The 282,315-nt window shown below is 37.5% G+C and overlaps 3 protein-coding genes and 1 pseudogene across 5 annotated transcripts in view; 2 read left to right on the top strand and 2 right to left on the bottom strand.

Annotated features, from left to right (window-relative positions):
• Positions 1 to 23,288, top strand: part of FBN2 (fibrillin 2) — a 270,471-nt gene extending 247,183 nt beyond the window's left edge. The window contains exons 56-65 of the mRNA XM_025388372.1: positions 1,125 to 1,250; positions 2,572 to 2,778; positions 3,769 to 3,894; positions 6,612 to 6,734; positions 8,054 to 8,170; positions 8,770 to 8,898; positions 10,618 to 10,737; positions 17,597 to 17,828; positions 19,342 to 19,513; positions 21,505 to 23,288. Of these exons, the coding sequence (XP_025244157.1) occupies positions 1,125 to 1,250; positions 2,572 to 2,778; positions 3,769 to 3,894; positions 6,612 to 6,734; positions 8,054 to 8,170; positions 8,770 to 8,898; positions 10,618 to 10,737; positions 17,597 to 17,828; positions 19,342 to 19,513; positions 21,505 to 21,879 (1,727 nt within the window). The 3' untranslated portion in view covers positions 21,880 to 23,288. The remainder of the gene's footprint in view (positions 1 to 1,124; positions 1,251 to 2,571; positions 2,779 to 3,768; positions 3,895 to 6,611; positions 6,735 to 8,053; positions 8,171 to 8,769; positions 8,899 to 10,617; positions 10,738 to 17,596; positions 17,829 to 19,341; positions 19,514 to 21,504) is intronic.
• Positions 23,289 to 97,935: 74,647 nt separating this feature from the next.
• SLC12A2 (solute carrier family 12 member 2) lies at positions 97,936 to 202,844 on the bottom strand. Of its 3 annotated transcripts, none has more exons than XR_003119802.1 (27): positions 200,579 to 202,844; positions 172,556 to 172,675; positions 171,228 to 171,303; positions 170,833 to 170,928; positions 156,230 to 156,369; positions 153,342 to 153,452; positions 151,823 to 151,931; positions 148,928 to 149,055; positions 148,744 to 148,828; positions 145,685 to 145,836; positions 139,711 to 139,818; positions 138,550 to 138,673; positions 137,335 to 137,436; positions 135,994 to 136,149; positions 134,628 to 134,727; positions 129,408 to 129,519; positions 125,755 to 125,895; positions 119,370 to 119,476; positions 115,358 to 115,437; positions 112,483 to 112,608; positions 110,024 to 110,071; positions 108,468 to 108,590; positions 106,537 to 106,648; positions 104,591 to 104,677; positions 103,053 to 103,188; positions 102,710 to 102,845; positions 97,936 to 101,087 (listed from the first exon to the last, which is right to left on the bottom strand). XR_003119802.1 is itself a non-coding variant. In XM_025387501.1 (27 exons), exons 1-27 carry the CDS (start codon positions 201,329 to 201,331, stop codon positions 100,952 to 100,954), a joined length of 3,636 nt encoding a protein of 1,211 aa, XP_025243286.1. In that variant the 5' UTR covers positions 201,332 to 202,844; the 3' UTR covers positions 97,936 to 100,951. The 3 variants fall into 3 exon arrangements, 2 of the variants coding, with proteins under 2 accessions (XP_025243286.1, XP_025243287.1); XM_025387501.1 differs by having other exon boundaries at positions 102,710 to 102,777; XM_025387502.1 differs by lacking the exon at positions 110,024 to 110,071 and having other exon boundaries at positions 102,710 to 102,777.
• Positions 173,940 to 175,641, bottom strand: LOC112625939 (annotated as a pseudogene).
• Positions 201,475 to 281,347, top strand: LOC112625942 (proline-rich protein 18-like). The gene is made up of 3 exons (XM_025387504.1): positions 201,475 to 202,566; positions 279,692 to 280,044; positions 280,871 to 281,347. Exon 1 carries the CDS (start codon positions 201,725 to 201,727, stop codon positions 202,043 to 202,045), a length of 321 nt encoding a protein of 106 aa, XP_025243289.1. The 5' UTR covers positions 201,475 to 201,724; the 3' UTR covers positions 202,046 to 202,566; positions 279,692 to 280,044; positions 280,871 to 281,347.
• Positions 281,348 to 282,315: the final 968 nt, after the last annotated feature.

The raw sequence follows: 282,315 nt of genomic DNA, 5'->3' as shown, positions 1-282,315 counted from the left end.
AAAAAAAAAAAAAAAAAAAAAAAAAAAAAAAAAAAAAAAAAGAATGTGTATTGAAGTTGTTCAGTGGTTTCCACTGTAAGAATAGAAAGAAGACTGTACCTTCCAAATATGAGTTCAGAGGGAAAAGGAGGGCATAGGAAGAGGACAATCACACAATAAATATAAAACAATATAAAATGGCAGGTAAGACTCTAAACACATCAGTAATCATGGCAGAAGTAAGTGGTTTAAATTGCTGGTTAAAAGATAAATGTGTTTTTAAAAATTCAGCTAGGTTCTCTTTAATAGAATTGTAGTACCAAAATTGAAATCTGAGATAGGTTGAAAATAAAAATATTCAAGGCAAATGCTAATAAAGACAAAGTGCATGCAAATATAAGTGGCAGTAAATTTAAAAAGTGTTTAAGTATAAACATGAAAGGAGCAAATTATCAAAAAGGCGTAATTGTCATGTGCTCTCTTACGCTTCTAACAACATAGCTTTGAAAAAACCTCAAACAAAATTTACAGAACATCAAAAAAGCCTAAAAAGTAAGGATATAGAGAATTTTAATAAAAACAATTTTGTTGAAGTAGGTTTATTTATCACCAACCAAAAGAGCAGTATTACTTAAATTTCCTGTCCCATTAACTACCCTCACAGACCACAGTTGTTCCTGTGATTTTACTCAAAACCAATTTAGGAGCTTGTCCTTTATTCCTGGCCTGTGTGGCTTTTACTCTGCTCATCATCCCTACCCAATACCCACCACCCCTCTCCCCACCCTTTCTCCAATATCACAGAAACTGAATTCTTTTCCCCAGAGTTCCCATCCTTGCCTCGTGTCTCAGGGCAATTCTATCCCTTTTGGAGGCCAATTTCCAATTCTATATATTAACACCATCCCTCCTCTGCAGAGGATAAAGAAAAGAAAGAAGAAGAAAACGTTATCTTAAGAAAGAACCCACCTAGAAGGATGAAGTAAGGCTAAAAATAAATTAATATTCACACATTACCATTTTTAATCTCATCATATTAGTATTTTGGCAAAGAAGTGTTAAATAAGATATAACCCATTAGGAGATAGCTTGTAAATTATAATTTTACAGTTTTCTCATTATTCATATTGTTTGTTTTCCTAAAGATGAAAACGAATGCAGGACCAAGCCAGGAATCTGTGAAAACGGACGTTGTGTTAACATTATTGGAAGCTATAGGTGCGAGTGTAATGAAGGATTCCAGTCAAGTTCTTCAGGCACTGAGTGCCTTGGTAAGTTGACATCCAAATATATTATACTTGGTAGATAAAACATCTGTTCGTGATGTCATCACAGAAGAGCTCCACATATATATTCTTGTCTGCTAAACAAATCCCCCAATCTCCATAATCCACATGCTTCTTCCTAAAGGTGCACAGCTATTAAAATGATACATTTGTACATGTGTGTGTTATATGCACATCTATGTGTAATGTAAATAACAATCTTAAATAGTCTTTCCAAAATTAAGATTAATTAAGCTCTTTGGAAAATTCGGCTTCAGTAAAACTTACATCAGAGGACGACTTAATTCCCAAAGAAAATATTTGCAATATGAGGTAAGTTCTGCCACAATTAATGCAAAATAAATGCCATATTTCAAAAATGCAGGGAAGGTTAATTTTTATATTGTGGTACATAAAAAAATGTTTTACAAAACTTTTTATGGGAAATACGAGTCTCAGACATTATATTGTATTTTAATGCTAAAATGCATGCATTATAAATCATTGTAGTTAATTATGGCAGCTGTAAAAAGTGTGCTATAGTAAAATTCAAGGTAAACAAATAAGAGCAGTAAACTGACTCATCACTTGATTTAGGAGTATTTCAACTATATCAGATTTTTTTCTGAACGATGTCATATGCTTCAAATTCTAAGAAATTTTTGATCAAGAAAACATTTTTTTGTTTATTGTTATATCCAATCTATACCTTTACTAACTTCAGTCTTTTAGGAAATAGGAAAAGTAACCTACATATAAAGTGTAATTTTCTGTTCATATTATTAACAGTTTTGCTAGGATTGTTTATAAAACTATATTAAAGATTTAATTGACTTTTATATCAGAAAAAATGTTTATATTTTTAAAAAATCTACTCAGTCCAAGTGTTTGAACAGTCTCTCAGATGTAGAAAATATGAGATATCAGATTGAATAAGTACCAAGCTCATAAAATATAGTCTAGAATTTGCTTTCCAGAAACTAATCCTGGCACTCATTTGCTTATTTAAAGGAAAATAATTTAATTTGATTTTCCTTTCCCTTCTATTCTACAGAAATGGTAGTTCACTATCATTTAGTTGGCAATGGATTAGAGGAAAAAATTTATCTATTTCTAAATTATAGTATCACTTTTTGTCAAATTTAATAAACTGTAGTCTGTAGTGAAAGAATATGTTATGAACTTAACTGTCAGCAAAACTTTGTAATCATTAAGCTGTCTTAATTATTCCTAAGGAGGAAATTCTTGACTGCCCTGCTTAATTTGAAAGCCAGCATAATGAAATGTCAGTTCTGCCTCCTTAACTCTTTCTACTTTGCTATTTCAGACAATCGGCAGGGACTCTGCTTTGCAGAGGTATTGCAGACAATATGTCAAATGGCATCCAGCAGTCGCAATCTCGTCACTAAGTCAGAATGCTGCTGTGATGGTGGGCGAGGCTGGGGCCACCAGTGTGAGCTTTGCCCACTTCCTGGAACTGCCCAGTACAAAAAGATATGTCCTCATGGCCCAGGATATACAACTGATGGAAGAGGTAAGGAGATGAGGAAATTTATTCATATAATCAACACATTAAATTTTATGAATTCAGATAAATGTGAAGTAAAAGTGAAAAATTGATACAGTAAAAAGAATAGCTAAAATGTTTATACTTTGATATTTAAATTTGATGTGTGTTTTCATATATATGTATATAGAAAAAATAATCTTTGCTAATGCTTTAGAGATTTTAAGAGTTAATCTTCCTATCAGACCTAAGGGGTAGAATGTATTACTCCCATCTTAACAGATGAGGAAAATGAAACACAAAGCTAAGGTAACATTAAGTAATTTTCCCGAGATCACACACTTTTTAAGGGATGGACCCAGGAATGGAACACATCTGTCTGACCCAAAGGCCATGCTTGTAACCCCCAAACTATACTTGCCTTATTTAAATAAGTATTGCTTATTTGAATGCACACAGGGACTTATTCTATCTGCAATGTCTTTACAGACTAGCAAGTCTCATAACTGATTAGTCCTTTCCATTCCTTGTACAACCAACTGATATATTAATGTCCTAAAAACATACAACTTTCCTCCATTTACTGTGTGAATTCCCAACCTTGTGCATGACAACTTTGCTAACCAAAGCCTTTCTTCACAAAGCTTTTCTTCAGAGTCTATTGCAAATGTGAATTTGAGGCCAATCCAAGGGAAATTATCACAAATTCCAAACTAGTTGGACTTTGACGGGGTAGCTTTCTAGATTCCCCCCAAACTAATTCATGCTTACATTGCAAAATGGGTAGTCTTAAACAGGGCTTTCACCAGAGCCTTCCTTTATCTCTTCCCATCACTTGAGATTATTTTTCTGTCACATCCATGTTGCCGTTCACCTGAATGATGAACAGGTGCTCCGGTGCTATTACGAATGTTTGCAGTTATCTCATCTCCATTTCTTAATTTCTCTTCAATTCTAACCAGTTTTACCCTTGCGTATATGTTAACTCCTGATTGTTTTTGTTGTTTTGGTCCACAGATATTGATGAATGTAAGGTAATGCCAAACCTCTGCACCAATGGTCAGTGCATCAACACCATGGGCTCATTCCGATGCTTCTGCAAGGTTGGCTACACCACAGACATCAGTGGAACATCTTGTATAGGTAAGGATGGGCACCTCCATGTCTGGGGATTTGGGGGCTAATCAACTACTGTTTCCTACAAGTCACTCATTATCAGTAAGTGTCTTTATTATGGAGCTTTGGAATATACATTTTATTAAAATGATGCCATCCTCTCGATAATGTGCTTCTTAATCACACAGCACTTGGCCTTTGTTCAATGATATAGGATGTAGAATTGTTTACGTCATCCAAAAAAAAGTCTGTTCAATGAGGGAAACAAAAATTACAAATACGTACTTTCAACATTTTATATTTTAATTTAAAATTGAAAGTGCACATTTGTTTGTCACTCTTTGAATGAAGGAAAAGGGCTTTTTCTTATGAATATGTATATGTTAAGAGAATGTTTTCCGTGTTTCTCTTTGCTATTTTTTTGCGTAAAGTATACCAAGTAAGCATTACCTAAATAAAATTTCCAGCTGCGGAGCATTCTCAGTACAGAATCCTTCTACCGTTTTACAATTTATTTTTCTTGTTCAATTTGTTATTGTCAAACTCACACCAATTTATGACCGTCGTGGGGCAGAAAGGACTTAAGACTTTCATTGAGTCTTTCCAAAGTATCGGGGGAACCCGCCCCGGATAATTCAACTTGGGTTCTTTTCTATTTCCCTAAGTGTCGGCTGGTCTGAGAAATAAAGGGAAAGACTACAAAGAGAGGAATTTTTAAAGCTGGGTGTCCGGGGGAGACAGCACATGTTGATAGGTTCCATGATGCCCCCGAAGCTGCAAAACCAGCATGTTTTTATTAAAGATTTTCAAAAGGGGAAGGAGTGTACAAATAGGGTGTGGGTCATAGAGATCACATGCTTCACAAGGTAGTAAAATATTACAAGGCAAATGGAGGCAGGGCGAGATCACAGGACCGGGGCAAAATTAAAACTGCTAATGAAGTTTCAGGCACGCATTGTCATTGATAACATCTTATCAGGAGACAGGGTTTGAGAGCAGACAACCAGTCTGACCAAAATTTATTAGGCGGGAATTTCCTTGTCCTAATAGGCCTGGGAGCGCTACAGGAGACTGGGGCTTATTTCATCCCTTATCTGCAATCGTAAAAGACAGACGTCCCCAGAGTGGCCATTTTAGAGACCTCCCCCTAGGAACACATTCTCTTTCTCAGGGATGTTCCTTGCCTAGAAAAAGAATTCAGCGATATTTCTCCTATTTGCTTTTGAAAGAAGAGAAATATGGCTCTGTTCCACCCAGCTCTCAGGTGGCCATACCTAATGGTTATCTCCCTTGTTCCCTGAACACCACTGTTACCCTGTTCTTTTTTCAAAGTGCCCAGATTTCATATTGTTTAAACAATTTGTGCAGTTAACGCAATCATCACAGGGTCCTGAGGCGACATACATCCTCAGCTTACGAAGATGACAGGATGAAGAGATTAAAGTAAAGACAGGCATAGGAAATCACAAGAGTATTGATTGCAGAAGTGATAAGTGTCCATGAAATCTTCACAATTTATGTTCAGAGACTGCAGTAAAGACAGGCATAAGAAATTATAAAAGTGTTAATTTGGGGAACTAATAAATGTCCATGAGATTTTCACAATGTATGTTCTTCTGCCATGGCTTCAGCCAGTCCCTCTGTTTGGGGTCCCTGACTTCCCGCAACACCAAAGTATTCAACTTCATTTTTATTAAAGAAAAAATTTTCTCCTTTATATTTCATTAGCTTACTTGATATTCTGTCAAATTACCTATGTCAATAACAAATACACCTGGCATTAAAAGGTTAAGAAAACCCAGCTGACTTCTTTGAAACAGAAGAGCATGAGTAATAGAGAATAGGCCATTAATCATGAGCATTCAGCATTCTGTGAACATCAACGTCATATGTTATGTGGAGGAAATGGAGATTGTCTGCTATCACTCAGAGTCTGAGTAGGAAAGAGATGGCACATTTCAAGGAGGACAATTCAAGGAGGGTCTAACAGAAGGACTGTCTATACACGTGTGAGCAGCGTATACAAAAGCCAGGAGGCATAGTGCTATGTGCTGGAGCTGTACTACCGCTGGGCCAAAAAAAAAGAGGCAGAGGTTATTGGAACCCGAAAAAAGAAAGTTGTGCTCAGAAGAGTGCCTTGAGAGGACCTGTGACAGCTGATCCAGGGACTCAGCCAGTCTGAGCCTATCTTGCCGGGAGGGAATTGAGGAAATAAGGGCCAGACAGAAGAAGAGGGCAAGGGAGAGCCTCTGGATGGAGTCCGTAGAGCTCCGACTCCTGGGCCTGAGAGCAGGGTGGACCAGGGTGAGGACTGAATCTGAAAGGGAAAGTGGAAAGTTTCCAACGCCATCTGTGATCCCACAAGATGCTTAAGGGAGCCTCCGTAAAGAGAGTTTAAGAGAACTTGTGCTACATCCATGTGTCAAACATAGAGAAACTCTTACTAAGTTTATGATTCTCAGGTTGTAAACCAAAGTGTATTAATCTAAAGAATTTAGTAATTTTGAACCCAGACAGTTGTCTAGACATCATAATATTTACCCAAGATCCGTAGATTGATTTACAAAGTAAACCTATATATTACTTTAGAGAAAATCATTCTGTGCATCATTTCTTTCTGGCTATATTCCACTTTAAGTTGAAGAGGAAAAACAAAAAGAATGAAGTAAGAATATGGAAGGAGGAAAGAGTCCAGTTGTGTTTTTTTTAACCAGTAATTTAATCTTCGCATCACTTTTACTTAGACCTTGATGAATGCTCCCAGTCCCCGAAACCATGCAACTTCATCTGCAAGAACACTGAGGGGAGTTATCAGTGTTCATGTCCGAGGGGGTATGTCCTGCAAGAGGATGGAAAGACATGCAAAGGTGAGTGAAGAGTCTCTGACAATTGTGACCCTTGTCTGTATCTTTTCTTTCAAGTGTAAATATTAGATTATCAGGGATTATGCTATGTGCATCACCTTCATTAAAAGGTACCTTCCTAGTGGCCGTGTTACTGCTCAAAGAAAAACTCTACCAATAGGCTCATTGCAGGAGGCAGAGAGGATTAAAACCCAAGTTAAAACAGTTTGCTTCTTATAGAAAACTACACAAATTTTAAAAAATAAAATATAACAAATATTTTGGTATGGGAAGAGATTGAAACAAATCACTGAAACAAGATTTTTGTTGTGGTTACTTATCTAAGCTTTTATTTTTCTAAGCTACCTTTATTATGGGTTTACTGTGAAAAAGTGAAAATAAATAGGTAAATTTAAATTTTTTGCTTAGGTAGTATCAAAAGTAATTATTTATCCAGCTAAATTAGATCATTAAAATAGCTTCAATATTATACTCATATATTTGATTTTATAGTAAGCCTCATCAGAATGAAATTAATGGACTGCAGAAATTTTTAAAATATAGATTATTCTCAATAAAATGAGATTTTATTTCCAAGGCATATCAAAAAAATAAAATAATAGCAAGCACTGCTTGGATCTGTTTAGTGAACTGATATGGGTCCGTGTTGTACATTGTTTATAAATAAGTATGACTAAAGCGTTTTTTAAGCTGTAAAGTAATGAATTAGTCTTGCCTACATCTTATGTGGTACATTTATTTTAAATATAGTTTCCAAATTAAGTTTTAATATAGCCAAAATCAAATTTTGAGTTTCTTTATTAGTAGAGTCCAAATATCAACACCATTTATGACTAGAATTACAGATGGCTGTATTTTGCTTCCTCTAATATTAATGCCCGTGTTTTCATCTGAATGTGGAAACTCTTAGTGTTTGTGTTAGGACCTTCATCAGTTTCTAGATTCTGTTTCATTTTTATTTAATCCTTCCTTTAATAGGAATAAGTAATCAGCCATGTACTATACTGCATTCAATGCAAGAATTGTAACCTTTGGATAGTAGCTTTGAGAACAGTTCATGGAAACTGCTATTATTCTGCCATTCAGTTTCTTATGTTATATATTGCCTTACTTGCCCTATCATCCTAGCCCATAATATTTATTCTGCCTAAATATGTGAAAAGAAACTGTTTTCCATATGCCTGTGGAAATCTACGAAGCTTCCAGCAAAAATGTAGACAAAATTCTTCTAATGGAGCATGTGCATCTCCTGTGACTTCACAAGAAAGGAAACATAGCCAGATAATCTACTGTGGTTTTCATTGGCTTCTCTCTAATTTCAGACCTTGATGAATGTCAAACCAAACAGCATAACTGCCAGTTCCTCTGTGTCAACACCCTGGGGGGGTTTACCTGTAAATGTCCACCTGGTTTCACACAGCATCACACTGCTTGTATCGGTAAGACAGGATTACAAATGATAAATTTTACAAACTTCCAGTAAATGCATAAAAATTGTATTTAAAATTATAAACAGAAGAATGTCCTGGTACTTATATTCATAACCAGTACCCCATAATGAGTGGTCTAAAGAAGTTGCTCATAATATAGATATTTTCAAGAACAATATCCAAAGGGGGAAAAAAAGGCCTTTGTAGTCCAAGCACATACACAGTAGCCATATTTCAAGCAGTGCCTTTATATCACATTCTCAATATAACCATGGTGTTCAAACAAAGTATGATTGAAGGCTCCCTGTAATTTAGAACATGTTAACAAACACACTGAGCTTTTATTTTAGAAGACACATGTTAAGGAACTTTCCGTCAGTGTGCCCTCAATCACCCCAAAATATGCTCTCATCTCAAACCTCTTGAAATACACTGTTTCTTACCACTTTTGTCTTTAATATGATAGTGAATTTTGGTATAAATTTTCCTAAAATGCCATTTTCACATCATGAAACTTAGGTTTTCATATATTGCTTTTTACTTCACATGAAATTTAAGACATGTCATAATTGGAAAGTTTGACGCTCTGCTTCTTGATGCTTTGCCAGACAACAACGAATGTGGGTCTCAGCCTTCGCTTTGTGGAGCGAAGGGAATCTGTCAAAACACTCCAGGCAGTTTCAGCTGCGAATGCCAAAGAGGGTTCTCCCTTGATGCCACCGGACTGAACTGTGAAGGTTAGTTGATTTGCTCAAAAATTCTTAGTCTAGTAACAGTAAACCATATATATTTTTAACTTCCAAGACACTCAGTGAGAAATTGGGATAATCTCAAAAAAAAAGAAAAAAAAATAGTATTGAACAAAATGGACCCAGCAACTGATTCCTGGTCATAAATTTCTATGTATCACTTTGGGGACAGAGGGAAACTTAGATGCAGTAAAACAAAAATTCTGTGATTATGAATTGACTTTTAAAGTAACTGTTGACTACTCATAGATCTGATAAAGAATTGAGTTGAAAAAGAATTCTGTGCATAATATGGTTTGCAGTAGTGTACAAGCATACCAGAAAAAAAAAATAGTTGACCTTTGTTCCATGATTCTTAAATGTATAAGAATTAAATATCAAAAGAATCTGTCATCATAGAGAATTGAACAAATGTAGTGAACATGCTAGGGTGAAATGATGGCTGTTTCTATTTTTTATGGCTCAAGCTCCTGCTTCACTCCTTCACTTTCCTACAGTGGACCTTGGTCTCCTCTGCAATAGCTATTTCCTGTAAAATCCAAGGGAACATTTAAGTGGGAACAAAATAAGAACATGCTTGCAGTTAAGAAAATTTCATATAGTTCTTCACTATTTATATTGCAAGTACTAGTGTATGACAAGAAAAATGCATTAGGATTAGTGTCTTATAAAACACCCATGCCAGGATTATGAGACTATATTTATTTCCCTTACATTCTTAGATCGTATTGCAATTTATAGTTTTCTTGATTTTAATCACCCTTTTAACATTAACTATTCTTAGAAATATATGATTTGGATCTCTAGAAGTATATTTAAAGTATTTAATTTGCTCTCTATAAGTCTTGTGGGACTTTTATATGTATCTCATTTTCAGCAAAGAAAAATTCAATGTTTAAAATGTCAATTTTAATATTTTATCTTTCAAATCATTGACACATTGAAAGTATTCTGAACCTACAGCTGTTTGCCACATGCAAGTTCAGCCTGTGACCATCCCCATAAGATACCATTTATTAATTATCCATGTAAATTTGTTACACACCTCAGACATGCCAATTTTGTTTTACTCTTTATGGATAGATTTCAAAGATTCGGTTGTCATTCCAAAAGAGCATGCATAAATAAACAAAGAAATTATTCCACATGTATAATACACCACATCTTGTCTAAAAATAACACATTTAAATACTTAAGAGGGATTTGCATCTAATTAATCTTGAATGGTAATAAAAATTTTTACTTGCAATAGAATTATACTTTTTAGGTATCTCTGTAATGCTTCTATCCTCCCCAAAATGAGGATTATATCTCAGTTACTTTCGAACTTACTGAAACATGCAATGCAAATATATTTTTATATATATGATTTACCAAATAAATCATACCATATGCAGTTAATTAGTTCAAAAAGCACAACATTTGTGGTGGCTGTGGTTGACTTGCTGAAATTGAGATGTTACTTAGAGCACTGACGTGCCGTGGTCTGGTGGAGAGCAGAAGAATGAGGTGGTCTCTTATCTCAGAACTCTTCCTCGCACCACCACTGACTAATAATCATGTGACCTGGAAAAATGACAGACTCTCTGTGTGTCACGTCTTGTGTGTTTGTTCCCATGATAACAGTTACCCCAGGTTTCGTTTGGAGTGCATTTAAAAATAGTAGAAGAAAGTGACATGAACGTTTTGCCGGGCTTGTTTTTGCAGATGTTGATGAATGTGATGGGAACCACAGGTGCCAACACGGCTGCCAGAACATCCTGGGTGGCTACAGATGTGGCTGCCCCCAAGGCTACATCCAGCACTACCAGTGGAATCAGTGTGTCGGTGAGTGCACTTTTCTTCCTGAAAGTATCTCTGAATAAGATGAACAAATTGTGAGGGTTGAGATTTCAGTATAGCCTTTGAATTTTAGACTTTAAAACCAGGCCTTGAGACTGATGCATGGGGACTCATTCTGCTAGTGTGTATGTTTGAAAATATCTACAATAAAAAGTTTGTTTTTAAGTACATAAACGTTAACTAGAGGTTTCTTCATTTTAAATTTCTGCTAATTTTAAGTTTCTGAAGATGATGTTAAGAATCACCATCTTTGTTTGCCAAGGTCAGCCACTTTTTTGTCTGTAATTTGATATCTTTAGATTTCCCATCCATTCCCCTCATACGAATCTAAAGGAATTCACGTCAACTTAATGAGGACAGTCCATGTGTGCTCTCCTGTCACATAGATTTAATAAAGGATGGGAAGTGTTTTAAGGTCAAAAAAGTACCTACTTATAGCAAATGCTGTTGGCAACTCTAGACAGAAGTGTTTGTAAAATAAAATACATGGGCTCTCAGCTCTGTTCCTTGCATTGATAATAGTCACTGAAATTCTCCTTTTAAGGAGCGATTGATCAAAGAGAACATTATTCTCTACTTGAATAGCCAGCTGACTTACTTAGCATATGCCTAATTTCTTTGCTCCATTTGGATGCCCTTCACAGACCCTCCAACCAACACATTTTGACGCTAGATGCTGCCATAACCGAGCAGAAAGGGGCACTGGGGTCCTTCAGAGAAATACCAGGGTGCTTCCTGTTTCTGTGTAGTAATTCAAATTACTTCCCAGGTTATTCACATATTGAATTATTGTGATCCACTAGATAAATTAGTCTTATTGTATCATTTGTGGTCCTCTCAAAAGAAATTTCTAATGACAGCTTAGTGAATTAAGAACAAAAAAATCAAGATAAATTTCAGTGGAGAGAAAATCATGCCAGGTCAAAGACAGACGCTTTACCACACCACGAATATACACTCATAGGAGGAAATGCAGAAACCAGTAAGTGATCAAAAGTTAAAGACAAGACAGTTTCAAAAAATTATTAAAATTACCAGTTAGGCAGTCAATCAAAATAACTTGATAAATTTAATTCACTTTTTTTCCTCTTCAGAGAAAAAAGAATGTTGCAGAACTCCTTATCCCCAGATTTATTGATTCATAAACAAAGGCAAAGTCTTTAGAATATCAGGAACAATATTTTTTACATAGCTATTAAAATAATGTAAAACATTCTATAGGTTGCCTGTCCACTCTGATGATAGTTTATTTTGCTGTGCAGAAGCTCTTTAATTTAATTAGATCCCAGTTGTCAATTTTGGCTTTATTGCAATTGCTTTTGATGTTTTCATCATGAAGTCTTTGCCCATGCCTATGTCCTGAATGGTATTGCCAAGGTTTTCTTCTGGGAATTTTTTTTTTTTTTTTTAAGACGGAATCTCGCCCTGTTGCCCAGGCTGAAGTGCAGTGGCATGATCTCGGCTCACTACAGCCTCCACCTCCCAGGGTTCAAGTGATTTTCCTGCCTCAGCCTCCTGAGTAGCTGGGATTACAGGAGTCTGCCACAATTCCCAGCTAATTTTTTGTATTTTTAGTAGAGACAGGGTTTCACCACGTTGGCCAGGCTTGTCTTGAACTCCTGACCTCAGGTGATCCACCCGCCGGAGCCTCCCAAAGTGCTGGGATTACAAGCATGAGCCCGGCCTCATGCCCTGCCTCTTCTAGAGATTTTATGGTTTGCGGTTTTACTTTAAGTCTTTAATCCATATTGAGTTAATTTTTGTATAAGGTGTAAGGAAGGGGTCCAGTTTTAGTTTTTTGCATATGGCTAGCCAGCTTTCCCAGCATCATTTACTGAATAGGAGATCCTTTCCCCATTGCTTGTTTTTGTCAGGTTTGTCAAAGATCAGATGGTTGTAGATGTGTGGTTTTACTTCTGAGGTCTCTGTTCTGTGCCATTGGTCTATATGTCTGCTTTGGTACCAGTACCATGCTGTTTTGGTTACTTTAGCGTTATTGTATACTTTGAATCCATCTGGTCCTGAGCTTTTTTTTGGTTGTTAGGCTATTCATTACTGCCTCAAATTTAGAACTTGTTATTGGCCTATTCGCGGATTTGACTTCTTCCTGGTTTAGTCTTGAGAGGGTGTATGGTCCAGGAAATTATCCATTTCTTCTAGATTTCCTAGTTTATTTGCATAGAGATGTTTATAGTATTCTCTGATGGTAGTCTGTATTTCAGTGGGATCAGTGGTGATATCCCTTTTATCATTTTTTTTATTGTGTCTATTTGATTCTTCTCTGTTCTTTATTAGTCTGGCTAGTGGTCTATTTTGTTATTTTTTTCAAAAAGCCAGCTCCTGGATTCATTGATTTTCTTGGAGGGTTTTCCATGTCTCTGTATCTTTCAATTCTGCTCTCAGTTATTTCTTGTCTTCTGTTAGCTTTTGGATTAGCTTGCTCTTGCTTCTCTAGCTCTTTTAATTATGATGTTAGGGTGTCGACTTGAGATCTTTCTAGCCTTCTGATGTGGGCATTTTAGTGCTATAAATTTCCCTTAAACACTGCTTTAGCTGTGGCCCAGATATTCTGGTACATTGTCTGTTTGTTCTCATTGGTTTCAAAGAACTAAAAAGCTTCTACACAGCAGAAGAACTATCATCAGAGTGAACAGGCAACCTGTAGAATGGAAGAAAATGTTTGCAATCTACCCATCTAACACAGGTCTAATATCCAGAATCTGCAAGGAACTTTCTGACACAGGTCTAATATCCAGAATCTGCAAGGAACTTAAACACATTTGTGAGAAAAATACAAACAACCCCATCAAAAAGTGGGCAAAGGATATGAACAGACACTTCTCAAAAAAGGACATTTATGCGGCCAACAAACATATGAAAAAAAGCTCAACATCACTGATTATTAGAGAAATGCAAATCAAAACCACAATGAGATACCATCTCATGCCAGTCAGAATGGCAATTATTAAAAAGTCAAGAAACAATAGATGATGGTGAGGCTGTGGAGAAACAGGAAAACTTTTATACTGTTGGTGGGAATGGAAATTAGTTCAACCATTGTTGAAGACAGTGTGGTGATTCCTCAAGGATCTAGAACCAGAAATACCATTTGACCCAGCAATCCCATTACTGGGTATATACCTACAGGAATATAAATCATTCTACTATGAAGACACATGCACATATATGTCTATTGCAGCACTATTTACAATAGCAAAGTCTTGGAACCAACTCAAATGCCCATCCATGATAGACTGGATAAAGAAAATGTGGTACATATATACCATGGAATACTATGCAGCCATAAAAAGGAATGAGAGTATGTCCTTTGCAGCGACATGGGTGAATCTGGAAGCCATTATCCTCTGCAAACTAACACAGGAACAGAAAACCAAACACCACATGTTCTCAGTCATAAGTGGGAGTTAAACAGTGAGAACACATAAACACGGAAAGGAAGGGAATAAACACATGGTGGGGCCTTTTAGGGGGTGGGGGGCAAGGGGAGGGAACCTAGAGGATGGGTCAATAGGTGCAGCACAGCACCATGGCACACTTACAGGTATGTAACCAACCTGCACGTTCTGCACATGTATCCTGGAACTTAAAGTAAAATTTAAATAAATAAATAAAATAATTATATAAAACAATTTTATTATATTGCAATATTTATAAAATATGAAGCCCACCACTTTAGTAAATACCATGGACTTCTTGGTTAATTCCATAGACCTTAATCCAAAAGAATGATTCTCTAGTATTTCATATTGTGACAGCTTAAACAGAATTTTTTTTAAGGAGAACATAAGGAGAAATAGGAACATGCATGGAGTGCCAATTTAATTTCAAAGTTTTTCAGTTTCCTGAAGTTTTTGTTTCTAAACATGTAGCACAAAACTAGCTGCACAGGTTTCTGCTAAATGTGGAAGCTCTGTTTAAAATAGTCTGACTTAAAATCAAGATGGTGTGATGTATCCAATTCCCCTTTATGAAATCCTGGGGTGGGCACTTTGACAAGGTAGTCACCCCCAGAGCAGCTCGTACTGGAGTCCAGCCAGAAGTCTGTTTGCCTTCTAATCAGGAGAAACTCCATGAGTAGAGGAATAAATGGTTTCAAAGATGAGTCTAAAACTAAAACTACATGAGCAGATATCCCTAATTGCAGGTATTAATTTGTAAGCTTGTTCTACTAAAATGGGTACCTCTATGCAGCAGGTGCCTAGGTACGACACATCAGGGATTTATTTCAACAGATTCTAGATTCTTCTGGGCAGCGTTGAGGAATCCAGCTTGTCTCTGATAAAATTGCTGACTTTCTTCCCTTGAATTCATGTAATGCCATTGGATTTTTAACTCAAATATATGGCAGAAATAGGGTGAAATACCCCTTCAGGAAACTAATAAAAGCAACAAGTTAGCAAAAGAAAAAGAATTAGTACAAAACGCAAATTAAAAAGCCACAAACATTTTTTATCTGTCACTACTTGTGTGAATATCTTCAGCCATTCATGTGATTGATGGGGGAATACAGAAGGAAGCATTTCAGACAGATTTCCTCAGGGCAGCTTGTCAGTGGTCAACACTGTTAGTCAATGCATCAGATAGTTTAAACCAGCAAAATTGTAAACCTATTATGTTACTAAACTTACCACCAGTTGGAGAAGAATGAAAGTTCTTTGAAAGTGTTAATGCTGAAAAAAGCTTTCAATTCAAACTAACACTTCAGGGAGTTTCCTGCCAGTTGTCACAGATAATTCACAACATTCTGGTAGATAGAGTGTACAGATGTAGGGAACATTCTCAACTATTTATAAGCATTAGAGTTATTCCAATACAATTATTCAGAATTGGAAATATGTAAATATTAACATTTGCATATGAAGAAAAATTATGTGTTCAAATATGAAGACTTTGTGTTTTAGTATTAGTAACTTCCAGTTGCTTCTATAGCCTGTTCACAATAATTCACACATGTTTTAGTGAGGCTTGAATCAGTTCAAACTATGTGTCAGACAGGAATATATTTATTTAAGTCTATAAATTTTAATCATGATACACATTTATAGAATATAAATATGAGATATCATGGTGCTTGCAAAAATGTTACATATTTTTAAATATTCTTGTAAGTGATATGTTTAAATGTAATTTATTCAGTTAATTATTTTTGCCTGGTAATTTTTCTTCCTAACACAATGTCTAATGGTATATTCATGGCAGGATCATTTTATTAAATTGTAATCTAATTTAGATTCCCTGTTAGGAGAGAAACACTGCATAGGAATGTCAGATCTAATTATAAAAGCAGATGAGCCTTTGTGGCAGAATTCCAAGTCTCTTGTATATAGAAATAAAATAGCAGTTACAGTTACATCATATGTAGCCAAGTTACTGAGAATTTATTTATTGTATCTGCATTCTTCCCCTGCCATAAAGGCTAAGAATTTTCACATATTAGATAATCAGCATCTTTTATATTCAGTGATTAAGAAACCTACATTTAGTGGTCTCCTTTAATTCTGAGACTATCAGAATCATGATACAAAAATGTACCTAATAACATCTACCCTTTGAGTAACTTCTGTCCTATACTTAACGAAGTTTAATTTCCTGTCTGGGAGGCCTCTTCACTGAGAGCCCGTGTGCATCCTCCAGATCTCACTGAGCTGCTGCAGATCCCTCGCTTCCCCACTAGGTCCTGTGTCCTCCGCGCACGCCTACTTGCACATGGGCCTGTTTCCCTACGTGGGCTGAAATATATGCTTGTCACATATTAGGTAAACAGACACTCTTTGCTCCACATGGAGTCACAAGAATTGAAAGAATTCCATGGAACAGATGTGATTTGTTCCCAGGGTGAAATTTGGATTATAAAAAAAGCCCAAAGAAGTCAAGCCGCATGCTGTATATCAACCAGACAGTTAAGGCAAAATTATAATCTCCGAAGTTGAAAGCATAATCAGACTTTGATTTTGTGAAAATGATAATAGCAACTGAAAGTATAACCTATAATTATCCTGCTACCAGGTATTTATAGTATAATGTTAGTCATTAAGTGAGTAAAAGCTATGTGCTGGCTGATAGCTGGATGCAAACCTGCCTCAGAAGGCGCAGTCTGCACCCAGTGAGTTCTCAAGCATTTTAAACTGAACTAGTTGTTAGTTCAATTGATTTAATTAAATAGTGTTGATTTCCATTGTTTTCATTTAGGGTTTATGCATTTTTTTTTTATGCTTTCTCCTCCTATATAATGAAGGTTTGGGGAATTGCTGGGGGAATGGATACAAATACTTACCGGGATTTTTAAAAATTGATATATCATAAACTTCTCCCTTTTAAAGTGTACAGGTAAATGGGTTTGTAGATTCTCACAAAGGTACGCAGTCATCGATACTACCCGTTTCAGAATATTCTCATCACCTCCAAAAGACACACGGTATCCAAGAGCGGTCATTTCCCATTTCTCCCCCACCGACAGGCCCTGGCAATTCATTTTCTCTCTATCTCTAAGGATTTGCCTAAAATATAGGCTTTTGAAGTAACCTTCTGTTAAGAGAATAGAAGAGTTATTCACTAGGCAAACTGCAAATATCTGTCCCCAAGGGCTGCAGACATATTTAGAAACAGTACAAACAGAAAAGAGCAAAGCAAGGGTTTTTTAAAGCCACAATTTAGGGGAATTATTTTCATTAATATGCTTTGCAAATCAGTCGTCAGAATAAGATAAAATACCGTGTTAGAGTTATTTCTGCCATAAAATCACAGGCACTTGAGACTCCAGACTTGTTCACATTTTGCTCTTGCCGGCTTCCCCGTGTAAGAGTTTCTTTCTTCGTTTCACTAGATGAGAATGAATGCTCCAATCCCAATGCCTGTGGCTCTGCTTCCTGCTACAATACCCTGGGGAGTTACAAGTGCGCCTGCCCCTCAGGTTTCTCCTTCGACCAGTTCTCCAGTGCCTGCCACGACGTGAATGAGTGCTCATCCTCCAAGAACCCCTGCAATTACGGCTGCTCCAACACGGAGGGGGGCTACCTCTGTGGCTGCCCCCCTGGGTACTACCGAGTGGGACAAGGGTAAGGTGGCCTTCAGCCTCACCACCCAGAGGAACACATGGTTCCTGAGTGAGTTCAGGCCACCCACCACTGCAGGGGAGAGTACAGTGTCTAAAAACCAAGCCGCAGAACCATTGATTAGAGCTCTTAGGGTATGCAGATAAACACCAAGAAAGCACACATGGACTGTGCTCAGGGTATAGGATTACTTCCTTTGCGATGAGCATAAAACTTGAATTTGTATGTAAATATCACTCTTTGCTCCTGTTATTAAGGGCGTGAATTGATTCAATCTAACCCAAGGCCAGAGACAAGCAGACGTTTAAAAATCCGGCTCACATGTTGCCATGGATACCTGGCTGTGAGGTAGAAGCGGAAATGGCCTTGCCACAGGTTCTTCTACAATTTCTGGAAGGTGCTAGCACAGTGATCACTCAGGAAGGAGTTTGTCCCTTTCTTTGCTCAGGTGGATTTTCTGTTGCACAGAGAGAGGATGGTTCCTAGTTTGATGTGGTGCCACTCAGCACAGGCCCGGCCCACAAGACAGGCTTCCCTCCAACTAGGCACACAGTCTCAAGTTCCAAGGGCTGTGGCCTAGGTGCTGGCCATTTGCATCCTTCCAGGAAGGCTGTGGTGCTCAGTGACAAAGAAGATGGGCATTTAGAGGTCAGTCCAGGTTGCCTTCTTTGAAAGGAGCATTGTGCAAGGCAGGGACTAAAAGGAATGGGCCAAGTCTGTCCAACAATAGTGTATGACAATACTTAAAACAAAAGGCTTGGTCTAGACAAAGGTCATTTAGAGCCAATTCATTGACTCACTAACCAAAATACAAGTTCAGAAATCTCAGTTTTTAAAGCAGGGAGCTTTGTTACAAGCAGCAAATACAGGTTTCAGGCCCCTGAAACAATGGAACCTCTCTTAGTGTTCTCTTTGGAAATTCATACCTTGCTTTTACCTTCTGGAGTTAATTATGCTCAGTACTTCAGTCTAATTAGGATTGAAAATTGGGGAAGCACGGGGCTCACCCTCAGGAGAATTTTGCTGTGTCAAAATAAGGGAAAATTTTATCTATTGTGTGTTAAAGAATTATAGGGGATGGTGGCTAATCCCTGTAATCCCAGTACTTTGGGAGTCTGAGGTAAGAGGATCACTTGAAGGCAGAAGTTGGAGACCAGCCAGGGCAACATAGCAAGACCCTATCTCAACAAAACATTAAAATTTTAAAAAATTAGCTGGATGTGGTGGTGTGTGCCTATTGTCCCTGCTAATTTGGAGGCTGAGGCAGGAGGAGCTCTTGAGCCCAGAAGTTCGAGGCTGCAGTGAGCAAGATCGTGCCACTGTACTCCAGCTTGGGGAACAGAGCAAGACCTTGTCTCTAAAAGAAAAAGAGTTGCAAAGAGTATTAGGGTTTTATGTTTATGGCTTTAGAGTTTGCTCTTTTGGTTTCGTGTTTCTGAAGAATCTGCTCTACCACTGGAAAACTATGGTCAAAGTCAGTGATAAAATCTAACAATACTTTGCTTTTTGCAAATAGCCACTGTGTCTCAGGAATGGGATTTAACAAGGGGCAGTACCTGTCACTAGATACAGAGGTCGATGAGGAAAATGCTCTGTCCCCAGAAGCATGCTACGAGTGCAAAATCAATGGCTATTCTAAGAAAGACAGCAGGCAGAAGAGAAGTATTCATGAACCTGGTCCCACTGCTGTGAGTACATCCCACTTTGTGTTGCCACAAAATTTTATCCATATGGAGTCATGTAAACAGTGCAGTTCATGTCGTTTTCAGCCTCATTCAAGTTAATCATACCTTGAATTTAATGGATAAATTAATGGACCCAGTATGGAAAAGACAAGTACATTAAAATGATTGAATTGTTAGATCAAAACACAAAGCTTGGGAGAAAAAACGTTTTAAGATTCACAGTTTCAGAGCATTTTCTCTTGTTGTCGTTTTTGATTTATGCGAGAGGGTATGTCCATCTAGGAAAGAGTTATTTTTGCATGATTCAAAAAATGAAATTATTTTTAATTTGTTCAGTTCTGTTTTATAAATGCATAGCATACAAGACTGATTTTAATTTTCACTAGGAAAACCAAGTAGGTCTCATATTCTTTGATTTATTTATAAGACAGCTCTTCCTGCATTAAAAACTTTTGTCTTCCAAATCACTTGTATTCTTTAAGGAACTGAAGTTGGAAATTGCCTGCCGCTGGTATTTCCTTTCCCTAATGGCATTTTGGCAGTGTTTAAAGGGGTGGGCTGCAAACTACCTGGTTTTGGACATAATTCTCTGGCCCTCCCTATCTATTACCTCTGTTACATAGGGTGTGTTTATTTAACTTCTCTCAGCCTCAGTTTTTTCACCTGTAAAATGGGACTAATACTTACCTCTGAAGGCTGATGGAAGGGTTAATTGAATTGAAACACGTGAACTGCCTGGAACAATGCCTGACATATATAACCCACGTGTTCAGTTCCTGTCAGTGATGAATATCTCATATCTAGAGGTCTTGATGATTTTCCCAAAGATCTGAGACAGCATGAGGTCATCACTCACCACTCTTTGCAGTTAATATGACTGAGAAATTACCCCACCAAAAAACCTAATCAACAACTAGCTGGCTGTGTGAATTGAACAACTTGCTTCAGTTTTATGGGCCTTAGAAACTTTGTCTATATGACCTGACTTCTCTAGCCAAAAAGTTTATGATGCTATTTTATAATAATAAATAAGTCAGTGTTACATTTACCTTAAGTTGACTAAGATACCCAACTGATGTTTAAGCTATTTTATAATAATAAATAAGTCAGTGTTACATTTACCTTAAGTTGACTAAGATACCCAACTGATGTTTAAGTTTGACAGTTGAGATATTCATCAAGTTCCCAAACTACAAATCCAGAAGTTCTGCTTATAAACTTTCCCATTGGGGTACTGGGATATAATCCTGCCTGAACACTGATGGGCACTTCTGGGTCACCATTGCCAAGCTCTTACTTAGCAGGTACCCAATCAAAGCACTGTGGGTTTTATCCTATCTTACCTAAATATCATTTGTACCCCTCCCAACCCTCTGAGCAAAAGTCAGACTTGGTTTATCTGGGCCCTGCCCCACTGGCTTTTACCAAAGATGCTGGTTCGAACTGGAGCCCTGAGAACTCTGCAGATCACTCACTCTACGTACCTCTGATAGCTCCCAGTAAACTCACTCATCATTCACTTACCTTACAAATCAAAGCTCAGCCTTCAGCCAGAAGATTCCCCTGGGCGCAGTCCCTGCTGATGCCCAACAGCAGTACTTCTCATTTTGACTTCAGAAAAAAAAGAAAAATCATTACCTAAATTTTCTTTTATAAAAATTATTAATTAGCACAATATTTCATAAACTCATCAAAAAATCTTGAAATGTGAACACTCTGTAGGCCCAGTCCTGTAACTTTAATTACCTCGTTAAGGCTGAGTGAGAAGTCATAAAGATTTACAGGGCATTCTCGATGGAATTGGCCTTTTCTTCCAACTGACAAAAATGTACAATAGCCTCTTTCACAGCCACTGCTGGTAAGGAGAGTGCAGAAAGCGGGAGTGGGAAGCCACAGCCTGTCCTTGTGACCAAAACCCCTGCAGCTGATCTCTTTCTAGTCCTCTGCTTGTGCTGTAGAAGCTTGTCCCAAATCATTTCCTGTTCTTCCTCCAGGTTGAACAGATCAGCCTAGAGAGTGTCGACATGGACAGCCCCGTCAACATGAAGTTCAACCTCTCCCACCTCGGCTCTAAGGAGCACATCCTGGAGCTAAGGCCCGCCATCCAGCCCCTCAACAACCACATCCGTTATGTCATCTCTCAAGGGAATGATGATGGCGTCTTCCGCATCCACCAAAGAAATGGGCTCAGCTACTTGCACACGGCCAAGAAGAAGCTCATGCCCGGCACGTACACACTGGAAATCACTAGCGTCCCTCTCTATAAGAAGAAGGAGCTTAAGAAACTGGAAGAGAGCAATGAGGATGACTACCTCCTAGGGGAGCTTGGGGAGGCTCTCAGAATGAGGCTGCAGATTCAGCTCTATTAACCCTTCACAGACTTGGGCCCAGGCTCAAATCCTAGCACAGCCAGTCTGCAAGAAGCATTTGAAAAGTCAAGGACTAATTTTAAAGAGGAAAAATAATAATAACTCTGTTTCTTTCCTCCCTGACTTAGACTTTGAATGTTGACCCTCACAGGGAGGGATAATTTAGACTCTGGTATGGCCAAAGATTTGAGCACAAAGGCAACCGTGGTTACTGTATTTTTTATATAACTTCATTTTAAAATATATTAAAAGAAACCTAAATGTTCAAGATATCAGCATATGGCACTAAATGCACAAAAATAATGTGAGCTTTTTTTTTTTTTCCTGTTAGCAGTCTGTAACACTTTGGGTATTTTGCTATAGTTGCTAATTAAAAAAATATAGATGTTTATTTATTTTTAATGCAGTAATATATGGAGAAATGAACAAACTATGTAAACAAAAAGGGAAACTCACTTGTTTTTCTTTAGATTTATAAATTTGAGCTATTTCTTTTAGAGGTGCTTTTTAAAAATCCAATAGATACAAGAGATGTTTCCTTTGGTTTTCTGCCAGTCATCCAGCTGATACACACCTGATGATTTTAAAGAAAGCCACACAGAGCTGAATGGGCAGTGTAATCAATAATTTAAAAGACATGAATGTCATTAGATCCTTTATAACGTAGATCGAAGCCAAAGCAGCTCATTTGTGACAACATTTCACATCACCAGACACACCAGGCAACAGAAGATGAAGCACAACCACTGTAGCAAAATACCTTGACTGCTTGTGAGACCATTAGCATTGCAGGCCAAACCGTACTGTATTTCCTTCTCATAACCTCAAGGAACCACATGTGCTACCCACAACACCTCATTCTTACCCAGGGTGCGCTGCGTACTCATGGTACTGTAGGCAGCTGAAGAACCGCCGTTCCTTTGAAAGGGAACACCTGGCGTTCTGTAGTGTTTCGTGCTGTCTTAGACAATGGTGCATTTATTATGTTCAAGTTATTTCAGGATTGCCATATGTGCAAACAAATCATGCAGTGCAGCCAAGGAATATATGTTGTTGTTGTTGTTGTTGTTTTAAACCCATTTTTTTTTTTTAGAATTTTCATTAATACTGTAGTTATACACCATATGCCTCGTTTTATAGCCTATTGTGTATGAAAGATGTTTGTACAATGAATTGATGTTTAGTTTGCTTTAGTCATTTAAAAAGGTATTGTACCAGGACGTGCTATTAAGTGTACGTATCCATTATTCTTCTCAACCCAAGAACCTGTTCCCCTGGACCAGTGACCAAACCTCATATGTGAAATGGCCAAAGCACACGCAGACTCCCGGTTGTTCCTCTCAAACCTGTGCTGACCAAAGACGAATAACCAGTCATACCCAGTGTTTTGAGGTTTTATTGTTTTTTTTTTTTAAACTAAAAAATAAAAGGAACAGTGTAAATTTGTAATCAAGAGTTTGTGAGGAAAAGCTTATGGTTTTTGGTTTTGTTTGTTTTTGTAGGTCTATGTATCAAATATGACACTTTTCTTGCAATAAAGCTTATTTTGGGGTAATTTTCTGGCTGCAAATTTTATGAGACCACAACCCCTGTTGTATTTGTGGGAGGGGCTGGGAGCTTTGCCTGTGGGAACCTGTATTAAAGTAACAGACAAGAGAGCCAGACACACAGGAAAATAAAGGAATGCTGGCAAATCTGTGAAGCAAAGTCAACGTGTGTTCAACTGATGATTATGATTTGAAGTTACGTTCAAATAGAAGGACATAAAGTCATTTACTTCTGCATAAATTCTAAACTTCCTGGGACCCATCTTTCTGGAAACTTCAAAGAATTTCTTCACTTCATGCTAATGCCCCCTTAAAGTATCCATGAGGAAGTGAAACGTTCTTTTAGAGAATCTTACTTCTTTAAGGTAGAAATTTCCCGAACTCAAGTTTTTAATTTAAGGTAATAGTGGGCATACCCCAGGCCAAAAGGCATCTTCAAAAATAATCCAAATCTTATCTCTTAAAATGATGTATACTTTCTTCAGTGGAGAAATGGATAGATTTAACAAGTATTTAACATGAACTCTCTCTGATACACTGCTAAAACAAGCACAGAAATGTTTCCAAGACTCTTAGAGATTAATTTAATACATGGTTTAAGAATTTATGTGCTTAAATTTTTTATCCAAGGAATAAGTAAACAAGGAAATATTGTGACTGATCTTAATGCTGTTCTTTGCCAATCAGAAATTAGCTGCATGGAGTAAGAAAAGTATTTGCCTCAAGGCATCCTTTAAAACTTAACATGCGTATTCAGTTTCATCTGGCATCTATTACTGGTACAGCATGAGCACTGTAATATGAAATTACCTGGAACCAAATTTGACTCTAGCCTTGAGAGTTGAGCAACAACATTTAGTTTATCTTCAACTTGCTCCTAAAGATGTTTGAGAATCCACATCCTTTAGGTGCCTTACATAGAAGATCAAAAATTGATGAGGGGTTTACAGAGAATAATGACATAGAAGGAAATGACCACTGCAAGACACTCCCAGGAGGAAATGTCTCAGGTACCTTTGATAGCTTTGTTGCCATTTTCTTACTGTGAACACTGACACAATCACGATGAATTTGTCTTTCTCATAATGAACTGCTAATGATATTTTCTGCACTATTTTGTCATTCCCATGAATGTCCCATTTGCCCCAGAAACTACTCTGGCTAAGTTATAGAAAATCTTGCAGGAAAGTAAAGTGTGATATAAGCCCAGACATATAAACCAAATCCACTGGGCACATGCGTTAGTTAATAAGCAATAATTTGGTCTTTAGCTGACATGAATTCTTTTTCTATTTGTATTTAAATTTGGAGTTTTAAAAAATGTAGCTCTGTTTAGTACCTTTTGCTTTTGCTACTTACTTGTAGTAGATAAAATTTGGGTATTTTTGTGCGTGAACATTGAATAAAATTCAGGGACAAAACGTTTAGAGTTACACTAAATTCAAACATCTGCCTTTTTGCATTATCTAGGAATACTAAACAGGATAATTCATACAGTCTTTCTCTTTTAAATACTCTAGGGTTTTATTTTGCATTAATTGCCTTCCCGGTTCACAGAATAAACACTTGGGGTTGAGGATGGGAAATACGACAAAAAATTATAGAGCATCAGTCTACTGGAGTCCTACAAACATTTAAGGAAACAAGGTAATTCATATATCACATTGAAGCATATGAATTTGCTGTCATTTGGCCATGTTTCACCTACAAAATGGCAATTTTATGTGGTTCAATTTAATAGTTCAGAAATACGTTCTTCAAGAATAGACTAGAAATGTGAACATATCCTTTCTCTTCAAAAGACAGTAATCCATTCACTCCTTTCTATGCCATTGTTGGCTCATTTGTACTCCTAATTTACAGTAGTCCACAAGAAAATATACGCAATTTATTCAAACAACCACTCTTTTTCAAGCTCTAAAACACTGGAAAGAGTAAATCACACACCTTTGGGACGTCAATGGGATTATGGAAGCTGTTCAAAGACAAAGACAAGTCCATTGGGAAAGGCTGGAATATAGCATAGTGTTTTGTGGTTTTTTGTTTTTGTTTTTTCTTTTAAAAAGTAAAGGAAAAACTTGAGGAACTTTTACTTCTTGAGAGAGAAGAAAAGATGGAGATTCATTGCCACCCAACAGGAAGTAAGGGTGTCAACCATGTCTGCAATCTCATCCCAGCCTGAATATTGATTCCATTTTTTTTTTAAACACGCCTGCTTTCTCAAATAGATACAAAGCCATGGTTTTCTTGATCAACAGGAAGTACATGTTTCTGATCCCATGTCCTTTAAAATTATTTCAGTGTACAGAGCAGTGGAGTCCTAAAATACAATGTGAAGAAAGTTCTCTGAAAAGGAATTTGAAGAAAAGAGACTTTATTCCAGTGAATAGTTTGCAAACTGGGAAGATAACAGTTTCAGTGTAAAACAAAGGTGTGTTCCAGAAAACCGAAGATTCAGATTTTATAGCAAAAGGTCGTGCCCAGGTTCCCAATCATGTTCATTTATGCAAATGAAGTATTCAAAATTGCTTAGTTCTGACTGGTTGACACAGATGAGTCCTGATTTGTCAAAATAGCTGAGCCCTGATTGGCAGGGGGACAGGTGAGCTCTGGTTGGTTTCCAACTCCCAAACCCGAAGTCTCTGTCAAATGCTTCTTTCAAAGGGTTGATGGCAGCAGGGTTTCTGGCCACAGGTTATTTTGGCACCTATAAGGTATCCTTTCTGTGTCAGATGTTTTGCTAAGCTAAATTAAATGATGGGTGTTCATTAAATGTCTAGATCATTTCCAGGCAAGATGTAATTCCCTGTATGCCCTGGTCGACAGAAAGTGTGGATTACCCATGGATTCCCCATGACTAACTCAAGCGAGTTAAAACAGAACCAGGCAGCTGTGGCTGGGTGAAGGTCATGTACTTTGTGTTCTTAGAAAGATGTAAATGCACCTCCCTGACTATAATCAAGCCAAACCAGTTTCCGTCGTAGGTGCCAAGATAAACTGTGGTCGGACACATGATGCCTACTGGCCCTTTGAAAGGAGCAGCTGACTTCTGGTTTTGAGCTCATCTACCCTGGCCCATCAGGGCTCAGTTGTATTGACCAATCAGGACTCAATTGTGTTGACCAGTCAGAACAAGTTTGAATACTTTATTTGCAAAAATGGTCCTCATTGGGAACCTGAGTAGGATCTTTTGCTATTTCAAATCTGAACCTTCTCTTTGTGCTCTGAAACCACCTTCATGTTACACCAAAAGCTGCATCTTCACAGTTTGCAAATTATTACTGGAATAAAATCTCTCCTCCAAATTCCTTTTCAGAGAATTTTTATTCACATCGTTCAATTCAATTCAATCATTCAATTCACCCACTCAAGCAGTATTATCTTTTAGTTAAAAGAAATAAACTTTCAGCAGACCTGAATTTCAATTCCTTCTCCGTGGACAAGTTACATAACTTTTCTGAGACCTGGTTTCTTTCCTAGGATGATCTTTCCTTACACTGTGGCTGAGAGGGTTGAATGAGATAGTACAGGCAACGCCATTAGCATAGGGCCCAAGCAGATAGCACACATTCAGTAACTGTGAGCTGCTCTTCTTCCTCCTTCTACTCATCTTACTACCATCACTAGTAGAAGAATGAGCTCACATATCCACACAAAGCTCCTTTCTAAGCATGGCCTGGAACTACTGCTGTGTCATGGAATTGTAGGAACACATCCAGATAAATGGCAATCCGGAAAATTTTCTAAGTGGCCTGAACCTTTAGAAGTCCTGATGTGGTCATGAGCGTTTATCGTCTCTACATCACTCTGCCCTTAACAGAATTGTAGGCATGATAGGTCAAGCTACAAATGCAGCGGGAGCCCTCCCATCTATAGACCCCCAGGAAACGAACCAATAAGGAGAATATGGGCATCTGATCATCCCTTTGAGATGATTTAGTGTCGTTCAATGTTAGCACTAGAAAGGCTTTAGAGGGCCGGCACAGTGGCTCATGACTGTAATCCCAGCACTTGGGAGGTCAACACAGGTGGATCACTTGAGGCCAGGTATTCAAGACCAGCCTGGCCAACATGTGAAACCTCATCTTTACTAAAAATACAAAAAATAGCCGGGAATGGTGGCGGGTGCCTGTATCCTAACTACTCAGGAGGCTGAGGCAAGAGCATCGCTTGAACCTGGGAAGCGGAGGTTGCAGTGAGCTGAGATCACACCACTGCACTCCAGCCTGGGCAACAGAGTGAGTAAGACTCCATCTCAAAAGAAAAAAAGAAAGGCCTTTAGAAATCCAATCCTGTTTATAGGTTTACAAATGGGGAAAGTAAGGCCCAGAGTTGTAACACAGTTCATTGCAAAGCTAGTTTCTATCGAGGTGAGACAAGAATCCTGGTTGCCTAGTTGCAGTGTGGTTCTATTCATATTTCCACTACATGGTAAGCCTATTTGGATCTCTTTTAAACCCTAAGATATAGGCCAGTTCCCATGGTTTTGGCTCATCTTGAATCCAAAAATATTTTCCAAGCACGATTCAAGCACTGCTTTTTGTTTTGTCTCTCCCACTGTCTGTGTAACTGCTCCCAATCTCTTATAAACCAGAGATTTGTGTATGCACTGAAATGCCAAGATACTGGCTGCTACATAGTAGGCCCCACCCCAATCCTGTACTTCTGTAAATACATATTAGAGCCCTGGCTCTCAAAGGGTTAAATGTTTTATTTAAACCAGACCTTCAAAACTTTAAAAACACATACACATTTGTTTTACTAAGAATGCTTAAGGAAAGTACACTAGTTGCTTGTGTTGCTTAATTGTCATTTTTTTTCCCTTTTCCTGAGAGCCTAAAAACGATATTACTAGATTAAGTTGGCTTACTTTCGAAATAGCCAAGAACCAACGGCTCCCATTAGTCACCCCCATTAGGGCTGCAGCTTATATGTCAGGATGTAGTATAGACATTTTCCAGAAGAAAACAGGAAAAATGCTTTACATGATTTTTAGAGCAAGCTATAGGGAAAGTTAACATTAATAGCCTTTGCCAGACAACTACTGCTACATGTGTGAGTTCCATTAATGAAATAACAGTAGAAGCTGTGAATGGTCAGTTGCTAATAATCTGTAAAAAAAAAAAAAAAAAAAAAGTAGGCTTTTGGTATGCTTAAGTTGCCTGGGTTTCCGCCGTAAGGCCACCCCCTTCCTCCCACACTACCTGACCTCAGCTTCCCTACACTGATGGAACCTGCTCCTGTAGGAGTGGATTTAGAGCCTCAGGCTTGTGCATTTGTGATCTTCAGGCCTAAAGCAGGGTCCTAAGACCCATGACCGTGTACTAGAACTTGGGACTTCACCCTGTTATGAGCCTGTGTCTTAGTCATTCTGGTAAACTTCACAGAGCCAAGGACAGAAAATAATAAATGAATGAAGGGAGGGAGAGGATTTTGACTCTCTTCACAGTGAAGACCTATGGACCAACACAGGAAATTGGACCTTATCCAAGGAGCGGGTGGTATCAGAGTCATGATTTTACTGGAAACCCTCAGAACAGGTTTCTGGAGATCATCCTGGAGGTATCTTCCCATCTTCTAGAAGGACTTTCTTGATTTATTCTGCTTTTCTCCACCTTTCTAGAGAACCCCTTAGGTCTCCCCCAAGGTGAGAGAAGGTTGAAGAGGCTGTTGAAGCAAGCTGGCTGCAATCTTGACTTGTCCCATGAGGATATCCTTGATCCAAACCTGGACGGAGGTTCATACTGCTTCTGTAGAATTCTGGGTTTGGGAAGTGGTACAGTAATTTCTCTTCCAAGAGACATTACACAGTTCTTATTTCTGGAACAACTTGATTAAATGAGAATCTGTTGGGTATTACCCAGACCTAAATGATTTTCCCTCCAAAACCTTACAAATAATCAAAGAAACAAGCAAGACAGCCAGCCACAAAGAAACAAGATAACCACATGTTATAAGATAGCATGTGCTTAAGGGCCATAGTGGATGTCTCAGACAAATGACCCCAGACTCTTGGAAAATGGAGTGGTCAGTGAAATGCAGAGTGATGGGAGATTTCCTGGAAATGCTGGGGCTTGAGCTGGATCTTGTAGAATGAGGCAGTTTGGGATACATGGCAGAGAGTAAGAACGAATTTCCCAAAAGATAGAACAACATGAACAAAATGTTGTAAGTCATAATGTGAATGGTATATTGGAACACAAAGAAGAGTTAAATCCGTGGGCCTGCCGGGTGCAGTGGCTCACACCTGTAATCCCAGCACTTTGGGATAACAAGGTGGGTGGATCACTTGAGGCCAGGAGTTCCAGACCAGCCCGGCCAACATTGCAAAACGCATCTCTAATAAAAATACAAAAATTAGCCGAGCATATAGGAGAATCACTTGAACCCAGGAGGCAGAGGTTGCAGTGAGCCAAGATGGTACCACTGCGCTCCAACCTGGACAACAGAGCCAGACCCTATCTCAAAAAACAAAACAAAACCCACGGGCCTTAACTGATGGTACCATGAAGGAAAAAGATGATTAGGAAGCGTGGGGCCCAGGTATGAATGTCGCTGAAGGACATTCTAAGCCATTTAGACTTTATCCTGTAGTCCATAGCTAATGAGGAATTGGTGTATGGTTGAGAATAGATTAAGGAAAGACGGTCTAGAACCAAGACCTGGCAACTTCCCACATCTAGAAGAACAGAAGGAGATTTGTCACAACATCTGAGAGAGAGAGAAAGTAAAGAAGTAGTAGTAAAATCAGAAGACAGGGGTGATGTCAAGGATGCCTAGATAGAAAGATGTATTAGTCTGTTCTTGCATTGCTATAAAGAAATACCTGAGACCGAGAAATTTATAAAGAAAAGAGGTTCAATTGGTTTATGGTTCTGCAGGCTGTATAGGATGCATAGCAGCTTCTGGGGAGGACCCAGGAAACTTTCAATCATGGCAGAAGGGATAGCAAGCATGTGTTACATGGCCAGAGCAGAGCAGGAGGAAGAGAGAGAGGAGGGGAGGTGCCACACCATTTTTTTTTTTTTTTTTTTTTTGAGACAGAGTCTCACTCTGTTGCCCAGGCCAGAGCACAGTGGTGTGATCTCGGCTCACTACAACCTCTGCCTCCCAAGTTCAAGTGATCCTCCTGCCTCAGCCTCCCAAGTAGCTGGGATTACAGGCATGTGCCACTGTACCTGGCTAATTTTTGTATTTTTAGTAGAAATGGGGTTTCACCATGTTGATCAGGCCACACGCTTTTAAATAACCAGATCTCCTGAGAACTCTATCACGAGAACAGCAGGAGGGGGATGGTGCTAAACCATTAGAAACCACCCCCATGATCCAGTCACCTCCCACCAGGACCCACTTTCAGCATTGGGGATTACGTTTCAACATGAGATTTGGGTGGGGACACAGATCCAAACCACATCAGAAGGTATTTGAGAAAAACATCTTCAAAATTTTTTGCTAGTAAGATGAAATCTTCTCCTTTCCCAACCATATCTGTTTCTCACACCCTCCAATCTTCAACTCTTCCTTCACTTTAGTCACTTTGTTGCAAGCAATGACAGAACAGTGTACATGATTCTTGCCCATAAATTAAAATGAGAGGTAGCATGGGAGAGAAGGAAAAGAGGGTAGTCTTTGGGGAAAAAAAAACAATAGGGTTTGTATCTTGGATGCCACTCAATTGCTGTGTGGTATTAGTCAAGTTATGTTCAGTTTTAAGTATTTTTTTAAACAACATACCACCAGTTTTGTTTTGGGTAACTACTCACCACCATTACATAAAGTCATACTAGGACTTAAGAGCTTCTGCTCTCCTGGGTTGGATTTCTGTATCCCTGGAATTTGAATTTTGAGCAGAATAATACAAGAGCAGATAACAGATCTTGCATTCATCTAAGCAGCACCCTAATCAAACTATGAGTCAGTTCTTGCCATCTAGACCCCAGAAGCTGACCCATTCCATCTTCTTTCTAAGCCTGATTTTTCAGTTTTTACAAAATTATCTGAGCTATCCCACATCCTTGGAATCAATTACTTTTATTGTCAAAATAAGTTGTTGCTTACATCCAAAAAACTCTAAACAATATCTATCCTACATTAGGATTGTTTTGAGGTTTAGAAATATAGGATACTCTGGCCGGGTGTGGTGGTTCATGCCTGTAATCCCAGCACTTTGGGAGGCCAAGAAGGGAGGATTACCTGAGGTCAGGAGTTTGAGACCAGCCTGGGCCACATGGAGAAACCTCGTCTTTTCTAAAAATACAAAATTAGCCTGGCATGGTGGCGCATGCCTGTAATCCCAGCTACTCAGGAGGCTGAGGCAGGAGAATTGCTTGAACGCAGGAGGCGGAGGTTGTGGTGAGCCGAGATCACACCATTGCACTCCAGCCTGGGCAACAGGAACAAAACTATGTCTAAAAAAAAAAAAAAAAAAAGTTAAAAAAAAATTAAAAGAAAAAAACAGGAAATATGGAATACTCCCACCCTCCCACCACAGGACCTAGAATATAGTGTCATAGACTGCTAGCTTCTCTATTGATGTCACGAAGTAGCCCTGAATTTTCCCCAGTCCCTTCTCCTGTGTCCCCTATTACTGTGAATAACTAAGCCAGGATGGTTCTGCAGTTCACAAGAATTTTGTCGCCTTTATTTATTATTTCTTGCATCCTCCCCAACTCTAGTTTGGGAAGGATGGAGTTAGGTAAGGCTGTGCTAGACTTAGTCCCAGGAGAAGTAACCCAGAGGCTGGCCTCTTGTTTCCTGAGCCCTCTTGTTTCCTGAGCCCTTGCTGGAGAAAGCTGGCCTGTTCTGCCAGGGAGTTTGCTCTTTGCATTTCACAAAGGACCTAGGAATGCCAAGAGAGGAACCACTCATGAGCCCCAAGGATTATGCCTAACAGTCCCAAGAAGGGTCAAAATAGCCCAGCTAAGCAAGAGAAAAAGAAATCAAATGCTGTAGCTTTATGTCAGCCACTTGAATTAGGTGGGTTTCTTTCCATGCTGTCATCCTTTGCTCTTCCTGCAATACCCTGCTAAACCATTCCATGGGCTGATTGAGTACATGCATGTGAAGCTTTATGTGGAATAAATAATTACACAAGACATTTTTGGAAGAATAAACGCATTTGGCCTAAGAAAACCAATTCACATCTTAAAGAGCCAGCTTCTCCAAATGCCAGTTCTGTCAGCTAACTTTCTCCAGCAACCTGGCAGTTTAATTCTTCACCCTTGTCTCGTTGGCCACACTACACACAAATGGTTTTCAGAGTAGGGAAAAAAATGTTTTCCGGTGTCTGTTTTAAATTTGTTTTTATCTACTTTATGTGTCTAACTTTGTCCTCATATTTGTTTTACAGCAAAAACAAAATAGAAGAAAGATATCAACTATGTCCCCAAAAGTTTATACAAGTTCCTTTTTGCTGTTGATAATAAAAGCAATTCTGTTTTATAGCATAGATCCTGTCCATAAACTACAAACATCCACTTCCCTCTCTTCCTTCAAATCTCTTTTGAGGGCTGATGAAGGGATAGCCAGTGACATTGTGAGGGTCCCTCAGGGTCCTTCTCATAGCAGGCATTTCTATACAGTCTATCTGTGGGACCACAGAGGCTGTGAGGAATCTAATCGCCCACTCACTCTTTGAAGGAGGGAAATGAAAAAACACTCTTTGATCAGAGAGAACCAGGATGAGGAGATGTTTCCCTTAGCCCAGTCCTGATTCCATCTGTTAGCTGCTCCTCCCTTACAAGCCCTAAAACAAGTCACGCCTCCTCACGTAACATATATACCTGAGTACGAGACAACCTCAAGTATTTTCCCAATTGAGACTATTAAAAAGAGAAAGAAAGTGAGTTTGGGGCTGAATTAAAACTATAAATTTTATAAATTGTATAAAATAACTTTTTACTTTCCATGTATCAATATAATTCCACACCTATTTGAAAATTATATCATATCTAAAATAATATGATTTAAAATGTTTTATTTTTCTATATTCATATTTTATAAGCCAATTTTATTTAAATTCCTTGCATGCATCTTTGATGCATGTTCTGCACTTTTTAAACAATTTAACACAGATTTCCAAACATGCTATTTCCACTGTTTACTAAATTGCCTGATATACAGCACTTTTCTAATGAGGCTGTACTGCAATTTTTTCAAGCTACAAGTGCTCATTTGCATAGCATTAGGACAGTTGATTATTCTCATTTATCTTATAAATTCAATATCTTCACAAAGAAACCACTCACCATATTGGCTTTTTAAAATGATCATTAAAAAGCTTCTATAAAAGATGATCTGAGACTTGCAATTTTGATATTGTACTGTGGGAATAATGACTAAATCGGAAGTAAATTTATTTGCTTTAAAACAAAAATAGACAAGGCCTTTAACGTTCACAGTTAGCATTAATTGGGGTCATCTCAGGATAACATATCTTCTCCAACACTGCATTTTATTCACAGTGAAGTTATTGAGTGAAAACCCCATAAAATAAGGAACTTGTAAAATTAACACATAAAGCAACATCCTGCAATATATGCTTGATCAAATACAGTATCATAAACTTAACATTTATATACATTAACAGGTAAACCAAAAAACAGCAATTAAACTTAATGTTCATATACACCAATAAATCAACAAAGAAACAGTAATTTCATGGTTGGAGGTTATTAATATTATTTCGTATGTTTAATGAGAAGAAGGTTTTTTGGCTTATTTCTTTAACCAATCTGAGAATCTTTGATTTTTTAAAATAACATTTGCTGTTCATTTTTTAATATAAAAATGACCAAAACAATTCACTGTAGATTCGGGAAAAAATAAGTTGTGATAGGCAAACTAACAGCCATCTCTCTAGAATGTCCACACCAAAATCTCCAGAACCTATGAATATGTTTCCTTACATGACAAAATGAACTTTGAAGATGTGATTAAGGATTTTGTGATGATGGATTTTGAAATGAGGATATTATCCTGTATTATCCAGATGGGCCCAGTGGAATCACAGGAGTCCTTAAAAGCAGAGAACCGGCCAGGCACAGTGGCTCAGCCTGTAATGCCAGCAATTTGGGAGGCCGACGTGGGCAGATCACGAGGTCAGGAGATGGAGACCATCCTGGCTAACGTGGTGAAACCCTATCTCTACTAAAAATACAAAAAATTAGCCGGATTAGCCGGGCTTGGTAGTGGGCGCCTGTAGTCCCAGCTACTCGGGAGGCTGAGGCAGGGGCATGGTGTGGAATGAACCCGGGAGGCTTAGCTTGCAGTCAGCCGAGATCGCGCCACTACACTCCAGTCTGGGCGACAGAGCAAGACTCCGTCAAAAAAAAAAAAAAAAAAAGTAAAGAACCTTTCCTGGCTATGGAAACAGAGATGTGAGGACAGACAAAGAATTAGACAGATGCAGTGTGAAAAGGACTCAACCCATCCTTACTTGCTTTGAAGATGGAGAAAGGCGACTGATTAGACTCCTGTGGCTACTGTAACAAAACGTCACAGACTATGTGACTTAACATAATATATATTGATTGTCTCACACTTCTGAAGTCCTGAAGTCCAAAATCAGGATTTCAGTGGGGTGATACTCCAAAATCTGTAGGGGAGAATCTTCCCTTGCCCCCTCCTGGCCTCTGTTTGTTTGCCAGAAATCCTTGGCATTTCTTGGCCTGCTGCTTCCAACATGACACCCTTCCTTTGTATATCTGTCTCTGCACCTCTTCTCTTCTTATGAGGACACCAGTCATATTGGATTAAGGGTCCACTCTACTATAATACAACTTCATCTTAGTTTACACCTTCATTACATCTATAAAGACTTTGTTTCCAAATAAGGTCACTTTCACAGATACCAAGGATTAGGACTTCAACATATCTTTTCTGGAGACACAGTTCAACCAACAAAAGGGGCCATGAGCCAAGGAATGTAAGTGGCCTCTAGCAGCTGGAATAAGCAAAGAAACACATTCTCTATCAGAAGGTCAAGAAAAGAACACAGTGCTACCAACACCTTGATTAAAGTCCAGTGAGACTCATGTTAGACTTTTGACTTGTAGAAGTGTAAGATAAACTAGTGTTGCTTAAGCCACTGAGATTGTGGTAATTTGTTACAGCAGGAATAGAAAAACAATACATAAGTACTCAGAGTTTTTATGAAGAATTATTATGAGGCCAGGCATGGAGGCTCATGCCTGTAATCCTAGCATTTTAGGGGACCGAAGCAGGTGAATCACTTGAGGCCAGGAGTTCAAGACCAGCCTGGTCAACATGGTGAAACCCCGTCTCTACTAAAAATACAAAAATTAGCCAGGCACAGTAGTGGGCTCCTGTAATCCCAGCTACTTGGGAGGCTGAGTCAAGAGAATCACTTGAACCCAGGAGGTGGAGGTTGCAGTGAACCAAGATCATGCCACTATAACATTACAGCCTGGACAACAGGGTGAGACTCCATCGCAAATATATGTGTGTGTGTATATATATATATATATAGAGAGAGAGAGAGAGAGAGAGGCTTTTCAGCAAATAGTGCTGAAATAATCAGATATTCATATGTAAAATATGAACCTTGACCCTTTTCTCACCATACACAAAAATTAACTTCAAATGGATCATATAGATCTAAAGGTAAAAGCTAAAACAATAAAGCAAAATCATAAAAGAAAAAGTAGATCACACTGCCAAAAATTATAACTTCTGTTCATCAAAAGATACTATTAGGAAAATGAATAGGCACACCACAGCCTGAAGTGAGAAAATATTCACAAGACATTTATCTGACAAGGTTTATTGCCTGGGATGCATGAAGAACTCCTTCATCTCAAAAATAAAACAATAACTCAATTGTATAAAAGAACAAAAGATTTTAACAGACACTTCACAAATGAAAATATGCAAATGGCCAATAAGCACATGAACAAGTGTTCAACATAATTAGCCATAAGTGAAATGCAAATTAAAATTACAATATAACGACACACCAACCTGAATGACTAAAATTCAAAACACTGACAACACTAAATGTTGGAAAGAATATAGAACAGTAAGACTTATACATTGTTGACTGGAGTATAAAATGTTAATAGCACTTTGGGAAAAGTTTGGCCCTTTCTTATAAAACTAAATATACACCTATCCTATGACCCACCAATTCCACTCCTATGTGTTTACCCAACAAAAATGAAAACATGTCCACAAAAAAAACTTGTACAAGAATGTTCATTGAAGCTTTATTCATCATAGGCCTAAACTGGAAAAATCCAAGATATTCATCAATAAGTGAATGGATGAATAAATAGGCATATTTGTATAATGAAATTGAAATTGCACATAGCAATAAAAAGTTGCATACTACTGATAAACACAACATGGATGTATCTCAAAAATGTGATGCTGATTTAAAGAGCCTTACATAAAAGAGTACTCACAGTATGGCTTCATTTATAGACATCCTAGAACAAGCAAAACTAATCTAGTGGGGAAATAAATTAGAACACTAGTTATTTCAAATTTGGAGGGAGAGGTTGCCTAGAAAGGGGGATAGGGAGTTTTTTTACTCCCTTCAGTGCCACAGTTCAATATTTCCATAGAGTTTAAATGGGTTTAAATGGGTATATAAATTTGTCAAAACTCAGTAAATGCATGGTTAAGATTTAGGCATTTCATTGTATGTACATTTTACACTTGAGAAACTGTAAATAACTGTTGAAGTGTTTAGGAGGAAGTACATTGAAGTCTACAATTTACTTTGAAATGCATTTTTTAAATGACGCTGGTCTTTTCTAACGTCACTGGAAGTATGTAGCATGTGTGTTGCATTCTATTTATGGTGGCTGTCACAAAGTTCTACTCAGGCTCAAGGGGAAGGAACATGGACTACATCTTTTAACAGGAATGCAATAGAAATTTTAGCCATGTTTTAAAACTAGCATATCTTGTAACACACCTCAGCAAAGGCAGTGTCTTCAAAGGCAACATAGAAGATTAAACATTTGAAAACAATGGGTTTTGGCTGCATCAGTGTGGGGCAGAGGAAAGAGTACTGGCTCTGAAGTAATAGAGCTCTGCTATCTCTCAGCTGTGTGGACTTTGATCAGTCACAGAGCCTCAGTTTCTTCACTGATCCATCCACCCACCAACCCATCCATCCTCCCACCCACCAATCCATCCATCCATCCATCCATCATCCATCTACTTACTCACCCAACCATTCACCCATCCACCACCCACCCACCCGTCCATCCAGCATTCATTCACCCATTCATCCATTCACCTACCCACCTATCCATCCGTCCGTCCATCCATCATCCATTTACCCACTCATCCATCCAGCTGCCCAACTGACCACCAACCCATCCATCCACCCATCCTTCCTTACATTGCTTTTATTTTTATTTTTATTTTATTGAGATAGAGTTTCACTCTTGTCACCCAGACTGGGGTGCAGTGGTGTGATCTCGGCTCACTGGAACCTCCACCTCCAAGGTTCAATCGATTCTCCTGCCTCAGCCTCCTGAAGGGTTGGGATTACTGGCGCCCGCCACCACACTTGCCTAATTTTTTGTATTTTTAGTCAAGACGGGGTTTCACCATGTTGGGCAGCCTGGTCTCAAACTCCTGACCTCAGGTGATCTGCCCTCCTTGGCCTCCTAAAGTGCTGGAATTACAGGTGTGAGCCACTGCGCCTGGCCCCTTTCATTGTTTTTAGTGGACATTTGTAGGATGGCTTTGGCTGCTCTGCTTCTTGATTGGGCAATTCCCTACCACATGTATCTGAGTGGAAAGCAAAGGATATCACCCTCTACTGAAAAGGCCTTGTATTCAAACAGACAACAACTCAGCCAGTCAGCTGCACCCACCAGACAGTGGGGAACCCATTCTGGTGGTGGCTACAACGACAAGTTCCTAGAGCAGCAGTGGCCCTTGTGCAAGCTTTAGTGTTCTGATATTTGGTGGAGGGTGGGAGATCCTTATCACAGTGGTTTTGTGGCATGATTTGGCCTGCAATTCTTGTTTCCTAGCCTTCTTTTTCTTAGTGATTGTCTAAGCTGGTCTCCCCATCCTTTCTGGTATCTGTAAACTATCCTATATCCTTTCAATGCAGTATTTTATAAAAATATAAGAAGGTTTAATGAGTGAATGTAGGATGGATAGATTGACAAATATGTGATGAAGCAAGTATAATAAGTGCCTATGGGAACATTTAGATAGTGGGTATATAGATGTTCACTGTAAAATTATTTTAAATTTTCTGTACATTTGAAAATTTTTATAATAAAATATTGGGACACAGCACCTATAATCCCAATCATGCAGATAAATCCATAATTACTATTTAATGTATTTCCTTCAGCTTTTCTTCTATGACATAGCTCTCTTAAAGTTAATATAGCACTTTTCTTTCTTTCTTTTTTTGTTTGTTTGTTTGTTTCTTTTTGAGACAGGTTCTTGCTCTGTTGACTAAGCTGGAATTCAGTGGCACAATCACAACTCACTGCAGCCTCAACCTCCCAGGCTCAAGTGATCTTCCTACTTCAGTCTCCTGAGTAGCTGGGACTACAGGGAATGCCACAATGCCCAACTAATTGTCGTATTTTTTGTAGAGACAGTGTTTCATCATGTTGCCCAGGCTGGTCCTGAACTCCTGACCTCAAGTGATCTGCCTGCCTCAGTCTCCCAAAGTGCTGGGATTACAGGCTTGAGCCACCGCGCCCAGCCACACTTTTTAAAATGGCAATATATTAAGCAGTGTGTACCCACTAAGCCTCATTGTTGGTTGTGATCTTAGAAGGGAAGAATAGAAACCTCCCAAATCACCACCATTGCTTTTTCCTATAAAAGTTAATTGAATTATTCTGACCCTCTCCTGTCACACTTTACTTGAAATCCTGTAGGCACTGCCTTCATTAGGTATGAGCAAGTGACCACCTCTCATCCCTTCCACTGCTAATGCCTTGGATAAAGCCACTGTCACTTCTCAAATTGTATTCACCATCATTTACTTCTTGCTCTAAAAATTTAGCATTCAAGCCTATTAAACCTCAATCAAAGAGGCCTTCTCATTTCTCCAGGAGCTCTCTGTGAGCTACTCCAAACAAAGGTCTGCGCTACTCATCAGGGGGAGGCATGGGAAGCAGTTTTCCCCCAAATCTCCAGCATCCCTTTTGTGCCCATGGTTCAACCTACTCTTCTCTGATCCAAATCCTGCCATTTTTATATGGTGAATTTTAAGAAATAAAAATACATTTATTCTAGATATGTAGAGGAAGAGCTCTTTTCAGCAGCCCCAATGCCCAGAGAAGCCAACTGAGTCACTGGGCAACTGATCTTCAATAACATAATAACCCTCCTGGAATTTGGCTTTGTAGTCAGACATAAGGAAAAATAGTAAGAAGCCCTCAAAGAAACCTGACCGTGCTAGATCATTTTACAGCTGGTGAGGAAGTCAATGTTCCTTTTTACAGTTGGATCTGTTTCAATCTTCAGCTACTTGGAAGAAGAAGCAGACCACAAACAAAGATCATTTTTCTTCTTAAATACTCTAGTTTTAGAATTTTCATTGCTCTGCAAAGAATGAGTCTCAAAGTCCATCAATTTACAGAGATGAACTAGAATAGAGTGTTCCCGTAGCGTACATTGAGGCAATGCTTGTGGTTTGTCACTCTTACATGTTAGAACACCCTCCTTTCATTGAATGAAGATGAAAGAAGTCTCTGGAGAGAAGACTACTAGTCAGGCCCAGAAGGGAAATACTGGCACCCTCAAATATCTGATAACTAATTTTGAGTTCATATAAAGCTGTGAAGTACTCCAGAAATTCACAAAAGGCTAAGTGCAAAGTTTTCTAAACCAAGACATCCCACACATCAGGGTAAAAAATTCAAACATAAATTATAGTAAAACAAATTACAATATTAAAGATAGTTTTGTAATGTGTATGAAGTACAGCAACATAACATACCACCCAGCTGAGTACAGCATAAGTTGCTGACTCACTTAGCCACTGGTTATTAAAATATTTGCTGTTTAAGACACTGCATTTTGGGGGGATTTGTTACATAGCAAAGACTAACTAAACATAGCATTAAGCTTTTCAGCAGCCACACAAAAAGGGAAATCCAGTCCCTTACTGGATAAAGTGTTAATGCGATAAAGCAATGCGATTGTTGGTGAGAACTTCAGGTGTGATTTCTTGTGTTCCTCAAGCTAAATCCTGTGGTCCAAATGAGTAACCTTGTTTACAAATCCTGGTGCCCATTCCATTTTGCATCAGTCTTTGTCATGTCTATGTATTGAATATGGAACAATAACTTTCTGCTTCTTTCTATTGCATATCAGATGCAAAGGGAACTTAGAACTGAATGAGGCCTCTAAGAACATCCAGTCCAAAATTCAAGGGGCAATCCTGACTCCTCTCTTCTCACACTCTACGTCAACTTCTGTAGGCACTGCTTTTATTATACATAGGCAGGTGACCACTTCTCATCTCTTCCACTGCCGGTGCCTTGGCTAAAACCACTACCACCTCTAACTCGAACTATTGCAATAACCCCCCAACTGACTTTTCCTTCTTCCACTCTTGCCTCTGCTATATTCAGTTCACCTCACAGTAGCCAAAGTGACCCATTAAAAATGTAAGTCTGATCACTTCTCTGCCCCAAACCTTCTAGCAGCTTCCCATGTAACACAGAGTGAAAACTGAAATCCTTACAATGGCCCACAAGGCCCTCTGTGATCTCCCATCCTTCCCCAACTCTCTAACTTCTCTGCTGTTACTCTTCTCCTCATTTACCCACTGCTGCTGTTGCTGACCTTCTTGCTGCCCTTGGAATATATCAGGCTGACTTCTCCCTCAGGGACTCTGGATATGCCCCCCCTGTAACTCTTCCCACTCATAGCCACGTGTCTTGTTCTGTTTAACTGTTACCTTGTGAGAAGCCTTCCCTGATCATCCTTTATTTTAAAATAGCAAATCCTCACACCTTGCCCAACACTTCCTCTTCTCTTAATCTTCATTGTACATGTAATCATCTGATATCTTACATATCTCATATCTATATCTTCACTCTAAAATGTCATATCTGTGAGGGCAGAGGCCTTATTTGGTTTATGCTCTACTGGCATGACCTAAAACAGTGCTTAGCACATAGTAAGCAATGAAATATTTCTTAAGTGGATAAATTAATGATGGTTGAAGTTAAAATGTAGCACGCCTAGGCAGTAAGACCTTTTCTCTCCAGTCCACCATCTTCAGTAAGTACTCTTGAGTATGTACTCTTTCTTGCTGTCTTCATTTAGTGAAAACCTGAATTCATTTACTGTATTAAGTACCTACAATGTCCTGAGGGAAAAAATTAAGGTCTCAATATTATATAACACATAAACTAGGGGAAGGGTTGATAGTAAGAAAAGTAAACAAAAAATATCAACCAGTGACAAAGACTATGATGACAGCAAACTCAGTGATGACTCTCAAGGAGAATTGCTCAGGCAGGGCTATTTTAGATACTACCGAGGAACTGAGACCTAAATGAGAAAAAGTCAGCCATGCAAAAACCTGGGGAAAGAACTTCCAGGCAGCATGAGCAACAACGGCAAAGGATTCATAGTAGGGTTGAACTTGAAATGTTCATGGAAACAAAAGGTGAATGTAGTAGAATGCAGAGAAAAGAGAAGGAGAGAGAGAGAGGGGTGATGGAGAGATGAGAGATGGCAGAGCAAGGACCAAATTATATGAAGGGATATGAGGCCTTGATAAAGAGATTGAATTTTATTGGTGTTAAGTCTTATTTTGAGTGAAATGGAAAGCCATTACAGGGCTTTAAGCAGGAAATGGATTGGTCTGATCTTGGCGTTTAAGGACCCCTCCAGGCAGATCCTCTGTGCCATGGAGAGGCAAGGGCAAATGTGGGAACAAGAGAAGAGATCACTGCAGTCATTCAGGGGAGAAACAATGGAAGAGGTAGAAAGGAGAAGCTGCTGGATACCTCTGACGTGGGGCCCACACAATCTATTAGTGGGCTAGATATGGTATATAAAAGAAAAATAAAGGAGAAAAGGTTGACTTGGGGTAAGGAGCTTACCTGAAGGGTGACTGAGCCTGCCAAAGACTGCCATTGTTGTCCTCTGCCAGGAGCAGAACAGACTTTATGGGAAAAACCTTTGCTATCATTAAACCCAAGATGTTGTGAAAATACCAGGAAATTTCAATGTGTTGCTTTTTAGTTGCCCTGGCAGGAGCTTCACAAATGGCAAAGAGTCTGTTGGAACAAATTGCTCTAAACCACCATATATTTCTTGCAAGCTGAACACTTAAATTGTCCCCTCCATCAGATTGCTATGAGTCCCATTATGATAAGTTTGCCCACCAGGAAGTCATTGCCCTAAAGTATAGCCTGGTTTAGAAAAAAAAATTGTCTAATAAATGAACAGAAAAAATATTTTCTCCCAATTGCAATTTCCAATGATGATTCACAATATTTGGAAATCATGTGGGCTTTACCAAGCTGAGAAAGAAAATCCAATTCAAACACAAGATATATCCAGGGGCCACTTTGCTCTCAGGCTCCTTCTGTGCTCTCTACATCATTTCACATGCGGAACATGAGTCAGGCTCTTGGAAACAACGTGCCACGCCTCACCTGGTTCCCCACATCCTTTAATATATACAAAGAGAAAAAAGAACATTTAGGAAATTTGGGCCAGTAAAGCATCACGATCATGTAGTTATTATTTCACAAAAGAAAAGGAAATAGGCAAATGGAAAGATCTAGCAATATGCAAAATAAGTTATAAAAATAGTAACTCACAAAAAAGGACATGCATTAGGAAACAAATTAATAATTCAGTACTTAGTAAATATCCTTGTACTCTGCAATTCTCACTATCTCTTTCTCTAATCCTGGTTTTTAAACCAGCAGCAAAATGGACCCCTCCAACCTGCTCCCAACGAAAGAGGCATTTCTTCCAAAATGGATGATCGGAAATTCGCTCCAGGTCTGATAGTCATGAATCAGACCTGTCACAAGGATGTTTCAAAAAACAGAGCTATTCAAAAGCTTTCCTCAGGGGAAATACTGAGTGGAACAAATGAATCTCCGAAGCTCTGCCTGAAAACATAACACTCTGCACACATGCTGTAAGCATAGACCCAGCCTCATGCCAAGCAGCACTTAAACTCAGCAGTCAGGTCAATCACCCAAACAACCCTCGCATTAAAAGCATGCTGTGGAGAATGCTGGTAAAACGTGTGGAAAACCACAGCAAGAGCCCTCCAGCCATAGGGACAAGAGTCTAAAAATAAAACTGCACCTATCAAAATGAAGGATGAGAAACAGATAAGAAAATAACGAGAAACAGATGACAACGCTATTTTCTGTTGTGGTGTTGCCCTTTATTATTTTTTTTAAGTTTTGAGTTTTTGCGTTCCAAAAAGATTTTTACATGGGGGGTTTTGAACACTTCTCTGCGCATTCTGCCTCTGCAAAGGAGTCAAAATTATTTGTGAAACTCTGAGAGAAGCTCTTGGATTATGTGTTGTAGAAGACTCAGGCCATCTGACTACTTTCAGAGTTCAACTATGAAGAATTCCCCCAAAGGCACAGGAAGGCTCTTTGCAGAAGGGCCAGAGGGAGGCCCTTCTGCCAAGTCTTGATTAGAGAACAGATTTAGAAATGATGGTCCTTAAATAAAGTAGCAGAACACCTGGCACAGAACCCCTCAATGGTTTCGTGGCTTGCTTTCTTCCCCCAGAGTTAACCATTAAAAAACTCATGTACAAAGATGTTAACTTGTTACCAGTTCCAAGGAGAAGTCACTGTTAACACTGAAATAAATTGTAGCTCCCCTTTACAAGATCTAAAAGAATATTTTCTCCTGGTTGGCAAAGGAGAGTAAAATTTACTTTATTTGCTTTTGGGGAGGGGGGCACCCTTTCTCATCATTTCTAAGTGTGAGAACTTTTTGAAACGGTTATTTAAATTTTGAGAAAAAAAGGAATGTGTGGGTTTGATGTGGCTAAATTCTGGGCATTCTAAAAAAAAATTAACTTTATCATTAAGTAAAGAAATTACTATCAACTTCTTAATTAGACATGAAGAGACATTTCCTATTTCACACCTGGGCTGAACGAGGCCGTGTAAGGAAGTGCAAAGACAGTGAGTGAGCTTCAGAATTAGACAAGGCTCAGGGTTCACCTCTGACACATATTGCCTCCATGAACTTGGCAAATTATTTCACTTCAGTAGCAAAGTAGGAATACGATTTATATCCTGAAAACTGCTGTGGGGGTTAAATAAAGTAAAGCATTTAGAACTCCTGTCGTGGAGTCAGGTGTAGAGAAGGTGCTGGGCACACGACCACCTCCAGTCCCTGCTTGCTCACCGCTGCTTTACCCATATGTAAGGCTCTTCCATGTTTAGGACACCCAAATGACAGATTGCATCACTCACTTCTCTCCGGATAGGGAAAGTCTAGGTTACAATATGTGGAGCAGATTCCTTTGGTGTGACTTCCAACTATCTTTAGTGTTATGTGTCGAAATGAAGTTACTCAGTGAGTTGGCTGATATTTTCTATACCTCAGTTATCGGGTCATTGCAAACAGCACTTAATCCCACCAACCCAGAAATGTCAGCTCCATTTTCCAATCATACCAGCCCCTCCCTCCACAAGCCCTTCAGGAAAAGAAAATGTCTTAGGGATGTACCCAAATAATGCCTCGATCAAACGAAAGCAAAGGATGAGTCTTGGGAGCCGGAGGGCTCTGCTGTGATCAAAAACAGGTCTGGGCTTCCTTCTTCAAAAGTTCATTTTGAGTAACTTTTTAGAATTATGAATTATTTTTCCTCTTGAAATTCTGGGTTCATCATTTTATTTTTATTTTTATTTTTTGAGACAGAGTCTTGCTGTGTTGCCCAGGCTGGAGGGCAGTTGCTCGATCTTATCTCACTGCAACCTTTGCCTGCCAGGCTCAAGCAATTCTCCTGCTTCAACCTCCTGAGTAGCTAAGACTACAGACGTGCACCACCAGGCCTGATTGAGTTTTGTATTTTTAGTAGAGACGGGGTTTTACCATGTTTCCCAGGCTGGTCTTGAATGGTTTATCTTTTGTCAAAAGATACCTTTTTTTTTTTTTTAGGCATATGCAAAAGAAGCCAAAGTTTAATACCTAAACAACATAACTGGCTTGGAAAATGGAGAGTAACTGAATGAAGTCAACCAGTAAAGAGAGTGTTGGTATGTACATATGTACACATGAGCTGGGATCAGACAACACCTTTGGTTAAAATCAGAGACAAAAAGAGTAGAGGAGGATTAAGATGGTAGATAAGAGTGAGGACTAGCTTTCAGCTCCCGCTAGGATGAACAGAGCAGCATGTGGAGACTCACATCATGAACTTCTGCTTCAAGAACTACTGCCTCAACAATACCAGGAAAGCTGAGAGAGTCCACAGACCCTTCGAAGGAAATGGATCATAGCTGCAGGCTCCCTGAGATGCTGAAAACCTGTTGAGTCTGCTTGCATTCTCAACAGGGAGGCTAGTGGTCTGGGGCAAGTTCTGAGCTCTGGTCATTGGCTGCCTGGAAATAGATTGGGTGTTGTTGCAGGGGCACGGTGGGAGTGAGACTGGCCTTTAGGACTGCGGGCTGCATGGGAACATTGTAAGACTTGTGAATGCCGGCTTTCCCCCCACTTCCCTGGTGATCTGTATGACTCAAGAATGGCAGCCATAATCCCCCTGGGAATATAACTCCACTGGACTGGGAACCACACACCCATCCCTTACAGCCATGGCAGCAAGCCCTGCCCAAGGAGAGGCTGAGCTCCGATACGCCTATCCCTGCCCGCATCGAGTGGTCTCTCTCCATCTGCCCTGGTAGTTGAAGACAAAGGTCATAATCTCTTGAGACCTCTATGGCCCTGCCCATCACCTGAGAAACCTGAATACTTAACCAAGTGTCCCTAGGGCAAGTTTGCATCCTCCTTATAGGGCTGCAGCTGACACACTCTTGAAAGTACCACCTCCTGGCTGGAGGCCAACCAACGCAAAATGAGCACACTAAACAAAAACACAACCAAAGACCCTAACAGAGTTCACCTCACTCTCCTGCTACCTCCACCAGAGTGGGTGCTGGTATCCACCACTGCAAGACGTGAAGACGGATCACAGCACTCTGCAGACACTTCCCAGTACCAGCCTCGAGCCTGGAAACTCTGCTGGGTGGCTAGATCCAAAAGACAAAAACAATCACTACAGTTTGGCTCTCAGAAAATCCCACTCCTAGGGGAAGGAGAAGAACACCACTTCCATGGGGTACCCCGTGGGACAAAAGAATCTGAACAGAATCCCTTAAATCCCAGATATTCCCTCTGACATAGTCTATGCAAATGAGAAGGAACCAGAAAAACGATTCTTAAATAATGTTCTTTAATACCCCCAAAAGATCATACCAGCTCACCAGCAGTGGATCCAAACTAAGATAAAAATCTATGAATTGCTGGAAAAAGAATTCAGAAGGTCAATTATTAAGCTAATCAAGGAGACATCATAGAAAGGTGAAGTCCAACTTAAAGAAATTAAAAACATGAAACCAGATATGAAAGGAAAATTCTTCAGTAAAATAGATAGCATAAATAAAAAACAATCACGACTTCTGGAAATCAAGGACACACTTAGAGAAATGCAAACTGTACTGGAATGTTTCAGCCATAGAATCAAACAAGCAGAAGAAAGAACATCAGAACTTGAAAACAAGGCTTTTGAATTAACCTAATTCATCAAAGACAAAGAAAAAAGAATTTTAAAAAATGAACAAAGCCTCCAAGAAGTTTGAGACTATGTTAAACATCCAAATCTAACAACAATTGGTGTTCCTGAGGAAGAATAGAAATCTAAAAATGTGGAAAACATATTTGAGGGAATAATCGAGGAAATCTGCCCCCGCCTTGGTAGAGATCTAGACATCCAAATATAAGAAGCTCAAAGAACACCTGGGAAATTTATTGCAAAAAGATCATCATCAGCTAGGCACATAGTCATCAGGTTATCTAAAGTCAAGACAAAGGAAAAACTCTTAAGAGTTATGAGACAAAAGCATCAGGTAACCTATAAAGGAAAACATATTAGATTAACAGCAGATTTATCAGCAGAAACCCTACAAACTAGAAGGGATTGGGGCCCTATCTTCAGCCTCCTTAAACAAAACAATTATCAGACAAGAATTTTGTATCCAGTGAAACCGAGCTTCATAAATGAAGGAAAGACATAGTCTTTTCCAGACAAACAAATGCTAAGAGAATTTGCCACTACCAAGACAAAACTACAAAAACTGCTAAAAGGAGCTCTAAAGCATAAAAGAAATCCTTGAAATACACCAAACTAGAACTTCCTTGAGGTATAAATCTCACAGAACCTATATAACAATAACAATGAAAACAACAACAACAACAACAACAACAAGGTATTCAGGCAACAAACAGCACGATGAATAGAATAGTACATCACATCACATCACAATACTAATATTGAATGTAAATGGCCTAAATTTTCCACTTAAAATGTACAGAATGGCAGAATGTATAAGAATTCACCAACCAAGTTTCTGCTACTTTCAGGAGACTCACCTAACACATAAGGACTCACATAAACTTAAGGTAAAGTGGTGGAAAAAGATATTCCATGCAAATGGACACCAAAAACAAGAAGGAGTAGCTATTCTTATATCAGACAAAACAAACTTTAAAGCAATAGCAGTTAAAAAACACAAAAAGGGACATTATATAATAATAAAATAACTAGTCCAACAGGAAAGTATCACAGTTCTAAATATACAAGCACCTAATGCTGCAGTTCCTAAATTTATAAAACAATTACTACTCAACCTAAGAAATTAGATAGACAGTAACACAATAATAGTGGGACACTTTAATACTCCACTGACAGCACTAGAGAAGTCATCAAGACAGAAAGTCAATAAAGAAACAGTGGGCTTAAACTATACCCTACAATAAATGGACCTAACAGATATTTACAGAACATTCTGCCCAACAACTGCAGAATACACATTCTAGTCATCAGTATACGGAAAATTCTCCAAGATAGTCCATGTGATAGGCCACAAAACAAGTCTCAGTAAATTTAAGAAAATCGAAATTATGTCAAGTATTCTCTCAGACCACAGTGGAATAAAATGGAAAATCAGCTCCAAAAAAACCCCTCAAAACTATGCAAATACATGGAAATTAATAATCTGCTCCTGAATAATCTTTGGGTCAACAATGAAGTCAAGATGGAAATTTAAAAATTCTTGCAACTGAGCAATAATAGTGACACAACCCCCAAAACCTCTGGGATACAGCAAAAGTGGTGCTAAGAGGTAAGTTTATAGCATTAAATGCCTACATCAAAAAGCCTGAAAAAGCACAAAAGATAATCTAAGGTCACATCTCACAAAACTGGAGAAACAAGAACAATCCAAACCCAAACCCAGCAGAAGAAAAGAAATAATGAAGATCGGAGCAGAACTAAATGAAATTGAAAAAAACAAACAAACAAGACATTCCAAAATGAAACAGAAAGCTGGTTCTTTAAAAAGATAAATAAAATTGATAGCTCATTAGTGAGATTAACCAAGAAAAAAAAGAGAGAAGATCCAAATAAGCTCAATTAGAAACGAAACAGGAGATATTACTACTGATACCAAAAAAATACAAAAGATTATTCAGGGCCATTATGAATACCTTTGCATGCATAAACTAGGAAACCTAGAGAAGATGGATAAATTCCTGGAAATATACGATCCTCCTAGATTAAATCAGGAAGATACAGAATCTCTGAACAGACCAATAATATGTAGTGAGATTGAAATGGTAATTTTAAAAAATTGCCAACAAAAAAAAAAGTCCAGGAACACAGATTCCTGGCTGAATTCTATCAGACATTCAAAGAAGAATTGGTACCAATCCTATTGATACTATTCCAAAAGATAGAGAAAGAAGGAATTCTCCCTAGATCATTCTGTGAAGCCAGTATCACACTAATACCAAAACCAGGGAAGGATATAACAACAACAAAAAAAGAAAACTATAGACCAATATCCATGATAAACATAGATGCAAAAATCCTCAACAAAATACTAGCAAACCAAATCCAACAGCATATCAACAAGATAATCCACCATGACCAAGTAGGTTTTATAACAGGGATGCAGGGATGTTTTAAAATATGTAAGTCAATAAATGGGATACACCACATAAATAGAATGAAAAACAAAAATCACATGATCATCTCAATAAATGCAGAAAAAACATTTGACAAACCAGCATCCCTTTATGATTAAAACCCTCAACAAAATCAACACAGAAGGGACATACCTTAATGTAATAAAAGCCATCTACAACAAATACACAACTAACATTATACTGAATGGGGAAAAGTTGAAAACATTCCACCTGAGAACTGGAACAAGACAAGGATGCCCACTTTCACCACCTCTGTTCAACATAGTACTGGAAGTCCTAGCCAGAGAATCAGACAAGAGAAAGAAATCAATGGCATTCATATCGATAAAGAAGAAGTCAAACTGTCACTGTTTGCTGATAATATTATCATATACCTAGAAAAGCCTAAAGACTCATCTAGAAAGCTCCCAGAACTGGTAAATGAATTCAGCAAAGTTTCAGGATACAAAATTAGTGTACACAAATCAGTAGCTCTGCTATACGACAACAGTGACCAAGCTGAATCAAATAAAGAACACAACCTCTTTCACAATAGCTGCAAAACATATATAAAATAAAATACTTAGGAATATACCTAACCACGGAGGTAAAAGACCTCTACAAGGAAAACTATAAAACATTGCTGAAATAAATCATAGAGGACACAAACAAATGGAAACACATTCCATGTTCATGGATGGGTAGAATCAATATTGTGAAAATGACCATACTGCCAAAATAAATCTACAAATTCAATGCTATTCCCATCAAAATACCACCATCATTCTTTACAGAACTAGAAAAACAATCCTACAATTTTATGGAACCTAAAAAGAACCCACACTGCCAAAGTAAAACTAAGCAAAAAGAACAAATCTGGAGGCATCACATTACCTGACTTCAAACTATACTATAAGGCCATAGTCACCAAAACAGTATGGTACTGGTATAAAAACTGGCACATAGACCAATGGAACAGAATAGAAGACCCAGAAACAAAGCCAAATACTTACAGCCAACTGATCTTCAAAAAAGCAAACAAAAACATGAAGTGGGAAAAGACACCGTATTCAACAAAAGGTGCTGGGATAATTGGCAAGCCACATGTGGAAGAATGAAACTGGATCCTCATCTCTCACCTTATACAAAAATCAACAAAGATGGATTTAAATCCAAGAACTGAAACCATAAAGATTCTAGAAGATAACATCGGAAAAACCCCTCTAGATATTGGCTTAGGCAAAGAATTCATGACCAAGAACCCAAAAGCAAATACAACAAAAAGATACATAGTTGTGACTTAATTAAACTAAAAAGCATCTCCAAAGCAAAAGAAATAATAGGTAGAGTTAACAGACAACCCACAGAATGGGAGAAAATCTTCACAATCTATACATCTGGCAAAGAACTAATATCCAGAATCTACAAAGAACAAAAACAAATCAGCAAGAAAAAAACAAACAATCCCATCAAAAAGTGGGCTATGGACATAATAGACAATTCTCAAAAAAAGATGTATAAATGGCTAACAAGCATATGGAAAAATGCTCAACCTCACTAATGATCAGGGAAATGCAAATCAAAACCACAATGTGATACCACCTCACTGCTGCAAGAATGGCCATAATCAAAATAATAATAATGATAGATGTTGGCATGGATGCGGTGAAAAGAGAACACTTTTAGACTGTTGGTGGGAATGTAAACTAGTACAACCACTGTGGAAAACAGTGTGGAGATTCCTTAAAGAACTAAAAGTAGATCTTCCATTTGATCCAGCAATCCCATTACTAGGTATCTACCCAGAGGAAAAGACATCATTATATGAAAAAGATACTAGCACACATGTTTATAGCAGCACAATCTGCAATTGCAAAAATATAGAAACAGCTCAATCAGTGAGTGGATAAAGAAAATGTTCATATATATACCGCGGAATACTAGTCAGCCATAAAAAGGACCTGGATGGAATTGGAGACTATTATTCTAAGTGAAGTAACTCAGGAATGGAAAACCAAACATCATATGTTCTCATTCATATGAGAGAGCTAAGCTATGAAGGCACAAAGGCATAAGAATGATACATTGGACTTTGGGAACGTGAAGGAAAGTGTGAGGGGTAACGAGGGATAAAAGATTACACACTGGGTACAGTGTATACTGCTCGGGTGATGGGTGCACCAAAGTCTCAGAAATCACCACTAAAGAACTTATTCATGGCGGGGCATGGTGGCTCATACCTGTAATCCCAGCACTTTGGGAGGCCGAGGTGAGCAGATCACGAGGTCAGGAGTTCAAGACCAGCCTGGCCAACATAGTGAAACCCGTCTCTACTAAAAAATGCAAAAATTGCCCAGGCACGGTGCACATGCCTGTAGTCCCAGCTACTCAGGAGGCTGAGGCAGAAGAATCGCTTTAACCTGGGAGGCAGAGTTTGCAGTGAGCCGAGATTGTGCCACTACACTCCAGCCTGGGTAATAGAGTGAGACTCTGCTTAAAAAAAAAAAAAAAAAGAAGAAGAAGAAGAACTTATTCATGTAACCAAACACCACCTGTTCTACAGAAACCTATTGAAATGAAAAAATTAAAAATAAAAAAAGGAGAAGAGGAGTCCTTTCCTGAGATTAACTTTAAAAGCCACAATGTCTCAATATTGATTTAGAGATTGCAGCTAAATCAATACTGAAAACTATAATAACGTGTTCCCTGGGGAGTACAGAAAGTATTTACTGTGGGGTTCCAGCAGAACTGTGGGGCAATATGAAGTTTAAATAGCATTCCCAAATATTTCTTGCATTATCTAACAGATCCCATAAGCTGGCCCTGCCTGGGAGGAGCTTGTATCCTCATCTGTATATCACATCCTTTGTGGTATGTGGGATGCTACCCTCAGTGCAAACCAGGGAGACCACCATGCCAGATTTGGAACGCCCATTTTTGGTAGCATTAGCACCCTTCAGCTTTTACCAGACTGTGTTTCTAAGTGGGCCTAGTGGAAGCCAGGGTAGTTCGAGGAATTTTAGGGACGATTATTTGTTCCTGGGAAAGTTTAATTTGTTGAATAAGTGGGATTGGAACAATGCCACCTACAACAGATGCTTTAGCAAAGAGGGACAGTAAAACAAATGATTGCTCAAATGTGTGGTGTCTGCAGAGAATCTGGATAAGAATTACTGGTGTTTAATGACCTAATACCGGCAAGGTCAGCCAATAGCACAGTTTGGAAAGAATCAAATGCCAATTCCTTGGTGCAAATGAAGCATAATTAAGACTCAGCACAGTGAGGTCCTGTATGTGTTAATTGTCCCAGGGCTGGCATTAATATCTCTAATAAATGTTCATAGCAGATTTTTAAAAATTATACTTTTAAAGAGAATAGGTAATTGGTGTTAACTAATAAGCTAATTTCACGTCTTTCCCCATGTTTATGGAGGTAAATGAGACCCTAAAAATGGTGCTAAATGAGGCCCGTTGCTGCAGTGAGTTTGGTAGGGCCAGAGCAGGTCAGTTGGACAAGGATGCTTCAGAAAGACACAGGCCTACTTAGAGCAGGGATTGGCACTGCTGCCTACCCTCAAAACCACGGACCACATCGGCCCAGGGTGGGGTTAGCCTGGGCCCCACCTACCAACAACCAAGGAGTCATAAGTGTATTAGGAGTCACTGACATCTTCCAGAGGAAGTGAGTCATTCTCCAAGCTAGCCAACAACTTGTAAGTCAGTGGGTCAGCCTCCTCCAAAGAGCCAAAAAAAGTAGGTGTAGCTATGTTTGTCCATCACCACAGCCAGGCAGGGGGTATATGTGTATTATGAAGTCATAGAATCTACCAAGTATGTCATTGCTAAGGATTAGTATAGATCAGCTGCAAAATATGTAGGTGGCCATGCTGTGTGCCCACTTCTCACACACGTGCAGCACACACACAGACAGTTGAATGGTCCTTGTGCTAAAACAGCTTGGTGAAGAAGAAATTACAGTGAATTTCTGATTGCTTGCTATGAATTCTTCTCTTAGTTCTCCTACTTCTTTGGGTGTGTGACTCTGGCAAACTATTTGTTGGTTGTTTTGTTTTGTTTGCCTCATATGTACAATAAAAGTATTGGCTCCAGATCATTCCTATGGTCCCTTCTAACTTAAGCTGAGTTTTTGAGTCTATTTCTTGTTCCAACTATTTTTTGTCTTATAGCTCAAACCTTACAACTATTTAGACTTTTCGCTCACTTCAATAGATCTCATACTATAACATTCAGAGTGAATATGGGTGAAGGGATAAAGAAATGCATATAGGCTACAATTCTTCAAGGGGCTACAGTTCGGAGGTGGAAATCTTAGAGGAAGAACAGGCATGATCCCAGCCAAGGAATATATTCCTATCAAAGCTACCTAGAATATTTCACTCCCTCCTTATGGCAATAGGCCATACTGCCTAGGTCCCTGAGCATACATCTAAGCATGCCTGTTCCTTTTAGCACAATTCCCCTTCCCAGAAAAGCAGTATCTTCCCTACTTCCTGAAAGGCTAAGACATCCAGCACCAACACCCTTTAGAAGGTTTCTCCCTTCCCTATCCCACCTTCATTCTCCTAATCTACCTGTTTTCCTGAGCTGCCACCACCAATAGGCCAAAGTAGGACACTAGAATGTCTCTCTGTTCCCTTAGCTTTCTTCAGGGGACATTTAATAATGAAGAGTCGCACCACATCCAACTGGCTACAGAAGAGAGGGAAGTAAGGTCTTTATTTTTTCTTCTCATAGTTGAACACTCAGCTCTTTCTTTTTGATCCCTCCTGCCACATACTCTTTCGATTACATGCATCTGTACCATTGTTTTCTTTTAGTTTAAAAGTAAACAAGGGCCAGAATGTGGTGGCGCACACCTGTAATCCCAGCACTTTGGGAGGCCGAGGTGGGTGGATTGCTTCAGCTCTGAAGTTTGAGACCAGCCTGGGCAACATGGCAAAACCCTGTCTCTACAAAACAATACAAAAATTAGCCGTGCATGGTGGCGAGTGCCTATAGTCCCAGCTACTCAGCAGGCTGAGGCGGGAGGATTGCTTGAACTCAGGAGGTGGAGGTTACAGTGAGCAAAGATCACGCCACTACACTCCAGCTGGGCGACAGAGCAAGAACCATGTCTAATAAATACATAAATAAATAGATAAAGTCAATAGGTTTCTCTACCTGGATTTCCAGACCCATTCCATCTACCCAATTTACAATGTTATGCACTGAGCTCTTTAAAGTTGTTGGGAATCTCAGTAGTTTGAAAAATCTATCAAAGTAACTGTCTTAGTCTCTTGTCTGTTACTTAGAATACCTGAAACTGGGTAATTTATAAAGAAAAGGAATTTATTTTCTTTCTTACAGTTGTGGAGGTCGAGAAGTTCAAGGTCAAGGGGCCACATCTGGTGACAGCCTTCTTGCTGGTGGGAGACTCCCTACAGCATCCCAAAGAAGCACAGGGCATTACATGGTGAGGGAGTCAAGTGTGCTCACTCAGGCCTCTATTCCTCTTTTTATAAAGTCACTAGTCCCATCTCATGATTTCCCATTAATCCATTAGCCCATTAATCCATGAATGGCTTAACCCATTCACAAAGGCAGAACTCTCATGATCCAATCACCTCTTAAAGATCCCACCTCTCAATACTGCCACACTGGGAGATTCAATTTCAACATGAGTTTTGGAGGGGACAGATATTTAAACCATAGCAGCAACTATGGGCATGGAACAAGAAAGAAGGTCAGACCAACAGTGAATGGTAACTAATCCCCAGGCCTGTGGCTGCCTCTGTGAATGACTTCCTTTACTCACCTTGCTAGGGAGCTCCAGGGCTTCTAAGAGGCTCAAATGTGTCAGTGACTTACTATCTGAGTGTCAATGGAGATGCCACATTGAATAAAGACTTGTGGATTGTTGTAATAACTAAAAGGAAAATATTATAAGGATGCCAGTCAGCCTCTCATGGAGATGGGAACCGTGAACACAAAGGCATTCTGTAGTTGGACCTTGACCTCTACCAACATGAAGGCTGGTGGCTGGTGCTGTTACTTCACTCTGTGGAATTTCCCTTTCTCAGAAATCAAGGCAAGAACTTGATTTGGAGTACAGTGTACAGCACGCAACTTCCCATGCAGGCTGAAACTGTTATATAAATCTGCACATTGCCAGTGACTTGGCAATTGTTTCCTTTATTCCCTTTCCTTCCTGGACAGATTCTGAGACATCTCTATTGCTGCAATAAAGCATTTTTTTTAAATGGAAGTACAATTAAAAGATGCATTCAGGTGAAATGCAGTATTGGAACTTCATAACGCTAACATTGTTTTTGTTGTCTGTTTCATAAAATGAGACTTCAAAGCCACATTATATCATATTGTGGGTGAAAAGGGGCTGTGTTCAAAAGGGGAATTTCATTATTAACATTACCATGGTTAGCCCAAGTGCCAAGATTAACAAACCAGCCTAACCCTCTGGCAATTCATTGTCATTTAATATATATTTAGAGCCCACCCTCTGTGAAGGAATGGGGAGAACACACACGTGGCCCCTTCTTCACTGGACTTTATGGCCCAAAAGGCAAGGCCCACATCTGGCATGTCTTTTCCATGAGAATATAAAAATGCCACACAGGCATGGACCAATCATTTTAAGATCCTATCAGCTTTAATGTTTCATAGGTATAAGCTCTGTCTCTTTCTACTCCATGTTGAAACACTTTATGAAGAATCAAAAAGAAATATCAGTATTCTTCTTTTTGTTTCTCTGGCATTTAATTTACTGCCCCTCCTCAAAAGCCAGTTTCATGACGGGCACTCTGCTAGGCACAGGAATTCAGAGCGGAGAGATTTATGAAAGGAGCTCTCAAAATGCCCAGACTAGAAGGGGAGATCGTGGCATAGGGCAGAGGTAAGGCAAATAAGGCTACAATGAGGTGTTCTGAGCCAGATCCTGAAGGGAACAGCTACGGAATTTGGATACTGCAGAAAAGAGGATGTTGTGTATGGAGTCGGGGGCAGGGGTGAACTTTGGCAGTGAACTTGATAAGCCAAGGAGGAAAATGGTCACGTTTGTCATTTGGGTCAAGCTTGATGGATGGGTGGAGGGTAGCTCAGAAGAGCTAAGACAAGAGGCAAGGAGACGAAGGATTAAAGCTGTTGGAATGGCCCAGGCAGAAAGGGGAAAGATTGAACTCTCAGGGGACAGGAATCTTTTTGAAGAGCTACCCAGGCAGATCTTCAGCCTCCTTCCATTCTCTTTTCTCAAATTGGCCAGGCTGAGCACTTGCCTGCAGTGGCTACACTGCGTCTTCTTTCACAGTCACCCATTCCTTACTTCATGACAGAAAGGCCTCCCTCTCACCCACCCAGAGCCTCACTATGGTGTAATGTCTCAGTGTGAAAACACTCTGGGGGAGAAGAGAAGATGCCAACAAAGGGACAATCCAAGATATAGATATCAATCTCATTAAGAGAGATTTTTTTTTCCAAAAACATTTACTTTTGTGTACTTTAATGCAAATGTATTTTATATAAATTAATGTTTATTAATTACCTAAATTTATAATATATTTATGCTGTTTTGGTTCAATTTGTACTACTATTAATGTCAAAAATAACTCTTACCAGAATTTTAAAATTACATGTAGACTTACGATCATGTAAAAAAATGTTTCTCCCAGCACTTTGGGATGCCAATGAGAGCAGATCACCTGAGATCAGCAGTTTGAGACCAGCCTGGCCAACATGGTGAAACCCCATCTCTACTAAAAATACAAAAAATTAGCCAGGCATCATGGTGGGCACCTGTAATCTCAGCTACTTAGGAGGCTGAGGCAGGAGAATTGCTTGAACCTGGGAGGCAGAGATTGCAGTGAGCCAAGATCATGCCACTGCACTCCAGTCTGGGCAACAAGAGAAAACTCTGTCTCAAAACAAAAAAAAAAAATTATTTTTTCAACATTTCAAATTTCAATTTATATATACTTTGTGAAACAGAAGTATAATGGGGTGATCAGTAAGAGACTTTCAAGTTTAAAAATATATTACATTAGGGTATAACTCTTGGAGGGGGTAAAATGGAAATGTGAATTTAAAGAGAAAAAGGAATGATAAAAGTCAATTATTAAAGATGCACTGTATATGTGTGTTGGAGACCACACAAATGTCTCTTATGATTAGGCATAATTGAAGCCTGTCAGGCTTCAATAAATGAACCTGTGATCAATTAAGCAGCTGCCCAATCATTACCTCCTCCTCTTTACGCTTGTTACCCGATAAATACAAAGGGCTGTAGCACCTCGGAGACTGCCTTTCTTCACTAGAAGCGGGGTGTTCTCTTCTTCTTCCCCCATGCTAGCCTTTCCTTAAACGTTCCTTTTGTCTTAAGTTTTCATTTCTACATTCGTCTCTTTGTTCAGTTTTGTAATGATAGTCTCAAGCAGTAACAGCAGTAACTGCTGTAGTGACAGTCTCAAGTAGTAGTAGTGGCAGTCAGCCACAAGTGGCACCTGGACATGGACACGAAGGATGTCAGGGGCAAAAAGAGACCTGAAGAGAACCGAAGGGACCTGAAGAAGCCTGTAGGTATAAATAGAAATAGAAAGAAATAGAGATAAATAGAGACAAGTAGAGATAAGTAGGTAGAGATGAGATTAGTAGGTAGAGATTAGGGAGACAGAAGGGGAGAGAGGAGAAGGGAAAGACAAGGACTTGCAGGAACTAACAGGTACCATAGAAACAGGGAGTGACAGATAGAGATAAAGACAGGCAAAGACTAGCAATATAAGGTCAGTGCCCTAAAGAGGTACAAACCTAGAGGCTAGCAAAGACTAGCAGAAATTTGCAGGGACAGATAGGGTCCGACAGAGACTTGAATGAGGAAGGTCTGCTTGAGCAAAACCAAAATAAAAAACCAAAAAACTAAAGCCCGGAGGAAAAAAACTACAACCGACTAGACGAACAAGAAACCCCGTTACAAGTCTACCAGCAGCAACATAAGGTCAGTGCTCTAAAAAGGTACTGGTCAGTGCCCTAGAGGTACAAAGAATGGGAAGTTTTTGAATCAGGGTAACATGAGGAAGAATTTGGTTATTTCTTTTCTCTTTTTTTGTTTGGAGTTTGGTACGTACCATCTTCTTGTTATTTCAGGGTTTGAGAGAATTTTTTGCCCCACCTACAGCACCTATCAAAAGTGGTGAACAGGAAAGGGAGAATGGAAATTGGCTTGTACTGTCGTCTTTTGTGGCTACAGAAAGGCTAACTTTAGCTTTGGCTTTCGTGGATTGTAAACATGCGCTGGCACCTGTGAGATGTGCAGAGGACTTGAGAGGTTTTCTCGGAGCTTGTCAAGATGTGGGAACTGAGCTTCATCGCTCTGCAGTATTGACTCAGGCAACGGCTAATTTGGTAACTGACAGATCTAAAAGAAGCCAAGGGTTAAGCCCTAAAGTAGGGAAGAGTTACTAGTGTAGAAAAATTGGACGTTTCAAAAAAAAAAAACACTGCCAGACCTCTGGGCAGAGGGGACTTTATAATGCAGCTGCCCCCACAACAGAAAAAATGCCAGGACTTTGCCCTCATTGTAATAAAGGAAATCATTGGGTTAATCAATGCCACTCAGAACTTCATCAAAATGGCACCCCCTGTCAGGAACCGAGAAGGGGGCCTGGACCCGGGAACCTCAAACTCTGAGGGCATTCCCCATCCAGGCCACAACTCCATTTCAGGGGTGGGTTTCCAGAGGCACATTGATTCCTTCTCCCCAGGAACACCTGGGAACGCAGGAGTAGTTCTCCTAGAGAACAAACTACATTAATTGAAAGAAACAAACTCACTAAGATTCCCACTGGTATTTGGGGACCTTTGCCAACAGGATACATGGAATAGATTTTGGTAAAAGCTGTCTTAAGTTACAGGCCCAGGAGTTGTTGATTCTGATTGTGAAGGAGGGATTTAGGTAGTGGTAATGTTACAAGATCTTTGGGTTTTCGAACCGGGAGAATGTGTTGGTCAACTGTTGCTTATTCCCTGTAAATTGTGCCCTTCTCTACGTAAGAAGCAGCAAGGAGGTCAGGGATTTGGAAGTGCAACTAGGAGAGAGATTTAGCTTTCATAACCCATAGCATCTGGTGGACCCACCTGAATAGTGCAAATTGAAGGTTTAAGGATTGCTTTTTGCTATACTGTTGTACAAAAAGGATAAGCCTCAATTTGCTTTCTCTGTGCCTTCTGTTAACAAGAAACAGGCTCTTTCTGATTATCAGTGGAAAGTTTTACCCCGCGGTAATTAACCAAAGAGGCTTGTTCTGTCTTGTAATGATGGTCTCAAGCATTAACAGTAGTAACTACTGTAATGAAGGTCTCAAGTAGTAGTAGTGGCAGTCAGCCACATATGTGTGTATATATATATGTTTTTAAAATTTTTATATACAGTAAAATTCCTCCTTTGTGATTTACAGTTCTATGGGTTTCGGCAAATGTATTCACTGCCACAATCAAGATGTAGAACAACTTCATCACCTGCACCCTCAAAATTCCCATATGCTGCTGCTTTGTAGACAATTCTTTCCCCTAATCCCAGTCATTGGTGACCACTGATACGCTCTGTATACTTACAGTTTTATCTTCTCCCAAATATCATTTAAGTGGAATTATACAATTTTTGAGGTCTGGCTTCAACCATTTCATTACGCTTATCAATAACTCATTCCTTTTAACTGGTGAGTAGTATTCCATTGGATGGATGTATCAGTTCATTCACTGGTTGAAGGACATTTCAGTTGTTTTCAGTTTTTGACCATTATGAATAAACATTTTCTATAATCATTTGCATACTGGTCTTTGTGAGGACATAAATTTTCATCTCACTTGGGCAAATACCAAGGAGTGGGATTGCTGAGTCACATGGCAAGTACATGTTAAACTTTAAAAGAAATTCCAACTGTTTTTATATCATTTTAAAGGCCCTACAGTTTTACATTCCCACTAGCAATGCATGAAATTTCCAGTTAATATCTCCACGAGCACCTATTGTCAGATTGTTTTCATTTTAGCTATCCTTCTAGCTGTAAAATGGTATCTCGTAGTTTTAATTTGCATTTCCCTAATGATGAACGTTTTCATTTGCTTATTTGCCATCCATACGTCGTCTTTGGTGAAGTGTTCAAATATTTTGTCAAAACATTGTGTTTTCTTGCTACAATTTTGAGAGAAACAAGTCCTTTGCCAGGTAAGTCCTTTGCCAGATATGTGATCTACAAATATTTTCTCTCAGTCAATGGCTTGTCTTTTCATCCTCTTAGTAGTGCCTTTCCCAGTACGAATTATTTTCATTTTGATAGGTCTCATGTATCAATTGTTTTTCTTTTATAGATTGTGTTTTGGTGTCACATCTAAAATCTCTTTGCCCTCACCCACGATTGCAAAGATTTTCTCCTATGTTTTATCCTAGAAGTTTTTATAGTTTTCGGTTTTACATTTAGGTCTGTGATAATTTTGAGTTAATTCTTGCGTAAAATAAGAGTTTCAAATGTTTTCACAGGACATCCAGTGGTACCAACACCATTTGATGAAACATGTATTTTTAAAATGGGTGATGGGCTGGGCACAGTGGCTTATGCCTGTAATCCTAGCACTTTGGGAGGCTGAGGTAGGCAGATCACTTGCAGTCAGGAGTTTGAGACCAGCCTGGCCTAGATATTTGAGACCAGCCTGGGACAAAATGGTAAAACCCAATCTCTACTAAAAATACAAAAATTAGCCAGGCATGGTGGCAAAAACCTGTAATCCCAGCTACCTGGAAAGCTGAGGCACAAGAATCTTTGAACCCAGGAGTTGGAAATTGCAGTGAGCCAAGATAGCACCACAACACTCCAGCCTGAGTGACAAAGCAAGACTCTGTCTCCAAAAAAAAGTGATGGTATCAACACGAGTTTTTAAGTTTCATTGGATTCATTTTTAAAGACCAACAATGAGTAATAAAGTACTTTTATTTTCAAATGTCAGTATTCATAATATGTTGGAAATTATATCCTTTGTAAATGTTTGAAATTATGATGAAACACTTTAGAGGAAAGTTTGATAATGTTCGGGGTTACAAAATTTTTCATAAGTATTGTAGGAGTTATGGAAGCCAAAAAAATAAAAAAACATCTGCAGCTCACTTTTAAGCATTGGCAGAAGAAATAGAGAAAAAGGATTTATTAAGGAGTATTCCAACTCCTAAGGCTAGTGCTTTGGCACTAGCAGAGAGGAAGGTTAACAAGAAGGAAGTAAAAAATGACTCCCTGGTTTCTAATTTTGGTGGACAATGGGTGGTATTATCACCAACCAAATTCAGAGGAAAGACCAGACTTGGGTGGGAGAAAGAAAATAAGCACATGTGGTATTTGGGGTACCTTTGGATAAAAAATTTTATGAGGTTTGAGTTTTATTTATAATTGGGTAGGATGTTTTACTTTCTATTTTTTCTTTATATGTGTGTGGGGATGTACATATTTGTGCACATGTGTGCGTGCTGAAGGATTGATTTATGTTGGATTATTTCTTCCAATACAAATTAACGTTTGACTCAGACTAGTAGTATAGAAGTTCCTGTGGTGCAGTAGGAAAGCAAAGACTTGAGACACATACAGTCTTGGACTGTGAATCCTTCTACCTCTGCTACCCACTAGCTGTGTAGGCTTGGGCAAGATACCTTACTTCTCTAAACCTCAGTTCCTTCATTGGTAAAATGGTTGTAATAACCACTTGAAACAAGATATTAAATGGTGCTTTTCCTTTCTTGGGATTTCAATCAAGAACAAAGAATGACAGGTACTTACCCATACATTCTACTAAGAGTGACACAATAGATTAGATTGATTTCCATTAGATTGTACGCCATGTAAGTTAGTAGGTCTGGGACTATAATGATGCTCAAGTGTAATTTTCAAAAACTTATAAAACAAAATGTTATGAACATATGTCAAAGGTCTTTTTTAAGTTCAATTAATGAGGAAATCAGTAAGATGTTATGAACGGTTCAAAGAACACACAAGAAGATAGACATTTATAGGTAATTTAGTAAGGGAACATTAGGATCAAATTGTTCATTCAATACAAGACGAGTTACTGGCCTACAGGTCCACACACTGAGACCTTTGGCATTAACTTTTCCATGGGACAAACTTTTTGTGTCTCTCCCAGACAAAAATCTACAAGTTAACCAGTAAATGAAAAGTCAAAGTTGCAAACTCAGTACTACACTGAAAGAGAACATCCTGTCATCTCTTCTATTTCAAAGTTTCAGATAATTTTTCTGACGAGGAGGAGAAAAACCAGTTTGAAAGAAGCCAGTGGTGCTTTCTATGGTTAAAAGTTGTTAAAAATGCATTTGGGTATGCAAAAAAAAAAAAAAAAAAAAAAAAAAAAGCCTATTTTTTCTGTAACTCAATTTTTATCTTGAAGCACCATTCTGTGAGATGTAAAGAATTTCACCATGTCACTTCCAGATAGTCAGCCACTTTTATGACTTTTGTTAAGTTTTAGGTTTAAATTTGTTCAAACACAAGATTGTACACATATAGACACAAGATCACCCACAAAAACTCAGCACCAACACCCTGGCATGGAGATGGAAGAGAGCTGGAGCGCACACCCCAGGCTGTGGCATGCTAGAGGAGAGCGGTCCACTTCTTACTCCAGCTGTCCTGGCTGATTCCTGGCAACAGCTACAACCCTCCTACCATTACCCTTGGCTGCCACCATTCCAGTTAATACTTCACATGGCCTTACGTGTCCTGGGATTCTGGCCTCCAGTTGCCAGGTCCATGCAGGTTACTCTGGGTCCTTCCTCCCTGCCAGCCGTGGCCACAGGAGTTGCAGACTCCTTCTGCTACCTTCTACACCCTAATCAAAGGGCTACCAAAAATTGCGGGTGTTTTCTCATGGCACTTTGGTGGTTGGGGCTGAGTCTCCTGGAGTCCCCTGACCTTCCCTTTGCCTATTTGCTTCATGAAGTACACACTGGATAGAATTTCCTCTCAAGGCTGCACTCTGGAAATCAGTCGCAAGGTCACTTTGCTCTGGGACCACCAAACCCATTGGAGATACTATTCCTTCCCAGTCTCTGGCCCAGGAGATGTACGGATAGGCTTGCAGTTCAGAGTCCCCCTCCCTTTCAGTCACTACCACATGCACACTCAACTTGAACTCTTCTTCTCTCCTTAACAATTTCTCCTCCCTCAGTCCCCAGCCTGAGGGAATCTTTATTTAATGAGGATGGTGGATAAGAGTGGGTCCTAGTTGGGGCTGATTGCCTCGATCTCCTAAAATACCTCCACCCAAGGCTTTGAGATTAAAAGTCAGACTTTGCTGTCCTTCTTTCCCAGATCCCTCTTGACACCCCTCCCTATCCTGAGGGACAGTGCCAGGCTGTGGCCTCAGCCCAACTGGCAAGGATACAGTAGCGGAGGGAGCAGGGGAACCCCAGTGAATACTTCGCATGTCCTCCTGCTGCATTAGTTTTATATGACATACACTCTAGGTGTGACCTGCAATATTCCAGTTTCCAGGAAGACCTGCCTGGCCCACAGTCTAATTGCATCTGGCCCTGAATCATCTTCTAGTCATGGGTTTGTGTGCACAAGCTCATCTGAGCACATTAAAACTGGCTCAGGAGGCAACGGGTCCAGGCCACAAACCCCTGGCCTGAGGCAAGCTGCTTGGCTCCCACTGGGAGTCTTGGAAACCCAGGCCTTCCTGCCCAGCAGGGGAGCGGGAATGGGGAGTGAGAGTGAGGGGAGGCGGATCTCCCGTGCGCTGTCCACATCAGGGTAGAAACCCTGCCAGGATCAACAGCGTGGCTCCTGGCAAAGCCCCTGCCTGGTTCCCTCAACACTGTGGTCACCAAGGGCCTGTGTTTTCTCCAAGCTGTGGGGTTTAAAAATGACCTCCTGAGGTCTGGAACACAACTGAGTTCTTAGAGGAAAGAGGACAGGGAGGTGACGCCTCACTCCGAGGGGTTATGAAAACGGAGCCGGCTGTTACTCCGTGGGAATGATGCTACAAAACCATCAGCACACACTCAGTGTTCACTCAGTAACAGGACTCTACAGCCAGTGACATGACATCTAATCATGGACATGTATTCTCTGAAAAGACCTGGAGACCATCGAAAGCAAACCTTGCATTTTACAGAGCAGGAAACCAAAGCAGAGCATTGTCCAGAGACCGGCCACAGTGACACCTCCCCTTCTGCTCTGTCCTTTTCTTTGCGTGTGTTTGTCTTCTGCTGAGCTTTAAAAGGCATGTGGGTGAGGTTTGTCTTATTTAGAAAATCAGTAAACCACTGACCTTCAGGGCTTCCTAGTCTGAAGTCTGGACCAGCCTGGATTGCTGTGTGTGGCCAAACTCAGACAAGGAGCTGGGCCTATGAATGGGGTCAGGCATGAGTCAGGGGGCCAGTGGCCCTGGTCAAAGTAAATTTGAAGTGCTCAGTACCACAGCTGAGAGCCTTCATCTGGACCAGGGTGCTAGGCGGAGCCTGACAAAACCGTGTGTCCCAGTAGTGGGTTTCATGGTGGATAATGACAATCCAATCAGTCTCCTTGGAAAGGTTTGCACCTGAGCCATACTTAGAAGTCAAGGTGGAACTTGGCAGAGCAAAGACGCTGAGACCTACGAGTGAAGGGGCAATGGACTCCTGATTATGAGTGGAAACAAGACCAGAGGCGTCTTGGGTCCAGCCAAGTGGTTGAGACAGGGAGGCCCCACTCTGGTTCCCAGGTGGCTCCTGACTCTTTCTCCCATACGTAACTAAGGGAACCTCCCTATAACCTCTGTCCCTCACAACAATCATAGCAGCATGATTTTCATGCTTCCAGTAACCAAAATGTTAACCTTGTGACTCTGGGGTTTCATTTTAATAACAATCTTTCTAAAAAATACACCTTTCTGACTTCTAAAATGCTGAGCCCACATGCCCTCCAGGCTACTTGGTTCATCCCTGGTCTCCTTGGCCTGAACCATGCCCTTCCATTACCTTCTCCCACCCCTCTGCCTCTGCTGAGAGATGTTCTCTTAACTCCTCTCCTTGCCTTCCTTGCTTTTCCATCTACCACCTCTTGTGACCTTTTCTACAGAGAAAGCTGAACCTCTATACTTTTGAGCAAGAGAAAGAAAGTCTCTCAAGAAAACAAGGAGAGCCCCAGCCAGGCCCTGTGTGTTGTGTACTCTGCCCTGGCCGTCCCCTGCTGTCTACCTCTCCGTAGAGTGGAAAGTCTGCAGGCTCAAGGGAACATAACCCGGAGCCCTTACCTTATTCCCCATCTCAAACATGATCCCCACAGTTTTTCACTCCAGTGACCCCACAGTCAGCTGCTTCCCTGGGCCCTTCCTCCAGCAGGCAAATCACAATGTTACTATGTGCATCCCAAGGGCCAACGGGGTAGGAGGTGGGGGGCGCTGGTTTGTGAGGGGCATGGACAGAGCCTGGATATGTGGCCTGGTGTCTGCACACATGCATGTGAGGCCTCTTGGGCAGCTGGGAGGCGGTTCTTCTTGCATGTTTGTGTTCTGGGGTAGAAACTTGAGGGTTCTGGGGACACGCATTCTTCCCAGGCCATCAGGAAGGCATATTCTTCAACTTAGGAGGATAGAACATATTTTATTCAACAGTTTTTAGCTTTACTTCTTACTTTAAAATGATAAATTACTATACAGGACCTCCATTTATAACTCTTGTTCCAGACCTTGCAAAGCTGAGGGATAGGTCTGGACTCATGTATCAGATTTGGGGTTTTATTCAACTAGGTTTGTCCTCTGTTTTCCTGTAAAGACTCACAAACAATCCTGAAATGAATTCAAGGAGATGTGGAGCAGTTTGATTGGTCTAGACTTAAGATTAAAAGGCACATGCGAACTTTACCTGGGAACAAATTTGCAGCCTCTCCAACTTATCATATCCAAGTTTTCAAAGAAAATATGTTTGCAGGCTTTTGCTATGTCTCCAATTCATCAAAGTTAAGTTGTCAAAGTTAAGATATTTCAAAAACAACTTTTAAAGGACTTTTTTATACTTTGATCATTGAGCTTATCTGAAGTATCACTAACTTCACAAGTATATCCTCCGGGAATTCTTTCTACCCTGTTGACCATTGAGAAGGATTTGATTGGCTCTACTGAGTTGTCCTGGATAAGGCACATATATTCGGTACTGCAGAGACTGGGCGAGTTTCCTGGTACTGGTTCTGGATGTGAGTTTATCCACCGTCACCCATGACCTCCCAGTGGAAGGGAATTCTGATAGTTTCTAATGCCATACATTATTATGGACACACAATAAATAACAATTTGGCAATAAAAAAATTTATTGCCTAGTGTCACTAAGGGAAAACTGTTTCTGTGACATGAACTTATACTTAAGGGTAGAATAGCTAAGAAAAACATGATTTATGAGATGAAAGTTTGTGAAAACTAGTTTTTTTTTTTTTTTTGCCTGAAAGCTCTCTTGAATTTGCAATAATCTTACTAACAGATAAGCAGATAGACCTTTGGAATCCATATGCCATATTTTAAAATTACACACATACACACACTTGATCTGATTATTTGGGGTAAGATATAGGAAGCTCTAAAAAGAAAGTATTTCCTCCGACCCTGGAAGGCTTCCTTCTTCCCCATTTGTTAAATTTATGGATCTCGTGTAGATTTTGAAGGTTCATTCAGAAAACTAAACTTGTCTTTATCTCGACTGGCTTTAGAAAAGAAAAAAATTTCTTTTTATAGTTCAAGGAGCCAAGCAGGCTTGAAATTGAATTCTGGCCAACCCACTGACTTAACTGTGGAACATCAGGAAAAGTACTTAAACTTCCTGAAAGTCGGTGACCTCATCTGTAAAATGGGGGTAATGAAACGTGTCTCACAGCTTTCTCTAAGAATTAAGTAGTAGCAGCCATACAAAGTACTTGGCACAGCGCCTGGCTCATACTGACACTTGATCATGCATCTGTAATATCATTGACGTTGCTTTTTTATGATTACTTCTTGAGATTTGCTGTTGCTGAAGTGTATTAACTTTGCAATTTGTCTACCATTTCTTTCAAATACTTGGAGTACATTTTTCGAAACATAATTTGGTAGGTTCTTGTCAGGGTCTGCCTGCCTCCTCAGATGGGTATATTGGTGGGCCAGAGCAAATGACCTTGGATTAGTATCAGTTCCTTCCCCACACCTACTACTCCGGCCATACAGCCTCAACACCCTCAACACTACATTGCTAACACAACGGAATCAAGATTTCAGCCCCGAATTTTCCATGCTTGCCACAGTTCACCCGCTTCCAACAGCTGTTTCCTCAAAAACAAGGGCAACATCGCCATCTACCGTTGACACACAATCACTGAAGAGAAAATTGCTCTTAACAAAGTAAACTGGAACATTTTTGTTTGATACCTTATAAAATGAATCATTCCATTTCTACTTCAGCTTCCAGAAGAAGCCCTATTTTTACAGAGGTTCACTGTTTGAACACCTCTTGGTGGGACCCGAAAGTGGCTCGAGATTGAGCGTGGGCCCTGGCGACATTTAGTCAAATTTCTTCTCCCAAATTTTATATCATGTGTTATCGTCGAACTTTCACCCTCAACTTACTTACACTTAAAAATGACTGATGGGTGGCAATTTGTGTGTGGTTTGGCATCTGCACTCCGCAAATTGGAAGGACAGTGGGTGCACAGAAGTGGGAGAAGAGTGAGAAATAGCGAGAGGCCAATCTTTGCGGTTACTGCCCTAAGGGGTTTTCCTGGCTTATCACACGCAAGTAAGAGTGAAGTCCACTCCCTAGACCAGTCCCCTCGTGCCTCACCACCAAGTCTTAAACCTGTCCCCACCCCACAGACAGCTGACAGCAGTGTCATCTAAATGTAATTTTTTCCCTCTGCCTCAACTGTGATTTATTATTGCACGCTAACAAATGGCCATCCACAGCTTTTTATTAACTGTAAAGTGGTTTTGGAAGCAGTTTGTATGAGGCAAACTTTGCAAAAGCAAGCCCTTAGTACTGCACCAAGTCGGAGAAGAGGTGCCTTTTTGTACATCGTTTTTGTGTACATTCTTGTCTGGCTTTCTATTTTTCCATCACCTCACTCGGCACAGGAAAGCATCTTTCATTTTGGTATGACTGTCTTCCACACTGCAGTATTAGTTCAGTCTCTGGTGGACTGTTCTGGCCTCTGGGTGTGTTCCTCAGATGCTAAGCAAAAGTGTGAGACTGCTGTGTAATAAGCTGGGAGGTGACAGTTCATTTTGCACAGACAATAAAATAATATAAACTGCCTTTACGTCATACCAGAATTAGCTGCACACTCCCTCACAGAGAACAAGGCCCCCTTTTCATGTCCCAGGCAGGAAGCAAAGTGACTTAGAACAAGTGGGGTTTTTTTTTACATCTTTGAAAGTGTGTGTGTCTCCGCCACAGGACCGGATGCCAGCCCTTAGATTCCAGCTCCTTTCCGGGTCATTCCCCTCTTGGAATCAGGATCAAGGTGGGCAAAGTCTATGGTCAGGCCACAGAACATTCTGGGGAGAGGCAGCTTGGATTACTTTAGCACAAGGGACTTTCCAAAACCAAAGTTATTAGGAAAAGCAGAATGGAGAATGTTTGGAAAAAATGCTGTTAACACCTGATCCACACGTTCTTTCCTCCCCCTGTGCTGCTCGTAATCACGTACAGACGCGGAGGTGTGTAGGAACGGACAGGCAACCTCAGCCTGCAGAGACCCCAAGACACAAAACCGTGGAAGCCTCACCTTGGATCCTGTTTCTTGTTTGACTCTAATTATGCATTTAAATTTCAGGGGAAATTTTAACAAGAAAAACAAAACATAATCCCACTAGCGTTTTCTTTTTTGCATGCTTCGTTGTAGTATTCTGCTTTCTTTCTTTCAATTACACAGAGACCTGTTAAAATCTGTTACTATGATTTTAGACTTGTCTATTTCTCCTGGTAGGTCTGTCAACTTTTCTTTATACATTGTGAGACTGTGTAATAAATGCATGTAAATTATTTATCTATTTTCTTTTTTATGGGAGGTTTTTTATTTTCCAGCTTTATTTAGGTGTAATTGACAAAATTGTATAAATGTTAGGTGTACAGTGTGATGATTTAATATGTGTATATATTGTGAGATAATTATTGCAATCAAGTTAGCTAGCTATCCCTTCACCTTGTTACTTTTTTTGTATGATGAGAACATTTAAGAGGTACTCTTTTAGCAAAATTCAAGTGTACAACACAGTATTGTTAGCTATAGTCACTGTGCTGTACATTAGATCCCCAGAACTTACTCATAACTGGAAGTTTCTACCCTTTAACCAGTATTTCCCCATCTCCCCCGGCAGGGCCCTGGCAGCCACTATTCTATGATCCATTTCTATGAGTTTAGCTTTTTTTAGATTCTGCACGTAAGTGAAATCATACAGTATTTGCCTTTCTTTGTCTTACTTAATTCACTTAGCCTAGTGCCCTCAGGTTCATCCATGTTGTCGCAAATGGCAGGATTTGCTTTCTTTTTAAGGTGGAATAATATTCATTGCATATACATACACAATTTCTTTATCCCTTCATTATCAATGGCCACTTAGGTCTTTTTCATGTCTTGGCTATTGGCTGCAATGAACATGAGAGTGCAGATATCTCTTGGAAATACTGATTTCAGTTCCTCTATCATATATGCTATTAAATGCATGCAAATTTTAAGTTATTCTCTCGCTCCCTGAAACCTTTTATCATTCAAGAACAACTTTATTTTTAAGTAATGCTTTATGCCTGAAAGTTTCTTTTGTCTGATATTAATATAGCCCACACCAGTCTTCTTTTCTTTATACTTTTATCAGGTATACTCTTTCATCATTTTAATCTCAACTATTTATTATTCATATTATTTAGATGCATCTAAATAATATACTATTTACATATAATATACTATTATATATTAATATAATATGCTATATACATTCTATATATACTATATATAATATAGTATATACTATATACTAATATACTATTATATATAATATATAATATGCTATTTATATTTAGATGCATCTAAATATATTTATATTATATTTTATATATAATATAATATATAATATATAATAAAATAATATATAACATATAATAAAATATATAATATATAATATATAAATATATATTTATATATTATTTAGATGCATAATATACTATTTATATTTAGATGCATCTAAATATATTTAGTATATATAATATAAATAGTATATTATTTAGATGCATTCATATTCATATTATTTAGATGTATCTCTTGTTAAACAACATATGGTTGGGGTTTTGTTTAGCTAAACAAGTATTCTTTTTTCTTTTACTGGAGGATATGATCCATATAGATTTAATGTAATTACAGTTTTGTATTTTGTTTGTTCCTTCCATATTTCCTTTTTGGAGATTGCTTTTTTTTTTTTTTTTTTACCTTTTTCCTTCTCTTAATTTGGAAGATACCATTTTTTTCCATAGAGACAGGTTTCACTCTTTGCCCAAGATGGAGTGCAGTGGCTCAATCATAGCTCACTACAGCCTTGATCTCCTAGGCTCAAGATATCCCCCAGCCTTAGCCTCCTCAGTAGCTGGGACTACAGGCACAAGCCACCATGCCTGGCTCTCTTTGTCGTTTTTTTTTTTGTGTTTTTTTTTTTCAACTTTCTCATAGAGATGGGGTCTTGTTATATTGCTCAGGCTGATCTTGAATTCCTGGCCTCAAGTAATCCTCTCACCACAGCTTCCTAAGTAACTGGGATTACAGGCATGAGCCATCATGCCCAGTCAAATTTATATGTTAGTCATTGATTTAAACTGTCATTTTCTAAAAAATCCACATGAGAAATTATTGCTAATTAGGGTCAACACTTAGTAAATTTTACCCATGTATTAGCCATTTTCTTTTCTCTGTACGTATTGTCATATCTAAGCCATTCTTTCTGAATTTATATATTTCTATTCTCAAGAACGACAGTAAGGATTTTCTTTTTAGAGGATTGCTGGTGAAGAACTCAATTGTTTTTGAGCATGCCAGGAACCTTATCTCCTGTTCTATGTGCCCTTTGAGGTTCAGAAAAAGTTCAAGGAGCAAAGATTATTAGATAAAAACATTTTTGTTTACAGGGCCACCATTTACATTGTGGAGTTGTGCTCCCTGAGACACTGTCAGTTAGATATTCAGTACTATTGTCATATCACTTCCTAAGCTGTAGAAATAAGTCAGATTCACTACAAACACATTAGTATATATCATCATGTTATGATGTTTCTTAATTTAGTTGTAAGTGGCACCTCAAATTTGCTTTAATTTGTATGTTTTTGAATTTGTGCTGGGGAGAACATTTTTTTCCTGGATACTTTGATTTGCTTTCTTGTATAAATACGTTTATAATTATTTGAGGGATTTTTATATTGACTCAGCCTTTGGTAATCTCTCCAAACTGTCCACTAGTACCAAATAAACTTTTGTAGATACCGGGTCTCCCTATGTTGCCCAGGCTGGTTTTGAACTCCTGGGCTCAGCAATCCTCCTGCATTGGTCTCCCAAAGTGCTGGGATTACAGTTGTGAGGCACTGTGCATGGGCCCAAATAAACTCTTAATCAGTACTCAGGGTTTCAGCTAGAGGAGGCAAGAAATAATGTTTTCCTCATCTTTAAAGCAAAAACAGGTAGACACATAAATGGAAAAGCACCACAAAACTACCCTTCATTGTCAGTATTGATGTGGTAAAGTAAACAGACCCATGAGCATAGCAAAGTTGATTGCAGATCCATTTTAACACAGTTCATTGAGAATCAATGATGTGCAAGGAATTGTTAAAGGCAATAGGGAGGCAAGGAGCTTAGTCTCTTGGATATGTGGCAGGAGGAAGGGAAGAATTACCTAAAATAAGAACAGCTGCTTTCTAGCTCTTCATTCAGCCCCATCGGATAAAAGAAAGGGAAAGGGGAAGAATAGAGCCTAAGACCAACTATTGGCTCTAACCCAGCTGGCTGCCTCCCCTGGCTGGAGAAGGAGGGAATTCCCTACGGGTGGCAGGTGGGGTCCAGATTGTTCTAGGCCTTTGTTCTGGTCAAGTTGTACTGGAGAGCAGGAGGGCTCTCCTCCCCAGAACTCTTGAAGGGAGCAGGCTAGGAAAGCACTGCAGCTTGGTGGGCCTTGCTGGAAGTTTTTTACCCACTCAATTGGGTGTCACTATGACATTAGACAGTGATACTAAGGAGTGTACTATATTTGCCAGCTTTTGGACTGAGCATGGGTGTCTTGCTTACCTCAGCCTCCTGCTCGGAACTCTAGGCCTCTGCATGTAGTAGACAGTCTGTCTCAATACTACAGACCATTGTCTTCTGAATGCCAGCCTAGCTTTCAACTTGAGTTTTTTTTTTTTTTTTTTTTTTAAGTTCTACGGTACATGTGCACAACGTGCAGGTTTGTTACATATGTATACATGTGCCATGTTGATGTGCTGCACCCATTAACTCGTCATTTACATTAGGTATTTCTCCTAATGCTATCCCTCCCCCCGTCCCCTCCCCACAATAGGCCCCAGTGTGTGACGTTCCCCTTCCTGTGTCCAAGTAATCTCATTGTTCAATTCCCACCTATGGGTGAGAACATGCTGTGTTTGGTTTTCTGTTCTTGCAATAGTTTGCTCAGAATGATGGTTTCCAGCTGCATCCATGTCCCTACAAAGGACACAAATTCATCCTTATGGCTTCATAGTATTCCATGGCGTATATGTGCCACATTTTCTTAATCCAGTCTGTCACTGATGGACATTTGGGTTGATTCCAAGTCTTTGCTATTGTGAATAGTGCCACAATAAACATACGTGTGCATGTGTCTTTATAGCAGCATGATTTATAATCCTTTGGGTATATACCCAGTAATGGGATGGCTGGGTCAAATGATATTTCTAGTTCTAGATACTTGAGGAATCGCTGTACTGTTTTCCACAATGGTTGAACTAGTTTGCAGTCCCACCAACAGTGTAAAAGTGTTCCTATTTCTCCACATCCTCTCCAGCACCTGTTGTTTCCTGATTTTTTAATGATTACCATTCTAGCTGGTGTGAGATAGTATCTCATTGTGGTTTTGATTTGCATTTCTCTGATGGCGAGTGATGTTGAGCATTTTTTCATGTGTCTGTTGGCTGTATGAATGTCTTCTTTTGAGAAGTGTCTGTTCATATCCTTTGCCCACTTTTTGATGGGGTTGTTTGCTTTTTTCTTGTAAATTTGATTGAGTTCTTTGTAGGTTCTGGCCCTTTGTCAGATGAGTAGATTGCAAAAATTGTCTCCCATTCTGTAGGTTGCCTGTTCACTCTGATGGTAGTTTCTTTTGCTGTGCAGAAGCTCTTTAGTTTAATTAGATCCCATTTGTCAAGTTTGGCTTTTGTTGCCATTGCTTTTGGTGTTTTAGACATGAAGTCCTTGCCCATGCCTATGTCCTTAATGGTATTACCTAGGTTTTCTTGTAGGGTTTTTATGGTTTTAGGTCTAACATTTAAGTCTCTAATCCATCTTGAATTAATTTTTGTGTCAGGAGTAAGGAAAGGATCCAGTTTCAGCTTTCTACTTATGGCTAGCCAATTTTCCCAGCACCGTTTATTAAATAGGGAATCCTTTCCCCATTTCTTGTATTTGTCAGATGTGTCAAAGATCAGGTGGCTGTAGATGTGTGTTATTATTTCTGAGGGCTCTATTCTGTTCCATTGGTCTATATCTCTGTTTTGGTACCAGTACCATGCTGTTTTGGTTACTGTAGCCTTGTAGTACAGTTTGAAGTCAGGTAGCATGATGCCTCCAGCTGTGTTCTTTTGGCTTAGGATTGTCTTGGCAATGTGGGGTCTTTTTTGGTTCCATATGAACTTTAAAGCAGTGTTTTCCAATTCTGTGAAGAAAGTCATTGGTAGCTTAATGGGGATGGCATTGAATCTATAAATTACCTTGGGCAGTATGGCCATTTTCACAATATTGATTCTTCCTATCCATGAGCATGGCATGTTCTTCCATTTGTTTGTATCCTCTTTTATTTCACTGAGCAGTGGTTTGTAGTTCTCCTTGAAGAGGTCTTTACATGCCTTATAAGTTGGATTCCTAGGTATTTTATTATCTTTGAAGCTATCGTGAATGGGAGTTCATTCATGATTTGGCTCTGTTTGTCTGTTACTGGTGTATAAGAATGCTTGTGATTTTTGCACATTGATTTTGTATCCTGAGACTGCTGAAGTTGCTTATCAGCTTAAGGAGATTTGGGGCTGAGACGACGGGGTTTTCTAAATATACAATCATGTCATCTGCAAACAGGGACAATTTGACTTCTTTTCCTAACTGAATACCCTTTATTTCTTTCTCTTGCCTGATTGCCCTAGCCAGAACTTCCAACACTATGTTGAATAGGAGTGGTGAGAGAGGGCATCCCTGTCTTGTGCCGGTTTTCAAGGGTAATGCTTCCAGTTTTTGCCCATTCAGTATGATATTGGCTGCGGGTTTGTGATAAATAACTCTTATTATTTTGAGATATGTTCCATCAATACCAAATTTATTGAGAGTTTTTAGCATGAAGGGCTGTTGAATTTTGTCAAAGGCCTTTTCTGCATCTATTGAGATAATCATGTGGTTTTTGTCTTTAGTTCTGTTTGTATGCTGGATTACGTTTATTGATTTGCATATGTTGGACCAGCCTTGCATCCCAGGGATGAAGCCCACTTGATCATGGTGGATAAGCTTTTTGATGTGCTGCTGGATTCGGTTTGACAGTATTTTATTGAGGATTTTTGCATCGATGTTCATCAGGGATATTGGTCCAAAATTCTCTTTTTTTGTTGTGTCTCTGCCAGGCTTTGGTATCAGGATGATGCTGGTCTCATAAAATGAGTTAGGGAGGATTCCCTCTTTTTCTATTGATTGGAATAGTTTCAGAAGGAATGGTACCAGTTCCTCCTTGTACCTCTGGTAGAATTCGGCTGTGAATCTGTCTGGTCCTGGAGTTTTATCGGTTGGTAGGCTATTAATTATTGCCTCAATTTCAGAGCCTGCTATTGGTCTATTCAGGGATTCAACTTCTTCCTGGTTTAGTCTTGGGAGAGTGTAAATGTCCAGGAAATTATCCATTTCTTCTAGGTTTTCTAGTTTATTTGCGTAGAGGTGTTTATAGTATTCTCTGATGGTAGTTTGTATTTCTGTGGGGTGGGTGATATCCCCTTTATCATTTTTTATTGCGTCTATTTGATTCTTCTCTCTTTTCTTCTTTATTGGTCTTGTTAGCAGTCTATCAATTTTGTTGATCTTTTCAAAAAACCAACTCCTAGATTCATTGATTTTTTTGGAGGGTTTTTTTGTGTCTCTATCTCCTTCAGTTCTGCTCTGATCTTAGGTATTTCTTGCCTTCTGCTAGCTTTTGAATGTGTTTGCTCTTGCTTCTCTAGTTCTTTTAATTGTAGTGTTAGGGTATCAATTTTAGATCCTTCCTGCTTTCTCTTGTGGGCATTTAGTGCTATAAATTTCCCTCTATGCACTGCTTTAAATGTGTCCCAGAGATTCAGGTATGTTGTATCTTTGTTCTCATTGGTTTCAAAGAACATCTTTATTTCTGTGTTCATTTTGCTATGTACTCAGTAGTCATTCAGGAGCAGGTTGTTCAGTTGCCATGTAGTTGAGTGGTTTTGATTGAGTTTCTTAGTCCTGAGTACTAGTTTGATTGCACTGTGGTCTGAGAGATAGTTTGTTATAATTTCTGTTCTTGTACATTTGCTGAGGAGTGCTTTACTTCCAACTATGTGGTCAATTTTGAAATAAGTGCTATGTGGTGCTGAGAATAATATATATTCTGTTGATTTGGGGTGGAGAGTTCTGCAGATGTCTGTTAGGTCTGCTTGCTGCAGAGTTGAGTTCAATTCCTGGATATCCTTGTTAACTTTCTGTCTCGTTGATCTGTCTAATGTTGACAGTGGGGTGTTGGAGTCTCCCATTATTATTGTGTGGGAGTCTAAGTCTCTTTGTGAGTCTCTGAGGACTTGCTTTATGAATCTGGGTGCTCCTGTATTGGGTGCATATATATTTAGGATAGTTAGCTCTTCCTGTTGAATTGATCCCTTTACCATTATGTAATGGCCTTCTTTGTCTCTTTTGATCTTTGATGGTTTAAAGTCTGTTTTATCAGAGACTAGGATTGCAACCTCTGCTTTTTTTTGTTTTCCATTTGCTTGGTAGATCTTCCTCCATCCCTTTATTTTGAGCCTATGTGTGTCTCTGCATGTGAGATGGGTCTCCTGAATACAGCAAACTGATGGGTTTTGACTCTCCAATTTGCCAGTCTGTGTCTTTTAATTGGACCATTTAGTCCATTTACATTTAGGGTTAATATTGTTATGTGTGAACTTGATCCTGTCATTATGATATTAGCTGGTTATTTTGCTCGTTAGTTGATGCAGTTTCTTCCTAGCATTGATGGACTTTACATTTTGACTTGTTTTTGCAATGGCTGTTACCTGTTGTTCCTTTCCATGTTTAGTGCTTCCTTCAGGATCTCTTGCAGGGCAGGCCTGGTGGTGACAAAATCTCTAAGCATTTTCTTGTCTGTAAAGGATTTTATTTCTCCTTCACTTATGAAACTTAGTCTGGCTGGATATGAAAGTCTGGGTTGAAAATTCTTTTCTTTAAGAATGTTGAATATTGGCCCCCACTCTCTTCTGGCTTGTAGAGTTTCTGCTGAGAGATCTGCTGTTAGTCTGATGGGCTTCACTTTGTGGGTAACCCGACCTTTCTCTCTGGCTGCCCTTAAGATTTTTTCCTTCATTTCAACTTTGGTGAATCTGACAATTATGTGTTTTGGAGTTGCTCTTCTCGAGGAGTATCTTTGTGGCATTCTCTGTACTTCTTGAATTTCAATGTTGGCCTGCCTTACTAGGTTGGGGAAGTTCTCCTGGATTATATCCTGCAGAGTGTTTTCTAACTTGGTTCCATTTTCCCCCTCACTTTCAGGCACACCAATCAGACATAGATTTGGTCTTTTCACATAATCCCATATTTCTTGGAGGCTTTGTTCATTTCTTTTTAGTCTTTTTTTCTCTACATTTCTCTTCTCGCTTCATTTCATTCATTTGATATTCAATAACTGATAATCTTTCTTCCAGTTTATCGAGTCAGTTACTGAAGCTTGTGCATTTGTCATGTAGTTCTCGTGTCATGGTTTTCATCTCTATCTGTTCTTTTAAGGTCTTCTTTGCATTGATTATTCTAGTTATCCATTCTTCCATTTTTTTTCAAGGTTTTTAGTTTCTTTGCGCTGGTTATGTAGTTCCTCCTTTAGCTCTGAGATGTTTGATCGACTGAAGACTTCTCTCAACTCGTCAAAGTTATTCTCCGTCCAGCTTTGTTCCGTTGCTGGTGATGAGCTGCGTTCCTTTGGAGGGGAAGATGCGCTCTGATTTTTTGAATTTCCAGCTTTTCTGCACTACTTTTTCCCATCTTTGTGGTTTTACCTGCCTTTGGTCTTTGATGATGGTGATGTACTGATGGGGTTTTGGTGTGGGCGTCCTTTCTGTTTGTTAGTTTTCCTTCCAACAGTCAGGACCCTCAGCTGCAGGTCTGTTGGAGTTTCCTTGAGGTCCACTCCAGACCCTGTTTGCCTGGGTATCAGCAGTGAAGGCTGCAGAAGATAGAATAGTGCTGAACAGTGAGTGTTGCTGTCTGATTCCTTCTCTGGAAGCTTCATCTCAGGGTGTACCCAGCCGTGTGAGGTGTGGGGTGTTGGTCTGCACCTAGCTGGGAATGTCTCCCAGTTAGGCTACTCAGGGGTCAGGGACCCACTTCAGCAGGCAGTCTGTCCGTTCTCAGAGCTCAACCTTCGTGCTGGGAGAACCACTGCTCTCTTCAAAGCTGTCAGACAGGGACTTTTACATCTGCAGAGGTTTCTGCTGCTTTTTGTTTAGCTATGCCCTGTCCCCAGAGCTGGAGTCTACAGAGGCAGGCAGGCCTCCTTGAGCTGTGGTGGGCTCCACCCAATTCGAGCTTCCTGGTGGCTTTGTTTATCTACCTAAGCCTCAGCAATGGTGGGCGTGCCTCCCCCAGCCTCACTGCCACCTTGCAGTTAGATCTCAGACAGCTGTGCTAGCAATGAGGGAGGCTCCATGGGTGTGGGACCCTCCGGGCCAGGTGTGGGATATAATCTGGTGTGCCATTTTCTAAGACCCTTGGTAAAGCGCAGTATTAGGGTGGGAGTTACCTGATTTTCCAGGTGTTGTGTGTCTCAATTTCCCTTGGCTAGGAAAAGGAATTCCCTTCCCCCTTGTGCTTCCCAGGGGAGGTGATGCCTTGCCCTGCTTCAGCTCTCGCTGGTCGGGCTGCACCCGCAGACCAGTATCAACTGTCCGACATGCCCCAGTGAGATGAACCTGGTACCTCAGTTGAAAATGCAGAAATCACCCGTCTTCTGTGTCACTCACGCTGGGAGCTGGAGGCTGGAGCTTCCTATTTGGCCATCTTGGGCGCCACTTCAACTTGGATTTAATATTTTTATGCCCTCTCTGCCATCATCTTAGGTTTATAGAAGTGAATATATGTCAGATGTTTCTAAATAATACAAAAACTTCTTTCTTTATAATTTTTTTGCAGTTTAAAAAATGTATTTTTATTGTTACATAGTAATTTTACACATTTATGGGGTAGATATGATATTTCAATATCTGTATACATTTTGTAATGATCAAATCAGGGTATTTAGAATATCTATGACGTCCAACATGTATCATTTCTTTGTGTTATAATCTTCATGTGCAATAATCAATAAACATAAACAGGATTTCTGGTTCTCATATGGGCGTGGAATCATTACAAAACATTATTAGTTGTAATAGGTGAGGCTTCTAATGAATGAGGAATTTCCTAATCTCTCTCAACCACAGATTATTATGAAATAGAGTACAGGCCTCCACCTCCATCACTGATACTCCTTCTTTTGGTGAAAGACAAGAAGATTGGCATTCTGCCCTGCCCTGCCCATCACAGGAGATCTGGCAACCAAAAAACAGGTACTATTGGTACTGCCTACTGTCTCCCATCACTATCCACCATAAGAACTAAAAGAAAACATTTATTTTTTAAATGGAACTACTTGGGTTTGATTGAATTAAGAGCTAGATGGAGAGTTTTGGATCCATTCTTCCTTTCATGTTGACAGACACTGTTAATACATACAATTATATTTATCATAGTCCTACTGAAGTGTGAAAATATGGTTGAAACAGTTTTTAAACTAAAAATGATGACTTACAGCAGAGTGCAATTACGAAGAAAGTTTTCAATACTCAAGCCAAGTAATGGCCTTCCCACTCTGACCTTAATTCCCATGTTTAGAAATATGCCAAGTGCAGCACACACTGTACTAAATTGCCTTTGACTCAACTTTCATTATAATTATGTTAATTAAAAGAGTTGCAGAGCCAAGTTGGGTTTCTTAGCTCTCAGCCTTGTAGTTTATAAAGTTTATAAAGTCCCTAAAATAGTATAAATTATCTACCACAAATACTTATTTTGGGACAGGGGTGGGTGAGGTTTTATTTTCCATACTCTTTAGGATAAAGACTTAAAAAAAAGTTTCTCCGGTTGATAAATATTCATTTTTCTTAGGGTTAGCACTAGAATTTAATTCCTTGATCTTCTACCTCAGTCATGACTCCTTTTCTGAGACTCTGCTTCTCTATCAGGCTTGTCCAACCCATGGCCCGTGGGCTGCATGTGACCTAGGATGGCTTTGCATGCAGCCCAACACAAATTTGTAAACCTTCTTAAAATATTATGAGATTTTGTAATTTTTTTTTAAGCTCATCAGCCATTGTAAGTGTTGGTTTGTTTCATGTGTAGCCCAAGACGGTTCTTCCAGTGTGGTCCAGGGAAACCAAAAGATTGAGCACTCCTGCTCTATATTGTTGTTTGAGGCAGTGCTTCCCTGCCCCACCCTTGTTTCCTAGCAGACATGTCAGAAAAGTATCTCTGGCCAGGTACAGAGGCTTATAACTATAATCCTAGCACTTTGGGAGGCCAAAGCAGGAGGATCACTTGGGGCCAGGAGTTTGAGATCAGCCTGAGCAATACAGCAAGATCACGTCTCTACAAAAAATTTTTTTAATTAGCTGGGCATGGTGGCTTGTGCCTGTAGTCCTAGCTACTTGGGAGGCTGAGGTGGCAGGATCACTTGAGCCCAGGAGTTTGAGGCTGCAGTGAGCTCTGACTGCACCACTGCATTCCAGACTGGACAACAGCAAGACTCTGTCTCTTAAAAAGTGGAAGAGTGGCAAAAACGTACCTCTCTCAGGCTCTGTGAGCCCCTCAGGAAGGCTTTCATACAGGGGTCAGAAGATTGGGGTTATGGCTACATGAAAGGCTTTGGTACAGGGGTCAGAAGACCGCAGTTATGGCTTACTAAGAACCACTTACTAAGCTTGAGGGTTAAGTAAGTCTTTTAGCTTCTCAAGCCTCAGTTTCCTCATCTTTAAAATGCAGATAAAAATACTATGCACATCTCCCAAAGTAAGTGGGGATCAAATAAAGTCATGTGAAAGCTCTTTGTAAACACTGTCATATATATTTCCACATTCCAGATTTTGGGGAATCCAGTTATGGCACAGTCTAGTACTGGTTAGCATTTGATATGGTTTGGTTCTGTGTCCCCACCCAAATCTCATATTGAATTGTACTCCCATAATTCCCACATGTTGTGGAAGGAACCTAGTGGGAGATAATTGAATCATGGCGATGGTTCCCCCATACTGTTCTCATGGGAGTAAGTCTCACGAGATCTGATGGTTTTATAAGGGGTTTCTGTTTTCACTTTTTTCTCATTCTCTCTTGCTGCCACCATGTAAGAAGTGCCTTTCGCCTTCTGCCATGATTGTGAGGCCTTCCTAAGCCATGTGCAACTGTGAGTCCATTAAACTTATTTTTCTTCCCAGCCTCAGGTATGTCTTTATCAGCAGCATGAAAATGGATTAATACAGCATTCTTTCAGTTCCAAATACCAAAAACACAATTCAAGCAGAATTAAGGTAAACAAATATAGATTGGCTCAAAATACAAAAATTGTATTTCTACACACTGGCAATGATCTATTCAAAAATATTAAGAAAACAATTCCATTCACAATAGTTTCAACAAGAATAATACACCTAGGAATAAATTTAACAAAAGAATGCCAAACATACTTTGAAAGCCACAACATGTTGTTGAAACAAAGTCAAGAGAATCTAAATAAATTGAAAGACATCCGTGTTCATTGATCAGAAAATTAACATTAAGATAGCAAAACTCCCCAAATTGATCTACAGATTTAACATAATCTCTATCAGAATCCCATGTGACTTATTTGTAGAAATTGACATGCTGATTTCAAAATGCATACAAAATTACAAGTCAACCAGAATAACCAACACAATTTTTAAAATATAAACAAAGTACATGCATTCACATTTTCTGACTTCAAAGCTTACAATAAAGCAACAGTAATCAATACAGTGTGGTACTGGCACAAGGATCAGTGGAATGGAACTAAGAGTTCAAAAATAAACCCTTGTGTTTATGATCAACTCATTTTTGTTTTTCAATAAAGATGCCAAGACCATTCAATAGGTAAAGGAGTGTGTTTTCAACAAACGGTGCTGGGACAGCTGGATAACCACAAGCAAAAGAATGAAGCTCAACTCTTATCTCATACCATATACAAAAATTCATTTTAAATGAATTAAATACCTAAATATAGAAGCTAAAGCTACAAAACTATTAGAAGAAAACGTAAGGACAAATCTTCATGGCCTTGCATTTGGCAATAAATTCTTGCATTTAACATCAAAAGCACAAGCGCAAAACAAAAGGAAAAGTTCTGATAAGAAATTTGTATCTAGAATGCATAAAGTAAAATGGGCAAAGGATCTGAATAAACATTTCCCCAAGGAAGATACACAATGGCCAATAAACATATGAAAAGATGCCTGACGTCATTAGTCATTATTCATCAGGGAAATGCAAATAAAACCACAGTGAGATACCACCACATCTACTAGGATGGCTAGAATAAAAAGTTGGATATTAATAAGTATTGGCAAGGATATTGAGAAATCAGAGCCCCTCATACAGTGTGGGTGGGAATTTAAATAATGTAGCCACTTTGGAATACAGCCTGGCAATTCCTCAAACAATTAAACATAGTCATATGAGTCAGTGATTTCATTCTTAAGGTGGAATTCTATTCAAGAGAAATTCCACTCAAATTCACTCACGAAAAATAAAAACATATCTACATAAAAACATGAACACAAATGTTTGTAGCAGCAATATTCCTAATAGACAAAAGGTGGAAACACCCAAACATTTACCAACTGATGGATTAACAAAATGTCATATATCCATAGGACAGAATATTATTCAGCCATAGAAAGAAATGAAGTACTGACATACACCATAACGTGGATGAAACTTGGAAACATTATGCTAAGTAAAAGAAGCCGGACACACACCAAAAAACATATTATTCTGTTTCTATGAAATATACAGAATAGGCAAATGTTGAGAAACAAAAATTTGTGATTGCTTAGGGCTGGGAAGGATGGGAACATAGGGGAGTAAATAGAAGAAATGGGGGCTCTGAGGTGAGGAATATTCTAAAATGACTCTGGTGATAGTTCCACCTGTGTATATATCTGTGAATATATAAAAATCCATTGATTATACACTTTAAGAGGGGAAGTTATATATGAATAATACATCAGTAAAGCTGGTTAAAGACACGTATTGGCTTACATTATGAACAGTCCGGGGTCCACAGCCCTTGTCACTCCCACTCCCAGCTCTTATTGCCTGTGTTGGCTTTCTCACTTGGTAGCAGAGATGATGACTAGTAGGCCCCAGCTGACCTTTTACCACTGTGTTAGTTCAAGCTGCCATAGCAAGATACCATTAGACTGAGAGGCTTAAATCACAGAAATGTATTTCTCACAGTTCCAGCAGCTGAGAAGTCTGAGATCAAGGTGCCAGCAAGGTTTGGTTCCTGTGAGGAGAGTCGTCCTGATTTGCACCTGGCCACCCACTGTGTCTTCTGTCTGCAGTGCATGCCTTTCCTCAGTGCATGCATGTGGAGAGAGAGCAACCTCTGATTTCTCTTCCTCTTCTATGGACACTCATCCTGTGGGATCTAGGCCCTATCCTTATTACCTTACCTTAATTACTTCTGTAGAAGTCCCATGTCCAAATATAGTCACACTGGGGATTAGGGCTTCAAGAGATGAATACTAGGGGGTGGAGAGGGTACATGAATATTCAGTCCATAAAAACCACGTTAGCAATCACAGTCAAAAGCACACTTCCATACCAAAGGGGCTAGAAGCTAAAACTATAAACACACTTCTTTCTCAAAGAGGCTAGAAGCTGCAGCTGCCTGCCCTTAGCCCAACTTAGAGCAAGATTTTGTTTATGGACCAATCACTTTGACAACCCAGGCCAGAGTTATATAAACACCATCAAAGCCTGAGTGGATCAGCCCCACCCCAACCAGAGAGAAAGCGGCTCATCCCAGAGGGAAATGTTGAGTCTTATCAAAGAAAAGGGGCAAGATGAGGCCAAACAGTAAATTCCTAGCCCACAATGCAAGGTCCACAGTCAAGGAACCTGCATCCCAGGCTTAGATGGGGCAGAGACCGCCTGTGTGTCCAATGGCTACTCACCAAGCTGTATACCCCTGTGCATTAGTCCGTTTTCACGCTGCTATGAAGAAATGGGTAATTTATAAAGAGACTGAGTAATTTCTGAAGAAAACAGGTTTAATTGACTCAGTTCCACATAGATGGGGAAGCCTCAGAAAACTTACAACCATGGCGGTAAGGGGAAGCACACACATCTTACATGGTGGCAGGAGAGTGAGCGTGTGAAGGAGGAACCGTCAAACACAAAACCATCATCTTGTGAGAACTATGACGAGAACAGCATGGGGGAAACTGCCCCCATGATCCAGTCACCTCCCACCAGGTCACTTTCCTTGATATGGGGGAATTATGGGGATTACAATTCAAGATGAGATTTGAGTGTGGACACAAAGCCAAACCATATCACCCTGGTACCCCCAGATTAGAGCACTAGGAAGACGAGAAACAGATGTGAGAGCGCTCAAGAACCAGAACTCACAGAACTCAGGAGCTAGAAGGGAACTTTAGGATCCCCAACTCCCTCATTTGACAAATTTTTCAAAACTAGTCTACAAAGGTAGATGTAAGACAACTTGATATGATAATTAAAATTGATTTCACACCACTAGACCTGAAAAAGACAAATTCATGTACATTTGCTAGCTGTTAGAATTTTAAGTAGGTGACTTCATCTCTACATTTTACGATTAAATTGCCAATAAAAAAATCGTCTCATAGGACTGTTCTTGAGAAAATGCAGCATACTTTGCAGAGATCAGAATGCCACACTCACGTAACTCAGATGGGCCCTGCAGATGTGAGGTTACTGGACTTGTAATATAAGCAGCTTTCTCTGGAGCCTGACATCTATCTCCAACCGAAGGAGAGAACTGAGCAGGAGATCCTCACCTCACTATGGTTGGAATGTTTGTGTTCCTTCCAAAATTCATGTTGAAAGTGAATCCCCTGTGCAACAGGATTAAAAATGCATCCTATAGAAAGGTGATTAGCACCTTATAAAAAGGCTAGAGGAGGGGGCAAGTTCGTCTCTTCTTGCCCTTTTTGCCTTTCCTCCATGTGCGCATAGGGTTTGAAGTGCCATGTTGGAAGCAGAGATGTGGGCCCTCCCTAGACATTGAACCTGCCTCCAGAACTGTGAGAAATACATTTTTGTTCTTTACAAATTACTCTGTCTCAGGTACTCTGTTTACAGTAACACAAACGGACGGAGACGCCCATATTGTATGAGGTCCTGTCATGCCAAGTATATGGGATTTGGAGTCAGCCTGGTCACAGTTTGAACCCTTGTTAGGCCATTTTGAGACTGTGGGCCTTGGAGAATCTGTTTCCTCTTCTGTAAAATGAGGTGACAATTCCTACCTAGCTTGGGGTACAGTAAGATTAAATAATGCATGTCAGATGCCTGGCACCTAGCGGGGATCTAGCTCATCTAGAACCTTCCCTGCTCTTTCCCCTCGCTTGTGTGGCAGGAGTGGTCTTGGGTATCCTGAAATCATTCGACCCCAATCTGTCTCCCCGGTAGGAGTTTGTTTTGCTTCCTTGTAACCGGCCATCACTCAATTCCTCTGCCCGAGTCCATGTTAGCCTGAGACCAACTGGAAATTTTTTGCCTCTGAGGAAGACAAGAATGTGTTAAAAAGGAAACCGGAGAGACTCCTCCCTGCCTCCTGCCTTCTCAAAGCACATTATTCACGTCACTACCCACTCAGGCCACACGGGGGAGCCGCGGGCCGGGCAAAGGCAAATCCCCGCGCCCTCCCAGCGCACACCTGCCCGGCGGCGGCGGATGCCAGCGGCGGGCTGCGGGCTGCGGGCTCCAAGCCTGGGCCAGGAGTCCTCACTCTGCGAGTTACACTGAAATCAAAATGAAGTAGAAAGACGTGGCTTTAAAAAGAGAAAAATATTTTCAAGCACGTGGTTTTTTTCCTTCACTCCTCTCTTGTGAAATCTGAGAAATGTCAAACAGAAGAAAGGAATGAAGTAAATCAGGATTACAGTTAAACTCCAGAGCCAGGTGGTAGGGGGTGAAAGGGAGGGAGGAAGGAAGCAGGAAGAAGGATGGATGGATGAATGGGTCTATCCTAGGATCCTTCTGTTGGTGTGAACTTGAGTTGGGAGTGACCCGGGTTAAGCAGAAATGGGATTATGTGAACTCTGAGTCACGTGTCTAGGAAAAGGATCTCTTGAAAGACTGGAGGTTTTAACAAATAAGGATTTGCCTCCATTCGTGTACTTTTCGGCACTAAGTTTTCTCAAAACAGTGGACACCTGTGGGACTGAATTGTTCACTAATCCTCAAAGAATAAACGCAACCTAGAAGCATTCAAAGGGCAGTTAAGATAACAGTCTGAACTTGGACAAGCAGGTGGCCAATTCCTTAAGCAAATACTTAGACACCTAACTAAACACTACCTTCCTTTTTTTCCTTGACTTAAGCATTTCCAACCAAGCCCCACCACCTTCCTGAGCCAGGGTCCACAGGAGCTCTAGGGACATTCCACATGGTTTGCCTTGGCCTAAATAATAAGTATTCACTGAATCAATACGCACTTTAATAAATGACCCTCTTCAAATAATCTTTAATCTTAATCCTTAGCATGAAGGAAATAAGTGAATGAATTGAAATAATGGTTATTGTAAGTAAGGTCTCAAGAATTCAAGCATACATGAAATATGCCATGCACATCATATTAGTGTGTAGTTGTTACAACTAGCACACTCAACCAAGTCACACGCTTCAAAAACATCCAATCCTAATAAGGCTCGTTGTCTATAACCCCTTTGAGCTATTCCCCTGTCACCAGCAGTCTTCCCCCTTTATAGATTTAATCTTTTTCTTCCTTCATGAAGAAATCCTGTATTGAAAACTCCAAGGTGCTCACAACTAAAATAAACCACTAGAGGTATGAAAGTCATTGTCAGTTACTCAATCTAATGGGGAAATCAAATAAATGACAGTGGGATGGTCCAACAGATCAGGTGGAAGGGCTGCAGGAGGAGTGTGGTGATGGGATGTTAGAGGAGTTTTACAGAGAAGGTGACTTTTGAGCTGTGTCATCAGGAAACAATAAGACTTTGCTAGTTGGAAAAAGTAATAATTGCAGTTTTCCAATTCAAAATTTATTAAAAGCATGAGTTTTTGAGGCACACAGTCCTTAGACACTTGACAAGATAAGGCATTAATAGTGGATGTTCATTTGGCTTTTTCACAGGGATAAATTCATTTAATTTTAAAATATTTTGGCACTCCCCTTTAGTTCTACAAATGTGCTGATACTATACTACAGCTATCAGTGAAGCAGCAGCACGTAGGAGTGGGAGCCAGGGGTTCACCTAATACCTTAAATGTCTGCCATAATCTCTTGATAGTCCTTCCCTCATCAGTGACAAGTAAGTGGGAAACAAAATTACACGACCCATAGTGTTCATAAGAGAAACCAAGCCAGTTATTTGCTTCATTCATTCACTTATTCATTGACTCAGACATTAAACAATATTAATTGCTAATTATGTTGTGCGCCTTGTCTAAGGTTACTACCCACAAGGAGCTCCAGATTGGTGTAGACCACAGAACAAAACCAGGTAACTTAAGTGTGTTACCAGGTGACACCAGCATAGTGAGGACATGAAAGAGCCAAGCCGGTGAGCACAGAGGGGCACAGCAGAGAGGAGGGACTGTAACCCAGCCCTGTGGCATCAGATCAAACTTCCTGGAGGAGGTCTTTCTGAGCTGCTTCTTGAAGAGTGCTGTATTTTCCTCTCATCTGGTCTGGAGGGCTTTCCCTGGAGAGTGGTTATAAATTCTAGTCCTGCCCTGATGGGGCTACAAGAAAGGCGGTCATGAGTATTTACTGTGTGCCTTTCATGGGATACTACTTTATTCTGGTTGATGGCCTCATGCCTAAGTGTCTGACTCATGACCAGGTGTCCCTCTCACAGGAAACTTGTTTATATTGGCAAACACCTTTATGGCTCTTGTCTGACCTGTGCCCAGTTTATTCTTACCAAGATAGCCACTCTGTAGGAGAGCTCTGACTGGGAGAAGAGTTAGGTTTGGCTGTGTCCATGGGGTGAGACACAGGAGGCAGCGCAACAAACACATTAAATAACAAAAGCAGTGTATTACTTACAGACCCAAAGAGAAGAGGGCAGCACACCTTGCCTCACAGGGCCAGTGGGATGGGGAGAGCTGTCCAGAACACATGCATTCAACCAAGGAGTGGGGAGCAAGAGAGAGAGAACCTGTGGGACTGAAGCTTTTGTTGGGGACCAGGGCATTACCCAAGCAGTTTCCCATGGGTAGTTCTACTTAGTGGGTTTGGAGCAAGCAGGTAGCTGTCTCATGCAGTCACACTGGAACTGGTCACTACGACATATCTGCACAGTCCATGTTAGGTACGTGGGTCCGTAAGGGAATTCAAGTAGGCTGCATTGGGAGGTGGTCCCCAGGAGGCAGTTGTATAAGGCAATGTGTAAGTCCGTTTTCATGCTGCTGATAAAGACATACCTGAGACTGGGTAATTTATAAAGGAAAAGAGGTTTAATGGACTCACAGTTCCACGTGGCTGGGGAGGCCTCACAATCATTGTGGAAGGCAAAAGGCACATCTTACATAGCAGCAGACATGACAGAATGAGAACGAAGTGAAAGGGGTTTCCCCTTATAAAACCATCAGATCTTGTGAGACTTATTCACTACCATGAGAACAGTATGGGGGAAACCGCCCCCCATGATTCAGTTATCTCCCACGGGTCCCTCCCACAACACATGAAAATTATGGGAGCTACAATTCAAGATGAGATTTGGGTGGGGACACAGTCAAACCATATCAGGAAGATATCTGGATTGACCGGGTTGAGGAACTGGGAGGAGGTGTAGAACTGGAAACTCTTGTCAAGGGTGACTGAGCCCTGCTTCTGGTATGAAAAAGTTTAAGTTTCAGTCCAAGTAGATGCTGCAGTAACATAAAATTGAGTTCATGACAAGGAGGAAAGTGAAAGGCCAGCCAGAGAGAATGGCATATTCTATTGCCTGGAAGCAAAAAAGAGCACTGTGCAAATGGTTAGTCTGACTGGAGTATACAACTCCAGGCGTGGCAAGTGGTGGCTGAAAATGAACCTAGAGAGGTGTGAAGGGCTCAGTTCATGCTGAAGAACTTGGAATGCATCCAGGCAAAAAGGGCAGCCAAGGAATGGTTTTAAGGAGAAAAGTGATAAGATCAAATCTGTCTTTTGAATTTCAACCTGACTTTAGTATAGAGACAGGTGTAACATAGAAGGCAAGAAGACAAATTAGAAACCTTTTGCAATAACGTGAGGGAAAAACAACAGATCTTGGCTAATCAAAAAAGTCCCAGTCTGAGTTAGAGGGCCAGTGATGATTTGGATTCAGTGTAAGTGGCCACTGCTTGGGTCTGCTGAAGAGCTAGCAAAGAAACTAGTAGGGAGGCACAGTGTAAAAATGATAGATGTACCCGAATTTCTTGTGGATGCACCTGTCATATTCGGGGGAGGAGGAGGGTCCCCTCTGCGGAGGTGGAGGGGAGACTTCAGGAGGGGGCTTTGGGAGAGACTTTGAATAATGCCCAGATGCATTATTTGAATCAGCAAAAAGAGCCCACCTCTTCCCTGTGCAGGAATTCTCCCTCTGCTGCCCTGGCTGGACTCTGGACTCTGTTTCTTTCCATCATATTAGGCTTAGGGCAGGCCTGACATGACCAGTCTCAGTGTTGGAACCCTGAACTGATGTTATGGCTAAAGGGTTGGTGAAATGTAGGAAGGTTTAAGATATTGAGGAGAAAAATGTCTAGGACAGGGTGATGAATTGCACATGAGCAGTGAGCAGAAGGGAGGAGCTCTGCAAGGTGTCTGGATTGGTTGAGTGCTGTCTTCTTACTCTAATTCAGGAGAGGGGAAGAAAAGAGTTCATAGCAATTAACACTGACTATATGCCAGCCAGTTTACATATTTTGACTTATTGAAATCTCACAACACTTCTGAAGGGGATCGTAGTATCCTCATCCTAGAGTTGAGCAGCAAGGCTCAGAGGGGCTAAGGGAAGTGTCTGTGATCATAGGGAGCTGCAGAGTCAGCTTCAGGAATCCACAACCTCTATGGAAAGCTACATCAACACTTCTCTTGTCTCTCACAGTTGGACCTTCTGGTATTTTTATGCTCAATGTCTTCTCTTAAAAACGCACAGTCTCCTATAGTAAGCAGAAAATAATCTACTTATTGAACTAAGCTGCTGACTTTTTACCTCATCACTTTTTTAGAAGTTCAAGGGATATTGTTTATCAGCTGCTCCAGTCAAGTTCATCTAACAGAACATGTCAGCTCTGGGTGCAATCTGAGCTTCACATGCAGCTTCCTGCCAATGAGCTAATTTTCTGCCATGGTTTTAGAAACAAAAGAGTTACTTTGATGTTTTGGAATAGTTAAGTCTCTTGGAGATACAAGCATGACTTTTCCTTTATCCACAAACTGTTATTTGCAAGACAGTGGAACCTCTTGGAAACCAATGAGTATCTTCATAGATTCATATATAAGTACTTTTCTGAGATTATGAGAAAAATACATATTCCATGTGATTTAGGTCATTATTTCTAATTAGTGGAGAGTTAAAACAGAGCACTGCTTCTCTTCTTTGGTTTATTCAGCCATGACACCTGAGAAAATTAATGGAAGTGATAAATAAATCCAAGAGTGTGTGGCCTCCAGGGAACAGAAACAAATCAAGAAATGACTATTTGACAGGTTGTATTATTATTCATCTGATGACTCTTATTTCTAGATATACAATGAAGAATGTCAAAGAAAAGGTAGCAAGCTACCCAATTCATGCAATAAAAGCAAATGTAAACCTTATAACTAAATGACAAATACAGCAGTCTTGTTTCAACATTATCGTTATAGTGGACAATATAAATGTTATGTACCAGGCACAGTTCTAAACCTCTTCAATAAATTGTCTTATTTAAACCTTATACTGATCAGTAAGAAAACTATATTCCCATTTTACAGATAGGGATACTGAGGCAAAGAAAAGTTCACTTGCAAATGACAAGAAGATGATTAGAATTTGGGCAGTCTGGCTTCAGAGCCCGTGGCTGCCATCTTAAATACTACTAGGAATGAACTCATGTATTTTAAGGGTAGCTTGGTTGACCCCAAGGGGAGCCTAGTTTATCTTGGTCTTGATAAAGCAGCTTTTGCCTTTCCTACTAACAAAGTGTTGATAAAAGATTCTTAGTCATTTTTGTGACATGGCAAGGGAAAGAAAGTACCTTCTCCCTCAACTCCTCTACACCCCAACTCAGCAACTTAAGAATAAACTTATTGTTAACCCCTATAATCTTCATCAGTCCTTAAGGTGGTTTTATGGCCTGGCTCTTACAACCAAAGATGAAACCAGAAGAGCACCTTTTACTCTTTGGGGAGCTGTCCTTTCCCTACTTGGTGTGTTCAGGTGGACACAGTACCCTATCCCCCGACCTAGGTGATTGGTCCAGGGGTGGACTGATATACCACTTTAGATATAAAAATAGAAATTTTAAAAAAGTTTAGTCATCACAAATAGTAATAAATCCATTACATGTAAATACAAATAACTTTTTTGAAAGAAAATAACTATATTTTCCAAAAATGATTAGTAAGAAGATAGGCATTGCTCTGCATGTTTTCAAACTCTTCAACATCTGGCTTAGTAGAAGACAGCCAGATTCTCATAGCTTCATAGATTCCGTTAACCATTGGAGCAATGAGGTTTCCACATGTCAACTAACTTCTGGAAGAACCACTGTACACTTGGCAGAGAATGAGTGAAAAAGGCAACTAACATCTTAACATTGTAATGAAAGTAGTTTTGACTTTGCAGAACCCCCTGAAGTTCCCATGTCACACTTTAGGAACCACTGCTCTAGGAAAATGTATCTATTTTTGACTTCACTACTTACTATTAAGGGCTTAGACTCTAAGAAGTTACATGTTTTACTGTAGACCTCATCTGCTAGAGATGTAAATATTGTCTGAATAGTATAAAAACCCCACAGGTTAGGATCTGTTTCTAACTCGGCAAACATTTAAAAATGCCATACATCCTATTCCTTTAATTCTCCTTTGAACCAGCTTTGCCTATTGGTTCTCTAATGAGTTGAACATAATCTTTGACTTATTTACTCTATTTGTATACACATGTTTTACTTTTGTAACATGATAGTTTGACATGTAGTTGGCTATTTCTGGAGGTTTCACCAAGTTTTCTGTAAGAAAAGGTTAAACTTCTAGCTAGGCTGGCCCTTGTGAAAGTAGAAAGGAGACAAGTGATTTTGCTAAAAGAAACTCGCTCTTCTGCAGCTAGCAAACATGACTGGATGAGATTAAACAATCAAAGGCCTCTCAGCATTTAAAAATCCCAACACTCAATCTTGATCCATAGGAGTAAAGGGTAGATTCAAAAACCATGCACAGGATGGGGATCAGGAGAAGCCTGAGAACCAGGGACCCCTGATCATCCCCTTCTAAGCCTCTCCTCTTATGCATACCCTTCTGGGCAAAAGCAATCCAGTGGAGTTGCAACTTACATGTATTGGACTGAATTATACACGTTCTGTTGGAGAGTGGTGGTGGTGGTAACAAGAAGGCAATGACAATTAAAATACTCCAGTTATTACCAAAAAAAAAAAAAAAAAGATAGCTGGGCATGGTGGTGGCCGCCTGTAGTCCCAGCTACTTGGGAGGCTGGGGCAGGAGAACGGCGTGAGCTCAGGAGGCAGAGCTTGCAGAGAGCTGAGATCGCGCCACTGCACTCCAGCCTGGGCAACAGAGCGAGACTCTCAAAAAAAAAAACAAAAAAACAAAACCAAAATAACTCCAGTCATTCCGTTTGTCCTGAAGAAAAAAGTGGTATGAGATGAACCTGTCATTCCTGCCAGTGGTGTTGGCTCCCTCATTGTGGGATCCTGGAATTTACTATCTGTAATATTTGAACAACACTGTCCTAACTGCAAACCAGCTGTTTCAGCTGGTACACAACTTAAGAAATGATGGAAGGAAAAACTAACTGTGCTAGACTCATTGAGAAACAGAACTGTGTGGTTTGGAAGTGATAAGTGATTTTCAAGTGCAATGCTGACTTCCTATGATGACTTTAGAATGTGACTTTGCCTAAATTGCAATTCCACAGGAGGTATTATGACCATCATAAAGTATTGGAGCAGGAAAAAGAATCTCTGCCAGATCACTGCAGCCAGTAAACTGAGAATTAGAAAATAGGCTGTGTTGGTGCTAAAAGAAAAAAAAAAAAAAAAAAAGGCAGCGTTCAGATCAAGGGTCAGACTTCCAAGGTTGCTGGAGTTGCTTACCCATCCTACAGTACCCAAAGTCAGTTCAACAAGTAGCTGGCTAGTCAAGGGTGTTGCCATAGAAACCTCTAGCCTGGCAACAAGCTTCTGAGACTTCCCTAGAGTAGTCCTCAGACCCCTCGGAAAACAGCAAGTGTGCGCCCCCAGAATGGGAATCCTTACATGCAGCCGTGGAAGACAATGGGTAAGCTGATGACCACAGAGCAGAACCCAGGGAAGTGGTGACTCACCATGGAACCCACTTTAAGGCCAGGGCTTCCTCTTCTCCCCCTTTCCAAATGAGTGTTCTTACAGTGACTCTCCTATTTTCTCTCCATAACTATATGTAACCAGGGAGCAGTCCAGCTGAGTGGTTAAGAGCACAGGGATCAGTGATATTCCCTGAATCTGGACCCTGGCTTTGCATTATATGAACCTGAATTCACTCCTGTTATCTCATCTGAGAAATGGGGATTATAGAATCTACCTCCCACTTGTGAGGATTACATGAGGCACAACATGGCATGTGTCCAGTACACAGAGGCCTTCAATAACCATCCGTCATTGTAAGGTGTATTAGGGGTAAAAATATCATTTGGCCAATCATAGGTTGCTGGATCATGAGGAGCCACATCTGGATTTGATCATCATAAATACTCCGGACTAAGACAAGTCCCTGTAGCTAGAGACTCCAACGGAGGCAGATGACTAGATTTTCTCTGATTTTTAGTTACATGTGGGTCAGCACTATTCTTTAGGGCACTCCCGGGGGTATCTATTGGTTTGGTTTTCCCAACCTCCCTTTAAGTTTTTTAGAGACGGGTTCTCACTGTTGCCTAGGCTTGAGTGCAGTGGCAGAATCATAGCTCATTGCAGCCTTGAGTTCCTGGGCTCAAGTGATCCTCCCATCTCCTGAGTGGCTGGGTCTACAGGAGTGTACCACCATGCCCGGATTATTTTTTTGTAGACACAGGGTCTCACTATGTTGCCAAGGCCAGTATTGAAATCCTGGTCCCAGCGATACTCCTGCCTCAGCCTCACAAAGTAGTAAGATTACAGGCGTGAGCCACTACACCTGGCCTCCTATCTTTTCAATAATACAATCTTTTTAAAATGGAGAACCTACTTCACATCAAGTGGGCACAAGATTCATGCCTAATCAATGGCATGGCTGAATTGGGGGATCCCAAACTGAGCCCATTGGGACCCTTCCCTAGTCTTTTCTGCCAAAGCTTATGAGGAGACACCACCTTTTTACTGCAGTTGTTAAGCCATCAGGATTGAGTATGGTTTTCTCAGAAGTCACAGGGCACACTACACGATGACAGTCTATGGGAAGAATTGTCACACTTAGAAAGGCAAACCAGACAGAAGGAAAGATGAGCCCTAAGGACCCTATTCAGAGTCCCTGCTTACACTCACTGAAGTCCCTGAGCTCAGCTGCCTTCTAGGGCTTCCTTTTTTTGTTAGCCTGCTTTGGGTTCTATTCTTGCCACTGACAAAGACCTAATATAAAAGGGAAACACTGAGGAATTTGGAAGGGAGATAATCATTTGAATTCACAGCTGGTGTTAAGGGGAGATGGAAATACATGTATACCAAGAAAGAAAGGACAAAAAGAAGTGTAAAGAAGGGAGGTTATATTGAGAAGTAGCCTACGTGAAGGATTTCACTTAGAGATTATGTGGTAGGAGTAAAGTATGTGTTAACAAGCCCTGCCATTGATTCTGAGGCACACTAAAGTTTGGGAACCACTGTTCTAATCAATGTTTCAATACATAATACACCTGTGCTTCCTTACCAATTTTCTGAAAAAACCAAAGTGCAAAATTTATGTTAATAATACTAAACTCACAGGGGCATGGACAGTAAGCAAAGGATCATCTTTACTGATGGAAAGACCACAGAGAAAACAGACAACCTGAAAGAGGTAGATTATTAGAGCTCTGAGACCGGCACCACGTAGCTAATAGAAGGTGCTGGTTATGTCAACAGATTTAAAAATTCAGAAAAAAATCTACTTCCATTCTTCACAGTTCACTATTTCCCAAAAGGAAATGACACTAAGACTTAAAGGCACATATTTTGCAATTCATAAACCTTTTCTTGGAGCATAATTTTTCATCTGTCACCAGCCACCTCCTTCCCAAACTGTCCTTGTCATCTTCTAAAGTTCTTAAATAGTAACATTTCTTAGGAACTCAGAGGGGAGTTTTCATGGCTTAAGCAAAAATGTTATAAACTTAAAAATAACCTGTGACTTTCTGGTTATTCAAATAAATGCCTACAGATTGCTTCTTTTCAAATTATGACTTCCTTGAAAAATGGCTCAACTGAAGCTTAATTTAGAATGTAAAAGAGCAAATGTATCTTCTAGTAGTTATACACCTTTATATGTACCTTATATAAATAAATATGAACAGTGCCTACTTAATTTTAAAACTGTCTTTTTTGGTATATCTTAGAGAGATAATAGCTGGATATAAAGTCACCCTACAAATTGCTTCCTTTCTTAAGATGAAGTTAACTCTTCCAGGATAAAACCTCCACAATTCTCTACCTCAAAAGCTTCAGCAGTATTCTAACAAAATTCTGACAAGTATTGAGTCAGGTTTTGGCATTCCATACCCATGGATCCCGACCCTGTTTTGTGGATCCAAAAAGTAAGCTTATTTTCATTTGTAGCTTTGCGTAGAACACACTGGTAATTTGTATTCATATCCTAGAATAGTGGAACAAAGGATGTGTGTTACTAATACACTATCATTTTGGGGAATGAGTTCCTGATCTGTGAGGACAGCAGCCACAAGGCAGGCTGCACAGCAGGAGGGGACAAATGCAAAGGCATTCACATTTTCCCTAATAGTTTCAAACTTTTACCTTGTCTGAAACAAAAAGGTAAGGAGAAAAAAAATGGGCTGAGGTTCTTAATGCTATCATTTAACAGACTATGTTAAATGCCCATCACGTAAGTAAAACAGGTCCATCACCATTACCAGCAGATTCCATACAAGACAATGAGACTTAGATCCTTAGGTATTCGAGTACTACCAAAAAAAGTATGTCAAGTTGGTTAACCCACCAACACACTATTTATTATCTGAACTAGATAAACTAAATAGTACTTTCTATTGAGCATATCCTAGAACTTGTACCATCTTTCCCCAAAAGTTAAACATTAAACTACCATCTATTTTCTCTGGCCCTAGAAACTTCCTATAGGTACATAAACATAAAGAGGGAAGCATACCAAATGGATTTATCTTTTCTTCCTGGTGAATGAACAGCAGAAACCTGCTGGCTCAAAGATGAATGATGTTCTTGTTTTAAAAACTGTTGGATGGTCTGATATTAGAAAATGTCACATACATAGTTGCCTTTAAATTATCTTTTAGCTTTCCAAATAAGTGAACAGTGGCCTGAATAGTGGCTTGAGAATAAGGAAGACGACAAACAAAAAAATGGATGTTTACATTTTGTTTTGAACCTATTAAGGCAGCCTGTAGCCAACCTATATTTCTAACTATAATTTGCGTTACCTGAACACACATTTACTCGGCGGACAGGGGTGAGTAATTTGGAAACGACCAATCTATCCCAGCCATCTGTCTTATGGATCAGCCAGCAGTGAATGCATAATGAAGGAATTCCCGGGGATGAAAGACCTGGGCTCTAGACCAACAACCTTCCTTGATTTACCACATGACCTTGGAAAACTCCCTAAACTGCTCCAAGCTGCTTTCTCAAGACTAGAAGAAAGAAACAGCTGTCCTGCATATATACCACATCTACAGTCATGTTTAAATGAGAAAATGAAAATGCTTTCTAAAACTCTAAATGAGCTTAGATAAAAATCTTTGGAAGGAAAGAATCAGATGATATTCAGGGATTATGAATCGCTTTTAATCTTCTAGTTTCCTCATTGACAAATGAGAGATTTGGCCCAAAGATAAAGCAGAATTAGAAAAGCCAGGTCACTTAAAAAAAACCCATAATGAGCTGCAGCTTAGATGGTTCAGTCATACTATAAGTATCAACAGTGATTACTGCAAAGGTTTAGGAATAGTGAACGACTTTTCCAGGGCATGAATATTAAGGTAAAAGCTATTTTAAAAATTCAGAAATGAATGAAGCAATAGTTATCTAAATGACACAAAACCACAAAGCTGGCAAAAACTTACAGATAAAATATAAGAATGGACATTAAATAGGTTGAATGAATCCACTTCCTTTATTGCAGTAACCTCTGTACAAAGCAGCAACTGCAATACTCAAGGTTAAAACATTAGAAAAGCATTTGTGTGACAGTTATAGTACAGTATTATCAAAATATTACATTTTCAAACTTAGCAGATAATCATCCACCAGAGCTCAAATCTTTAAATTATTTCCATAGTCTTAAAAAATATGTAATGTCAGAATGCATATAAAAAGAATGTAAAAGGAAACCTAAAATACAAATGGAATAATGTAACAAATAAATAGTTGATTTCAGTAACTGTTAATAATCAGCTTAACACCACCATTCTCTTTAAACTCACTGAATTCTTATTTATAGGAATAATGAACTGTCAAATGCCATGGCATAATTGTTTATCTCTAAGCTATCACCAATGATTAGAACTAAAAAAATTTCGCACAAAAATCAAAATTCAGCATAAATAAAGCTATTTTTAGCTTCAACACTAGCTAGCATCTCTAAAAATTGCTGAAATAAGTACTATAACAATCTTGCAAATTTTCGACCTGATGTCTAGTGTTAAGTGAAAGTAATGCATTTTTTTAAGTGAAAAGCTTCTTACATTATTTCACAGACAGTATTACCCACCCCACATTATGAATATTTAGATACATTTTATGTACTTTATACACACATGTATGACGCATGACATTTGGTTCCTGTAGTACAGATCACAATGTTGTTTTCCTGAATGGGAAAAACTTAAAAAAGAAGTAAGTGTACCTGTGCACATTTCAAGATAGCAGCACTCAGTCCATGCCCTATTATCCATTTTTAAAGTTCACACGTTATTGTTTATTGAATAATATAATATTTCTACTGTCTTTACCCCCAAACAAACATTGCAAAACCTGCAATGGAACAATGCTGTGAGTTAAAATGTAGAATTTTCTCTTAAGAAAATCAGTTACTTCATTTTCTTAATATTCTGAATTCAAGTTATCAGATCTCTATACCTAGCTCATACTCATGCAGCAAAAATGCTGCACACCACTGAAAATAACGTTATAGATGTCTATCAAGATTCATGAAAACCAGCCGGGCGCAGTGGCTCACACCTGTAATCCCAGCACTCTGGGAGGCCGAGGCGGGCAGATCACAAGGTCAAGAGATAGAGACTATCCTAGTCAATAATGTGAAACCCCGTCTCTACTCAAAATACAAAAATTAGCTGGGCATGGTGGCGTGCACCTGTAGTCCCAGCTACTAGGGAGGCTAAGGCAGGAGCATTGCTTGAATTGGAGAGGCGGAGGTTGTAGTGAGCTCAGATCACGTTACTGCATTCCAGCATGGCAACAGAGCAAGACTCCGTCTCAAAAAAAAAAAAAAAGATTCATGAAAACCTGCATAAATTTTCCACCACAGAAACTTTTATCAATTGACCCACTTAACAGTACTTTAGGCGAAGTATTCTCCATTTTTGAACTGGAAAATTGTGTGAAATTACAGCATGCCCTTCAAATGATCACCTTTGTTCTCTATGAAACCTGTATCTGTTAATCTGATTTTGAACTTGTTTACTTAAACAAAAGTTTGCCTAATGAATCCTGATCACTTTAAAATGCAAAATACCAGCAACATAAATTTCATTATATATACACATATGCATCTGTGTATGCATATACATATATACACACACACATACAAATATGTAGACATCCCTTGAAATGTTTTCAGGAAATCCTTCCTTGAATTATAAATGAAAAACTTCACATTAATAATTTTATATAAAGCTTTTAGTAACAGTACATATGCACTGTCAAAATTGTACTAGTAGACTATGATGTCAAAACAGACATTTCAAAAGCACAAACTGGCAGTTTTTCTTAACACAAAAGTTTTAAAGTATTAAGAATGGATTAAATTTTAATGTTCAGAATAATCTGTTCAAACCTGAGTGTATTAAGACTAAGTGTACTTGACAATTGAATAATGAATGAATTAAGCCTAAAAACATTTCTCTAAGAAACCAGTGGTCCATTTAACCATTTGATGAAACATTATTTTAATGACTTATAAAGGATAGTACAGTATACTGAAATTCCACTTAAATATTGAAATAGTCTATTAAATGACATTGCTTTGTCTAAATTCCCTCCATAAAATCTGTTAGCATTTCTTAAAAGTCCCTCAGATTTGAGGGAAATTCTAAATTAGGACAGTTTTCTCTCCAAATAAATATAAATGATCTTGAGTATTTTTGTTTAAAGAATGACGTTTTTAAGCATGGTATAGAAAAGTATGGGATGAATCTTTAATCTTAGAGGTTTCAAGAAATAATAATATAGTAATAATAGCCAATCAGAGGGGTTAAAAAGGCATTTGGGGGGCTTTTTTTCCTAGCTCTGTATTAACATATACTCATATAAACCGTACCATGGGGTCACTTTTTGGTTACCATTTCCCCTTCCCTATTTTTCATTAACCTGCCCTAATTCTCACCTTTAATATCTAACAGATACCTTTATAAAATTAACAAAACACATACAGTACTCAACACTAAATGGTCAATGGAAGAAGACAAGCAGTGTTCATTTTGTTTTAAAGTGGAAGAGACTAGAAATAAAAACAACAGTTGAAGGCAAAGTTTGACATTCTATAAATTTATAAAAGAGGATATATGGATGAAATTTGGTTAATTTCAGAAGGCACCTCAAGGCTAAAGGCTTTTTGTACTTCTTTCATCAATCAAAAAGTTAACACGCTTTTATTGCTATTCAAGTAGCAAAGGAAAACTACTCTCACAAACTTCAGTTCAACAGAGAAGAATCACCATTCATTAAGATTGAGATATGGAATTGACTAAAACCGAAGTCTTCATACACATATCAATGGAGCAACTTTCCTGTGTGCTTTCAAATTAATGAAATCATGAAAGAAAAGTCACTATTCGCCATTGTGATGTTAATGTGTCATTGAAGATTTCAGTTACTACACTAGGCACTGAAGTACCATTCTGGAGGGCTGTCCACTGTATAGAACATTTATGAGTAGAAGGTAAGGACACTCTGATGATTCCCACGAACTAGGAGGATTGGTGGTAGGTCCTTAGATAGAGCTTCTAACCATGCCATGTAGAGAGCACTGGACACAGCACCTTTTCGTGCAACTGGGAGACTCCTGGTATCAAAAAGAGAAAAAAAACCTGAGCAATGCATTGACAGAATAAAATGTAGCAAAAATTATAAAGTAGATTACAATAAGTTACTATAAATTACTATAATTACAGAATATTTCTGAGTGCAGGAGAATTCTGCATATAGAATAACAACCACAGTTGTGTTGCTTAGCGATAGCGACTCATTTCTTAGAAGTTATTATTGTCAGGCAATTTTGCCCTCATGAAAACATCATAGGAGTACTTACACAAACCAAGATGGTATAGCCTACTACACATCTAGGCTATATGACACAGCCTGTTGCTCCTAGGCTACAAACCTGTACAGTATGTTACTGTAGTGAATACCATAGGCAACTGTAACACGATGGTAAGCATTTGCATAGCTAAATATAGAAAAGATACAGTAAAAATATGGTTTTTTTGTTTTTGTTTTTAAGAGAGATGGGTCTTAATACATTGTCCAGGCTGGACTCAAAACTTCAGGTCTCAAGCAATCCTCCCACCTCAGTCTCCCAAGTAGCTGAGACTACAGGTGCACACCATCATGCCCAGCTTAACATATGGTATTACAATCTTATGGTACCACCATCGTACACGTGTATATAAAAGACTATAATCTGTATCAACAAAGATTTTTAAGAATTTGTTCATAAGAACAGTAAATATTTCTATAAACCACAGTATCTCTGAGATATAACACTAAACCCTAGATTTCCCCTTCTTTAATAAGAATAGAATTCTTTTAGGTGAAAGGTATGTTTACTATCCAAATTTAGAAAACAGAAGCTATATATGGATAAATGCAATTTTTATCTTCTTATCTCAGTTTTAATTTCTATTTATGGATGGTGGTAGCAGTGACCAGCTGCTTTGTAAGTTTTTCTCTAAATTTCTGTGTTTTAGTGTCTTTTCCATTACAGGTATTTATCATCAGCAAAACTTGAAACTTTCTGATTTATTAAATGCTTGTTGTTAAACTAACAATCTTTTGATAGTTTTTTTCATTATTTGGCTTTTTTTGTGGGGGAGAGGCCTGAGCTTTCCTATCTAAGGACACATGTTCCAGAACTGAGAAAATGTGGGTTCAAAGAATATCTAGCTAACCTAGTTCAATAGAGAAAGAGCCAAAGCAGGCATTTACATCTGTATTTAACTCAAGGACAATGTGTCGGTATGTAAAATTTGTGTGTGGAAAACATAAGAATGGGAATCCAGACAGGAATCACTATTCAAGTTTAATCTGCCAAATAACATTTTTTGGGTTATTTTCAAGAGGAAGCTGTCTGGGGTCCAAATTTTAACGTAGGACCCTCCTATCCACACATACTTAATGGCTATGCTGTAGTGTTTACAAAGATAAGGAATTTTGAAAAGGTGAGAAGTGTAAACAAAAGGTTCCAATTACGATAAAAAAATTACTTGGGATTCATATAAGCTTAAGGTTAGTCTTTCTCCATATGCTTAAAGCATAGTATATTTTTACAAGTTTGTTTTTTCCTCCTTACAACAACTAAGTCAATATGGGTGTTATATAGATATGTAGCTGGAACAGAAATTAATTCAAAGCATATTATCAGAAATTAGCAAGAAAATCTTTATAAAGATATTACTTACTACTTACATGACAATAATATTAGCTGTGCTTGAATGTTCCTTTAATAATTCATTTAACCTGATCTGCCGGTAGGTCTGAAATGAAACAGGACAAAGTCATTCCTAGACCATTTGGAAATAAGAATTTAGCATGGTTCATAAAACTATAAGGAGACAAAAAGAAATGGAAATGAATTTTAGTGTAATAAAATTTTTTTTTTTTTAAAAATGCTTTCTGCTAACCTCAAATAAATCTATTTTAGAGTTCATTTATACAATTGACCCCTCCTATATCAAATTTGAAGTTCTTGCTTTTCATGTCTTTTATTACATAAAAAATCAATGAAAATAAAGCAGAAGTGAAAGAATACCTTGGTCTTATAAAGTTCAAGCTCATTATCTGTTATTCGCCATGGTTCATCTTCTTTCATTTTATCTGCAATATCTTGCTCTTTATCATCTTCATGAAGTCTGTATGGCTCAATCATTTCCTCAAAAGCTATAATACTTTAAAAAACAAAGAATTCTCACAACTAATCTTATTTTAAGTTACATAACAGAAAGATCTTAAATATTAAACTATAACTTGCAAAGTCAGTGCCTCTCATTTATTATGCTCCTCTCCATACCCCAACCATAATAATCACTTTGGCAATTTATTTCAAAAACAGCAATTTCTAGTCTCTCAAACTGATGAGAAAATTAGAACCCATATGGACAATACAGATTGTGCATCCCTAATCTGAAATCCAAACTGCTTCAAAATCTAAAACTTTCTAAGCACCAATATGATGTCTAATGGAAATGCTCAGTGAAACATTTTGAATTTCTGATTTTTGGATTAGGGATTCTAAACCAGCATGTATAATGAAAATGTTTCAAAATTTAAAAAAAAATCTGAAATCTGAAACACTTTTGGTTGATCCCAAGCATTTGGGATAAGGAATCTCCAACCTGTAATAAAATTGCATTTTTAACTGCTAAAGCTGATCTCCCTGTATCTACCCCTCCTCCCCCTATGGCCATTTTCTCTCAACCTAAATATATTTTACCATAGTAGCCAAAATGATCCCTTTGAGCAATAAGTCAAATTGTGTTACTACCCTGCTCTAAAACACCCAAAGGCTTTCCCAGTTATCAATGAATAAAAGTAGTGTAAAAAAATGTACTAGAACATTTTGAAGGGGAAAAGGGCAGACACTAAAAATTTAAGGAAATGAAAAATTAATTTCTACATCCATATACTTACCAATAAAATAACATGAATGGCATTCTAATCCTCTATGAACATGAAAAACGTATTTTTCAGTATCAAATCTAGTATGAAGCACCCAGTACACAGTTTTACAATAAAAGCAATCTCACAAATTTTACCTTACTATTTCCTATCTAAAAGGAATTCTTTACATCAGCTTTGTATTGATTCAACATTAATCTAAGAATTAAAATTATATCAGGTAAAATAAATACAAATATCATTATAACAACCTGTATATACCATTTTAAGGTGGAATATTCCAAAGTCTTTCCTAGAAGAACTCTGAATGCAACTATTGTAGGCAAATGTTTAGATTTTCCTATTTTAGCAATAAAACGAAACAGTGGAAAGTAATAGGTATGTAGAGCAGGGACTGAGTGGTTATAACGACTGCAGGCAGGGGCAATGGAAATGAACCACCTTTCAGAAATCACATGTAAAGCTGTAATTTAAATCCTCTCTGAATATTGAAAACTCTTTAGACTTTCTTTAATATCTGATATATGCATACCAACTATTAATGCTAGATTTTTAAAATATTGACTTCACATGTAACTAACAGCAGGAAAATAAATCTCTGGGTTTTAATTAAGTTGAATCTGTCTGAGTAGGCCATCTATAAAAGGATCAGAAACTTGTAGAGTAACTTACTTTTCCTTCTTTGGTTTGGTATTGATATCTCCTAGGACCATAATGTCAGAAAAGTCTATTCGGAACTTGCTAAGCAAAGTAGCCATCCTACAACAAAAATAAATAGAATTAAGATACAAGTATTTTCATTCTATATTGGGCTGAATCCATACATCTGAAAAGCATAATTTATAGAAAAAGTCAGTCTATCATGTGCTAAACAATGTCCATTTGAATTAATTCACACCATTCATTCACAAAGCAGACTTAAATTCACTGAGTACTTTACTTTCTGAGTAATCAATCACTGAGTGTTTTACTTTCTCTGTATCTCTCCTTAGTACTGAGTAATGGACAAAGAGACATTAATAATTAAATTTAAATGGCAGCTAATGTTTCTTAAGGTTAGTCAAACTATATTGATAAGTACATAAATTTCAATAAAAACTAGTAGACAAATATTTATTTTTGGATTATTCTTCCATCCAAGAAGAATGCTTATCTCAGGGCCCAAATATGACCTGTGGGCCATACTGAAGATATAGTTGATGGCAGATTAAGTTCATAGCATTTTGGGGGAGGAGGGAACTGGAACAGGACATAGAAAAGGAGCATCAACAAGCCTGATTTTTCAGTAAATACCTTTCCGAAGGCATAGCTGGCAATGAAACATTGGTGGCAACAATAGAACAGTTGAAGTGCACATATATACAAAAAAAATGCAATTTTATTTGTAATGAAAATGTTTTTAAATTGAGATATGAGAAAAAAGATTTGCTACAGGTTTGATTATTAAATTTATTATTAGCATTTCTTGCATAATTCACTATTTGAAATGAATAAACACCTAGCTGAATTCCAGGACCTATCAATTAAGTGCCTACTATAAAACATGCTAAACATAACAGGGCCCACAAAACTTAAATAAGAAAATAAATATAATACCTGCCAGAATGTGATGAGTGGTAGGTATAAAGTCCATTGTGATTCCGGAAAGAAACATAACAACTAGATCTGGGGGTAAGGCGGGGGAAACAGGAAAGGCACTATGAAGAACTGAGCTAGGTTTTAAAGAGTGCAGTATTTAAAGAGATAAAAGGAGAGGCAAGTGAAGAGCTGTTTACAGTAGAGAGATGAGAGTAGGCAAAGGAGTAAAAGCCTGAAGTCACATGCATGCTTAGAGCATATGGAAAAGTGTACTGAAGTATAAGGCATACTGGGGGAAATAGAAGAACAGAAAGGGAATGAGAGGACAGACTGTCAAGGGCCTTGACTGCTACATTATAACAATTAGATTTTCTATGGCAGGTAGCAGGAAAGTCGTTAAAGTATTTTGGGTAGAGGAATTATATGGTCAAAACTCTGCTTTCTGAAAAATAAAACTGGGTTTCAATGCTTCTAAGTACCCATATCTTTGATCCATAATGTGTACAATATACACATTAATTAGGTTGAAGATTATGCACATTATGTAGTCTGTACAATATACATGTTACAGGTCAAAGACAAAACAAGTACTTACAGAGCAGGAGAGAAATACTGAAACAAGAACTATAATTGTGACAGTATATTCGGAAAGAATTGGATGAATGACAATGGCATCCTGCATTTTGTTGTCTAGAGTCTACAACAAAATGTATCCCATATACAAATAGGTAATGTTTGTGCACTTTCTCCCCTGATTAAAAGAAAAATGTTGCTTAGCACTTTAAAGTTACAAGTATTTAAGAAGGACATTCTAAAATGCTAATATGTTAAAAAAAATTACATCTAAGTAAAATTAAGTATCTACTAGTTAAACATGAAGACTAAAGACAACAAGGTTATATTTAAAATTTTTAACTTCAGTAAAGAACAAAGCAAGATAATAGACATTTTCTGGATTGTCTAATTTTTATCCTATCAGATTTATACCGTAGCAATGAAGTGCTACTAGATGCATGCCCTTCGATGTGAAATAAACTTACGCTCTCCGGTCATGGTCTATTCTGTTTATTTTTCCACCAATGAATACTCTGATCTTACAATCTTTCCATTTTTTCTTGGTAGTCAGAAGGTAAGGTATCAATAAGGTCAAACCTGAATTATAAAAATATAATGAATCATTTACTAAATGCTAATTTCTTAATCAGGAACATCAATTTAGCCTCGAAAAACACGTCTACTACAACACCATATAAAACAAAAATATTATTTCTGTCCTTCCTTGATAATTCAGTCAAAAAGCCATTAGCAGACCTGAGAAAGAAAGGACTCCTAATGGAGTCTGATCCCATTCAAGGAAGATAGCCAAATGGGATAGTGTATTTATTGACCTTAGCAGGAGCCATGTTTAACAATGAAAATTAGAAATATGAAAAGGTAGAAGCTGGACTGAAATTGGTTTTTGATCTCCATTTATAGCTCCACACACACATATACAAGGAGTTCCTGGCTCTGTCCATCGAGAAGGCCTGGGAGCAGTGACACTGTAGTAGACACAAGCATATCCAATGCCCTGATCTTTGTTTCTAAACACCGTTATTCAGTAAAAGGAACCAGCATTCCTTGGATAAAGGGTTACTTCCACGGCTATGAAGAGAAAGTGTAAAACAATAAAACTGAGCCTGGAACATCTTCTTGTGTTGGAAAATAACTCAAAAGAATGACTGGGACATGATAAATGGAAAGAAATCAGCCTAAGGAGGACTGTGCTGGCGAAATATGGGACAATTGGAACATCAAAACAAACGAAAGTAACAAATTATATTCTGTCATAGTTTGGATATCAGCCCCTACTGAAATCTCATAGTGAACTGTAATTAATCCCCAGTGCTGGAGGTGGAGCTTAGTGAGAGGTGTTTGGATCATGGGGGTTGGTCCCTCAATGTTTGGTGCTTGTCTTTGTGATAGTTCTCATGAGATTGGGTCATTTAAAAGTGTGTGGCATCTCTGTCTCCTGTGTCTCTCTCACTCCTGCTTTCATTATGTGTTATGCCTGTTCCTGCTTTGCCTTCTGCTGTAAGTAAAAGCTCCCTGAGGCTTCTCCAGAAGCTGAGTGATGTCAGGACCATGCTTGTGTGGCCTGCAGAATCGTCAGCAAATTAAACCTCTTTTCTTTACAAACTACCCAGTCTCAGGTATTTCTTCAGAGCAACACAAGAACAGTCTAACACATATCCCACTGAATATCAATAAAATAGGAATTGATGAGTCCACACTGACAGAAATAAAGAGAAAGCTCTTCCTTACAATAAAATGCCAACTAATAAATGAGGAAGAAACGATGGAATAGGAACATCATCATTTGGCAACCACAACAATAACAACAATAAACATCAATGGATGCTAAAGATAGTGGCAAAGGCTGCAAGAATAGTGTATTTACATAGTCTCAGAGTAATTCCTCTGTGCCATCCCCAATACCTGTAATTATAAATTTGGGGGGGGGGAGGATAACTTTTCAGTGAATAAACGTGGTAAAAATCATATATTACTCAATGGTTAATTTCATCAGTGACGGGACAAATCAACATCCTGTGCCACCTGATGAGATGTAGACAGAAGAGCACAGCATCACTTCTGTAATATTTCTGCCAAAGATAGACAACCTAAAAACTAATTAAATAAAACATTAAAATAGCACTTCAAATTGGGTGACAGTCAACAAAACGGTTCACAATATTAAAAGTTAAGGTCATGAAGCTCAAGGAAATACTACTGAACAACCTCCGCATTAGGGATACTGAAAAGACCAGACTGCTAAATGCTGTGCCTGATTCTGAAATGAATCCTTTTGCTTTTGGGAATGCTGGCAAAATTTGAATGGGGTCCACGGGTAAAGAGTGCCTGCCATTTCTTACTATTTTCACAATTTTACTAAATTTAAAATCATTTTTTTAAAAATTAACAACCTTACCTCCATCATCAAAAAGCCACCAGACATCAATAGTATTCTTTCCTTGTTTTTTCTGAAACTGTGTACTAGCTTCAAGAAGCTTTTGGTCAGCTACATTTAAAGGCACAATAGGGCCTTTGGATTCTAAAGGATTAAGCAAAAAATAAAATGTAAGCAAAGTAAATATTAAAGTCCCTTTTGCTGAATTCCTATCGTTTCCTAATTTTTTTATATTCAGATGTTTATACTACAGACAATTCAGACAATTGTATATGGCATCTACCATAAGCGTTCAGTTGTTTATAATAAAAGTTTACTTTATAAATGGCTAGAGAGAACTCTTTACAATAGCTAAACCAATCCAAATTATCTGCCTAATTACTAATATTTTCAAGCATTCTGAATGAATGTAAGAGAATCATAAATAACAGTCAAAAAATTATACTGAGCTGCTAGATTTTGTGTTTTGAAAAGCTGTTTTAGTCAAACTGGACAAATCAAGTTTATACCTGTTCTGTGAAACTATTTCTTTGGTAATCTGGTATCTCAATAATTTAAAGCTCACAACTTTTTAAAAGACAAAGTTGTTATCTGTAATAAAAATGAAAGATGGGAGTTGAAGACATACTAACACATTCTTACAATGATCACAGTGAAACCTTAGTCTAAAGAAAGACTTCTAATTTTTACCTATGTTTTGTCCCCAATAGGTGGAACCCAATTCTAAAGCCATATAACCACCGCATCTTTCTCTGAACCACAGAAAGATGGTGGGAGCTCCTTGGAAGGGCACCCATCTGCTGCAGGCCTGAGAACAGTACACCAAGGAGTTCCCATTTATATTCCCAGGAGTTAAAACAAAACAAAATGAAACAAAAAACAGCATTGATTCCGTGAGCAAGCAAATGACTACCATGAAACTCCTACACCAAAATTTTAAAAGCAGAAATCCATATGAGGACATCTGATTACTTCTGCAGAATGTCACTTTTCATGCTGCTGTGATATATGCAAACATGACAAATGATTTTGCACGATGAAATATGGCTACCAAACCACACTGCTCCATAACTCTCACCTCTATCTCCTTCTCATAAAATTCATGTATGTTGACATGACTGTGTATCTCCCAAACGCAGCACGACTGTGAGAAATATTGTAATTTTTGAAATGAAAAATACATTAGTATCAAAATTGAGGACTTGGCTGGGTACAACTGATGGTAAAGAATGCAAGTGACACTGCAAATAAAACCTGTTTCAGTGTCCCTACTTATCATCTAAACCATGCAGTTTAAAATTAAAAAAAAAAATTAATACCGGCTGTCTGGGTCTGAATATTTCAGAAATGCTACGATGATTGAAAAGAATTTGTCTGTGATATAACTCCATTTCCTGGGAAGGCTTACCTCTTTAGACTAATAATACTTTTTCTAATCTGCATTCACAGAACTGTAACATTACCTCACCATGAAAATAAAAACCAAGGTTAAAAAAAAAAGAGAAGGGAATAAGGCTGGAGTTAAAGAGTTTACAGTATGAAAAAGGGATTAAAATAAAATGATGAAAAATGCCTGCCTTTTTTCAACAGTGGTTGAGTTGCAGTCTTGCCATCCTCTTCCTCAACTAGATTATGTTTAAAAAACACAAAAATATGTTAATTGCCTTTATATTAATAAAATGATAAAAATGCAACTAGAGCACATTTATAAACAAAATATAGTAGGAAGCAACAGTCCACTGAAAAAGAAGACTGAAGATTAATATTTTCTGCACTGAGTGCTGAAGCTTCTAAAAAGCACACATATTTGAGACCCCTCCCCTACAGGATGACTAACACCTCTAATTTCTGTAAAATTATTTTTTAAATTTCAGCGTATTTTTAAAATTTTTACACTTTCATACTTGAGAAGATGTTGAACTGTGGCTTATAAAGTATAAATGACATTAAACATTGATATTGCAGATAATACATAAATTTTAAACATGCCACTGCATCACTGTGCAAATAACTGAAGAGCAATTTTAGAAACATTTAATGGATATTTGTTGTTTGTAAAAAATTAATCACCACTTGAAATATTAAGAAATTTGATCAGAGAAAGAAGTATTTTTGCTTTATATAAAACGCCAGGTTATACAGGAGTGATTTTTCTCAAATATGTAAATGTATATGTGTATGTATATATGTGTGCATATATTTATCCATTTATATTTAAAAATATCTACAAATATTTTTCTGGCATTAAAAATTTTCCTAATCTCATTCTGTTCCCTTAATATAAGCTTGTATTAAAATATTTGTTTACGGCATATAAAACTCCGGACTTGGACAGGAGAGTATACTGCAATGGGCTCTGGAGTTAGACTGCAAGATTGCAATCTTCCCTCTACTCATTTTACTAGCTGAGTGAGCTTTCGTTACTGAACTTGCTTTTCTCATTTGTAGAAAGAGGTGTTAGTACCTACCTCTTAAGCTCGTTATACTAATGCAAGTATTAATGCACTGAGCTCTGGGCCTGGCAGAAAGTATTTAAAGGGTGTTCTTTACGACTCTTTGCATGATGTATGCTTCAATAACCAAGACAAACACAGCTAAATACTGTAGATTTATAATAACTACACAATAATGTCTCTAATTCTGAAGACTTTAAAATGTATAAACTTTTCTATAATATCTATGCTGCTGACTTTGAGAATAACTGACAGAAAATAAACACAAAGCAAACGCTAATTTCTTAAACTTGTAATGGAAAAAGAATCAACTATATTTAATTTTATAGCATTCAATATTGTTCTTATAAAGCAGATATTTAATGGCATTTGTCTTTGATAATAAAAATTATAAATATAACTATGGATATGCTGCATTTGTTTAAAAGAGCTCAGAAATGTCAAGGAAATCTTGACATTTAACAATTATAAAGTAAGTTAAAGGCATTTAGATTTTTACAATAAAAAGGTAAGTAGAAATGTACTGACCCACTTTCCTGTTCTATAAAAATAATGATTTCATAAGATTGTAACATATATTAATTAGCTAATATATGGGTAACATCCACTATAATGTGGGTGCATGGAGTAGATGCTTGATATGTATTACTTCTTACCCTCCCATTAAACTTCACCTATTAATTCCCAACAGATTCTGTAGAAAAAGAATGTTTGAAGCAAAAGAAAAAAACAAAAAAGAGGAAATGAAAGAATGTATACTGCAAACTAAAATAAATGCTGGAATATAAGAACAGTTATCAGAATCAGTTTATAGAATTTTGAGGAAAAACAAAATAAATTATAATCAAGCCAGCAAAGAACCGAAAAGGAAAATGGGTGTGAACTAAACTTTACTAATACTCTAAGCCAACAAGGTAATAAGAAGGAAAGAAATAAAAAGCAACATTACTGCTTCTAAACAATATAGAAGAGATAAACTGCACAAAGACATGATTGGTCCAAGGTTGTAATTTCAGAAAAAGAATGGGAAATACTTTGCAGGAATCAAAAGTATGTTATAGTCTGATGATTTACAGCGCAGATTTTTTTCTTGTTGCGTGTCAGCTAGGAATAGGACAGATGGAGATACTAGACCGAACAGAGGTAGGAGAGTGAGGGTGGGAGAGTAAGATTTGGAAGTCATCCTTCTTTTCTTCTCAAACATGACACACAGATTTGTGGATGAAATTATGTGAAAGTTTCATGAGTTTGTTACTTTAAAATTACCATGTTCTTTCCAAATTTAGATTTAACCTATGCTTCAAATTAAAATGTTTTATTTAAAGCAACTATAAATAAAAACACAGAGGCCATATTAGTAAATATCTGGCATGGTTTCTGTCTGATGATCTACTCTAGTACCTTACACAGCTAGTCATTTTGTAGCCATTTTTGAAAGCCATAAATTCTACCTGACCAGCAAGAAATGACCAGTACAAGTTTGAGAACAGGTTATTTTTATAAGACATATTATATAATTAAAAATATTTCTCCCAAATTAAAACATTACTATTAATAAGACTTATTGTTTGAATGAAAATTACCTTTGTGTGTAACCGGTTTTTCACTGAGTGGTTTGGAAGTATCTAAATCGGATTTTTTACTATACTCCACACTTACTACCACATCCTTGGTGCCAGGTGATTTCTCTTGTGATGACAGTAATTCTTCTGTAGACACAAAATTATTTAAAATAGTATCTAAGTCATATTTTAACTGTTAAATAAGGCATTATGGTTTAGTAATAAAACTATTATGAAAAAATGTTTGTTATAAATGCCTTCTTATTTAAACAACTGTGATAATCTGTTTGAAATGACTATTCATTTAAATACGTAAACCACAACTAGGTTACAGGTTGAATATTCTGATCTGAAAATCTGAAACTTTTTACATACTTAACATGATGCTCAAAGGAAATGCTCAATGGAGCATTTCAGATTTTGGATTTCTGAACCAGAGATGCTCAACTGGTAAGTACCATGTAATGCAAACATTCCAGAATCAACCTCCTCCCTCCAAATTCTGAAACCCTTCAGGTTCTAAGCATTTTGGATACAGATACATAAACTGTATTTGAATTACGAGCTAGAGAATTAGTAATGAGTACAATTCATAGAACAGTAGAATCTGGTAGACAGTAATACATAGTATGTGAATCAATTCTGCTCTCAAAATCAGTTACATAAAAAATGTAAAATGTAACAACTGTCCATAGATATGTAAGATGACAGACAATACTGAAAAATTATACCCACTACTATAAAACCAAGACCACCGAATACAGTCTTCCTAAGTTCATGGTGAAAGTACCATCTCTTCCTTTTAAAGTAGTTTTTCTTCATTTTCTCTTTTTGTCAGAGTTAGTAAAGATTTAACTTCCACCATACAAATATGTATCACAAAGACAAATATAAAACTGATAGTATGTCCATAATCCTCATCATTTATTTGTGTAAATGAAGAGAAACAAAAGAAACTACATGCCAGCACTATGCTAAGAGCTCGCAGGCCTTAATCTCCTTTTTAATCTTAACAACCAACCTGTAAGGTAAATACATTTTAACACATAAGGAAACTGAGGCTTGGAAGTCACCAAATTTGCCTAGGCTACAAAACATCTAACAGAAAAGGCTGAGATTTTAAAAGCAGATTTGCCTGACTCCAATGCCTATGCCCTTAATTCTTATGCCCAGTCAAATTCCTGTTTTAAAACTTAACGATGAATAATAAGGTATTCAAAAACATTTCACAATGATTATAAATACATGAAAATACTTTCTAAAAGTTTCAATCACATTCAAACTTCAGTAAATGATAGAACTATATAATTTATTCATCAAACTGTGATATGTGAAAGGGAACACTACTATTTCTGTTGAGTTAACAGGTATAAGGCACTCTAAACCTCAATTCTGGTAGAGCAAGAAATAATTGAATAATTTGCCAAACCTACTCCAGATTGCTGAAAATGCATATTTGGTTACATGGATAAAGACCTCAAAGCGTTTCAAAACTGCAGACTGCCCTTAAAGGGGTAAAGAGAGGGAAGATTAAAACAATTTACAGAAGCAGATACTTCTTAAGTATTTAGGCTTAGGGGTAATATGTTATATATGTAAATTTTCTTAAGCTTATAATTTCTTAAACTACCAGAAAATCTTCACAGTTGGTTTTTTTTTTTTTTTTTTTTTTTCTCCCCTGCTTTGTTTTGTTTTGAGACAGAATCTTGCTCTTGTCGCCCAGGCTGGAGTGCAATGGAGCAATCTTGGCTCACTGTAGCCTCTGCCTCCTGGGTTCAAGCAATTCTCCTGCCTCTGCTTCCCGAACATCTGGAATTACAAGCATGCCTGGCTAATTTTTGAATTTTTAGTAGAGACGTGGCTTCACCATGCTGGTCAGGCTGGTCTCAAACTTCTGATCTCTGGTCATCCACTCACCTCGACCTCCTAACATGCTGGGATTACAGGCATGGGCCATGGTGCCTGGCCATAGTTTTTATAAAGTTGGCAAAAGCAGTAATTATACCTTACTTAGGCTTTAATCTTCACTTCCAAAAATGCTTTAAAAGTTACACACTATAATATTTACACACTATTCCTGACATGTCAAAATTATACAGTAATGATGGGAGACAAGAAAAGTACATAGAAAGGGGGAACACATAGGGAGATGTCTGTAGTGACAGAACAGTTCTGTATCTTTATTGCAATGGTGGTTACACAAATGAACACATAGTAAGTGGCACACAACTACACAATCACACACAAGAGTTGTAAAACTGCTGAAATATGAAAAAGGTCCGTGGATTGTTCCAATGTCAATTTCCTGGCTTGGATACAGTACCTTAGGATAAGGCAAGATATTACCATTGGGGGAAACTGGATGAAGGGTACAGAGGACCTCTCTACTATTTTTTTGCAACTTCTTGTGAATCTATAAATATTTTTAAATTAAAAAATGTTTTTTAAAAAAACATTCATTAGGTCTGCTGAAGATAGAAAACATTACGACAAAGTTTAGGCTTCTACTATCAATATGACTGTACAAAGCATAGTTTTATAAATATGAAAATGTCTAATGATTTAGTAGTCATTTAAAAATTTTTCTTCAGGCTATTTTACTTATGTCTTTAAAAAACCTGGCCAACAGACAAACCTAACTAATGTCTGCTTCTCTTAAGCTTATCCTTTGGATTGAATTTTATTCTCTCCAGTAATAATCACTAACCATCATCCAGGTTGGTACAAAGAGAAAACACAAACTTTAGTGGAGTCAAACAGATGTGATCTTAAAATGCCATATAATAAGTCCATGACACATAATTATTAAAAGTAATGAAGAGTTCGTGAGAATATAATTTTCTAACAAAGTAGTTTATTTTTTTTAAATAAGAAACTTATTTCAAGCAAAATTTACCTTGTCCTTGAAGATGAGATATATCCAGACCTTCTTTTAGGCGAATAACCACTACTCCATATTGTATGTCAAAGGCATCACTAAAAACAAAAAAACAAAAACAACAAAAAAACCCCACAAAAATTTGTGTTATCCTCTATAAAATAAAGATAATAGTAGACGATCTCTAAAATTACTTTCAGCTTTAAATGTCTGATTTTTAAAACATGCTTTGAAAATCACTAAATCACTTGTTGAGATATGTATGTTAGTTTCAAATCCCACAACATTCTCTTCTGTAATACCCTTGAAAACTACTTTTCAGATCTTTGCAGTACTGACATTATACCTACAGCAGTGGTTTAAAGCAGCAGCAGTATTTTTATCCTTCTGAGTTAAATTATAGAAAAACTACTTTCAGAATCCCGCTATATTTATATTTGGGCTTATACCATTAAAACCAAGAGAAATACATGAAGACACACACACAAAAACCTACATGCTACTGCGAACGATAGCAGGTTCCAGGATATGAAGAAATTCTTTTTGAAAAGACTGAGGGAATTTTAACATAATTTTTAAATTTTTACAAAACTGATTTGAACAGTGGTTCAAAGATTTTACATACATCTGCAAATACATATTTACCTCTCCCTTTTTTTTTTTTTTTTTTTTTTTGAGACAGAGTCTCACTCAGTCACCCAGGCTGGAGTGCAGTGGCGTGATCTCGGCTCACTACAACCTCTGCCTCCTGTGTTCAAGCAATCGTTCTGCCTCAGCCTCCCAAGTAGCTGGGAGTACAGATGCGTACCACCACGCCCGGCTAATTTTTGTATTTTTAGTAGAAATGGGGTTTCACCACATTGGCCAGACTCCTGACCTTGTGATCCACCTGCCTCATCCTCCCAAAGTGCTGGGATTATAGGCGTGATCCCTTTCATTTTTAAAAACACAATTGAGAGCATTCTATACACACAGAAAATACATTAAAATTTCAAACACAGCTTTAAAACCAGACTTAAACCCTGGAATCTCAGTTATGAGCATAAATCTTCATTTTAATCCAAGTTTTTCTCAAATCTACTGAATTAATTTTAAATTTCGAAGCATCATGTTGTTCTCTGATAGTGGTAGCAGGTTTAACTTTCATCTTTAATATTTTTCATTGCACAAGTAATAAGTATTCACTGTAGATATATTAAAAATGATATATTAAGATATAGCTATATGAAATTAAAAAGGCTAAAATCCAATAAAATGGTCAAATTATTAATCTTACTGACAAATGGAAGAATGTGTTCAGGATATAATATATGGTTATAAAAGGTCTTTTGTTTTTAAATCATGGAGAGACAATCTGGCCACATTCCTAAGATGAGCTAACTAAAGTTAAAAAAGTCACTGGAGAAAGAAATTTAACAGGCAATATTAAATAGATGGATATATGATAGATGATATAGACAGGTAGATGCATGGATAGATGGATATGGTTTTTGAGAGAAGCAAAACAGAGTTTAAGGAATTAATTTAAGGAATTAATCTTTCTCAGTTGTATCTTGAAAGATCTCATTAATACTAGAGGAAAAAATACAGACATTTGAAAAATTGGTTAATCGATTAAATCAAAATCAATTTCTTTAAAGCTAGGGAATATAGCTCCCCAAGTTTACTGTGGATTAAAACGAATAAATGTTTTTGTTATAAGCTATAAAAACTGATTTGCAGCTTCAGATCTTATATACTACTAATAAAAACAACATATAAAGCATACCTAAATTGCACAAGGTATTTAAAAATCACAGCTAAAACATCAGTGGAAGTGCAACAAGATAAAGAATAAGCAGTGTCACTGCTTTGAAACTGCTATTAATTTACATGGTTCTAAAATCAGAAAGTGGTATTTCACCTATCCTTTAACTGCTGCCTGACGTACAGGAGTCATGTTCAGAGTCATACTCAACGTTCAGAACACTCACTCACTTTAATCCCTAGAAGGTCAGAGTCAGAAAGACCCCTTCCAGTGTTCCATTATGAGCAACTACACCTAATAACATGACAGGCGTATGAAATAATTTGTAAAAAATGTCACTTTTTCTATTTTTTAGGATAATTACTTCATCTCACTGCTCTTAGGTCTTGAGAGAGAAAAAGCATAGCCCACGGCTCACGGGTTTCATGGCTCATGGACCACATTAATCTTTCTGTCCCTAATCCCTATATATACAGAATACAGAATTAGAAAGCCACAACGAGGTTTTGCTTACAAAAAAGTTAATAAAACCAAAGCTCAACAGTAGTGACAACATGCAACAAATCAGCAGAGTTTTAATTTTACAAAAAGCATTTAACAATTAGTTGGTAAATCTTGTTTACCATATATATTACTAATCCATATAAAGAGATCCGTTAAAAAGTAGAGTATGAGATCCAGCTGTTTCCTCAAAGACTTTTCAAATGTCCCTAATAAAACCATCACATGTGAGACAGGCAAATATATGCGGTTATAGCCAAAGATACAACAGGAGTTCCAGCAAGGAAGTGACTCCAGTGAGAAAAAAGGGTGATCAGATCAAAATTCATAGAGAAAATAGGACTTAAACTTTAATCTTAAAGCTACTTTGTAAATAAAAGTGTTTTGTTTGTTTTAAAGGACAATTATAAGAAGTGGACAGTTTTATTTCATCAGTGCTTAGGATGAGAAAAAAAAAAACTCCTCAAATCAAGTATGTCATAGTGGAGAGGGAATGCTTATCTTCAGTATAAACAAGATAAACAGGTTAGGCAAATCTTAGAATAGTAGGAAAACAAGTACTTTTCAAGATTAAGAAGAAAATCTGGCAAAAACAAACAAAAAAAACCGTTTTATTCTTTTTGTTAAATAACTCGGTTTCAAAAAGCATGTGGTAGATTACACTCAACAGACACATCCACAAAAATCCACAAACAGAATACAACCAGAAAGACAAAGTAGCAAAAGAATAAAAAAGAACACACTAGACCAGGGGTCCCCAATCCCCGGGTCATGGACCAGTGGTGGGTGGGGTCATGGACCAGTGGTGGGTGGGGCCTGTTAGGAACTGGGCAGGCTACACAGCAGAAGGTGAGCCATGGGCAGGTGAGCATTACCACCTGAGGTACACCCCCTGTCAGATCAGCAGCGGCACCAGATTCTCAAAGGAGTGCAAACCCTATTATGAACTGCACATGTGAGGAATCTAAGCTGTGCGCTCCTTAGGAAAATTTAATGCCTGATGATCCTCAATTGTCTCCCATCACCCCCAGATGGGACTATCTAGTTGCAGAAAAACAAGCTCAGGACTCCCACTGAGTCTACATTATGGTGAATAGGTAATAATAAAGTCCACAATAAATGTAATGCGCTTGAATCATCCTGAAACCACAGCCCCCACCACTACCCATGTCTGTGGAAAAATCGTTTTCCATGAAACTGGTTCCTGGTGCCAGAAAGGTTGGGGACTGCTGCACTAGACAACCCAAAAAACGGAAGTTACAGTGAACTCAAACTTAACTCTTCAAGATGGTAGAAAAACAAAACATGTAAGTACATTTAAATAAAAGAAATGTAAATAACGTAATGAATGAACCAAATGATTAACTGCAAAATTTGTTTGGAAGGGGAACAAGCCTAAACAGGGATAAAATACCCTTCTCCTCAGCACATTATAATGACATAGTTTAGGAGGTGATGGGTCTAACATTCAGGAACTCTGCTCAGCAACAGCTGTAGGAATAGGAAAAAGTTTACAAACTTAAATGAGAAGCCAGAGTGTATACATGTATACATATACATACATAGGTATGTGTGTATATATATATGCATGTATGTAAAGAGACAAAGATCAATAAAAAATTAATAGATTATCAATTTAAAACTCAGATGATTTGTGTGATTCTTTTCGTTCTTATATTTCCATTAGAAGAGACGTGAGAAACAGGCTCCAAAAATTAGGGCAAGCTTTCAAAATTAACATTTTCTAAATGAACTACATTATTGAATTAAAAAGATACTTACTGAAATAAGTTTATATACATATCCACATCCCTCATATCTGCTTGCAACCAATCTTTCTTAAATCCAAGGACAAGTGTGTTTGGCTTCATACGACCAAGACCAGCAGCCTAAAATATAGGGTCAATATAACTTTACAGATATATTATTTTCAACAAAATATTTTCTGAAGTGATAAAACTGTCCTCCAAATTGACAGCTTCTATAGACACTCTTAGCAAAAATTCTTCAGCATTGCATATATGCATATTTACTTATAAATTATATATACTACTCCACTGATATTACTTATAAGTAAACATACACAAAAATATAATTTAAAAATAAAATACTTGAAAAGTTCTAAATGTACATTTTTGTACTTTTATGATCTACCAAAATTTTCGTATTTTTTCTAAGACAAACAGATTATAATACAGTGGTATTCTCATTTATATATTTTGATAACACCATTAAAAACTACAAACAAAAGTCCAAATGAATGCAGTTCTGAATCACATCAATACTAAAATCTGAATTTGTTCTACCAATCATGCAAAAGTTTTTGCTGACATTCAGCTAATTTCCTTCCTCAGTTGTTCCATCAATTTTTCTTGCAACCTAATCAGGATTTGCAACTCAGTATGTTTAACAATAGAGAATCGGTTTTGGGGTCTCCCTTCAGCCCTTCCTGGATACCAAAATCTGCAAATGCTCAAGCCCCTTATATAAAATGGCATAGTATTTGCATATAACCTACACATATCCCTGCTTATTCTTTAAATCATCTCAAGATTACTCATAATAGCTAATACAATATAGTTATATTGTATTTTAAAATTTGTATTATTTTTATTGTTGTATTATTATTTTTTCAAATAATTTTAAGCCATGGTTGGTTGAATCTGTAGATGTAAACCTGCAGACACAGAGGGCCAAAGTATCCCCCAAAATCCACTCAATCTAAGATTTCTAAACACATCAGAAAATTCTGTTTCCAAGATTGTGTGCACACACGTTTTAGTATTTTATTGTAGAAAAAGAGGAATAAAAAAATTGTCATTTTAACCATTTTTTTAAAAATGTACAATTCAATAGTATTAATTATATTCACAATGTTATATAATCAACACTACTATCTACTTCTAAACATTTTTCATCACCCCAAACAGAAATTCTATAACCATCAAGTAATAATTACCCATCCCCTTCTCCCTCCAACCCTTGGTAATATCTACTTCTGTCTCTATGAATCTGCCTATTCTAGATATTGTATGAGTGAAATAACAGTATGCGTCCTTGGCAAAATGTCTTCAAGGTTAATCCATGTTGTAGAACTTCGTTCCCTTTTATGGCTGAATAATATTTCATATAACATACACACAACACACATACATACACACACACACCACATTTGTTTATCCATTCATCTGTTGGGAGACACTTTTATCTTTTGGCTATTGTGAACAACACCGCAATGAATATTTTTTATCTGTCCCTTTTGTTGCTCATGCTTTTGGTGTCATATCTAAGAATTCACTAACAAATCCAACGCCATGAAGTCTTATTGCTATGTTTTCTTCTAAGAGTTTTATGGGTTTTGCTCTCATGATTCATGTCACTGATTAAATTTTTATATATAGTGTGAGGTCACATAGGATTATTTGTGACATACTTATATCATTTTTTTTTTTTTTTTGAGATGGAGTCTCGCTCTGTCGCCCAGGCTGGAGTGCAATGGCTGGATCTCAGCTCACTGCAAGCTCCGCCTCCCGGGTTTACACCATTCTCCTGCCTCAGCCTCCTGAGCAGCTGGGACTACAGGCGCCCGCCACCTCGCCCGGCTAGTTTTTTTTGTATTTTTTAGTAGAGACGGGGTTTCACTGGGTTAGCCAGGATGGTCTCGATCTCCTGACCTCGTGATCCGCCCGCCTCGGCCTCCCAAAGTGCTGGGATTACAGGCTTGAGCCACCGCGCCCGGCCACTTACATCATTTTTTAAAAAAATTAATTCAAATATTTATCAAGTGTTGACCTACTTGGGATAATTAGGACAGAAGAAATATCCCTAACTCTGTAAAGCTTACATCTGTTTTCAAAGTGTTCCATCCATGTACAGACTTCTTTCAAGAAGTAAATTTTCCCCCCATTCAATACTGAAAGCACCTTTGACTTGAAGAGGCAGATAAAAATATTCATTTTAGTTTTTTAAAACTATCTTAACCACACAGCATATTTTTAATTGGGGGCGGGGAAGGAATTGGGGAGTAAAAGAAAACCAAGAATATCTTTAGGTTGACAGCTTTTTAAAGAACTAAGCCATAAGATAACCAGTACCTTCTTAATGGTACAAAATACTGTCAGGTCACTCACAGAAATTTGTTACAATCCTGTAATAATTAAAAGGTTTTATTTTTATAAAGTTAACAGTAACATCTTGCTGTACTCTGTGTACTTATATTTTCAATTTTGTTATTGCAATAACTTTCCCTTGAATGACTGAAACTTCATATATATCATTCTTATCCCTAAATCCTTTGCAAATTCCAATCAAAGTAGCTATTCAGTCAGAGGTAATGTTTTCAGTGTCCAAATAACAATATGTTTATCAATGGAGTAATTTACTACCGAAAATATGTCTTCTCCAGAACACACTTCTTTACTATGTGATAGGAAAGGAGTTCTTCATGGATTACATAATTGAAACTTATTTAGCAAAATGCAGTCATTTGAAGCTTATTACACTAGTTTCAAACATTCCCACTGTGTTATTTCTTCAAATCTTTAGCAATGTTTTCTGTTCATCTTAAGTCAAAATTTGCTGACAAAAAAAAATGTATTTAGTTTTGCTATTTAAATATGAAGGTTTAAAACTGTGTTGATAATCAGGTGGCTATTGCCTTACAAAAAATTTAAAGGGACAAGGAAATTACAAACATACAAAACAAGAAAATTAGCAGTGCTAATGTCCTTTGCTTAAAGAGGTCTTTAAGCAAGCTATTTAGTGATAAGATTGTCTCTTCTTTAAAATAGTGAAGTCTTAGACGGGGCATGGATGCTCCCGTCTATAATCCAAGCACTGTGAAAGGCTGAGACAGGAGGATTGCTCAAGCTCAGAGTTCAAGACCAGGCTGAGCAACATGGTGAAACCTTATCTCTACAAAAACCAGTCAGGCATGGTAGTGCATGCCTATGGTCCCAGCTACTCAGGAGGCTGAGGTGGAAGGATCACTTGAGCCCAGGAGGTGGAGGCTGCAGTCAGCTATAGCTACTGCACTCCAGCCTGGGAGACAGAGTGAGATTCTGTCTCAAAAAAAAAAAAAAAGTTTTGTTGTGGAAGCTGGATACTTACACGCAGGTTTAATGATAAATAGATGCTTAAGATTATAATTAGTAACTAGAAAGATGAGGGGACAGAGAAAAATTGAGGGTAAGTCCAGTAAAACAAATAACATCTAAAAACAGCAGCTCTACAACTACACTAAAAGTCACTGTACAAACAAATTAATGTAAAAAATTCTTTTGACAAAGGTAATAAACAACTAAAAGACATTTGACACTCTGTGTAACACGATTCCCAACAGTAGAAAGGAAAGAGAAATACTCTCAGCAGCTACTTACACTAAAAATTACAGTTACTAGTTCTACGGAGGCAACCGGCACCTATTTGTAATAATATTTCATACAGTTCCTCAGACAGCTCTGCTAGAAAGTCAGTCTCCTAAGTATCTTTCTCAAAACAATACTCTTCTATTTATCCTAAAACTTTGCCCCACACTGATATAGTTGTCATGGCCCACTGCAGTAAATATATTAGGCGGATGAGAGTAATTTGGAGGATGAATTCTAGCTCCTGCCAAATTTACAAAAGAATCATTTATACCACTGGGACTTCCTAGAGCAGTGATTCTTAAAGTATAGTCCCTCAACCAAATTAGCAGTATCACCTCAAATTCTCTTGGAAGTGCAAACGCTGGGCCCTCACCCCAGATCTGATTAATTGTGGGGTGGGGTCTAACGATCTGTGTTTTAACAAGTCTACTAGATGATTCTGACGCATGCTGAAGTTTAACAACCACTGCTCTAAAGAAAAATTTTCATTTATTTCCTTCCTAAAATGTATTGCTTCTATAAATTGGTTATCAGAATGTTCCTATAAATTATACGAAGGAAACAAGATTTACCTACTAGAAATAACCATATGACCCAGTGTAGCATTCTACCTGAAATATTTCAATATTTCACATACAAAAAGGAATAAGTATAAAGTAATAAACACTCATGTATCTACCACTCCATTAAGAAACATCAGAAACACAGTAAAGCCTCCAATGTTCTTCACGTTCTCGTTGCATTTTTACTACGTATTCTATCATTTAGGAATTCATACATATAAAATTTACTACTTTTAAAAATATTTAAATCTTCATATTGTTCCTATACTTTTTAAAACTTGCTATTTTTCCTAAGCACTGTTTCTGAGGTATATCCATGCTGATAGCTCCCCTTCACCACTGTATAGAATTCTACCATACATCTGTACTGTTTTCATTTCTGTGATTGCTGGTTGTTACTTCCAATTCTTTCTCACTATTACAAATGATGTTGCCATGAAGTTTCTTTTTCTTTTTTTTTGAGATGCGGTCTCGCTCTGTCACCCAGACTGGAATGCGCTGTCATGATCTTGGCTCACTGCAACCTCTGTCTTGGGAGTTCAAGAGATTCTCTTGCCTCAGCCTCCCAGGTAGCTGAGATTACAGGTGTGTGCCACCACAACTAACTAAGTTTTGTATTTTTAATAGAGACAGGGTTTCACCATGTTGGCCAGGCTGGTCTTGAACTGCTGACCTCAGGTGATCCACCTGTCTCAGCCTCCCAAAGTGCTGAGATTACAGGAGTGTGCCACTGCGCCCGGCCTGAAGTTTCATATAGCCTTCTTCACATGTGCAAAAGTTCCTGTGAGATGCACACCTAAGAACAGAGCGTCCTAGAATATTCAAACCCAATTTGCAGGACATTCTGCCAGGTTGCTTTCCTATTTTGGACAGCGTTGTTGTCCAATCTACATTACCACAGCATTTCAAAGATGTCCAGTTGCTCTATTTCAGGGGTGTCCAATCTTTTGGCTTCTCTGGGCCACACTGGAATAATTGTCTTGCGCCATACACAGAATACACTAACACTAATGATAGCTGAGGAGCTTAGAAAAAAAAAATCACAAAAATAGCTCATAATATTTTAAGAAAATTTATGAATTTGGGTTAGGCCACATTCAAAGCCATCCTGGGCCACACATAGTCTGCGGGTTGAACCAGCCTGCTCTATGCCACTTCTAACACTCTGTATTGGCAGACTTAATTTGGGGTCAGTCTAACGGATATGGAATAAGAGTATATTGTGCTTTTAATTTTTATTTCTGTCATTTAGTTTTCCTCTCTGTTCATATATTTTGCTGGTTTTTTTTTTTTGTTACTGACATAGTATTTCTGTCTGTATTCTGGACCGTATCTTTTGTTGATTACATGTCAGGATCACTATCTTCCCGTGGTCTCTGCTTCCTTTTCTTATTTTCAGGTTTTCTTTAGAATCTCAAAATTTTAAACTACAAAACTACTGCACTCAATTTTTGGTGCCTCACTCTTCCCTAGCTCAAGGTCGTAAAATCATTTTAGAATTTTTTTCTATAAACGAAACAAATTGGCCTTTTAAATTTAGGTGTTTAATCCATCTGGAGGTATGTTTTGTGTGGTTTTCATAAGGATCCAGTCTTTTTTTTCACGTAAATAAAGAATTATTCTGGCCCATGCTTTCAATAGCACCTCTGTCATGTATGTTAAGTTTCTGGTATTTTGTGGCATTCATCTAACTGTCTACTGCTATATTTTGTGCTGTTTCTTCTGTTTTGTGCCATTCATCTAACTGTCTATCACTATATTTAACACCACAATGTCTTAATTACTACAGTTTTTTGACAGGGCTTTCTTTCCTATCAAGCAAGCCTACCCTGTCCCTTCTTCCTGGATTGCCTTGGCTATTCTTAACCCTGTGCTTATCAAGTTCTAAGAAACACACAACAAAAAGAGATCAGAAGACAATACTCTGAGTCTCCCACCTCTACTTTAACAAAGTAGCTCCACAATTACACAGTTAACACAGAACAACACAATATTTCTACGGTCCCTTTAATTCTGAATTATACAAATCCTAGTAGTTTACTTTCAGTGTCTCATGCTCTACTGATTGAACTAGCCAGGCGACCCAAAGTAGTTTACTTTAATAAAGACATAAAAAAAAGATTTATCATTTGTATTAATATGAAGAACGAAATCTATGAAATCTAGAATTAAAAAGTTTTAAAAAGCTTATACAAATCTAAAATGTAGGCATTTGAAAAGCATTAACAAAGTTACCTGCATCAAATACTGTGCACCTTCTCTCAAGTCATCTGCATGTACTGGAGCGTAAAATGCCTTCATTTTGTTCTTAATAAGCCATCGCTGATATTTGGCTTGATCGATGGACATCTCTTTCATGGCTTGTCTTCGAGGACCCTTTGAATAAAAGTATTAATAATATATTTAATTAAAAAGTAAACTACTTCACATTTACATAAACCATTCATCCTGTTATACTGGCTTGAAACAGGTGACTAAATGTAGGGGCGGAAGAAGTATAATAACAGCATTTTATTTTCATGTAGTCTTTTTAATATGTAAGATTACAAAAAAGTAGAGTTGATGGAATAGCTAAGGCACAAGGACACCAGTAGAAAGAAGAAAAGAAACACAGACTTAAAAATAAATTAAGTTTCCATTCTAAGTAAATGAAAGAGGTTAGAAGCTATTGAAAATGAAGAGATTACACAGAGTAAAATAACCACCTTCTATTTTTCTACAGAAAGTTTCCCTAGCTTGATTTTCGTTACTCCCAAATGTCTGTGTTATTAATTCTAACTTGAGAATATCACTGAAAATCAAAGTGAGCTATATAATATTAATGCATTTTTCTTCAAACTTCTGTTAAAGGATGAAATAACAGGAGAAACTAAATGAGCTTTGTTAACTCATAACTCTATTTTGATCCTTGTAAGCGATACACAAAATGTTTTATACACAAATATATAAAACAAAAATCTAAAAATAAGCTTAACACACCCTAAATGTAAATAAGTAAAAATATAATTTACCTTTTGTAGTAGGGAAACTGTCTCATTTGTAAACGTCTTATGCTCAAGCCTTGATTTAGCTGATCAGCTCAGAGACAAACTAGAAAACTCCACAAGTCCCAAGTGGGGTCAGTGTCTCCAAGAATCCTTCCACCACCCTAGACACACACACACACACACACACACACATACACACACGCCCCTTGACTTTGCCACTGTATAAGCAGAACAACCAGCTGGGGATGAGACATGAGGTATATAACACACACTTCTAGAACCAAAGCAAGATGAAGAACAGAACTTGGGAGAGAAGCTAATTCAACAAATAGCCCTATTTCTTATGCAGCACAGGTAAGCCATCATCCAGTCTGTTCTTAATAACCACAATGCCAAAAAACTAAAAACTACTTTCGGATTAAAAAAGGTTCATCATTTTTAATAGTTCTCTTCTGGCTAAAACAAAAAAGAATTGGCAACTAAGTGTTTGAACTTAGAAATTCAGCATTCATTTTGCTCTTCTTACATACCAGAGATACTACTTCCCCCTGGAGATATTTATCACAATTTGCCTATTTTTTCCAACCCCCATTTTTTTTCTGTTAAGTAAATGTTCCCAAGTGTTCTTGGGACTTTATAAAACACACACACACACACACACACACACACACACACACACACAAGTTCTGCAATACATGTGCAGAATGTGCAAGTTTGTTACATAGGTATATACATGCCATGGTGGTTTGCTGCACCCATCAACCTGTCATCTACATTAGGTATTTCCCCTAATGCTATCCCTCCCCGAGCACCCCCACCTCCCGACAGGTCCTGCTGTGTGATGTTCCCCTCCCTGTGTCCATGTGTTCTCATTGTTCAACTCCCATTTATGAGTGAGAACATGCAGTATTTGGTTTCCTGTTCTTGAGTTAGTTTGCTGAAAATGATGGTTTCCAGCTTCATCCACGTCCCTGGCAAAGGACATGACATGAACTCATCCTTTTTTATGGCTGCACAGTATTCCATGGTGTATATGTGCTACATTTTCTTTATCCAGTTTATCACTAATGGGCATTTGGGTTGGTTCCAAGTCTTTGCTGTTGTCAACAATGCTGCAGTAAACATACGTGTGCATGTGTCTTAATAGTAGAATGATTTATAATCCTTTGTGTATATACCCAGTAATGGGATTCCTGGCTCAAATGGTATTTCTGGTTCTAGATCCTCAAGGAATCGCCATGCTGTCTTCCACAATGATTGAACTAATTTGAACTCCCACTAACAGTGTAAAAGCGTTCCTATTTCTCCACATCTCCTCCAGCATCTGTTGTTTCCTGACTTTTTAATGATCACCATTCTAACTGGCGTGAGATGGTATCTCATTGTGGTTTTGATTTGCATTTCTCTCTAATGAGATTTTTTTCATATGTTTGTTGGCCATATAAATGTCTTCTTTTGAAAAGTGTCTGTTCAGATAGATCCTTTGCCCACTTTTTGACGGGGTGGTTTTTTTCTTGTAAATTTGTTTAAGTTCCTTGTAGATTCTGGGTATTAGCCCTTTGTCAGTTGGGTAGATTGCAAAAATTTTCTTCCATTCTGTAGGCTGCTTGTTCACTCTGATGATAGTTTCTTTTGCTGTGCAGAAGCTCTTTACTTTAATAAGATCCCATTTATCAATTTTGGCTTTTGTTGCCATTGCTTTTGGTGTTTTAGTCATGAAGGCTTTGCCCATGCCTGTGTCCTGAATGGTACTGACTAGGTTTTCTTCTAGGGTTTTTATGGTTTTAGGTCTTACGTTTAAGTCTTTAATCCATCTTAATTTTTGTATAAGGTATAAGGAAGGGGCCCAGTTTCAGACATATTAATGAGAAAAATAACAGTGAATTTTGACTCCCTAAGTATCAAAAAGCCAAACCACTCTATAAGGACAACACAGTTTGTTAAAATCTACTCATAATGAATAAGAAAAACAATGAGAGCTCAAAATTCAATATCTGTTCCAAAATGCTACTTCGAGACCATTTAGGGGCAAAAATATTTGGAAAAAAACAACTACCTGAAAAAAAAAAAAACAGGTTTGCTTGTCAAATTATTACCAATCTAGAAAGCCCTATAAATTACAAATTATATATAGCATAAAAAATTTTAGTATAAAAAATTATTTCACACCTGTCAGAATGGCAATTATTAAGTCAAAAAAACAAAAAAACAAAAAAACCCCACAGATGCTGGTGAGGTTGCAGAGAAAAGAAAACACTTATACACTGTTGGTGGGAATGTAAATTATACTTCAGCCACTGTGGAAAACAGTTTGGCTTTCTCAAAGAGCTCAAAGCAGAACTATCATTTGACTCAGCAATCCCATTATTGGGCATATCTCCAAAGGAACATAAATTGTTTTACCATAAAGACACATTCATGTACATGTTCATCGCAGCACTATTCACAATAGCAAAGACATGGAATCACCCTAAATGCCCATCAATGGTAGACTGGATAAAGAAAATGTGGTACATATATACCATGGAATATTATGCAGCCATAAAAAAGAATGAGACCACTTCCTTTCCAGAAACATGGCTGCAGCTAGAAGCTATAATCCTAAGTAAACTAACACAGGAACACAAAACAAAATACCCCATGTTCACTCTTATAAATGGGAGTTAAACATTAAGTACATAAAGATACAAAGTAGGGAAAAACAGACACTGGGGGCTACTGGGTGGGAGGAGGGTGAGGATCAAAAAATTACCTACAGGGTGCTATGCTTATTACCTGGGTGACAAAACAATCTGTACACCAAACCCCTGTGTTTAGCTATATAACAAACCTGCACATGTATCCCTGAACCTAAAATAAAACTTTAAAAAACTTGAAGAAGAAAACAAAATTGATACTTACCATATGTACATGGCCACAGATCATCAAACCAACATTTTTTGTGAAATCATGAACAAGATGAAGTAAAGCTGGACGTGAGTTTGGAGCACCTGTCATAACAAGACACTGTGGCCTAATTTAAGATGAAAAGACAAACAAAATTAGATAAATTTGTGTTTCTGGCAACAAGAACATGATTTTAAGTTGTTTCTCTAAGAAGCTTTCTGTATTCAACTGTCCTTAAGACGCAAGCCACAGGATTCTCAAAAATAGTATTTTTAACCTGGACTTCTTGGTACATGAGAAATGCAGAAACAAAGTCTTGGAACAAACATCATGCCAAATGTCCCTCTAAAATAACAGGTAATATTATACACCAAGATTCTGGTAGGTATTACAGAAAGAAATTATCATGCTAGTTAAACACATAACAATTTTTCATTTTCTGAAGGTGATAAATACTCTATTAATAATTCTTTCACAGTTTGCGAAACTTCCTGCGAGCACAGCTTTGCCTTCAAATATGTAACAATTTTTCATTTTCTAAAGGTAATAAATATTCTATTAATAATTCTTTCACAGAGTTTGCAAAACTTCCTGCAAGCACAGCTTTGCCTTCATGTACAAAACAGGTCACTTTCCTTCTCAGCTTGATCACTTCATAATTACTACTACTTCGTGGTATCAGTCCTCTCTAATCTAGCTTAACATTAATCACTGTTGTCACGTGAGTAAAATCACCTATGATGAAAAAAAGATTTCTACTTGAACTAGAAATTTTAATTCTAGCTATCAATGATGAAAGCCAAAACTGAATTTAATTGCCTTTGCAAATGTGAGACAGTGGCATGCCTTTCATATATTTGTAACTCTTGATTTTCACTGACTAGAAATGGAAATCACTGATATTTAATGAAAAAAATATACAGGTCTCCATTTGGTAGGTCCAAACAGGTTGGCAAAAATTCTTTAAGACAAGGATTTATATAATCAAAATAAACTATAACAGAAAGTGAACTGCAGACTACCATTTCTGACTTAAACATTAACTTTTAGAGGAGCCCTTAAAATGAGAATGCAAACCTAAATAACGACTTTTCAAAAAATACCATCTTAGAATTTTAGCAAATGAGCTGGTAAAGCAATTCTGTCTGGGAGAGTTGCTTTGAGGCAATCAAACATGAAATCATGCCCCAGGCTTTCTGAGCTTCAGCAAGTTACATAACTCCTTAGCCAGACAGCATATTTCCTAGTCTTCCTAGGAGCTACATGTGGCCCAATGACTAATTTATAGCCCATAAGTATGTTCCTACTTCCAGGAAGCTGCGCTGCCTCCATACATTCTTCCCCCTTTCCAGAAAGCTAGACTATGGATGCGGTGATGACTCTGACCACACGAACAAAAACAACTAGGGAATGACAGATTGATAAGGAATGCGGGTCCTGAGTGACCAAAGTATAGCAAATCTGCTTACCTGCCATGAACCATCTGTCTACTTCTGGACTACCATCCGACACCAATGTCTCTCTTGTTTGAGCCACTGTATTTTTCAGTTTTTGTGTTACAGTAGTTTAACCCATACCCTAACTAACAGAATCTGTTGTTGTGAGAAATTAACTTGTAGCCCCTACCTCTACTAAATAAAAAAACACAAAGATATAATTTGGTACAGTTTTATCATACCAAAAATGGTACAGTACAAAGTTTATTAGGGATGACTTTGAGTAACAGCAGCAGAGTGCACATCTGCCTTGATTTTGTCTCCTTTCTCAAAGCTCTCCATGACATAGAGATTTTTTTTTAAGTCACAAACCACAAAAACATCTAGAGCACAAGTGCATTGAAATACTGAAAGCTAGAAAGCAACTGGAAGAAAAGTAAAGGATTTGACAAATCAGGAAAAAACAAAATCTGAAAAGCACATGAGAAAGCTATGAAACTACCTGATTTTACATCTAAAAATCACCAAAATGCCTAGGAGTTAGGAACAGTAGGTCCCTCTGGACATGGCAGAACAGTGTGTTAAGGAAAGTAAAAGTTTACACAAGAAGTAACTAAATGGATCTAAATCATTTCCATCACTGTGACAGGTCACTGTCCCTGTCCCTTCCCAACCCTACTAAGCTGGGGCTTATTTGCTGGAGAGAGCCCCTGGTCTGGGAGTCACCAGCAACAGCTGGGGGCAGAAGTAAGCTACTTTTAATAGGAGAGTTTAAAGAACATGTATATACTGAACCCTGAAACCTTTAAGCTTCTTTCTCCACTTGGCTCCCAGAACGCTCTACCTACAAGCAGAAGATTAAAAGATCTTTTCTGGAAAATCTAATCAGATCAAAAAGAAAGCCTTTCTTTCCAGCAAAGCCATGTTAATCTACATTAAGGACTTCAACTGACAAGCTCCACTCACCAATGCCGAACTTCCCTGGCCAAGTATTAGAGATACTTCATTTCAGACAAGGCTAAATTCCAAAACCCAAATTAAAGAAACAGTAAACAGTAAGTCTTCACAAGGTGAAGAAAACAAAAATCTTTCGGCAAGTTTGGTGAAGGTTAAGACGGTGATGAATATAGTTAAGTAAGAAGAAAAATTACTTTTGGGGAAACAAAAAAGCTATGTAGCAAAGAAAAAACAGTAATTTACTACATAGTTCAGCTGTTACAGCAGGTTTAAAAGTCTTAAAAATAGAAATACCAAATATGATATAATCAAAAGCATGATATAAAATGTACAGGGAGGATGGGGTATAAAGGTAAGGATGCATGCATGAGGTAGGCATATGTAGATGAAAGACATCAGTCAATAATACCCAAAATTAAAAATCAAAAAGTACAGTAGTCCCCCCTTATCTGCAGCTTTGTTTTCCATTGTTTCAGAATATAGAACATTCCATAAATACACAATTCATAAGTTTTAAATTATACATCATTCTGAGTAGTGTGGTGAAATTTCTCAACATCCGGCTCCATCTGGCCTGGGACATAAATTCTCCCTTTATCCAGCGTCTCCGTGCTACAGATACTACCTGCCCAATATCTGTCCTGGTTATCAGATCAACTGTTGCATATCGCAGTGCCTGTGTTCAGGCAACTCTTTTTTACTTCATGATGCCCTCAAAGCCCAAGAGTAGTGATGCTGGCAATTTGAATATGCCAAGAAAAACTGTAAAATGCTTCCTTTAAGTGAAAAGGTGAAAGTTCTTAGTAAGGAAAGAAAAAAAAATCATATGCAGAGGTTACTAAAATCTACAGTAAGAAAATGAATCTTCTAACTGTGAAATTATAAGGAAGGAAAAATAAATTCATGCTAGTTTTGCTTCTGTACTTCAAACTGTAAGAGTTGCAGCTGTAATGTGAAATAAGGGCTTAGTTAAGATGGAAAAGGCACTAACTTTGTGGATAGGAGACATGAACAACAACCACAAAAAGGTGTACTGACCCATGACAATGAAGTTGAGTACTCTCCGCAGTTCCAGCTATCCACTGAGGGTCCCGGAACATAACCCCCATGGGTAACGGGACTACTGTGCAGCAACGCAAGCATGATATTTATGAAGTAGGATATGAGGAGCAGGCAACTACTGATTTTCATGACAAACTTTGCAGACTAGCTTTTCTTCTTTACACAATATTCACGTATAATTCTCGTAAAAATTAAAAAGCCAAATTGGGCTAATTTTTTTTTTTAGACAGGGTCTCACTATTGCCCAGGCTAGCACGTAGTGGTGCAATCATGGCTTACTATAGCCTAGACACTTCTAGACTCAAGCGATCCCGCAGCCTCGGTCTCCCGACCACAGGTATGCACTATCATACTTGGCTATTTTTTAAATTTTTGGTAAAGACAAGATCTCACTATGTTGCCTAGCCTGGTCTGAAACTGCTGGTCTCCAACTCCTAAGCTCAAGTGATCCTTCTGCCTCAGGCTCCCCAAGTGATGAGACTGCAGGCATGAGCCACCATGCCCAAAAATAATTTTTTTTAATGTTGCCTTTACTACAATGAGCCAAAGCAATAGGTTTTGTGTTTGTTTGTTTGTTTTTTAAATTAATGGCAAATAAACATAGACTCTTGGTCATACTCTCAGTTCTAGGATACAACTTTTTACATAAAAAGAGTAATTTCTATTTTCTGTTATCTTTGACATCACTATCCAAAATACGCTGAAGTGAAAAGTTTTCCTCCCAGGGCTCTCATTCCTTCTTCTCCATTTCTGTCTACACTAAAGCTGAAGACCTGCGTGTGGTCTCTGAGAACTTTTTATTCTAGCAAAAGGAAGAGGGGAATTCGAAAAAGTAACAAAAAAATAAACAATTACTTTGACTGGGAGGGAGACTGGGTACAGCAATTCTCTTTTGACACTTATCTATGTTTCAGCGTTTCTTTAAACATAGGAAAGATTTGTGTTTATCATGCAGAAGCCAATAAGGAGGGATTACTCATGACTAAAGAAAGTTTATACTGAGGGTTAATAAACTATTAGAAAGATAATATAATCTTCTTTTGTTTTTTTTTGAGACAGAGTCTCACTCTGTTGCCCAGGCTGGAGTGCAGTGGCATGATCTTGGCTCACTGCAACTTCCGCCTCCTGGGTTCAAGCCATTCTCCTGCCTCAGCCTCCCAAGTAGCTGGGACTACAGACATGCGCCACCATGCCTGGCTAATTTTTTTATTTTTAGTAGAGACAGGGTTTTACCATGTTGGCCAGGCTGGTCTCGAACTCTTGACCTCAAGTGATCCCCCAGCCTCAGCCTCCCAAAGTGCTGGGATTACAGGCATGAGCCACCGTGCCCATCCAAAAAGGTAATATATTCTTAAAGTCATTTATTGAGGAAAATAGTAATAAATGCTCTTTAGTGTAAGCACTGATTCTTTGTCACTATAAGTTACTTCCAGTTAATCACTGATAAGACACAACTAACAATTTTAGTGTGTTGGTAATGTACAAAATAAGGCATGTCAAAAAATCTTTATGAATCTCATACAGTTACATAACTTTAATGGCCATGGAGAAAATAAAACTTTGACTTTATGATACGCATCATTTAAAAGTCTTCAAGTGAGAAAACTCCAAAACCCTCATAACATTTTTGTTAATTTTTCTCTTTGTACAATTTTGTTCTTGAATAATTAAACTGCCCAAGTCCAATTAAAAATGTGAAATGCACATGAAAATGTCACTGAAAAATAAGGACTGGCCAGCAAAAAGAAAATGCTTTCATGTTTCCTTCTTTATCACATACCTAAAGTTTTTCACATGGTCTTCCACTCCAGAAAGACGAATTGAATGCTGCAGTGCATTCAGGTAAGTCAGGGCTTGTGTAGAGGATCCCCAATTCACATCTGTGGGAAGATAATGTTCATGCAGCATTAACATCAGTAATAACAACCAATCAATAGCGAATCTGAGGCACAGAGAATTAAACATGCTTTCACATTTAAAAAGTCAATTGCTGAAATACACTATTGTACTTTCAATAGTTCACATATACAGCAAGATATTAAGACTGATAATCTGAACTATAATTCATTTAAAGTATAATTTAGAAAAGATAGATAGGGCTGCAGATATGCTGTGCATACAGCTCTAAAAGAGTTTCACAAATAAATATGTTAAAATTATTGTTTGTATAGCCAAAGGTCTAAAGGGAAATGAGCAAATTTCTAATTGTTAAGAAATACTTGTTTATAGTACTTAACTGTCTGGGTTATTTGAACAGGAAAATTTTATTTCTTATTGAATAAACAACTTGGACTTCAAATGATTTTAGACATTTGTTAATTTATAGACTTAATAGGTACGTTAGAGAAATAATTTCTTCTAAAATAGTTTATTTCATTTCTGGAGCTACCACTTTAATCTAAAAGCTCATCATTTCATATCTGGATTACAAAATGTATTCTTATTGAAACTAATCTTATGTAATCTCTTCCCAATCTATTCTATTAAGCCCAAATGTAGACTTTCTCATCAGGTCTTTCTTGTGTCACAGGTTATAATGCTCAATACTGGGACCAATCCTAACATACTCTAGCATCATCATCTTACAGGGAGATACATTTAGCTGTTATCAATATGCATACTAGGAAATCACTAATCATTGCCCAGTTAAAACAAGTTTGTCCAATTTCCCCTGCTACATAGTATCCTAGTGGGAAAGACACTATGTCTTCCAATATTTTGTTAACTCCGTGTTATTCAATACAGTTCTAAGACCACAGTAGGTTATATATATATAGATAGCTTAGCTTATTAGGCTACATAGCTACTACAGTACTGTAACTGGATCCTTTCAAAAAATAATTTTAAAATATAGTGAGTGCAGCAAAATGTTAATTATATGCATTTATTATTTTTCTACAAATAGGATCAATTTAATTTATGAGTAAGAATGGAAACCGTAAGAATAAAAAAATCTCGAAGTAACTGTTTTATTAAAACTACATGTATTTGAAAAAAATAAAACTTTTAAGAGTTTGGAAATAAAGTATTTTAGGTTTTATACAAAGTAGCTTTCAAATATACAAAAGATGATGCTTAAAATGAAAAATAACAAAGAACTTCTAGATGTTTTCTAGCTTGGGATACAAACAAAAAAGTCTACTAACCTGGTTTTTTGTAGGTAACATAAATATACAGCCCAAGGACTATCACATATGTTAGCAGTGCAGCCCACCAGTTAATGACAAACATCACTATGCAACAAAGAATTGCTCCAAGAAGTGATATCCACATGTTGTAGTATTTGAATGCAGGACGCCATCCTAACAATAACAAATAAAAGTCACGCAAATACTTCATCTGCTTTACATAATGGTACATATGTATTCAAAAAATAACATTCTTTAGGGCTGACACACTGAGAGGACTTTAAGCATTAAGTATAAGTCTAATACTGAAAAGTGAAGTCAAAGACTATTATTGATCACAATTGAATTTGACAATTCTTGATGACTATGAAAAGGTAATATCTATTTCCACATTACTGTATCCTACTAGTTCTGTATTCAATAAACTCTTCATTAAAAGAGTAAATCAACTTACCTTAGGTGAATGTTAAAAACTACAGAAGGTTTTATAAAGAAAGGTTTCAAATTGAATCCTTAGTAGTAACTAGGCTTTACTTTCTGGTTCTAAGATGACTCATACCCATAGTCTAATGAATATATAAAACATTTCAAACAAAATGTTCATAAAAATCATTAAAAACATAATCAACTTGCTAGAAGAACTAAGAGCTGACTACAGAAACACATACCTTCCCATTTAGTGAAGTATTTATGAAGGAAGCCCACTTTAAAAAATGTTGAAGACCACGTTTTTAAATTTTCATTGGTAAGTAGTTCCACAGGCAAAATTATTTTAAAAGATTATTTCAATAAAATTTATATATTTAAAGTAAAACCCTGATGCTAGAATGTTTGTGTTCAAAGTTCTCATACTTTATCTTCCCTGTCCTCAGACTTTCAAATCTTTAAAAGGAACAATGCTTTTGTTTCTTCAGTTCCTTTCCTGATTTGCAATGGTAGTCACAGTTTATAAGAAAAGTCTCATACATTTACAGTTGATAGAGACCCCTTATGTCAGAATTTTACAGAATTCACTATGTTAAAACCATTTTCTTACAGGTAACCTTCATCATAGTGATGTTCTTAGAACTAAAACAGAAATCAGCTAAAGATTGAAAAACTAGTTTTTTAAAAAGTAACAATTTTTCACAGTGTTATCAGAATTAGAGATTAATGCTAAACGCTTTGAAGACAAACAATATTATCAGTAAACTTACTGATAAAGAGATCTTTGAAGACTTAATTTGAATTAACTATCAAGGCAGACATGGCATTAATGAACTAATCCCACACATAATATCTTTTAAAATGTGGCAAAAGTTTTATCTTCTTTGAAATCAAAAATAGTATTTGCCAACTTTTTTAAAAATGTAAAATTACCTGGAGATTTTGCAAGTGATGCATGGAATACTGAAAAATTGATCAATGCATATGATGCAAGGAAGAAGTTTGAGATAATTGGAGCAATAACATTCAGTTCAGCTGCAAAACAAACACGTGCAAGATTTACTGACGTATTAGACATTTAACTTTTTAAAATTATGAAGTATTTCAAATCTTTAGTTAACAACACAACACCCCATAACTACCATCCAGATTTCATAAACATTTAGATTTTGCCATATATGCCTCATATACTTAACTTTTCAGAAATCCAATCCTATGCAAACTATTGAATCCCCTTTATACTTTATCTCACACTTCTCCAAACTTGGTATATTCTGTCCAGTCATACATAGTTTTATGACATATATAGTCTATATGCATCATACAGTACTGTTCTGGGTGTTTTAAAAGTTATGTAAATAGCATACCATATGTATCATTCTGAAATTTGATCTTTTACATTTATTTTTGAAATTCATCCACATTGATATATGAAAACCAAGTTTATTCCTCTAACTGCTGCATATTTTTCTTCTATTGATCTAGGTTGCTTTCATTTTTCACTATAATGAATAATACTAGAAACATTATTGTATATGGCTCTTTAAGTATATATACAAGTTTCTACAGGGCACACACCTAGAAGGAAAACTGCTGATTACAGAAAAGTTTACGAGATATTGCCCACTTGTTCTCCAGAAGTGGCTACACCAAATACACATCTAATGGTGTCAGATGGGAGTTAGTTTCCACACAGTCCCACAATACTTGGTGGTACATCAGCCTTTTAATGTCAACTAGTCTCAGAGGTTAGACAAAATTCTTTAAACCTTAAAAAGTCCAATGTCGTCTTTAGCAGTGGAAGACCCAACAGAGCTCACTTGTGATCAGAGGCAGAGTGCCAAAAAAATAGATCACCAAAGGCACTGATGTCACAGGTGACACTGGAATCCTTTTCTTTATGCCATTATCATATTTGTTTTAGGAAAAAGAACCTAGGAATTCCCTTTAGCTCTAATGAGGACTTAGTAATGGCAATAATTTCAGCAAATATGTACTAAGTGCTATTACTTACAGTACTTTATAAACTTTCTTTGATTACAAAGAGACTTAGTATACCATGATAACGTTGTTAATAATTTAATAATTCAATGCCTAGAATATAGATGCACCAAAAATCTACAATAACACACCATTTATATAACTAACCAATTAAGATGAATCCAAGTGCAATTAAGAATGTTAAGATGTAGCCACGAAGAGGTTCATTATTTTTCCCATAACCTTTAGCAAACATCTGGAAAGCTGGGTAGATGTTGTCCTTACATAAAGCCTAATGAAAGAAAACATTAAAATGAAATATATTAAAATTAGATATATAGATTTGCTGATAGTTCTAATAGGTTAATCAGGATTGAGACTCAAGTTTCTAATTCTCGGTCATCTCTTTTATCCTGTCCCACATACTGCTTCACATACTGCTTCACCTACAAAATGTAAAGGAAATTCAAACATTTCAAACATCAGAAGGATGCTGGTCAAAATTTCTATCTGCCTTACCCTATCGCCATGTTGAAATTAAATTTTATGAAGAAGAAATCAGAGAAGCAGGCATACAAGTAAAAACAAAGTTGGAAGCTTGATAAATGATATAGTTGTGACCTATTTTAAGAAAAACAAGCCAATATCTTAAAGCAGATAAAAATCCTGACTATAAAACTTAACTATCTTTCTTAAAACATTGCTGAACACTGTCTTAAATGATATTTTCTACCTTTGGTATACTCATTGGCTATAAATACAGCATTAAGAACAAGACTGCAGAATCAACATTCATTTATTTGATTTAGCAATAAAAAGTACTTCCCATCAGTATTCAGCTATTTAATGCTCACTAAAAGGAGATAATGTCTATCCTATACATCATTATACCCTCAAGTAATGAACACAATGTGTAGCACACGTTAGGTACTTAAATATTTGTAAAATAAAATATTTAGGTTGAAACCATACTAACCAGAACAAAGATATTTTGCTACTCCCCATTTGCAGTCTTGGACTGCATTCCTATACCTTAGACATCTTGAAAATGTATGCTAAATATGTCAAAAAAGCAAACATCCAGCACTTCTAAAAAGAGAACTCAGACTATACCTTGACAGCAGGCAAATGCACAAATGTTTATATAAACATATTCACGTTCATTCATACACATAAAATTATGTATGTCTTTATGTGCATATATATATCATATATATGTATATACATGGTTGACAGAAGCAAATAAATTTGTAAACAGCAACAATTTCAAATTAAGAAGCATTACTTTAACTCTCTCTTTAATAAAGCCTGTAATATAAAAACGCTTACCTGAAATATTTTGGGAGCACTCACAAGGGATGCTAATGCTGATGAAAGAGTGGCTGAAAAGATACCTGCAGAAATTAGTGGTGTAAATCCTGACACCATACTCATTACCTTAAATAAAAGTGACAAAAATAGAAAAATAAATCTCACAATTCAGAAAATAGCACAATATTATGTGGTCACATTTTGAAGGAGGTTAACACTGGGGATAATTTTATAGTAATAACAACAACAATGGTATGTGCATTACAAATATCTGAAACAAATTTACCACTAGTCCTTACCTTAAGAAAACCTTTTCATTCATAAAATGTTAAACACACACAATGGCAGAGAGAAGAGAATAATGAACTGCTAACATTTATCACCTAATGTCAACAATGATCAACTTAGGGACATTCCCCACAATATTTTGAAACAAGTCCCATATATCCTTTAACATATAAATATTTCAGTACGTATCTCTAACAGATAAGGACTTTTGAAAACTTAACTATAATGCCAATGTCACAGCTTAAAGCAAGTCAGCATTCAAATTCCCTAAATTACCCTTTCTTATCTTTCAAAAAGAGTCTGTTCAAATCAGGATCCAAAAAAAAAAAAAAAAAAAAAGGTTACACATATTTGGTTTATGTGTCTCTTCAGTCTTTTTCAATCAACAGGTTCACATTTCCTTTTCCTTTTATTATTTTTCTATCATTTCTCTCATGGAGATCTCATGCTCTGGATTTTTCGGACTTCATCATCATTGTGTTGCTTAACAACTCTTCTCATTTCTATAATTCTAGTAAACTAGTTCTATCTAGACAGTTAATCAAAATGAGGTAAAAGTTTTGGCAAGAGTATTGCATAAGTGCCATCATGTACTTCTCATTAGGAAGGCTGTTTCTTATGTTAAGATAGTATTGTGGTTAGACTATTTTTTTCTAAGCCTTTATCTTTTAGAGCTAAATGTGGAAATATTTCCAGCTGAAGATATGATCTAAAGTCTAGGGTTTTGCTCTAAATAATCTGGGATAGGAGGAGTTACACAGGAAACAAAATTAACCATGCATTGATAACTGATAAAGCTGGGTATTATAGGTATTAGGTGTATTATATTGCTTTCTCTGTGTACATGTTCAAATATTTCCTCTTAGAAAACTTAAAAAAAAAACAACAAAAAAAAACACCAACAACAAAGGACTGATCACCAAGCTCATGAATCAGGTAAATTCAAACTGAGGGGCACAATTCAAAACAACCCGGTTCAAATGCTGAAAATGTCAATGTCATAAAGATTAATGTGAGCTAGAAACTCCCCTAGATTAAATGATTTTAAAATGACATGATAACTAAATACTATGCGTGATCCTAGATGAATCTTGGACTTAGAAAAAATACTATAAAGGACATTACTGGGACAAGTGGAGAAATATGAACATAGGATATATATTTAAATAACAGTATTTCATCAATGTTTAATTTCTTAAGTAGGATAACCATATTGTGCTTACACAAAATGCATTAAATACTTCAAAATGATTGTCATGTCATGATGTCTATAACTTATTTGAGGAGAAAAAGACTATACATATACACATACAAAGCAAATAGGGTACAATATAAACTAGTAAATATAACTGAAGGATAAGTACACAGGTATTCACTGTGTACTTCTGAATCTGTGAAACTTGTCAAAACACAAAATTAAAGTGGAGGAGTTGTGTGGTGGATTCAACTATTGTCAACTTGAGCAGCTGTGAATGGTATTATAAATTTCCCAGCAGTGAATGGTGATCTTCACTCAGATTATTTGCTTCATTGGTAGAGATTTTATCTTTCATTTATATTGACTAAGAACATGTCAACTGAGACCAAAGAGATAAGGAAATCAGGTTTTAAGCTGTTTCTGTCACACATTTGACTGTAAAATTTAATTGTTTAAACCAAACAGAAAGTTAGCAACGGGTACAATCCCTGTCCACAATGCATAAGCCTGATTTCATGTACACATAAACCACCCTGTTGACTAAACATCTTTCCCTAGATCTTCCATTAGATTTAAGGTTAAATATGAAGAATACATCTCTGAAGTGTTTTAAAGACACTAGCACAGACTTCTAAGAGTGGGGAGAAAATCTGAAAAGATTATTTTCTACTCAGCCTTTTAATAACAATTTGATAGTTATATATATGCTGTGCATTTTTCATAGTCACTATTTTTCACAGTAATGCTGGATTACTTAGAACTGACAACCTTATCTTTAGGGAAGGAGACTGTGAAGGACAGATGAGTCAAGATTAAAATGAATAAACCCAGTTTCTGCTATACAGCCTCATTAGATCACACAAAATTCTGTATCTGTCATAACGATCTCAAAGTTAAATTAAGTACAAAGAAAGACGTAAGTGGACGAAAGTAGAGAAAGAGTATATGATACATTCTGCATTGTAGGAGTAAGGCAAAACTGACACCACCAGCATTACTATAACCTTTTCTCTTCCATGTTGAGGAAACAATACATTTTCCCTTCTTCCATCAGTTACAAATTGAAGTAAATTATGATCCAGACTTTTCATCTGGAAATACTATGTTTTGGGGCCTGCTATAATAGGTTTCCTGTTTTCTAGTAAATAGTTGAACAGTTATCCAATAACCTCTGCACTTCTCAACATATAATGGTAAAATAGTAGCAAGGATAATAATATTGAATGTAAATAATATTAGTGTAAACGATATACAGTGGAAACAGATGAAAAAATGACTGTGTTGTCTCTAAAGGGGAAAAAAAGACAAAAGTCTAATAAAAGCTAAAAGATAGCAAGTAAACAAAATGAATGGTAAAAGTCTGTGTGGGGATGTGTGTTGAAGATGATTTGGGATTCAAGAAAATCTTCATGGAACTAAGTTGCCTTGAAGTCAGGCGGATCTGGACATGGAAAAATAAACCACAGGAGAATTCCAAGCAGAGTGAAGCAATGACTAAAGGAAGAGAGTAGGGTATGTATGTGTGCGTGTACAAATACACTCAGTGGCTGGAGTCCAGTGGGAACAGAAGGCAGTGAGGCTTAAGAAGAGGTATGAAGGGCCGGGCACGGTGGCTCAAGCCTGTAATCCCAGCACTTTGGGAGGCCGAGACGGGCGGATCACGAGGTCAGGAGATCGAGACCATCCTGGCTAACAGGGTGAAACCCCGTCTCTATTAAGAAATACAAAAAACTAGCCGGGCGAGGTGGTGGGCGCCTGTAGTCCCAGCTACTCGGGAGGCTGAGGCCGGAGAATGGCGTGAACCCGGGAGGCGGAGCTTGCAGTGAGCTGAGATCCGGCCACTGCACTCCAGCCTGGGCGACAGAGCGAGACTCCGTCTCAAAAAAAAAAAAAAAAAAAAGAAGAGGTATGAAGGGCTCTGACTGATTTAGACTAAAGCTCGCATTTTGTTTATTATGCAACAGTGAGTCAAAGGTTTCAGAGGACATTATAATGTAGAAATATAGCAAGCAATATAAGACTATATATACAATTTAAAATTTAAGAGCAACAAGATAACCCAAATAACTTTATTTCCTGAAGTATGAAAAGGTGATTATAAAGTATGACTTGTACAGATCTTATGATGGAGACTCCAACTTACATACTCCTCAGTTATGTCCTATCCACCATTCTTTATTATCCAAATGCCAAGGTATTTATATTTTCATAAGATTTTCCCTCATGTTGTATCGCTTTACAAAGTATTTTTGAAAAGTTTACTTAAATTAGAAAAGCAGCTTTACTTATACCAAATTCCTCTTTGCTTGAATGAGTCCATACTAGACTTGATAAAGACAACAAACTTTTCTATCTTAAGGCCACACAGAAATCTGACTGGTATTTTCAGTCACTGGGCAAAGACCAACGTTTGTGCCTTCCATACACAATATCAATGTCAGAATTGGCCTGAATCATTAGCTGGATATGAATACTTTCTTTCATTCCTACAATTCTGCCTAGTCTCATGACTAGAAAACACAAACTTCTATCACATAATTGAGTTCAATATTTGTAACCACTGAAAGTACAGTCAATTGCTTCAAACTACGTAATAAAAAATAAAAACAATGCCTTTACAAATTTTAGTTAAAATTGTATTGTAAAATTTACAGATTGTACATAAAACACAGCATTTTAAATACATTAAAATCCAAATTATTCTGTTTATACAATACTGAAAAAAATTACAAAGCAAAATTTTTATTTTTCTTTGGAAATCAGCAGAACCATGTACTCTATGAATTTACAATAGAATATTTTGATTTAATCTCCTGAATCTACACCTTTGTGTTCTTTCTACCATCTTAGGACTTAATAAACAACTCAAAACTATCCTCCAAATTAATTTTAGTAATATATTTTCCCCTTATATAATCTTTTCTGTTTCTAAAAATGCATAAATCTGGCAGACTAAAATTTCATTTCAATTTCAGTACCTTAATAGAGGTAACAATAAACAGCAGAACTGACAGCCTCCAAGTACTTGAGAAGTACTACTAAACTGTCCAGTTTGTATGTTTTAGAAATTCACTAGCTTTCAAGTATCCATTCAGAATTAAATTCTGTTGTTAAATGTTAAATGGTGATTTCATGCTGAATGACTTTATATGAGCCGTATCTAATAAAGTAACACTACTATTGACACTGATCAATGCTTTTATAAAGGCCATTTATATATAAAGCAATTATGAAGACTAATTAGAAAACTGAACTCAATTGGTATGGGTTTAAATTGCGCAAAATAAAAATATTTAGTTGTAAATTTAACAAAATACATACAGGACGCGTATGCTGAAAACGACAAAATGCTAACTAAAAAAATCAAAGACAACACAAATAAATGGAGAGATGATGTTTATGAATTGAACACTCAACATAGTCAATTCTCTCCAAATTGATATACCAGTTTAATGTAAATTCCTATCAAAATCCCAACAAGACTTTTTAAAAATAAATGTAAGGTACTTGGGTGATAGGTGTGCCCAAATCTCAGACTCCATCACAACACAATTCATCCATGTAACCAGAAACCACATGTAACCCAAAAACTACTGAAGTGATAAAAAAAAATTAAAAAGTAAATAAATTAATTAAAAACCCCACACACACAATGTTATTTTAAATTTTTATATGGAAAGACCAACGAACTAAAATAGCTAAAACAATTTTCTTAGAAAGGCTAAAATGGGAGGAATTAATCTACCTGACCTCAAAACTTACCATTTAACTACAGTAATTAAGAATGTGTGGTACTGACACAAGGACAGACACAAAGATCAACAGAACAAAATCAAGAATCTAAAAACAGACCCACACAAATATGACCATGTGCAAGATGATTCCATGCTTTCTAAAGCAGTATATTTATATACTACATATATAAATACACACACACTCATATATATATGTTACATGCTGTTATAAAAACATTAACTTCCAGGGGTTCTTTGCTCTTGAACATCCTCAGATTTTATCCATTCATATTTTAGGTTGCCCAATTAGATATCTACAGTTTTAGGGGAATATAAAGAACAACTGGCCAGGCGCAGTGGCTCACACCTGCCATCCCAGCACTTTGGGAGGCCCAGGCAGGTGGATCACTTGACATCAGGAGTTCGAGACCAGCCTAGCCAACATGGTAAAACCCCATCCTTACTAAAAATACAAAAATTAGCCGGGCGTGGTGGCGGGCGCCTGCAGTCCCAGCTACACAGGAGATTGAGGCAAGAGAATCGTTTGAACCTAGGAGGCGGAGGTTGCAGCAAGCCAAGATAGCACCACTGTGCTACAGCCTGGGGGACAGAGCAAAACTCTATCTCAAGAAAAAAATTAAAAATTAAGAAAAATAAAATAACAACTGTCTTCCCTTTTATGCTATGGCTATATTGTGAATGGTCAGATTTGACAGTAGTCTCACCCCTAGATAAATACAGAACGTCTGTATATTACAAAGCCAATGCTCACCTGGAAGTTGTTCATTAGGCCATAGGAACAAGGACTGCTTTCACACGATGAAAAATCAAAGTTTAATTTGCAGGCTGCAGAAGTACAGTTTGTTAACTCTGTGACAATAGTGTCATTAACGTTTCCAGTGGCATCTCGAACAACACAAGAACCTAAAGTTGTGACAACAAGACACAAGTGACAACAAGAATAATATACTTAATATCTACATTCATTTCAAAATTATACACTTATATATTTATAAAGAAACCAAAGTATTGACTATATATCTACTCAATTATAATAGCATACATTGCATTTACAGTTAAAACTTTAACTGGAACAGAATTTGTAAAGCATCATGGTCCCCAATATTTGGTGAAACTGAATCTTTTATAAAGAATAGTATTTACACATAAACACTTAAAAATCATGTAAACAGAGTTGTGGAAAATGGTATATTAGCAAACTATTTCCTAGCCTATTTGGTAAAGGTGTCCTTAAGTAAATATGAAAACACTGTACTGAAAGAGTTCCAAACGGCAGTGATGTTTTCCTATACTCCAAATATTTTATACTTGAACGTGGCTAAAAATCAGACTTCAGGTAATACCATTCTTCTGTGAGGGAAAATAATTTGAATATTAATGAATTATAATTATATTTAAATCTCTGTCTCAAATATGATTACCCTGAAAAGAAGAAAACACATGGTATCTAAGATTTGCTTAAAAATAACCCGTAGAACAGAGTGACTTGGAAATAGATGAAACAAGATTAAGCATGTACTAATATTTTTGCTAACTGTTTTGAAGCTGCGTAATAATTATTGAGCTAATTTGAAAATGCTCCCTACTCTTCCATAAAATTGAAAACTTCCGTAATAAAATATTTAAAAAGTGACCTTGAAGCAAGCTTTACTATTCAGAGTAACGTGTAATGCACAACTAATGGTAATTACCGTTCCTTACACTTTAAAGATTTTTACTTTCTGAAGCACTTTTTCAGTATTATTTCATCATATATTGAGGTAAAAATTACATGCATGACAGAAAAAATTGAATAAACAGAACTAAGTATGAGAAGGGAGGATATTTTAATGACTAGGCAGACTATACAGTTCCTTGTTTTTCAATTTTTTCATCTACCATTCAGAACAGTCCTTGAAAAACCATGTTTCCATAAAGGTACCTCTGAAACAACTGGCAAATGAGGGGAGTACAGAGCCCTGCAAATCCCCCCAGCCCTAAAGTAACTGTATTTTCATGTGCTTTGTATTCTGATAGTCTATGCCTGAATTTTTTGGGGGAAAAAAGGTTCCACTGCTTTGAGCTTAACAAGCACTGGTGTAGAGGCTGCCTTTACTGGCCTAGCTACTGAACATCAGCATCAAGGGGTTACTCCTATTGTTTCAAGGGCTAATGTAGACAGAATGAAATGTGTACGAGGGCTAGCAATGTTAGAGGGTAAAATAAAAATAGAAAATGTTCATTTGCTATAACAAACTATTTTACAAGCTAAAACATTATCAATTAAGTCACTTTAAGACTAAATTTACTTTAAATAATGTATAGAAGCATGCTAGGAACTTTTAGGGGAACCCATATATTTTGCTAAGCATATATATTCATCTGTTTTTTCAAAATAAATTTCAGAGATTTGTCTATGAATTCTAAGGATAAATGAAATCCAAATTCCTTTGTAAATGCCAATTCAGCCTGGGCGTGGTGGCTCATGCCTGTAATCCCAGCACTTTGGGAGGAGGTCAAGGCGGGTAGATCACCTGATGTCAGGAGTTTGAGACCAGCCTGGCCAACATGGCGAAACCCCATCTCTACTAAAAACACAAAAATTAGCCAGGTGTGGTGGCAAGTGCCTGTAATCCCAGCTACTCAGGAGGCTGAAGCACGATAATTGCTTGAACCCGGGAGGCGGAGGTTGCAGTGAGCCAAGATCAAGCCACTGCACTCCAGCCTGGGCCAGAGAGTAAGACTCCATCTCAAAAAACAAAAAACAAAAAACAAAAACAAAAGGCAATTCAGCCCACCCTGATATTATTAGTATTTCTGTCATGTAGTGACATTTCCAAATTACATTTAAGCAACTAGAAGCAGAGTTTATAAATATAAATACGCTATTACTTCCCAGCATATCAGTGAATATATAGCAAAAATGAAATTTTCTTACCAAATCCAATAGAAACCTCATATTGTGTAGCCTATGGACTTGGAGTTTATGATTCTTCACATTAGTATTAAACTAAGATTTACTTTTGCATTATGCTTAAGAAATTTAACTATAAAGCTTGACAAATGCAAACCATATGTAAACTAATAGTAATTCATAGAAAATAGCCTTAAAGACTTTATTTAAAACAAACAACAAAAAAAAAACTTCTTTGCCATGAAAACAAATCTCTAAAACAAATGCCACTATCTTTGGTAGTGAAATCTCTGAGCTTCTATTTTCTCATCTGTAAGAAAAGGTTTAGAGACTGGTTGACCACTTAAGTCCTTTCAAGTTCTAAAATACCATGATCCCATGAAGTAACAACATGGTTTTGAAATAATTTTCATTAAATCTAGTAAGAATTTAGTAAAACTTTTCCTAAGTAAAACCTAGTATGTCCTATTCTTCGAAACCAGTGTTTTTATAGTAAAAAATTGCCAAGCATTGCTTAATAGCCTTGAAAGAATCTTTATATACTATAAAAAAAATAAATAACCATCTTTAAAAAAGTTCAGAAATTTGTAGCAGTAAAATTCATTTGCTTCTACATATGAATTGTTTTCGATAAATATATCTCAGTGGAATGAGTTTACAGATTCAATTTCGTATAATTTTCTAATTTACCATAATTAATTAAAAAACTGGAAATGTCATAAAGCATTTGGTGGTTTAGATAATGTCTATAAAAGTCATTATTAGTTTTCTAAAAACTGTTTTTGAATTATAATAAGCAATTCCATATCTTTTTATTGAAATATTTCTGAATTTATAAGTTAGCAAATGTCATAAAAGTATTTACAGTATGTACATCATGAAATTTCTGTAACATAAAGAAATGTAAAACTATTTACCTACAGATACTGCAATTCCTACGTAAACCAATGTAGTAATTAAAATGGCTAGGAGTGTTCCTTTGGGTATGGCTGATTGAGGATCCTAGAAGACAAGAAGATTTTTTAAAGTCTATCTGTAAAAATAAATATACATATTCCACTTTTAAAATATATAATTGATATAGCACTTTACACTACTTACTGCAAGATCACCTGAGATATTCGCTCCAGCCAGAATACCAGTTGCAGCAGGAAAAAAGATGGCAAATACAGAAAAGAAAGTCTCTTCCTCTCGAAAATCTGGCCCAAAGTTCTCATTAAATATTTCAGCTGTAGCAAACAAAATATTTTTGACAATTAATGGAAAGCAAATTAGACTACAATAATTGAGGTCAAGAGTAATAAGTATATATGACCCCTAACTTTTCTTCAGTTAAAGTAACTGGTAAATTTTTGCATATTTCCTAGTTCAAGTATTTGGTGTTCTTTTCTTGTATGAGACAACGGTTTACAACCAAAATGATCATCTGATCTGATTCATGCCCCATTTTTGTATACCTCACCAATTACGTTTCAAGAGCCTCCGACTGAATTGTTACGACTAGCCCAAATGCAAATCAGAATGTGGATAATCTCCTAAATCTCTGAGGTAAAAGAAACAAGAAAGGAGGCAGAAAAACAAAAGGGGGCATGGTGTGGTGCCTCACACCTGTAATTTCAGTATGTGGGGAGGCCAAGACAGGCAGATTTCTTGAGCCTAGCAGTTCGAGACCAGCCTCGGCAACAGAGGAAGACCTTGTCTCTATAAATAATTAAAAAATTAGCCAGGAGTGGTGGCACATGCCTGTGGGTCCCAGCTACTTTGGAGGCTGGGGTGGGAGAATCATTTAAGCCTGGACAGTCGACATTGCAGTTACCCATGATCATGCCATTGCACTCCAGCCTGGGTGACAGAGTAAGACCCCATCTCAAGGGAAACAAAAAAGGAAAACAAAAGCAACATCATAATAATATAGAATCAATTTTTTGATAGCTTCCAACTTACATTACCATCTGTATAGATTTTGGTCCACAGCTTTCTCTACTATCCCGTGATCCATTGATTTTTGAGGCTGTCAGACAATTAGCTAAGGTACCCTAAATAAAGTTCCTTTTGATTTCAACAATAAAAGCTTCAACTAGACCTACTGTTTTCATCTATGACTCTAAGATAACCGATTAACTGTAATGTATCCATCTATCCATTCAATACTTGAGTAGCTACCATGTGTCAGGTCCTGTACTAGAGCTTTCTAGCATCTCGAAGAACCTAGAGATGCAATATAAACAAGTTAGACATTGTTCCTGCCTTCATGGAATTTAAGAGTCTCAATAGCAAATGATAAAATAAGAAACAGGTAATTATAAACAGCAGTAAATATTCTGATGAAAACAGGGAGTTGAATAACAAATGAGAGAGAGAGAGTCTAATTCAATGTGGTTACAAAAGGCTAAGCAAATATAAGGAAGGAAACGATACTTAAGCTAAGAGTTTGCTGAGCAAGAATCAGTCATGTGATGATCAGGGAAAAAAGAGTACACCAGAAAAGAGAAACAACATGTATGAAGACCCCCAAGTAGAAAAAGGTTTAACTCTTTTGAGGAAATAAAAGAAGATAAAACTCTTACAGTAAGGGGAAGAATTAAATGAGAATGGAGTGACCACTGAGGGACAGAGTATGAATATTTTATAAAAGTCAAATTTATCCTAAATAAAATGGAAAATCAAAGTAGGGTCATAAACACACAAATGACATATACTATTAATGTGTGGACAATGGACTGAAAGATTCAACATCTGAAACAGGGAGGCTGATTAGGAGGTTGCTGCAGAGGTTCAATCTAGAGATGGGAAAATAAATGCACTGATTAGAAAAGGATTAAAATTAATAGGAGCAGGTAGGACGGGAAACACTAAGATCCTGGTTTCAGTTACTTAGATGGAAAAGCTTAAGAAGAAATAAGCAGGAGAGACTTCAAATAATCAGTTGGATATATATTTATGTTTCAACTTCAAAGGAGAGATTCAGGAATAGAAACATGTCAGTTATCTTAATAGCATTTTGAGCCATGAGAATACACACCACCCAAGGAAGAGCATATAGTTAGAAGGTCAGCACTATAATAGTTGTACAATTCTGCATTTAAAGGGGGTAACAGGAGTAATAGTCATAGTGACTAGCAAGTTAGACACCTAGGGTATCTGACATCGAATAAAATAGACGTGTTTCAAGAAGGAGAAGAAATGACTAAGAGAAATGAAGCAGAGGACAAAAAATTCATAGTAGATCTAGCACCATCTGACTTATTTTGACCAACAAAAGCCAGATGTGAGAGGGGTTAAGGATGAAGCCATTTGGTAGAAGTTTGACAGGGCTATGAACAGTCTCAAAGTATTCTTCCACAGATCACTTATTAACTGCAAAGAAAAAAACAGCAACCTCACAATAGAGAAACTGTGCAGGTATAACCCTGACTAAGTCATCAAAACTAACACCACTAAGTAATGGAAAAAACTGCATCATGCACCCTCCAAATGTGGTGCACTAAGAAGGAGACACGGTTCACTTATGTTCCTGACAAAAACGAGTAACTTGAATCTATCTATAAAAACAAATAAGACAAACCCAACTGGAGAGATCTCCTGAAAATCAAATGGCCTGCACTCTTGAAAAATGCAATTATACCAAGAAACTAATATTTCTAGTTGCTTTCACAATCTTAGGTGCTTCTAAACTATTGTGCTTAAATATGCTAAAAGAATGAAAGTCATATTAGAACAAAAGTTAGAAATTCAGTTACAAATTCCCAAAACTAGTAGAGAATAAAATCTATTGCCTTTTGTTGCTAATAATGAAAAAGAAAAGATGTAAATAGAAGTAATTTTTACTCCAACTGTACAGCATACATAAAGGGGACAAAACTAAATTGTAAATTAGGATGAATCACCAAACCATAGTCAATTCTGTTACAAAATATCTAAAATGTACAAAATTTAATTGATAATAGAATTCTATAAACAGGTACCCTTAAAAAATATTGAAACTTTTTTACTTACATTTATAACCAAAAAACCCTTTTGGCTTCTTGCTCTCCAGTGGGATAAATGTTCCTATGACAAAGTCACCAATAGCAAGAAGTAGGATCACCAAAAGAACAATCTGAGCCTGCAATTTTAAACATTAAAAATTAAAATCAAGAATCTTGTTTCTGTATCTTGATTCAATTCCCCTAGAATATAACTTCCATGAGGGAAAAATTTATGTCTTGTTTTGCCTGATTCCCCAGTGCCTTAAACAATGCCACATGCCAAGTAGCTGCTCAATAATTCCTTGTTTAATGAACAAAGAGATCTTTAAAGAAATATCTGGGGGAAAAAAAAGATAGTAAAAGTGAGATCATGCTGTATTTCTGAAATGAGTTAAAGATGTGCATGCCTTCCCACAAACCAAAAAGCACTGTAAATTCCAAAATACTATAGACTTTCATTCTAGATCATTCCTGTCTCTTCCACCTTAACACTACAATCTTGACATAGAAAACATGCTGAACACAAACACAAGTTTTATAAATGGTCCAAACATAAAGTTGAGTGTGTGACTGCTACAGGAAAATAAGAAAAAGTACAGAAAGAAGATGACAATATACAGGAGGGAAATTCAAGTAGCAATGGGAATGGAAGGAAAGAGCAATCTATGAAAACTACCATTTCCCCTTCTCCACTCTTAACCTCTCAATAAAACTGAACACTCATGAAAAACGGTGTCATCTGTGGGAAAAGGAAGTACATATACACTAATCATGTCCCAGGTGGTATAAAATTCTGTTATTTTCATACAGTAAATGTGTAAAATGTGTAAATAAATGATTTAATTTTATACTAATATGACTTTACAATAAAGTACAAGATTGAAAAAATTACTCTTTCAGGCTTTCCTAATTTTTGGTTTGGTAAACATTATCGTATCATATATAGCACAAATATGTGACTTTTATAAGGTCTTTAAAGTAACGTGGATATCCACTACTTGGGAAACTACAGCTGTGCTATGATGCTCTAATTCTCAAAGAGACAAAAACACTTCTGGGTGCTCTGCTTATGGGTAATGTGACTTTAGCAATTTTTTCCAGAAACAATGATACTGGCTTTGGTAGTCATAACTTCTGAAATTTCAATAGCAAGAATAACTTCTCTAACCTCATGTGGGCAATAACTTTTACTTACTGCCCCATGTTTAAGTTGAACTTTTAAATAAATTACAAAGCCAGATGTTTCATTTGGAATTAAACACTGACCTGAGCATTTTTACATATTGCAAAACTGGAGAATGGGCGAGACGGTGGGAAATTCAAAATTTACAAAGTACTTTGTTTAACTAGATCCTAGGTTGAGTGTTATCTCCAAAGATTCTCTACTTTGTCAAGTAGAAAATAACCTTATATATAAACTTTTGTGAAAATGGCCACTTAGGTACCATTAGAATCTGGAAATATTATCATACGTTAGAGTGTTCCCAAAACATAAGCTCTAAAAGCTCACATATTAAATATTTATAGGTGTTCCCATCATAACTTACTTTTGCTTCCCACTCCATTCCAGCTACTGAGATACCTAAAAGAATCACCACTGTAATGGCTCCAATAATTCGGATATCATTGATTTCATCTATCATAAGTATGGAATGTTCCTAGAAAAAAGAATCATAAATATAATAAGCAATACTAGTTATTTTTATACACATTCACACTCCTTTTGAAACATTTTAAGAGATATTATGGTGCCTTACCTGTAGAAGTTGAATAAATGGTTACTTAAGAAATAAATGGAAGACCTAAAGGAACAAATTACTATTTACCACTGAGGTGTCATTCAAGGATCTGATGACATAAATGTGTGATTACTAACACTTCTATATTTAATATAGACTCAACAAATCAAAAAAGGAATTGCTAACAAGTAAGAAAGTTATAATACTGCTAATTAGAATTTTAAGTTATATAGCACAAATATATTTTTTATTTATTGTGATTAGTGAGCTCATGCTTTTAATGGTCTTTTACACTGCAAGAGAGTAAGTGATGAGCACACCTTCCTGCTGCTGTCCAAAAACACACACCGTTTCCACTCTGCAAACAGAATTATTTGTAGTTTAATATCAATGGCATTTTTAAAAGATTCCCACCTAGGATAAAATTAAAGATTATGATATCCCACTTAACTAAGTAAAAAGCGATTTATCAATTACTACCACTTCTCAAATAAGGTAATAAAAGGCACAAAAAAACTAAAACATAATTTAGTTGTTTTGATAACTCAGGATGACTATATATTCTGCTGCAACTGACAAAGTATAGATTATAATAATCCTATCAATTTGCTTCTTTTAAGAAAAAGCAATCTTGTTAATGCTTTTCAAAAGAAATTCTTTCATAAAAGTCAACTACAAGAGAGGAATAAGATTGCTTGAATTCCAGATAAATGACCTTAATACAAATATCAGGGTGGAAAACCCCCTAGATCCAAAGATGCTTTTGACAAGCGAAGGCATAGAAAGTGTTAATATTTAACCAACACAGTAGGAAAAGTCATTTCCCAACCTTGTCCAACCTTCAAGGGTCCCATTAAATTTCATAAAGTAGTACATACTTTTTACTTTGCAAAAAAATTTTTTAGTTTTTTGATATTTGATTTCAACATCTCTTGAATCTGATCTTTGAAATTCTCTATAGCATTTGGATAATCATATCTGAGAATTACTTGAAAAAAAAAACGGTACTCGTATAAATATCTATTGACTGGCTTTTAGATTTATGGACCATGATTGCAACAGAAGACTACTGCTATAGCTCAGTATTTTATATAATAAATGTAGTTTAAAATGTTTTAAATTTCATATTTCTCTAAATTAAATTTTCCATGAAACAAAAACATGTATAAACCCTAATTAAATACTTTGATAAGCATTCACAGAGTAAACCTTAAACTTTGCCTCTCAAATAAAAACATACACTAAATTAAACAATGAAAGAATATAAACTCTAATGGTTACATTGCTTACTCATGGTATTACAACCCTTCTTTTTCTTCATCCCTTTGGTGTACACAAGTAAAGGTCAATGTCAACGCAGGTGTCAATCCTTGTCAGATTTTATACTTCCTTATGTACCATTTACTACTGTAGAATAGTTACAACCTAACCTAACATGAGCAATTTACAGGTGTCACTTGAGGTTCCTTTCATTTAATAATATTTGAGGAATCCTATTTCACTCTTACTTCTTTAATTATACTCCAGAGCAATACAGTCACCTCTATTCGGATATACTCACGGTTCTTCTAGTTAATACATTCAAACTAAACTGTCCTGTGTTCTCCATCACACGGCAAATGGCATTATCTTCCATCTAACTCCAAAAGTCAGAAATGTGTGTATACACTTGACATCCTATTTCTCTAATTTCCCACATCCCATTAATTATCAAATCCGCTCATTCAAATTTTTTAAAATCTCCCCAATTCACCCACATTGCTCCTGCTCCACAAGTCACTGTTTTAATATAAGCCACCATCTCCTCTCCCAGGACACCCACAACCTTGAAATGGTCTCTATTTCCAGTTGTGATTCCTCAAGTCCATTCCCTGTACCACGGTCAGATACTTCCCTACGTCCCAAATCTGAGCATGTCACGTCCCCCATCTGAGCATGTCACGTCCCCCAATCCCAAACAAGACCCTAACTTAAATGGAAATAAGACCCTTCTCCTGATTATTTTTTCTCTCTCTAGTCTTATATGTCTTGCTGCTTTGTGCTTGAACCATACAAAAATGTTTGCATTTTTCTTTCTTTCTTTCCTTTTTTTTTTTTTGAGGCAGAGTTTCGCTCTTGTTGCCCAGGCTCACTGCAACCTCCGCCTCCCCGGTTCAAGCGATTCTCCTGCCTCAGTCTCCAGAGTAACTGGGATTACAGGCATGCACCATCATGCTAGGCTAATTTTTTATTTTTAGTAGAGACAGGGGTGGTCTCAAACTCCCGACCTCAGGTGATCCACCCACCTCTGCCTCCCATAGTGCTGGGATTACAGGCATGAGCCACCACGCCCGGCCATGTTTTTCTTACCTCTACCCTTTAAAGGCCTTTCTTTCCTTTTCTTCCCTATTCCCCTCATATCACTTCCACCTTTCCAATTTGCTTACTAACATCTAGACTTCCATCCTTGGAGAGCCCTTCTTGACTCCCTTCCAACCCCAATTCCTGAAAAGTAAGTTAAGTGCTCCCCACTTTGTGTTGCCACTGCTGACATTCTAATAGTATTTTAATCTTTGCCTATCTCCTGTACTAAACTTTTTGAAGGACGAATCTCTTGGTCATTGCATCACTGCTTTACCAACCTCTAACATGGTGATTGGCATATAATTCCTCAATAAAGATTTGGTAAACGAATGACTAAAAGGAAGGTGAATTACCTTAAGCAACTCCACCACAGTTTCTGCAAATCCAACCACATACATAGCAACTGCAACAGCGTTGGCAAAGGCGAAGATTAGACCAATTGCACCACCAAATTCTGGCCCGAGACTTCTAGATATTAAATAATATGCTCCTCCTAAAAAACAAAAAAACAGGTACTAAAGTTAGAATTTAAAAAGCCAAATTATCCTTTAATTACACAAGAGTTCACAAAGCAGATGCCCCCAATAAGCAGAGCAATTAAATAGGCAAGTGAGTGACTGTATTTTCAGAAATACCTAAAAAGGATATTTCACAAAACACCTAACAATTCTCAGCATCCAGATAATGTTCCCCATATCAAATATAAAATCATCCTACTTGAATTCCCATTTTCTCTTTTAAAGTTTAGATTAAAATGGGTCACAGCCTCCTCCCCTTCACAGATCCCAAGAGACCATTTCCCAAAGAATTTCTAATATATTTAATCTTAATGTAACTTTTATTTTTATGTTTTTGTTTTTAGACACAGTTTCACTGTCACCCAGGCTAAAGTGCAGTGGTGCAATCTTGGTTCACTGCAACCTCTGCCTCCCAGGTTCAAGCAATTCTCATGCCTCAGCCTCCTGAGTAGCTGGGACTACAGGTGCGTGTCACCACGCCCAACTAAGGTTTTTCGTTTTTGTTTTTTTTGAGACAGAGTCTCGCTCTGTCACCTAGGCTGGAGTGCACTGGCGCGATCTCGGCCCACTGCAGCTGCCACCTGCTGGGTCCATGTGATTCTCCTGCCTCAGCCTTTTGAGTAGCAGGGACTACAGGCGTGCGCCACCTTGTCTGGCTAATTTTTGCATTTTTAGTAGAGATGGGGTTTCACTATGTTGGCCAGGATGGTCTCAATCTTCTGACCTCGTGATCCACCCGCCTCAGCCTCCCAAAGTGCTAGGATTACAGGCGTGACTAATTTTTGTATTATTAGTAGAAATGGAGTTTCACCGTGTTGGCCAGGCTGGTCTCAAACCCCTGACCTCAAGTGATCTCCCCACCTCAGCCTCCCAAAAGTGCTGGAATCACAGGTGTGAGCCACCACACCCAGCCTTAATGTAACTTCTAAATCACAGTTGGTAGGATTTTAATTACTTAATTATGGCAATTTGCTAGTAAGGTGAATACCAAGACAAAAAAAAAAAAAAGTCTCACAACAGCATATAATGGTACCCCTAAAAGATGTAGTTTGTATCCTAGTGAATCCTGTCTAAATGGCAGAATAAGCAAAAATATTAAATAAGCTATCAAGAAGCAAGTTATTTTTCTAATTTAAAAAATAAATCGGTATTATGATTCAGAGTCAATTTAATGCTTACCTGAAGTCTCTAAGAGCTCTTCTAAAATTCTAATTTAAATTTGGCTATTAGGTCATAATCAAAACTTGGTTTTAATAGTACTGAAGTTACATAAAGCTATATACATATTTCTATAAACTGATGGAATACTTGAGACCATATAGTGAAATGTCATTAAACAGCTGAATATTTGTTTCTATTGTTCACCCAGTATAAAGAAGGTAAATGTATCAACAAAAAAATCCTACAGTTAAAGTACTAATGATGCAAACTTCATTTTGGAAAACGCCTGTAACAGGTTTTATAGTTGATTCCTATCAATTTGCTCAAAACATTCTATACTTTAAAATCCATCCACTATAAAACTTCCTTAGTTTTCATGACCCTGAAAATTAAAAAAAGCGCAACCCAACCATTTAACATTAGCCTCATGATTTTATGAGATAAAAATGACTTAAAATTTTCTATGAAATATTCTTGAACACTAAAAACTCCAATTAATTTACATAATGACAATTTTGTCAAAGATCTTAGAATGAATATATTACATCACATTATAATTAATCACAAGGAAAATCCCTACAATAGTATAATTATCAACCTTTATTTAACATGTTTTCAAAATTAACAAATTATTTCATCTACTCCCAATAGCAAAAATGAATTAAAACAGTTTATCCTGATTTTATAGATGAGAAAATGGAGTCACAAAGACAGGTTACTGAAATTGGTCAACACTCCTGTCTTTAGTTGTTGACAATAACTTTAGAATCAGAAATATGACCAATAGGACCTATTAAAGCAAGAAATTCATTTTATGTGCCTTAAAGTTTTGATTTTATAAAATGCTAACTGAGATTTCACAATATTTAAAAGTCTTTCACAAATACAGAAACTTAAAACGTAAAACTCACATTTTAAAAGATTTGTATTGTTTTCAAGAAAAAGGAAGTGACACATGGATAAGAATATAAAAACAACTGCACATCATCTTCTATTATTTCTTATGAAAAGCAACAGTTATTTGCCCTATTCCCTCCCACTTCCATTCCTATTTCCTAGAGGTTATTATTATTATTATTTTTAAGATCTACCACTCTGAAAGACTGTGGTATTTTTTACTAATCAGCACAGACTAGGTATACACCTTATTTTGTTAAATACTACACATTTAACTTAATTCTACTAAAGTACTGTTGTCATCCTCATTTTACAAATGAGAAAATTATGGCTCAGGGTTAAGTAATTTGGCTAAGGTCATGGAAGCAGCTAAGTAAATAACTGTATTTAAACTCAGATCTCCCTGACTTAATTGCTTACCAGTACAATATGTATGATAAACTCTTGTAAATCAGCTTTCCTGTTATCGCTAAAAATGCTGAAGACATTAATAGAAAATAAAAATTATTTCATTAAAAAAATCTATGGATCAAGCAAACACAGATGTTAATATGGAAAAAAAGTCCTGATGGGGTCTCAGAATTTGGCCATAAACTACCCTTAACCCTGACTGTAAAGAACATAATTAGTCAGATGCTAGAGATACTAAGTAGTGACAATACTGAGTTCCATCATTATTACATCTTAATTTGGGGATATATGCCCCTGTAACTCTTATTAAATCTCCAATCAGTAATCAAAAACCTAACTAGGCTAATCAAAAGCCCAACATTAAAAACTGGTATCAGTCATAAAATAAGTCTCAATTTCAAAAACCTGAAATGACACACTGTATATTACTGACCATAACAGAACTATATTAGATGCATGAAAGATCCCTAAATGTTTAAATTATGTAACACACTTTTAAATAAATCACAAGGGAAATTAGAAAGTATTTTGAACTGATTTGATAATGAAAGTGCAACATAAAATTAGTGAGATATACCTAACATAGAAATTACAGTAAAATTTGTTTTAAATGCTTATACTAAAAAATGAGGATGTATCAATAATCTAAGCTTCTACCTTAAGAAACTGGAAGAAGAGTAAATAAAATCTAAAATGGAAAAAATAGTAAGAAGAAAGCCAAAAATTATTCTTAAATATTGAAAAAAAACTGATAAACAATAGCTAATCAAAAACAAAGAAGAAAAACAAAAAACTATAGGTGCAGATGACTTCACCAGTGAGGAAGAAATAAGATCAATTTTACACAAACTCTTTCAGAAAATAGAGGAAAAGGGAACACATAAGATGAGCATAATACTGACATGAAAACCTAATAAGGTTATTATAAAAAAAAGACAATTCCAGGCCGGGCACAGTGGCTCACGCCTGTAATCCCAGCACTTTGGGAGGCCAAGGTGGGTGGATCACAAGGTCAGGAGATTGAGACCATTCTGGCTAACACGGTGAAACCCCGTCTCTACTAAAAATACAAAAAATTAGCCTGGCATGGTGGCTGGTGCCTGTTGTCCCAGCTACTTGGGAGGCTGAGGCAGGAGAATGGTGTGAACCCTTGAGGTGGAGCTTGCAGTGAGCCGAGATCACGCCACTGCACTCCAGCCTGGGCGACAGAGTGAGACTCCGTCTCAGAAAAAAAAAAAGAAAAAATTCCAGACCAATATTCCTTATGGTCATACTCAAAAATGTTAAAGTCTTAGCAAGTAAAATTCGACAGAAAGGATAATATCTCTGACCTAGTGAAGTTTACCCTACAAAAAGTAGGTTGTTTTAGACGCAAGAAAAAAAAAAAAATATATATATATATATATATATATATATATATATATATAGGTTGTGATAATAGAATAAGGGAAGAAAAAATACATTCAGTTCAACAGATGCAGGAGAATCATGACAAAATTCACTATCCATTTACGATAAATATGCTCAGCAACTCAGAAATAGAACTCAATCTGACAAATGACATATTTTAAAATCTTATAGTTAACAGTGATAATGAACTCATTCCAAGACTAGGAACAAAGAAAGGATGTTTATTCTCACCACTTCTAGTCAACATGGTACCACAGGTCTTAGCTAGTTCAACAGTCAAGAAAAAGAGGAGAAAAAGTCCTAGAGACTCTAAAGAAAAAGTAAAAACCATCTCTATTCACAGATGACAAATCATGGCTATTGTGAAGAGCGCTGCAACAAACATGGGAGTGCAGTTCTCTCTCCAGTATACTGATTTCCTTTCTTTTGGGTATATACACAGCACTGGATCATATGGTAGCTCTATTTTTAGTTTTTATGAGGAACTTCCAAACTGTCCTCCATAGTGGTTATATAGTGGTTATATTAATTTACATTCCCACCAACAGTGTACAAGAGTTCTCTTTTCTCCAACATCCTCTCTAGCATTTGTTACTGCCTGATTTTTTTATATGATTTGCATTTCTCTGATGACCAGTGATGCTTACTGCCTTTTCATATACCTGCTTGCCATTTGTATATCTTCTTCTGAGAAATGTCTATTCAAATCTTTTACCCATTTTTAAATTGGATTATTAGCTTTTGTTCCCGGAGTTGTTTGAGCTCCTTATATATTTAGGTTATTAATCCAATTTTTTGGCAGAAATTGGCATCCTAAATCAAAAATTTATATGAAAATGCCAAAGATCTAGAAAAGCCAAAACAATTTTGAAAAAGAAAAGTTAGAAGACTTAGACTTACTATGAAACTAATCAATCAAGACAAGATAGTGCCAGTATAGGATAAACAAACAAATCAATGCAACAGAATTTAGTCCAGATGACAGACAATTGATTTTTCAACAATGGTATCAAAAACAACTCAATAAGAAACAGTTGTTTCAACAAATGGTGCCAAAACAAGTGGATATGTGTACAAGGCTGGGGGCAAAAAGGGTAGGAAGAAAAACTACACTCTCCATCTCACATTATACCTCAAAATTAATTTGAGATTGTTCACAGATAAAAATCTAAAAACTAAAACTATAAAGCTTCTAGAAGAAAATATAGGAGAATATCTTCATGGCCTTGGGATAGGCAAATATTTCTACCATGAACAAAGCACTAGCATAAAAAAAAGAGAGAGAGAGAAACTGGACTTCATCAAAATGGTAAATGTCTGTTCATTGAAAGACATGATTAAGAAAATGATAAAAATGGCAAGACAAGCCACAGATTGAGAACGAATACACACAATATGTATGTCAAATCTAATAACATATCTAGATATATAGAAAAATCTACAAATCAGTAACAAAAGGACAACCCAATTTTTAAATTGGCTACAGATGTGACTACATCCCAAAAGAAGACAGTACAAGTGGCCAATAAATACATAAAAAGATGCTCCTCATCACTGAACATCAAGGAAATGACCCAAACTCCTCCTCGCCACCTACCACCCTCTCCCTACACTTCCACTGTGGTCCATATGTGTAGCCTCATAGAATCCTGGTACTAAACTTCTAATTTCACACACAGTAAGGCTGAGATTCAGAAAGGTCTGTCATTTTAAGCCATAGGTGAACAGTAAAGCTGTGAGAAGACTAAAGCAATCTGTTATTTAGTCCCATAACTATAATCAAAACTAAAATGATTGCCTCACCTATCTCTTATTATCGTTTTAAGAGTTAAGTAATTTAAAAACCTTTGGAAAAAATAAAGCCCGATCACAATTCCATTTTAAACTCTGGCAAAATACACGATTTAATCAATCGTGGCTATATAATGGAAAACTCTATAAAGAAAGGGGTTTAGAGAACTCAGGCTGGTGAACACAGAGGTGCCAGGAGGGTGGCACTTGGAGAGGTCATGGAAGCTCTGCATCCCTTCTCCCATACCATGCTTTATGCAACTCTTTTATTTGGCTCTTTCTGTGTTGTAGTCTTTATTATAAACTAATGATAGTAAGCTGTTTTCTTAAGTTCTAGGAGCCATTTTAGCAAATCATCAAACCTGAGGAAGGGGCTGTAGAAACCCCCAATATATAGCCCGTTGGTCAGAGGTACAGGAGGCCTGGAATTGCAACTGGCATCTGAAATGGGAGTAGTCTTGTGAGATGGAGCTCTTAACTTACAGGGTCTGCATCAACTCTGGGCAATTAGTGTCAAACTTTAATCAAATTGTTGGATACCCAATTAGTGTCCAGAGAGTTGGGGAGTTGGTTTGTGTGGGGAAAACCCATACATCTGGAGTTAGAAGCGTGTAAACAAGAAACAGATCCTAGTCGTATTGCTATTACCTAAAGTGCAGAACTTCATGAATGGTGTAAGAGTCACAAGGGCTTTTGCAAAGATGAATGGAATGGCACAGAGACTAGAAATAGATCCACCCTGTAGGGTCAATTAATTTCTGAGAAAAGCACAAAGGTAAGTAAACAGAAAAGAGATCATCTTAACAAATGGTGCTGGAATAACTGGATATCCATATGAATCTTGATTCACATTTCACAACATATACAAAAGCTAGCTACAAATGGTAATACATCTAGCTGAAAACCTAAAGCTGTAAACCTCTAGAAGAAAACACAGAAGAAAATCTTTGGGAGCCTGGGCTAGGGAAAGGTTTCTTAGATACCACTCCAAAAGCATAATCCAAAAAGGAAAAAGTGATGAACTGGACATAGCTAAAACTATGAGCTGCTCTTCTAATGATGCCATTGAAGGAATGAAACAAGCCATATACTCAGAGAAAATAACTACAAATCATTTATCTGGTAAAGTACTTGTATCTAGAACCTCTCAAAACTCAATAGTAAGAACTCCCAATATAATAAATAACACTTCAAAATATGGGCTACAGATTTGACACTTATAGTGCATGAGAAGATGCCCAACATCTTTAGCCATCATGGAAGTACAAATGAAAACCATCATAAGATACCATTATGCACATACTAGAATGAAAAATAAAAAGGACAATACCAACTGTTGGTGAGGATACAGATATGGAACAAGTGAAACTCACTGTTGGTTGGAATAGAAAGTGAAAATTTTGTGAAAATAAAGTTTTCTTGGTGTTTTCAGGAAAGAATCAAAGGGTGACAATAATGAAATACATTCTAGTACCCTGGTTTACAAATAAAAAATAAAGACGTTGCCTGTTAATGTTTGGCAAATTTTCTCTATTTTGTTGCCATTATTTTATCAAACAGGGAAAGGCAAAGTGACAAACAAGGAATCTTCCAACCAGGATTAGGTGTTATCTTATTGTAAATGATCACCAGAATAATTCAATTAAATTTTAAGATACAAGAGGAAAAGACATATAATCCTAATTCTGCAGCAAACGATTTTGGAACCAAGCTGAAGTATTAATAATAATAAACTGCATAAACTGGCAAAACTGAAAGATCACCAATGAGTAAAGAAAAAACCCATGCTGAAAATTCTATTACTTGCCAGATTCATATCTGAGCTATTCATAGTATACAAATAGTGTTTTACTGAACTGAAAACACAATGTTATGTTAAATCTAATAAACCTCATAACACAACTGTGTTGTTGTATTATACAGCTGCTTCAAACATTTCATTGATCTGAAAAGTTATAATTTCAAAGAAATTAGTTATTTAAAAAAGTAACTATGGAGCTGAATTCTAACTTAGAACTCCTTGCTTGATAATTGTAGGAACTAATAGTTACACAATGAATAAAACAAAAAAAAATTGATGATCAATGATAATCTTTCTGTATTTTTCAAATACAGAAAGCACTTTCTGTTTTTTTCAAATACAGAAAGCACTTTCTGTTACAGTATGTGGAAAAAGTTTTTCCTTATTTCCAATGTTTTTGACTTTATCTATTTACAAAAATGAGGAGCTATTCAATTAGTTCAGATAAAAGTAAAACAGATATGAGTACATAAAAGTAATTATGACTTATGCAGACATTTTAAAAATTCACCAGCAGAATCTGCATGAAAATTAATTTGTTAAAAAATGAATATAATTGATTTTTTGTTCTCACTATCCATGTAAATGTTAAATGTGACTAACCACAATGTTGCATTACGTAAGATAATGTATGTCAACACCATGGCATCATGCCTAGCAGTTAGGTCTCAAAAAATAATAGCTACTATTACTATCTGAACATAAGCTCTCCAAGAACATAAGAACACAGCATCTTGTCTTTCACTGTTAAAAACCCAGTGTCTGTCACAAAATGCTCAACAATTGTCTGTTGATTGACTAAAGTACAAGTAACATAAAACTTCATCACGTAATAGGCAAGTTTATGTTGATTTTAGATTTTGGAAACTTCAGAACTACCTATCTGAAGTTTTATGTAACCACGGCTTTTATCTGAAAAGGTACTGACCTCTGCTTTTAACTAAGTCAACTAAATGCCCCCAAACAAAAAGTGATTGAGGAACCTTTCTTTTCTATTGCTCAGTTCATATAATACAGTATGAACTAAAACCAAGAATTTATAGTCTTCATCTTATGAAAGGCTGCCTGTAGTTGCCCTCTATTCTATGAATGAGTCTAAATTCACGGATTAATTAAAGAAGGGACAACTCTGTGTAATCTAGGAAATGCAGATCTGAGTCAAGGTGGCTGCTGGCCAGCACCATTCAAGTTGCAAAACCTGTTGCAAAGATCCATGAAAATTCTATAAAATCCAAGCTCTCAAGAACACTGCCATGATTCGTAGAACAGGGAAGGGCTCTAAAATCCCTGTAGCCTGCAATAATCTGCAAAGCATTAATGTGTCTTGCAGGCAGGGACTATGACAGAAATAAAGTAAACTTCATCAGTTCCTTGGCACTGCTATTCTTACCCTGTGGAAGGCAGGCAACTTAAGTGATGATTCTCTAACCTGCCTCCAGTAGCTTTAAATAGTACCCCAAATCGGCTGGGCGAGGTGGCTCACGCCTGTAATCCCAGCACTTTGGGAGGCTGAGCTGGGTGGATCACGAGGTCAGGAGATTGAGACCATCCTGGCTAACACAATGAAACCCGGTCTCTACTAAAAATACAAAAAATTAGCCGGGCGTGGTGGCAGACACCTGTAGTCCCAGCTACTCAGGAGGCTGAGGCAGGAGAATGGCGTGAACCTGGGAAGCAGAGCTTGCAGTGAGCCAAGATCACGCCACTGCACTCCATGGGTGACAGGACAAGACTCTGTCTCAAATAAATAAATAAATAAATAATAGTATCCCAAATTACTACTAAAACTGAATTAGGCCTGAAACTAAGCATCTTTTATTTTCTACATTTTGACTTTTTCAGAAACCTTGCATGTTTCCATTGCATGAGACTTCAAAGTTGGACATTACTACATTTGTTGACAAGTTAATAACAAAGTACAATTTTTCTAGATTATCTGTTTAATCTCTAAAATGTACTGTTAAAGCCAATGTTAAAATTAATTAGTAATATTAAATCTCCCCTATGGCAATAAGTACACACCACTAGGGAAAGTTCACTGAATTCACACACTTCTGCAAAGCTGCAAACACGTAATTTTTGAGATGACAATAAAACAGTATTCAATTAATAAAATATAAATACATGTTATAATTCAGTTAAGAATCAAGATAAACAGGCATTATCTCAAATTAGTTAACATTAATTTTTTAAAACTATGCATCAAAGTTTCATTTAAAATGGGGCTCTTCGAATGAAAATTACTAACCAGTAACCACAATGTGCCCCAACCCTTGAATAGTATTTTAAGAAAATTTATTTCCTTATTAATTCCCTTAATAGTCAACTTTCAGTCTACAAAAAGTTCAGATGGGTTCACCAGATATCACTTTTCCCACAGCATTTCTCCGTTTCCTTTTAAGACACCAATCCTCTGGGTAATTCTAGCTCTATTACCGTCCTCTCTAAGTAGCCCTTACAAGGTAGGCCGCCAAAATCAAGTCCTCAGCAGTTGAGCTGTACGAAATCCAACTCAGCGATTCTTGCTACCACCAAGAAGTGTAGTTTATAGTTTATAGCTAAAATGGCAAACAAAACTCGTAACTATACATTGAATCTCAAGTTTGTTTTAAACCATTAACTCCTCTCTCCATCTTTTTCTGAGCCTTGAATAAGGATTCCTTGCTCCATAGAGATTCCCAGTCTGGAATTTTCTGTCATCACCCTATGCTGTCATTTAAGAAGTTCCTTTCTCCCCTGCATATTCTATAAAATGCTTTCTGGAGATACTGGCATAATGTGATTCAGATTTAATTTGTTGGGAAACAATACTTCACAGGTATTCTTATCAAGTAAAAGCTTTACAGAAGTTGGAATTTAAAAAAAAAAATTTACTTCAATAGTTTTTGGGGAACAGGTGGTTTTTGGTTACATGGATGTTATTTAATGGTGATTTCTGAGATTTTGGTGCACCCATCACCCAAGCAGCATACATTATACCCAATGTGTGATTGTGTGGTCTTTTATCCCTCACCCACCTCCTACCCTTCCACCCGCATCCCCAAAGTCTATTATATCATTCTTATGCCTTTGCATCCTCATAGCTTACCTCCCACTTATAAGTAAGAATATATGAGATTTGGTTTTCCATTCCTGAGTTACTTCACTTAGAATGTTGGTCTCCAACTCCATCCAGGTTGCCACAAATGCCATTATTTCATTCCTTTTAATGGCTGAATAGTATTACATGGTGTATATATACCACATTTTCTTTATCCACTCACTGGTTGATGGGCATTTAGGTTGGTTCCATATTTTTGTAATTGCAAATTCTACTGCTATAAATACGTGTGTGCAAGTGTCTTTTTCATATAATGACTTATTTTCCTTTGTTTGGGTAGATACCCAGCAGGAAGACTGCTGGATTAAATGGGAGTTCTACTTTTAGTTAAGGAATCTCCATACTGTTTTCCATAGTAGTTATATTAGTTTACATTTCCACCAACAGTGTAAAAGTGTTCCCTTTTCACAACATCCACACCAACATCTGTTATTTTCATTGTTTTTTTTAAATTATGGCCTTTCCTGCAGGAGTAAGGTGGTATCTCATTGTGGTTCTAATTTGCATTTCTCTGATAATTAGTGATGTTGAGCATTTTTTCATATGTTTGTTGGCCATATGTATATCTTGTTTTAAGAATCGTCTATTCATGTCCTTTGCCCATTTTTTGATGGGACTGATTTTTTTCTTGCTGATTTGAGTTCCTTGTAGAGTTTGGATATTAGTCCTTTGTCAATGCGTAGTAGTTTCTCCTACTCTGTGAGTTGTCTGTTTACTCTGCTGATTTCTTTTGCTGTGCAGAAGCTTTTTAGTTTAATTAGGTCCCATTTATTTTTGTTTTTGTTAAATTTGCTTTTGGGTTTTTGGTCATGAATTCTTTGCCTAAGCCAATGCCTAGAAGAGCTTTTCCAATGTTATCTTCTAGAATTTCTACAGTTTCAGGTCTCAGATTTAAGTCTTTGATCCATTCAAAGTTGGAATATTCTAATTCTCTTTCCTCCTTCACTCATTATGTAGAGTAATTATCTGAAGAACAAATCTCATCAACTTCTTGGTTACCTTGAGTTCAGGAAAGAAAACTTTCAGGAGTTTGAGTCAACACTATTTATTTATCAATTTTCATAAGATGGTTCCCTAGTGTGTTTCAAAGGTGAAAAGTGAGATTTTTTGGTTTGTTCCACTGTGAACTTATGGATTTACATCCATATTTTCATATATTTTCATCCAAGTCAGTTATCATCATTATTGTTGTTCAAATTATCCAAACTTTAGCCAGTGTTAGCTCCTTTAAGTTGACTCTTAGGTCCTTTTGACATGAAACTAATAGTGTTCAATACTTTTGGATCTGAAAAGTTGTCTAAGCTCATTTCCTAACCAGATAAGGAATCAATCTTTTCTCTGAAGTCCGCTGGTTCTTTTGAGTGGAAATACACAACATGGGCACAAGAATTATTGCCCCTGAGTTGGTCATTTACTACAGGTCACTTTAATGGAAAAAGCTAAAAAATATGTACTTTCAGTATAAATTTTAAGACTAATACTTTCAATTTAGAATCCTGAATACAGGTATAATGTGATCTCCGTTTTATGTCTGTATCTACTTTCACCCATGTGGAAAATACTTTTTTCATGATAGCAAAATAAATCATGTTGGGGTTTCCAAATCTGAGTCAGATACAGAGGAGACAGAAGGGGCCTGAAGTCAATAAAGAATCTCTAGAAAACACTCATGGCAGACGATGCAGCTCATATATATTCTATAAAGATCATCCAGATGTCCAAAGTCACTAAGTGAAAAATGAATACCTTCTAAGAAAGCTTCATAGTATTTGGTAATTCTTTAAATTAATAACTTTCTCTCTTATCTTCCATGGGTTTCATTATTTCAGCAAATGTATCACGTTCTCAATTGTATGAACACCTCATAACAGAATTTCAAATGGTTTTTAGCCTCTAGGTTCTTCCTTTGTGAACAGATTTTTCAGGAAACTCATGTAAAATTACAATATATAGTCATTTTTGGGGACAGATCTGTGTGGGTTCCACATTCTCATACTTTCCCTGGCACTCCAGGACAGAAGACTGCATACAAAGTCTACGAGGGAAATGTATTTGTAAAGAGAGAGATATATATAGATAGACAGATATATAGATATGTAAACTACCAATGGTATTGAAAAATGAAATGGCTTTTTGGTCACAATCTTGCAAAATCTCTACCTTCCAAAAGTCTGATTCAAATGGGGGAAAAGTGTGAAGTTAATGTTGCCAGTGGCTTCATGCCTCATTCCTTTTGAGGCTCACAGCCTAGTTTCTAAGGTCTGAGGAAAAGGATAAATTATTTGATGATTTGCTGATCCCCTACAAATACATAACAGCCCAGTCCATTTCTCTTCCCACTTTCATTCCCCAGTTGTGGCAGAGAGAAATGACACATGGAGTACCCAGTTCACGAGAAGCCAAAAAGTATCTCTCAGCATTATCTGACTAACCCTGCTGAACATATCCGCATCGTATATCCCAATATAGCTCAATCCAGGCTAACAGAAGCATAAAACTTCAGTCAACAGTGATGCATGCTCAGCATAGTCATAATCATATTGATACAAGACACCAGCCTCCAAGGGTCTTAGTGATTTGGATACTCTGGTGTCTAAAATATATAAAGACGATGGTGAAAAATCAAAAGCTCAATCTGGTTCTCTCTCTCTTTTCCTCCCACACCCAAATACTTGATGCAGGTAAAATGGAAATTGTGTTACATAATGTCAAACAGGGATATTCAAAATAGTTGAGGCAGATGAAATAGATCTTTTCTCAGTTGATTTGCTACCATGACTTTACAGGTGCTGGCAGACATTCTGTCTCCTTTCTCCAGGGATCTTCTTACTCTGAGGAATTTTGATTTGGAAAATGGAATTATTTTCTTCTTGTTTTTAGGGATCCTGATTCCATTCTCCTGTACTCTCTTAGGTCCTCTTCCTAGGGAGGCTAAAAATCTCACAAGGCAGATCTTTTTTTTTTTTTTTTTGAGACGGAGTCTCGCGCTGTGTCACCCAGGCTGGAGTGCAGTGGCGCGATCTCGGCTCACTGCAAGCTCCGACAAGGCAGATCTTATAGACTCTAAGGAGAGGTCTCATAGTGCCCACAGAAAGCTAGACTTGAAAGTATGAATTTAAAGTCCCAGGGTCAGGTGCAGTGGCTCACATCTGTAATCCCAGCACTTTGGGAGGTCAAGGCAGGCAAATCACCTGAGGTCAGGAGTTCGAGCCCAGCCTGGCCAACATGGCAAAACCCTATCTCTACTAAAAATACAAAATTCAGCTGGGCGTGGTGGTGCATGTCTGTAATCCTAGCTACTCAGGAGGCTGAGGCAGAAGAATCACTTAAACCTGGGAGGCAGAGGTTGCACTGAGCCAAGATCACGCCACTGCACTCCAGCCTGGGTGACAGAGTAAGACTCCATCTCCAAATTAATTAATTAATTTACAGTCCCAGGTATAGCTCACACAACTCTATTAGATCATGGGGAAGGTATACTGCTTCAGTTTCCCTCAATAGGGGATGGAGGTGGGGAATGAGGTTACCCCATTACAATGTTGAACAAATGCCAGGAGCATGTTGCTGAATGATCCAAGGGCAAGCCTTGGAGGAGGCAATTAAGAAGCAGCCCACTGGATAAGAGACCAAAGTAGATGCTACATTCTTGCTACGGGACACTCTGAATAACTTAAAGCATACCTGTATGAGTTGATATAAAATTTTACGTTGAAATATACTAGTCTATAAGTGCTCAGTAGCAACTTACTTGTCTATATAGACTTAATATGTTGCTTCAGTTAAAGTAAAAAATAATTAAAAATACAATTTAGATTTCTGTTTAGTAAGAGTAATCTGATGATGATGATACAAAAAGATTCAATTTACCTCCTCTTACAAATCCATTAGTTGCTATTGCTGAAGTAGACAATCCTGTGATAGTTGTCACAACAGTGGCCATCATTATTACAAGGACTGATAGACCTTTATGGAGAAAAAAAAGATCGTGAGAATACTTACACTCTTGTTGAAGCCTGTCGTTACCTAAAACTGGTTGGTCTAAGAATGCTGAATTTACATTTTAAGTTATAAATTACCCAATTTTGATCTCATTTTAGAAAAACCAAATCAGAATTATGAAAAAAGGAACATTAAGACAACAATCTGATATACAGGAAAACATAGTTCAAAATGACTCTAATTTCTTGAGTTTCATCAGGTTAAGAGCTCAGACATGGTTATTTTGCTTATTCTCAAATCAAGCAGGATATAACTTCACTTACCTATTCCAGCTTGACCCACAATCCATGACAATCTAATGAAGAGCATCACACCCCAAATGTTTAACATACAACGTACCTAAGAGGGAAAAAGAGGCCATGTCACAGAGAAAGAAGAATAATCAAACATTATATAGTAAGCATTAAACCAGCCAAAGTAGAATGACATGCATAGTTTTAAATCTAACTCCTACTCCACCCTTTTCTTTAACAGTTTTTTATTAAGAGCTTAATAAGAGCTTACTTTTGAGCTAATATAAACACAGTGTAACATATAAGAGTGTGTATGAAAATAAATGCACTCATCACAATTGTGTGAAGCAGCAGAAGCAACAGAACAAGATACAAGAAATATTTAAAAATTCAGCCCTTTAAAAAAGTAGTGCACATTCCCTTTTATCAATACAAGTTTAACTTTTGCTTATTCTAACATCCTCATTTCATGATTTCTTCAGCAGATTTAAGTATTACATAATATTTGTCAATACAAAATGCCAATTGTTCATGTTTTAAAATTTTAATTATTTGTAAAAGTTTCCTCTATTTTCACTTTTATTTACTAAGTTCATACATAGAACATAGTCTTCTAAACACTAAAATCTAAGAATAAGCAAACAATACAGTAACCTGAAGCTTCACATTCACCTTATGGATTAGGCAATAAAATTACTACTAGAACTGTGATTTTTTTTCCCTCTATTTCTCCCTGAAATTCCAATACAACCCCTATTAAGTGCTTCCAAAGTCCCAATGAGAAGGCAATCTAGCCTATTTTAGTCAGATCGTTAGTGCCTATTCAAACATAGAAAAACAGAAGTAAATCTGAACCTTAACCACCTAAACCTATGCAACAAAGCGAACTCAACACTTAAGTATTTCTCCTGTATTCCTTTCTTGCTTGTTAACTTCTATACGTTTCTCCTCAAAACATAATGGGGATAGTATGAAAGGAAGTAGGTATATTTCAGCTCTATTCCCTGCTCAGCCTTCTTGATTCTGATGCTCCCAATTTGATAGTCTTCATACTTAATTTCTGAGAAGTGACAGTGCACGAAAATCACAAGAGGCAATGAAATATAATTTGATACCATCAGTAACACATTATATAGAATCAAGAATAATTTGGCAAAATAAATGGCATACGTCCTTTGCTGAATTTAATATCCAAAAGCAAAGGAGATACAAGCTATTAATTTGGTTTCCCACAGCACTCAGATAAGACAGTTAACAAAGAGAAAAAAGAGTTCTCTTGAGAACTGATGAGAACATTATGAAGATTTTATAACCAACAGATATGCTGTAACTATAAAATTAAGTCTATATGTACATACTAATACACCCTTGATCCAGCCAAACTTCACGACTCCTTTACTTTCCGCAGTATATGTGACCACAGCATCTCTGGTTGGAGTACTTTCTTCCCCATTTGCAAAGCCATCCTCAAAAGGTTCCTGGTTATAAAAAGAAATATGGATTATGCTTAACATTTAAAATTTAAAATCACTTGATAAAAACAAACATAACTAAACACATCTAACCATATTTAAGAGGGCATAGTACAGATTTCCAAGAATCAAGCATTTCCAAATATTTTACCCCAGGAAAGGACAAAGCAATAAGCTAGAAGAAAACCTTAATTACTGAGATTTCTTAAAATTTAAGTCTCCCCATGACAGTAAATCCATTTTAGTAATTCCAAATTCTAGCTACACTTTTCATGGTGTCTGGAGGAAACGACGATTCCTGTTTGCTAATTACAGGGTAGCTAAGTCGATCAATTCAGACCTCATCTCTCAAGCCACAAATTTATATCACCTAGTTGCCATCAGTCCTACAACTGAAATTTCATCATTAACAATTTAAAACTCTTCTTCATCACCAATGAATATGGTTTTTTTATAGTCCATGACAGCAGGAATCCCATGGATATCAAGATTCCTTCACAGCTCCTCTCTTTACTCATTCCTCATCTGCAGTGACTCAGTGCTCTTCATTGCTTTCCCTTGTAGTTTTTGTCGGATTCAGATATGTACTGGTTGACACAATGAATTTGACAACTAGTGTTTCCTTTTTAAGTGTTTAGTTTCACATCTGATTCCATAATTCTTTGTTCTCTAACTTCTCTTTCTCTTTCAGTACTTCTTGAGTTTGTTCTATCCCAACATATGACACATTTTCAAAGCAGTAACCGAGCCTTAAAAAGGTCATGAAAGGAAAGGGGAGATGGTTTAGGAAATAGATGTTCTGGGTTTAGAATTAACTCTCTAACACCATCCTGTGCTTCTTCCTCTACCCACATCTAAACAGTAGAGAACATAATATGGCTATATTTCAGATGTTCTTTAAATGCAGAAGAACCAACTAAATTTTTAAAACATGTTTTCAGTACTTCACATCCTTTAGTGAATTCTCTCTCTCCATATATATACATATATTTTTAACAGAAATGAGATGCAGCAAGTTCTGTGCTACCACAGTACAAAATCTACATGGTAATCGAAACTCTTTTCCCTTAACCAACATCTGTCAGCCAAATAGATTCACTCAATTCCATTTAATGCAATATTGCTATATGCTTTATTAAAGTACTATCAACCTAGATTAGCTCTTAGATTCTATATTTACATGTTAATTACTGTTAATTCTTTGATTTTTGAAGCAATAGAATTATAAGCCAGATACAATAACTGTGTGTACACATATATTTTTAATAAAGGTGGTTTTATTATAAAATTCTAAAAATGTAAAGTATAGTCATGAGAATATTGTGTAATAAGTAGAAACGTATCTTCATACTGCAAATAATCACACAGCAGATTTTATATTGTCCATGGAATTAATACTTAAAAAAATTCTTTTCAGTTAAGAAGAGTCTTCAGAGCACCATTATTTTAATAGAAGTTATTCTGCATATCAGAGTTCATCTTTGGTCTTTTTCCTGTGGCAAGTGCAAGGGAAGAGGTCATTCTCCATCTGTGGTTCTACCCTTTTCATGCCCTTTCAGATTTGGGGCTCACTCACTTGTAAATTGGCATATTCCTGGAAAAGTCTGAAATAATAACAGAATACGTTATCATCCATGAGATTATTTCTTGCAAATTCTTGTCTGGCTTTTGCTATCTTTTTGGCCTTTTCATCATTATCTTTTGCCCATTTAAGTTTTTCTAACAGATCGCTCAGGTTGCTCTTAACTGGAATATAGTGTTTCCAGGGCTGCAGCTCATTGTAAAAATGTTCATAGTAGATGGAGTCTTGCTTCAGAACAGCACTGTCACTAACTAGTAAACATGGCAGGTGATAAGCTGCTACGGTGCCATAGATATTTGATACTTATGCTTGAAGAAATCAAAAAATGAAATGTGTTTCACAATGGGACCACACAGGCTTTCATCATGTTTAAAGAAGAAAAAGTTGGTGAAAGCAGCGTCTATGAGTTCCGGGTGTTTTCTATTGAGTTTAACCAGCTCAAGTCTCTCTTTGTGACTGTCTTGCCCTCTCCAGATAGCTGTGGAGTTTTTTCCCAGGGAGGACCCATGTTAGCTTGTACAGACATCGTATCCAGACTTACCCAGCCCATGGTTTCGAAAATAGAGTCAGTCAAGTCTTAGGTGGGCATCACGATATCCTTGGAATCTATGGAGTCACATCAGGAAAAGATCGGATGGATGTTTGAACTGGATTTCTTTTTTTCCAAAGCAAAGGCCAGTCTGCCAAATTAACAAAGAACTCCATATCTGGCATCTTCATCTTTCTAGTCAAAGAAAGTAGTATGGCATCCATGAAAGTTGTAAAACCTCTATGTTCACCGTGAGTCTTGATACAAACTTTGTTACCTTTTAAGGTGTAGTGACACAGGTTCTTCCTCTGTCCACATCTTTTTGGGATTTCTACTGCAATCTTTTCTGGATCCACAGTAGGGAAACGTGCCAGATCTCTCTGAATCTAATCAATGGTTTCCGGGCGAGCAGTTCATCCCCCGTAGCCAGGCTGCACTATTTTGCAAAGGACATTCACAATTTTCATGGCAAACTGGCCCTTTTAAAATACATGGGGATTCGGCCACATGTTGACCTTGGAATTTAACTTCCACCTTTAGATTTTTGTAGCTTGCACACATTCTGTATCTTACTATGAAGGACCCATCCTTTTGGTCTAAAACCTGGACTCTAACTCTAGTGAATTGCTCCTCTGGTGCTGAGACTTTCACCTGGAAGACTTTTTTCCTGGAGAAGACATGAAGTTATTCCCTGATGTATCCACTGTCTGAATACAGAAATAGCGGGTGGGAAGGACGATGTCTGCTTTTAGCCCGGGTCTCCATATTTCGCTCTTCTCTGGGCTCAGCTGCCTTTCTCCGCCCAGCGAGTGCTGGAACTGTCCCCAGAAAGAAGCAACAGAGCAGCAAAATGCTAAACATTTACAAGATGGACTCTCGAAATGATCCATGGATAAATGGAGAAGTGTAAGAGGTGGACAGAAGCAGCCGAGGCTTTGGCAGGGGCATACCAGCCGATCGCAGCGACTCCAAAGGGTGCTGCCTGGCATGCAAGGCAAGCGCACGGGTCTCCGCCGCCCCAGGACAATCACAGCCTGTGCCCCAGCACACCCGGGTGAGGGTTGCCAGGAGTTCTGCTGACCTGGCCAAGAACCGCTCTGCTCCTCTTTCTCAGGACAATGATGAACTTAATTAAGTACATTTTTTGAAAATTATTTTAACTGGGCTTTGTAATGGTGAGAAAAATAATTAAATTTTTAATTAATCCTCATGTTTTCATTAACAGACATGGCTATAACTTCAGCTATGTGAAATACATGGAAAATGAGTCATTTTAAGATAACCAGGAATTCAGATATGAAGTTTAATGTTAAACATTTATGACAGTAGTTCATACATTTTTCAAAAGAGATCCTAAAAGACATTAAATATTTTCCTTACAGCACACTGTTTCATAACTATTATCAACCTATGATTATTTTACTGTACTATAAAAAGGATGCCCCCAGGCTTACGGAAAATGAAACCAACCCCATAAAAATTTAAAATTACCCCAAATTTGCAATTGTTTTTAAACTTTATTAAGCTTTATTGTGATATAACTCAAATATCACACAATTCACTAAAGTTTACAAGTTAATCATTTTTAGTGTGTCTACAAAGTTGTACTCTTATTCCCAGCATCACTACAATAAACTTTGGAATATTTTTATCACCCCAAAAAGAAATACCTCAATTTCCCCTTCCTTCAGGACCTGCCAATTACCAACCATTTTCTGTCTCTATGAATTTGCCTGCTCTGACAGTTCATATAAAGGGACTCACACAATACGTGGGCTTTATGTGTGGCTTCTTTCACTTAGCATGTTTTCAGGGTTCATTCATGTTATAACATGTATCAGTACTTCACTCCTTTTTATTGCCAGATAATATTCCATAGTATGGATATGCCACTTTTTTTTTTTAATTAATCAGTTGGACATTTGGGCTGGTTCTACTTTTTGGCTATTATGAATAATGCTGCCATGAACATCTGTCTAAAGTTTTTGGGTGAAAATATGTTTTCATTTATCTTGAGCATACACCTAGGAGTGGAATTGCTGGATCACAATATAATTCTTGAAGTGACTACTTCTGGTCATTTTTCTCATCTCTTCCTTTGTATGAGACTGCAAACTGTCACTTCCCATTTCAGCAAATATGCCTGCCTATTGTTAGCCCCCTTCCTACTTAAAATGAAGATGCCTATTATTCTTCTGCTTGCTGGTATGAACATAGAAACCAGTAATGGTTAAAGTTGAAGTTGTTAGAAGTATGCATAAACCAGCCAACAAACATATGAAAAAATGCTCATCATCACCGGTCATTAGAGAAATGCAAACCAAAACCACAATGAGATACCATCTCATACCAGTTAGAATGATGATCATTAAAAAGTCAGGAAACAACAGATGCTGAAGAGGACGTTACACTGTTGGTGAAAGTGTAAATTAGTTCAACCATTGTGGAAGACAGTACGGCGATTCCTCCAGGATCTAGAACCAGAGACCATTTGACCCAGCAATCCCATTACTGGGGATATACTCAAAGGATTATAAATCATTCTACTATAAAGACACGTGTACACATGTGTTTACTGCAGCACTATTCACAACAGCAAAGTCTTGGATCCAACCCAAATTTCCATCAATGATAGACTGGATAAAGAAAATGTGGCACATATACACCATAGAATACTATGCAGCCATAAAAAAGGATGAGTTCATGTCCTTTGCAGGGACATGAATGAAGCTGGAAACCATCATTCTCAGCAAACTATCACAAGAACAGAAAACCAAACACTGCATGTTCTCACTCATAAGTGGGAGATGAACAATGAGAACACATGGACACAGGGAGGGGAGCATCACACACTGGGGCCTGTCGGGGGGTGGAGGGGTAGGGGAGGGATAGCATTAGGAGAAATGCCTAATGTAGGTGATGGGTTGATGGGTGAAGCAAACCACCATGGCACATGTATACCTATGTAACAAAACTGCATGTTCTGCACATGTATCCCAGAACTTAAAGTATAATTCAAAAATAAGAAGTATGCATAAACAGTAAAAGAAAAAAATATGACTAGGGGCCTGTGGAGCTCAATCACAGTCACAACCCACTTCAGCTGTACTTCTATGACGGTTTAATGTGTTTCAGGCAGCAGAGTCAGGGACAATCCCAAATAATAAGAAATGACTCTGAATAGGGATCGATGATTCAACTGTTCAATTATTCAAATACAGTCAGAACAAGGAAGTCTGCCAGTTAATTCAACAAACTTTAAAGAGGAGTTCCTTAGCTTTCACCATAGAACACATAGTGCTCTTCAGTTTTTTAATGAAAGTAGACTTTAAAATATATAACCTCCAAGTATTACAAGAAAATATAACGTCTATAATATACACAAAAAAGGCATCTCTCTTCCCATCTGCGTTAAAAGAAAAGTAAAGATGTATGTACTTAGTACGCCAATTTTTCCAAGGCTAAGATTTCATGTGGGTGTCTTTTTAACAATGCAGAAGTATGCAGGCATCCAAAAATTTTTGCTGTGGGTGTTTACCAGAATTCCAACTCAAAGTTGAAGAGCTAGCAATAATTATGCAACTAGCTTTCCACCATACTACACACAACTATGTTATAAGAACAAAGTAAAATTTTCCAGTATTTTATTTTAAAATAAAGGTATGTCCACACAAAATAAAAAATGTATCTTCCCTATCATCTTCTGGCAGATCTATTTTTAAAAGTGTTTTAGTTATCTCTAAAATACAGTTCAAAAGTCAAAAGCAAATAACTGTTTTTATTTGTAGTTCAATTAGTAGACTTAAATACAATAAAATTGGGTTCATAATTATATTAATTTCCTGAAATACCAGGAAACCAAAGTGGAAGATACATCTTTTGTTTCTTTAAATTCGTTTCAGAGAAATAAGAGAATTAGCAGGTATGGTATTTGGTTCACACACACAAAAAAAATTTAATTTAAGAAGTATAAAAACTATATAATCAAGGAGGTTCAAGTGTGCAATTATGAACTATAAATTATGCTGATACAAAGGTACATAAATAAAAATCTTCACTCCACCTGCCATTTTCACAGAAATGATAGATTTTTGGTTTTTACTGTATATTCCACACTAATGGATAAACAGTAGAAATTGGCAACATAAATGATTTTATGGGTAATGTTATATTAAATGAAGCTGACCAAATTTAGAACTATTCCAGAATATAATCTTTCAAAAAGTAGCATTATGAATATTTGAAGTCTCCCAGCAGGGACCGGAAGGAGAGAGAAAAACAGGGGGAAGAAAGGAAGAGATAAAGGAGAGAATGGAAGATCCAGATATTTAGGCCCTCAGTAATCAAAAAGGAAAAGATTCAGTTGAACATGTTGAATTTGAGGAGCTATGGGACAATTAAGAGTCCTATCCAGCAGTTAAAAAATGTATGACTGGAACCTAGGAGAGGAGCCAGGGATAAAAAGCTAGTAGATAAAGAAGCTATACAAACAGATGAAAAGAAAAACAGAAAACATAGAAAGCTGAACACTTTTCTGAGTATGCGGAAAATACAAAAAAAAAAAAGATGGAAACTCTGGTCTCCATGGTCATTACTTCTTTGCAGGATGTAGAGAAAAGGATAATTTTTACACTAAGGATGATCTCTTCTCTCCCTAGTATATTTAAATTTCCACCTCAACTTGATCATTCCCTCTCCTTTAATCACAGTTAACTTTTTACTGCACTCTGACTCTAGCCAAAGTTTCTAATAGTGCAGCACATTCTTAAATGCAAGCCAACCTGGCTTCCCCTCACCACAATACCAAAATCGTTTTATTAAGACATCCAATGACTTCTCGGCTGCTAAAGCTAATGTATATTTTTCAGTCCCTGTCTCACTGAACTACTACAGTAGCATCTGACACTGTTAGCCACTCCCTTCCTTGAAACAACACACTCTTCTACCCAGCAATTAAGTGGTAGGAGTTCCTTTAGCACTTGGTCCTATACCCATCTCCCTTGCTCATGCTGTTATTTTCTATGGTTATCATACCAGACTCATAGCTTTAAATATCGTGTATATGTGTTAAGTCATAAGTGATGGCTTAGGTTCAGTCCTCTTTTGTGAGTTTCAACCCTGGATATAAAACACTGATCTTACCACTCAGGATGTTTCATTACATTTACTACTCTAATCCTTACCAAAAGATAAAAAGAACTTCTCAGTGTACTATAAACAGTGATTTCTGTCAAAATGGAGAGGGAAATAGTTTCTCTTTTTGGATCTAGTTTTAAATTCCTGATGGTTTCACTGAAAACACTTAAGTCCATTTTCCAAACGATAGAATTCCACATATTATAATAAGTCAAGGTAAACTATTTTAGGTATCTATTTTTAGGTATCTATTTCCCTCATTCCTTTGTTCCCAACTCTGCAGAAGCTAAGGGCTTCTAACATGGTCCTCATAAAAAGGACAGCAGAAGTTCTGCACTGAACAGCTCCAGAGGAGATTTTTTAAATTCTGAACTTTGTAGAAATACCTCCCAGGGCATGCAGCATCTACGAAACTGCTATACAGGATTGTTACAAACAGCTGTACCAGACTACCTTTAGAGAAGAATTGCTATAGTCTCCAGAAAATCCATCTGAGAAAGCAAACCTTTTTTTTTTTTTTTTTTTTTTTTATTTTTTGAGTTGCAGTCTTGCTCTGTCGCCCAGGCTAGAGTGCAATGGCACAATCTTGGCTCACTGCAACCTCTGCCTCCTGGGTTCCAGCGATTCTCCTGCCTCAGCCTCCCAAGTAGCTGGGATTACAGGCACCTGCCACCACGTACGGTTTATTTTGTATTTTTAGTAGAGACAGGTTTCACCATGTTGGCCTGGCTGGTCTCAAACTTTCCTGACCTCAAGTTATCTGCCCACCTGGGTCTCCCAAAGTGCCGGGATTACAGGTATAAGCCACTGCACCCAGATTCAAATGTTTTAAGTATGAAATTGTGTACTAGATAGAGTTTTGTGTTATTTAACTTTGGAAGTTTATCTGGAGGCTATTCTGGTAGAGAGGGTAGGTAAAATAGGCCAATCATTCGGTTTCTACATTATCTAGGATTTTTTTCCAATTAAACAATCCCCATTAGCTGCTCGAGCTAGCATCTCCTTTTAATCAATGTTCCAGGTCAAACTAGGTTCTTTCTTCCCTTAGATATTTTCCCACTGCAACCTCTGGACCCCTGGGTTTACCTGTGCATCCATGCCTTTTTCACGAAGCCTTGAAAAATAATGTTATCCCAAGGAATTCTTTTGATCTGTCATAAATATGTTGTTACCACACATAGTACATTTTGATATGATTAAAGAAAAGGCAAATATTCGTCTGTCATAGAAGTGACATTCCTATATTTTTCCATAGACCACTTTCCTATTTAATTTTCCTTGAATTTCATAATACCCCACCAAACTCTCATCTTCTAAGTTAGGTAATTGAGGGTTCTAACTAAAATATTTAATTTGATATAATGTTCTTTTGCTGAAATACTGGTTTTAAAGTATTTTCTCCTGAGGGACCTTTGGCTTGCCTTTCCCTCTGCCTGTTAAATGCACTTTGAAGATGGCTGTCTCTTTCTCATCCTTTAGGTCTTAGTTTAAAGGCAGCCTTCTCCTTCCCAAAACACCTAACATATTGTTTCTTCTTAGTCGCGTTTAGTTCCTTTGTGACACATATCATACTCTGTAATTATCTTTTTTATGTACTTGGTGTTTTGTAATCTATGCATTCCCTCAATAAGTATTAAAATGTAAGGTCCACAACAGCACAGATCTTTCCTGTCATTTTTATCAAAGATACGGTAAATGAATATTGAGCTTTCATGAGGAATCTGTTTTCCAAATAATGTCCTGAAAGAGTAGAGTGAAATGAGTGTCTGTTCTCAAGTCAGAGATAGGCTCAAATCCCAGCTCTGCTACTCATTAGCAATGTGTGCTTTGGCAAGTTATTTAATCCCTCTGGTTCTCAGTTCCAACATATGCGAAATGGGGATATTATCCACTCCATACTGTCTGAGAAGACGAAGTGAGGAAATACAATAATTGTACAGAACACAAAAACTCTCCTATGTTCCTGGTGAGAATACAAACTGTTAAAACAATTTTGAAAGAAAAGTTTGGGCATATTTTCAAGTTCAAAAAATGCATACCTTTATCCCACCAATTCTACTCCTCAGCATATCCTTAGAGATATACAATACTTCTATGAAGCAAGATACTTGTATAAAAACATTTATCATCAGCACTGTTTAAAATTGCCAAAAACTAGAAACATCACAAACATCCTTAACTGCAGAATAAAGAAATTGTAGTATATTCATCCAGTCGAAGATAAATAGCAATTGAATGAATTACGGAGTGGGCACAGTGGCTCATGCCTGTAATCCCAGCACTTTGGGAGGCCAAGACTGATGGATTGCTTGAGCTCAGGAGTTCAATACCAGCTTGGGTAACAAGGCAAAACCCCATTTCAATTTAAAAAAAAAAAAAAAGTTAGCCAGGCATGGTGGCACCTGCCTGTAGTCCCAGCTACTTGGGAGGCTGAGGCCAGAGGATCACTTGAGCCCAGGAGGTTGAGGCTGCACTGAGCCGTGGTCACACCACTGCACTCCAGCCTGGGCAACAGAGTGAGACTGTCTCAAAACAAGAAAAAAAAAAAAAAAAAGAGTGAATTACAAAAAGACACAGTATAAATAAATGTCACAAACTAAGAGTGAACAAAAGATGTCAGATTGAAAATATGCGAGACGATTCCATTTACATAAATTTTTAAAGCAGGAAAAACTAGACTAATAGTCTTCAGGAATACATAAAGGTGACAAAAATCATTAAAAAAACAGTAACATCAATACCCAAAGAAGTGATCACCATAAGTCAGGGCAGTGGCTATTTTGTGGAGGAATTAGAAGGGGGTGCACACAGAATTTCTAGGATGCCAGCAACATTCTATTTCTTGAGCTGGGTGGTGATTACATAGATGTTCATTTGATAACTTATGTTACACATTTATATTTTATGTTCTTTTTAGATTCCACAATAAAAAATACTTTTAAAACATTGAGAAAATGTGTTAAATGTTTAGTACACTGCCTGACAACAGAGTTAGAGCTCAATAAATTTTAGCTGTTATTATAAACAAATAAGCGATCTACAATTGCAACTGCCCATACTGTGAGCTTAAAACTGGATGTTGAAAAAAATACATAAATACCGTAAAACATTACTAATCTAGACGCTACTACATAGCTTCTTATAATTTGATATTGACAAAGTTTAAGATTACCTCTAAAAGACTTTTAAAAAGGGACTTTCGCATACAAATATGAAATCACCATTCCGCATGGTGGTGTTAAAGGATTCAACAGAGTATAGCACAAGAATGTGGATTTAACGACCAATGGTCACAGTACTAGAAATGTTTCACAACTTCTCTGACACTAAAAATTTAATAAATGATAAACTCTTTCCTATTTGCCTTAGTGGCACTGATACACACTTTACAAAAGGAATGTCTAGGGTTAATGTAAGATTGCCTAGTCTAAGAACAGAAACAAAACTTCAGCGCCCAGCATTATTTCAGCAAATTAAATAATGGTTAATGACAGCCAGCAGAGTGGGGATCTTTATTTTAGGGCACTGTTAACATACAAAAATGTATTACTTTCTTGACAAGTAGCTTATTGTTGATTTAAATAAACCCAAAATTATATTTCAAAAATGTTAAAGTCCACCAAAAAATGCTATTTATTTACACCCTACAAACTTCTGAATTAAAATGTTATTAAGGATACTTTAAAGATCAAAATTTCTTATATGGTTTAACAGCATCTGCTTAATACTAAGGTAAGTCAAAGTGTTAAATTACTATCATGAATCATAGCTGATTTAGCAACTAAAAATATGTGCATACATATGCAAATTTCGACCCCAAAGTGGCTGGGTTTATTCTAACAATTGTTCTAACAATTTTTGTTTTAATCAAGTGCTGGCCAATTATATCATCCCAAAGCTACCAACATTTCCTATCCGTGCTGTCGGTGATTGGTGTATTCAGTGTAATGCTCCCCATACAGACTACTCTTTCAAAACAAAGTATTGTTTTACAGGATTCCAATCTCCTCTGGTTAACAATGCGCTATTAATATCCAGTGGTATTAATGCAAAGCTCAAAACTCAAGTGCCACAGATAAAAGTGGATGGTGTGACCATGTGACTTTACAATGAACCAAGTCAGAACTGCTGATTACGAAGAATTCAGTCCTCTACCTAGCCCATCATATTCTTTACTAACCATTCAAGACTGAGTTACAACAGAATGCATTAGAAATAGCATTGCTTCAAATCCCACACAACTTGCTAATGTCAATAAACTAAAAGCTTGAAAACATTTTAATTAGAGTTACCAGAAAACTTATACCTTCCAGTATCAATGAATAACTGTGCAATTTATATTTCAAACTATTTTAAAGATGAACCAAAAGTTGATAAGAAGATAGAGAAGTACATGTCTAGTAGCATCATAAATGGGTAAAACACTGGAAAAGCAGTATGTATGAAAAACCATGTAATTAAAAACTACATTTTAGTATACACCTGGATAGATAAGATACACTTGATTTTTCATGTATTTCTCACAGGAATTTATGATACTTCTCACTATGAATACTGGTTGGGTATCCCTTGTCCTTTTTGCATGGGACCAGAAGTGTTTCAAATTTCAGATATTTTCAGATTTTGGAATATTTACATTACACCTACCGGAGTTCAGCATCCCTAATCCAAAATGCTCCAATGTGCAGTTCCTCTGCACACCATGTAAGCACTCAAAAACTTTTAGATTTTGGAGCATTTCAGATTAGGATACTCTAGCTCTATCACCTTTCCCATTTTTCATATAAGGAAACTGAAGGTCAGAGGTGAAGTCCTTTTCATAGAGGTCCCACAAACTATTAAGTAGAAATGCCAAGAGTTAAATTCCCTCGAGTGCTACATAATAATGTTTCTGTCAACAATGAACTGCATATACAATAGTCCCATAAGATTATAATGGAGCTAAAACATTACTCTCCTACTGATGTGGTAGCCATTGCAAGAGCATAGTGCAATGCATTTCTCACGTGTTTGTGGTGATGCTGGAGTAACACAAACCTACTAAGCTGACAGTAATATAAAAGCATAGCAGATATAATTATTCACAGTATATAACACTTGATAACAATAATAAATATGTTACCGATTTATGTACTTACAATTTTTATCATTGTTTTAGAGCTTACTTCTACTTACTTAAAAAAAATAATAACTGTAAAACAGCCTCAGGCAGATCCTTCAGGAGGTATTCCAGAAGAAGGAATATATACTGTTATTATAAGAAATGACAGCTCCATGTGTTATAGTCCTTGAAGACCTTCCAGTGGGACAAGGTGTGGGGTGAAAGACAGTGATATGGATGATCTTGAACCTTTATAGGCTTAGGCTAATGTGTATGTTTGTGTCTTCGTTTTAACAAAAAAAGATGTTTAAAAGAAAACAAACTAAAATGTTAAAAAATAGAAAAAGGTTTATAGAATAAGGATACAAAGAAAATATTCTTGTACACTTGTAAAATATGTCTGTGTTTTAAGCCAAATGTTACTATAAAAGCGTCAAAAAGTTTTAAGCAATCTAGAAGTTTATAAAGTAAAAAGTTAAAACAAGCTGAGGTTAATTTATTATTGAAAAATATATTTTTAAATAAATTTAATGTAGCCTAAGTTTACAGTGTTTATAAGTCTATAGTAGTGTACAGTAATGTGTTAGGCCTTCACATTCACTCACCACTCACTCAGAGTAACTTCTAGTCCTGCAAGTTCCATTCAGTAGTAAGTATCCTACACAGGTGTACCATTTTACTTTTTACGTTGTATTTTTACTGTTTAGGTTTATATGTGTGGATATGTAAATACTTATCATTATGTTCCAACCACGTACAGTAACATGCTGTACCAATTTGTAGCCTAGAAGCAACAGGCTATACCATATAGCCTAGGTGTGTAGTAGAATATGCTCTCTAGGTTTGTATCATTACGCATAATGACAAAATCACGTAATCATGTATTTCTCTAAAGTATCCCAGTTGTCAAGCAACATATGACTGTATGTGGATGGAAAAAAAACCAGAGTAAATGAAAAAGCAGCAAAGACAGGAAAGAAAATACTCATGATACATGTAGCTGCACTTTGTCAGATCCCCGACTTTGCTGCTTTTTAACTGAGAGCCTTTCTCAACTGTGGATAGCTTAAATGGCTGAGAGTAAAGTCCTAGTAACTTGAAATATCAGGAAATAGAGCCCAAAGTCAACAGAGGAATTGGAAATTAAGTGAAAATTCTTAGAAAAAGTAGAATGATAGCAAGGGTAAGCCCCCGAATCTCTGCAGGCCACAAAATTACACAAGGGGCCAACCTAAAAATAAGTAGCTGGAAACCATAAAATACAGAACAGAGATATCAGTTATTGTATGAGGAGGGGAGTGGATGGGGGTGGAAAGTCTGCAGTTTGAGCCTAGATAAAAAGTGCCTTTTAGAAAAAAAAAACACCTAACAACAATAATCTTCAGAAGAATATTTTTAAAAACCAACCCCAAAACCGAAAGTCAAATATAATGTAGTATCTGCATGGCCAGTTTCCATCCAAAAAACTGCTAGACATCCAAATAAACAGGAAAATGTAACACACACTCAAGGAAAAAAAAAAAAAAAAAACAAGCAGTCATTAGAAATTACCTGCATGTGGCCCACATGTTAAATTCAGGAGACAAAGACTCCAAAAATAGCTGTAATAACAGTTAAACAAAAGCAAAGGTAAATATATCAATGAGTAACAGAGATAGAATCTAATAGAGAAACGAAAACTATTAAGTTAGAAATTCTAGACCTGGAATAAATTTTTAAAGAAATTCATGAAAAAAAAAATTTGAAATGAAAAATTCACTAGGTGGACTCAATAGCAGAATGGAAATGGCAGAAGGAGTAAAAGTTAAAAATATCAACTTACAGACTCAAGAAACTTAAACTGACAAAGGATACACAAAAAGAAAAACTCTTCAGGCACAAACTGCTGAAAGCCAAAGGTAAAGAGAAAATCTGGAAAGCAATGAGAAAAATAACATCTTACACAGTTGGCTGACTTCTTACCAGAAACACCAAAGGTCAGAAGACATTGAAATGGCATACCAAAATGGCTGAAAGAAGAAAGCTGTCAACTAAGAAGTCTATAACCAGCAAAGCTATCCTTCAAAACGCCAGTAAAATAAAGACATGTTTAGATAAACAAAAAGTAAGAGAACTTGTTGCCAACTGACCTCCATTACAAGAAGTGCCCAACGAAGGGAAGCAGTCTGATAAATAAAGAATGAATATAAATGAAAATATTTTAAAACCATACATATTTTTTCTCTTCTGTTTTTTAAAGCCATGTAACTATTGAAAGCAACAAATACAACATATTTATCATCTAGATGACAGGAGCACTAAAAAAAGACAAAGTACTGTGTTTTAAAATTCCTATATTTTAGCTGAAGAAATTCAATATTCAAAGTAGAGTAACCACCAAAAAATAATGCAAAGATGCATAACTAGACATTCAATAGAAGAATTAAATGAAAGGCCAAAAAATCTTAGCACAAAAAAATGGCAGGAAAGAAGAATTTGAGAAACAAAAAACAGGTAATAGGAAACAACATGATGTCAGGCCTAATTACAACCAAATCACAATAAATGTAAATGGACTAAAAAGTGTACAAAGAGCATGAAATGGCAAGTTATGGTACATATACTTTAAAGTATTATAATTATATGAATATTCTATAGGTGGTATATGAAACTGATTATTTGCAAATGTTACTTAATGCTAGATAGGGAGAGAAGGATACAAAATTTTAGTTTAAAAATGTACACAAATGCAAAAAGGTTAAGGGTTTGAGGTATTTAAGTTACCTTCCCTATTTCTCAAACTTTCTGTATTACTTCCTTTTCCTCATGAAACAACAAACATTGGAAATAAGCGAGGTACAATGAAATTCTTTGAATAAAATTTTAAAGCGTTGGTTTTGAAAAAGGTTAATCCTCAGACTCTTAAAATTGAATACTCTAGGAAGGCTTGAGACTGAAATTTTCTGAAATTGTATAGTTCACTGACCCTTTTTTGTATTGAGATTTAAAACACTGTTAATTTTGTTAGCATTATGCTAGATGAAGATATTGCAATGATCAAAATTCAGCTCCCGTCCTTACGTCTACTCTAAAGGGTTATTACAGACTGCTATTTTCTGATAAGAAAATAATGAAAAGCAGAAACAAAATTATCTTCTGTTTCTGCAAGATGCCTCAAAGCCGTTTATTATGAACGCCTATTTGTTGTTATTGCAGTTATTTTGCTTAATTACCGGTTCTTAAATTTGTCTCTGATCAGCAAATCTGCCTGATAATTGGGATTGATACAGGGGAGGTAGTACAATATTTTCTCTAAACCCAATCTTAGGCAAATCTCTAGAAATTTATAGGTAAGTTAGTACTGAGGCTATGTCCTGACCAGCTTTGCCAAAAAATATTTCTCCTTTACAATACTTATTTGCAAATGCTCTGAGTACACAATTTTCGTGACGGTTTCATTTTAAACCAAAATAATGAGATCCAAATTGGTGATTAAATAAACAAAAAGCAAATTCACATTTTAATTTTCAAAGAAAAAAAGTCCTCCTATAGAATCAAGAATTATTTGCCATAACATTAGTTTCTAAAATATCAAGTCTGATAAGTTATGCCCTAAACCATTAGGTTTTATTAAAAAGAAAAAAAAGAGGTTAATATCTAGACCCAACTGTTCCACAATAACTCATCGGGATTCAAACTTATCACTTCGTACTTGTATGTCTGATATCCCTACAACATTTGAATAGAACTCTTAATAGCAACATACCATGTTTTGTTCACACTTAACGAGTAAAAACATAGATGTTTTTCCTAATACCTCATCTTTCCTAATAACCAGTGTCTGCTACTAAATAATTAGGTATTAATATCTATTACCTTTCCTAATAGCCAGTGTTTACCACTTACAAGTTGATATTAGCTTCTGAGTCTGACCATCTGTCAACTACCTACCTTGCAAGGTTGTTGTGCCCAGGCTACAGAAAACTCCTGAAACATATCAGATGTTTAACAACTGACAACTTAATTTAATTCAGTACACAGTTCTCTAACAGTTAAAGCCAGAACTTTGATAGATAGTACTTGTCTATATCAGGGTATTTCAAAATTGAGAATCAGCACATCAATGAAAACAAATGACTCTGCACTCTCAATATGGTAATCAAAGACTCAACATGGTCTAGGACACCAATTCTCAAACCAGGCTCTTTAACAATTACCAGGAAAACTCTAAAAACCACAAACACTCTAAAACAGGAGTATCCAATCTTTTGACTTCCCTTGGCCATATTGAAAGAATTGTCTTGGGCCATACAAAATACACTAACATTAATAATAGCTGATGTTTTTAATTGCAAAAAAAATTTCATAATGTTTTGAGAAAGTTTACAAATTTGTGTTGGGTCACATTCAAAGCTGTCCTGGGCCACATGTGGCCCACAGGCTGTAGGTTGGTCAAACTTGCTCTAAGAGGTTGAATAAAACATACTTTGCCTGTTTATAAAAACAAAACACTACACAAACTCTTTGGGAAAGGGGAAACAGCCATTTTCCCCCAGGTGGTTCTTTTAGATATTTTGGAATCACTGGTCCAAAAGAAAAATACAGGGATACAGAGACCTGCCCTACCAGGTATTAGCTTGAAGGCAAACCACAGCCTTGCAAAATGAGACTGTTACTCCACAACCTTCTAAAAAACCCACCTACTCCAACAACTGAAGACCAAACGCAGATATGTAACTTAAGAATGCTTTGGAAACTAACATTTCTAACAATACAATATTAAATTTTCACAGGCCCAAATCTCCACTCTCACAAAGAAAACAGATCCATTGATTGAAACACTTCATTGAGAACCTAATGTTCTAGACATCTTTATTTAAGGAAGGATCCTATGCAAAATTAGAAGAACATTAGATTCTCTAATGACTTTAAACTAGTGGTGACTAACCTGGAAGAAAAGGAATAAAGGAAAGAATGAATGAAGGAAGGAAAAAAGTAATTTTAGATATCACCTCCCTTGACAGCACTATCTTTCTGTGATAATGGAAATCTTTGGTATCTCAATTGTCCAATGATAACAACTAGCCAAATGTGGTTATTAAGTACCTAAAATGTGACTCAAGTAACCAAAGAACTGAATTTTTAACACGATGTTAATTTAAAGTTAAATTTAACAGACACAAGTTACTAGTTACTGCAAAGTACAACCCATATTACATTTAAAAATTTATATCATACTTTTGGAAGATAAGGACAGGGGATGGCAGAGGAAATACAAAAAACTAAGATTCCATGTATAAAAACTTTCTTACTAATTTTTGAAAATTTTTCTACTAGGAAGAGATACATCCATACACTAGAACTGTGGAGCCTACATCTTTTCTATTTTATATTCAATGAATATAAAAACATGTCATAAGTATTTTAAAAAAGAAAAAAAAGTCACCAAAATAACAAGAGCTTATGCAGTATTAAACTATAGGATATTGAAATGAATGCCAACTGAGACTCAGTAATGCCTGCCCCAATTTCCAATGCTAGTTCTGCATGTCTACGATTTTGGTCAGGTCATTTAGTTATTTTGGGTCTTAATGCCACATATGCAAAACAGGGCAATTTCTCTGCCAAACATCCTTTAGAGAATCTAGATAACAAATATAAGGTAGGTAAGATTCTTTTGTACCACATTAATATGTAAAGAATTAGGCCTATTATTCAGTATGTATCAATTGAGCGTCTACTGTGCCAGGCCTCTACTAGATAACAATGACATAATGGTGATCAATCACAAAGTCAGCTTCTCATGGAGCTTGAAGTTAGCTTAATGATACTCAAGCAACCATGTTAATAGATATACTACCACTAACTAAAGCCATTAAGGGAAAATGAGTTTGTTCTAGACTGGAGGATGAAGGCCTCCTCTCAAAAGAAATAAGGACTGAAGTGAAATCTTAAACTGAAAGTTAACAGTGGGTGTATGGAAAGGTGGAAGGGAGAGGAAGAGTCCATGGAGAGTACCATGTACAAAGGCCGCACGACCAAAGGAATTATTGTGCCACTGGGGAAGTGAAACACTGAAGAGGCAAACCAGACATAGACAATGCAGGGAGCATTGGGCAACAATGATCAGTTTTGTTTTGGGCACAATAGTGATGGGAAAGCATAGTGAATATGAGAAGTTCAGTTACAAGGCTATTGCTGCAGCTTTGTTGGTGCAAAAGTCATTGTGGTTTTTGGCATTACTTTCAATGTCAAAAAACGCAATTACTTTTGCACCAACCTAATAGGATGGTGGCAGCTTAGATTAAAAGAATATTTAGAAATTCAAGTTGACAGCACTCAGTGATTGGATGGGGGAATGAGTGCAAAGTGGCAAGGATGACTCATAGGTTTCTCACTTTTGCAGTATGATGAATAGTGGTACCATTCCGAGAGATACAGCACACACTGGCAGACGGCCTGGATTCTTTTGTTTCTGGAGGGAATGGGAGGAAATACTAAGTTTGTGAGCTTGAGTTATCTTTGAGACATTAAAACAAAAATGTCAAGCAAGCATTGGATACCCAGAACTCAGAGAAGGAGTGTGGGTAGAAGACGAAATTTTGGGAGTCATTGGACTACAGATGATGTAGCATAAGGAGAGAAAAAAGAGGAACAAGGAAGAAGAAAAGTCCAAATAAAGCCTTGAGGATGCTCAGGTTAGAGAAGGAGGTGACTGCAAAGGATGCCAGGCTGAAAGAGCCAGAAAGGCAGAAGGAAAACTAAGAAGCCAAGGAAGTGACCAAAAGACTTCAAAAGAACACCAAATGCTGCTTGAAAGCCGAACACTGCTTTAAAAAAAAAAAAAAAAAGACTTTCTGAAATTTGTGATAAGAATGGAGATCACTTGTAACTTTAACAAGAACTATTTATGCAAAATAGAAGCCACACTACAACAGTTTGAGTGAAAGGTAAGGAAGGAAAGACAGTAATTATAATCAATACTCTCAACAAGTCTAGCTGAGGAAGGAAGGAAAGAGCTTGTACCTGGAAAGCAATGAGAGTTACATAAAATATTCTGCTTTTTCTGTCAGATAGAAGCTACTCAAATTTCTTTAAAGGAAGTAAACTATTGACAGGAACAGTTAAATATGCAAGAAGAAAAATGAAAATCATAGGACCTCAGAACCGAACTGCAAAATACTGTTCACATCTACACTGTCCAATATCGTAACCAAAGGTCACAGAGGAGCTACTACTTCAACACTATTGAAATGTTTGTCTGAACTGAGATGTGCTGTACTGTATGTGGAAAAACACACACAGGGTTTCAAACTTTGTACATAAAAAAGAAATTGAGATATTTCATTATAAATGTTTTAATATTCATTGTATCTGCAATGAATGTTTTAGACACAGTGTCAAATAAAATATATTATAAATTAATTTTGCCTGCTTCTTCACTTTTTTAAACGACATATGTAGTTCATACTATATTTCTGTCAGACAGCACTGATAAAGACCTTAAATGGTAAAAAGCCATAATCACAACAAGTGCTAGTCAAAACTTGGGACTGGGGTCCTCAGCCCAGTCATGCTCTGTGAGGTTTCCTACCTCCTTCCAAGAATCACCCCCCTTCCTCTCATCTCAGCTACTGCAATGGTTCCATTAAGATGATAACGGGCTTTTACCAAAGGGGTAGTGATTGATACAATGAGAGGTGTTCAGATACTGGATGTGTTTCAAACATATAATTGTTGGGATTTGCTGATAGTTTGGATGGGGGATGTATGGACAGGGTAATACCTATTTAGAACGGAGCTGATATTAATGGAGAAGTCTGTGGGGAGGGCAGGTCTCAGATGATTAGGGTCCTCCAAGTCTTTCCCCACTGAATACTCAAGCCTGCCCTGCCAAACCACCTATGCTCCCCTGCAAAAGTCTCCAAAATGGCTAGCATACCATACCAAATTTTGTTTGAAACCAAATTGATGGAAGAACTAATTCACACTGACCCAACAAAGAACTATCCCACAGGTTTCCAGAATTCTGAACCTAGATGAGTATCTAATTTGTGACTATTCAGAAAAAGCACAGAATTTTTTTTTTTTTTTTTTTTTTTTTTGAGACGGAGTCTCGCTGTGTCTCCCAGACTGGAGTGCAGTGGCAGGATTTCACTGCAAGCTCCGCCTCCCAGGTTCAGGCCATTCTCCCGCCTCAGCCTCCCCAGTAGCTGGGACTACAGGCGCCCGCCACCTCGCCCAGCTAGTTTTTTTGTATTTTTAGTAGAGACGGGGTTTCACCGTGTTAGCCAGGATGGTCTCCATCTCCTGATCCAGCCACCTCAGCCTCCTAAAGTGCTGGGATTACAGGCGTGAGCCACCGCGCCCGGCCAAAGCACAGAATATTTTTAAAAAATTAAGGCAGAGGAATTTCTGAGTCCAATGATACTACCAATGTACTAGCCATAATTAGCTTCTGCTGAGAGTCAACATTCCACTAAGCTATTTTTGCTTTTCGGCTTTCCTCCTTCTTCCAACTAGAAACCCCCAAGTTCTCTATCAGCTCCAAGTTTTTCATAATAGCTTTAAGCTAGCATTGGTAGAGATCCTAGTGAAAATGGAAAAAGACAAAGGAGGTCCTCAGCAGATAGAAGCTTTCATGGTTTAAATGAGACACCACTAATATGTTTTTAACTTCAGTATTTTAAGTAATTTTCCTTGTTGCTCACCCTCAGTGGGCTTTCACTTTGTGGAATCAACCCACTAATTTCCCACCCCTTCGTACAGTATTTGAAAGACTACTAGTTTTCATGGTTTTACCTGAAGAACAAAAGCACATTTTTATGCTAAAAAAATTAAAAGCTGTTTTCTGAAGTTCTACTATTTAACAAACCAGTAGCTGCAATTTTACCTGTGTGCCTCATTGGAGAACTAACTTGTAGAATGAAACTTATCTTGAGTCCATCTTCCAAACCTGCCCTTCCCACAGACTTCTCCATTGATACCAACTCCATTCTAAATGGGGAAAACCCTGGTATTACTCTGTCCATACATCCCCTCATCCAAAACATCAGCAAATCCCAACAATTTTACCTTTGAAACACATCCAGCATCTGAACCCCCCTCATTGTATCAATCACTACCATCTTAGTAAAAGTCATTATCATCTTAATGGAACCATTGCAGTAGGCTTCTAACTGGTTTCCTGCCTTCTACTCTTGCTCCCTTACGGTATCTTCTCTACACAACAATCAGAGTGGTATTTTGAAAACATAAGTCAGATCACGTCAAATCTGACTCAAAACCCTACAATGCCTTCCCCTAAATCACTCAGAGTAAAATCCTAAGTCTTTATCATGATCTGCAAGGTTCTACACTATTTGGTCCTCACTACACCCTGACTTTCTCTATCACAGTCTGCCTCATCGATTTGGTCTTGCTGACCTCCCTGTCTCTCAATCACACCAAGCACACTCCCATCTCAAAGTCTTGGTATCTGCCATTCCTCTGCCTAGAGTGTACGTTCCCTGGTATCTGCATGGGGGTCACCCCTTTCTAGAGCCTGCTCACATATCAGAGGTCTTCCCTAACAATGCTAAAACAGCACCACCCAGCCATCATCTAGCCACCTTTAATTTTCCTCGCCCTGCTTTAATTTTGTTTATTGTCTCCTACCACTAGAATGAAAGTTCCATGACTTCGTTTTGTTCACTGCTATATCCTCAGCATTTAGAACAGTGTTGCCGTTGATGTTCAATAAGGATTTGTTGAATAACTGGGTTCACATTTATTTCACTTCAGCATGGAACTATACTATAGACTTCCTATATATATATATATATATATATAAATATGTAACATAATGGAAAATCAATGAAAGCAAACACACTCCACACATAAGAACCAAGAAACTCTATTTTGGTCCTTTAAATTCCAGTCTCACAGGATTTTAAAATGTATGAACATAAATACACATAGAGAAGATATTAATTTAGCAGTGTACTGATTTTTGCTACATTTTAAATCCCAAAATTTCTCTTTCCTTCTACCCAGGAAATTTTTATGCTAAAAATTAAAAGCTGTTTTCTTAAATTCTACTATTTAACAAAGCAGTAGCTGCAATTTTACCTGTTCACCGCATTGTAGAACTACTTTAGTCAGTGTACACCTGGGGGAATACATATAGTAGTATGAGTAAGCTTGACTTCAGTGGCAAGTGGCATGGGTTTAGCAGGGTAAAGCCCCTGGCAAAACTGTGAAATCAGCCAAATTTGACTTTGCCACATGTAAGTATTTCTTATCAGGGTCCCACCTTTACCCAGTTCTGGACACTACCCTACTCTTCCCCTTACCCTCAAGAGACACTCTTGTTCCTCCAGGGTGATTTTCAAGGACTAAAGCTATACACTGAAATGATTAACAGTGTGTGAAATTTCTTGACTAGGCATCAACACAGCCCACTCAGAGAAGCAGCTCATGGTTAGAAGAGATACTATAATTATTTAGTGTTTTACTTAAAGTACTTATTAAGTGACAGTAACTGCTCACCTGATTTGTACATCCCATGAACAAATCTTTATTAAGTGCATATTCTCTGTATGAAGATGAAAAAAAGACATATACAGATGCTAGTGAAGAAGTCATAATAATCAATATTTACATCATCCCATCTCCTAATTTCTGTCAGTTATATAATCATTCAACTCTCAGGAGTTCAAGGTACAGAAATGTTGGTGGTAATCCCCAAGGGTCCCCCTCAACATCTTTGTTATCTTAGAACAGGTCTAAGGGATAGAAGAGATAAAAAGAAAAGAACCTGCTGCTTCTACGTCCTAGCATTAAAGTCAGAAAAACCTGGATGTGAAGTCCAAATCCAGCTGTACTGCTATTTTTTTTTAGACAGGGTCTTGCTGTGTTGCCCATGCTGAAGTGCAGTGGCTGTTCACAGGCATGGTCACAGTGCACTACAGTCTCAAACTCCTGGGCTCAAGCAATCCTCCTGCCTCAGCTTCCCAAGTAGGGACAACAGGCTCTTACCTACCATGGCGCCTGTCCTCCAGCTGTATTTTCTGTAAAAATGGCTGTTAAGCAATTTCTTGTTTATTTTCTTTTCTTTTTTTTTTTTTTTTTTTGAGATGCAGCTTTGCCCTTGTTGCCCAGGCTGGAGTGCAATGGCGCAATTTTGGCTCACTGCAACCTCCACCTCCCGGGTTCAAGCGATTCTCCTGCCTCAGCCTCCTGAATAGCTAGGATTACAGGCATGTGCCACCACACCTGGCTAATTCTGTATTTTTAGTAGAGACAGGGTTTCACCATGTTGGTAAGGCTCGTCTTGAACTTCTGACCTCAGGTGATCCACCCGCCTTGGCCTCCCAAAGTGCTGGGATTACAGGGGTAAGCCACCACACCTGGCCAATTTCTTCTGTTTCTATTAGCCCATTTCATCTTGAGTAAAATGTGTATAAGACCTATTTCTTAGGAATTAATGAAAATCCAACAAGCAAAGTGACACCATGAAAGACAATATAGTTGCTCCCTTGACCTTTCCCCTTGTTAACGAGAAAGGCAAAAATAGAGGAACCATATAGAAACCCTTGACATACCACCAGCAAAAGGCTCCAAAGCCTTGGCCCAAGGACAACTGCAACGATAATGCTACCTTTAAAAACAAAAATACTAGAAATTATGGTTCACTGGTCAAAATAGTAAAACAAAAACAAAAACAACAAAAAAACAAAAAACAAAAACAAAAAATTATTTTAATAATGCTTTAAATTCAGTAAGAGCTGGTATGGATTGTCCACCACTCCACTTTCCACATTTGATAATCTTGCATTCCATCATACATGTTGAAGATGTCCATCAAATACTTTCTTGTTACCCTCCATCTTTTATTTCTTCCTGTAGGGCCAAAAATCCATACTTTGATTTTTCACTCTGTGTGTGTACATATATACATTTTTAAACCAATTCCTGGCATCAGCTTTGAAGAGTTTCTGCCTTTCTAAAAACTATTTTCTCTCAGTTTCCCCCAACACTGCTCTCCAGGCTATTTGACAGTATGGCAGCTCTTCCTTAATTTCCTTTGCTAGTGGCTTTAAACAATCTCGAAGTCCAATGCCAGACCCTATTTTCTGTTCTCTTATCTATCACTCTCCCTAAGTAATTTAGTGCATGACTTTAAGCAACCAAACCTTTATATGTAAATATACGAGTGTGTGTTTAGGTGTATATATATATGCTCTCTCTCTCTCTCTCTCTCTCTATATATATATATATATACACTGCCTCCTCCATGACTCTTGGCATAAGTTGTCTTTGTCTTTACAGGCTACTCAAACAGAATAGTCTCAAATACAAACTTCTCCCAACCACCGAATCTATTCCTCCTCCCATCTTTCCCACCTCAAGCAACGGTACCAACATCTATTAAGTTTCTCAAGTTCAAAATCTAGAAGTCAGCTTCTATCTCACCCGCACATCCCATCCTTTCTGCCACCAACCTTTACTATCTGTCACCCAGACCACAGTAATCACTTGAGTCTCTTTGCTTCCATTCTTGCCCCTGCCAATCCATTCTCCACCCAGAGCCTAAAGATGTTAAAACAAAATGGATCAGGTGGCTACCCCACACAAAATTCTTCAATAGTGTCCCATTACATTTATAATGAAAGACACTGAGCTCCTTTTAGTTATGTGAATATACCACTTTTTCTCACCCCATTACCTTCACGTACGCTGTCCTTTTGGTCTGGACTGTCATTCCACCCAATCATCAACTTACCCTTCAGGGCTCAGCTTCAATGTCATACTTCTCAAAAAAAACGCCTTCCCAAACCCCAATTAAAATTAGGTCCTATTACATCTTTACAAGTATCCTTTTCTTTCATAATACTTAAAAAACAGTTATTAACTATATTATTTGTCCAACTATTTTGTTAATGTCTGTCTAGGCAGAAGCAGTAACTGGTTTGCTAATCACCGTGTAATCCCACAGTGTCACAACCATGTTGTCAACATCTAAGATACCACCTTCCCCAATAACTATTTAATAAATGGAGAACTCATACCTACTGGTCCTAGAATGGCTATACAATATAGCAAGATGTACCAAGGATATTTATCTATTCCCCTACAGCTGGACATCTAGACAAAATACTTTTAAAGTCAGTGATGGATAATGAAAGGAATTCAACTGGAGGAAAGACAATCCAGTCCTTTTCCCTAACAAGTTTCTGAAGTCTTTTACTTCTTTTGTTCTTCTACAGTTCCCAACACAGAGTTAGTCCCATGGTAGATAATTACGCACTTAGTAGACCAAAGTAGAGTATATGTCAATCAATCGACTGCTAGAATTAGGTGTTATAAAAATTCTAAATATTATAATTCACTGAAGGCTAGAAGCATTAGAGGTGTTAGAGAGGTGGAAGTCAATTTAGACAGAGTAAGGGACAACTTCTGGGAATCCAGCCAACCTGTTATCACCCCTACTCTGCCCCTCTTTCAACAGCGGTGTATAGTCATAATTGTACTACTTAACACCCATTTCTTTAATCCATCTGCTAAAATTCTAACCAAAATTATCTTCAACATGTAGTTATTAGTTAAGCCAACAAAACAGTGGCCATAAAGATTATGAGTGGCAGAAGGTAAAAAACTATAAAGAATTAAACTACCTGTTGCATAAATGAAACTGAACATAACATTTTATATACTATATTCATCTAATAACATAAGAATTAAGAGAATCTAAAATTGAGATCCTAGAGTCTTCTGAAGGGCCAATATAAGAGGGAAATAACAACTAGCTATTATTTTCCAGGCACTGAACATGGTCATTTTTATTGCGCTTTTTTTCTAATCTTCATAATAACCCTGAAAAGCTGAAGCTGAGAGGTTGGGTGATTTCTTCAACTGCTGTACAACAAACAATACAGGTGTTGTTTTTTAGACACTTTGAACCAAAAAGCCAAGCAAAAAACACAAAGACACACAAATCTAAAGCTTTGGAGAACTTTAAGTGCTTTGTTATTGAGATAATTTAATTCAAAATACCAAAAACTTCCATAGGAAGCATATATGCTCAAGATATATACCTTTCAACTGGATGTCTTTCTAAAACTTATGGGTAAATACAGATCACTTTACTGCTCACCTACTTGGCTTTGGTAAAATAAATCTAAAATATATCTGTATAATATTTTCATTAGTAAATACGTCCTAAGAAAAGGAAAATTACTAGCTTCATATCTACTTTTGTCTACAATGATTTTTGGGTTTTGAAAAGAAAAAATAGACTTGATAGAAACTCCAGAAGTATGAATAAAAAATGTTTTAGACATTGTTTTGCTTCTGATTATGATAAAATACCACAATGGAACAATAATATTATCTAAAGCTAAATGATCTCAGGCTTTTAAACAATCAATAAGCTGTAAGAGTTGAGACCTCTGTAATTACCTCTGTGTGAATGTTACATTATCAAACACTGGGACAAGTACAGTCTTGTATGAAATCACTGTATGAGATCAAATAATCATATCCAAAAGAATTCACATACTGGATTTAAGCTTTTCCACACTGTGATCATTTCAACCAATGTGGTACTATCCTCTGGCGTTTACAAAATTCCATCAATGTAGTCATTACACACTTGTAAAGGAAGACTTCAAGTAATTCCGGCTCATAAAAAAGTTAAACATTAATGAAATTTCAAAAGCATAAATGTTATCTCAAAACAAAGATATTGAACACTGAAGAAATAACAGTCTTATGTGACCATAAAAAAACAGAATTACAAAAATCAATGAGTTTATGGGGATGGTTTTCTGTTTACAAAGTGTAACTGCTTATTGTAAAGACCCCAGAGGTCTTCCTGGTCATCTTCTACAGAAAAACCAATTCTCCCGTTTCCCTTTTTTCTTTAAAGACTCGCCCCTCTCCCTAATTTTTTAAATATACACCTCTCTCAAAACGTTTTCATTGCAAAAAAAAAGAGTTATGCCATTATCAGGAACAGAGTGTCCCAAGATTTAAGATTTCTATGATCCTTTGCATATTCAAGATTGCAAGAATTGAGCTTTAGTAACTCATAGACCATAAACACACCCTGTTAAGATTTTCCTTCCAACACCAACATTCCCACTGTTGGGATCCCTAATAGGCGTACATAAGCCACACAACACAATCTTTTAAGACGACACAGATGGTAGGTGCTCTCCAACCTCTTCCGAGAGAGGTCCTCACCTAAACCTCCCGCACCTTCTCTTCTCAAGGGCCCACAAACACAACTGTCATTCAGAGGGGTGGTGACTGTTAAGCGTGGGTGGGAAAGAAAGTGCACACGAGATACCTAACTGGATGGGGAAGGTTGTTAAAAGCAGCCCTCCAGTATCACTTAACTAGCCAAACCCGCTACAAACTTTTTAAGAGATTAAGTTACATTCCTCTGCAATTCCACCCTTGACAGCTGAATCCAGAGATGCCAGCAAGTCGTGCATGTCTACTCCTGCCACCTCAACTCGGGAAGAGTCTGCAGCCACATCCCGCGGTCGGCATGCACCAGGGGCTGGGGAAGAAGGGAGGGCCGGGCGAGCTCACCTTTTCCAGCTCGTCATGGAGCTCCGCCAGGCTAGGCCGGAGCAGCTTCTCGCCCAGCTGCGCGGCTGTGTGCCGGTAGTGATCGATCCTGGGCACAGCGTCCATGGTGTTGTGGCCGAAGGTGCGCAGGTAGTAGGTGTTGGTGTGGGTATCATAATAGTAGTGCTGGTGGTGCCCACTGCCGCCGCCGCCGGAGTGCAGGCTGCTGCCCTCGCTCAGCACCGTGTCCCCGCCGTTCTGGAAGCTCACGTTGGGCCCGTCGCCACCGACCCCGGCAGCATCCGACAGGCTGTCTTCAGCCGACGAGGAGGCAGCCGGGTCCACGAAGTTCACGCGGAAGCGGCCCTTGGCTTCCTCGCTGCCTTTAGCCGGCCCGCTCTCGCCGCCGCCTTCCCCGTCCGCAGGGGTCTGCTTGGCCCCCGCCCCAGCACCAGCCGCCGCCGCTGCCGCCGCCGCCGCCGCAGCAGCAGCGGCGGCCCGCCCGGCGTTCTCGGAAACCAAGTCCACCTGGAAACGGCTCTGGCTCGGGGTGGGCCCCAAGGGTCTGCCCAGCCCGTCCCCGGCCGCCGCAGCGCCCTCGCCGCGGAACCCGCCGCCGTCCCGACTCGCGGGCGCAGCATCCTCCGGCACCGAGGGCACAGCCGTGCCGGGCAGTTCCACCCTGGCGGCGGCCAGCGCAGCGGCTGGTGGCGTCTCCCCGACCCCGGCCAGTCCCGGGGCGCCGGAGGAGGGCGCCGTGGGCACCGGCTCCATCGCTGCCCGACCCCCGGCGGAACTGCAGAGCCCGGCGGACGTCTCCGGCAGCACGCCCTCCGCACCCCTGGCCGGCGGTGGCCACGGCCGCAAGACCAGGTGAGGAAGTCTTTCTCCCCGCCGCCCGCTGGCCGCCGCTAGCTGGGACGGCACAGACGCCACTGGCAGCCAAGCGAGCGCGCGAGTGTGGCGGGCGCGGGGCGGGCCCCGCTGTTTAAAGCCTCGGCGGGGCTGTGGCTGCTGCGGCTCCGGCAGCAGCACGCGGGAGGCGGGGCCGGAGGCTCCTCCGCCTCTCAGCCCGCCCACCCACGGTCCCGCAGCGGCGCGCGGCTGACGCTCACTCAGCGATCCGGCCCTCCGCTGCTCCTGCGCGACCCCACGCGAAAGCGGCCGATGCCAGGATCGCGGCCAGCCAGCCCGCGCCGGGCCTCGGGCAGTGCGGGCAGCACGAACGGCGCGATCTGGGAGCAGGCGCGGCCGCCCTCCGCCTCGGTGATGTCGCCGGGAGGATCTCCACGCCGCTACCTCCTCTTCCGTCGCCCTCCTCCCACGCCTTCACCTCCCTCCCCCGCCGCGCTCTGCGGCGAAAAGGAGCGGGCTCCCAGGCCGCCTCCCCTCTCTCCACCCGGGGGCCGCGCGTCAGTGAACCGGCAGCCCAGGCAACGGGGCTGCGAACGGCGCGCGGGCCCTGCCTTGCCTCACGCCGGTAGCTGATGCTCCCGCGGCAGCTGCCACCCCAGCGCCCCAGCCGCGACTTCAGAGGCTCTCGCCCGCTGGCCTTTTTTTTTTTTTTTTTTTTTTTTTTTCCTCCTCTTTAATGAACTCGCAGTACTTGGGCTGAGCCGGAAATCTCGCGAGATGCTGCAGGCGTCAGTGCCGCTTCCCACTAGACGCGTGGTACCCGAGGCCGGGCTGGAGCCGCAGGCTCGCAGCTATTCCTGCGGGCGATGCTGGGGGCTTTCCGGTCGGGGCCGCAGCCGCTTCCGGAGCCGCGGGCGAGGTGCGTTCCGCAGCCGGGTTTGCTCTGGGCTCTGGCACGCCGCCGCGAATCTCCGCTCGTAACTCCGGGCCTGAACCCAGGGGTGGGAGGATTTCCTCTGTGCCGCTTTCGAGCAGTAGACTTACCCTGCTCGGCAGACCTAGGTTAGCATAACCAGAGATTGATTCCAGTTGTGATGCAGTGGGTGTCTCCACACTTCTGATGACACCTTTATTTTAAAAGCTGATGTTCCAAGGTGAGAAGGCAGCCTCGTTGAGACGTCATGTTGTTTCAAGATGAGTTTTAATTTAAGGCATTTCCAGAGTGATATGAAGCTCATCTCTCAGAATACAATGCCGGCAATAACTACCTGTGAAGTCCTTACCAGGAGGTTTCTGCGTGATTTGGGTTGTGCAAAATGCCTCTGTTTATATAGAAACAGAAAGGTACTCCTCTGCAGGTCTGGTTTCTCTTCGGTAAAATGTAAGGGAATATAACTGTTTTCCCACTTTCTCAGCAGCAGAAATTTTTAAACCTAGTTTATGCTCAAAGCCCTAAGTAAAATCAATCAATGGCGTCCTCCAGTCACTTGGTTTTTATTTATGTACTTTATTTGTTTGTTTGGTTTTTTGTTGTTGTTTTTCTTTTTCTTTTTCTTTTTCTTTTTTTTTTTTTTTTTGAGATGGAGTCTCGCTCTGTTGCCCAGGCTGGAGTGCAGTGGCGCGATCTCGGTTCACTGCAAGCTCCGCCTCCCGGGTTCACGCCATTCTCCTGCCTCAGCCTCTTGAGTAGCTGGGACTACAGGCGCCCGCCACCGCGCCCGGCTAATTTTTTGTATTTTTAGTAGAGACGGGTTTCACCGTGTTAACCAGGATGGTCTAGTCTCCTGACTTCGTGATTCGCCCGCCTAGGCCTCTCCAAGTGCTGGGATTACAAGCGTGAGCCACCGCGCCTGGCCCTTGTATTTTTAAACTTGACTTTATGGAGACGAACACCATCGTTTTGCTGAGCACTTGAAATATGGTGAAAGAGCCACAGAGTTGGCAGAACTGTTTGCAAATGCTGTAAGTAAAAGCTGCAACCAGGCAATTTTCAAAAAATTGTCATAAACATTATCTTACTTGAACTTCACAACTTTTCAGCCTATTATCTCTATAAGATGGTGAGGGAAAAACAGCTGTTGCATCAGGATTTTTAAAGCTCCTTTTGAGCTTTAATAATAACCAGAGGAGGCCAGAAAAATGAGGCGATCCTTTAAGCAGTGCAGTTTTCTTCTAGGGAATTGCTGCATTAGTAGATGATCTGTGCAGTACCTTTCAACTCCACGACGAATTCTGCCACTATTGGAACTCAACATTAATTTAGTTGAATAAATATTGAACAGCTACTGTGAGCTACTCTGTATTTACGGGATATATCAGTGAGCAAAACGGACAATCCCATCTCTCATGGAGTTCATTCTAGTGAGAGAAACAATAGACAAGATAAATAGGTAAAATACACAGCATCCAAGCAGTGAGTCCTAAGGAAAGGGAAATGGGATATTTGTGTGAAATGGGGATCATAAATTTTCCATAGGATGGCCTCACTGAGAAAGTAACATTTGATTGAGGAAGTGAGTGATGTGAATTCTTGGGAAAAAAGGTGTCCCAAGCCGAGAAAAACCAAAGAAGACCCAAAGGCAGGAGCATGCATAGCATGCTCACGGAATTGCATGTAAGCCAGTTTGGCTGGAACTTGCTTAAGAGATGGGAAGAAACAAAGGCAGTTACATCAGAGAGCTTAGGATACGGGACGTAATAGATTAGAATGTTTAGGACCTTTTTTGGCTATTAGATCTACTTGACTTTGAGTAGAATGGTGTGTTAGTCAGCTCAGGCTGCCATAACAAAATACCATAGATTGGGTGGCTCAAAGCGTAGAAATATATTTTCTCACAGTTCTTCAGGCTGGAAGAATGAAATCAGAGTGGCAGCATGATCAGGTTCTGGTTTTCTGTTTGGCTTGCAGACAGTACCTTCTCAGTGTCTCCTCACATGATAAAGAGAGCGTTGTCTCTTCCTTTTCTTATAAGGGCAAGTTCTGTGGGATCAGGGCTTTACCCTAATCACCTCATTTAACCTTAATTACCTCCTTAAAAGCACTATCTCCAATACAGTCACCTAGGTGTGAGGAGAGGATTAGGGCTTCAACATACGACTTTGGCGGGGTACACAACAGTCCTTGGCAGATGGCAAGTTGTTGGAAGGTTTCAGTGGAGGAATGACATCTGCCATTTTTAAAGAATTGATCTAGCTGTCTTGTAGGTAGGCAAGGGATAAGTGGTTGAGTCAAAGAAGCAAGGAGATGTGTTAAGAGTTGTTACAGCAATCCAGGAAGTGATGGTAGCGCTTTGACCACAGTGGGTAGCAGTGGAAATGGGGAAAAATAGTTGAATTCTGGGGACATAATAGAATTTGCTGATGGATGTGAAATGTGAGGGTCCAAGGGTTTTGACCTGACCAGTTGGAAGAATGGTATTACTATTTCCTCAGATGGCAAAGGAGGTTAAAAGAACAGATTTGGGTTGGATGAATATCAGGAGCTTAGTCTGAGATGTCTGTTGGAGGAAACACACAAATGTGTGGTAATAATAAGTAGTAGTCACTCACATAAATGTGTAACTACAAAAAGAAGTTCCAGGAAAGAGGAACATGGTATAAGGAAAAAGCAAAATAGGCCAGACTTAGTCAAGACGGAAGTGACTTTTTAACAAAGGTCTAAAGGAATATTAGGACCAAACTGTAACTTGCAGAGGGTTTCAAATAAGGGAAATGTTGTGGTCAAATGCCCTCATGGAGTGAGCAGGAACTATCAAAGAAGCTTGAAATCAGTTTGGTTAAAGCATAGGGAGGGATTAGGGAGCATAAGTAGTAAGAGATGAGTCTGTATTCTAAAAGCCCTATAAAAGCATTACTGGGTTTCCAGATAGATAGGGGCACATGATCAGATTTGTGCTTATTAAAACTCTCTAGGCCTGGCAAGGTGGCTCACGCCTGTAATCCCAACACTTGGGAGGCCAAGGCAGGTGTACGACTTGAGCTCAGGAGTTCGAGACCAGCCTGGGCAACAATGATGAAACCCCATCTCTACCAAAAAAAGCACAAAAATTAGCAGGGCATGGTGACATGCACCTGTAGTCCCAGCTCCCTGGGAGGCTGAGGTGAGAGGATCACTTGAGGTGGAGGTTGTAGTGAGCTATGATTGCGCCACAGCATCCAGCCTGGGTGACAGAGTGAAACATTGCCTCAAAAAATAAATAAATAAAAATAAAACTAGTTATATTATGAGCAGAAGAGTGGATAAGAGGAAGAGTAAGCATGGGAAGGCAGGACACAATATCACTAATCTAGCCACGAGTTGATAGTAGTAATTTATGTCCTGGATACTGTGCCAAAATCTATACATTCATAATCTTACTGAATTCTCACAACGCTATGAAGAAAATCATAAGATTACATCCATTTTACAGATGAAAAACTTGGTTAAATAAAAAATAAGTAATTCCAACATTAATGACCACATAAAAGACCTACAAAGGGCAGGTGGCCTAAGCGGTAAGAAGAAAATCAGATGAAGGCATTTGAAAACAGGATCAGCTGTGTTAAATTGGGCCAAGAGGCAGAGAAAAATGAGTTGAATATATATTGACTTTAGTAACATGTATTAGCCAACAAAATGAGAGAGTAGTCCAGTAAGGGGAGGGCCACAAACATTCCAGGAGATATCAAAATGTAGTATGTGAAACTTATGAAAAATTTCTCAGGAGAGGTCTCCTCTACTTAATTGTTGGCAAATATTCCATTGTCAGACTTACCAGGTGTCAGTTTAGAGACTAACCTTGAGAACAGACTTGCTGTCAGTGCCATGGTGGGGACCTGACGTTCTTTGCTGTATTTCCTTTTTGCCACAAGGCCAGCCTTTGACATTGTGGTTGTCTGAGTACTTAATAATATGTATTTCATGTAGTTGGAATTTTAGGATTAGAAGTGACTTGCATAGTTGTTATTCCAAGCTTCTCAATTCACAAATGCTAAAAGAAGACATAAATTATGTTAGACCTACAACTTCTCGAATCTGTAGCATCAGAACATGTGAAGTGCAAAGCCATGTAGAACCTTGGAAATCAGCTCCCTTTTCCTTTTTTGTCTTACAGTCAGTTTTAGTTAGACATGCTGTGCCTACATTCTGCATGGTTGTGGCTTTGCTGTTTTATTAGATGGCATTCAGAGTACAAATTCAGTAAATGGTATTTCCCTTGAGAAATAATGTGCTTATCCTATTACAGGAAAAAGAAAAAAGTTACCCTAAAGAAGCATTTTTATAGGCCTAGCACAGTAGCTCATGCCCATAATCCCAGCACTTTGGGAGGCCAAGGCAGGCAGATCAGATGAGGCCAGGACTTTGAGACCAGCCTGGCCAACATGGGGAAACCCCATCTCTACTAAAAGTACAAAAATTAGCTGAGTGGTCTGTAATCCCAGCTACTAGGGAAGCTGAGGCGTGAGAATTGCTTGAACCTGGGAGGCAGAGGCCGCATTGAGCCAAGACTGCAGCACTACACTCTAGCCTGGGCGACAGAGTAAGACTCTGTATCCAAAAAAAAAAAAAAAAAAGCTTGTTTCCATAGTAGATGTTATGATTTTGCTTTCCTACCTAAGTCCCAGTCACCTTCTTCTTTAATTAAAAATGTTATAAAGATTTTAGTCAGTCATAGAATTAAACATTAATTGAAATTGTACTGTGCTTTTCCGCTAGACAATATATAAATTCATATTTTTAAATTTTATCTTTGAAAAGAGATAGCTCAAGTGTTTTTGCTTACCCAGGTAATAAATTCATGACAAATGCATTTAAAAAACAGTCTTTTTCTTTCTTATCCCTACTTTTATCTACACATGTATTTGTTGTAAAGCTAGTCAAGGAAATCTTTTCCAATTTAAATTCTTTATTAGAAAAGTTATTTGTGATTACTTTTGTACTTCTGACAGGCTATGGATATTTGCAAACTTCAAAGTTCAAAATTGTTATCAAATATTAATATGTGAAGGAATTACTTGTATATAATAGCTTAGTGATTACACACATTGACTCCAGCACCAGACTGCCTGGATTTGAATCTCAGCTCCATCAGCTCCACTATTTGTTGTGTGATCTTGGCCTAGTGTGACCTCTGTACCTCAGTTTCCTAATCTATAAAATGAGGTATAACAATGGTAGCTTTTTTTTTCTTTTTCTTTTTTTTTTTTTTAAGGCAGGGTCTCGCTTTGTCACCCAGTCTGGAGTACAGTGTTAAGATCACAGCTCACTGCAGCCTTGATCTCCCAGGCTCAAGCGATCCTCCCACCTCAGCCTCCTGAGTAGCTGGGACCACAGGTACGGGCCACCATACCTGGCTAATTTTTTTGTTTTTTGTAGAGACAGGGTTTGGCCATATTGCCTAAGCTGGTTTTGAACTCCTGGACTTAAGCAGTCTGCCGGCCTGGGCCTTTCAAAGTGCTGGGATTACAGGCATGAGCTACCATACCCAGCTTTCTTACGGAGCTATGAGGATTACATTAAGTACTATTCGTAAACTACTTAGAACAGTGCCTGATAGTATGGTAAAGCCTAATGTATGTAAACATTAAATAAATGCTTAAAAATTAATATTTTATTCAAAAACCAAACAGTGCTAAGATACAATCTTTAGGTCATATCTTTTCTTGCAAGTGTGTCCTGTTTTGTTTTTAACTTTGCTTTTTGTTTTGATTTTGAGAGGTATTTAGGTAATTTTTTGAGTAGCATATAAGCTGTTTTTTTTTTTTTCTGTTACAGATTTTTAGGGCAGTTGTTTGTGTCATTATGTTGCTGCTACATATTTGGAAGATGGAACAAGCCCAGACAAAAGATTATTCTTTTTTATTCATCTTAAATCCATTTTTTTTCCTTCATCTGAGCCCCTTAAAACTAATGTGTTACTGGTAAGTTGGTGTGTTCCTGTAGTCCCAGCTACTAGGGAGACTGAGCAAGGAGTATTACTTTAGCCCCAGAGTTCAAGACCAGCCTGGACAACATAGCAAGACTCCCATCTTAAAAAAAAAAAAATCTGTACAAATATGTTATAGGAAAGTTTTGTCTGCATTCACTACATTGCACTATACTTTAAAAAAAGATTTGAAATACAGATACTGACATTTAACACACTTGTACTCTTATCTTAATAATTAGTTTAATTGCTCCCCCTTTATGGAGTCAAATATAACGCATTTCCTAAGTAATTGTATACTTATATTTTCTTCAATATTAATGAAAAATCTCTAATATTTTTATCCTCTTATATTTCTTAGTGATTAATCCGTTTTGACTTTTAAAAAGCCATAAAAATAAGATAACGTTTTTATAATTATTCTAGACGCCTGAAATTTTTAAAAAATCATAAATATGGAAAAGATCTTAAAGGGTTACGTAATAAGCCCCTACTTTACACAATATTCTACCTTTGACACTTTTGTTTTAAGAAAAGAATTTTTAGTAATACATCCTAGTGGTTACAAGTCCTTATTACATAGCATTGGACATTAATAATTACTCAAATACTTATTCAAGAATAAGATGTTCTTACTAATGACTAAATTAAATTATTCTCATAATAATTCAATTTTTGGCTTCTTGTCTCGTTCTTCAGAGGTTATGGTAACCCGTAAAAGTGTAAGGTTATTTTCAGTTTTATTTTCTAAATGATTTCCTCTTGCGTGTCATTATAGGACTGAATTTCTAAGTATGTAATTATTTTTATTACTTTCTTCTGAGCCCTTTCCAAGTAATTTAATCTTCCTTTAAATGTGGGCCAAAACTATTAGGTTCAATATTGCAGTTTTTAAAAACATGATTATGAAGGTAAAGACAGGTTGTTACCATTCATGTAATTGTTTTCATTTAAAACTGAAGTACCAGCCGACTTTGAATATGGCCCTGAGTGTCAGCTCTTCTGATTAGTCAAGAAATGTTTCTTGTTTTTAAGAGATTTGAACTAAAATTCCATTGTAACCAATTTCTTTTTTTTTTTTTTTTAGACTGAGTGTCTCTCTGTTGTCCAGGCTGGAGTACAGTGGCATGATCTCGTCTCACTGCAACCTCCACCTCCCGGGTTCAAGTGATTCTCCTGCCTCAGCCTCCCAAATAGCTGGGATTACAGGTGCTCACGAACAGGCCTGGTTAATTTTTGTGTTTTTAGTAGAGATGGGGTTTTACCATGTTGGCCAGGCTGGTCTTAAACTCCTGACTTCAAGTGATCCACCTGCCTTGACCTCCCGAAGTGCTGGGATTACAGGCTGAGACACCCACCACGCCTAGTTGAATTGTAACCAATTTCTAAAGACATAAAATTCTTAATATATATTCTATATTATATATAGATATTAAATTATTGATATATTGTCCATATTATATAATTCTTGATATGTATTCTATAGTGTAATTCTTGATATATATCCTATTATATATCAAGAATTAAATCTCTATAAGAAGTCAAGTAATTAGATATTTATTATTTATAATATCTTTCTAATTATAAAGTAATACATGATTAATATAGAAGTCATAGGAAAAAAGCAAAAGGAAGTAACACTTATAATGCCATCACCCTATTATAACATTTTCCTGTTTATGGTATTACAAAATGATTTATTGTATGTTTTATAATTTTTAAAACCAGTAATGTGAACATTTCTCCGTATATGAAAATGGATATCTTGCAATTGCATGATTTCTAATGGCTTCATAATATTGCATCATGTGATTTATCATAATTTACTGAATCTATCACCTATTTTTAAACCCTGTTTATTTCCTTTTAAATAAGAGCAAGCAGTGCTACATTGGATATCTTTGTGCGTATATCTTTCTTAATTGAGTATTTCCTTAGGATAAATTATCAGAAGTGAAATAGCAGGGTATGTATATTTTTAAAACTTTTGGAACACATATCAGAATTGATTTTCAGAAAGGTTATTATCAGTTTATCCTTCTATCAACGTTGTGTTAGAATGCCTGCCTTCCACTACCCCTATAAAGTCTGAGTAAAATCTTTCTTCTTAATCTTTGTCAATCTGATTAGCAAAAAAAAAAAAATAAAAAAGTTTAATTTACAGATCATTGGCTCCTAGTGAGGTTATAGTTTTTAAAGTTTATTAATCATTTATATATTTTTATTTCTGAATTGCCCATTGATATCTATAGTAGACCATTACTGTATCCTAGAAGTGTGGTTTCCATTCTGTGGTTTCCATTCTGTCTGGTTGTGGTAATAGCATACAAATTTTTGTTGTTGTTTTTGTTTGGGTTTTGTTTTGTTTCTTTGGTGAGGTGAGGGTAATTTGTTTACTGGAATTACCTCTCTGTGTGTAGTTTTGGAAGGACATAATAGAGGAGCTTGCCTACCCCAGCCAAATTGTGAACATATGACCAAATGTGCCAATCTGGCTCTCGTAAGTGTTTTGAATTTTGGGTGATGTGATGCAAAGTCAGAAAAGTAAGTCCAGTTGTGGGACTCTCAGTTGCTTATATCTCACTTCCTCCTTCCCTGGGGAACTGCCTTGCCTGAGGGCAACCCAAGGCCACTGACTGGCTGATGGTGAATATAAAGGGCATTGACTCTATTTGGGACAATTCTAAAGAGCTATTACTTCAAAGAACACCTTGTAGGATGGACTGAGGCTTCAGCTGCATCCTCACTGTGAGTCTGCTTCCTCCTCTGCCCAATCCTGCCTTCCTCATTTCCTTATAGTTGTGTCTCCTGAGAGCACTCTCCATCAAACTTTCTCCATGCCATCTCTGTATGCTTTATCTATGCCATCACTGTGCCACCTCAGTCTGTTTCTAAGGAACTTCCCATTCCAGTGGCAGTACTCAGGGAAGACTGTATGGTAGTTCCTGCCACCAGCACCCTCTGGAACTACTTCCCTTGTCCTGCATCTGTTTCTTCTTTCTTTTAACTTTCCCATACTCTCCCAGTAATTCATTTCATCTAAGTTAACCAGAGTCTTGGTTTCTGTGGCTTGCAACCAAAAATCAGTATTAATACAATGTTCTTTGTCATTTTACCCATTTTAAGAGCTTTTTCATGTATTATGGACAAAAACCCTAAACGAAATTGGTTTTCTCCGGTTAGTTGCATTGCAGTTTTGTTTATCATAGTGTTGACATTCAACTATTTAGACAATTTATTATTGTAAGTATCTTGGTCTTTGTGTTTGTGTGATTTTTACCTTTGATGTAATGCAGAGATCCCCAGCCCCTGGACCACAGAAGGGTACCATTAGGAACCAGGCTGCACAGCAGGAGATAAGCAGCAGGCAAGCAAGGGAAACTTCATCTGTATTTACAGCCACTCCCCATCACTCACATTACTGCCTGAGCTCCACCTCCTGTCAGATCAGCAGCGGCATTAGATTCTCATAGGAGCGTGAACCCTATTGTGAACTGCGCATGGGAGGCATCTAGGTTGTGTGCTCCTTATGAGAATCTAATGCCTGATGATCTGTCACTGTCTCCCATCACCCCCAGATGAAACCATCTAGTTGCAGAAAAACAAATTTGGGGCTCCCACTGATTCTACATTGTGGTGAGTTGTATAATTATTTCACTATATATTACAATGTAGTAATAATAGAAATAAAGTGCACAATAAATGTAATGTCCCAAAGTCATCCACCCTCACCACCCCAGTCCGTGGAAGAAAATGGTCCCTGGTGCCAAAAAGGTTGGGGACCGCTGATGTGATGCATATGTAATGCATAGAGAGACCTTTAATGTCACATGATCATATACATAACAATTCATGTGTACATATTTTTAAGATTTTATCTTTATCCTCTAATTCTTATGACAAAGATTTTTGCCTTGACTAATGAAAACGATTCAACTATTTCCTACAAATAATTTAACTGAGTATTTAGACTTTTACATTAAAATTTTCTATAACAATATCTTCAAATTTCAGTGCTGAAATAACAGACATTTCTGTTTTACTATCTAGACAGCAATCTAGAAATGACCTGTCTGAAGCTGGCCAGGCAGCTCTGCCATTCTTGCCAGGAGGCTTCTATGTCTGATTTAAAGATGGGAGCCTTCATTTGTTGCTATTATCTAGTCAGTGAGAAGGAAAAAGTAGAGAGTAGAAAACAACTCCCTATCACACACACATGCCAAATCTTACTGGTCCAAATTTAGGCAGTTGGCTGTACATGGCAGATTGGGAAATAGTGTTTTACTGAAATCCCCCATGATGACAAGTTCTGCCCATTGGTAGAAACCTGTGTTTTCCTGTGTTATAAAGGTTATAAAACATTTTTAATACTAGTATTAAAATGGTATTGTATTAAACATGTAACTGAAAGTGTTCCTACAAATATTAAGTGAAAATTAACACATGGCTAACATTTAAAAGAAATGTTCCTCTTACAAAATGGTTTGTGTGTGCGTGTGTACCTGTGTGTGCATGTATGCTATAACAATTCAAAACTTCATTCTCCTTCACCGCTGCTACCATATGTTTAAATGTGGAACATGAGTTAAGAAGATTTTGGTTTTGGCCAGGCATGGTGTATTAGTTCGTTTTCACACTGCTGATAAAGACATACTTGAGACTGAGTAATTTATAAATAAAAAGAGGTTTAATGGACTCAGAGTTCCACTTGGCTGGGGAGGCCTCACAATCATGATGGAAGGCAAAAGGTACGTCTTACATGGCGGCAAATGAGAATAAGAGCCAAGTGAAAGGGTTTCCCCTTATAAACCCATCAGATCCCATAAGACTTATTCACTAACAGGAGAACAGTATGGGGAAACCGCCCCTATGATTCAATTATCTTCCACCACTGTGTCCCTCCCACAGCATGGGGGAGTTATGGGAGCTACAATTCAAGATGAGATTTGCCAAACTCTATCACTTGATGTCTCACACCTGTAATCGTAGCACTTTGGGAGGCTGAGGCAGCAGGATCGCTTGAGCTCAGGAGTTCAAGACCAGCCTGCGCAACAGAGTGAAACCCCATCTCTGCAAAAAATACAAAAATTAGCCATGCATAGTGGCACACACCTGTTGTCTCAGCTATTTGGGAGGCTGAGGTGGGAGAACTCATTGAGCCCAGGAGATAGAGATTTTGAGATTTTAGTGAGCCAAGATCACGCCACTACCCTCCAGCCTGGGTGACAGAGTGAGACCCCATCTCAGAAAAAAAAAAAAAGGCTGGGCATGGTGGTTCACACAAAATTCCAGCACTTTGGAAGGCTGAGGCAGGAGGATCACAAGGTCAAGAGATCAAGACCAGCCTGGCCAACATAGTGAAACCCCGTCTTTACCAAAAATACAAAAATTAGCCCGGTGTGGTGGCACATGCCTGTAATCCCAGCTACTCGGGAGGCTGAGGCAGGAGAATTGCTTGAACCCAGGAGGTGGAGGTTGCAGTGAGCCAAGATTGTGCCACTGCGCTCCAGCCTGACAGCAGAGTGAGACTCCTTCTCAAAGAAAAAAAAGAAAAAAAAAAAAGATTGTTTTGTTAAGTAGTGGTTTTTAGCCTCTTGACATGCTTTTTTATGCTTCTTAGAGGTTCTTATGTGAGGCTAGGTGAATATGAATAATGATGATAGGAAGGATATATTAGTATGATTGTCTAAGAGTATTTGCAGTTTATGAAATATATCAGGAAATGTTCTTGAAAAGGAATGGCTAAATCTAATTTAGGAATGAATATTAAAGGTTTAAAAATGAAGAAGTAATTAGAAGTTCCATCTTCTAACCTAACTACAGAATCTCTTCTCTGTACTGGTACTAATTTTTATTATGATGGTTTGGACACAGTTCCGTATTCAGCGTCTTTGTACTTTATTTTTGAGTTATAAATGCCCAAACCTTAAAATTTATTCTGCAAGCCTAAGGATGATTCTTTTGTATAGATATACCATTGTACAAATATGGCATAATTAATATAGCCATTCTAATGTTAATTACTATTTTAGTAGTTTCGAGGTTAGCTTTTATTTTTTGCTATTGTAAACACTCCTGCTGTGAACATTTGTATACACATACCATGGTGAATATATGAGTAGACTTCTCTCTAGGGTGTATATTTAGTAGGGTATTGCTGGTTCATGGAGAATGTGTATCTTCACCTTCAATAGATAATGATACACTGTTTCCCCAAGTGGTTGAACCAAGAATGGCATTATTTTAAGATTCTTTACCATAACTTCAAGTATTTGCTTAAAGTTTCTGGAGAAAGGGAAAAAAATGAGTTTTACTATGGTATTAGATTTTATTATGAAATGAATTTTAAAATAACATCTAAAAAGAATGGAAACCCATTTTTTTTGCAGTCATTGTTTTGAAAGGGTATCTCAGTGTAGATGATACGAATTCTATACCATACATATTGAATGACTGGGCCCATGAACAATTATCCATGTGGTTTCTTTTCTTTAAAATACTATTTAACAGTACTACAGTAATAACTTATTTAAAATATGTTATATATGTACAAATTTTTTACATATATGTGGCAAAATAAAAGTTTAAATCAGTTATGAAGATATAAAATGAAAAATGAAGTCTACTAATTCCTCTCCCTAAAGATCTGTTTTAGGTGCGTCATTGTTTCTTTTGTTTCCTGAAAAAAATTATATATATTTCTTCATATAAATAAATGGATCATAATGCAAAAGGTTTTTTTTTTTCACTTTTTTAACACCATGTATGATTCTTTCTGCTCAGTGCTAAATAATATTGAATTGATTGGGTATGTAATAATTTATTTAGGCAGACTGATGGAGATTTAGATTATTTTCCATTTTTTGTTATTACCAGTAATGGATCAGTGAGTACACTGGAAAATGAACCTTGCAATTTTTGAGAGTTTATTCATTAAATTCCTAGCTATAAAATTACAGTTGAGACAGTACAAGCATTTTTAATTTTGATATATATGGCAAAATTGCCCTCCAAAAAGTTGTTTTAATTTACATTTCTATCAACTGCTACTTGCCAACATTGTGTGTTATCAGAATATTTTACCTTTACTGCTCTCATAGTTGAAAAGTATAACTTATTTTAGTTTGCATTTATTTAATTATGAGTGAAGTTGAGCATGATTTCGTTTGTTTTTCTTTCTGTGTCAACTGTCTGTTAATACTGTTAATATCTTTTGCCTATTTTTCTACTAAGTTGCATTTTTTCTTAGTGATTTGTAAAACTTGTAAATTAAATAAATTAATGTTTTTGTCTATTATGTGTTGCAAGTATTTTTCCCATTTTGTGGTTTTTATACTTTGTTTGTAACTTTTTGTACATAAATTTTAATCTTCTTTGTGACTTTCAGGTTATATATAATTTCCAAATTGCTTAGAAGCCCATTTCCTGTGTTGCCCTTTGTCTTGTAAATGTATAATGATAGGTAAATTTAGTTTACATATAACTCAGCCTTTTTTCTTTCTTTTTCAAAGAAGTCTGTGAGAACACACCTAGGAAAAAATTCACTGTAGACAGATGAATATGATAAATCTAATGAGTTTGGGTTGTCAAAAAGAAATGTGTTTAATATTTAAATGATTCATATTTCCTTTTTCCTTCAGGCATCCTAAAAGTCAGTAAGTGGGAAAGTTTTATTAGTAAGGAACATTGTCTTACCAGACATAAAGTAATCCTTTTCTCCAACCTTCCTTCAAACTGCTGGTTCTTACCTCACCTGAAACACCCTGTCAGAGACTAGCAGATGTTCCAGCATCTCTATAAAATTTATTTGGTTAAATGTCGGCATGTGATAAATGAAATGAAATGAAATTGATTTATGTGGACTTTTTCTATATTCTAAATTTGCCTTGGAAATCATATAATAGATATTTTAATAGAACAGTTAAAATATGATTTTGTCAGAACACTTAAGGATGTATAATTGAGTTAGTATATGAATATATAAAAATAGTCCACGCGAACCTAGCCCATACTTAGTCCTCAGCTAAAATGACTTCTAGTTTAACCCAAACTATAGTAAAGAGACTGAACAAATCTAAATAGCAACACTAAGTAGTGAAGAGCAACTAATCATGCAAGACTTTTTTAGTTTATATTCTTCCTATATGTTATAAAGTTACGTTAAAATTACTCAGGAAAATTATGTAGTGGAACATCAGATCTTAGCTGCAGCTTTTGTTCAGTAGTCTAGAAACTCAAAGCTACCAGACCATACTTAGTTGGACACAAGAGATTCCATATTGTCCCCAGAGTAATCTTGCTTTCTGCAGAGCTCTCCAGCTCAGGCCTGTATTAAAGCAACATCAGATCAGTTCTGACTGGATTTCATACTTCGAGTTTCTAGGGTTAAAAAGATGTCATGTTAGAGAATTCTGCTAAGTGCCCCATGTCTGACATTTAAAGATGATCTAGATTTTCTCGAAAATACCCAATTTTACAGCTTACTGTTTCTAATAGAAGCAGCTTTTTAAATATTTAACTGAATGTTACATAGTTTACATCCTCATAAACATTCATCTTATAAAAGAGTTCTTTAAAAAAAAAAGTCATAATTTTTAGAAACACTGTTCCATTTATAATGCTGCCAGAAAACTGCTTAGCTGGCTCTACTTCTAGATGTTAAATATCAACTATAATACTTGTTAAATCAATACATTTTAGAATGTTCTTACAGTGTTTAAATTTCTTCTGTAAAATGTGTATTTCTTATTAAATGCTGGGATTGAAATTATTTCTTTATGTATTTATTATTACTATCATTTGAGATAGAGTCTCGCTCTATTGTCCAGGCTACAGTGCAGTGGCACTATCTTTTCTCGCTGCAACCTCCGTCTCCCGGATTCAAGCGATTCTCTATCCTCAGCCTCCTGAGTAGCTGAAACTACAGGCGTGTGCCACCACACCAGGCTAATTTTTATGTTTTTAATAGAGATGGGGTTTCACCATGTTGGCCAGGATGATCTCGAACTCCTGACCTCAGGTGATCCACCTGCCTTGGCCTCTTGAAGTGTTGGGATTACAGCCAGCTGTACACTGTGCCTAGCCAAATCCTGGGATAATTTTAAAACATTTTGGACTGTAATAATAAAATTTTATAGAACATGATATAGTTTATGCATCCACCAAAGAAAATGTCAAGTTACCAAATTAGTTAGAAGATGACTATAGAGTAAGTTATCACCTGGCCCCTACCATAAATCAATCCTTCTTCATTTCAGATGTTTTTAAATAGCTGAATAATAGTTTTTTAAATGTTAAGATTTTAAACTGCCTTTAGAAATCCCTATAAGGTGATGTAACTATTATTTCCTCCACTCTTTAAGATAATACTGAAAATACTTTAGCACTTGGCTCAGATGAACTTTTGAAATGATACAACTCATAAAATCTGAAGGCCATTATAGATACAAATTTAGATTATTGGATCACAGTGCTCCATGATTCTCTTGTATTTCTCTATATCTTCTCCATGATTCTCTTGTATTTCTCAATCAGAGGCATTGACTTTGTTCCAAACTATCTTTTCTTAAATATTTGTAACTTGTAATAGCAAACAGCCTTGGAAGATTGAGATAATGTCTCCCTGCAGAGCAAAGAGCAGGTGTGCTTACTGTCCATTATAAAATATTTGGGTGCCCTAAGCTCCTTATCATCTCCTGTAACCAGCTACTGTGCATGCTGGTGTCACCTGCCTCTCTTCATATTACCTGGTGGAAATTGGGGCATAAGGAATTGGTACTAATGCTGATGTTCTGATGACTGCTATTGCTGTAAATAACAAAGTCATTTGTTTCTTACGCTGGATTATCCTGTGTCCCACTAGCATCCATGAAATTGTAGCAAGCTAATTTACTAGTCTGCAAGTAGGATAAAACTCTCAGACCTTTACAGGTCTTGGCAAGATGATATAGGATATGTCATCAGCAAACTTTTTCTGTAAAGGGCCAGATCGATAATAAATGGTTTCTGTCACATATGTTTCTTTAATTTTTTTTTCAACCCTTTAAAAATGTAAAGCCCTTCCTTAACTTACAGACCATCTGAAACCAGTCTTTTGGTTATATTTTGTTCATGGGATATAGGTTGCGGACCTCTAATGTAGATCATGGGATCAAATGACTATTCTCCACCCCCAGCAAGTTCCCCAGAACTTCTCTCAAAATTATGATGGCTTGCTTTTCAAACATGCTTTTCTCATGACTATAATAAAATGAAACATGTATTGTTGCATGTCTGCTTGAAAATAAAATATGACTGTAAAATTAATTAGATAATAAAAAGAAACAGTAGTATCTTCCTAAGTGATTTTTATATAACCTCAAGATACTTCAGAGGGCAAAATGCAATTAAAATTGCATCCAAAAAGAAAACAAAAAAGGAAGACAATATAAACAGAAAGCACTTCATAAAGTGGTAGATTTAAATACAAATGTATCAATAATTACATTAAATGTGAAAGAAGAAAATACTTCATTAAGTGACAAAGTCAATGTTGTACTGTTTACAAGCATGATGTTTAAATTGTGAGAATGCAGAAATATTAAAAGGGTAGAAAAATATGTCAGCACTAGCCAAAGAAATACTAACATAGTTATATGTCAGATACATTTATAAATGTTCAAAAAAAATGTTTTTAATGAAAATGTATATATTTTAAAATTTGATTTCATAAATCAAATTTACATAAAGTTAGATGAAGCAAATGTCTTAGTCTCATTTCTGCTGCTGTAACAATATCATAGACTATAATTTAGGAAAAGAAATATATTTGTCTCATAACTCTTGGGCTGGGAAGTCTAAGAACATGGTGCTGGCATTTGGTGAGGGTCATCCCATGGAGGAAGGCATCACGTGGCAAGCAAGACAGCACTCGAGACAGAGAGGAAATCTGACCAAACTCATCCTTTTATCAGGAACCCACTCCAGTGAAACTAACCCACTCCCATCATAATGGCTTTGATCTATTCATGAGGGCTCTGCTCTTATGACCTAATCGCTTCTTAAAGACCTCACTTCTTAATACTATTACAATTGTAACTATCCAATGGGTTCATTTTGCCCACTGTCCAGATAGAGCCTATTTATCAAGATGTGGGAATTGTAATAGTTTAATACATGTTAGATCAAGCTAAACAGGAGATAGGAATTTTATTATGACTTAAATCAGCCACCTGAAAATTTGGAGGCTATTTGAGGATAGGTTGACAGGCAGCGGGTGAGGGATTAGGAAATGCTGATTGGTTGGGGATTCAATCATAGGGGTGTGGAAAGCAGCCCTACTGCACTGTGTCTGCATCTGTGTGGGGGCCATAAGACTGGTTGAATCCAGCATTGCAGGTCCACATGGGGCTATCTGGTAGTCAGAAGTGCAAAAGCCTGAAAAGACATCTCAAAAAATCAATACAGGAGTAATCGAAGAAGTTAACAAATCTCGTGACCTCTGGAATAATAGGTGGTAATCTTTTATACCTGTATTTTAGCAGGATTCAGGCCCCTCTCATCTTCCTAATCTGGTGGCCTTTCGTTCGTTTTATAAAAGTGGTTTAGTTTGGGGGAAGTGTTATTTCATTTAAACTGTAAATTAAATTTCTCCCAAAGTTAGCTTGGCCCACACCCGGGGATAATCAAGGGCAGTTTGAGGTTAAAGACAAGATGGAGTTGGTTAGATCAGATCTCTCTCACTGTCATAAGTCTCTCAGTTATAATTTTTGCAAAGACAGTTTCACAATGGCAATTAAATTTCAACATGAGTTTTGGCAGGCACATTTGAACCATAGCAGCAAACTATAAGGTAAAAGCATTTGTAAAAATAAAATGATAAAATGTATGCTTCCTAATGACAAAAATACTAAGCCACTATGAGGGTATAAAATATATGTGTATCTAATTATATAGCATCAATATATACAAAGCATTACTCTGAACTGGGTCATGTGCACACTACAAGGACTCGCTATGGTTTAGAAGAGTCAGGGTCAGCCTCACCAGGAACTCATAGCATAGGAGATAATGATTCTCCAAAGGGATATATGCTGGTGAACAAACTGAACCACATCATGAAGTCCTTTTCATCTTAGCATCTTCATCTATAGTAGTGCTTTTCAACTTAGGCTGCCTATTAGAATCAACTAGTGATCTTTTTAAAAATACTGATGCAGAGACCTTCCCTAGACCAATTAAATCAGAATCTTGGAGGAAGGGAGGAGGGCATTGATATTATTGTTTAAGATCTCCAGATTATTTTACTATGCTGTTTCAGTGTTGAGAAGCACTGAGTTACTATGTAAATCATTGATGTAATATTTAGGGCAGTAAATAGCAAAGATATTTATACATATTAATCTGTTTTTCCATGTGAGTTCTGTAGTTACCCAACATAAAAACTGTTGTTTTTAAAATTATGGATCATTACAACCTGTGGTTCCAAGTAAAGATTTTAAAAAGAGAAAAGTTTAATCCTGCAACAACTGGTTAACCCTTCTTAATTTAGAGGTACCTTGGTAAGTTCTTGATCATCAAGGTAATCAAAGTTAAGTTAACTACATTACCACATGAAAAACAGTCAGCTGGTTCACACAACTGCTTTAAATCCATAGGAAATTGATACATTAGCATTTCCTAGATTAGAAATTGGCTAACACCATTATCAATGATATAGGTGATAGATGGTGTTCTAAAAGGAATTTTCTGAAAGATACCTACTTTCTCATTAGTTATAACTACATTTTAAATGCTATCTCTCTCTCAAAAGCCAAAGCTACCCTTCTGGAAGTACAAAGGATCAGACTTCAGGCAGGACTTCACGTGCTGTCACGTGTCAAGTTCTATAACTTCAGATAACTTGAAATGGCAACCGCCATTTCTGAGTTCTAATACCATTTTAGTAGATAGATGCTATTGTACTAATAGATGCTAATATTGGGTTAATCCAATATGTTATGCTCACCCTTTGTAAGGAGTAAAAATGGCCATTCTCTCTCTTTTTTTTTTTTTTTTTTTTTTGAAACAGAGTCTTTCTCTGTCGCCCAGGCTGGAGTGCAGTGGCAGGATCTTGGCTCACTGTAAGCTCTGCCTCCCAGGTTCATGCCATTCTCCTGTCTCAGCCTCCCGAGTAGCTGGGACTACAGGCGCCCGCCACCATGCCTGGCTAATTTTTTGAATTTTTTAGTAGAGACAGGGTTCCACTGTGTTAGCCAGGGTGGTCCCAATCTCCTGACCTTGTGCTCTGCCCGCCTTGGCCTCCCAAAGTGCTGGGATTATAGGCATGAGCCACCGCAGCTTGCCTTTTTTTTTTCTCTCTCTCTCTCTCTCTCTTTTTTTTTTTTTTTTTTTTTAAGACAGGGTCTTTCTCTATCACCCAGGCTGGAGTGCAGTGGAGCAAACATGGCTTACTGTAGGCTCAAGTGATCCCTCTGCCTCAGTCTCCCAAGTGCCTGGGACCACAGGCATGCACCACTACACCCAGCTAATTTTTAAAAACTTTTTGTAGAATAGGATCTCATTTTGTTCCCCAGGCTGGTCTCAAGCTCCTGGGCTCAAGTGACCCTCCTGTCTCAGCCTCCCAAAGTGCTGGAATTACAGGCATGAGCCACCATGCCCAGCCCTTTCTCTCTTTTAGTGTTAGTATAACTATACATTTGTAAGCAGCAGCATGGCATAGTGAAAAGTAACTTTTAGGATCAGATATGCCTGGAATTAAATTCCATATGTGCTATTTATCAACTGTGTGGTCTTGAACTGGTTAATTTGTTAATGCCTCACTTTCCTCCACTATAAAATAAGAATACAACTCGTCTTGCAGTGTTGTGAGGATTAGGAATGATAGCTGTCAATCTTCTGCCATTTTGCTTCAGAATTTTACAAAATTGTAAAAAAATGAGTAAATAAATTCTCCTTATAAACAAACTTAGAATTACAAAATATGAAATTATTTGCTGACCCTATCCCTTCCCATCTTGCCAGTAGTAACCACTAATATTAGTTTGGTGCATACTGAGACTAAATATACAAACCGACAAGGACCAGACCATGTATGTCAATAGAACTCGGACACACAACCTCTGCAGCAACCAGCCTGGGAAGCCAAACCGCAAGCTCTGATACAGTTGGTTCAGAAGTGTCAGTGCTTGGTCAATGACTGTCAGCTTTTAACTCAGAACCAACAAGACAAAGCCAAATGTACTCCCCAAACCAACCACATAAGATGGCTTACTTGTAATTACCCACCTCTAGCTTCCCAAACCAACAGTTTCAATTGTAGCATTTGTGAGTCTTCCCTCTTTTCACTATAAAGCTTTTCATCTCTGCCTTGGCTGCCTGTGAGTATCTGCCAAACACAAGTGATGGTGTTTGACTCCCTTATTTTAGTAAGTAATGAATAAATAGCTTCTGATTGTTCTCATTTTGGGTGGTCTCTGTTTATTTCCATAGTATGGTTCCAGTCTTTTTATTGTGCATATACCGATGGACATTATATGTGTATATCCCTGGGAAATATATACCATTTTGTGGATTTTTAAAAACAAAAATGTTACATGTATTGTTTTATATCTTGATTTTTTTTCTCTCAAAAATGCCCTAGAAATCTATGCATGTTAATTCATCTCCATTATTTTAGCTGGAGGGAGGTAGTAGTGTGTCTTGGCATCTTTAACACAGCTCTGTGGTGCTGCCTACTTCAGTGCTTGCTTTCCTATCTGTGTCTATCACAGAGACATTCTTTTTACTTTTACGCCCCCATCCTACTTCCCTTTCACCCCCATCCCCAGCTTACTCCTTTAATACATATCCTTTGAACTGCAGTCGATTCACTGTGAGGTTGGCTGGCTGTCTTCTTCCTTCATGGCTGCTAGTAATGACTGTTCAGTGGCTGTTTCTTCAGCTGTGCAAAGTTAGAGCGTGTCTGGGAGTTCAAAGGCATTGGTCTCTGGTTGTTATATGTCCTGTGTATTGCCTGATCAATTTCTGCATTACTGACTGTGAGAAACTACAAGTCTTACTCTTTCACCTTGAGTCAGTTTTTCAGTTGTATGTAAGAAATTTTTTCCAGTGAATTAAACATACCAACCTTAGAAACTGGCTTGTGAAGGAAGTAAAATAAAGTTAAATGCTCCATTTATCTTTTCTTTTACCAAATAATTTAGGTAAACCTTGCAGTCACCCAAATAATGCCCCTCCTGGTAAATACCAAAACATTCAGAATTAGGACACCTAATGGTAAGGTCTAAGAAGAATCACTTTTAAGATCTGCCCGTTTGCATGGCCGCTAAAGCCTCTAGACCACATAAGAACAATTTAATGAAGTGATACTAGTGTAGACTCTGGAATAATATAGCTTGCATGTGTTTTTTGTGGCTTTTTGTTTTGTTTTGTTTTGTTTTGAGACAGTGTATTGCTCTGTCTCCCAGACTGGAGTGTAGTGGTGTGATCTTGGCTCACTGCAACCTCCGCCTCCTGGGTTCAAGCGATTCTCGTGCCTCAGCCCCTGGAGTAGCTGGGATTACAGGCATGTGCCACCACACTCAGCTAATTTTTGTATTTTTAGTAGGGATGGGATTTCGCCATATTGGCCAGCTGGTCTCGAACTCCTGGCCTCATATGATCTGCCTGCCTTGGCCTCCCAAAGTGCTAGGATTATAGGTGTGAGTCACAGTGCCCCGCCTAACCTGCATTTGAAACCTGCATTTGAATCCTGCATTTGAATCCTCATTCCTCTGGTTTAATAAACATGGGCAAATTTTATAACTTCTTTGAGTCTAAGTTTTCTCATGTTTATAATGAAGATGAAATTACTTACCTTATAGGTTTTGTTGGGGAGGCAAATCTTTTCCTCTACCCTCTTAGGTTCAGTTCTTGAGGTCCTGGGAATTAAACTTAGACAAAACATAGATTTTTATTCACGCAGGAGCACACAGAAAAATGTGACTCTAAACAACTAAAGATGGGGGTTTATATACCTAACTTAATAGGGGAGAGGTAACTTAATGAGGGAGAAGAAGGAGGGAGTAAAAGCTTCTATGTAGGGAAGAACAAATGAGTATTTAGGGGAAGAAATGAAAAAGAAGAAAGTTTGTGATAATGTTTGTTTATGCAGGTACAAGTGGTCTTCTCTGTCTTCTTTCTGCCCAGTAAAATTCTCTGGAAGAGGAGATTTATGGCAGCCTCACTCCCAGTAGCTTCTGCATTTAGTGAGATAGGGTAAGTCCTGAGAAGGCGTTTTTCTGCATCTGTTGAATTTCAAATGTCTTTAGAATAATCTTTATATCAATTCTGGGGTTCTCGGTGAGTCCCTACAGGTTGTTGTGAGAATAACTAAGGTAATATGGCAAAGCTGTTAAGTTAGCACTTCACAAATATTTGCTTTTTTTATTATTTGAAAACTAGTCTTTCTGCCTTGATGCCAGTAGCAGATGGGAAATTATGGTGATTTTTATTTCTAACATTGATCCATTTTGCAGATCAGCCAGTCTGCTTAATTCCTGAGTCAACATTTCCTATGTAGTTAGCCAAGTGCTGACTCAGTGCTTTTTCTCATGTTCAATTAAACTCCTCATCTAACTTTTCCAAATCAATTTCTCCCTGATTGTTGACTTGCAATTGTCCTAAATAATTTGAGCAACTCAAGAAAATTAACATCTGCTGAGATCTGTTTCTACCTTTCGTAAGTTTCTCTTCATTCCCTTTCAATACCCTGGGATGTCACTCAAGGCTCTTTTTAAACCTATATCAGCTTCACCTCATTTGGCTTTTTGCCCATCAGAGGTGAAACAAAAGAGTGAAATCTTTGCTTGTGTAATCCTCTCATGTTATCAATTGTTTATAAATGTTTAGTATTTAAAGAGCCACTAAGGGCCAGTGGGGAAAATGCATCTTGTGGATGGATATCATTGTTTTTTGTTACTTAATAATGTCATGGACTTTCATATGAGATTTCTGTAGCTGGAATGAGAAAAATCCTAATAAGTTTAGAATGGGTCAGAAGATTTGTGCAATGGAGTGAATGTCCGTGTGCTTCCCAAATTTCATATGTTGAAACTATAATCCCAGTGCGATAGTAGTTGGTGGAAGGACCTTTGGAAGGTGGAGCCCTCATGAATGGGATTAGTGCTCTTAAGAGACCAGAGAGCTAGCTAGCTGTCTTTCCACCATATGAGGGTACAATGAAAAGTTGACAGTCTGCAACCAGAAGAGGACTCTCACGAGACCCTCAGCATGCTAGCACCCTGATCACAGACTTCAGTCTCCAGAACTGTGAGAAATAAATTTCTATTGTTATGTCACCCAGTTTATAGTACTTTGTTATAGAGGCTCAAATTGACTAAGATAATTTGGATATTAGGTTATATTGCTTGCAGGAGGTATGTAACTTCTTGAAACATGTAAACTGTCTGTGTTGTGTTCTGCTGCCTAAATCCACCAGATAAATATTCAGTTTACTTTGCTTGGGAATACCGTTACTCAAAAATATCTTAGATGTTCTCTATACAAATGCAGAAGAGTAAAAACAGGCTAATTATTTCCCCATTTTATATTAGTAATTGCTATTTTATTTGTCAGCGTTTCATTATGATTTAAACCATTGGTATAGGTATATTAATATAATTATTTGCTAGTTGCTAAAAAATATATGCTGCATCTTATAAAAATGCATTTAAAAAACACTTGAATTGGTCATTTAACAGGAAAGCGTCATTTGATTTTGAATTCAGAGACTAAGTTGCCAAAAGAGGAAAATATTTAATGCCATTCCCTGAAGGCTAGTAGTTTATTATTGGTGGGATCACAGGAGGGAGTAAATTTAGAGCTGAAAACGACTCACTGATTCTATAGTATACTTGAATAAAATAAGATCACTGTCCATTTAGCTGGCCAAATAGCTTGGCACAATGTGGAAGAAGGAACTAGTTTGGCAGCTTTGGGAAATATGATTATTATAAAAAGTTGTAATTTTTTTTTGTTTTGTTTTGTTTTGTTTTTGAGACGGAGTCTCACTGTGTCGCCCAGGCTGGAGTGCAGTGGCGCGATCTCGGCTCACTGCAAGCTCCACCTCCCGGGTTCACGCCATTCTCCCGCCTCAGCCTCCGAGTAGCTGAGACTACAGGCGCCCGCCACCATGCCCGGCTAGTTTTTTTTTTTTTTTTGTATTTTTAGTAGAGACGGGGTTTCACCATGTTAGCCAGGATGGTCTCGATCTCCTGACCTCGTGATCCACCCGCCTCGGCCTCCCAAAGTGCTGGGATTACAGGCTTGAGCCACCGCGCCCGGCCAAAAGTTGTAATATTTTTAAACAAACAAACCATCAATTCGTTTTAAAACCAGGATATTTCCTCATTTGATTAAGTTTTTTAATACTAGAAAACTAGAATTGTGACTATGTGTATCAGAATAGAGATGAACTTTAGGCTCTTTTTGATATGGAATTTGTTCCTGGTTTACTGGCAGCTATTTCAAGACTTGGGGTTCTGGAGGACCTTTTTCTTAAGTTTTCTCTATCTCCTAGGAAAGAATTTGAACCCTAAAATGTCATTTAAAAGAGTGCCAACTCAAATTAGAACATCATTTACAATAAAAGATAGTAGGTAAGGTTTACAAGTCTAATTACCTGGGTAATTCAGGATAGGAAGCACTAATTTTTCTAAACTGTCAAAGATAATTAAGAGGTTATGGAGTCAGCCTGAATTATCCCAGTGGTTCACTGTACAATTCAAATATACATGGTGACTCTAACTCCATACTTACAATTTTAAGGCTTATTTTGGGGAAAAAAAAAATGCCTTTGCAAGCTTTGAGATACATTACTTAAAACTGCAGAGCCTCTTCTTGAAGACCACTGAAGCTAACTAGCATATATTTCCTTGCTTGATGAGGTCTTCAAGAGCCTGATGATTATTCCTAAGTTCATGTATTATACACAACTAACCATTTGTCCCATAGCACCTCATTTTCTCCAGCTAACAGATGAATAGTCTAAAAAATCTGTTCTCTTAATTGAACAACTGTCTCGCTCAGAACTCACTGGGATGAAGCCAATTGTTCACAAGACAGAGAAGTCAGGAAAGGGCCTGACTTCTGAATGACTGATGATCCATATCTTAGCACAGAGAGTTTGACATAAAAGGGTCTCATGAACTCTAGGTAAGGCAGGTAGCTGGCCTTGAAAGCCTGATTAGAAGTGACACCTGGATGGCCTGTCCCTTCTGGCCTACTATTCAAGGGGAGAGGTGATGCAAGAGCCCAGTAAGGAGGCCTGGCAAAGGTGAGGCAAGATTCATTTCTCTTGGGGTATTGGAACAGAATGAAAAACAGGACCAAGTCATAAGCTCAGTTAAACAAAACAGCACCACAGACTCATAACCAAGATTGAATTATGTTACCACAGACACCAAGTAGCCACACAGAACTCCTCTCCAGCTTCCCCAAACCTGCTTTTCTGCCTTTCCCACTTCAATAAATGACACCATCATCCATTTTCCCCAGGTCTCCCATGCTAGACCTGTTACTTTTTTATCTCTCAGCTCCAAATATCTGCTGTCTGCTTTCATAATCAAGTTTGACTGCATATTAAAACTGTAGCAAAAAACATTGGCCGACTAAAAGCTGGTTTCATTTCCTTAAGGGTTAAAAGAACTTAGTTTTACAAATATGGGACCTATCTCCACACTTTGAGGGGGGTCAGAAATATTTGTTTTATGTCCTGAGGTTACAAATAAAGGGTGATACTCCTCCTCATAGATTTATTAGAATCTCTCTTCTAATACTAAAAATAAAAGGGAAAATTCCATATTAAAAGAGGCTAATTGTTTATATCCAGCATACAGATATCGGCTGGAAAACTTTTATTTTTGAAGGAAAGTACTTATGTAATTTCCAAACATAAGAAAAATAATGGGCTTTGCTCTTTTTTTGCTGATTAGTTTTGCTAATTACTTGAGCCTTCTGGCAAGAACATTGAAATGAGAATTTTCTCAGTTTAGTCACCTTTTTTCATATGTGAAAAATGAGTTACTGACATTTGTCAATCAGTCTTTGCCTTATTCCTCTGGTTGGTGTGAAACAAAGTGGTGCAGAGAATTTTAGACTGTTGCTGCCATTTGTGCCCCAAATGATAGCATGTTCCTGATTTTCAATAACCAGGTAAGGAAGGACTTTTCTTGCCCGTGCCACCAAATATCATTCCTAATAAAACACCAAAGTTCGTCATCGCGTGGTAAACATAGAGAAACTCTATTCAAGATTGGTGCACATCCACTTGTAATTAAATGAGTTAATGAGCCTAAGCATTCCAAATGTCCTGCTTCACAGCAGGTACTATGGGGAATTGAGCTCATTTGGTAATATATTTTGTTTATGTCTGGTTTCTGATGGGACTGATGAACTATCCCCTTAAACATTTTTATTAGCACATAGTATGTGTCAACTCTTGGGGTTGATACCATGAAGAGTAGGATACAATCTCAGTACCTAGAAATGAGTCTACCCGAATAGAGACTCTTTTTAATGTTTTCAACCCATGAAAACATGTTTGAGGGGATTTTACTGAAGAAGCAATGGAGACATCAATTGGAGGTTAACAGTACTCCTTTGAGTGGTGTGTTTATATGTGCTTTTATATTTTCCAAGCTTTTGGTTTGTTTGTTTTGCAGAAAATGTATTTAATGTTGCATAAGTGGGAAAATAAAGGTTTTTTAAAGTGATAAACAAGGATTTATATTCTTTTTCACAGTATAATGCTTAGTGAGTATTTGTTAAATGAATGAGTGTATTTTTCAAATTCTCTAACATTTTTCCTAGTGTCTTTAAAAACAATAATGGCATTTATTTTAGGTCTAAATAACTCCCCAAATTTCCTTTAAGGGAGGTATTCTGAAAACTCTCTCTTCAACATTTGAAAACCCCTGATGATAAGTAAAGAGCTTGATAAATTCTGTGGATGTTATATTTCACCCAAAGGATAAAGAAGGTGACTTTGTTTTCCCCTTCTCATTTTTAGAACATCCTCAAAATAAACACTATTTGCATGTAGGACATAAACACAGCCTGAGTGTCATCATCTAACCTGAACTGATATGAATTGCTAAAGTTTTCCAAACTATCTTGATGGACTAGATTAGAGAAGAGAATGCAAAAAAAAAAAAAAAAAAAAAAAAAAAAAAAGTCTATCGAAGTTGTAGGGTGTAAAAATAAGTAAATGTAATGAAAAGCAACCTTAACTTACTGGAACAATTTTATCTTAATCCAGGGATGGAAGATTTCAAAACATAGTCTAGTTTAGATGGCTAGACTGTGAGGGCTAATGAGCCCAGTGTTCCAACCTTAGATAGTCCATTCACCTTCTTTATTTTTTTTAGCCAGTAACTGTGTTGCTAAACTGGTCAAACTTCCTACACAGAGGTTACATGGTCTTGAGGAAAACCATGTAATAGAAACAAAATATAATCAGGAGAAAAGAGTTCAAAATATAAGCTTTAATAATGGTGGGTGGGAATGCTTTGACATCAATACTGGGAGCAGATCCAGAGAGGGCTGGTGGTAGTTGTTGGTAGAATTCAAGAGAGTTAACTATATGACATGAATTTTACTAAATTGGTCAATTTATTGAGAAAATAGAACTGGAAATATTTAATATTTTCATGAGAAAATTGAATGTGAATGATTGAATGATTCATTTAGCAAGTGTCTTAATTCTGCTGAATGGATATATGTTACTGAGACATTTAGAGTCCTACTGAAGAAACAAGAGAACCACACAACGAACTAAATAAAAGGTGTATTATATGCCTTTTATGAACCAGTCAAGTCCTTTTTCTGCGATGTCTTGCTCTAGAAGTTGCTATAATAGGTTTGATCCAGCATCTTGTTGATACAACTGGACAACAGTCACCTAAACTCCAAACATTTACCTACCACTACCCATGTCTTTGTTTTCTATTTGCTTGTCTCTTACCTGTGCAGAGCTTCTCCAATGCCATGGTGAAGGCCAGCAGAACTGCTCAGACTCATGCACATGCAGTCAGGAAGTTCAGGGGAGGTATTGCCAGCAGGGTCATCTTTAATCAATGGAGGCCAGGAACATATTAATAAATATTTTTTCTTTTCACCTCTCAGGTGGATTTTCTGAGATGCGTTTCATAAGATTCATTATAAGGTCCTGGTGAGAACTAGCATCAGTTACCCATAGTGGTGGCCAATTCAATGAGGCATTTTTGAACTCATTCTCCCTCCTTCTCTGTCCTACTCTCTTAGGCTCTCAGTTATGCTTCTTGGGATCATTGCCCAAATAAACTACCAATATGCAAGCCTATATCTTAGCCTTATTTTGAAAGACTAATGTCTGACCAGGGGAGGGAGAAATCAATGTGATAATGAAGCCATAGCCTAAGAACAGTAATTGTAAAGAGAAGTGAAAAGATAGATTTGAGAGATAGAATCTATATAAGAATGGCAGTACTTAGTAATGAAACAATGAAGACTGGCAATAGTCTGCTCAGATGGTCCAATAATGAGTTCTATCCTAGAAGAGGCCATAACTTTAGTGGGATGCCCAGTAGGCAGTTAGAGCTAAGATTCAGGAATCAAGTGAGAGTTGAAATCTTGAGGATGAATGAGTTCTTTTTTTTTTTACTTTGAGAAGTGAGTTCAGTGGCACGATCACAGCTTATGGCAGCCTTGACCTCCAGGACTCAAATGATCCTCCCACCACGGCCTCCCAAGTACCTAGGACCACAGATGCGTGCCACCACTCTTGGCTAATTTTTAAAAAAATTTTCTAGAGATAAAGTCTCCCTGTGTTGCCCAGACTGGTCTTGAACTCCTTGGCTCAAGTCATCTTCCCATCTCAGCCTCCCAAGATGCTAGGATTACAGGTGTGAACCACTATGGCTGGCCATGAATGAGTTCTTGAGAAAGAAGACTTTATGAAGAGACGGCCAATGGGCTATAGACTGAATTTCAGACAATGGTCAGATTTCAGAAATCCAGAGGAAAAGGAAAGGACAGCTACTGAGCACTCAGGAAAATAGACAAGTTTAGAGCTATGTGTAATGGTGGATAAGTGGGAAGAACATACAGTGCCATTCCACCATCAGGTCAGAGACCAGACTAAAGAGGCTCAAGATGGAAATAGAGAATAGACAGTGAAGAGATGGAGACAGTAATGGAGATGGTTCACTGAGCAGATGAATGCAGAGGGAGATAGTTCACTCTTGACAAGTAACAAGCTTGTTAGGAATGAACTAAAGGAGAAAAGTTAGAAACGTATAGATCCAAATGTAGTAATTTTTGTCAGGATTTTAAAAATGGAAAAAAAACTAATGGAGAGAACTTTCACATAAAAAATCCCAATTTTAAAATTTTCAAATAAAATTTGCTGAAATTAATCATTGGTTACACAGAAAATCTAATATTTATCTTACTTTTACACACTTATGCATTTTTTATACTTAAAAACACTTATTTTTAAAAAAGATGAACACTCAAAAGCACTTCCTCTAAGATGTTGGTCCACAGAACGGTATTATTGAAAAGTAGCTCTCTTCTAGAAAATATTGGAAGAATTCCACTTGAATAAATATTGCATAACTCAGTGCCTACTTTTACATACCCATATTTGTGTTAAGCTAATCCTAGTTTCTAAAAAAAGGTTGTTGTACTGTTGAAAAGCATTTCTGAAATACTGCCAACCCCATCTTGTGATTGAAGTTTTTTGGTATAAAACAGGTTGGGGGTGAGATGCCAAGCAGGTATTTAGAGAGAGAGTTTGAATTTGATCTTTTTATATATGAATAAATCATGGTTTAGATCCCCCACCCCCAGGCTACAAACCCTTGATCTGAACTGGGAGTCCCCAACCCCCTGCTGGTCCATGGCCTGTTAGGAGCTGGGCCACACAGCAGGAGGTGAGTGAGGGCGAGTGAGCATTATTGCCCGAGCTTGGCTCCTGTCAGATCAGCAGCGGCATTAGATTCTCATAAGAGTGTGAACCCTATTGTGAACTTTGCATATGAGGGATCTAAGTTGTACGCTCCTTAGGAGAATCTAATGCCTAATGATCTGATATGGAACAGTTTCATCCTGAAACAATCCCCCACTCCTCCTGTCATGGAAAAATTGTTTTCAATGAAACCGGTTCCTGGTACCAAAAAGGTTGGGGACTTCTGGTTTAGAAAATCTGTTTCTGCAAAAATGTTTTCAATATGCAATCTGGTCATTTTCTACTTTTTCCATTGAAAATTTTTTTTCTGGTCATTTTTAACCATCTACTTTAAATATAAATGTCATTTTATCATAGTGTGCTTAGATTTTAGCATCCATTATCCTTCCAGGGTGTGTTTATTATCTGTTGGACTTTCACTTTGGATTAAACAGTTACTATATGAGTGAAATTCGAGACAGTGACTAGCTGCCCAGAGAATGACTGAGCCTTATAAACTACATATTGTTTATTCAGTGCCTTGTTATAAACCTTTTGTTTATCCACATAATGTAACTGTGACAATCAAACTATAATTTACAGAAGGTTTTTTTCTTGTTTTACATTCTCATGACTATCATATCTGGTTTCAATTGATATTAAGCAATGGATGAGTTCTCTGTTGCTTTTTAACTTTTGTATCAATGAGGAACTTGGATTTCTTGTGTATTAAGAACAAATACTACATAGGCACCAAGATGAGGAACAAGAAAAAATTAGGACAAATAAAGATTCGCACCAAAAAGAAAATTAAAATAATATATGGAATATTTATCAATCTGCAAGTTGAGTAAGCAAAACTAAAAGATATAAAAGTTTAAAAACAACAGAGAACTCATCCATTGCTTGATATCTATCAATTGAAACCAGATATTATGATAGCCATGAGATCTTTTTTAAAAGGAGGGAGTAAAATGTTCTGCAATTCTGTCAGAGAGAACCACTGTTGACATTTTTGTTTACATGATACTATAATTATTTGGAATGCCTATATATAAATAATTTAAAACATGAATGGTATCATTTGGAAAGGTTAGCAAATAACCTTCCCAAACTTGCTTTTTTCATTAACATCTATTACATACGTATAATCCTACCCTAATGTTCTTCTATAATATGATTCATATTCTTAACTAACCCTTTAGGATATAGCACTATGTTATTTCTGTATTAGATAGAACTCTTATTTTCAAGTAACGAAACCCCCTTGAGCTTAACAAATATATTAGAAAAACACAGGAATATCTTGAATCAAAGGACAAAGATGGAGCTGAAAACATTCTCTTGACTTCTATGTATGCTTCTCTCTGTGTTTCTGATTCATTCCCTGCCTCTTAACCAACAGTTTTCCTCAGCTTTTTACTACATTGGTGAAAACATGACCAAGACTGCTCCCAAGTATATATATTATAGGTCCAGTTATGCTGAGAAAAACAAAATCAATCCCAATCCTTTCTTAGCTCCCTTCCCCACTCACGATTCCAAATTTTCAGAATTATTGGATGTTCACCTTGGCAGAATCAACTGGGGCCAAGGGCTGATGTTTGACGAATATGGCTGCCGTGTGTTACCCTATGGCCATACAAGTGATCAGGGAAATTCTTTTTGATTCATTCATTAGTGAGGATAGTTTTTTCTAAGATTAAATTTGCTTTATCTGACAGTGGGCTGTAACTCCTTCCCGTGTTTTTGAACTATGGACCTACAAAAGAGATATCATCTGCCAAAAGCACTCTAGTTTGATTGAACTGGGAAATTATCTATTTTCAAAATCATAATAGAAAATTATATGATGGAAAAAGGTCTTAAAATTTGTTGACTGTTCTGAACTAAACTTACTTCTGTGTAACATCATCTTTCTCACATAATAAATTTTATGGTTATTATAGGAAAAGTAATTCTAGTGTTTAAGAAAAGGACATTAATTTTTACAGAGAAAATAATCATAACCAACTTAAAGTAAATCCGAATTTTCTGTGGATACTCATTATACAACTAGAAATGTTTCCATAGGAGAATAAAATCTTCCAGTCAAGCACATTAAAAACTTGTAAAGGGAAAGGAATTAATAGGATAGAAGGCCCAAGGCAAATCAGGTGTTACAGAATTTCATCGGTTTTCTGTTTTCTAGAAATGCCTACATTGTTACCTAAGACTGGAATCTCTACATTTTGTCAGTTTTCCTGTTCTCTACTGTAATAGTTACCTAAGGCTGCATAACAAATTGCCCCCAAATTTAGCAGCTTATATGACAACCGACATTTATTACACACAGTTTCTCATGGTCAGGAATCCAGAAGGGAGTTAGCTGGGTGGTTTTGGCTCAGGGTCTTTCATAAAGTTGCAGTTAAGCTGTCAGCTGTAGCTGCAGTCATCTGAAGGCTTCAAAGCTCACTCATTTGGGTGTTAAAAGGGAGGCTCATTTCTTTACAACATGGGCCTTTCTTTGGGGTTGCTCATGACACAGGAGCTGGGCTTCCCACAGAACAAATTATCTGAGAGAAGAGGGGGTGGAGCAGAAGATACACTGTCTTTTATGGCTTAGTCTTGGGAGTGACAAACCGTCACTTTGGCCATTTTCTGTTGGTTGCACAGATCAACCCTAATATAATGTGGGAGGGATTATATAGGATGTGAATACTAAGAGGTGGGAATCATTGGAGGTCATCTTAGGGGTGGGCTCCCACATATACCATCATCAGATGTTAAAAATTGTTCTCCTAACTTGAGATATAGTTGTATCTTTAGAACTCTGATTCCCTTCTATTATTTCTCTTCTTGGTATTCAGAGTAATGTTACAAATCAACTCTAATTTTACAGTTTGAGCACAGAGCCTACTTTAAACAAAAACAGGCCAATTGAATATTTATCTGTATTCAGGCTATTGTTCATTCATTCATTCATCAATCACTTATTGAGCTCAGGGCAATGTGCTTTCTTTATTGTACTAACATGTCATCCCTGTGTTATACCTCCTTCTTTTATTTTATTTTATTTATTTACTTATTATTTTTTTAATTATTATACTTTTAAGTTCTAGGGCACATGTGCACAACATTCAGGTTTGTTACATAGGTATACATGTGCCATGTTGGTTCGCTGCACCCATCAACTTGTCATTTACATTATGTAATTCTCCTAGTGCTACCCCTCTCCTAGCCCTCCCCCCGCCAACAGGCCCCGGTGTGTGATGTTCCCCTTCGTGTGTCCATGTGTTCTCATTGTTCAGCTCCCACCTATGAATGAGAACATGCGGTGTTTGGTTTTCTGTCCTTGTGATAGCTTAGAATGATGGTTTCCGACTGCATCCATGTCCCTGCAAAGGACATGAACTCATCCTCTTTTAGGACTGCATAGTATTCCATGGTGTATATGTGCCACATTTTCTTAATCTAGTCTATCATTGATGGACATTTGGGTTGGATCCAAGTCTTTGCTATTGTGAATAGTACTGCAATAAACATTCGTGTGCATGTGTCTTTATGGTAGCATGATTTATAATCCTTTGGGTATATCCCCAGTAATGGGATCACTGGGTCAAATGGTATTTCTGGTTCTAGATCCTTGAGGAATTCCCACGCTGTCTTCCACAATGGTTGAACTAATTTACACTCTCACCAACAGTGTAAAAGCATTCCTATTTTTCCACACCCTCTCCAGCATCTGTTGTTTCCTGACTTTTTAATGATCACCATTCTAACTGGCATGAGATGGTATCTCATTGTGGTTTTGATATGCATTTCTCTGATGACCAGGGATGATGAGCATTTTTCCGTATGTTTGTTGGCTGCATAAATGTCTTATTTTGAGAAGTGTCTGTTCCTATCCTTTGCCCACTTTTTGATGGGGTTGTTTTTTCTTGTAAATTTGTTTCAGTTCTTTTTAGATTCTGGATATTAGCCCTTTGTCAGTTGGGTAGATTGCAAAAATTTTCTCCCATTCTGTAGGTTGCCTGTTCACTCTGATGATAGTTTCTTTTGCTGTGAAGAAGCTCTTTAGTTTAATTAGATCACATTTGTCAATTTTGACTTTTTTTGCTTTGGTCTTTTGGTGTTTTGGTCATGAAGTCTTTGCCCATGCCTATGTCCTGAATGGTATTGCCTAGGTTTTCTTCTAGGGACTTATGATGTTAGGTCTTACATTTAGGTCTTTAATCCACCTTGAGTTAATTTTTGTATACAGTTTAAGGAAGGGATCTAGTTTCAGCTTTCTGCATATGGCTAGCCAGTTTCCCCAGCACCATTTATTAAATAGGGAATCCTTTCCCCATTGCTTGTTTTTGTCAGATTTGTCAAATATTAGTTGTAGATGTGTGGTGTTATTTCTGACACCTCTGTTCTGTTCCATTTGTCTATATATCTGTTTTGGTACCAGTACCATGCTGTTTTGGTTATTGTAGCCTTGTAGTATAGTTTGAAGTCAGGTAGCATGATGCCTTTAGCTTTGGTCTTTTGCTTAGGATTGTCTTGGCTATGTGGGCTCTTTTTTGGTTCCATATGAACTTTAAAGTAGTTTTTTTTCCAATTCCATGAAGAAAGTCCATGGTAGCTTGATGGGGATAGCATTGACTCTATAAATTACCTTGGGAAGTATGGCCATTTTCAGAATATTGATTCTTCCTATCCATGAGCATGGTATGTTCTTCCATTTGTTTGTGTCCTCTTTTATTTCATGAACCAGTGGTTTGTAGTTCTCCTTGAACAGGTCCTTCACATTCCCTTGTAAGTTGTATTCCTAGATATTTTACTCTCTTTGTAGTAATTGTTAATGGGAGTTCACGCATGATTTGGCTTCTGTCTATTTTTGGTGTATAGGAATGCTTGTGATTTTTGCACATTGATTTTGTATCCTGAGACTTTGCCGAAGTTGCCTATCAGCTTAAGAAGATTTTGGGCTGAGACAATGGAATTTTCTAAATATACAATCATGTCATCTGCAAACAGAGACAGTTTAACTTCCTCTTTTCCTAATTGAATACGCTTTATTTCTTTCTCTTGCCTGATTGCCCTAGCCAGAATTTCCAACACTATGTTGAACGGGAGTGGTGAGAGAGGGCATTCTTGTCTTGTGCCGGTTTTCAAAGGGAATGCTTCCAGTTTTTCCCCATTCAGTATGATATTGGCTGTGGGTTTGTCATAAATAACTCTTACTGTTTTGAGGTATGTTCCATCAATACCTAGTTTAGTGATAGTTTTTAGCATGAAGGGGTGTTGAATTTTGCCGAAGGCCTTTTCTGCATCTATTGAGTTAATCATGTGGTTTTTGTCATTGGTCCTGGTTATGTGATTGATTATGTTTATTGATTTGTGTATGTTGAACCAGCCTTGCATCCCAGGGATGAAGCTGACTTGATCATGGTGGATAAGCTTTTTGATGTTCTGCTGGATTTGGTTTGCCAGTATTTTATTGAGGATTTTCACATCAATGTTCATCAGGGATATTGGACTAAAATTCACTTTTTTTGTTGTGTCTCTACCAGGCTTTGGTATCAGAATGATGCTAGCCTCATAAAATGAGTAAGGGAGGATTCCCTTTTTTCTATTGTTTGGAATAGTTTCAGAAGGAATGGTACCAGCTCCTCTTTGTACCTCTGGTAGAATTCGGCTGACTCCATCTGGTCCTGACTTTTTTTGGTTGGTAGGCTATTAATTATTGCCTCAATCTCAAAGCCTGTTATTGGTCTATTCAGAGATTCAACTTCTTCCTGCTTTAGTCTTGGGAGGGTGTATATGTCCAGGAATTTATGCATTTCTTCCAGATTTTTTAGTTTATTTGCATAGAGATGTTATAGTATTCTCTGGTGGTAGTTTGTATTTCTGTGGAATCGGTGATGATATCCCCTTTATCATTTTTTATTGTGTCTATTTGATTCTTCTCTCTTTTCTTCTTTATTAGTCTTGCTAGCAGCCAATTTTGTTGATCTTTTCAAAAAAACAGCTCCTGGACTCATTGATTTTTTGAAGGGTTTTTTTTGTGTCTCTGTCTTCTTCAGTTCTGCTCTGATCTTAGTTATTTCTTGCCTTCTACTAACCTTTGAATTTGTTTGCTCTGGCTTCATTAGTTCTCTTAATTGTGATGTTAGGGTGTCGAATTTAGATCTTTCCTCCTTTCTCTTGTGGGCATTTAGTGCTATAAATTTGCCTCTACACACTGCTTTAAATGTGTCCCAGAGATTCTGGTACATTGTGTCTTTGTTCCCATTGGCTTCAAATAACATCTTTATTTCTGCCTCCATTTCATTATTTACCCAGTAGTCAATTCAGAAGCAAGTTGTTCAGTTTCCATGTAGTTGTGTGGTTTTGAGTGAGTGTATTAATCCTGAGTTGCAATTTGATTGCACTGTGGTCTGAGATACAGTTTGTTGTGATTTCTGTTCTTTTACATTTGCTGAGGAGTGTTTTACTTCCAGTTATGTGGTCAATTTTAGAATAAGTGCGATGTGGTGCTGAGAATAACGTATATTCTGTTGATTTGGGGTGGAGAGTTCTGTAGATGTCTATCAGATCCGCTTGATCCAGACATGAGTTGAAGTCCTAGATATACTTGTTAACCTTCTGTCTCATTGATCTAAGATTTTTAGTGGGGTGTTAAAGTCTCCCATTATTATTGTGTGGGTGTCTAAGTCTCTTTGTAAGTCTCTAAGGACTTGCTTTATGAATCTGGGTGCTTCTGTATTAGGTGCATATATATTTGGGATAGTTAGCTTTTCTTGCTGAATTGATACCTTTACCATTTTGTAGTGGCCTTCTTTACTCTTTTGATCTTTGTTGGTTTAAAGTCTGTTTTATCAGAGACTAGGATTGCAACCCCTGCTTTTCTTTGCTTTCCATTTGCTTGGTAGATCTTCCTCCATCCCTTTATTTTCAGCGTATGTGCATCTTTTCACGTGAGATGGGTCTCCTGAATACAGCAAACCGATGAGTCTTGACTCTTTATCCATTTTGCCAGTCTGTGTCTTTTAATTGGGGTGGTTATCCCATTTACATTTAAGTTTAATATTGTTATGTTTGAATTTGATCCTGTCATTATGATGTTAGCTGGTAATTTTCCCCTTTAATTGATGCAGTTTCTTCATAGTGTCAATGGTCTTTACAATTTGGCATGTTTTTGCAGTGGCTGGTACTGGTTGTTCCTTTCCATGTTTAGTACTTCCTTCAGGAGCTCTTGTAAGGCAGGCCTGGTGGTGACAAAATCTCTCAGCCTTTGCTTGTCTGTAAAGGATGTTATTTCTCCTTCACTTATGAAGCTTAGTTTGGCTGGATATGAGATTCTGGGTTGAAAATTCTTTTCTTTAAGAATGTTGAATATTGGCCCCCACTTTCTTCTGTCTTGTAGAGTTTCTCCTGAGAGATCCGCTATTAGTCTGATGGGCTTCCCTTCGTGAGTAACCTGACGTTTCTCTCTGACTGCCCTTAAAATTTTTTCTTCATTTCAACCTTGGTGAATCTGACAATTTTGTGTCTTGGGGTTACTGTTCTCAAAGAGTATCTTTGTGGTGTTCTCTGTATTCCTGAATTTGAATGTTGGCCTGCCTTGCTAGGTTAGGGAAGTTTTCCTAGATAATATCCTGAAAAGTGTTCTTTTTTTTTTTTTTCTTTTTTTTAGATGGAGTCTCTCTCTGTCACCAGGCTGGAGTGCAGTGGCATGATCCCGACTCACTGCAACCTCTGACTCCCCAGTTCAAGTGATTCTCCTGCCTCAGCCTCCCGAGTAGCTAGAATTACAAGCATATGCCACCACATCCAGCTAATTTTTGTATTTTTAGTAGAGCTGGGGTTTCACCATATTGGCCAGGATGGTCTCAATCTCCTGACCTCATGATCTGCCCACCTCGGCCTCCTAAAGTGCTGGGATTACAGGCATGAGCCACAGCGCCTGGTCCTGAAGAGTGTTTTGTAACTTGGTTCCATTCTCCCCATCACTTTCCGGTACACCAATCAAACATATATTTGGTCTTTCCACATAGTCCCATATTTCTTGGAGGCTTTGTTCATTTCTTTTTGCTCTTTTTTCTCTAATCTTGTTTCTCACTTTATTTCATTAATTTGATGGTCAGTCACTGATATCCTTTCTTCCACTTGACTGAATTGGCTATTGAAGCTTGCGCATTTGTCATGAAGTTCTCGTGCTGTGGTTTTCAGCTCCATCAGGTCATTTAAGGTCTTCTCTACACTGTTTATTCTAGTTAGCAATTCATCTAACCTTCTATCAAGGTTTTTAGCTTCCTTGAGATAGGTTAGAATGTGCTCCTTTAGCTCAGAGAAGTTTGTTATTACCAACCTTCTGAAGCCTACTTCTGTCAGCTCGTCAAAGTCATTCTCCACCCAGCTTTGTTCTGTTGCTGGCGAGGAGTTGCAATCCTTTGCAGAAGAGGCACTCTGGTTTTTGGAATTTTCCACTTTTCTGCTTTGGTTTCTCCCCATTTTTGTGGTTTTATCTACCTTTGGTCTTTGATGTTGGTGACCTACAGATGGTGTTTTGGTGTGGATGTCCTTTTTGTTGATGTTGATGCTATTCCTTTCTGTTTGTTAGTTTTCCTTCTAACAATAAGGCCCCTCAGCTGCAGGTCTGTTGGAGTTTGCTAGAGGTTCACTCCAGACCCTGTTTGCCTGGGTATCACCAGTGGAGGCTGCAGAACAGCAAATATTGCTGCCTGATCCTTCCTCTGGAAGCTTCATCTCAGAGGGGCACCCGCCTGTTTGAGGTGTCTGTCGGCCCCTACTGGGAGGTGTGTTCCAATCAGGCTACACAGGGGTCAGGGACCTGTTTGAGGAGGCAATCTGTCCATTCTCAGAGCTCGAATGCCATGCTGGGAGAACCACTGCTCTCTTCAGAGCTGTCTGACAGGGACATTTAAGTCTGCAGAAGCTGTCTGCTGCCTTTTGTTCTGCTATGCCCTGCCCTCAGAGGTGGAATCTAGAGAGGCAGTAGTCCTTGCTGAGCTGCAATGGGTTCCGCCAAGTTCAAGCTTCCCAGCCACTTTGTTTACCCTGTGAGCTACTCAAGCCTCTGCAATGGTGGACGCCCCTCCCCTTGTCAAGCTGCAACATCCCAGGTTGATCTCAGACTGCTGTGCTAGTAGTGAGCAAGGCTCCATGGGCATGGGACATCCTGAGCCAGGCACAGGAGGGTATCTCCTGGTCTGCCGCTTGCTGAGACCATGGGAAAACTGCAGTATTTGGTCAGAAATGTACTGTTTATCCAGTTACAGTCTGTCATGACTTCCCTTGGCTAGGAAAGGGAAATCCCCTGACCCCTTGCGCTTCCCAGGTGAGGCAACACCCTGCCCTGCTTCAGCTCGCCCTCTGTGGGCTGCACCCACTGTCCAACCAGTCCCAGTGAGATGAACCAGGTATCTCCATTGGAAATGCAGAAATCACCCATCTTCTGCGTCAGTCTTGCTGGGAGCTGCAGACTGGAGCTATTCCTAAGTGGCCATCTTGGAACCTGACTAGTATCCCCTTCTTTCTAAAAAAACAGGTTTATTGAAAGATAATTCCTGTATTATACAGTTCACACATTTAAAGTCTAAAGCCTCTCTTTTTAAACTTTATTTTTGAAGATAAATGGCCTGACAGTATCTAAAATTGGGAACTGTTCTTGTGAATCAAGATATTTGGCCACTCTATGCACTTCAGTAACAAAGTCCAACCTTAAGATTCCATAGATATATGTTCTTCTATTAGGGCACACAGGAAGACACAGATGCCTTCTTTATTCTTCCTGTTATGACTCCATAGAACTCCAAAAACCTAGAGGGATATTGAATATGTAGCAAACAGGATCAAACAAGTAACTTCAGTGACATGCAGACCTATTTACTTTTAGATAAGTTCTCCAATCACATCCCTATCATTTTATCCCTAAGAACTTATAAACCAAGCCCCAGTAGTGACTATAAAAGGCCTGTTACCAAATTATCAATATACACCCAAGTGCTGCAGCTCCAAATAATCAGGTCACAAGGAAAGGAAATTATATTTTAACTATTGATATTCTAAAAAATTAAAAGATGCTTTCACATGCTCTTTAAAAACAATCATGACTGGGCACAGTGGCTCACACCTGTAATCCCAGCACTTTGGGAGGCCAAGGCAGGCGGATCATGAGGTCAGGAGATCGAGATCATCCTGGCTAACATGGTGAAACCCCATCTCATCACTATTAAAAAAAAAATTACAAAAATTAGCCGGGCGTGGTGGTGGGCGCCTATAGTCCCAGCTACTTGGGAGGCTGAGGCAGGAAAATGGTGTGAACCCGGGAAGCAGCGCTTGCAGTGAGCCAATATCCTGCCACTGCACTCCAGCCTGCAGCCTGGCAACAGAGCAAGACTCCATCTCAAAAAAAATCATAAGCATAAAACAAAGCAGATGTTTATCTTAAGGGAAATGTGATATACATTCTTTTATTTCTCCCCTTTGGGATAATTTTTAATTGTTAAAAATTATATAACTAGTACATTTACACTACAAGAAATTAGAAAATACTAAAGTCAAAAGTACAAGAATTGTAAGAACTCCTGATGCTATTATTCAGAGATATCCTGTGTATAAGTTCTGGGATATATCCTTCCAAATACTTTTGGTGTATACTTACATAAATTGTAGCTGGTATATTGCAAGCTTAGCTTTAACAGTCTATAATTAAAAACTAGGCTTGTATGAATATTTGACACCCAGATTATTTCCAATTGTTGTGTAGTCTATCTATCCTGATCTCCAACAGGTATCTATCACCTTCTTTCTTCCCTGCCCTGGCTCCCCTGGGTCCATGTTTACTATTGTGGCTCCTGAAGGAACTTATCATCGCCATTGCTAATGGTGTCCTCTCCCTCTGTGAAGGTTCTTATGGTGCTTACAAGACTGACAAGTATCTTGTGGGCCTCAAAACAGCATTGCCATGTACCATGACTCTCCTTTAGCTTCTTAGAGCTCAGTTCCCTATCAGCAATCCTGCAAACAAACACGAATGTTTATTCATAAGAACAAGTGACATTTTTAAGACCATGAGATCTTAAGCTAAATATATAAAATAAAACATTTATCTCAAAGAGACTAATACTTGTCACACAATAAGAACACTTAGCTTACCCCTATAGCCAGCCTCTTATGTGAACCTCTTTGTGCTAAAACACTCAAGTTTTAGGGGCTCACCATCTCCAGCATCTATTCAGATGAGAGATCAGCTTAATACTTACATCATTAAATGGCCTATGGAGGATTTTCAGGTCAAACAAGCAACAGTCTACCCTAAAAGCAGATCCAATAACTGCAAAAGAAGCAACAGTAAAACCCAGTTCACTTCTTTGACAATTTTGTAGGTTCTTATCTTCTCCAGCCAGGTTTCAACTGGCCAAGTTTCAGTAAAGGTGCAAGTTCAAAGTTCTTGCTCCTGATTAGCTGTCTCAGCTATTAACTCTGGTTCCCCTGAGGAGGGTCTTTACTATAGGTTGGGAATAGCAAAGGGGGAATTTTCCATTTTAATGCTTCAGGCATATGTAGACTTTTAAGTTGTTGCAATGTGGATATATTTATATATTAGCGACATTGGAGGATCACGAGTTCAGGAGATTGAGACCATCTGGCTAACATGGTGAAACCTCATCTCTACCAAAAATACAAAAAAAAAATTTGCCAGGCGTGGTCATGGGCACTTGTAGTCCCAGCTACTTGGGAGGCTGAGGCAGGAGAATGGCAGGAACCCGGGAGGTGGAGCTTGCAGTGAGCCGAGATTGTGCCATGGTGACATCTCCAGCCTGGGCGACAGATTGAGACTCCATCTCAAAATAAAATAAAATAAAATAAATAAATAATAAATAAAAATAAAAATCTGCCAGTGTCACCACCAACAAAACAAAAGTAGAAATCCAGCCCCAAACATGTTGAAGCATTCAGAGCAAAGCTCATGGTGTATCTCTTTTTAATGCACTGTTACAGAACTGGTTACCTCTTATAGGACTCTGTAAAAGTAAGATGCTGTTCTTGTTATTCTCAGAACTTATAAAACCCACGTCACTTAGGATTCTTATGGTTGCATATAACAGAAACCCAATTGAGAACACTTAAGACAAATGGAAAATTTATTATAAGACTATAAGTGTCAGTTACGGAAACCTGCTACTACAACTTATCCAGGCCTCTAGTATCTTAATGGATGGGAATACTGCAGGTAACTATCAGTTAGCTAATGCTGCATTACAAACCACCCTTATAAAAACCACGATTTACTATTTTTCACAAGTCTATGGGTTGACTGGGCAGTTCTGCTCATCTGGACTAGGATTGGGTGATCTCAGGGGAGCATCTCCTTGTCTCTTTAGTCAGTTGGGTCAGCTCTCTCCTGGCTTTCTAGGATGATGTTGGCTGTGACACCATAGCTATGCTTCTTATCCTTCCAGCAAGCTAGCCAAGCATGTTCTTAGGGAGAAGATAAAAATTGCAAATTTGCAAGGCTTCTTGTGATCAAGACTTGAAACTGGCACTCCGTCACTATTGCCAAGTCACAAGTCCGGCCCAGATCTAAGCATTGGGCCACTGGTTCCACCTCTTGTTGGGAAGACCTGAGTCATACTGTTAAGGGAGTGGCATACAGGAAGGGGAATAAAGAATTGGGGACAGTTATGCAATCTGTCTCCTGTAGTAACCCAGGGAAGGATTGCTTATTCTTTTACTGCAGACCAGCTTTCTCTTTTACCTGGTCCATGTAGTATGGTAGTAAATGGCCACTGCTACCAGCTTCCAAGTTTACTTTTTTTTGAGATGGAGTCACCCAGGCTGGAATGCAGTGGCATGACCCTGGCTCACTTCAACCTCTGCCTCGCAAGCTCAAGTGATCCTCCCATCTCAGCTTTCTGATTACCTGGGACTACAGGCTTGCACGACCACACCTGGCTAATTTTTTGTATTTTGGGTAGAGATGGGGTTTTGCCATGTTGCCCAAGCTGGTCTCGAACTCCTGAGCTCAAGAGATCCCCCTGCCTCAGCCTCCCAAAGTGCTGAGATTACAGGTGTGAGTCACTGCTCCCGGCCCACATTTATATTTTTGCTGTTCAAGAAGATAGTCAGGCTAAAACTGAAACCTCTACCTACACCGTATAGCTTGGCAGAGATCTCAGTGGCTCATCTTGAGTCAGATGCCCACTCATCGTTCAGTAAACTATAGTCTAGAAGACAGGGTCATATGGATGTTTCTATTACAGCCGTACAGATGGAAGGAGAATAGAGGATAATTATCAGAGAAGGAAATAGCAACACAAATGTTATTCAAATATAATTACAGAACTTACAGGTGGTTCCAATGTGTCTTCAATTATTTTAGGAGAAATATCCTTTTGCAGCTATGCCTCAGGTCATGTACAAAAGAGGAAGATGGATCCCTGTGCTAAACAAGAGCCTGGGTTCTAGGATGAGACTGCCTATGTTGGTATTTCCCATCTACTACATCCTGACTATGTGACGTTGGGCACATTCTTGACCTCCTTGTGATGCAGCTACCTTATTAGTAAAATTGGGAAGAAAATGATTCCTGCCTTGTAGATTGTTGTGAGGATTTAATTAGCAAATGGATAAGGTATGTGTAACAGTGTCCATACATTAGTAAATGCTCAAAAAATGTTAGCTATTGATATTGTTATTACCATCAAAGAAAAAGTGGTGAACACTAAGTATAAAATTCAGCAGTATAGCGCTTATCATTCCTCTCTATTAACCCTCATTGTCCAATGTATTTGCTAGGTGCTGGTAGAGATTCCTAGTTTGAAATTAAATTAAATTTGTCACAGGATATCCTTATTGGAAATCCCAGATACGTGTTTACCATTCTGACTATTAGTCATCTTTTTAAAACATTCCTCCAGGTTTGTGTGTGTATGCTGACAAAAGACACAAAGAGTTAAGTCAAAATGTACGAAGACCAGGAAGGCGAGTCTATCAGTAGCAGCAAAATGAAGATGTGAACCATCAGAAGTTTGGGGATCAGGACAGTGAGTGACCTTCTGCTTCAGGCTACAGTAAATTGGAAAGGCACAGAATTTTGAAGGAAGAAAAAAGATTCATCTTCATATACTTTTTCCCTAACTGCTACACAAAGCCCCAAAGCCTAGACATGTTGATAATTATATGACCAATAGTCCTAGCCAAAAAGAAAAAGAAAAACATTTAAATATTGAAGATAATTTAAGTCACATGACATATAATGCAAATAGAAGCTTAGCGACCACCAAATCAAGAACTTACTTTAGTAAAAATAAGAACTGTTTAAATTTTAAAAAAATTTATTATGTAATTATTTTGAAGATCGGATTGTATCAGATGAACCCAGTCTAAAGCTACACGCAAAATATTATGAAAATGTATTAAAATAGCTTCTTCTGTTTTATTTACCACACCTACATTCTTTGTGCATATTCACATAGGAAGCAGCTAGAACTCAAGCAGGCAATTCCTTTATCTTATCAAAAATAGAAGCCAATAGTTGTAATGACTCACTTGTTTCCTTCTGCTTTCAATCCTTATCTTGGGACCACAGATTGCATTAGTTTGTAAGTAATTGTACATCTTTTGTGAAGCACTTTGAAATGGTCTGACCATGTTTAGAATTCCCAAGCAAAGCTAAGTTTGTGACTGAGCCCTATCTCTTTAATGCCACACTTCATGTGATTTTGAGATCCTGCACAAGTCACTGACAAAAAGTCAGAGCCAAGCACTTATCTAAATTGAGATTTTCCTATAGTTCAGTCGATTTGTCATGCTTTTCTTCACTTCTAAAATATACTATGAGCATGTCTTATTATAAATTCTCAGTAACCTGAGTTTCATGTGAGTCTGTAAACAGAGTGACAGTCCTGAGCCTTTACCTACATTCTCAATTTCAATAGAAGCAGATCCATCCTTGAAAATACAAAACATTTGTAAACTGATGGTTGCTCTTCAATTGAAGGTTATCACATATCATAGACACTACCCACTGATTTACCTCTGTTAAAGGTGAAAAATGGGAATTGGATCCAAATCATGGCAAGAGAGATTTGTGCTATAAAGATAAATTTAAGGAAGAATTAAAAATACTAAAGATGATTAAAATCTACTAAAAGATCTCAATTTTGATTATATTTGAAAATAGGATAAGCAGATGCATTTTGTATTCCAGTTTCTTCAGTCTCCTTTCTGATACAGAGTTGGATGAGTCCCCTACATATTGCATCTATTTAAAATTATAGAAGCACTTTTCTGTGAAAATAAAATACAGTATCTTTTCTTATTTTTATGTTTCTAACGAGCATTACTTTAAAAATTGTATTCACATTCAGACATAAGTAGTTCTTAGGGAAGATTAAAAAAAAAACACCAAAAAACCACAGGCTTACTTTTTCATTTTTGTCATGCAAGTTCTTCGGTAGTCAACTAAATATATATTTAATCATATCAAGGTACCCAGTTGAGCTATCATTTCTAAGCCATTTTGCAGGTCATATAAAGGACAAAGATATCTTCATTGCACACTGTAAATATTTTGTTTAAAACATCAGGTAAGATTGGATATAATTATAGTTTTCTTTATCAAATTTAGAAGGCTATGAACCACAACACACATTCATTCCACTAGTCATTTTAATCAAGTCTGAAAAGCATAGGGCAAACATCACTCCAATCAGTTGTCATCTAGACCTTGGGGACAAATATGCTTAAGCAATGCTGAATTCTCTTGGACGTGAGAAAAGAAACAATTGTGAGAAGAATCTGCACTTCCTTGTAGTAGCCCCTGCAAATTCTTGACTGTTGGCCATCTCCTTTCACTAGAAAAAAAAAAATGAGGCAATTGATGAATTTCTGTTAATTCTACTACTCCTACAGCAATAGCAAAACTGATACTATTTTTTTGTATTATTACTTGAAAAAAATCCTCTAGAACAACCATATTTCTTTAAATATATCTGGGCAACCAAATCCCAGGTTTTTCTTCTAAGTTTTACAAACACACACTATCAAGGTATGATAACCATACCGGCACGTTTCCTGACTCTTTTCTATCTTCTCTCTAATTTTGATTATATTCTACTCATACTGAACATTGACTCAGATAAAACATAACATCATTACTGAAGCATACTTCTAATATCTTACCATGATAGTCTTTATACATTAAAATTTTTTTTTTTGGTGAAGAGAGGAAGATGGACCAGGAAATAGGAGACCTAGATTCAATTTTCTGCCTGTGACCTTAATTTGTAGTGTGACTTTGGGCACCCAGGGTTGCAATCTGCATGACTGTCTTATCAGTACTATGAGGAGAATTAGGCTGAAAGATCTCTGGGATATTTTCCTCTAAATTACAATATGCTAAAGTTACAATTTAAACAAATGTTTAAAAATATTTGTTTATTTGGTATACTCAGGTAAATATTCCTTTTTTTTTTTTTTCTTTAAAAACTATAAACGCTAGAAATGGTAGCACTTATGGTATAATTTTAGTGGAACTTCGAAGAGGATCTTTACTGATGTTAAAAAAATTATAACCGTACATCTCTTCTGAAATGAGTTTTTGGATTCAGCATGATTATTTTATACTTGATGAGAATTCAAATATAGAACCAGCAATTACAACTCAGAGTTATACATGGCATAAGTTAAATAATGAACAAGTCTGCAAATGTATTACTAAAATAATATTTTTGTGGGTTTTCTTTGTTTGTTTTACAAACCCTACTAGTATGCCCTCTGAATTTACCAATGCTTAAACTTTTGGAGAATAAATTTGGCATTTTAAGAAACTTTTTTCAGTTTATTAGAAACTGTAGAAGTAAAAACACTCTAAAGTTGAGTTAGATCTCATTGTAATGCAAAGTTTTGATGTTAGCCATTTCTGTAACCTGCAGTGTTAGTTTTCTGGTTCAGTAACCATTAACTTGCCATCTTAAAACTTATTCCTCTTTTTATTCCTATTAAGTCCCCCGCTCCCCCACCTCTACCCAACCACTCACCCTGCCTCTCTGTACCATTGATTTATGGTGCAGCTCACTCTGACCTTTCTCCACCAGCTGCTGACCAGGCACTGAGACATCTCAAGGGAATACAAAATACTAGGGGCCCGTGGAATCAGTGCAGTCTGTCTATCTATCGTCTACCAAATTTCTCTCATCATTGGCTTTAGCTACAGAGCATTCTTCCATTGTCGGGTACATGTTGATGTTGATGTTGTATAATAAATACAGTTAACATCATTTTATTATCGATTCCAAGTTTCTATTTCTTACAGATTTTACCCAAATCATCATCAGTTTATGTATTCTTTCTTGACCCTGAAACAGTTACTTGGAAACTAATCTAAATCAGAATCATGCATCAGAAACCTTATAATTTATTAACTTTGCCTCAGGGTTTTTATTACCACTTTCCTTCATTCTCAGCTGATTTATATTGGTTTTACAATTCTACAGAAAAAATGCCAGATTATTTGGAAGATAATAGCACAGTTTCCTCAGCTGCGGCATGAATACAGATAAGGAAAGAAAGAACTGTAACTTATGGAGCACCTGATTTATAAGCAAAAGACAAGCACTTCAGACTGATTAGACAACTGTCTTCACTTCTCTGAGGAAAAATCTTTGGAATATAGTATCATAGTCTCCTAACTTTAGCATACTGATATGGACATCAGAACAGGTAACTTTTAGATAACCAAAGGGTATGAAGGGCTAAAAATCAAGGGCATTCTGAATCATACTTCACTTGAAATTATAAGTTGAGCCATGATGAATACTCTAAGATAAACTAAAAATGTTTGTTGAGAAATGTAGACAAGAAAGGAAAGTTAGGTAATCAGAAAACCCAAATATGTAGACAGAACATTGTTCAAAAGCGTACCTGAACTAACACTGATGGAGCTGTCTTTGTTTCTTTAATTCCCAGATGTACTTGCAAGCTATATACTTTCAATTGGTATCATATTTTATGTGTAACATTCATAGTTAGAAACATTGTCATGATTTAATCACTTGCTCTTGGAAAAGAAGCTAGAGAGAAATAAAGTTTTGGGAACTTTATTTCCTTTTTAACTTTTATTTTAGGTTCGGGAGTACATGTAAAGTTTTGCTGCATAGGTAAACGCGTGTCACAGGGGTTTGTTGTACGTATTATTTCATCACCCAAGTATTAAGCTCAGTACCTAATACTTACCTTTTCTGTTTCTCTCTCTCCTTCCATCTTCCCCGCTCAAGTAGACCCCAGTGTCTGTTGTTTCCTTCATTGTGTTCATAAGTTCTTATCATTTCTATTCCACTTATACATGAGAACATGTGGTATTTGGTTTTCTGTTCCTGCATTAGTTTGCTAAGGATGATGGCCTCCAGCTCTATCCATGATCCCACAAAAGACATGATCTTGTTCTTTTTTATGGCTGCATAGTATTCCATGGTGTATGTATACCACATTTTCTTTATCCAGTCTGTCACTTATGGGCATTTAGGTTGATTCCATATCTTTGCTATTGTGAATAGTGCTGCAACGAACATTTGTGTACATGTGTATTTGTGGTAGAATGATTTATATTCCTCTGGGTATATACCCAGTGATGAGATTGCTGGGCCAAATGGTAGTTCTGCTTTTAGCTCTTTGAGGAATCACCATACTGCTTTCCACAATGGTTGAACTAATGTACATTTCAACCAACAGTGTATAAGTGTTCCCTTTTCTCCATAATCTTGCCAGCGTCTGTTTTTTTGACATTTTAGTAATGGCCATTTTGACTAGTGTGAGATGATATCTCATTGTGGTTTTGATTTGCATTTCTCTAATGATCAGTGATGTTGAGATGTTGAGCTTTTTTTTATATGCTTGGTGGCCACATGTATGTCTTCTTTTGAGAAGTGTCTCTTTATGTCCTTTGCCCACTTTTTAATGTGGTTGGTTGTTTTCCTCTTATAAATTTGTTTAAGTTCCTTACAGATGCTGGATATTAGACCTTTGTCAGGTGCATAGTTTGTAAATGTTTTCTCCCATTCTGTAGGTTATCTGTTTACTCTGTTGATAGCTTCTTTTGCTGTGTGGAAGCTTTTAAGTTTAATTAGATCCTGCTTGTCAGTTTTTCCTTTTGTGATTGCTTTTGGTATCCTTGCCATGAAATTTTTGCTCGTTCCTATGTCCAGGATGGTATTGCCTAAGTCGTCTTCCAGGGTTTTTATAGTTTGGGGTTTTACATTTAAGTCTTTAATCCATCTTGAGTTAATTTTGTATATGGTCTAAGGAAAGGGTCCAGCTCCAATCTGCTGCATATGGCTAGTCAGTTTTCCCAGAACCATTTGTTGAATAGGGCATCTTTTCCCCATTACTTATTTTTGGCAGCTTTGTGAAGATCAGATGGTCATAGACGTGCTGCCTTAGTTCTGGGCTCTCTATTCTGTTCCATTTGTCTGTGTGCCTGTTTTTGTACCAGTACCATGCTGTTTTGGTCACTATAGCCTTGCAGTATTGTTTGAAGTTGGGTAACATGATAACTCCAGCTTTGTTCTTTTTGCTTAGTATTACTTTGGTTATTCAGGCTATTCTTTGGTTCCATATGAATTTTAAAATAGTTTCTTCTAGTTCTGTGAAGAATGTCATTGGTAGTTTAATAGGAATAGCATTGAGTCTGTAAATGCTTTGGGCAGTATAGCCATTATGATTATATTGATTCTTCCTATCCATGAGCATGGGATGTTTTTCCATTTGTTTGTGTCTTCTGTGATTTATTTGAGCAGTATTTTGTAATTCTTATTGTACAGATCTTTCACCTCCACTGTTAGCTATATTCCTAGGTATTTTATTCTTTTTTTTGTGGCAACTGTGAATGGGATTGCCTTTCTGATTTGGCTCTTGGTTTGGCTGTTGTTGGTGTATAAGAACACTAGCAATTGGGACCTCTTTTTAAAAACTGTGCTGAAACCATTTATAAAGAGAAAAATTCAAAATATTGAAAAACACATAATGTTAACCAGCTAATTTCTAGACTTGCTTTTAAATTACATGATCACTCTTTTTAGCAAATGTACCACATTTAATTTTAAGTCTGATAGATTTTTGTCACCATACTGCTGTATTCTGCTAGTGAATGCAAATTATTTAATAGCCGGACATTAAATTCTTTAATGAATTCATCATCTTAGATTAAGGTGCTAAATGTTCACTCTATTGCTTGGTGGGTTTTCTCTAATTTAAACAGAAACATTTTACAAACAACAGACAAGTTCCTTCTAGCTTTGTAAATGAGTCAATACATCAATAAAAAAATTCCTTGCTTCTGTTGAATTATTCATACTACTGTCATCAGATTAACAATTCTGCCTTAATTTGGTAGCTCAACTCATATTTTTGTCACACGAAGAATTTGAAAAAGGCCTTTATGTAGTAAATGAGTGACGTTGAATTGGTTTATCTTTAAGGTCCTTTTAAGGTTTCTACAATAAAACAGTAATATTTTCTTTTTCTTCTTCTTCTTTTTTTTTTTTTTTTTTTAGACAGAGTCTCACTCTGTCACCCAGGCTAGAGTGATTATACATAGCTCACTGCAGCCTCAAATCCTGGGCTCAAATGATCCTTTCACATTAGCTCCTGAGTAGTTAGGACTACAGACCCATTCAAACAACTGTGAGGTAGTATCTCCTTGTGGTTTTGATTTGTATTTCCCTGATGATTAGTGATGTTGAGCACCTTTTCATACACCTGTTGGACAGTTTTAGTCTTTGGAGAAATGTTTATTCAGGTCCTTTGCCCATTTCCAAATTGGGTTATTCAGATTTTTTTGGCTATTGAGTGTGTGAATTTCATGTATATTTTGGATATTAACCACTTACCAGACATATGGTTCACAGATATTTTCTCCCACTCTCTAGGTTACCTTTTCATCTTGCTGATTGTTTAGTTTGATGTAGTTTGTCTTGTTTATTTTTGGTTTTGTAACCTGAGCTTTTCCTATCCAAAAAATCATTTCCAAGGCCACTATCAAGGAACTTTTTCCCTATTTTATTCTAGGAGTTTCATGGTTTCAGGTCCATGCTTAGGCCTTTCATCCATTTTGAGTTGATTTTTGTGTGTAAGATAAGGGTCCAGCTTCATTCTTTTGCATGTGGAGTAGCCACCATCTTGACAATCCTTAGAAACTCTCTGTAAATTTCAGGGGTGAAGATGAGGGGGTAGGATGGGAGTTAGCATGCAAATTCACAGGCAGGTATCCAGAGAAAATCCTTTTATATCCTTGTAGAGATCCCAACACTGAGACCTTTCCTGGGAAAATTCCCACTCTAAAATTGTATGTGTTTTAATTAAAAACAGTCAAATCTTATGTATTGGTTTTTATTGCTGCTTTAACAAATTACCACAAACAGTGGCTTAAAACAGCACAAATTTATTATAATTGGTTCTACAGGCCAGAAGCCAGAACATAGGTCTCACTGAGCTAAAAATCAAGGTGTTGGCAGCACTGAGTTCCTTTCTAGGGGAGAATCCATTTTTTTCCCCCAGTTTCTAGAAGTTTATATTCCTTGGTTCATTTATCGATCCATTTTCATACTGCTATGAAGTACTGCCTGAGACTGGGTAACTTATAAAGGAAAGCGGTTTAATTGACTCACAGTTCAGCATGACTGGGGAAGCCTCAGGAATCTTGCAATCATTGTGGAAGGCAAAGGGGAAGCAAGGTACCTTCTTCAAAAGGCAGCAGGAAGGAGAAGTGCCAGGCAAAGGAGGAAGAGCCCCTGATAAAACCATCAGATTTTGTGTGAACTCACTCACTATCATGAGAACAGCATGGGGGAAGCCACCGCCATGATTCAGTTACTGCCACCTGATCTGTCCCTTCACATGTGGGGATTATGGGGATTACAATTCAAGATGAGATGTGGGTGGGAACGCAAAGCCTAACCATATTAGTTCATGGCCCCTTCCTCCATCTTCAAAGCCAGTAACAGTGGGTCTAGTCCTTCTCATGCTGCTATCGCTCTGGTTCTATACAGCCGGCAAAGACTTTTAAAGACTCAGGTGATTAGACTGAACCCACCTGGATAATCCAGGATAGTTTCCCTGTCTCAAGATTCTTAAATTTATTCACATATTTTATTTATTTATTTAAATTTTATTTATACAGAGAGACAGGGTCTTCCTTTGTTGTCCAGACAAGTCTTGAACTCCTGGGCTCATGCAATCCTCCCACTTTGGCCTCCCAAAGTTCTGGGATTACAGATGTGAGCCACTGTGCCTGGCCTTATTAACATCTTGAAAATTCCTTTTGCCATATAAGGTAACGTATTCACAGGTTCCAAGATTAGGCCATGGACAATTTTGAGGAGGTGATTATTCTACCCACTACACCTTGGGAGGCACTTATTTGCTAACCTTTTTTCTTTCTTTCCTCTCCCTGTCTGTACTAATACCACGGATATTCTATCTTCGCTTCACTTCCTTCTCCAGGAATTTCATTTATTCTCATACATTTGACATTTAAAGAGGATGACTTTTTATTACCAACATATGACAAATTGAGCACTTTTTGTTAAAATTTCAGTTAACAATGTGAAGTCAGTAATCTGTTACTTATTTTCATTTATATGACATGTATATTAGTTATTAAACAGGCAAAGGTTTAGCTAATTTAGTAGGTTGTAACAACTATGTATAAACTGTGCTTATTTCCTTATTAGCTAAAAATGTTGACATAAATAAATGAAACTTTTAAATCTAGAATGCCTTCTGACTGGGAGAAGGACTGATTTTCTGTTAGAGTCAAGCTGGTTTTCAAAGTTGCTACTCACTTGACTATCCCTATGTAAAAATTGTACTAAAATTTAAAATTTAAAAATTTAAAAAATATTACAGGGATGGGAGCATGGGATAGGTATTAGAAGGAGATGAGAGTCTTGGGTAAAGTTATTACCCTTATGAGTTGTATTTGTCATACAGCCTCTGGTTCATGACTTTTTAATTTCAAGTCACTAAACTCTACTCACTTTAAAGCTAATGTTGCCAGATAAAATTCAGCACATTCAGTTAAATTTGAATTTCAAATAAATAATAAATAACTTTTTAGTATAAGGATGTCCCATGCATTATTGCAATATTTGGTTAAATACTTCTACCAAAATTGCAACTTACCTGAAATTCAAATCTATCTGAGTATTTTGAATATTTATTTGATAAATATGGCAATCCTATTTGTAACTAAAATTTTCATATCTCTGGCAAAGATCAAGTTAAATTTGTCGTCAATTGTTCTGCTAAATTTCTAGGCACTTGAATTAGGGGTGGGATGATGAAGCCATTCACCATTTAGGAAAACAAGCTGAGTGCCAACATTTCTTCCTCTTCTTTCCTTTAAGGAAATGTATGAGCAATAAGTTTTCTGGCTTCTTACATTTCACTTTTTCTATTTGAATCACAGGCTGTCCAATTCAGAAACATTTGCAAGAATATAGAAGACAATGTAGACCAACCTTGGAGTATGATTTTAAATACAGATGAGATTAGCTTAGTGTAGTACAAGAACATATTTTTATCAACTTTTCAAAACTTTATTTTCAAAACACTATTTTTAAAGTCGCCACAGATGAAATTCCATTATCACTACCAGCTCTAAAGAAACTGTATTACTTCAGTTCTTGTCACCAGTTGAGATTTTTGATATATCAGATGTGGCTTAAAATGGAGAGGTGGCTGGCTTGTTGCTCACACATCCTTGGACTGTCCAAAATGTTAGTTGATTAGGGATTTTTTGGCATGGGGTTCTCTTAGTAGGTAACTGGAGCTTTTGGATCAAATTTCTTTCTTCATTTTACCTTTGCCATCAACCCTAATGCCTTTTACATCTACATTAGTACATTTTAGGCTTCTCCACTTTGAGGTCCTTCACTCTCTAATTTTGCACAGGTTCACTTTCCCAACATATTTTCCATATATGGGTGTGGCATTAACCCTGGATTTTATCATCATAAATTTCCCAGAGTAAATGGAGCAATTTTTCCTTTAGGACCACATTCTTATAGCTTCTGTCTTCTCTACTTCTCTATCAGGCCACTACTATTACTTCACCCAGTGAGTCTTCCTTGACCACCTTGCATTTATTCCCTGCTTGACTTCCATTCTAACCATTCCAACACTACAGATCACCTTCCATCATGAAAGTAATGACCTGGGCATCAGTTTCGTGACCTCACCAACTTCCTTCTTTGGCACCTGATCCTTGACAAAAAGAACTCTGTTAAAGGATAGAAGACGCTGTGGGCCAGATCCACTGCAAAGTCAAGTGTGTCATTAAAAGGATTATGAGTATGTCTAGAGTCAGACCAAAGTATGAGAGGCATACAAAATCCAATCAGGACTAAAAATATGCAAAAATTTTGCAGAGTCCTATCAGACAATAAGGAGATTAATGAAATCAAGTCACAGCATGAAGGAAGTTAATTGCAGTCATGGTAAGGATGCACAATTCTAGCTATCCCAGTTAGGTGATTAAAATTGGTTTGTGAGCTGCATAGACTTGCTGACACAGTTTGTATAAAATAGGTGCAATCTATTTTGTGATTTTGGAAAAATCATGGAAGTATAGATTTCAAGTTCCACTCTCCGGTCTTAAATTTCTGAACAATAAATAACTATCAAGATTTTAGAACTTTGATTTAACAACTTCATTCTATTAATACTTGAGATGGTAAATTTCCTTCACTAAGTAAATCTCTTGAAACTCAGGAAGGTTTAGAATTAAAATGGATGCAATGAAATAAAATGAAACCCATGATACTTAGGCTTTTATATAAAAACATTTTACACAATCATTAGGGAAATATGTGTGTTATTTAATCTAAGAGATTACGCATGTCACTTTCATTTGAAATATGATTTGGTTTAGATATGTGACTTAAGTGAAAAAGTATAATAGAATTTGAATAATTTGTTAAAATCAGTTTCAGAATATGAACACTCGTGATTCATGTTTTTATAGATACAATTAATTAGCTCTATAGAAGTGATATAGGAGCTGTGGAAGGCCTTACTTTTTAGGGTATAAGTGTGCCTGTGCAGACACTTGAAATGCTTGCAAAAAGTCAAATCTATTAAACTTATAATTTAAAATGTGGCAAAGTGTAATTAAGTATTTAAACATAATTACTTACATGATTGTAATCTGTTCAACATGAATCACTTGAATTCATGTTCAGTGAAAAAGAACAATAAAAGAACATCTGAAAGTGATTATTCTTATTTTATACAAAAATATTAGATTTTTTATGTGAAAGATTTGGATGTTGACCTCAAAGGTTTAAGAAAATCTTACCTTTAAAAGTATCTGAATATTAATTTGAAATCTAAATAACTATAAATAGCCCTTTCTGAACACAAACTGAAACACTCAACCTAACCCTTAACAATTGCACTTCCCTACTTTTTTCGACTGTCAGAATATGCTAAACACTTTTTTGTTTTACTCCAAATACTTCTTTTTTGTCCAAGCCCAGTTGAGGCTCTGCCTCAGATATTAGAATATATTTCCTAAAATGCAGCTCTCAATGATTGCTTCTTGTTTTGACGTTTTAGTACCCTTTTTCTCTTCTTTTATTCACTTTAGCCTTAATTTAATAATTTTTCAGTCAGAACAACTCATCTGTTAATCCACCTAAAGGAATATATTTGCATCCTTATATGTTGTTGTTTGGTACTGGGTAGACCAGTTGTTCACATCAAATCCTTTACTGAATGATTAAGATATTTCAACAATTCATCAAATTTTTGCTTTTTACACTTTCCTGAGGTACAATTTGCATGCCATAGTTTTTCCCGTTGAAAGTGCACAATGCAATAATTTTTAGTAAATTTAGTAACTTACTAAATTACTAGTTGGGTGCAGCAATTCAACAATACTCTCAGTGACCATTGCTCTTTGTATCTTTCCCTTCTGCCACCCTCAGTGGTTTGATTTTCTTTCTAAGGTTTGTCTAAAGCAAGTTTGCAGTATACCTATGATAGCTCCAGGAACTGCATCTTCAAAGTAATGCATTCACAGCCAGAAGATATAGCCCTTCTCACTGTTTCTCTTTTTATTAAGGATCAAAATTCGTTGCAGAAATCCCCATAGAAATTTCCCTTACATTGTTTGATTGATACTAGGTCACATGCTTATTCCTGATTTGGTAACTCAATGGGTTACCATATTCACTTAGACCAATTATACTCTATACCCAGCCTTCCTCACCTAGCACTGGGTGAGAAATAGAAGGTATATTATTTTGAATCTCACTATTATCATGATTCCTTTGACAATCTTTAGAATTCATGTTGGCACTGTCAGTTTATCTTTCTAATCCTCAGTTTCCTGCTCGGTAAAACAAAGGGACTGAATTTAGACTAGGGTCAGGAAAATCTCTGAAGATTCCTTCCAGTGCAGACGGCTTGTTGGTCCCTTAGAGTTTTTCACAGTTTCCCTTATCCATTCCAATGGGGCTTGTAGGGAGCCTAGCTCCATTCTGATTTGATTCCAGGAACTACAATCAAGGTGTAAAGGTGAGGAAGAAATTTTTCTTTTCATTTATCTTTGGCCAAATGTACTTTTTTCTCCATCTGACTTTGCTTGGGGCCATAGGCTTGTATTATCTTGTATTATAATGTACTTCTATTTAGATGGCACTGAAAAAATTGAAATCAGGGTGTTCAGTGTTAAAACCCCTGGTTTAAAGTATGTCTTTGTGGTTTGGCTTATCTGTTATTTTATTTTAATTAATTTCTTTTTCTTTTTCTTGCAGCCCTAGCAATTGTCTGCTATTTTAAAACACTATGATGCTTAAATATTCCAGCTGCCACATAGGACAGGTGTCTGACGATCCTCAGCACAGTCGTTGAAAAATAGAACTTGAGCCTGGAATACATTCTCTGGCATAGCCATAGTCAATCACCAGTATAATTAATGTAAATAGACACTGGATAGCTTTTGTTTGAATTCCAATGCAACACAAAGAGACTTTCATTGTTTCCAAAAAGAAAATGTTTGAGATTAAAATCTAGAGTTTTATGACTTAGAGGAAATTTTATAGCTTACTCCAAAAAGGGTAAGGCACAAAATATTCTGTGCCAAAGGATGCATATTTGGCATTTTTCCTATGAATCCCTTAGTGTAAGTGGCATGATGAGATTTTCTTGGTTTCAACACAGATGATGTGTTGAGGTAGTGCTGAGGCTGAGAGGTGGGTGGGATGGGTCTTGGAGAAGGAAAAGATTTGTTTCGCAAGGTTTGTGGAGAGCTGATGCAGTAGTGAGGCTAAGACGAGGGATGTTTACTTGCTACTTACATTGAGTTCACTAACATCTGCAGCACTTTACTTGCATTATCCACACCATTACCACGGGAAACCTATAAAGTAAGTATTCCTCTCCTCATTTTACAAATAGGGAAACAGAGAAGATTAAGAAAATTTCCCAAGCTCACAGAATTATTAAATGACAGAACTAGGACTCAAACCCAGGTTTGATTAATTTTAGAGACATGCTTTTAACCACTTGGACACTGACAACCATGGAATTGTTGGTATGAAAAAAACGTATTCTTGAGGTATATTATCTATGGTCTTAATATCAGAGAAGTGCAGTTGAGTTGCTATTAAAGAATGTGGTAAAATTTTAAAATGGATAACATACAAAGGTATAAAAATAATTATAAGTACTTCTGTTTGGGGTAAAAGGTATCAAAATAGCCATGCTCAGTGGAGGGGTAAGGAACTCTTAGCAGAGATTGATTAATTGGGAGATAGTTGATTAATCAGGAGTTAATTGATTAATTGGGATTGATTAATTTGGGAGTAGGTGGGAAGATAGGAAGTTATATAAAATAAGGGAGAGATAACTTAGTACCTGGAAAAAAAAAGAAATGGAAATCAGTAGAAGCTAAGAGTTCAATGGAAAAAAAAAAGGAATAAAAGAGATTGGAAAGGAACAATGAATGTAGCATGGAAGATCCAAGATGACGGGAGTTCAGGGGCTAATTACAGCAGTGGGAAAAAAGTAATGTGTAAGCTGGAAGCCAGAGATAAGAGCCAGGTAAATGAAGAAGTTGGGCCCCAACAGGAAAGAATTATGAAGACTAGAAGGAGCAGGAGCCATGTGGAAAAATATCATTTTAAGCTTGACCTGTCATCTATAGCAAAACCAGCAGGCTTGAGTACCAAACTGACCTGACTGAACTATGTTGAAATGTACTATGGTTTTATATCCATATGCACTTGGTCTGTGGAGTTGTGGGAAAAGCATCAGTGAGTAGGAAGCCCAAGGATATGGGTCAAGTGTTAAATATGCTATTTACTGTCTAGCTGTGTGACCTTATATAAGTCACTTGCGGTCTCTGAGCCTTCATGTATTCATCCATAAGATGACTTGTTTATATTAAATGGGATGTGGTATGCTAAAGAGCTGAATGCATAGTGATACAGAATTACTTTCTGTAATACCCTTTTTTAAATATTTTAAATGAAAAATTAATGAACTTATAAATTAAAAGATTCAAAAGGGACAAAAAGGTATACAATGAAAAGCAATTCTCCTTCCCACCAGTAACTCTGTCCTACTCCTTAGGACATTCACCATAAACAGATATCCTGAATTCTTCTAGAATTATTATATATAAAATCTCCTTATTTTTCTTTTTTACTATTTTAAAGGGGATAAACTAAACTTTGCTTTTTTTCATATAATAATATATTCTGGAGATCATTTTCTAAAAGCACATGTAAATATACCTTATTATTATAAAGGTTTGAAAATATCAATTTATTTGACCTGTCCCCTCTCAATAGATAATTAGATTGTATTCATCTCTTTGGTTATTACTAACAGATATTAAGAACTTACCATGTACATATAGCCTATTTTTTAGGATTGTTAGACAAAGTAGGCATATTCCTTCCCATCCAGGAACTCATCACCTAGTAATTGTAGTTGGCTGATAGCTCTTTACCTATACACAGGACCTAACACAATCTGTTGAATAAACATTCCCCTTACTCAGAAATGCCTTTTCCTATTTCCATATTGCAACTTTGCTCACAAATTTCCAATCTGTCTTTCTGTTTACAGAAGATATACAAAATTCCTTTTGTGTGATATCTTTATATCTCTTGATTTTCTTTTGTGTTTGCTACCAAAGGGTCTGCACATAGTGAGAAGATTGTGCATGATCTGTGAGCTCTACCACACCTAGAATTAGGGATCACCAATATGAGAAAAAAAATTGGAGGTACAAATAATATTATCATATATAACTGGCATATAAATTACAGATGTATCTATGACTAAAAACCTTGTGGATATAAACCAAATGCAGATAAATATAATAAAATATATAAAATATAATCAAATAATGATAATGCTATTCAAATGCTTCAAATTTGCACAGTGCTTTATTTCTTAAAATATGTTAACACATGTGAGCCCATACACTCCGATCACTGGATAAATAAACAGATTCTTGCAAGTGCTTTGGAAATGAAACTTTTTTTATCATTTTAATTTTGAAGAAATAAAGTTAAAATAAACTTTAGAATTTTAGAGTCATAGAAATTTAGTGGTAGGAGGAAACTGACAATTTAATCTGGTGGTTCTTAAAAAGTTTTATGGGACTTAGATCCCTTTGAGAATCTAATAAAAGCTATGTTCTCTTTCCCAGAAAAATCAAATTTATGATATACCTTTGAAGAGTCCATACATGCCCTGAAGCAAAAATACAGCAGTATTTTGTTTTGTTTTCAAATAGCTTTATTAGGATGTAATTTACATGCCATAAATTCATTCATTTTAAGTGCACAATTTAATGAATTTTAGTATATTTACAGAGGTGTCCAACCACCACCACAATCTAATTTTATAACATTTCCATCACCCAAAAAAAAATTTAAGTCCATTTACAGTCACTCCCCATTCCTACTTCTAGGCTTACACAACCACTAATCTATTTTCTGTCTCTCTATATTTGTAGCTCAGAGTTTTAAAAACATTTTACTTCTATTAACAATAAGAAATATGTTTAACACCCAACTCACAAATAGAACAAGTTTATAGACAAATACTCTCGTTCTGTGCAATGTATTCTCACGTATTCCAATCCATTACAAAAACTGATTTTATGACCAACCAAATGGTTACAAACCCAGTTTGACCAACCCTGTCCTAGAGAGTCTACCCTAACTGAAAACCCAGCCCAATCTAACCCTGAAGCAGATGGCTTCTTTGTTTAACAGCTGAAGAAACAGGTCCAGCAATGTGACTTGCTCAAGACAAAAGCCAGGTCATAGCAGAGCGATAATGCTATTCAAATTCTTCAAATTTGCACAGTGGATTAGAATTCAGTTCTCTTTTGTCCTAGAGCACTTCATTATTTGTTCTACTCTTGATTTCCATGACCTAAGAACAAGCACAAAAGGGGTTTATAAGAAGCCACAAAAAATTGATATGTGATCAGGAGAAAAAGTATTTAGTGTGTTATGGTTTGAGGCAGGAGAGGAGAAACTTGATTCTTCCTGGGGAAGTGGGGTGCATGGATGGTGAAGCAGTATGGGGCTGCTCTGGACCACAGGAGGACGGCACACCTGCTGCAAGGTGACCAAAAAGCACGCCCTGGAGGCCACAGCTTGAGGCTAATTGCCCTCCATCGTGTTCAGGTTATTAGAGTTGAAGCCAAACATCCTTTTCCACTGAGATCTCTTTTGTGGCTCTGTTGCTCAGGAGGTTCTGGAATGTTTATAATCTTCTGCAGTGACTCTGCAGTCCCAAAAGAAGTTCTTTCGTTTGCTTTCTGTGGTGCCTGCAGGCTGTTAGCCCATCTGCATTCGGAGCATATGCCTACAGTGCATCTTCATTCTTGTCTGCCTTTGCTGTGGGTTGAAATGTTCTCTCTCCATATACTGCTGAATATTCACTGTGATGCTTGTGAAACCTACTGCCTTCCATTCATATTTTGGATAGCAAGTAGCAAATTGGTGGGTAATGGTAGGTGAGGAGTTAAGAATTCAGTTGTTTAGCAGATAATCACACAAATGATTGAGAATAACAGTGAAGACGGCAATAAAGGAAAGGTATAGGGCCCCCTGAGAACATATAATGGGTACCTGGCCAGGCCCGAAGAGTGATGAAATCTAAGCTTTTGATCATTATAGTTTATAGGATGGAAGACAGGCATGCTTTACATTTATGAAGGACCCCAAGACCCTCATTTTTTAGTTTTAAAAGTGTCTACATTTTCTAAAAGATAGGTGAAGTACAATGAGAGCAGCTGTCAGCTTCTTTGGGCAGAGAAATGTATGATTAACCTTTTTTTTTTTTTTTTTTTTTGAGCAAGGCACTTGTGGAGAGAAGTCACAAAGGGTAAGGATTCCATTTCAGATTTCAATCCTAGATTGAAGAGGAATGGGGCTAAGGGGGAGACAGAGAAAGTACTGTTTATCTTCTTGCCAGAGGGAAGAACCAGACATGTGGGAACTAAACGCAATCTAGCTTGAGCACAGTGTGAAGAGACTTGGGGAATGAAAAAAAGAAAAAAAAAAAAAAGAAAGAGCATGCAAAGTTCTTGTAGAAAATTAAGAAAACAAGAAAACCAGGAAATACAGGATTCCAGCATGGTGAAAGAGAACTAACAGTTGAGTCAGGAGAATAGAAAGTGAATCCCTGTATGTGTCTATATGCAGATTTGGTGTGACCTATTTCTTGTCCTTCCCCAGTACAAAAGTTGGCTTGAAATGCCTAAAAAGACTTGTTGAGCTCATTTGTTGGGAAGGGAAGGAATTCTGGAGGATATTTGGGCAATAAGGTCCTAGGGGGGGAAAATCCCAGACTTGAGGCATTGTCATTCTCCTTTTCCAATTAACTTCTGTGACTTTAGATGAGCAATAAGTATTTAAAAGTATTTAAAAGGTTACCGAGATGGGATCCAACAATGGAAAGTCTCTGAATCATGGTTGTCTTAATAGGAAGATGAATTTTAGGCTACCAGTGGTACACGTCTTATTAGAATGGAGAATATATTTGCCTGGTCTATAGTTCTATGAACTGGACATGGGAGGTATGAAGAGAAGATGAAGAGAAACACCCAGACTAACTGTCTGTGGAAGAGCTGGTTGACAGGAAAACATTATGGGAGCTTCTCAGGTTTTGACAAGTGAAAATAGGCAGGGAAGCGAAAAATAACACTGAAGCCTTAAACATCCATCCTTTATGTGATATGGACCTAGCAAACAAGATGAACAAAATAAGCCTAAGACCATAATCAGCAAGCGTGAATTCAGATGCATCACTTGGTCTACTGTGCCAGAGCCCTCAAGTGGAAAAGTACAGTGGCAGAGCCAGGAGAGGGGAGAGGTGACGGGTGTCAGGATGCTGCATACCTGGAAGAGAATCCTTCTACCTGCTGGTGCAAGCACACTGCAGAACAGGAGAAAGGATGAAAAAAAAAAAAAACAAAAAACAGAAAAACAGGCCATTGTTTTTCAAGTAGAGTTGAGGCTCTCTGATGAGATAGATAAAAGGAGCCATGCATTCCTGAAGCAGATTCTAAAATTGTCACAGAAAAAATATATATACAGTGGTGATAGAGAGTTTCAGCCAGCTGATCATCTGCGTGGATGTCTCAATAGGCTGAAGTTAACCAAGTTCTTATCTGGCTTTATTCACAACTATATTCACCAAAAAAGTCAGTTACGTAAGCAAGTGGTATTATCTGTCATCCAATGTAAATAATTTCATGATGTTAGTCCATTTGAACAGTATGTTGGTCTCCTTTCCACCTGGAGAACCATAAGACTAACAAAAAGTTGCAACCCTCCCAGAATCCAAACAAAACATATGTCTGATGGTTGACTAAAACAATAAAATAATCTAAAATGTTATTTTCCTAATTTAGTAAATTCTTTTCTAATTGTCATTCAGATAGCTCTGGAGTCTTCACTCCCCTTTTTGCCTTGTAATGGAGGAGGTTTATGATTTTCCATTCATATTACACGAAATGCAGAGAAGAGAGTAAGGGGCACTGAAGGAAGGAAAAATGGTGTACAAGACATGATTCTTCGAAATAGTATTTCAGTAAGATGAGAACATGAAGAAGCCAGTTTGGCTGTAGTTGGCTATAGTGCTTAAGAAGGGAAGTAGTGGGAAGTAATTTTGGTTAGATAGTTGGCAGTCAGATTGTGGAAGCCTTGAGCGCCAAGCTAAATTGTTTGAATTTTATATTTGGGGTATAGGAAGTCTTAAAATATTTGAGCAGAAAGTGTCAAAATGAGAATGATTTTTAGGAGTGCTAATTTGGGTGCGATAGCTAGGAAAAATTTGTGGGCCAAAGTGATTAGGAGATACTAAAAACAGAAGAAACCAGATAGGAGAATATTACATAGAGCAAGCACAAGTTGAGGAAAGGCTGAACTAGATTGATGATAGTGCCAATGGGAAAGAGAGATTATGCAAAAAAAGAATTGTTAGGGCTTGGTAAAGGACAAAGAGAGAGGTGAGATTATGCTGAAGTTTTGGGCCCAGGTGCCCAGGATAATGAAAGGGAAGACTGAAAAAATTATTGATATATGACTTCTTGGTGATGTCAGAAAACCCAAGTGTAAAAGTTTAAGAAGCAATTTAAGATATGGGAGGGCAGGTAAGGTCAGAATTTGGAGATATAAATATGGATTTTGAATTTATTTTCATAGGGAGTTAACAGCTGAAGCTACAATAATACGAGCTTCACCTAAAATATCCATGCCATTAGAACTATTTTTACCAAATTATGTTTTCCAGTGAATATGGTCTAAGGTAAGTTTTCATGTTTGTTATAGCCAGAGTTCAGTTTTAGACAAGAGTCTGGCTTGTTTAAGCTGAAAGATATTTGGCTCTTAAGAGGTTTGTGAAATCATTGTGACAAAGGGAGCTGAAGAAACAGGGTCTAGGATGAGCTTCCAGGAATGGCTTTCAAACGTTATTAGAGAACTGGGCATCTGGGTGAGCTGCTGCCACCTCCTCCATCAGGGCCAGGCAGTCCCTGGATCAGGAAGCCTGGGTTACTGCGGCTGACCATGAGACAGTGCTGCCTCCAGCACAGACCTTTCTAGGAATATGTATGTTGAACTCTACCTTTCTCTTCATGCAAGTCCTTCTGAATTTAAACCTAAAACCTGAATGTAAAAGGACCAAGAGATGTGGTTTTTTAGCTTTCCAGCTTCTGCATGCTAGAAGAGCTGGCCTAAATGTTGAGTAAACCAATCCATAATATTCAACACTGTGTCTCAGCCTCATTTCACAGTAAATATGTAGAGTCAAGTTGAACTTCGAGAGTTTATATGATCCTCTTAATCAGACCAATGAGACTGCAATGCTGATCTTTCTGTGGGCACAATATCATGTTGTTCACTGTGTTTTCAGCATATTCTTTATAGGGCTAGTAGTTCAGGGATGACAATAAAGACCAAGAATCAGAGGTTGCGTCCAGTCTCAAAAGGAAAGCGTGCCATCATTGATTTATAATACCTGCCTAGGGTGAGGAAAGGGAGGGGAGGGGGCAGTGGCTTCTTCTATTTGCCACCGCCATACTAAATCACTGCTTCATTAGTGATATACTTATTGCTTTGTCTGTCACTGTACAATACTTTCCTTACATGTTAGAAGAAACAGACGCTGTAACATTTTGGCGAATAGTTTTTTTGTTATTTGGGTTTGTTTTTTTTTTTTTTTTTTTTACCAGTAGTTTTTTTTTTCTAGTAGAAAACTAGTAGAACGCATACTAAGTCCTGAGTACCCTGAGTGTACTATGTGATCTTAACTATTTTATTTTTTAACTCCAGATTTATCCAATGTTGTCATCCCCACCCTCTCCCTCAGTTCCTCTATGACTCATCTGCTGATTTTATCTTATCTTTTTCCTAAGCTGCTTCCTTGGAAGGATCAGTCCCCTCAGTAGAATGCTTTTTGGAAATGCCATCAGTGCCAGGCAGTGTGGGGCAAAGCCAGAAATGTGTGCAACTTTCAACTTCCAAGAAAGGGAGCATCAGTGCTTGAGGGGGTGAACTTTTCTGCTGCTACCAGGAGACCTGGGAGATTTAATCTTAACTTTTCTAAATGTCTCTCTCTTCCCCTCTTTACTCATCTGTCAAGGTTACCTTCTTTCTGACACTTCATTGATGACCTTCTCCCAGCCCCACTCTAGACAAAATTAGCCACTCCTTTCTCTGAACTGTCTTATAGAGTACACCTTCTGCTGTAGCAAATAGCATATTACATTTTGGTTATTCATGTACATGTCATTTTCAAATCGAGCTATTCAAAGGCAGAAACTGTCGTCTTAAAACCATGATGTATTGAGTATTTTACACATAATATCTCATTCAGTTTTTACAGTAAACCTAAGAGGAAACAAGCTCGTAGGGGTTAAATATTATGCTCCACTGAAATGTAATTACTCAGCAGAAGTAGGGCTTGAAACTAAGTCAGGATTTATATCTATACCTAGCACAGTGCTTGGCATCAGGTGTGTAGAGGGTCAATAAATGCCCAAGTAAGTAATTAAATGTACAAACTGTATGTTACAAGAAAGTCTTTTGGCCATGGGATGAAAACAAGTCCTTTCAGTTACTCCCACAGCTGTGAGTATGCTGCAGACTTTAATTCAAACCAGACCTTAATACCTAGAAGAAGGATATATCACAAAGCCAAATTACCGGGAACAATGCTGTAACCACCTCAGTTAAGGTCATCTGCCGAGTTTGGCCTTCCCAATAATGTTGTTGACATCAGAAAAATCGTTTAAAGATTCAATTTAAATGTTAATACTGCAGTGTCAGAAACATACAACCATGAAACAAGAAAAAAAGCCTTCCTTCCGTTGTATGAAATGAGCTTTGTCATGCCTTGTGTTAGAATGGAAGATTTTCTTTTGCTAAATATTAAGACCTACTTCATGAACTTTGACAGAGCAATGCACTTTTCCAAGTTTGCATAGTTTGCATGGTTATCTGTTTTTGGTACCACTATCTCCAGTGTTCCTGAAGGAGTTTCTTGCCATAATTTGAATGAATAAAGATCTTTTCCAACTAAGATGGTTTTAGATCTAATGTTTTTTGTCTGCTGGCATTATTCATGAATGGCATCTAGGTGCCTGAGCTATTTTTTGGCTTTCCTTTTCTGCTCCAAAGTGGGTTTTTCCATCAATAGGTCTTCTTCCACATTTACCATCCATTGGGGTGGAGGTTGGGAGTGGCCGTGTGCTTCCAGGGTGCTGTGCTGGGAATGCTGGATACTATTCCCCTGTGTTCATGAGCTCACCCTGTTTCCATGTGTCACTGCACACATGTTGGATCCTGGTGGAAAAATAGTTTGGTTCAAATGGAAATAGCAGGAAGTAGGACAGCTGCATTTCAAAGCTTTTCATTTCCTTTTCCTCAGCATCCAGCATATGGCTCACAATAGGGTTACTGAGTGTATAGTTCTGCAGTTTCTCCCTGCCTTTACTTTTCTGTTTTGCTCCTTTGCTATCACCACTCCTAACCTTAAAGCCAAATAGTGTTCCCAATGTCTGTCTCTTGGGAATATTAGTTTTATCTTAATAAAAAATTTCTCAAAAATCTAAACTCAGGAATTCTACTCATATACCCTCAGATTCTTTTTTAATGTGATCATCCACTGTAAGACTTAAAAATATATATATTTTTGGGGGGGAGTGGGGAAAGGTTTGGGAAGAGGCAGTGTGATTTATGACAGTCTTGTGGTAGCAGGAGTGGAGAGATTTGGTTTCTGGTCTTAGTTCTGCCTCTACCTAAATGACTATTTCAGACAAGTCATTTAAACATTCAGGGTCTGTAGAACAAGAGAGTTGAAGGTTAAAGAGATAATCTTTAAAATCCTTTCCAGATTTAAAAAAAAAAAAAAAAGATTCTGGGATTTTATTCATCTAGTTTTAGATGGGTTTTTTTTTTTGTTTTTTGTTTTTTTTGGTTTCCTAGAATTTTAGTGAAGTAGAATTTAGAGGAGGTACAAAGTGTGAACAGAACTATTTTTATATGAGAAGAATTTTCTACCATGACACATTCTCTATTGATTTGTGGTTCTATACTTTCTCTGTGAATTGAATTTTTCAAAATTATCCATAGTTCACAATATATTTATAGCCATTGGAATATAATTATATCGATCTAAATGACTATCAGATTGGCCACTAAATTGTTTCTGGAGCTATCCTAGTTTATTGAAAACAGGGCCTTAGTGTCTTCCTGAGAAGAAACAGAATAATTTATTTTAAGAAACTTAACTGGAATGGATCAGCCTCGGAGTTTGTGCTCAAGATTCTAGCTTCTCCTCCCCTCCTCCCCACTTTTATTTTTATAATGAATTTACTGCTTACCTTCAACAAATCGATTCATCTCTCTGGGCCACAGGCTACCCAGTTAAAGAACAGTGGTATATTTCAAAATTATCTGGAATGTAAGGACTACAGAGTTAAACTCTGTAACATGTTTCAGGTAGTCTGATAAAAACTGATAAAGACAATATCTTATTTTAGTCTCATTTTCTTCTTCATGCTATTAAAGACATTCAGTATGAGAAATGCTATTTCTGTTTTCCAAGTAGAATTTTTGAGAACGCTGACTATAGTAGCAAATATTTTTAAGGTCCATCAGGCATTTATTGATCATAAGCATTAACATTATTTATTAAACTTCAACTCATTAGCATTGCATTTTTTTCTGGGCACTATCAAATTTCCTTTTATATCTTGGTGATTAAATGTATCCTATATCTACTAACAAGAGGGTGACTTCACTTTGTGCCAGACAGAAACTCGAATTCTCCCTAGAGACTTTAGATTGTTTCCTTTTATGTACAGTGGATCAGAAGGGCCCCTTTCTTCATTTTATAAACACGACTTTTATCCAAGTATCTTTATTCCCTGGTCTAACTGAGCCATAGGTGTCCTTTAAAGTTGAATAGTACCCATTATTGATAAATATAATCTTTATGAAGATATTAATAATAATATAGGAATCTGTTCTTTACATTTGGATTTCAAATCTACATGTCTTTGCAGAGTAAATACTTATATCCTTCCTTGAATAGTTTAAAACATCAAAGACTTATTTTGCTTTGAAATGGCCAACATGTTAACTAACCACATTATTAGCATCTAGATCCTTTATTGTTTTATTTTTTCATGGTTTTCAAATTTTACGCCAATTCTATGTAACAAGCCTGCACATCCTGCACATGTACCCTGAAACTTAAAATAAAAATTAAATTCTGCTAGGTCAGTGAGATGAGCATTTTACCTGCCAATGTGTGGTAGTGCAAGGGTGAATTCTGGTTTAGGGGGACCTGAACCTTACATAATTGGAGGTGGGAGAGGACTCTCTAAGAAAAAGAACACAAAGTAGGTATGATAGTTATATATACGTAGAAAAAGAAATCACACACACAGCTTTAAAAGAGCTGACAAATACCACAAATTAAATTAACTTCCTGAAATTTATTTTGGGATGTAAGCTCTTTGATTACCTCTTTACATGTCAACAATTTTTAAATTTTATATCATTTTCTATAAAGAGACTAGAATAAACTTTTCTCTAGCATGGTTGATACAAATTTGTTTTCTTATTGTTAGTTGTTTACAAAGGGTTTATTTTATTTCTACAACCCATGATTGATTGTGTAAAATTATGGATTTCTGTCTGTAGATTCTGAACCTAAAATTCTATTCACTTTAAGGAAAACCTAACTCTGACCAAGTGCCTGGTCTTTTTGACTTTGGAAATAATGTTCTTTATATCTCTGGTCCAGGTGTGAACATTCCCTTGGGGCACCAGTGCATGGTGCTGATGTGGCAGTATCTGATGTCATTTAGTAGAAGCAAGGCCTCTCTTTCTCCCCCTCCCCATGTTTCCTTTTGTTTGTGGTATCCCCAGAGCCTAGCAGTACACTTGGTACACAGCATGTGAAGAAGTAAAAAGATAGGGTCTTTTCAAGGTTCAAATCCTACTTTTGCCCTTTGACTTTTGGAAAATTAGTTTATGTTTATGAGGCTCAATTGTAAACCCAAGTTAATACAAACCTTTAAAAGTTTCTGTGGGAATCAGAGAACTTATGTACGGACATTGTTCCCAGATACTCCATGACAGAAAGAAGAATACATGTAAATTACATGTAAATTAGTTAATTTTTGTGAGCCTTGGTTTATTCATTTATAAAGTGAAATTATTAACACATATCTTGAAAGGTTGTTTTGAGGATCATAGATAATGCACTTAATTAGCACAGTTCTTAGGATATAGACAGCATTAATCAATATGTCAGCACTACTTGTGGGAAAGGCTCTTAGGGCTCACAAGATATTCTGGTGCTCTTCTATACTTCCCAGCCTACCTAGCAGTTTGGTTAGTGTCATATGAGTAGCTATAGCCAATGAAATATGAGGGGAAATTAGCATTTCTGGGCCAGGACAATTAAATGCCAGTGTATTTTCTGCACCTCTTTCCACCTTGGTGATGATGTAGCTACAATATGCAAGGAAATTGCACCCCTGGGTCATTATCAAATGAGAACTTCTCAGGAGAGCTCCTGGACTGTATTGAACTTTGTATGAACATGGATAAAATTTGATTATCTTACGCCACTATGATTTGAGTTTGTTATTTTATTTTATTTTATTTTACTTTATTTTATGGTTACTGCAGTTTGCCCAGCATCATCCAGTCATTATTGTTGTTGTTGTTACTATTGAACAGAACTACTCAAACTTTGGCAATTTTGGTGATACATGGAGCTGAAGTGTTGGCGCCTACCCTCAGGTAATGGAGACAGTAAAATATTCCTGTTGCAAATCAAACCTCTACTTCTTTCACAAACATAGATTCCAAGAAAATTAAGTGAAAATAACATAGAAGGGAGAAAAAAGTGTATTAAATTTTCCATTTGGCTTACCAGCTAATCCTCTTTATTAGGCTACCTTATTTCCTTGAAACCCTTACTCTAAGAGTCAATGCATATTTTCATGACTTATCATGTCTATCAAAGTTTTAGAAATTATGTTTTCTCTTCTAAATTTCATTGGTTCAACAATCCTCCAAGACATTTTTTTTTAAAAAAAGGTCTAATTAGAGTTGTGTACTGTCTCTTCCAATAGGAATAAATCCTGTAATCACTGATTCTTGGCCAGGCAGCTGGGAAGTTACATTTAGCATTAAGGCATTAGCAAGCACTGGCACAGAGTGAATATGTGTGTTTTTGGTTTTGGAGTAAAAACAAAAGTATTTGGTAAACCTCTATTAAACACTTTTTAGTGGTTTAATTCTAAATAGGATTCAGTTTACCCAGCTCTCTTTGAAGAGACTGCTGGAAATCCTAGCTTGGTGTGCTGTTTCCTGAACCCTGTGCAGTTGTTACTAGGGCTTCCAGACGTAGACATAATTCAAGAGACCAGTGCAAATTATAGAAAGAAAAGTAACATCGATGTCAGGTTGGAAACAGGTATGAGGCTGCAGAGAAGTGGTAAGATCACAGTACAAGAAGTTGGGAAATAAGGTAGGATACATGACCTGGACAAAGAAAGTGCTGGATCTTGTTCTTTTTGAATGCTGGTTATACACCTGAAAAGGGAACAGGCAGGTATCAGTGCTGAGGGGCAGATCATGGGCTTAAGGTTGTAGAATTAAATGATGCTCTCAGTCTAGTTAGAGAAAGATGATAAGACTTGGCACAAAGAATCATCAATATTCATCAACTTGGGTGACGTTATAAAAGAAACATGCCCGTGGATTTAAATATATATATGTTCATGGATTTTTAAAAAATTAGTAACATTTGACAGCATTTTGAGGTTAAGGGGGTTTCATAACCTTAATCTAAGTATAAACAGATGTTTTTGCTGCTAACTTATATATGGACCTTTTTCCCAGATACTCCATGACAGAAAGAAGAACAAGGATTAAAAGAACACACACACACATCTAATGGGGCTCCTGAAATCTCCAGCTAAATCCTTTTATTGCAGAATATTTGGATAGTGATATCAGGCAAGCCTAACTTGAGAGGACTTCTGGGTAATGGTGAGATGAACATACATTCTGAAAGATTTGAGGGAATTGACTTAATAAATTGCAAATATGTTCCAATATGAAGAAATGTAGAGGAAGAGGCTAGGGAGCAGGTGCTCTGCAAGCAGGAGGAGTCTTCATGCTGTCTCCTGAGCAGAATTATTTTCCAGATTTCTCTAAAACCCTAGTTTACTAACACTAGCAACAGACAAGTAGTTCCTCAGTCAAATAAGAAATCCTCCTGGAAAAGGAGAAGAAAGTCCTCCCTTGAGGGCTTCAGCAATGTTCCTATCTTCAGGAGCAGCTCCCTCCAGCAAGAGACCTGTCTGTGATTCTCCCTTGGGTCAGTGCAGTCTGGTTAACCACCCGCTGGGCCCGCTAACTCTCTGCTGATTTCCATCCTAAACAATGACCCTCAAACTTTGGCTGGCATCAGTCACTTGGGGGGTTGGTTTGTAAAAGCACACATTGCTGAACCCACTCAGAGTTTCTGATTCAGCAGGTCTGGGGTGGGACCCAGTAATGTGCATTTCTAACTAGTTCCCTAGAGATGCTATTGCTACATCTTGAAGAAATGCTGCTTTAATATATACAGAAGTGTTTTTAAATAGTTGTTTATTAACAAATATAGATCATTTTCTGTAATCCTGGGGTACACTTACTAACCACTTTTTACTGCTAGATGCTGAGTGTTTAAAATGTTTCCAAAGATCTCTGAATCACAAAATCTCAGAAGCTCAAGTGTTGGGCATTACCTTATGGAGCCAGATTTTCTAATTTTGTCTTCTTCTTCCTTTCTTTTTTTTTTTTTTTTTNTTTATTTTTCTGAGACACAGTCTTACTCTATTGCCCAGACTGGAGTGCAATGGCATGATCTCAGCTCATTGCAACCTCCACCTCCCAGGTTCAGGCGATTCTCCTGCCTCAGCCTCCCAAGTATCAGATTACACGCATCCACCACCATGCCCAGCTAATTTTTGTATTTTTAGTACAGATGAGAGTTCATCATGTTGGCCCGGCCAGTCTCGAACTCCTGACCTCAGGTGATCCACCTACCTTGCCCTCCCAAAGTGCTGGGATTATAGGCGTGAGCCACCGCGCTCGGCCCTTCCTTTCTTTATGAAGCTTTAAATACAATTTCACTCTTTATGCTGCAACTCAATATCTCTAAGCTTTGTGGTAAAAAATCAGTCTTCCTCTCTGGCCAACTGTTTATCAGTAAATGATTTGTTTTTTCACCTTTTTTCTTCTTTATAGGTAAGGATGGTGGTCTACAGAATACATTCACTTTTATAAAAAACATTGTAAATGGACAGGATATTATTAGAATCGGTCCTACTTATGATCATCTCCCTTTTCAAAAATATCACTGCTCAGTGCTAGCTGGCTTTCTGTTCTATTTTTTGATCTTATATTGTTTTACTGTATGGGTAACATGATATAATTCTTGCAGATGAGGATCAAATTTATTTCTTGTTTTTTTAGTTCTTCTGAAAATTCTTTTTTTTTTCTTTTCTGTAAGTTCATAACATGTTAGTATCAGAGGGACTTTCTATCACAAGGTCTCCTTACTTGCTTTTTTTCATTTGTTTACATTATATTTTTAAAATTGTGGCAAAATATACTTAACATAAAGCTATTCTTTTAACCTTTTGAAAGTGTATAATTGAATGTTATTAAGTATATTTTACAAGGCTATGCTATCCATTTTCAGAACTATTTCATCATCCAAAACAGAAACTCTGTACTCATTAAATAGTAACTTCCCATTCTCCACTCTCTATGGCCCCTGGTAACCTCAATCCTACTTTCTGTCTCCAATAATTTGCCAATTCTAGGTACCTGATACAAATGGAATCCCACAATATTTGTTCTTGTGTCAGGCTCATTTCATTTGATTTACCATAATGTTTTCAAGGTTCATCCCTGCGTGCTCCTATAATCTGTATTTCTTATTGGAGCTTGCATTTTTTCTAGAGTCCTTTTCCAAGAGAAATCTCTCCTTTTTATTTTATAATCATCTTCCCTTTTTTTAAACTGTTTTTTAACTGAGTCTACTTATCATAAAGGTATGGGTTCTGGAATTGTTTCTGTTTGGCCTTTACCAGCAGGTGAATAGAATTCTGTGTGCTGATTATTTATTCTGTGACTCGTGCAGAGTGTCTCTGAAATCTCTGATGTTATCTTATTCCTTCGCCAGCCACAGCAAGCAGAGTTTTCCCAAAACATTTTAGGAGTCTTTTAGAATTTCTCCAAGAGGTCTCTTTCCAATTCCTTCTGAAAGTAATCTGTAAAGCTGAGGTCCTTAGAAATAGGGAGGAAAAAATACCTGTTAGGAGCTGTATTGAATGGACCTTACCTGCAAGACAGTTGTCTCTTTAGCATTCTGTCATTAACATGGTTATTGTTTTTTTCTCATATATTCAGTAAATAAAATAAGTAGATGCTACTGTTATGAAAAAGTTTAAAAGAAAGGAGAATTTTTAAATCACTAACTGTATTTTGTTTCATAAACCTTTGCCTTACATCTGACAAGGCGGCAAGCACATGACTGTCTGCCAAAGGCAAAAAAAAAAAAAAAAAAAAATCGACAATCTTCTGATAGATATAGTTAGAAGAGAGTGACATCTTTCTGTTACCTATGAGTTCAGCCTGCATATCAATTTATAATAGTTGTGGAGAATTAAAGGTTGTCTCCAAGCAAAGTAAGTAGTAAAGACAAAACACTGGATCAAAAGAAACCCAGTGACAGTGGATTCTTTTCTCATCACTGTAAGTCACACTAACTTACAACTGCTTGAAAACAAGGCTGTGCTCAACTACTACCCAACTATCAGCTGGATAATATCAAGCATCCAACTAATTAAAAATAAAGATCTCATTAGTGTATCTTTATGTGTGTGTGTGTATTTTCTATTTTTAGTTATTTAGTCTCCAGTATATATGTGTGTATATATATACACACACACATACATTAATATATATACACACTGTGCACACATGATTTGAAGACATCTAAGTAGCCACTAGTTCCTTCTTTTTACCTTCTTTTAAAACATTGATTAGTACTAATTAGTGAATGATGTTTAAGAAAATAGTATTTTTAAATTTCATTTTGTATATGATAGACTCTATCCAATTAGAAAGAAAGAGACTACATGTTATTTTTACTGGATTTGCAATTTAATGGACCAAGCTTGGATTCCTTTCTGAGTTCAAAGTTACTTAAGCAAAATGGGAAGCATAAATAGCATTGTGTATACCTTTTATAGGCAGATAAAATAGAAAGTACTTTTACAGAACCATCAGCCTTACACATACATTTTGCCTCAATTCTTGATATTACATTTCCTGTCCAACATTATGCATTCAGAAAGTTATTTTTTAAAAAGGGCTTACACTACAGAACCAAAGAATGAAGAGATGATTATAAGGATGGAGCTTTAACTCCTTTGCCTTACTTGAAACTCTGCTAGTTGAGAACTTGAAGCATCCAATCCATGTTGCTGTTGAATTTTCCAGAATGGAAATTTTTAATTGATATTAAAAAGAACGTTTTCTATTTCTAGTTATTTGTTCTCTAGTACTGTAAGTACAACAAATTCTTTCATTCAAATATAGTCAAACAAATATTTGAAAGAAACTTTGTCAAGCCCTGATTCCTAGTTAAAGATTAGTAAGCAGAGTTCCTTCTTGCAAAGTGTTACCAATTTGGCAAAAGTAAAAGAGGAATAAGATGAGTATACACATATGGTTAAGGTAAAGCAGAAATGCCAAGGTACGGTACAAAGTTTTAGTCAGGGAAGAGATCAGGTGCTCTTGGAAGGATAAGAAATAATTTTAGGCCAGGTGCAGTGGCTCACACCTGTAATCCCAACACTTAGGGAAGCCGAGGTGGGCAGCTCACTTGAGGCCAGGAGTTCGAGACCAGCCTGGCCAACATGGAAAAACCCTGTCTCTACTAAAAATACAAGAATTAGCTGTGTGTGTTGGCACATGCCTGTGATCCCAGCTCCTTGGGAGGCTGAGGCAGGAGGATCACTTGAGCCCCGGAGGCAGAAGTTGCAGTGAGCCAAGATGGTGTTACTGTACTCCAGCCTGGGTACACAGCCAGAGCGAGACCCTGTCTCAAAACAAAAAAAGAAAGAAGAAAGAAGGAAAGAAAAAGAAAGAAAGAAGGAAAGAAAGAAAGAGAGAGAGAAAGAAAGAAAGAGAGAGAAAGAAAAAGAAAGAAAGAAAGAAAGAAAGAAGAAGGAAAGAAAGAAAGAAAGAGAAAGAAAAGAAAGAAAGAAAAGAAAAGAAAAGAAAAGGAAAAGAAGGAAGGAAGGAAGGAAGGAAGAAATAGATTTTAGATGGTAGCATCTGAGATTGGTCTTGATTCTCAAAGTTTAGTGTGCATCAGGATGAAAGAAAGAAGAAAGGAAGAAAGAGAGAGAGAGAACAAACGAAAGAGCGAGAACGAACGAATGAATGAATGAACGAACGAGAGAGACAGAGAATGAATGAAAGAACGAACGAACAAGAGAGAGAAAAAAAAGAAAGGAAGAAAGAAAGAAAGAAGAAAGAAAGGAAAGAAAGAAAGAAAAGAGAAAGAAAGGAAGGAAGGAAGGAAGGAAGGAAGGAAGGAAGGAAGGAAGGAAGGAAGGAAGGAAGGAAGGAAGGAAAGGAAGGAAAGAAAGGAAAAGAATTTAGATGGTAGCATTTGAGAATGATCTTGATTCTCAAAGTTTAGTGTGCATCAGGATTACCTAGAAGACTTGTTAAAACACAGATCGCTAGGCCCCATACTCAACATTTTTTATTTAATATGTCTGGAATGGGGCCCAGAATTTATATTTCTAACAAGTTCCTAGGCGATTCTGTTACTGCTTTTTCAAAGACAACTCTTGGAGAACCACTGCTTTAGAGAGATTAAAAAGGAGTGGAGAATGTTCAGCAAAAAGAAAGAAAATGAGCAAATTTGAGAGGCAGGAAACTGAAGGGTACTTTAAATAATAATAATAGTAATGACAAACAACTTTTTTGAGTTATCTCAATTTTGCCAATGAGGAGATTAAGTTTCAGAAAGGTTAAAGAATGGGCTTGAAGTCACAGAGCTAATTATTGGCAGAGTCAACAGTTCAGAACCTTATATCTAATTGCCATGATTAATACTAGGAGTTAGTACATCTTGATTGACGCAGGCATTTTGTGCAGCAGTAATGAAAGTTAAGGCTTAGGATACAGGTTGCAGTTGTATTTTACAGGGCTTAAGTGCCAAGGTAAGGAAGTTTATACTTAGGATATCAATAGAGATATATTAAAATGTTTTGAGCAGGATTAATTAATTGAGTAGCAATGAATGTAATCAAGGGAGAGAAAATAATGGAAGCCTAGTTAGAAGCCTTTTATAAGAGCCCAAGTAAAAGGAAAGGAAGGAATAAACTAGGGCATTTGCAGTTGGAATGGAGTAGAGGGTATAGAGGTAAGAGCTATTTTTGTAGGCAGACTACAGTGGTGATTCCCAATCTTACCACCAACTGTGATTCCGTGATCCAAAAGATTTTGTTTATGAAGCAAACTGTATTTAACTAAACAAAGATAAACATGTTCCATTTGAGATTAGTATTTTTCCCATTATGACACAAATCTAGATTGTAACTAACAGTTCATAATCACCAAATATTAAAAAAAAAAAAAAAAAGTCACAGCACTGTCCTGGTTGTGATAAGTACCAAACTTGAACAAGGGAGCAGAAATTTTAAAATATTTTACTGCTTTGCATATCAGATCCTTGTTACTATGCCCACGTCCAAGGTCAGTCACGTGATCAACATTTTAGATTTAAGTCTGATCTACATTCATGTTTCAGGTATTCTTCTGATGCTATCAAAAGACATTGTAATGTTTTAATAATCCTTAGACAATAAGTGTTACCATACTGATATAAAATAATTTCAGGCTGGTCATGGTGATCCATGCCTGTTATCCCAGCACTTTGGCAGGCCGAGGTGGGTGGATCACTTGAGGTCAGGCATTCGAGACCAGCCTGGCCAACATGGTGAAACCCCATCTCTACTAAAAATACAGAAATTAACTGGGCTTAGTGGTGCACACCTGTAATCCCAGCTATCACTTGAACCCAGGAGGCAGGGATTGCAGAGAGCTGAGATTGCACCACTGCTCTCCAGCCTGGGTTACAGAGCAAGACTCTTGTCAAAAAAAAAAAAAAATTCAGCCAAAGCAAAGAAACCCATGTGGCTTTATTGGTAAATATGTAATTTAAAGTAGGTATTTTAAAATTGAATATATCTTTCCTGTCTTTATGGTTCTAAAACTATAGGATTTTGCTACCTGATAATGTGTGTGGGGTCTAGAAGTCAAGGAAGACTCTCTAGGTTCAGATCTGTTTTGGAAGAGGGTGGAGTATTGAACAAGACAGGAAGGTCGGAAAAGAACCTCTCTGGGAAGAGTTGGTGCTGAAGATAAGATGGAGTAAGAGAGGCATATTGAGCTGTTGGTTTAACTCAGGACCCATGGCAGAATATTGCTACCAATCAGCCATTATAAAAACAAGAAGAATTGAAACTTTTTGGAGGCCAGAAAAACCACATTGATATTTCTCTCCAATGTGAAATATTTTAACCTGAAAAACTTCTAGATGCAATTTTCAGATAAAATAGGCCTATTCTAATGGTGAAGTAAAAGTTCCACTTATACTTTCTGTCACTGCTCGTACCTGTAAATCCCATGGGAGGAATATCATGATTTCCTTTAGACGTAACAGTCGTAGCCCACAAATAAGCCGCCATGAAAGAGTCAAGCAACAGGCCTCCAGTAGCTGCAGCTGGAGAAATCACTGGATAAGGTGATCCAATTTCTACACAACAGGATCTAGTCTCTCCTCCATAGTAGCATTTAGTCTGGAAGATAGTCATTCTCATACTGTCAAAAGCCAGGGTGCCAGAAAAGGGAATCTTTGCAGAAGCAAGTATTTTACAGAGGACTTGAGAGAATGTCTCTCCCTAGGTTTCAGTATCTATTCCATAGCAAATTAGGAACAACAATAGCTAGAGTTATAAATACAATTCATCATGTGTATTTTGAAATTGAATTTTGAGCAATTAGCATAAAAATACTGAATATGCATTGCAAATTAGCATGCCAACCTTGCTAAATGAAATAACAGCCCTGACATGTACTTAAGTAGAAAGTGGAACTACACAAAAATGAAGGAATATCAGTAGATAACATGTAAACCAGGATGATGAAAAAAGAGGACACGAGTAAGATCACCATGGGTATATTATTCTTAGCTACATATAGCTAACTGAGTCACCATTCTCTAAGGAGGAAAAATTAGAAGGAGTGCTGAAAGGGAATAACTCCAGACTGTTAATTACTTACAGTGAATATATGTTTGCATATATTTGCTTAAATTAGCTGTTAAGGAAGCTCTATTTAATTTATTCCTCAGTGTGGGCTGAGTCATCAACAATTATACTTTTCACTTTTTTCATAGAATCCAGGACAAGAAGAATCTTCCAAGTGTTGCTAACCAGAACTGAGCAGATCCAAGTAGCAACTGCAGCCAAGCCATTAGTCCATGTATGGAGAGACTAGAGACAGCATCCCCGCGTGGTGATGCCTCAAGCTGCAGGAGCACTCGACCAGAGTCAGTGTAGCCCTTGGCAGCTGATGAAGCATAGCCTGGGACAAATGGAAGTTTTAGCAATGAACCAATAGGTCAAGGCTAACCAGAAAGAATGCAGCTGGGTAATGCAAGCTATCCTATCTTGTAATTAAAAGGGTTTTCTGTGTAGTTACCTGACGTAGTTACTAAATGGCTTGCATGAAATAACATGCAGCATTCTGTAGTTACTGTGCAATTACCTTATATCATCACCCTACAGTCAAAAGACAAAAAGAAAATTCAGGGTGAAGCTTTTAACCGCAATTTGTAGCAAAGATGTTTGGAATAAAAACACATTGCTTGTTACCACTGGCTCTTGTGTTAATCACCTAATTGCAAATTGGTATAGATTTTTTTTTTCTCTTCCCACAGGCATTCAATGGCTCAATTTTTTCCTTCCTGTTTGGAGGCTTGGAAATAAGACTAGTGAACCATGGGACTGTATTCTGAACCTACAGTTCAAAGATGGAATATAATATAAAAATGGAAATGTTCTGTAAAGCAGTATATACATCTTTATTCACAGAAAAGCCTATCAAAAACTCCACATTCTGGAGAATACATTTGCTGCCTTTGAATATTGCTTTCCTTTTACCATGGTCCATTCTGGCATTTTGACCCTCGTTTCTTAAAGAGAAGAAGACTTAAATCCACACTTTGCTTACTGTATTCTATAGGTGACTGTCACCTTCTACTAATGGAAATGACAGTGACCACTGGTTGGTTGTGGCACCAAGAGAACAGTCTGCATAGCCATCCCTGGCACCTAGATCTGTGCCATTCAAGATACTCATACAAAACATACAGCCTTCTCAGGTGGATGAGAGAGCTAAAGTAGACTAGTGTGAAGAAAGCTAGTTAGCACAATGTTCTACCAAAGGAAAGGGATAAATGAACATATGGGGTCTGGGAAGTTATCGTCTTACGTCTTTCTTCCTCCTCCTTTTTATTTTTAAACTTCCCTCAAATGCAAAATCTGTTTGTTACAGAAAATTATATCTGTAGTGATGAAAGGTATAAAGAAGCAAACAAAAAATTACCCTTTCCCCCACCTTGAAATTAATGCAAATGCTATGCATTTTAAAATTCTTCCTTTTTCAAGATTTATTATTTCTATTTTTCTATACTTCTGAATATATTTATTTCATTACATAAAATGAATGTATATGTTCATCAGTCAGGAAATATTTTGAATCTATAAGAACTAGTTTCGGCAAAGATAAATTTCAGGTCAATACGGTGTAGAGATTACAGATGATCCTTTTATGAGCTAT

This window comes from Theropithecus gelada, chromosome 6 (assembly GCF_003255815.1).
Source record: "Theropithecus gelada isolate Dixy chromosome 6, Tgel_1.0, whole genome shotgun sequence".
NCBI lineage: Eukaryota > Metazoa > Chordata > Mammalia > Primates > Cercopithecidae > Theropithecus > Theropithecus gelada.
The sequence above is the reverse complement of the archived record's forward strand: the minus strand, read 5'-3'. Positions and strand labels throughout refer to the sequence as shown.

Coding starts and splice junctions, on each gene's coding strand:
- LOC112625942 (XM_025387504.1), top strand. CDS start 201,725: ATGCCAGGATCGCGGCCAGCCAGCCCGCGCCGGGCCTCGGGCAGTGCG.
- SLC12A2 (XM_025387501.1), bottom strand. CDS start 201,331: ATGGAGCCGGTGCCCACGGCGCCCTCCTCCGGCGCCCCGGGACTGGCC. Junction 108,591..110,023: donor TCAACCACTGTTGAAAAAAG/GCAGGCATTTTT, acceptor TTAATCCTTTAG/AATCCAAAGGCCCTATTGTG. Junction 106,649..108,467: donor GTGGCTTTTTGATGATGGAG/GTAAGGTTGTTA, acceptor TTTATAATTCAG/GTTTGACCTTATTGATACCT.